Source organism: Squalius cephalus (assembly GCF_949319135.1).
Source record: "Squalius cephalus genome assembly, chromosome: 10".
In the NCBI taxonomy this organism is placed as follows: domain Eukaryota; kingdom Metazoa; phylum Chordata; class Actinopteri; order Cypriniformes; family Leuciscidae; genus Squalius; species Squalius cephalus.
The window spans coordinates 31,963,817-32,252,174 of NC_137131.1; the positions used below are offsets into that span (position 1 = coordinate 31,963,817).

General features: G+C 40.1%; 2 protein-coding genes and 2 long non-coding RNA genes across 4 annotated transcripts in view; 1 reads left to right on the forward strand and 3 right to left on the reverse strand.

The window, feature by feature from the left end:
* Nucleotides 1-43,320: 43,320 nt before the first annotated feature.
* LOC307165578 lies at nucleotides 43,321-46,709 on the reverse strand. Its single transcript, XR_013822503.1, has 3 exons — nucleotides 46,604-46,709; nucleotides 46,039-46,233; nucleotides 43,321-43,369 (listed from the first exon to the last, which is right to left on the reverse strand). It is a non-coding gene; the product is annotated as an uncharacterized lncRNA (long non-coding RNA).
* A 16,806-nt stretch (nucleotides 46,710-63,515) lies between these two features.
* cidec (cell death inducing DFFA like effector c) lies at nucleotides 63,516-208,518 on the reverse strand. Its single transcript, XM_079883323.1, has 7 exons — nucleotides 208,358-208,518; nucleotides 207,898-207,974; nucleotides 207,588-207,729; nucleotides 206,504-206,653; nucleotides 179,758-179,790; nucleotides 137,617-137,807; nucleotides 63,516-65,059 (listed from the first exon to the last, which is right to left on the reverse strand). Exons 2-7 carry the CDS (start codon nucleotides 207,945-207,947, stop codon nucleotides 64,909-64,911), a joined length of 717 nt encoding a protein of 238 aa, XP_079739449.1. The 5' UTR covers nucleotides 207,948-207,974; nucleotides 208,358-208,518; the 3' UTR covers nucleotides 63,516-64,908.
* Nucleotides 208,519-210,008: 1,490 nt separating this feature from the next.
* Nucleotides 210,009-210,763, reverse strand: LOC307165576. Its single transcript, XR_013822501.1, has 3 exons — nucleotides 210,704-210,763; nucleotides 210,459-210,607; nucleotides 210,009-210,324 (listed from the first exon to the last, which is right to left on the reverse strand). It is a non-coding gene; the product is annotated as an uncharacterized lncRNA (long non-coding RNA).
* A 63,685-nt stretch (nucleotides 210,764-274,448) lies between these two features.
* Nucleotides 274,449-288,358, forward strand: part of obsl1a (obscurin like cytoskeletal adaptor 1a) — a 44,852-nt gene continuing 30,942 nt past the window's right edge. The window contains exons 1-7 of the mRNA XM_079883279.1: nucleotides 274,449-274,848; nucleotides 277,737-278,921; nucleotides 282,296-282,565; nucleotides 282,862-283,122; nucleotides 283,374-283,679; nucleotides 286,702-286,968; nucleotides 287,583-287,858. Of these exons, the coding sequence (XP_079739405.1) occupies nucleotides 277,820-278,921; nucleotides 282,296-282,565; nucleotides 282,862-283,122; nucleotides 283,374-283,679; nucleotides 286,702-286,968; nucleotides 287,583-287,858 (2,482 nt within the window). The 5' untranslated portion in view covers nucleotides 274,449-274,848; nucleotides 277,737-277,819. The remainder of the gene's footprint in view (nucleotides 274,849-277,736; nucleotides 278,922-282,295; nucleotides 282,566-282,861; nucleotides 283,123-283,373; nucleotides 283,680-286,701; nucleotides 286,969-287,582; nucleotides 287,859-288,358) is intronic.

Below are 288,358 nucleotides of genomic sequence, written 5' to 3' on the forward strand. Positions count from 1 at the left end.
TTACGGTTAATTTGTGTCGATTGCAAGTGACGTCACAGGCAGAGGAAGCGCTGGTGTCTGAGCATGCAGGTCTGAGAGTGCAAGTCTGAGAGTGCAAGTGCAAGTCTGCAGCCAGACTCTATTGGAAATTTTCTATATGTTTTTTAAACGTGGGAGTTTGTCTTGCCTGTTCTCTCTATCCCTCCCCTTTCCTCATACACACATGATACAGCAGAGTGCAACGAGTACTAGCCAATCAGAGGCAAAGTATTTTTTTTCTGGTTTTGAAACGTCAGTGAGTGATGTTTAAATGAAAATACGCGTGAGTCGCGACTGATGGTGACTGGACTGTAGGAGAGTTTTTCGAGGAACAAAAATGCCTGGGACAAAGTGGGCGAAATATAGAAGAAATATAACAGACTGGGAGAAAGAGAAAGATAATGGTGGTGTTATTCTTCATATATAATGAGGCTAAGGTGTTATGAGTCTTAAGAAAAATGTTTTAGACCAAGCCTCATCCTCACCTGTTCAAATGGTTTCGACTGGAATGGTTTTTAAACCAGTTTAGTTTATTTAAGCCTTTTCTAACTCACTCATTTGTTTATCAGAGCAGGAGCCACTTTATTGCTGCACACTAGATTATCAATAATTTCTCCTGTTTCTGGGTTATAGTTATTTAAAAATGGGATCTTCTGCAGTCCCTGCAATAATAAATAAAGAATTTGTGAATTCAGGATGATATTTATTTGTGTGCAAATTTTAATTTTAGTTTAATTTTTAATTATCAGGTTTATTGTGTATATAATGTCCTGAAGCTCAGGGGGGAGAAAAACCGTGCACAGTTTACCAATCTGACCACATGGATGTAAATTGACAATCTGTAGCCTACCCACAGTTTAAAAACCGTGCACACAGTTTATTTATTTTTCTCTTCTCGGAACCTAGGGGTGCTCCGTAAAAAAGTCGCTTGTTTTGGGCTTGTTTTCACAGGCCTGGTTGCTTATTTGTCTCGCGAGATCTGGCAACACTGGTGGCGGTATGCACCTTGCTTGCGACCCACCAAATACCAAGAGAGTGAGAGATAGTGAGTTGAGTGTCCGTCCTTCAGGTAATATCAGATGTTCCTTTTTCGTCTTTAATCAAAGATGAACCGGCCCAAAAGAAAGATTATGAAACCGTTGAAGTACAGGACGGTGGGTGAAAACGCCACATCCACTTAAGTCGCGTGTGGGAGCAGCATGACCACCACTGTGTTGGGAAAACATGACGACGCATTTAAGTGTAAGATTGGGGAGTAACTTACCTTTCACAATATTGCAGCATCACAATCTTTCCAAATTGAATATTTTCAGCACATATTCTAAACTAGTTACCTGCAATGGCTAAATTTTAGATCCCTTTTAGAAGGTGTAGCTTGCTAAGAGCATGTATATATATATTCATATTTTTGCAGTGCAGCAAGACCAATGGGACTCCATCAACTCCTCAACTTCAGAGTCCCCAGTGGAAGTTAAGAAACAGAAGAGCAAGAAAAGAAAGAAGAAAAGCAAGAGAACCCATACAGAAATATAATATATGTCAATGTGCTGCTCCTTTAAGAAAGTGTGCTGCTCCTTTAAGAAAGCAGGTAGAAGAATTACTCACCGTGCTGTTTGTCTCTTTAGACTTGCCGTAGTTCTCAATGCATGCAACAACCCTGAAGCACAGCTGAGCACTTTTCATCATCTTTTACACGTTTTGTCTTCATAACTCTGAAGAACTTATGTCTGTAAGTGATGGTTAAAGTTGCATTTTCATGACAACCTTAAGTAAAGACCGTTTGAATTACATATTTGTGTGAAAAGTGTTAAAAATGGTAAAGATGCTAATCGCGTTAGCCTGTCTATGGCGTTTTCCATGTTAAGTTAGCATTCATGCTAATCGCTATATAACCATGTGTGGTTAATGGGTAAATTTAGTGTTACTGTATTTTGTGCTTTCAAAGTAGTATTTAATCCAGTGTTAATAAGAATTTAACCTATTCAAGTTTATTAATATGTACATTTGTATTTCTGTATTGCAGTTTCACAGTGTTTCTGATAAAACATCCTAAACGTCCTACTGCTTCCTGGGTGTTTATTGAAGAACCTGTTAGCTGTCTGCCAAGCTAGAAGTCCTACCCAAATTTTAGTAAGGGCAGAACAGTGAAAAGACACTAATTCGACGGGTTACATCTGGAACGTGTTGCCACGTGGAAATGCACAGCAATCTTCAATAAAGCTGCCTTCACTATGGAAGATCTCGAGATACGATCCCAATGCTCTAACACTTCACGTAGCAGCCGGTCTTCTTCAGCAAGTGTTATAGCAGCCAGAGCACGTGCGAAGGCAGAGGCTGCTCGCACTCAAGCATCATTTGCTCAAAAAGAAGCAGACATGCTAAAAGCACAAGCATATATCGAGGAAGAACAACAGAAAGCTGCAGCTGTGGCTGCTAGGAAGAAAGCAGAGCTTGAAGCAAACCTCCACACTCTGCGACTAGAGAGTGCTGCTGCAGCTGCCAATGCTGAAGCTGAAGTTTTAGAGGCAGCTGCTGAGAACGAAGTAGGGGATCCTGATCGCATAAGCTTAAAGAGTGAATGCGTTGAGCAGGGTTTTGCAACTAATCCAAAATCTGACCACTCTCACCATGACTCGCAACCCCAAGAACCGGTGCCAACACCAACACGCCAGCTAGCAATGGAAGTTGGTGAGCCAGTTAAAAGATGCATGGAGAAGGGTACCACGCAGTCAAATGAAATCAGCCTCCACGAGTTTCAGGAATTACCCGCTCAATACACATTCATTCAAGAACAAGCTCCTTCGAGTTGCCACCATCAAAGTCCATATAAGTCCGCTCTGTACGACTTTGAGCGTCCATATCATTCATCTCCACTACGAGGAAGTTCTAGCCACAGAGATCACTCACACATGGCTACACTATCAGGCAACCATGACCAACCTTCTCAGCCTTATTCAACCTTTGCTTCCAGAGAGCCCGAGTCTGGTTCAGCAGTTATGTCAGACTTAGCCAAGTATTTGGTACGCCGCGAAATGGTGAGCTCAGGGCTACTAAAGTACGACGACCAACCAGAGAACTATAGGGCCTGGAAGGCATCCTTCTACAGCTCTATAGAGAGCCTACACCTAGCACCAAGAGAGGAGTTAGATCTCCTTTGCAAATGGCTGGGACCAAAATCTTCCGAGCAGGCAAGGAGGATAAGAGCGGTTCATATCCATGATGCAGCAGCGGGTGTGAATATGGTGTGGCAAAGGCTGGAGGACTGCTTTGGATCGCCGGAAGCCATAGAAAATGCTCTCTTCAAGAAAATAGAGGATTTTCCAAAAATCAGCAACAGAGACAATCAAAAGCTGAGAGAATTTGGAGACATTCTTTTGGAGCTAGAGGCCGCCAGAGCAGATGGCTTCTTAACTGGGCTCAGTTACTTGGATACATCTCGTGGCATCACTCCAATTGTTCAGAAACTGCCATACTCCCTGCATGACAAGTGGGTCTCTCTAGCATCTCGTTACAAAGAAGCCTACAGAGCTCCATACCCACCATTCTCTATATTTGCAAAGTTTGTCTGTGACCAGGCCAAGATTCTGAACGACCCGAGTTTCGCATTACTTACTGGTCCAAGCATGAACAAAACTGAAAGACCCTTTAAACAAAACTTGAAAACACCTGTTTCTGTCAGGAGGACGGACATCTCAGTAGACACTGACAACCATCAAGACAATTCGGGAGAAAAAGCACCGATCGACCTAGACAAGCAGTGTCCCCTACACCTCAAACCACATCCCCTGAGGAAGTGCCGTGGTTTCCGAAGCAAACCTTTGGATGAGAGAAAAACCTACCTTAGGGACAAGAACATCTGTTACAGGTGTTGTGCTTCATCCAGTCACCTAGCCAAGAACTGCGACAAAAACATTCAATGCAGAGAGTGCAATAGTGATAGTCACCCAACAGCACTTCATCCGGGACCAGCTCCGTGGACTTCTGGAGCCCCTGTAATGGCGAAAGATCAAGGCGGGGAGCAAAGGGAAGGAGCCTCTTTAGCTATCACATCCAAATGCACAGACATATGTGGGACTGCTTCCAGGTCAAGGTCATGTGCAAAAATCTGTCTTGTCAGTGTTTACCCAGTAGGCCATAGAGAAAGAGCCGTGAGAACCTACGCTGTTGTCGACGAACAGAGTAACAGATCTTTGGCAAGAAGTGAGTTTTTTGAGCTCTTTGACATCAAGGAAGGTTCAGCTTCATACACATTGAAGACATGCTCAGGAGTCATTGATACCATAGGGCGACGAGCTAACAACTTCGTCATGGAATCTTTAGATGGTAAGAATCAGATCCCACTCCCATCTCTGATTGAATGTGATATGTTGCCGGATGATAGGTCAGAAATTCCCACGCCAGAGATCGCCAAACACTATTCTCATCTCAAAAGCGTTGTGGGCAAGATCCCTCCACTCGATCCCACAGCAGCCATCCTTATCCTACTCGGACGTGATGTACCAAGAGTGCATAAAGTCCGAGAGCAGTGCAACGGACCTCATAACGCACCCTATGCCCAACGCCTCGATCTGGGCTGGGTTATCATAGGAGAAGTGTGTTTGGGGTCAGCTCACAAACCAGACTCCATCAGTGTCTACAAGACTAACATACTGAGTAACGGCCGTCCATCTCTTTTTGATCCTTGTCCAAGTAAGCTTCACATCAAAGAGAAGGTGGATGTTCAAGTACTTCAACCTGGAGTTGCACATCTCGCAGATGTTGACAACCTGTTTAGTGAAACGGATTGTCTTGGTAAAGGAGTCTTCCAGCAAACGGCCCAGGATGACAAGCCTGCTATGTCTGTGGAAGATAAGATCTTTCTGGAAATCATGGACAAAAAGATGTTTATGGACGACTCAAACAGTTGGGTGGCTCCATTGCCCTTCAGAGAACCAAGGCGCAAACTTCCCAACAATAGAGTACAAGCAGAAAACCGTTTCAAGACACTACGCCGTAGGATGGAAAGAAGTCAGGAAATGAGAGAACACATGCTTGCATTCATGCAGAGAATCTTTGAATCAGGACATGCAGAACCAGCTCCCCTGCTCCCCCGAGACCAAGAACGCTGGTATTTGCCAATTTTTGGGGTTTACCATCCACGCAAGCCAGGTCAGATTCGAGCTGTATTCGACTCCAGTGCTAAGCATGATGGTATTTCCCTGAATGACATCCTTTTGAGCGGCCCTGATTTAAACAACTCACTCCTTGGGGTACTTACTCGCTTCCGTAAAGAACCGGTTGCTGTAGTAGCAGACATAGAGCAGATGTTCTACTGCTTCAGGGTCTGCGAGGAGCATCGTGATTTCCTGCGGTTCCTCTGGTTTCAGAACAACGACCCTGCCAGAGAGGTTGCAGAGTACCGCATGACTGTCCATGTTTTTGGAAATAGCCCCTCACCAGCCGTTGCCATATATGGTTTAAGAAGAGCTGCTCTACAAGAGGAAGACGAATATGGCCTGGAGGCAAAACAGTTTGTCTTGAGAGATTTTTACGTGGATGACGGTTTGGCCTCATTTCCTACCAGTGACCTCGCCATTCATGTTCTAAAAAAGACTAAAGAAATGTTAGCAGTATCAAACATTCGACTACACAAAATAGCATCCAATCACAAGGCTGTGATGGAGGCATTCCCACCCGAAGAACGGGCTAAAGAGCTAAAGGGTTTAGCACTGGGAGTAGACCCTCTACCTGTGCAGAGAAGCTTAGGGCTCAACTGGAACCTTCAGAGCGACAGCTTCACTTTCTTCGTCTCCAGAGAAGAGAAACCATTTACGCGCAGGGGTGTTCTCTCAACAGTCAACAGTCTGTTCGACCCACTTGGTTTTGTGGCTCCAATAACAATACAAGGGAAGTCACTTGTCAGAGAACTTTCATCAGAGTATTGTGAATGGGATGCCCCATTGCCTGCCGAAAAAAAGACAAGGTGGAAGACCTGGAAAGATTCGCTCATTGCACTCGAGCAGCTTCAGATTCCACGGTCATACTTACCCGTTTCTTTGGTCTCTACACAATCCAGGGAACTTTGTGTCTTTTCTGACGCCTCTACCACAGCTATCTCTGCAGTAGCTTACATCAGAACAGTTGACAATCAGGGAAACATTCAGGTTGGATTCTGCATGGGGAAGTCCAAATTGGCTCCAAAACAGTGCCACACTGTACCACGTCTGGAGCTTTGTGCAGCCGTACTCGCGGTAGAGCTTGCAGACACGTTGGTGGAAGAGTTGGACATGAAGGTGCACACAGTTAAGTTCTACACAGATAGTAGAGTAGTGCTTGGTTATATATACAACACTAACAGAAGGTTTTACGTATATGTTGCCAACAGAGTAGCACGCATCCGAAAGTCAACACGCTCCGAACAATGGCATTTTATCAACACAGGACACAATCCTGCAGATCACGGCACACGAGACATACCAGCTACTCTCTTGAAGGAAACCAACTGGTTTTGTGGACCCCCCTTTCTCAAAAAGAAAGATAACGCTGCTTTGTCTCAGCAGGAAGTCTTCGAGCTTGTGGAACCAGACTTGGACGCAGATGTGCGTCCCCTGATTACAACCCTGGCTACTAATGTTTCCAAAGCTCACCTTGGCTCGCACAGATTCAAGCGCTTTTCCAGCTGGAAGAAACTGACCCTTGGAGTAGCTAGACTTATTCAGAAAGTCAGATCTTGCTTTAAGACCTTGGACGAAACAAAGATGGACAATCTCTCACAGGCAAGGACTGTAATAATCCGTTGTGTACAACACGAAATCTTCAAAGAGGAAATAAAAAATTTGTCCAAAGGAGAGAGTGTGTCAAAACACAGCCATCTCAGAAAACTTGATCCCATCATGGACACTGACGGTTTGTTGAGAATAGGTGGTCGCCTGTCCTCCGCCGCAATTTCATGGGAAGAGAAACATCCAATAATCATCCCTAAACTCCATCACATTGCAACACTGTTGGTGCGTTATTACCATGAACGAGTCGCACACCAAGGCAGACACATTACCGAAGGCGCCATTCGGTCTGCCGGTTTATGGATATTGGGAGGAAAGAGACTGGTTTCAAGTGTCCTACACAAATGTGTTACTTGTTTGAAGTTAAGAGGCGAGACAGAAACGCAAAAAATGTCCAACCTACCTGTCGATCGAGTTACCCAAGTTCCTCCATTTACTCATGTCGGGATGGACGTGTTTGGCCCGTGGACAGTTTGTGCTCGTCGCACCAGAGGAGGTCTTTCTGAAGGAAAACGCTGGGCAGTGTTGTTTACCTGTCTAGTCACAAGAGCAGTGCACATAGAGGTAGTGGAGTCTCTATCAACATCGAGCTTCATAAATGCTCTAAGGAGATTCACCGCTATCAGAGGACCAGCAAAGCTCTTTCGTTCCGATCGCGGAACAAACTTTGTCGGTGCCTGTAGAGAACTAGGTATAACACCACAAGAGGCAGAGCTTCAGTCTTATCTCAAGGAACAAGGCTGTACTTGGGACTTCAATGTACCCCACTCTTCTCACATGGGTGGGGCATGGGAAAGAATGATAGGTGTTGCTCGCCGCATTCTGGATGCCATGCTACTCAAGGTGCATTCCCCCAAACTCTCACATGAGGTCTTAGTCACGCTATTGGCCGAAGTTGTTGCTATAATGAACGCAAGGCCAATAGTCCCAGTGTCATCAGATCCACACAGTCCTGCTGTCCTCACGCCTGCCATGCTTTTGACACAGAAAACAGATTCACTGACCGCTCCTTTGGGATACTTTGACTTAAAGGATCTTTACCGGAGTCAATGGAAGCAGGTCCAAAACCTTGCGGATCACTTCTGGAAACAATGGCGTCAGGAATACCTTGCCACACTACAACCAAGACGGAAATGGCAGACAAGTCAACCCAACTTACAATTTGGAGATGTTGTGCTTCTTAAAGACAAGGGAGCCAGGCGGAATGAATGGCCTATGGGACTGATAGTCAATACGTTTCCTGGCCGAGATGGTAGAGTTCGCCAAGTGGAGGTTAGGGTAGTTCAAGGAGGTTCTGCTAGAGTTTATTCAAGACCCATCTCGGAAGTCGTTCTTTTATTCAGGGAGACATAGTGGTATACCATATTATACCAGGCGGGGAGTGTGCTGCTCCTTTAAGAAAGTGTGCTGCTCCTTTAAGAAAGCAGGTAGAAGAATTACTCACCGTGCTGTTTGTCTCTTTAGACTTGCCGTAGTTCTCAATGCATGCAACAACCCTGAAGCACAGCTGAGCACTTTTCATCATCTTTTACACGTTTTGTCTTCATAACTCTGAAGAACTTATGTCTGTAAGTGATGGTTAAAGTTGCATTTTCATGACAACCTTAAGTAAAGACCGTTTGAATTACATATTTGTGTGAAAAGTGTTAAAAATGGTAAAGATGCTAATCGCGTTAGCCTGTCTATGGCGTTTTCCATGTTAAGTTAGCATTCATGCTAATCGCTATATAACCATGTGTGGTTAATGGGTAAATTTAGTGTTACTGTATTTTGTGCTTTCAAAGTAGTATTTAATCCAGTGTTAATAAGAATTTAACCTATTCAAGTTTATTAATATGTACATTTGTATTTCTGTATTGCAGTTTCACAGTGTTTCTGATAAAACATCCTAAACGTCCTACTGCTTCCTGGGTGTTTATTGAAGAACCTGTTAGCTGTCTGCCAAGCTAGAAGTCCTACCCAAATTTTAGTAAGGGCAGAACAGTCAATATATGTAAATTACAAATATAATGTTAGTGCCCATGTATGTCTGCTGCATATATGAGAATATATGCAAAATTCATATATGTAAAACACATAGACATATATGAAACCTATATTTCAAAATATAGCAAAAATGGCCGTTTTTATGTAAGTGCCATATATTTTCCCGTATATGCACATAAATGTGAAATATATGTAAGACGCATATATGTATACATGCATATATGACGCATATATGTATACATGCATATATGTACTTATTTCTATAGTACATACTTTCACATATATTAGGGATACAAATCTTATATCTGAATGCCTTGAAATTAAATGCCTATAGTTGGAGATTTTGTCTATTGTGTGAATACCAAATATAGTATTTTAATACAATAATGCAGTGTTTTCTTTGTCATTTTTGACAAATACATCCACAAAGTACCATAACCATATGCCACAGCTTTAAAAATGCATCAGTATCACATGCATGTACACTGTACAACTTTTCACTGTAAATTTACAGTTAAATACTGGCAGCTGGGTTGCCATCCACATACTGTATTTTTACAACACTACTATAGTAAACAGCATTTACAGTACTCCACTGTAATTACCAAATACAGTATATACCACATTTTACATTATTAAACTTGTCGACAGCAATAAATTGTATTCTTACAGGGAATACTGCTTTTATTATTACATAATTAAAATATTATACTTTAAGGTTTCATAAGAGTAGTCACACTAGGAAAAAGAAAACAACCTTTTCTGGGTTTTAAAACATTTATATGTAGTTAACAAGTTAATTGAAGTTCGGGAGCAGGACCACACCTCAACTAATCAGCTCTCTCTCCCCGTCTGTATATATACACGGAACCCACCTTCACCACACCGTTCGTCTCAGTTTTTTCGACATGGATTCCGAGCTGTAGATCAACCCCTCTGACTCTGAAGACGATTTATTCAGAAACTCTCCTCCGTCACAGAGCGTCAGGTCTTCACAACAATCCCTAGGCAGCCAAAATTCACACCGGCTGCGTTCTGTCGTAGAAATCCCTCAGTCCCGTGGGCATTCACGTCACAGTTCATCATCGAAGATTTCTCCAACCCCGACTCGACAGGATCACTCTCCTCTGCAAACGAGAACTACCATCAACGATCGACACAGGCACGAAAGCCGGCGCGATCGCTCTCCTCGTCAACCGCGTCATCATTCAACAAACCGTAGCAATTCTCAGCGCACTCACGCCACGTCTTCCAGACCAGAGAATACCATCAAGAATTGGACTGTGGCTCGCCTTCAGCGTGCTCTTAAGGACAAAGGTATCCACTTCAGCCGATCTGACAATAAATCAAGACTATTTCAGCTTTACACAGCATCTACACACACTTCAAATTTAAATTCCGAGCCTCCAACGCTTCCGGCATTGACACGCGATCCTCTCATCGTCACTCATGACGTCACCACACTGCCTCCACAACGGCCTCAGCCAGCAGTGTCCGCGCCACCTAGTGGAGACCAAGTAATACTACCTCCAACATCTGCACCTTCTACCTCAGACTTATCCCAATTCATGACATCTTTCTTTGCTTACTTAAGCTCACAAACAGCTACAAATCCTCACGGACATTCATCCCTCCATCCCAGCATCCATTCTTCTACCCTTCCTTCTGGCATTAACAGCCACATGGCCCCTGTTATTTCTGATTCTTCCCTACAAATTCACCCAATTCAAGTCCCTCATGCAGCAAACCCAGGACTTCTACCTCTCAGTGGACCTTTTCAACCCCCTCCTCTTTCTTCCTTTTACGCAACTAATCTACCCCTTTTCCCCTCCCTCCCCCACCCCCACCCCTACCCCTACCCCTACCCCTCCCCCTCCCTTTCCCAACATCCTCACATCCTGCCAATAAATACTAGCCCATATACCCTGGCCACAGCTGCACCGCCTCCTCGTCCAGCTTCATCAATCCACCGACCCTCCCCAGTCTCTTCAGCCTTACGTCTTCAGATCTTATCAGGTAACTACACAGATTTAGCCCAGCTCCTCCATCCATCCCTCATAAATATCAGCCAGCCCAGAGAGCTGCAAACCATTCAAGGCCTAATGCAGTTCAGCCATCCTTTAAACTCTCGTTCAAAGGACCTCACTCCCACCGAATTTGCTTTAGCTTTCTCGATCTACAGAGATATAATTTGCTCTGTTTATCCCGATCGAAGAACCGAGCTAGACGATTACCTATCAATCATTTTAGACATGGCTGTGCGTTTTGGAGGAACAGGCTTCTACAACTACCACGTTCTTTTCGCCACACAAGTAGCAGGTCGGTTACAGCAGTTCAATCAGGGGACATACTGGGGCACTCTTGATGCAGAACTCTATTGTCGGATCTTCGCAGCACGCACTTCTATGTCCTGTGAACTATGCGGAGCACCATCACATCCAGCCTCAGCTTGCACCATCACACCCTCTCAATCTCAACCCTCCTCACGCAAAACATCTGTATTCAATAGATTATCCACAGCAGCCCCACCTCCTCCTCTAATTCCGAAACCTCTAAACATACAGCCCACAGCCAACGTTCCACTTCCCAAAGGCATTGACAAAAGAGGACGACCGATCCTCTACCAAGGAGGCAGAATGGTATGCAACAACTTCAACCATCTTGGCTGCTCTCTTTCCAACTGTAGATTCCTACACACCTGCTCCTTCTGTGGAGGCGCCCACTCAAGAGCCTCTTGCCCCCACAACCCAACTGCTCTACCCGACTGACTATTACAGTATCTCGGCACACCAGTCAAGGTAGAAGCATTAGCTACTGCCTTACTAGACCACCCCGACAGAGAGTTCGTAGATTTCCTTATCAATTGATTTAAAAACGGCTTTCTTCCAGGCATAGAAATAATCCCAGACACTTCTCATCTTTCCCATAACCTCCAGTCTGCCCTCTCCGAACCAAACACTGTTGACACTTTAATAGCTAAAGAAGTTCAAGAGGGATTTATGATAGGCCCGTTTAAAGAACCTCCTTTCACTCTTTTTCGCATCAGCCCTATTGGAATCGCCACCAGGAAATATTCCGGGAAGAAGAGATTAATCATCAGAATCAGAATCAGAATCAGAAAGAGCTTTATTGCCAAGTATGCTTGCGCATACAAGGAATTTGTCTTGGTGACAGTAGCTTCCAGTACACATACAATATAAAGTGACAAGACAAGTGACAAGTAACATAGGTATAAATAAAAAAATTAAAATAAAAGATTATAAATTATAAATATATATAAAGTAAAGTTATAAGGTGCTATAATGAAATGTCTGAGGGAAGTATTGCACATGTTTGTTCCACAGTAGGGGAACATTTAAGTGTTCATGAGGTAGATGGCCTAATCATCGACCTGTCCTCCCCACACGGCTCACACATTCCCAGCATTAATAGCATCATTCCAGCCCCAGACTTCTCCATGAAATACGCTTCCATCGACCAAGCCATCACTCTCATCCGCAAGGCAGGCCACGGATCATGGCTTTCAAAAGCAGACATCACCAGTGCTTTCAAAGTCTTGCCCATTCACCCAGAATTCTGGCGTTTCTTCTGAATATTCTGGAAAGGAGCTTATTATTTTTCAGTACGCCTCACTTTCGGCTGCAGAAGCAGCCCCAAGATATTTGACTCCCTCTCGGAGGCTTTATGTTGGATTCTCATCAACAACCACAGGCTTCCCTACGTCCTGCACCTCCTCGACGACTTCCTCATCATCACACCTACATCCACACCTCCACACTCAGGACTTTCCAGCCTCGTTAAAGTGTTTTCCGAACTAGGCGTACCCCTTTCAAAAGAAAAGACCTTAGGGCCCTGCACCTCCATCGAGTTTCTAGGCATCACCCTAGACTCCATCTCCTTCCAAGCATCTCTACCTCCTGAGAAAACGCAACGCATTTCATTGCTCCTATCGAACTATCTTCTAGCAGACAGGTGCACAAAGCAACAGCTGCTAGCCCTCCTCGGCCACCTTAACTACGCCATCAGAATAATTCCCCAGGGAAAATCTTTCCTTTCCAACCTACTATCAAAAGCAGCATCAATACCCTCTCTACACAACAAAGTCACCTTGGATGAAGCATGCAAAATGGAAATGTGGCTCTGGCAGAAATTCCTGTCTTCATGGAACGGCATATCCTTCTTTTATAACGACTATGTCACACAGCCAGAAGACATTCAGCTGTACACAGATGCAGCGCCTTCCATAGGATTCGGGGGCTACTACAGCGGCCGCTGGTTCGCTTCCGAGTGGCCACCAGAGTTCAGCCATCTAATTCAGCAGACAGACTTTCCCTCATCCGCACTTTACGAGATGTATCCTGTCATTATAGCAGCCCTCCTTTGGGGGCACGAATGGTCCCGACATTCCATACTCATCCACTCAGACAACTCAGCGGTAGTTGAAATCATAAATAAAGGCAGATCCAGTTCCCTGGCGATCATGCAATTAGTCCGCAGACTGACACTTATATCGGCGCAACGTCAGTTCATCATCCGAGCAGCACACGTTCCAGGATACCACAATAGCATAGCCGACTCATTGTCTCGTTTCTCTTTTCAGAAGTTCAGAATCTTAGCTCCAGAATCAGACATCCATCCCACGCCAGTTCCACCGTTTTCAGCCACCATCTTCAACTAAATCCACAGCTGGAAGAACTTTCACATGCTTCGCGAGAAGCTATTCTCAATGGCCTCGCCCAGAGTACCCTCTCTGCTTACTTGACCGGTTGGAACTGTTTTAAGGCTTACCACTCCTTTTACCAACTCTCATTTCCTCTAATGAACGTTTGGTCCATCTGTAACTTCGTTACTCATGCCCATTCCTACCAAAATATCAGGGCATCCTCCATTCAGACTTACCTATCCGGAATTAACTTTATCTACAAACTCGCCACCGGCGACCAATGCCAAACCATTTCTCACTCCCACGTATCTCTGCTTATCAGAGGTCTACGAAAACAAGAACCAGTCCTCAACATCAAACGCTTACCCTTAACTTCTGACCTCCTGAGCCAATGCATCCACACATTACGTTCCGGCTACCTGAGCCCATCGATCGACCAAACATTAGAATGCATGTTCTTTCTCGCATTCTTCGGCTTCCTGAGATGCTCAGAATTCGCCCCGTCGACTTCAGCCTTCAATCCAGCCATTCATCCCAGCCTCTCAGACATCACCGCTCATACACCAGATTCTCTGATATATAACCTAAAGAGAAGTAAAACCGACCAATTCGGAGAGTCGTTTCCAATATACATCTTTCGCCTCCACTCCTTCCTCAGTCCTTATGAGCCACTTTTGGAATACGTTTCTTCCAGATACGCCAACCATTCATCTCCTCAAGAACCACTCTTCCTCACGGAAAACAGGAAAATGGCCACGAGATTCTGGTTTAGCAAACACTTCCAAAGTATTCTCAGGACCTCCGGCATATCTCCCGAACATTACTCTATACATTCATTCCGGATTGGAGCAGCCACCACGGCCGCCAGCATGGGCATCTCGGACGAGACAATCAGAGTCTTAGGTCGATGGTCATCCGAAGCGTACCGCTTGTACATCCGCAATAATCTAAACGATTTCCGTCAAGCTCAAGCCCGCATCGTCTCATCCAAACCTTTGGGGGTCTTCAAGTAACTCAGCTTACTGCCTGGTGAAGGTGGGTTCCGTGTATATATTCCGGGAGAGAGAGCTAAATAGGTGAGGTGTGGTCCTGCTCCCGAACTTCAATCCATCCATCCCTATTCCCCCCGACCCCAGCCCCCCCCCCTCAACCTCTAACTCGACCCCTTCCCTTCCAACTCATCCATTCATCCCACTTCCCCCCGACCCTAATCCTCTCTCCTTCAATCTCTAACATCTCAATTTTAATTCCACAGGCTGCATCCAGGGGGGTCTTCAAGTAACTCAGCTTACTGCCTACCGAGACGAAGCCCCCACTCTGAGTCTCCCGGGTCAGACTCCCTGATCAGCCAGACGGAGATCCGTCGTTTACATCTTTCCCCATTTCCTTCGACCCTTATTCATTCACAAAGCTAATAGCTAATTCCGTGCAGTTGTGGCGTGGTCCTTGCTAGTGAATTAGTTAAAATGCCATCTGTGAACATGTTGGCTGAATTACTTTTTAAACATAAAATGCAATTTTAACACTTAACAACAAACAGGTAACAGTTAGCAATTAATTAAAGGGATAGTTCACCCAAAAATTTAAATTAGCCCATGATTTACTCACCCTCAAGTCATCCTAGGTGTATATGACATTCTTCTTTCAGACGAATACAATCAGAGTTCTATTAAAAAATGTCCTGGCTCTTCCAAGCTTTATAAAGTGAAATGCTGTTTCTTTTTTGAAGTCCATAAAAGTGCAAACGAAATCCCATTCAAAGTCTGCAAGTTTTCGCAGAAGTGAGGAAACCTGTAGGCTTACAGTGGTTTTGTTTTGCACAACTTGGCCAGTTTTCTTTGAAGTTACTTGTCCTTTCTTTGTTTTTGATCCACGTTCAGGATTGATGTCAAGAAAGTGTCTAAAAGGCAGAAAAAACAATTAAATATTATTAACTGAGTGTATATATTTTGACAAAGAGAGACAGTACAAAAGCTGTCTAAAACTGAACAACATGAAAAAAAAAATGCAATGTTGGATGTTGTGAAAAAAAAAAATGCAATGTTGGATGTTGTGATCAATAACTGATATTTTTTCTGCCCTGGTAAAATACATCAACTCAATGTGTCTGTTTACATGCACACTGTCAACTAACTAAATTTTTGGAAGTGGGGTTGCCAGATTTAAAGTTTTATTCTACAACTTTTGTCTACTCATCACCCAGCTCATCAACAATATCATCCCCTCATCCGGTGCCATCAGAGTATCAGTGGAAAGGCTTTAGACTCTCCGTTTATATAGAGCACACACTGCCAGAATCCAGCCCAAACCTTTGTGACAGAAATAATTTAACTTAATTGCAAGCCTTGCAATGTTTATTGCATATATGACAACATGATTTACCAGACAAAAATGCATGTTTGCACCCAAAAATTTAAATTCTGTCATTATTACTCACCCTCAAGACTTTTGTTCATCTTCGGGACACAAATGAAGATATTTTTGATGAAATCTGATTTTTGTCCTTCCATTGATTTCAATATCATTGCAACTGTCAAAGCCCAGAAAAGTGGTAAAAACATTGGTAAATATATAGCTACAGTGGTTCAACCTAAATATTATGAAGCAGGGTTTCTGCACATTTTTTAAAGTCAAATTTAAAGGTGGTGCCAAATGTGCTATGTACGTGTGTACCAACAGCACAGCAATGCACTGTTTCTCGGGGTAATTTTTAAACGACTTTTAGGTGTTTATATGACCCGTCTGCCTGTCTGATCGCAGCCCGGCCGATGTGTAGTGTTTAGCCTACATTAGCCACAAACATCTAATGTTGTAATGGTCTCACTACAGGACACATACACATGCTATACCTTGTTTGAAAGCTATGGTCCTCTAGAATTCAGTCGCTGGATTTATTTTACAGCCATTACTTGTGTTAGAGATTAACCCTCTGGGGTCTGAGGGGTTTTTGGGGTCCTTGAGATGTTCTGACATGCCCTGACATTTGTGCTTTTTTCAGTTGCTTATAAACATATTAATGGCAAAGGTGTAAATTCACTCTATTTAGCACAAACAGGGCTACCATAATATGTGAACAACTTGCATGTACATGTTTGTATTTTTGATAGAATAATGTTTATGCATGGTTTTTTCAAAAACAAAAAACTAAAGTTTCTGAAATAAGGCCATAAAACACATTCTAAATATATGTAAATAAGACTTTTGACTAATGGATGACGTTGCCTAGAATTTTTTCTTCAACATTATGTGCAAATCATCCTGCCTAATCATTCACATAACACAATACATTGATTTAAATCTTGTAAAACACTTTTTGTTTGGAAAGGCCATATGCGGGTGGGCGTGATTCACACCTGTGGAGTCAATGGGGCCCGCATAATGAGGCTGCATACGTAATGAGCCTTTCATTCAGGTGTGTGACTGAGCCACAAGAATGCAAGGACAATTGGTTTGTTGTTTTTTCCACAAATTTTGCTTGCAAATTGTACAATATCCAAGGTAAACATTTCTAGTAATTGTGCAGTTAATTGTTCTCATACTGTATTTTCAGATTTGGAATATATTCTCTTCCCAAATGTGTCACTAATAAAGCATAATACAATTATTTAAAGAGAAGGCTCATAATGACCTTTTAAGATTTTGTTTACATCTATCCTTTTATATATATATATATATATATATATATATATATATATATATATATATATATATATTTTTTTTTTTTTTTTTTTTTTTTTTTAAGGTTATACAATTAGAACAACATTTAAAATTGTAACAATATTTCCAGTGTAATCTTTCTTTGTGTTCGCGATTCATATTAAAACAGTATTTTTTCCAGCTGTAGTAGCTCCACAACATCGCGCATCTGTGCGTTCATTCATTCATAGAAACGCGATTCATATTTAAACAGTATTTTTGCCAGCTGTAGTAGCTCCACAACAGCACGCATCTGTGCGTTCGTTCGTTCATTCCAATACACAGAAACGCGATTCACATTTAAACAGTATTTTTGCCAGCTGTAGTAGCTCCACAACAGCACGCATCTTTGCGTTCATTCATTCCGATTAGAACAAAGCAAACAGAACTGACCTAATTCCTCAGCGGGATCCGTTTGCTCCTCGAAATGATACTGATAGGTAAATTTTTTGCAGGATTATTATCAAGATAGTATTATTCCTCACAGCATCGTAAAGTACATAAGTCTGAAAGTGAACTCGCGCGTGTTATCCAGCTGATGTGGGCGTTTCACAGGTTTGTTTGGATCGCCTCACATTTGCGTTTGAATAGCGCGCGCTCTCCGTGGGCGGAGCACATTAAAACTTAATTAGCTGAGATGAGAACGGCTGACATCTCTCTCTTTGCATACATATTACATAAACTGTGAATATTTGTTTTTTATAAAAATTACTTCATTTAAAAGAAGAAAATTCAAGCTTCATGCCTGTGTGACTGTATGCCTGTTTGACTGAGTATTCGCTGAGTTACAGTTCATTTTCGGACGCGTTTCAGAATTGACTTCACTGAAGGAGAGTAGGCAGAACTCGCATCATGTTTATTTTTCTTTATTTGGCGAAAAGCACAACACTTTGTTTTTATTATGAGCATACACAAAAATAATACACACTAAACAGGATCGATTGATGTACAACACAAGCATATAAGATAAAATTTAATTTTTTTTTTTTTTTTTTTTTGCACTCATACGGAAAAAAACTAGCCTATCGCGCCGGCGCGATAGCCGACCTCAGGGGGTTAAACCATAAGAAATTGCAGCTAGCAGTTAGCTAAGCTAACGTTACCCTCTTGTTCATCTAGTTGAGGCTCTACTTTCTTTCTACACCAGTTCGTGGCTATTTTTTTCTCATCTGTTGGCTATACACTGCAAATGTATCTGGTGATTAAGCAAACAAACTGTGGTGTAATAATGTTTCAAACTTTACATGTAGTAGTGTTTGTGCACATCTTCATAACTAAGTAATAGCTATTAGAAAGACACAGCTATTAAATAATTTGATTGTGGCATTGTTTCAAAAGCTTCAACTGAAATGTACTTTAGTACGTTGCAGCAGTTGTTAATAACCATAGGCCAACGCATTTGGCTATAATATTATAGTCTATCTACTTATATCAATATCATACTGAGAACAGTAAAGCATAAATGTAAAAACAAATGTAGCTACAGCACTCTCTTATTTCACACTGTCTGCTGCATCATTAGTCTGTTTTAAATTTAAATTTTAAGTGTTTCTGACTATACTAATTACTTTTATCTTTCACAGATGTCAACAATGGAGAAAAGTACATGGGAAGAAACAATACACGCACTGAAGAGCTCAGGGGGGATATGTTTGCCTCACCCAAGGGATGTGTCTGAGTGGGGTGATGACATGAAGCAATGGCCACTGATTACATATGGCGACATTTTTAATTATTTTGTTTTGTCTCTTGGGGTTGATGGTTCTGCTATGCGGAACTTTAAAAGTACTGAGGCATACCAATACCTCCACAGTGGTAAAGACAGCCGTGTGTTGGTTCACCTGGAGGAGGAGTATGTGTTTCTGAAAGCAAGCGTGAGCCCAAGTCAGGCCAGCACTCCATCTCATTTGGCTTGGGTGTTGGCCACATCCAATGGAGCAGTGGAGACTACAGGATGCACTTGCATTGCTGGGTTAGGGAGGTCCTGTAGTCATGCAGCAGCAATATTGTGGAAGGTGGGTTGAGCTGAGAAAATGCTAAAATGTTTATGTATGGCAAGGCAATTTTTCTAAATACAATGAATAACATATCTATTAATTTATTTATATATATAGAGTATTAGATATCATTTGAATTTAATTTGTCATGTTGTGTATTGTTTTTCCGAAAATGTAAACCTTTTATTTTCTCTTTTGTCAGAGTACAGTAACAGCCGCTGAAATGTTGTCTAATTGTGAGTATGTGGTCAAATCTCTCAATGATACGAAGGAGTAAGGTAAGTAAAGTCACTGCAGGTAAGCAAGCATGATTTTATTGGCATGCTTGTAAAATGCACATCAGACGATTTTGCCACTGAACATGAAGGTAAGTTTGCACTAACTGCTATCTACCAATGGAGTGAGCAGCTTATGCTCCCTTTATGTAGTGACAGTTTTTAAACATACAGTGCTTAATAAATGTATTAGAGCACCACCCAGTATAATGTTTCCCGCTGCCGCCAGAATTTAACAGTATTTCTGTTTACCAAAATATCTTCTTATCTTTCTATATCTGGATCTGATGGACTGAAGCCACAGTCCAGACTTGAACCCCATTCATTTTCATTTCATGAACGTGTCAGTTGACAAAAAAATCGAATTAATTACCCGAAAAGGAGTGGGGAGGAAGAAGAAACCCCACTGAACAGATCTGTGATTTAGTGAAATCAAAAATTGGTCAGACCAAAGTCTGATCCAAAGCAAGTCTCTGGGAACAACTATAAACTCCGTATTCTCACCACTTCACTGGTGAGTGGAAGTACTGTCACAGCTGACGAAGTCGCACTAGCTAGCAGGCAGTGCTTGAAAATTGGTTGAAACAACCAACATAAAATATAAATAATCACGCTGTGCATGTACAAATGAAGACCAGTATAAGCATCGCAAAGGGCCTCTGATACAATATAGACAGTTGACAATTCAAAAGAGGTCGATATTTCAGCAACTTAACTCTGGAACAACTCGACGCGCAGCAATGTAAGTGAATGGTGTCCAACGCCCAAATGACAGTGTTTGGAACTATTCCGATCTTCAAATCCCGGAAGTAGGCGGTTAAAAGCGCCGCCATTTTTTACAACGGAGGTCTATGGGAGTGTCGCAACTCTTTCTCTCTATGGCTCTGGGCCAACATACCTGGGATTGAGCTTGCGACATGGAAGTCGGAGTCGTAAGTCTCTGGTTGATAGCCATACCCATTGGCCGATCTGGTATTCTGGAGCAGGGCGACGATGGCGATTGGCTTGTTGTTCTTGACGTCTGATAGCATGCAGTAAGTGTGTGTGTGCTTGATCCCAGACCTTCTCGCTGCTGTGCAACCATTCTGTGACGGATGGGAGCTCTGTGGGTTCACCAGACCATGGGAAGAGAGGAGGCTGGAAGCCGAGTATACATTTAAAGGGGGTGATGCCAGTTGCGGGTTTAACCAGAGAATTTTGGGCGTATTCGGCCCAAAACAAATATCTACTCCAGTCATGTTGATGTTGTTGACAGTAAGTTCGGAGGAAGCGGATGATGTCTTGATTCAGGCGTTCTGTTTGACCGTTTGACTGTGGATGATAGCCTGAGGTGAGGCTAATGTTCACGTTCAGATGCTTGAACAAAGCCGTCCATACTCTGGAAGTGAATTGAGGTCCCCGGTCAGATACTATATCATCAGGTAATCCATAGAATCTAAACACTTGATTGCACAGGAGTTCTGCTGTTTCGAAGGCAGTGGGAAGCTTGGTGAGGGGAAATAGTCGACAGGCCTTGGAGAATCGATCCACTATGGTGAAAATGGTGGTGTAGCCTTGGGAATTGGGTAGGTCAGTGATAAAATCAACAGCAATGTGTGACCATGGTCGTTGAGGTGTTGGGAGAGGACGTAAAAGACCAGCGGGTAATCTTCGGAGTGATTTGGAGGTTTGACAGTTGATGCAATTTTGGACGTGTTTGATGGCATCGGACGAAAGGGTAGACCACCAGAATTGATTTTGGAGTAGTTGAATAGTGGCAGTGATTCCGGGATGACCGGAACTTGGGGTTGAGTGGACTTGATCGAGGAGACGGGGCCGTAGTGTTTCAGGTACAAAGAGGAGGTTTGTTGGGCATTCGGTGGGGGTGGGTATCTGAAGGTTTGCTTGTTGAATCTCGGTTATTATATCCCACTGGACAGGAGCTACTAACAGGTTTTCATGAAGGATACTTTCAGGTTTGGAGTTCTGGGCTGTCTCCTCAGTTTGCCGAGAGAGGGCATCAGCTTTGGTGTTCTTGGTGCCCGGGCGGTATGTGACGGTGAAATTGAACCTGGTGAAAAACAGAGCCCATCTAGCTTGACGGGGATTGAGACGCTTGGCTGATCGTAGGTATTCCAGATTCTTGTGGTCGGTGAGAATGATGAATGGTTGGTTAGCTCCTTCCAGCCAGTGACGCCATTCTTCTAAGGCTAATTTCATGGCTAATAGTTCACGATTCCCAACATCGTAATTACGTTCAGCTGAAGTAAGTTTGCGGGAAAAGAAAGCACAAGGATACATCTTGGCTGGGTTGCCTTGTCGCTGGGATAATATGGCTCCCACTCCCGTATTGGAAGCATCCACTTCTACGATGAATTGGCGTTCCGGGTCAGGGTGACGTAGAATGGGTGCTGAAGTGAATCGTGTCTTTAAGTCTTGGAATGCGTGTTGTGCTTCGGGGGTCCAAAGTATACGAGAACTGTGACGTTTGGTTAGAGCTGTTAGAGGAGCGGCTATGAGACTGAAGTTTCTGATGAATCTTCTGTAGAAATTTGCAAATCCCAAGAATCTTTGCAGTTCTTTTATGATCTGGGGTAATGGCCAATCCAGCACTCCTTTTACCTTCTTCTCATCCATGGCTACCCCCTCCTGACTGATAATGTATCCCAGAAAGGATACGCTTGTCTGGTGGAACTCACATTTTTCCATTTTGGCATAGAGATGATATTGAATGAGTCGCTGGAGAAATGATCTGACCTGGCGAATGTGCTCCTCCAGTGAGTTTGAGTATATCAATATATCATCAATGTACACGATCACCCATTTGTCCAGCATATCCCGAAAAACGTCATTCATGAAGGCCTGGAAGACGGAAGGACTATTTGATAGGCCGAATGGCATAACCAAGTACTCATAGTGCCCACTAGTGGTGGAAAAGGCCGTTTTCCATTCATCACCTTCCCGTATGCGGATTAGGTTGTAAGCATTGCGTAAGTCGAGCTTTGTGTAGTATTTGGCTTGACGAAGCTGTTCTAAGGCGGCTGGAACAAGAGGTAGAGGATAACGATATTTGACAGTGTTCTCATTTAATCCTCGATAATCGATGCATGGTCTGAGTCCCCCGTCTTTCTTCTTCACAAAGAAGAAGCCGGCAGCGGCTGGTGATGTGGAAGGTCGAATGAAACCTTTAGCGAGCTCTTCTTCTATGTATTGTTTCATGGCCTCAGATTCAGGTTTAGATAGGGGAAATATTCTTCCCTTAGGGGGTGTAGTACCGGGAATTAAATCAATGGCACAGTCGGTTGAGCGGTGTTCAGGAAGTTGTGAGGCCTTTTCTTTGCTGAAGGCTTCAGAGAGATCGGCATATTCAGAGGGTATGTTTCCCAGTTCGGGATCTGATGTGACAGATTCTGGTGTTGAACAGGTTACTCGAGTGACTTTGGACAGGCAGCGGTTGTTACAAGTCTCATCCCAGTGAATTATTTGACCTTCTCTCCAGGAAATGTGTGGGTTATGGATTTGAAGCCAGGGATGACCAAGAATGACGGAATGATGTGGAGCGTGAATGACGTAAAACTGGATGTACTCGGAATGAAGAGACCCAATGTGCATTTTTACTCTCTCCGTTACACGCTGGATCCTGCCCTCTCCGAGGAGACGTCCATCTAGCGCCTCCACTATCAGGGAAGAATGACAAGGGTTTAACCCTCTGGGGTCTGAGGTGTTTTCTGGGCCTTGGAGGTGTTCTGACATGCTCTGACATTTGTGCTTATTTCTGTTACTTGTGACATTGTCATGGCTAAAGTCTAATTACACTGTATTCAGCACAAACTCTGCTACAATAATATATCAGCAGCTTGTATGTAAAAGTTTGTAGTTTTGAGATAATGACATTTATGCGTGGTTTGTGAAAATACAAAAAAAAATTCTCACTGAAATAAGGTCATGAAACCCCTACTGATTATTTCTTCACAAGACTTTTGAAAATTGTATGACGTAGCCTAGAATATTTGCTCCAAAACTATGTGAAAATCACCCTGACTGCTCATTCAGATAAGACAATTTTACGATGTGTTTTGTGTGAAAAAGCTTTATGCGGGAGCTCATTAATATGTAAGCTTTCCACACCTGAGAAAGACAAAGACACTCCCTATTGGCCCTATTAGGAGCTATCAGGCCCAATCATTCTGAGCAACCTTGCACAAAGAATGAGGAGATTTAAAAAAGAATGGCTTTTAGATTTTTTAGATTTTTTGGATTTATTTACAACACAACATAATCCAAAGATACAAAACAAATGACAAAAAAGCACTCATTGAAAATAATTATCCAAAGACAGAGACCTTTGTGCCATTCCTAAAAACATTGTACATACCTTTCATTTCCAAGGTGTTTGATTTTCACTTTACCATGTTCATCACAGAGACTCATGTGAATGTTGAAGTCAGCAGGAGTGGCATCTGGGCCCTGAAAGAAAAAAAAAAAAAAGTGAACATACTGATATCAAGAGAAACTATAGGCCTGCACGATTTTGGGAATAAATTTTTGATTTTTCTGGTTAAAATTGCTTTTTAAAATTCACAGAATACACACATACACACACACATAAATGTTTCCAACAATATATAATATAATGAACACCAGGTTTGTTGTGCCTTGTAGGCATAGGCTATGCGCAGTGCTGCATAAAATAATAATAACAATAACCATATCAGCCTATAAATCTTCCAAAATATTTCAGTAACAACTAAGCTAGAAAAAATATATTGATTATCATGTTACTTCAAATGTTTCCATTCGTTATGATGATATAAAATGAGATAATAGTAAAAACATGAAGCCGTTTGGTGCTTTTCAAACGCGATCGCGATCCAAATATGATACATTCAAACGCGATCGCGCTCAAATATAAAACATTATGGTTACCATATACATATCTATCTACATTTGAGCAGATTTCCACAAACACAGTAACAGTAAACATGGGTCTAAATATTATAATATTCACCATATATCTAGCAACAGTTCAACTGCAATGTGAAATTTATGCAACAATAACAAACTAATATGTAAGAATTTCTTACCTTACATCTTTCTTGTCTTCAAATCGCGTTCTTCTTCTTCTGAGGTAATTCCAATGTAAGCTCACCGCGCGTCTTTCAAACTCGACAAAAAGCAGAGACATGTGAAGTGTTTTGGTGTTTTGTTTTTGAGGTAAGGAGCGCGTTCGCGTTCCATGTGGAGATTTGCATGTCAATCTCTTTTGCGCGAGTGGGCATGTTCAAATTAAAAAATAATTAGGAAGCGTTTGAGAAGCTGGACAACTTGTTGGTTTCATACAAATTACTTAAACAGAGAATATTTGTTTTCAGTTTGAATCCGATCATTTAAAAGTACACACTTAAATGTTTATAAAGGTATATGGCTCATAAATGTGTGACAAGTATTCGCTGAGTTTTGTTTCAGTTTATAGACGTGCTCAAGAAAAAAAAGTTCACCGCGACGGAGAGGCAAAACGCACACCCTGTTTATTTTCTTTATTTTACAAAAGCACAATGTTTTGATTTGATTGTAAGTGGACACCTACAAAAGTAAAAATATCACAGATTTTTTTTTTATATTTCTTTTTTCTGTATGACCATAAATGATGGAGTAATTTAAGTTTATAGTGCTACAATGTGAAGAAAATACGGCAAAACGCGCCGGCGCGTTTGCCGACCTCAGAGGGTTAATTTGAGGTTACATTGCTTGGCAAATGTATAAGAAATGAAGTTTCCCGCTGCTCCAGAGTCTATCAATGCTGTAGTATCAGTAATTTGATCTTGAATGGTCAAACGAATCGGGAGAGAGAAACTGGATGCAGAATTGTGATGTTTTTCTTGTTGACTCACCGATTGATTGCGATTAGAGGGTCGAGTAGGACAGGAGAGCTTCATGTGTCCAGGTTGACCACAGTACATGCACAGCCGGTTCTGCATTCTACGTTCACGTTCCTCGGGAGTAAGATGAGTGAATCCGATCTGCATAGGTTCGTGAGCGGCTGCTGCCTCGGGTAAATAATGGACTGGTGCTCGGGTGGGACGTCTGGACCGAATAAGGTTGTCGACTTGAATGGCCAGAGCTATATATTCGTTCAAGTTCTTTCCCTCATCTCGACAGGCTAACTCGGACTGAAGTTCAACTGTTAGTCCTTTCCTGAAGAGAGTTTTCAATGTACTTTCGACCCAGTTGGTTTGGGCAGCGAGCGTGCGAAACGCGAGAGCATATTCAGCTGTAGTTTTCCTCCCCTGGGTGAGAGTTAAGAGTTGTTCTCCAGCATCTCCTCCTCCTGTGGTACGTTCAAAAACTTGACGAAACTGTTGAATAAAGTCTCCAAAAGAAGCAAATGGGGAGCCCTCTGGTCTCCAAACGGCGGTAGCCCACTCCAGTGCTCTGCCTGTGAGCAGAGAACAGACAAATGCAATGCGGCTGGCATTGGTGGAATAAAGAGTGGGTTGTTGGTCAACGAAGAGCGTGCATTGTAGTAGGAAACCTTTACATTTAGTTGGAGTGCCATCAAATTTATCAGGGAAAGCAAGCCGAGGATTAACTGATGAACTCACTGTAGCTGAAGGATCACTTTGTGGTGGTGGGGCGGCGGAAGTACTTGGTGCATTAACAACTGCTGTACGAAGTTCCTGCAACCCTTGTACGAGTCGCTCGGTGAGTGTAGTCAAATGATTCAGTTGTTGGTGATGCATGTCCAGACGAGAAGCTTGGGTTGTGAGCTCAGTGGTCAATTGCATGACTGCTGCTGGATCGGTTGGCGGCGAAGTCTTCTGTAATGATTCACTAGACTTAGTAGGATCCATTTGCAGCTTTTAATAAGGAAGGTCGTACAGGCGGGGTCAAACAGGGCAGACAGAGCAAGGTAGATGAAACAGCAGGGGTAATCCAAATAACAGGCAGAATTCAGGGCAGGCAGCAATAATCAGAAGTCCAAGAACAGTCCAAGTCAGGCCAGGCAGATAACAATCAAACAAATGAGGAAACAGTCCAAGATCAAAAACCAGATAAACAAAACACGGGATAAACGCTCAGAAAAGATCACCAAGGCAAATCAAGACTTCGCAGAGAAGTGGTGAGTGGAAGTGGCTTATATGTGTGTGTGTAAATGCAGTGCAGGTGTGAAGCGCAATCAGTCCCAGGTAAGAGGTATTATGGGAATTTGAGTTAAAAGCCAATAGTTAATACTCCGGAGAAGGCTCCCTCTGGTGGCGGAGAGGAGGTGGTACGGGAGCCTCCTCTGTGACAGGTTTAAGTAACCAACATGTATATTTAAGTAAAGTTACTTCAATACAACAGTAGGGGTTCAAGAAAAAATAATGTACTCAAATTAGAGAAATTGTGAACGCTACATCCGTTTGACAATTTGTACAAAAAAAAATCATGCAATTCAAATGAAAAGTACACAAAATCTGGTCTTAAATTTACAAAACTAAGAAATAATGAAATTATTTTGGAAGAAGAAATGTTTCATATTGTCAAAATAAAGCTTTTAGTTAAACAAAAACGTTTATAACAGACTGTTAAAAATACTCAATTACATTAAAAGTAAAGAAACTTTGTAAATATAGCTAGCTAACGCAGTACTGCCCACCTCTGGTTTTCATAATTTCACAAAGTGTTACATAGAACCAATCACATTACTTTACATATTTTAACAAATTAAAGAACATGACATGATCTTTGTTAAATGTCCTGATAGCCCAATAAATAATGTCTATTACACTAAACATACAAGAACAGGATCAGGCGGAGAGTCTTGTCAAACAACTTCTTCATCATGTCAACTTACTTGTGTGTCTTACTAGCACCCGGCGAGGTCTCTTCAGAGGCGCGACGTAGCCTAACCATTTCTCGGGGTATGGATGTTCAGGAGTAGGTTTACCATCCACAAAGTGATACGAACAGACAAAAGGAAACTTCGGCGGATTCTTTAAATTCAGCGCCTTAAGCCACGCACGCCTGTCCTCTTCCTTGACCGGGGGTCGGTGCAGAGTAAATGCTGGCCCACAACATTCAGATCTCTTCTTTTGATGCTCATAACAAAGCTGAGACAGCGTCAAATTTCTTTTTCTCCAGCTGTTATGGCAGCCACGGACTGCACAGTTAACACTGGCCATCTCTAATTTCTTTAAATTGGAAGGCAATTAAATTAAACAAAGACAGATAACAGATTGGACCAGGGCAAACAAAGCGCTAAGTAGCTAAACCAGGAAGTGAGATTACGCGGATGGCGCCACCCAGTGCTACTTCCGGAATAAGGTGAATAGGAGGAGGCAAACAGCGCTGCCAGGCCAGTGATGAAGAGGCTGTGATCCTTCACACACACCTTGACCTTCCAAACTTAATATCCAGCACTCTGGTTGCTTAGAGATTGACCTGTAATGGAATAAAAAAAAAGAAAAAAAAAGAATAAATAAATAATATTAATAATTAAAATAACTACTGTGGGTTCCACTGTGGTTTGATGTAGTTCATAGTATTCATAGTTCTATGAATTAAATTTTTCAACTAAAAATTAAAATTGGTTAGAATGCTAAAATGCACTGGCATATCATTTTGTTTGTTTTAAGCATAAACTCACTTAATTTTGACTTATTCTTTCAGAAAACAAGACAATTTTTACGTGTCTATTAAATGCTTCTTCATGTAAGAATTGTAGATATCTGGACTGGAAACAAAATAAAAACACTAATTAAGAAAAACATATTTTGCAGTGGGGTGAGTAAATGATGGCTTTTCATTTTAGGTTTCATCTACCCCTTTAATGTTTACATACCAGGAAATAAGTCGTGGACTTTCTGGCAAATGTAGATTGCTGGACATCAGCGATGCAAATTCCTGAAACAATTTTTAAAAAGGACAGCACAACCTTGATCAACAGAACCAAAACATAAAACATATTACAAATTAATGAGATTTGCTGAATAATCTCTACTTATCTGCTTGAAGGATAACACCGTCTAACTTCTTTGAATTAGGGAGTAGTTGTAGTAGGACCATGGGATGGCAATCAAGAATAGGCCTACTACATTTGAAAACACCATTAGGAACATGGATTTTCATGTGCTAGCAAAATTCTGACAACGATTCAAAAGCACGATCACAGAACTGACAGAATTTGACAGCATTTTTTTTTACCACATAGACTATAACTGTAACACTACTTAAAAGCACTTACATTAACAATGGCCATCAGATTACAAAGTCTAAAACGAAAAAAATATATATCAAATGCACGTCATGCAAATAGCATGGTAAAGGTCGCCTATTATATGAAATGTCGAAGTTAACGTTACTTGGTAAACAGGTGGAACAGAGTCAGTGAATTGCTTGCGCGGCCACGGTAGTAAACCGCGTTCGCAAAATCAAACCAAATACGTGAAAACAATGTAGAAATGCGGACGCAAAAAAAAAAAAAAAAACGTATATATTGACTTACCGTATCACTCAGTTGAACAATTCTCCATCTTCTCAAACTCTAAATCCCACTTATCGTCACGCGCAGGTTAGATTATTCAATGACAAATTCTTCCATCCGTCTTCAGGTAGCTGCTACCGTTAACGTCATCCATTTTCTGCTGCGTCACAGGCAACTAATGTTTGAAACACGAACCGAACCTCAAAAAAGCTTTAAAATTGCTCACAGATTCGCAGACATTGTTTATCTTGATAACAGGAATGATTATTTGTTCAGTTGAATCCCGCTGACAAAACAAGTTTGCCTGTTGTAGCTGCCTAACGTTACTGTCTGCTCGCATGACCTTTTCAGTCAGTATGATGGTATGATCCTATATAACGAATTTATCAGGACGAAAACAGAAATGTGCTGTATATTTACAGCTGTTCTGTAAAAGATACAGCTTAATACTGTATTATGGAAATACAGTACAATTCTGTAAGAAATTCGTTGTAAATTTACAGTAAAGGGTTACAGTGTATGTTTACATACATTTATTAAATATGTGGAAAACAAATATGTATGTCACATATTTATAATTAATGTTGTCCATATATGTGAGAAACCAATACTATACTGTAATATATGCAGATATATGGTATCATATATGGATGAACTCAAATATTTTCTTCACATGTTTGGACACATAAATGTTCATATATGTTGCAGGCATATATTGTGTTCTCAGATAAGTCAAATATACAATACAATACAATACAATGTTTATTTATAAAGCACAATTTAAAAACAACCGAAGTTGACCAAAGTGCTGTACACACAGAAAAACAAAAAAGAAAATAATAGAAAAACTAGTAATAATAAAATGTAAAAATAAACATTTTACAATCTATAAACACCAGTTGTAGAATGGATATAACACACGAAAGTAAAATCATAAAACAATGAGTCAAAGTGTAAACGCCAAAGAAAAGAAATAAGTCTTAAGAGCAGACTTAAAGGCCGATAGAGTTGGGGCAATTCTGATATGGACCGGGAGACTATTACATAATTTAGGGCCGATGGCAGAAAAGGCACGATCTCCTCTATTTTTTAATCTAGTCCTCGGAACTTGCAATAGACCAGAATTAGCTGATCTAAGTGACCTTGACTGAGCGTAAGGGTGTAGAAGGTCTGACAAATACTGTGGTGCCTCATTATGAATGGATTTAAAAACAAACAATAGAATTTTAAAATCAATTCTATATTTGACCGGCAGCCAATGTAGTGAGATCAAGATCGGCGTGACAGATTCATATTTACGCTTCCCATAAAGAAGCCGAGCCGCTGCATTCTGAACCAACTGTAGACGTGCAACACAAGCCTGTGGAGCACCGATGTACAATGAGTTACAATAGTCCAGTCGAGATGTAACAAAAGCATGCATGACCGTCTCGAATTTCTTAAGGGAAAGAAAAGGCTTCACCTTTGACAGAAGACGAAGATGATAAAAACACGACTTAATCACAATACTTATCTGCTTGTCAAATTTAAGATTAATATCAAACCAAACACCCAAGTTTCTGACACACGTGGTACTATAAAGCGACAAAGATGCAAATGCAGGATCATGTACATAGTGTCCATTTGAACATAACATAATAAATTCGGTTTTACTCTCATTCAGGCTTAGGAAGTTGGTCGCAAGCCAGAGTTTTAGTTTTTCCAAACAATCCATGATAGGCTGTAATGCTTCAAAGGGATATAAATCTGGGTGTCATCTGCATACAAATGAAAAGAGACCCCATACTTGTTAAAAATAGACCCTAGTGGAAGCATATATAGGGAGAACAGTACAGGACCAAGAATTGAACCCTGGGGAACACCAGAATTTAAAGTTGTTTCAGAGGAAGAATGGTGTCCAATATTGACAACATACCTCCTGTCAGAGAGGTACGACCGAAACCACTGTAATACTGTGCCACGAAGACCAACACATGTTTCAAGGCATGATATAAGAATGTCATGGTTAACCAACAATTTTTGCCTGGAATATATTAACAGAATAGGTACCTGTTAGTTTTAAAATATATGTATAGATATATGTTGCAGTCATATATTGTGTTCTCAGATAAGTCAAATATATGTATAGATATATGTTGCAGTCATATATTGTGTTCTCAGATAAGTCAAATATATGTATAGATATATGTTGCAGTCATATATTGTGTTCTCAGATAAGTCAAATATATGTATAGATATATGTTGCAGGCATATATTGTGTTCTCAGATAAGTCAAATATATGTATATATATAGGTCATGCTATTTAAAATATAAGTACATATATGGCCATATATTACATTTTTGTATGGGAAGCAAATAAAGGGGAGGAGGGGGGATATAATGTGTTATTTTGTTGTTTGAGTATACTGTAGAAAAGACAATGTTTTATTAAGATGAAAAAGTGTTTTGAATTTTTTTTGTAAAATAAAAGTCAGAAATTAAATGGGATCCTTTATTGTATATTTACTGCACTTACCCTGTAACTACACAGAACAAGGGGGTAACAAGCGCCACTTTAATTTACAGCCCGCAGGAGTTACACTTACCCTGTAACTACACAGAACAAGGGGGTAACAAGCGTCACTTTAATTTACAGCCCGCAGGAGTTACACTCACCCTGTAACTACACAGAACAAGGGGGTAACAAGCGCCACTTTAATTTACAGCCCACAGGAGTTACACTTACCCTGTAAATACACAGTTGAAATGGGTAACAAACACTACTTACTATGTAACAATACGAAACAACACTATTTGCACAGTAATTACAGAGAAAGGTACTCTTATTAAAAAAAAAAACAAAAAAAAAAAAACTTTTAATTACACAGTATATTTGCCCTGACATTTAAGTGTCATTGCAATACAATGTGATAAGGTAAGTACTAAGTACTACATGGTACGTTCTAAATTAAAATCATAGCAGAAACTTTTTTTTTTTGGCTTAACGTTAAGTAGTTTAGCAAGAAAAGCCAATAAATAGCATTGCCAATGTTTTTCGAAATCAGCTGTTTATAAAATTGTTTTAGATTAAATTTTTATCATACTGTGCTTACATACAGCCATATATATATATATATATTTATATATGGGTGTATGGTTTGTAAAGTTGTGGGTTGTAAAGTTTAATTTACAACCCACAGATGTCAAAATTACCCTGTAACTACATTGCACAAGAACATATTTTGCCAGAAATGTGATAAAAACTTTTATATACAACAGACGTACAATTTTTGCCTGGAATATATTAACAGAATAGGTACCTGTTAGTTTTAAAATAATTACATTATAAATAATTTGCTTGTATATCTGGTTGTACCCCTTTATTACCCAAAACTTAACATATTGTTCCCTTATACCTACACGGAGGTACACTATAATTACAGAAACGTACACCGTCATTTCGGTTTACTTACGAAGTTCTTTGCAGGTTGTATATCTGCTTGTTACCCCTTTATTACTCAAAACTTAACATATTGTTCCCTTATACCTACACGGAGGTACACTATAATTACAGAAACGTACACCGTAATTTCGGTTTACTTACGAAGTTCTTTGCAGGTTGTATATCTGCTTGTTACCCCTTTATTACCCAAAACTTAACATATTGTTCACTTATACCTACACGGAAGTACACTATAATTACAGAAACGTACACCGTAATCTCGGTTACTTACGCAGTTGTTTGCGGGTCGTAATATAAAGTGTTACCGCCTATGTTCCAACCTACCTAAGGATTAATTACATACTGTAACTTATGTATGCATCAGTGGCGAGCGGTGACCTTTTTTTTAACCAGGTATGGCGCGTTATGTCAAAAATGCACCTGGTGCATGTTGGATGGGTTTATAATAAGCGAGTTTGCTCTAGACAGTGTTAGCTGCTCAGTTGTTTATTCTCATAACACATGGCAACACATCTAAAAGTTTCCTAAGTTAAGCATTTGTGTAAAGTAGCCTACATTTACCTGTTCATGCCTTCAGAAGCACCCGTAAAAGCTGTCGAGTTGAGTCACGCGCAACGCGCAAAAGGGGGGTTTGCATAATATGCCCTTTTTTTGTTATTTTAGTTATTACGCTAGGTGGCACTAATGTCGCAGAAACGACATGCTTCAGCTTTTAACAGTACGACACATTGGCTCGCATTTAAATCAGAGAAATAAGAAACACCATGGCAGGCGTCAATTATTTATTTTTATTTTTTATTAAGAATTAAAAATAAGTATAATATAATAAATATTAGAAGCCTATTATAAATAAAAAAATAAAATACTCTGAAAATAGTTTCCCTTATGACCCTTTTTTTCACTTGATTTAGTAGTTAGTCTTGTATCAAAGACAATATGATTTTTGTTGATAAGGATCTGGCAGCATCACATTTTTCCTCTTGGGCGAGCGATTTGCGGACTGCTTTTCCAGCGCATTAAATCCCCTAAATGCCAGCAAACCAATGAGAACGTGGGACAGTGATGACGATCCATAACAACAGAGTGTAGGAGCTGTGGAATAACAAATTTATTAAATGTTTAAATGAGGTTACTGATTTTAGCATGTGAGGTATAGATGATTATATTTCAAAGAAGATTAAGTCAAGCAGCCCAGGTGGCGGACATTAACCTTTGTATCCGGAACAGTGTCATGGTCCCAAAGTAAGAAGGTATGGGTGATGCTGTCAGGCTGATTGGATCATTTGAATGATAGTGTTATGCTGACTCTTGATTGAATCAACTCATGCCTATGCTTTGTCTTGATTTGTCTCCACCTCCAAAAGTCCCTCCTCTTTGTAAAGGTATAAAAACTATACTGTATAGAACTCAGTTAGACTTGGAAGAACACTACAGACGACACACAGCGAAGATCCAAATAAATCACTTCTGCTTATCCCAATGTCTCCTGGTCTTGCATGGATGAAAGAAAACTTTACAACAGATGGTGCCTTGTGACCCGGATGGAGACAAAGGAAACTCAAAGAATTTTAAGCTCTAAGAACTGAATCTTGAAACTTCAAGCTCAACAAAAGATCTTACAAAGATTGCCAGACTGAATCTTTCCAGCTTCCTCCAGATTGAAAACTTCAAGCTCCAAAAATATCTCAATGCCTGACTGAGTTCCAGACTGAATCTTGAAACCTCAAGCTCAAAGATCTCAACAAAGCTGACTGAGTTCCAGACTGAATCTTGAAACTTCAAGCTCAAAGATCTCAACAAAGCTGACTGAGTTCCAGACGAAATTTTTCTGTACAACCAACGATTCGGTGGGTTTCACTCCATTCAAAGAACCAATGCAGACCAGTACAAATGTGTTTTCCTCTGCGCCGTTCAGAGAAGTAGTTAACAAACAGCTGTAGAGTTTGGTTAACTAAAGATAAGCCTCTAAAAAGTTTTTCTTTTAGAGATTAAATTTACCCTCTGTTGTTGGCAGGGAAGATTAACAGTTATATGTTAATATTGTGTGTATGCTCTTGCTAGAGAAGACCTATCTGTAAGCTAGAGAATTAGCTTTAGAATTAGATTTAGCCTCATGTGCTAATAAGATTGTACCCTCTGTTTGCAAGACAGTAGAGAGAAGTTTTTTTAGTGTTTGTTTGTGGTAACAAAAATTCACAAAATGTTTAGGAAAAGTACTAGACAGATTACACCTTTTTGGACAGATAGTGAATTCAAGTCTTTGTTATCAGAGCACATGGACTCAATTGTGACTGAGGAAGTCAGATTGAATTTAACAAAGAAATTTGGCATTGATCCAGGCAAAGTTTGGTCAATCGAAGATTGTAAGAAGGTACTAGGAGAAAGTATTCGCAAGAACAGTGTGAAAAGTTTTATCTGTTGTCACAGAGAATTTGGTTTAACCCTAGCTACAGAACAGTCTAAGCGCAACTCCGAGCTAGAGAAACAGATCAAAGAGCTCCGTGCTAGAATATCTTCGTTGACTAAGAAAGTAAACCGCAACAAAGATGCAGAAAAAACTGATGTGGAAGAAGTTAGTCAGCCTGATAACAATTATCCTGACTTAAAAGCTTTCTTTGAAACAAATGTAGCCATCCAATCAGTAACTGATCAGCCTGTAGATTCAGTGCAGGTTTGTGGGGCTAGGAGAAGATCTCAGGGAACTAAAAGTGTTACTCCGAACTCTTCTGTTGTCCAAACACAAGCAGTCAAAACATCTTTAGGCCCGAAAGATATTGAGAGAATTGCTGAAAGTTTGCCATCAGTGCAAAGAAATTTTTCTGAGTTTAGGAGAGCATTGTTCAGTAAAACGCATCGGTAACACTTTACGGTAAGGGTACATGAATTATCATGAATTCATGTATAAATTCATGCATGAAATATGCATTAATTCATGCATTAATATTTCATGAATCATCAGGAACTAACACGAGTTCAACGTTTTTCATTCATGACTTCATGGATGAACAACACCTTAATTAAAACATTAACTAAGATGAGTACATCATCATGAATTATGATTTATTACGCATGATCATGATGTTTTCTTTGTTCACACAAAAAATTGGACTTTACCACCCATTGTGGATAAAGCTATGGTTATGGTACATGAATCATCATGAATTCATGCATAAAAAAGTATTAATTCATGCATGCAAGACTACTCTTCGAATTATTAAAGGAATGTACAAAAATCCACATTATCTAATGCATGCATACAGGCTAGAACAGTATATCAATTAATGTGAGAACTTTTTTTCTGAATTATGATCTGAGTTATCCAGCATGTTCATGTCTTCTTCATAGCCTGCAGGTAAATGGACAGACCCCAAAATTGGCCAATCACAGCACATAACATACGAATTCTGTTGGCGTTCAAATACTAGTCATCATTAACTAAGCATTATTTATCAATGATTTCATCATGTGTGTGGCCCCTCAACTAAAGTGGTGACTTGGTGCTTTGAAACACTGATGAACAATGTGTTTTCATTATGATCTGAGTTATCCAGCATGTTCATGTCTTCTTCATAGCCTGCAGGTAAATGGACAGACCCCCAAATTGGCCAATCACAGCACATAACATACGAATTCTGTTGGCATTCAAATACAGTAGTCATCATTAACTAAGCATTATTTATCAATGACTTCATCATGTTTGTGGCCCCTCAACTAAAGTGGTGACTTGGTGCTTTGAAACACTGATGAACAATGTGGCATAACTGTGAAATGACATGAATATGAGCATGAAAGTTCAAGCCTTTGCAAACAATGTACTGTGGACACAAATGGACTTTGATCTTAACTTGCAACGTGATCTCATGAGAATACATGTGTATTTTTACGTAAAGTGTAGTTCTACCATACGTACATTTATTTATGTTTTATACACACAGAAACGTATAATACTGACAGTGGACAGCACAAAAACGTAATTTATTTACTTATAAACAACTTATACAAACAACGACGTACAAATTTAGGCGTATTCCTATTTAACTTATGCATATTAAAATCGTGGCATTAATATTTTGACACATAATACACTAAAACACAACATAAATTCACAAAATAAATAAATTTTATTAGCTTAATGTGATCCAAATCTTTAGAATCCATACGTTGTTTGCAAGAAACAGATCCAAATGCAGCCCTTTATCCAGTGATCTTCATCTCCATTTCTCGGCAGAGACCGTTAACGTCATATCCCGGCATCCCGCGCTCGTGGTGAATTCAAATTCAAAAATTGCGCCCGAAGCGTTACGACATGTTTTACGGCAGTGATATCAAACGCTCATTGGCTCTCGCATGCTTCGTCACAGATTGCGACATGCCGTGTTTGTTGTGTACTACATTTGAAATGGAGAAGCGCGCGCGCGCGCCTTCACAGAGCGAACAGCGAACCGAAACCGGATTAACATTTTCATGGATTAATAACTTAAATTCTGCTCTGTAACGTTACCTCATACATAACTATTATATAACTATTATATACTGCCAGAGAGGACTGCGACACATCGTCATGTGAACGACTTTTGGTACCGGTTTTGACATTTTCTCAATAAATAAATGATGTGATTGTCTGTCTGTTGTTTTAATTTATAATTGTAGTTACGTAGTTTTAAGAAATGGTTAGGTTTAGGGGTAGGGGTAGGATTAGTGGCTCAAACTATCTTTTAATGCTACATTGTTAATAAAGCTGCCATTTCCCTACACATATCTGTCCATTACGTTTTATCCTTTTATCTATAAAATGGGTATGTTTAGGTGTGGAGTTAGGGTAAAGGGATCGTACATTTATAATTTATTAAATGGTAAAAGGGAAATTATACAGATATCTTTATGATATGAAATATTCGTAAATAGTTTAACGTACGTTTTTTAGCTGTAAAATCGTAATAATGTTATGTAACTTTACTGCTTTATTCTGAGACCAAACGGTATAAACCAGTTAAATCAACAGCTGGAAAGAGCTGAGAAGGAATTCAGTATACACCATGAACTTTATTTTAAGTGCCTGTATATCTGAAAACTCTTTACAAAACCATAAAACTGTTACAATTTCATGATATGGAGGAGTCACATCAGTTGCTTTATACGTTAAAAGGTGACTCTTTACCCAAATAGAGATCAAGCTGTTTGTGAAACTTTTTTTTTAAACAGCTTTATGGTTTTTAACTGGTTTATACCGTTTAAGAATAAAGCAGTACAGTTAAGATCAAAGTCCATTTGTGTCCACAGTACATTGTTTGCAAAGACTTGAACTTTCATGTTCATATTCATGTCATTTCACAGTTATGCCACATTGTTCATCAGTGTTTCAAAGCACCAAGTCACCACTTTAGTTGAGGGGCCACACACATGATGAAGTCATTGATAAATAATGCTTAGTTAATGATGACTACTGTATTTGAATGCCAACAGAATTCGTATGTTATGTGCTGTGATTGGCCAATTTGGGGGTCTGTCCATTTACCTGCAGGCTATGAAGAAGACATGAACATGCTGGATAACTCAGATCATAATGAAAACACATTGTTCATCAGTGTTTCAAAGCACCAAGTCACCACTTTAGTTGAGGGGCCACACACATGATGAAATCATTGATAAATAATGCTTAGTTAATGATGACTAGTATTTGAATGCCAACAGAATTCATATGTTATGTGCTGTGATTGGCCAATTTTGGGGTCTGTCCATTTACCTGCAGGCTATGAAGAAGACATGAACATGCTGGATAACTCAGATCATAATTCAGAAAAAAAGTTCTCACATTAATTGATATACTGTTCTAGCCTGTATGCATGCATTAGATAATGTGGATTTTTGTACATTCCTTTAATAATTCGAAGAGTAGTCTTGCATGCATGAATTAATACTTTTTTATGCATGAATTCATGATGATTCATGTACCATAACCATAGCTTTATCCACAATGGGTGGTAAAGTCCAATTTTTTGTGTGAACAAAGAAAACATCATGATCATGCGTAATAAATCATAATTCATGATGATGTACTCATCTTAGTTAATGTTTTAATTAAGGTGTTGTTCATCCATGAAGTCATGAATGAAAAACGTTGAACTCGTGTTAGTTCCTGATGATTCATGAGATATTAATGCATGAATTAATGCATATTTCATGCATGAATTTATACATGAATTCATGATAATTCATGTACCCTTACCGTAAAGTGTTACCAATGCATCTTTACGACATGTCGTTGCCGGAAGTTACGCAGCTGATGTCACAAATTCTAACTGAATCTGAATTCAACAATTTTGAGTCTGCTGTTACTTCCGAACTGCAACATGTCAGTAAAGGCGATTTGAGAGAAGGTGTTTTAGAATTAACATGGTCCAGTAGAACCCTGCAAGACAACTTGGACAGTTTAGCTATTTGGGAAAGAGACTCTGATGTCAAGGCAAGAGTAAAAATTGCAGCAGCATCCTTTAAGGTTAACTCAGAGAAGCAAAAGAAATGCAAAAGCCCTAGAGAAGCCAGTTGTTCTTACTGTGGCAAGCACGGACATTTTGGAAATGAGTGTAGGAAAAGCAAAAAGAACTTTAAAGATGTAAATAAGGTTACTCAGCTTCTGCTTAGCCTGCTTGATATTCTGAAGCAGCCCCTCCCCTCCTCGTTAAACTCGTGGGGCAACTTGATACAGTGTTAACCATTTAGGCTGTGAGTGCTTAATTTCCCCAGTAACTCACAACAAAGATGAAAAGACTTATTTTTTGTTTAATAGAACAAAAAGAAAGTGACTGTCTCAGCCTTTGTTTGGGGGACATTCAGTATACTCACAGCCTTAAATGTTAAGCCACAGACCATTACAATCAGACACCATCCTCTGTTAATGATGTTTATTAGGACTGATGTTTCACTAGAGAATGGAAATGTGCCAATTTTCTCACACACTGTACAGTGTGTACACAACACAGGGACAGAATAGGACACGGACAAGTGAGGTGCCCTGGGAAGAACTGACGTAACAGGCGTTCGGGGGTGAACCCAGGGTGAAGACACTACCTCATAGGCCTTTCCCGATTTAGTCCATCCTTACCTCACTGGTCCATAGGTGTCAAATAAATTAAGAAATAGGGAAAGAATGAAACGACAACAGTAGACTCTGAAAACGATAGAACCATAGTGTTTAAACTGCTACAACCGTAGTGTTTTGAAGAAATACTGCTCTCTGTTTTTCTGTTTTCTGTCTTACAGTGTGCAGATAAAACTTGATGGCTTTTTCGAGATCCATATGCAACGACCGTCTCATCTGCGTATGAAGCCCCAACCTCAAGAAGACAACCAGACCCACTGCTGAACGAACCATCACAAAAGAAAATGAAAAATACACAACGCAGATAATTCACGGACCCTAAATTGCATGTTTGTTTCTGTGTCAGCATGTAATTACAGATGAACAACACAGAATAAGTTATACGTGCCTGTAACTTACACAAGTTACAAGAATGAACTTGCTATGTGCCTGTAACTTACACCAGTTACAAGAATTAACTTTTAAGTGTCTAAATTTGTATTTTGTGAGAGTTTTTAAGAACTCTCAAACGGGGGACTGTGGAATAACAAATTTATTAAATGTTTAAATGAGGTTACTGATTTTAGCATGTGAGGTATAGATGATGATATTTCAAAGAAGATTAAGTCAAGCAGCCCAGGTGGCGGACATTAACCTTTGTATCCGGAACAGTGTCATGGTCCCAAAGTAAGAAGGTATGGGTGATGCTGTCAGGCTGATTGGATCATTTGAATGATAGTGTTATGCTGACTCTTGATTGAATCAACTCATGCCTATGCTTTGTCTTGATTTGTCTCCACCTCCAAAAGTCCCTCCTCCTTGTAAAGGTATAAAAACTATACTGTATAGAACTCAGTTAGACTTGGAAGAACACTACAGACGACACACAGCGAAGATCCAAATAAATCACTTCTGCTTATCCCAACGTCTCCTGGTCTTGCATGGATGAAAGAAAACTTTACAACAGAGCCAAAGCCAATATTACCCAACTGCAGAACCGCAGAACCATACGTCATAGCAGTGTGAGGGTGACAGCGCCAGCCTAACAGTCTGATGCCGGAAGTGGGCGGGGTAAAAGCATCTAAGGGGTGGAGATAGGTAGGTTTAGGGGTGGGTTTAGGGATCAGGGGGTGGAGATGGGTAGGTTTAGGGGTCAGGGGGTGGGGATGGGTAGGTTTAGGTATGGTATATGTAAGGTGGATATGTATGGTATGCGGTTCCGGCATCAGACTGTTAGGCTGGCACTGTCGTCCTCACACTGCTATGACGTTCTGCAGTGAGACCTATCTCGCCAAAGCTGCTTCACTTACCTGAAACTATCAGTGAGTGGAAGATTTGAAGAAAATTACCGTCATTTGGCAAATAAATAAATGGAATCACTTTATTTTACGGTGTCCTTGATACAGAGTAATTACTTAGTTAATTACTTAGTAATAAACATTGTAATTACATGTACCAAAATGTAATTAACATGTAACTAAGTTATGGTACAGCCTGTACTTACAGATTGTAATTACACACATGTAATAGGCAGCTACTGTTACACATATGTAACAAGCCGAGTCTGTTACATACATGTTACAAACTTGGTACACTGTAATTATGTAAGAAAGTACTTAGTACCACACATGTACCTTAGTTTGAATTAACTCACTAGTTCACAGCTTAAATACATGCATTAGCTTCCTAATTACATTGCAATTACATAATATTACACAGGTATAAGCTACGTAAAATAAAGTGTATCAAGACTGTACTTAAGTGGACTTCATGTGTATCTACATACCTTATCCATATGTACCTTAGTTTGAATTAACTCACTAGTTCACAGCTTAAATACATGCATTAACTTCCTAATTACATTGCAATTACATAATATTACACAGGTATAAGCTACGTAAAATAAAGTGTATCAAGACTGTACTTAAGTGTACTTCATTTGTATTTACATACCTTATCCATATGTACCTTACTTTGAATTAACTCACTAGTTCACGGCTTAAATACATGCATTAGCTTCCTAATTACATTGCAATTACATAACATTACACAGGTATAAGCTACGTAAAATAAAGTGCATCAAGACTGTACTTAAGTGTACTTCATTTGTATTTACATACCTTATCCATATGTACCTTAGTTTGAATTAACTCACTAGTTCACAGTTTAAATACATGCATTAGCTTCCTAATTACATTGCAATTACATAACATTACACAGGTATAAGCTACGTAAAATAAAGTGTATCAAGACTGTACTTAAGTGGACTTCATGTGTATCTACATACCTTATCCATATGTACCTTAGTTTGAATTAACTCACTAGTTCACAGCTTAAATACATGCATTAACTTCCTAATTACATTGCAACTACAGAATATTACACAGGTATAAGCTACGTAAAATAAAGTGTATCAAGACTGTACTTAAGTGGACTTCATGTGTATCTACATTCCTTATCCATATGTACCTTAGTTTGTATTAACTCACTAGTTCACAGCTTAAATACATGCATTAACTTCCTAATTACACTGCAACTACAGAATATTACACAGGTATAAGCTACGTAAAATAAAGTGTATCAAGACTGTACTTAAGTGGACTTCATGTGTATCTACATACCTTATTCATATGTACCTTACTTTGAATTAACTCACTAGTTCACGGCTTAAATACATGCATTAGCTTCCTAATTACATTGCAATTACATAACATTACACAGGTATAAGCTACGTAAAATAAAGTGCATCAAGACTGTACTTAAGTGTACTTCATTTGTATTTACATAACTTATCCATATGTACCTTAGTTTGAATTAACTCACTAGTTCACAGTTTAAATACATGCATTAACTTCCTAATTCCATTGCAATTACATAATATTACACAGGTATAAGCTACGTAAAATAAAGTGTATCAAGACTGTACTTAAGTGGACTTCATGTGTATCTACATACCTTATCCATATGTACCTTAGTTTGAATTAACTCACTAGTTCACAGCTTAAATACATGCATCAACTTCCTAATTACATTGCAATTACATAATATTACACAGGTATAAGCTACGTAAAATAAAGTGTATCAAGACTGTACTTAAGTGGACTTCATTTCTATCTTACCTTATTCATATGTACCTTAGTTTGAATTAACTCACTAGTTCACAGCTTAAATACATGCATTAGCTTCCTAATTACATTGCAATTACAGAATATTACACAGGTATAAGCTACGTAAAATAAAGTGTATCAAGACTGTACTTAAGTGTGCTTCATTTCTATCTTACCTTATCCATCTGTGCCTTAGATTGGATTAACTCACTAGTTCAGAGCATAAATACATGATTTTTGTCATCAGCACAGTCCGCTGATATCTGCATACACTATTTGAGTGTAGCCTGTTCATGGACGAGTGATTTTTGAGTGCTAAAAAAACAAAGCATAAGGCTACAAATTAAATATACCCAAACTTTAAGTGTACCTACCCTTTGTAGCCACCTGCCTGTCAATACAAATAATGGAAATTAATGAGATGTGAGCAGATTTTTACAATTCAAAACTTTATTCTGAAGTTTTAAAAGATTGCAACACAAAAATAAAATGGCTTTTTAAACATTAAGCAAAACATATTACCGGGACTGATTCAGAAACAAATAATACAATAGCCCCAATATAAAACAACTGAAAAATAAGGGTCTTATCTATATTTATACTTGATTGGCAGAAGCTTGCCTTTCGCTTTTAGCTCTTCAATTTTAGCACGGACCTCTGGAGTCATTGATTCTGCACAACGCTTTGAATAATCTAAAAGCTTCTCTTTTTTGAGATTAAATGGTGGGAGGCTCTTTAAAAATTTTGGAGCTGCCATTGTAATTTCAGCCAGGGGAGCAGACAGAGCCAGTGTGTTACGATCCACACCTACAGTTTTGAAGGCCTTATTCATGCTCCCCTGACTCTTGTAAGCCTTCACAACTTTGTGGTACCGACGTACCACATCGTCAATTGTGCGAGCTGCAAAGAAAACAAGAAAAACAGAATTATAAGCCATTTACTTTAAACTGACTAGAATAGGACTGAAAGTATATATTAAATAGCATTGCTTACTCCCACCCAATTGTCATAGGCAGCATTGTAAATGATCACAGTACAGACAAGAATCAAGTCTGTGTCATATAAACTGCCAGCCAAACAACTTGCTTATCTACATGCATTGAAAAAATATATTTATTCAATGTTGTTTAATATACGTAAACCTATTTATTAAATGTTATCCACATGAGAGTTTCTCCTCATGAAAGACTGTGGATCTGTGGAATGTGGAACTGTGATAAGATGATTGACAGGGCAGTTTAAACGGTGACAGGATGCACATAACTAAGCAACAGAGCTGTCTGTTAAAGATGATGAAGTATTATGTCCCAAAGCTGGATACTACTACATGCCTCTCATACATACTCTAATGCAGGGGTACTCAAGTTCAGATGCCAAGGGGGCCACATTTAAACCATATTAAATGTGAAGGGCCACAAATTACAACTTGCATCGTAAAACTTTATTTATGACAATATTTACAGTTTTTACTAGAAATTCAGTTTATTACCTATCTTGCTAGGTAAGTCTTGCTAGTCTTTCTACTGAATAGTCAACTGAATACTGTAATACTGAACATAAAATTAAAATAAAATTTTATTTGGATAATAATTTTCTTGCGATATTAATGAGTTCATACTCAGAGTATTAAAAAACCTTGCTAGGTAAGTCTTGCTAGTCTTTGTCCTATTTAAAGTAGGCTAATACTGAACATGGAAATAAAAAATATGGAACAAAAAGTGGATTAACAGTTTTCTAGCAATATTAATTATTAATATTAAGCAAAAAAAAAAAAAAAAAGAGTTCATATTCAAACAGAGTTCATTTTTTTTTTTTTTCCAAAACGCAATAAATCCATCATTTTTTCCCCCCAAAACGCTATAAACGCTTTTTTTGTTTGTATTTTTAAAAAAGTCTTTTGTCTTTTATTTTTCGTGTTTGCATTTATGAGGAAAAAACAATGTTACGTGACAGTTCTCCATTACGGACGTGAGCGGCACTAAAAGACTTTCAAACTTTCACGGAGACCTCAAACAGAAAGCACAAACCTTTCTTTAAAAATGGCGTTTATCGCGTTTTGGAAAAGAGCTCTTCATATATTATCTTTATATTTTCAATATTTAACAATTATTGATTAGGCCTATAATATATATAGGCAATTAGCCTACATCAAATGTTCAATTATTTATTATATGTTTTCTTTAGATGACATTATACAGGGTCGCAACTTTTAAGTTTGTCAGAATTCGCTCAAAAGCAGCTTTGATCAGTTTTTCATGCGAGCCGTGCCCCGTTCCGAACAAAACTGCCGGTTATAACTGGAGGTTTTGCAAGTGTGTCGCGAACTCATCACTGCCGTGCTGACAGCTCGTAATTGTAATGGGAGCGCTTTTTGCTACTGTTTATAACCCATTGACACTTTGAAAATAAGTTTTGTTTTTATGAGGATCATCGGCCAATTACACATTGCAGTAGAGATGCGCGGATCAGCTCTAACGTCACCCGAATCAGCTGTGAAAGTGCGCAGCTCTGAATGCACGAGCTATGCATAGCGTGCCGCACACACAAGTTGCCTGACAGTTTTACCGTTTGTTTTGCTATTGTTGCGCTTAGCAAGTTAATGGTACATTTCGGAGATATCAAGTAGCTAAAGTCTCACTAAACATTTCACACACATCACAATGACGATGATGAATGTTATTTTTTATTAATCTACCAACGGATTATCGACCGTTCGCAATATACATAGATAAAAATCAAACTGTCTAATATTCGCGTATACTTTTGAGCTCAAATTATAAAAAAAGTGCGTTCATCTTTTGCATGACGCGGGCCATCAAATTAATGCCGATGGGCCGGATGCGGCCCGCGGGCCGCCTGTTGAGTATCTGTGCTCTAATGTATGTACTTTTTCCTCACAAAAGGAGTATACTTTTAGGGTGTAGTATATGAAGGCGAATTGAGATTGGTTGAATTTAGTATTGAATTGGGTGTGTTCAATGAGGACATGTGAAATGTACTGTACAGTGTTGGGGGCTACAAAAACAGGGGTTGGGAACCACTGCAGGTAAGAACAGCAGGATTCTATCAATAGTAAAAAAATGAAAAATAAAAAAAAATATTATTAGGGATGGAGCTAAACTCTACAGGCCCACCAAAGTCAGATTTGAAGAACACTGTTATCCAGTATGTGCACTCTACTGTGAACTGCCCTGTCTGCTGGCTAATCTACTGCAGGCTATCCCATTATTTCTGAAGATAAACAAGAAACATGTGAGGTAAGCCCAACAACATTCTAGCAAATTGCATAGTTACAAAACATTCTTAGAATCACAATCATGACTCTTTTACACATTTGTATTTAATCATTGTATCTTGTTATTGATGTATGATGTAAATTTGATGTTAATTGAAATAGTCTTATGTATTCATTTACTAAATATAATAAGACGTTGGCAAGCCTAGGAAGGTGTGCCAAGGGATAAACATTTCAAATGATAAGTGTCCCTAATAGTAGTTATTCCTGTTAGAAAAAAAAAAGGTAACACTATGGCCCTTAATTGCAAAATGGTTGCCAAACACAACAGTACCTCTCGCCATTGCCAGAGGATGACAGTGCTCCTTTTTACTCTTCTTGCGGGATTTCTACATTTTGGAGAACGAAGAGGATGAAAGTGAGGAGCTTGAGGTGGATTTGAAGGTGGAGCTGGAGGTGGAGCTTGAGCTGGAGCTGGAGGTGGAGCTGGAATCATCTGAATCACGGGATTTGTACTTTTTTGACTTCCCTGCCCCCCCCACCCAAAAAAACAAACAAAAAAACATCACATTATAACAATTTACTTTTTGTGTGAACTGGTTTTCATTTGTATTCAAGTGCCTTCAGTTCACACCATAAATAAGCCTCAACTGCCAGTAATTTTTTTTGTTTTGTTTTTTACTGTGGATGTATTTTAAGCTTTGGCATCTGCTATCTCCTGACAAAGAACTAAAGTTTGAAAAGAAATGGGTAATCAAATTGTCCTATATATTTTGACACTTGACAGACTTTGCAAAAATGACTTATTTTAAAATCAGCCCCATCCTGTTGTCGCAAAGCAGTTCTACATTTCATTCCGCTAACATCTTAACAGACCTCACCCAGCCATAGTCACCAACCTGTTCTTGCCCTCAATTTTTTCTTCAAAATGTCAATTTCCTCATGCATTTTCTTAATTTTTTTCCGCAGTCTTTTATTTTTCTTCAGCAACTTCAGGGAGCTGGTTTTATCTGCAATCAACAAAATATTCAATGTAGAGTTAAGGCATATTTATGAAGCACTTAGATTTCCACTTTAACCAAAGCGCTAAATAAGATTTCAATAGGAGATAAAAAAAATGTAACAAATAAATAAACAAATGTTATTTGACAATACCATTTTAACATAAGATAAAAAAGCATGATGTTAAAAATAATCTACTAAATTAAAATCAGTGACATTGTCTGATAATAAAAATGAACTTGAAACATCAATGTTAATAAAAAAAGCAATGTATGCTTATTAAGTATGCTTAATAAGTGTGGTCCCGTTTCTGTGTACCAGTTAAAAATCTAAGGCAAATATCTATATTTCAAAATTTCAATTGAGGAATGCTTACATTCTCAGAATCAAGACCGAATACAATGATTAAACTCTTACCACTGGACAGAACCATCTCATCACACTGTACACTCTCCTCGCTGGACACATTATCTTAGCATGATCTGGTCTTCTCCATGCTTCTCTACTTCTTCAGCAACTTGTAGATCTTCTGTCACATTTTTGGGGCTCTCTACAGTCTCTTCATCCATACTTTTTTTCATTTTCTTTTTCCCTCTTTTGCTGGCCATGGTGGACCTGGGTCAGAATAAATAGTGATAAACCACATCATTAAAACTTTTTTGGCTATGATATTTAATATTAAAATTGGTGAATGTACTTTATTTTTATTAAAAGTAAGTATATGTATATCTATCAAGATAGAGAGAAAGAGATAGATATACATAGATAGAGAGAGATACATAGACAAGATATATATATATATATATAGAGAGAGAGAGAGAGAGAGAGAGAGAGAGAGAGAGAGGGAGAGAGAGAGAGAGGGAGAGAAAGAGAGAGATAGAGGGATACATAGATAAGATATATATATATATATCAGGCACGTGCACAGGTAGGGCTCAACCTGTGCAGAGCACATGCCCTTTTTGCCCTTACACTCCGAAGTGCCCTTTTTTGGGTGGTGTTTTTTTTTTTTTTTTTTTTTAAATCAATGCTATTAGTTACCATTTACGTCCGTCTGTCTGTTTTACAAATATTTAGCCAATGAAAGTTCTTAAAATGAACTTGTGTAAATCGTATTCAATCCTCAAGCTGTCAGTATGCTGATAACTCCGCCCTCTCTATATTCACGGAATCAACTGAAGTTCCACAGCAGCCGCACAGTAGACAGCAGCTGAACGAAGTTTTGCGAAGGGTAAATAAATATCTTGTTGTTTGAATAAATAGGCTACTACTAAACACTATGTCTATAAAGGCTAATATTTTATTTATTTGATGTCTGACTTACTGAGACATGTGGGACGTCGCCTGAGACTGAGAGGTATGCATTTGCCATCTAGTCATAGCCAATACATAGACACTTAAATAGCCTGTGCATACAGTAGCCTTTCATCTTTTATAAAATGCGATTTTGGCCAAATGTATTTTACAGAAGGAAAAACTGAGCGCCCATATAGGTACAACAAACTAGTTGGTTATAACCTGTTGATGAAAATGTAATGTGATGCCGCCGGCGCCGTTTTAATGACGGACAAAAAAATGCACATTTTCACACATTCGCTGGTCAAAAACTAGATACTGATAAGTAATACAACAACATATAATTTGTTTTTACCATCGGAAAAATAACAGGTGCGCCCCCGCGCTGTTTCGTACTGGAACTTACACAAAGCGACGAGTGATCCTCGTCACCTAGGTAACATATATTTCTAAGAAGTAAGACATTTCTTCTTTGATTTATGATTGCTGATATACACCTAATTTATTAACATTTAGACTAATCATGTTATGGTTAATTCAAGGCTGTTAATATGCACGTATTATCTAGCTAATTTTTTAATCTATAGTATTCTATACTCTCCGCTCGTCCTCACATGGTTTTACTACAGTAATATTGTAGTAGTGACTTACTTTTTTTTTTACAGAAGATCACTGAAATCTTTATATTTTATCATGTAGAATGTAATTCATGATTTAATTCATTCCAAGGCTTCATTTATTTGATCCAAAATACAGCAAAAACAGTAATATTGTTAAATATTTTTACAATTTAAAATAACTGTTTTCTATTTGAATATATTTTAAAATGTAATTTATTTCTGTGATCAAAGCTGCATTTTCAGCATTACTCCAGTTCAGTACTCTTCAGTGTTACGTGATCCTTCAGAAATGCTTTTCACTGCAACTGTATTTTTCACACTATTTATTTTTTTTTTCCATTGCTTTTCATTTTCAGACCTTCAAGAGACCAACATCCCTGGCTCACTGAAGGTTGCTGTTAGGTTTAAAGAAGCCCTTAAAACCATGTTTATCTATATTATCTATATTATTATTATTATGATTGTTATTAATCGTGAATAAATCTAAAGCTTTTGAGACTATTATTTTGTGTTATTGAAAATGGGAGGGGGGTGCCCTTTTTTTAGTTTCAGCACATGCCCCTCAAAAAGTCTGTGCACGGCCCTGATATATATATATAGAGAGAGAGAGAGAGAGAGAGAGAGAGAAAGAGAGAGCGAGAGAGAGAGATAAAGCAGTCAAATGAGACGGTGCAATCAACAATCCTATACATAATTTAATACATCTCACATCAATATATTATCTAAATATGTATATAGCAACAAAAATACTTATACCATACCTACAGTATCTTCTCGACTCGTACTCGAGTTTAAACAATAGAGAACGTTATGGGTCACGTGGTAATGCGGTTGACGTACATAAACCGCGCACGTGCAGGTTGGCGGCTAGGCGCGGCAGCGCGGGATTTCAAATATGGTGTCTGTACCATTGCCACAGCACAAACAAAATGACAAGATAAAGCTTATTAAATGGATGCAGCGAAATAAATTATTGGCCAAAAAAATGAGATGTGGAGACTGCAGAAGAAAAATGAAGTTCGTGAAAGACAACAGAAAAGATGGATATACCTGGTGAGTGGTTTGGAAAAAAGGAGTCATTTATTTATTTTTAATTTACTGATCACTTTAGTACCATTAATCTTTTTCTTTCTTTAAAAAAAACAAAAAAACAGGGTGTGCTATCGCAAACAGAACCACACCCAAAGGAAGAAAAAATCAATCCGGACTGGATCAATTTTTTCAGGATCTCATAAAGACCTTCATCAATGGTTTATGTTTATTTACAGGTAATTCACACAATTATATATATATATATATATATATATATATATATATATATATATATATATATATATATATCATTAAACTCCACAACATGCTTTCTTAGAAGTTAAGTAGCCATCAGACATGTTATAGGATTTCCATGGCTCTGTTTGACCAGATTTAAGGCCATATAAAGAGGATAAAATAGCTTAATTATTATAGCAAAATTCTTAATTATAATATTAAGTGTTATTAATTTTTCCTGCCGATGGAAAAACAGAGAAATGTCGATACATGTGATTTCAAAGTCAAAATGCTGCGATGTTGCACATTGTACTGGCTTGTGGAATTGTGTTTTTAATATTATTGTAATATGTTATATGGTTGTAAAAGGGCATATTTTATGTCCCTCGATCATGGTCATAATTTTTTTTTGGTAAAAACGAGAAAAAAAAAACGAAGAAAAAAAATAAAAAAGTAAAAAAAAGTAAAACTGTAGCAACAGTAGTAAAGCATAAACATGTCAAAATAAGAGTCCCAGTGAATTTATGGCTTGTTTATGATTATGCTTGCAGGTTTTTGTTGTTGTTGTTGTTGTTGTTGTTTTTTACTGGATATTATTTTGGTTATTCAACAAGCTGTTTCTGTGGCTTCTCCCTGAGCCACCCCATTACAGGAAGGAAAGACAAATAACATTATCTAACAAATTCAATTATATTCAGTAGGTATACTAGTATCAACAAAATAATCTGTTTGTTGTGTTTCTTTAAACACAATTTTATACCAGGAAACTAACATATCATAAACCTCTAATTAGTATGTATTGATGTGTTAGTACATAAACCAAGTTTATTATGTAAAAATAGAATAAAACATGTCTTGAGTTACTTGCATTTACCCTGTTCTGCAGTTGAATGTGTGCCCCAACCATAGGCCCCAATCTGAAAGAATCTGATATATATTATTTATTTCCTTATATACATTAATATACATTTATTAACTTATATAAGTTTGTTCTGTATGAACATGTAGTATTTATTTGTGCAGGCTTAAAAACACTGATTTTCTTGCTCAAATTCATGTTGGAACATTTAAAAAAAAAATCTAATTTTTTTTTTTTTTTTTTGCAAGCATGACAAATATCTATAAATATATAACATGCCTCATAATTTAGGTTATTTAAAGGTACCATTGGCCTTTTTCATTCATTTTATTATTGTTAATTTAAATATAAAATTAGGAATAAAGAAATTTCATTATGTTACTTGTGTGATTTTAACTGCTGTGTACATGCATTTATGCCACATCTGGGCAGCATTAAACAATTTTCCACTACAGATGCAATTTTAAGTATTTTGTTTTTATATAAAAGATGGGACAGATACATTATATAATGTAAGTAAAAACAAATCCCCCTAATGATAATTTTCATTGGGAAAATGTCACAAACTTTAATTTCTGACATTGGTAAGGTTTTAAATTTTGTAAATACTAACTTTGTTGTTTTATAGGTTTGCTCAAGGATTGAGATTACGCCAGATTGACATGATGGAAGATGGAGTGGCATCCAGTTCAACAACACTCTCAAAAATGAACAAAAAGCTCAGAAAGGTAAGCTTAAGTGTTAGTTTTGATTTGATTAGTTTTGGATTCTGTTCTGTTATAATGTAAATTCCCATTTTGTTGAATACAACTCTGGTGTGCATCCTGGGATTGTTGAAAAAATTGTAAACAAATCAAGTTTAGAGTACATATGAAGAGTTCAGATGCAAAAACCTCTAAATGCCATCTGAAATTTTCATCTAGAATGATAATTTTTTATCAAGCTCATATATTTAATTTCAATAATTTCATTTAAATGGCAATTAATAGGTAATTTTCATTGCCATTTAAGTGAAATTACTGAACTTAAATATACAAGCTTCATAAAAATGATCATTCTAGGAGGAAATTTCAGATGGCATTTAGAGGTTTTTGCATCTGAACTCTTCATATGCTTGAAACTAAATCTGGTGTAATAGTTTGCTTTTTATGCTTTCTAACAATGGTTTTTAATTAAAAGGTGTGCACAAATGCATTGAGAAGGATGAAAAGAAAGCACCAATTCAAAATTGGAGGGCGATCGAGTAATTAGTAATTACTAGTAATTTAGCATAGCAGAACTGCATTTGGTTAAGATTTTATGTGCAAACTTTTAAGATGTATTGTGTATTTGTGTATACATAACTGAAATTATGTATTTCTTATAGTATAACCGTGGACGGTATGGTGGTACTTGGGCAAGACATGGATGGGTGTTTGGTCTGTTAGAAGTACACCACAGTAGCCGAAGACCTGTTCTTAAGCTGGTCCCTTCACGAGCACGCACAACTCTGATCCCAATCATTAAACGGCATGTTAGAAGCGGTTCAACAATCTACAGTGATTCCTGGCGGGCATATGTACAGTCCCTCACTAAAGAAGGATATCATCACTATCCGGTAAACCACAAGAATAACTTTGTGGATCCACAGACTGGCAGCCACACTCAACACATTGAGAGATACTGGCAAACAATTAAAGGACAAGTGTGGAGATTAAGGGGGAACCGTACTGGGAAAATGCTGATGAGCCACTTGAAGTTTATTGAATGGACATATTGGCTAGGAAAGAAAACCAAGAAAGGCATCTTTGGAAGGCTCATTCACGACATAAGTCAAAAATACAGAGTGTGAGTCCATTAGTTTTGACTTATGTCCACTGACCTCAGTGGACTTTCAAGAATACACTTTAGAGTGTAGATTTCATTTATAAAATATGTATTCTCATTAATGTTTGTGAAACATTGTACATTTTAGCAGTTAATTATATGTTGTATTTGAAGGGGGAAAATAAATTTACAATTTACAATCATTTTGATAATGTCACCTTTTGTGTGCAGGCAGGTGGATGGAAAGGGTAACACCACATCAATTCAACTCTACACTATTGAGTTAAAATACAGTATTCAGTAATTGTAATGTAGTTGGGAAGCTACTGCTTGTATTTATGCTGTGAACTAGTGAGTTTACCCAAACTAAGGTACATATGGACAAGGTAAGATAGAAATTAAGTACTCTTAAGTACAATCTTGATACACTTTATTTTACATAGCTTATACCTGTGTAATATTATGTAGTTGCAATGTAATTAAGAAGCTAATGCATGTATTTAAGCTGTGAACTAGTGAGTTAATTCAAACTAAGGTACATATGGATAAGGTATGTAGATACACATGAAGTCCACTTAAGTACAGTCTTGATACACTTTATTTTACGTAGCTTATACCTGTGTAATATTATGTAATTGCAATGTAATTAGGAAGTTAATGCATGTATTTAAGCTGTGAACTAGTGAGTTAATCCAAACTAAGGTACATATGGATAATGTATGTAGATACACATGAAGTCCACTTAAGTACAGTCTTGATACACTTTATTTTACGTAGCTTATACCTGTGTAATATTATGTAATTGCAATGTAATTAGGAAGCTAATGCATGTATTTAAGCTTTGAACTAGTGAGTTAATTCAAACTAAGGTACATATGGATAAGGTATGTAAATACAAATGAAGTACACTTAAGTACAGTCTTGATACACTTTATTTTACGTAGCTTATACCTGTGTAATATTATGTAATTGCAATGTAATTAGGAAGTTAATGCATGTATTTAAGCTGTGAACTAGTGAGTTAATTCAAACTAAGGTACATATGAATAAGGTATGTAGATACACATGAAGTCCACTTAAGTACAGTCTTGATACACTTTATTTTACGTAGCTTATACCTGTGTAATATTATGTAATTGCAATGTAATTAGGAAGCTAAAGCTGTGAACTAGTGAGTTAATTCAAACTAAGGTACATATGGATAAGGTATGTAGATACACATGAAGTCCACTTAAGTACAGTCTTGATACACTTTATTTTACGTAGCTTATACCTGTGTAATATTATATAATTGCAATGTAATTAGGAAGCTAATGCATGTATTTAAGCTGTGAACTAGTGAGTTAATTCAAACTAAGGTACATGTGTGGTACTAAGTACTTTCTTACATAATTACAGTGTACCAAGTTTGTAACATGTATGTAACAGACTCGGCTTGTTACATATGTGTAACAGTAGCTGCCTATTACATGTGTGTAATTACAATCTGTAAGTACAGGCTGTACCATAACTTAGTTACATGTTAATTACATTTTGGTACATGTAATTACAATGTTTATTACTAAGTAATTAACTAAGTAATTACTCTGTATCAAGGGCACCGTAAAATAAAGTGTTACCAAATAAATTACTGAGAGTTACAGTCTACAGTACATACGTATTACTTACATTTTATCATGTAAGCTTTATGATACACCTCAAACAAGGGAATTTATAGTAATTTATAGTGTTAATTCTAATCAGCGAGTCCATGAATGGCTAGGGTATGCAGAGCATTCACAGCTTATATGGACCGCACGCCACTGGACGCCACTGGTATGCATGTATTCATTGCTTTATTTTAATATATGACTAGCTGCGTATTCAAAGTAAAGTTAACTACAAATGTCTACAGTACTATGGCTATTGCTATAGGTCTTTTGATGTGTTATTGCAAGTAGCCTTCAGCAGTCTGTTTACCCTAAATCACACCTTATCTGCTGATATTTCAGTTATGCAATTAATTAAAAGGCTAGCTAACACTTGTAACCAATTATCATGACGCAGTGACATTTTTAAATATACAGGGGTTCTACGCTAAGCTTACAACTGTTTAATAAAATGTAGGCTACTGTCGAAAAAACAAACACTGGAGCTAACTAGGAGAAGTAAGGTGAATTGCGTGAAAATTACTTGAGCTAGCTGGATTTTCTGTTTTCTTCTTCCCTCTACAGCACTACTGTCCTCGGCTGCAGCAGCCAATTTAAACCTTTTGAAAAGAGTTCAGTTAATTTTATGCATTTAGCTTTTTCTGCACCGCCTTTCCTATTTTAACAGTCCATTATCTAGCTTTTACTGACAATTAGCTTGTGTTGCACTCTCTCTGATGACGTGCTTGATTTTGACTGAACATCCAATTTGAGTAACCTCTGATTATTATTATTATTATTATTAAATTATTATTATTATAACCATAGTGAAATCGTGCAAGAGATAAAAACCCATCTTGTGCACTGTCTTAAGGCCTGTAAAACAATTTATTTATCTATATTATAAAAATCTGACCGGCCCACATAAAAAAAAATAAAAAAAACGATGGACCGTCATGTACCTCTTACTGTCACGAACCACACTAAATGAAACAAAGGAAGATCCAATCGCAGTATAAGATTTATTAAGGGTAATCCAAAAGCAATGGTCAAGTCCAGGCAAGGGTCAAAATCCGATAAGGCAATCCAAAACAAGACACAAACAGGAACAGGCAGGAAACGGACACAGAAGTGGCGTGAAATACAACAAGGACTCCGTGACAAACACTAAACAGGCAGGGTATTTATACACAGGGAAATGACAATGATAATGGGAAACAGGCTGAGTGCAATGATCAGTGATAAGGGACAGCTGAGTGCAATGAAAAGACAAGGATCATGGGGAATGTAGTTAAAGAGTGTGCTGGACACCGTGAGGAAGGAGGACATCTAGTGGTGACCCAAGGAACATAAACCAGACACTGTGACATAACCCCCCCTCTACGGAGCGGCTACCAGACGCTCCAAGACATAACAAAAAACAAAACTCAACAAAAGTCCAGGAGGAAGGTGCAACGGTGGAGGATCAGGGGGAGGGATGGAGGGCCAGGACCATGGAGGGGAACAGAAACAGGGGGTGATGACTTAGCCGGGGGCCAGGGCAAAGCAGACGGCCCATCGGGCGGCCATGGCGAAGACGACCCTTCGGGCGGCCATGGCGGAGACTTTCCCTCGGGCGGCCAGGGCGGAGACTTTCCCTCGGGCGGCCAGGGCGGAGACTTTCCCTCAGGCGGCCAGGGCGGAGACTTTCCCTCGGGCGGCCAGGGCGGAGACTTTCCCTCGGGCGGCCAGGGCGGTGTCAACAGTCCATCGGGCGGCCAGGGCGGAGACTTTCCCTCAGGCGGCCACGGCGGTGAAGACCCCTCGGGCGGCCAGGGCGGTGTCAACAGTCCATCGGGCGGCCAGGGTGGAGACTTTCCCTCGGGCGGCCACGGCGGTGAAGACCCCTCGGGCGGCCAGGGCGGTGTCAACAGTCCATCGGGCGGCCAGGGCGGAGACTTTCCCTCAGGCGGCCACGGCGGTGAAGACCCCTCGGGCGGCCAGGGTGGTGTCAACAGTCCATCGGGCGGCCAGGGCGGAGACTTTCCCTCGGGCGGCCACGGCGGTGAAGACCCCTCGGGCGGCCACGACGCAGGAACTGGAACTGGCACCAATGGCTCAGGCACTGGAACTGGCACCACCGGAACTGGCACTGGAACTGGTACCACCGGAACTGGCACTGGAACTGGCCCCACCGACTCAGGTTCAGGAACAGACACAGACTCCGGCTCAGGAACTGGAACATACACAGACACTGGCTCCGGCTCAGGAACTGGAACAGACACAGACACTGGCTCCGGCTCAGGAACAGACACCACCGGTCCAAGTGTGTGCGTAGCCCACACACACCACATGGCTGTGGCCATAATGGCCAGTGTCGCGGTCACTGAGGGCTCAGGAACAGACGCTGGCTCCGGCTCAGGAACAGACACTGGCTCCGGCTCAGGAACAGACACTGGCTCCGGCTCAGGAACAGACACCACCGGCTCAGGAACAGACACCACCGGCCCAGGAACAGGAACAGGAACAGACATCATCGGCTCAGGAACAGGAACAGGCATCACCGGCTCAGGAACAGACACCACCGGCCCAGGAACAGGAACAGACATCACCGGCTCAGGAACAGACACCACCGGCTCAGGAACAGACACCACCGGCCCAAGTGTGTGCGTAGCCCACACACACCACATGGCTGTGGCCATAATGGCCAGTGTCGCGGTCACTGAGGGCTCAGGAACAGACGCCACTGGCTCAGGCTCAAGAACAGACACCACCGGCTCAGGCTCAGGAATAGACACCACCGGCTCAGGCCCAGGAACAGACACAGGCTCGACGGCGGCCATCTTGTCCGAAGACACAGGCTCGGCAGGCGTGACGTGAACAGGCTCGGCGGTGGCCATCTTGTCCGAAGACACCGGCTCGGCAGGCTTGACGTGAACAGGCTCGGCGGCGGCCATCTTGTCCGAAGACACAGGCTTGGCAGACGTGACGTGAACACTCTCGGCGGCGGCCATCTTGTCTGAAGACACAGGCTCGGCAGACGTGACGTGAACACTCTCGGCGGCGGCCATCTTGTCTGAAGACACAGGCTCGGCAGACGTGACGTGAACGCTCTCGGCGGCGGCCATCTTGTCCGAAGACATAGGCTCGGCAGACGTGACGTGAACATTCCTGGGTGTTTCTAGGATCTTAAGTAGCGTTGAAAAATAATCAAACAATGTTCTAGTGGCCATCTCCTCAGGGGACACCAGCTCCGCGTCGGCCATCTTGTCCGAAGACACAGGCTCGACAGATGTGACGTGAACAGTCTCTGGATCGGCCGACGTGACATGAACAGTCTCTGGATCAGCAGACGTGTTCCTTTTCCCTCTTCTCCGTCCACGACGGCGAGATGGTGGTTGCGGTCCGTCCCTCACGAGCCCAGGGTCGAAGGGGGGCCATGGTGAAGAGTGCTGTTGGATCTCCACTCGACCACCTCCTCCTCTGCGACCACCCCGGGTCCCACGAAAAATAACTATGGGGGTTCCCTTAAAAAATTCTCTCCTCTCCAGTTCGGTGGCTGGGGAAGAGAAGTTTGAACTCATACCGCTGGTTCTTGTTTGACGGAGTCCTTCTGTCACGAACCACACTAAATGAAACAAAGGAAGATCCAATCGCAGGATAAGATTTATTAAGGGTAATCCAAAAGCAATGGTCAAGTCCAGGCAAGGGTCAAAATCCGATAAGGCAATCCAAAACAAGACACAAACAGGAACAGGCAGGAAACGGACACAGAAGTGGCGTGAAATACAACAAGGACTCCGTGACAAACACTAAACAGGCAGGGTATTTATACACAGGGAAATGACAATGATAATGGGAAACAGGCTGAGTGCAATGATCAGTGATAAGGGACAGCTGAGTGCAATGAAAAGACAAGGATCATGGGGAATGTAGTTCAAGAGTGTGCTGGACACCGTGAGGAAGGAGGACATCTAGTGGTGACCCAAGGAACATAAACCAGACACTGTGACACTTACCTCTTCTCAGCTCGTAGATCTTGTAACTACTCTATTTCCCCCAATCATTACTCCATTTCTGTTTATGTCTCAGTAATTACAGTCAAACTTACCTACTTTGTGGTAATAAATAACAGCTTGATATATAAAATCTGCAGTAAATTAATATGAAATCACCAATAATTACCTGTTACATGCCAGTAGGATTTATAAAGTCCCCCTGTTGTCAATCATTTAATCCCTCAAACTCATCTTTGATCACCAAAATGACATATTGAAAAATAATTATTCATGCCTTAAAATAGCTTGAATGTAACTCTACTCCCTTGCCTTGTTTAGTGTGGTTCTATGAATATGCCACTCCTCCACTCACTCGCTTGTGATGATCACAAGTTGACGTGATTGGTTACTAGGTAGTTTGTGACGTCAGATTCACCAGCGATTTCAAACGGTGTTTTTGAGACTGTCTTTGGTTCACTGCAGTTTTAAGGAGAAAATACTCAGCAATGGTATTGATCGACTTATGCATTTGTACATGGTTTGTCTTAAAGCATATTAAAAACACCACATAGACATAAACAACATTAAAAGCCTGATTTTTCACCACAGCTTGACTTTAAAACATTATCTGAGACAGAAAAGATAACAGAAAAATAAATAAAATTGCTAGTCTGGATTTAAATTGGCAAATGCTTAACAGTAAATGATTGGATAATTATTGCAGTGATATGTTTCTAGAAAGTTATATGTTTGGCAGCAGTTTGTCTAACCCTAATTGATGGAGTATGTAGCTTTTCATTTTTTACACAACCATGTAGACACATGACACATCATGGCCATATTCCAGAATGACAATAGACCTTATTCAGAGCAGCGCCATGACAGGTATGAAAGTGAAGCTGTGAGGGATAGACTTGCCGTGTTTCCAATAGCATCCGCTGTAAAAAGCTGTATAAAGCTCCTAGATTACTTACAATTTTCCACAGCTTATATTGTCAGGAGTTTTTTGTCAACTGAAATTTCTTGTAAAAATATTTTCCCAGTGTTTCATGAGCAGAACAATCCAAAAACACATTAAATAACAGGACAGCCCATTGAAGAGATGCATGTCTGTCCCTCACAGCCTCGCTTTCATTCCCATTAAAAATCAAAGATGGCGCTGCTGTGAATAAGGTCTATGTCAAGATACATCAGGGTCAAACTGTGAAAGAATGGTTGGGAGGGAGCATGAAGAATCATTTTCATACATAAATTGGCACTTCTGAGTCCAGATCTTAAATTCATTGAAAGTCATTGGGATGTGCTGGAGTAGACTTTACTGATTGATTGTGTCACATGCCTGTCCTGTCTCGTGTAGCACATGTGGGGCACGTTCAAGTTCAAAACGGTGCGCAACGTTTTGCTACGGTTTCCGGGTTGAACGTCATGTTTCCTGGAAACGGCGTGCGCCGGTGTGCAACGGGTTTTGAGATACGTTTTCTATTGTTTGGTGGGTGTGTCAGAACTGCAGTCCAATCAGCAGCAACAAAGCACGCGGTATTAAAGTGAACTCGCACAATGGGTTCAAGGAAAGTAATTTACAAATGTGTTTGATGCAGCTCGGTATACGCAACAACTGAGGATATTAGAAGACATGTTTGTCGTAAGTTTTATTGTAAAAATATAGGATATCAACATGATGTAGTTGTTTATATTTTTAGCTTCATTGCAAGTGTATGACATTTGGTATAGACATAAACAATGGTAATGAAGTGCTTTTCCTAAAAATGAGAAAGAAAATACAGGGTATTAAAACAGTATGAACTACAAATAAAGTCAGTATGTGAGGCTAAATAGATCAGAATCAGAATCAGAAAGAGCTTTATTGCCAAGTATGCTTGCGCATACAAGGAATTTGTCTTGGTGACAGTAGCTTCCAGTACACATACAATATAAAGTGACAAGTAACATAGGTATAAATAAAAAAATTAAAATAAAAGATTATAAATTATAAATATATATAAAGTAAAGTTATAAGGTGCTATAATGAAATGTCGGAGGGAAGTATTGCACATGTTTGTTCCACAGTAGGGGAACATTTAAGTGTTCATGAGGTAGATGGCCTGGGGAAAGAAACTTTTCCTGTGTCTGGTTGTTTTTGTGCTCGGTGCTCTGTAGCGTCGACCAGACGGTAACAGTTCAAACAGAAAGTGTGCTGGGTGTGACGGGTCCAGAGTGATTTTGCGAGCCCTTTTACTCACTCTGGATGAGTACAGTTCTTTGAGTGTGGGAAGGGTAGTGCCAGTGATTCGCTCAGCAGTCCGAACTATCCTCTGTAGTCTACGGAGGTCGGTTTTGGTAGCAGAGCCGAACCAGACGGTGATGGAAGTGCAGAGGATGGACTGGATGACAGCTGAGTAGAACTGTACGAGCAGCTCCTGTGGCAGGTTGAATTTCCTCAGCTGACGCAGGAAGTACAGTCTCTGTTGGCCTTTCTTCACAATAGAGTCTATGTGAGTGTCCCACTTCAGATCCTGAGAGATGGTGGTGCCCAGGAACCTGAATGACTCTACTGCAGTCACAGTGCTATCCATGATGGTGAGTGAAGGGAGTGCAGGGGGGTTTCTCCTGAAGTCCACGATCATCTCCACTGTTTTGAGCGTGTTCAGCTCCAGGTTGTTATAACTGCACCAAAGAGCCAGCTGCTCCACCTCCTGTCTGTACGCAGACTCGTCACCGTTCCGGATGAGTCTGATAACAGTAGTGTCGTCCGCAAACTTCAGGAGCTTGACAGAGGGGTCTTTAGAGGTGCAGTCATTTGTGTACAGGGAGAAGAGCAGTGGTGAGAGAACACATCCCTGTGGAGCACCGGTGCTGATGATGCGGCTGTCGGACGTGATTTTGCCCATTCTGACTAGCTGTTGTCTGTCTGTCAGAAAGCTGGTGATCCATTGACAGACGGAGCTAGGGACAGAGAGCTGGGTCAGTTTGGTCTGGAGCAGTGATGGGACAATGGTGTTGAAGGCAGAACTAAAGTCCACGAACAGAATCCTTGCATAGGTCCCTGGTTTGTCCAGATGTTGCAGGGTGTAATGCAGTCCCATATTGACCGCATCATCCACAGACCGGTTTGCTCTGTAGGCAAACTGCAGGGGGTCCAGCAAGGGTCCAGTGATGTCCTTCAGATATGCTAACACCAGTCTTTCGAATGACTTCATGGCCACAGATGTTAAGGCAACAGGTCTGTAGTCATTGAGTCCTGTGATCTTTGGTTTCTTCGGGATTGGGATGATGGTGGAGCGTTTAAAGCAGAAAGGGACTTTGCACTGCTCCAGTGATCTGTTGAAGATCAGTGAGAAGATAGAGGCCAGCTGGTCAGCGCAGGTTTTCAGACAGGCTGGTGAAACACCGTCTGGGCCTGGTGCTTTCCTTCTCTTCTGTTTCCTGAAGATCTGACGCACATTATCCTCACTGATCTGAAGTGCAGGGGGGGAGGGGAGGGGGATGGCTGGAGGTGTTGATGGCTGTGTAGAGAGATGGTCAGGGCGGGTGTGGGGTGTCTGATCGGGGGTCTCAAATCTACAGTAAAAGACATTCAGCTCGTTCGCAAGATGCTTGTTGCTGTCGGTGCTGGGGGATGGTGTCTTGTAGTTGGTAATGTCTTTCAGGCCTTTCCACACTGATGCAGGGTCGTTGGAGGAAAACTGGTTTTCCAGCTTTTTGGCATAGCTCTTCTTAGCCACTTCAATCTCCTTTGTCAATGTGTTCCTGGCCTGATTAAACAAGATCCTATCCCCACTCCTGTAGGCATCTTCTTTGACCTGACGAAGCTGTCTGAGTTTTGGTGTGAACCATGGTTTATCATTGTTGAATGATAAGTAAGTCCTGGTAGGGATGCATAAATCCTCACAGAAACTGATGTATGATGTTACAGTCTCTGTGAGCTCGTCCAGATCGCTGGCAGCAGCTTCAAAAACACTCCAGTCAGTGCATTCAAAACAGGCTTGTAAGACCTGCTCTGTGTCGTTGGTCCATCTCTTTACAGTCCTTATTACTGGCTTAGCAGTTTTAAGTTTTTGCCTGTAAGTTGGTAGAAGATGAACCAGGCAGTGATCGGAAAGTCCTAGAGCTGCTCTGGCGACGGAGCGATATGCATCCTTTGTTGTGGTGTAGCAATGGTCCAAAATATTATTGTCTCTGGTGGGGCATGTAATGTGCTGTTTGAATTTAGGCAGCTCACGTGTGAGTTTTGCCTGATTAAAGTCTCCGAGAATGATAAGAACAGAGTCCGGGTGTTGTTGTTCTGTTTCTGTGATCAGATCAGCCAGCTGTTGCAGCGCCGTACTCACGTGTGTATGCGGTGGAATGTAAACACTGATGAGAACGAGCGAGGAAAACTCCCGCGGCGAGTAGAACGGCTTACAGTTAATGAAAAGCACTTCCACATCAGGACAGCACATCTTCCTTAACACAGTTACATCAGTACACCACCTTCTATTGATGTAAAAGCATGTCCCACCACCGCGCGTTTTCCCCGTTGACTCCATATCGCGATCCGCTCTGAACAGCTGAAAGTCCGGTAGATGTAACGCGCTGTCCGGAATGGCTTCGTTCAGCCAGGTTTCCGTGAAACACAGAGCAGCAGAGTTGGTAAAGTCCTTGTTTTTGCGTGAGAGCAGAAGTAGTTCGTCCATTTTGTTAGGGAGAGAGCGGACATTCGCCAGATGGATGCTTGGCAGCGCCGTTCTGAATTCGCGCTGCCTGAGCTTAACGAGTGCGCCGGCTCGCTTCCCACGCCTGCGCGTCTTATACTGTTTCCACAGTGCAGCGGCGCAACCGACGACAATGTTCCGCAAAACGCCAGAAGAATCAAAAACTGGTTGGTGATCAGTTGGTGTGCGCTGCCGAATGTTCAGCAGTTCGTCCCTGGTATAACTGATAGCGTATGACAAACATAAAACAGGACAAACTAACAAAAACAGTGTAACAACTGGAGAGCTCAACACCGAGGCAGCCATCCGCGGCGCCATCTTGGAGCAAGTATGTATGAGCAGATGTAGTCTGAATTAGGTAAGATGTGTGCTTCCATTTCAGTTTCAGCAATCCCTTCACTCGACTGGGATGTTCTCTTTTGTTCTGGGCGGCAAGTGCAGTAACTGTAACATCGGGCATATTTTGTAGTATTAAACACATATTTATACCGACTTCATCAGGCTCCGAAAATTCCTCACAAAGAACACAAAGAATGGCCTTCTCAGCTGCCATAGTTGCAACTCTTGCGTCATCAGAACAGTGTGTTCAACGCATCACCGTTTCTGTTTAAAAAACTTTGTGCAACGTTTTGTCGGGGCTGAACGTAGCCGTGGTGTTTTGTGTCCCTATCTCTGTCTCGATCCCACCCTCCTTGTTATCTCATTATTGGTTTCATTTGCCCCACCTGTTGTTCCCTCATTACCTGCCTGATTTGTCCCTTTTATAAGTTCCTTTGTGTTTGCAGTCTGTGTCGGATCGTTGTCTTGTATACATCTCCTGTTTTCCCGTGACCCTCCGGTATGTTTTTTTTTTTTTTTTTTTGAAGTTGTTGTTTTGTTTTATATTATGTTTTTCCCCCTTGTGGGTTTTTGTTTTACTTTATGTTTCTTTTATTAAATAAATCACTATTCTTTTGCAATTGAGTCCTCACCTAGTTTTCTTTAGTTATCACGTAACAGATTGACTCTAGCATTATCAATACAAGATCTTGACCAAAAATGTATGCACCTCTTGATGGAAATAACATCACAACATTTATATATATAACATAGAACATGCTGGAAACATAATAATCTCTGCAATAATGATCCATAGGCTCTTCATCATTTGCCTCTTTAAATCCAAACAGCTACTTTTTTTGGACCGGGCAGTGTATTATATAATATTTCTGTTAAGCTGACATGAACACAATGGGCTGATGGCCTTGTTGTTGAGATGGAACAACATATTACTCAAAAAGTAATATACATAATTATTATTGATCAACTGTGTTTTTTTGTAGAAGTGTCCTGCACAGTCCCATCCTATTGAAAATGGTTTTATGACTGATGTTCTTAGAGAGTATGGAGCATGTCAGATATGGCTAAATGGGTAATAAAGGTTAGAAAATCTGGAGTTGTCTCAAAGATAGTAAAATCCGTAAAAATCCTTGGTACGTATACAACTGTACCAAGTTGTATAAAGTTGGTTGAAAAAAAGGACTCTGCAAATGTGTATAGTACAGTAGTATAGTGAATAATAGTAAAGGCACTCACCCCTGTAATACTCTCTTCAATACACATTTTACACAAACACAACTAATAATTTTTTATATATTTATTTATTGTAGTTTAGTTACATTGTTACATTTATTTCTTTTTTTAAGGAAAGAAGACTAAATAGAGTATGTTTATAAGTTGGAGTTACCATTTTACGACGATAGAAGTTACAATTTACATTCAAATTACATTAATGTGATACCATTAAACATGTTTATTTATATAGTTATATATACGTGTTAATGTTAACTTTGACAGCTCTAATATCAAACATGTTTAATCAAGAACTTGTAGGTAGAATACAGTATTTATTAGTAAAATATAAAACTGTACGTACAGTTTAATTGTATATATTACTGTTAATACAGAAGTAAATAATTCACAAAAATGCTTTTAGAAACAAAAGCAAGATATAAATCTACAAGTAGTGCATTATTTTTTGTTTGTTTGCCCAAGCTGTGAAACAGGCCACCATCATTTAATGTAACTGCTTGATGACACATGTAGGCGTTACCAGTTGTGCCTCCGTTTTCTCATCCTCATCAATGAGATGCTGAATATAACATGAAGTACCCACTAATACATGACCAGTGGTCTGCATAGTGAACAGAGTCCATCTTAGGGCTTCCCTTTTAGAGAGAAAACAAGAACAGTGAGACATAAACCTTTCGTATTTACTCTCTTAGCACTTTATATGTTAATGTAAATTAACTTTTTAAAAGATAATTCGTGAGCTTAGAATTATAAGGTTCTATCTCCACTTTTGGTCGAAATTGAGTTTTTGACATAATCTGATCCATTAGGTGTTTATTAATGCCTGTGTGGTGTTATTTTTGTAAAACAATATTTTGTTAGTAGTTATTAATAAAATAAAAAGGTTCCATCTCTCCATTGCCAGCTGGGATGTAAAAACTTTGATGCTCAATATCTCAGAACTACCCTAAACGGAGATAGAACCTTATAATTCTAAGCTCACGAATTTCTTTAAAAAAAATAATAATCTATTGTTTTTTATATAATTTATTATTGACTGCACTTCAATAATATTTTTTGTTATATAGAAGCCCTCAGAAGCCATTCATGATTTTTTGTCTTGTTTTCTCTGGATTTTGAAAATGATAAGAGGTTAAGAGTAACATTTAAAATCTAAATAAATATAGAATATGTTATATGTTTATCTAAGAATATACATCATTTTAAAAAATATATTTTACTTTATTTCAATTTGTTGCACCAAAAGACAATGTTTTATGTACAGTATATTTATAGTAGCCGAATGAGTAAGTATAGTCTAAATCTCTACAGTGCACACAAAGCCTGGTTACTGACAAATTGTCTCAGGTTGCTTATGCAACCTGGTTCCCTGAGAAGGGGAATGAGACGCTGCGTCTTGGTGTTGATGCTTTGGGGAACACCATCAGCATGACCGGTGTCTGGAGCACGTGTAAACAAATGCCAATATTCACACACAGCTTCTTGTTGCTCAATGACTTCTCAGGGAACTGGGTTGCATACACAACCTGAGACATTCCCTTTTGAAGTGGAACTTAGATGCTGTGTCTTAGTGTCCAACAACATCATGCTTAAGGAATGCCTGCCCTACTAAGCTGTGAATATGCACAAAAATAGTGGGCATAGCACCAAAGACTCTACTGAATTCAGTCGGAGTGCATCAACTCTAAGGGCGTGACTTGCAAAAAGCTACATACTCCCTAAGCCAATAAAAATCCCCAAGCTTCTATTCTCCATAACAAGGGAAGTCCTGGTATGTACTCGCTTCCTCCCTTCCTAGCGGAACAGGCCTCAGTCCAAAGCCCCAAGAGCAGAGCTATAAGGGAGGATACACAGTATAGCCTCGGCTATGCTCTGGTATGCCTCACCAGCACCTCACCAATATTGCCTGAAAAGGATCTTTTGGAGCAGCCTACCAAAGGGAGTATGAAGGGTGCTAATCCATCGACAAGGAGTGGACAACTACTTGTTTCCCTAAGATGTAGTCCAACTCCATAATGCCCAAGCTACAACTTTCTGTATTTCCACCAAACCAATTGGGAGCATACTTCCTATCACTGTTCAAGAAGGAAGGGAAACTAGATAATTGCATATTGCAGTTTGCCCAATAACTTTCATCAAAGTTATTTTCATCCCTACTTAAAGACCCCAATGTAACTGAGTAAGAGCAGCTTGTACCCTGACTTGAGTAAAGGCACTTCTCCAAGCGCTTCTGCTAGCGCTTCACTTCAGTACTAAACTATAGAGACCTATAGACCTTATGCACCAGAGAAACGAGGGCGCCGCCATCTTTAGAATATTGTCTTTTAACTTCCGTTTTTGCGGTCGCTCTGTATATTTCTATGGCACTGCTGTCCAGGAGTAATTAGCTTTTGAAGTGGATTTACTTAATGTAAAGTTAACGAAAGTTATCATGAGGACTGTGACGTTTAAAGCAGATGACTTAACAAATGTCAGTCGACCGGGAAGATTTTAAAACGAGTTCATTAATAAACACGCAGAATTGCTGTGAAAATACAGGCCGAAAGTCAAAAGACAACGAGCGCAGCGCTGAAAAGGGGCGGGGCTACATAAGGTCTGTAACGAATGTGCAAGAATCATGATTCTGTTTTCCCTGCACACAAAAATAGGTTGATAAAGATTTTTATGGCCCTAACGGAATGTCAGCAAGCCAGGAATCTCGCTGAGATTCTAGGAGTGGAGTAGGAATAAAGTGTTCACCCTACATTTTATATATGTATAACCACTTGAGAAATGTGTAAACATGGATGGAATTTCCCATCTCATCATTTTCCTTTTACGTGGTGTAGTTTGTGTATTCTTGTAAACTCTGGTAATAAGGTTAGACCAATCAGGTGTGTACCGTGTTTAGTCCTTCAAGCTTAATCTCCATTTGTAGCCTAGTGTACATCACAGTTTGGGTAAACCTTATTTCTAGCCATGTAACAAACTTTAAAATGCTTATGTATATCTTATGTAACTTTGTGTATTCCTATAATCTTTCATATGACATGTTTTATATCATTTTAAATCTTGAGACTTAACGGAGTTGAATCTTGATAATAGATTGCAATGATATGATTATTACTATATGAATCGTCTTACTAGAGTATAAAGGCTCAAATTCTGACAACACCATAACTCCCTCGAGTGGGTGTCTCCCCCAGAGACAAAGGAACTTTTCCCCGCTTCAGATCTTTGGACGTTCATTGGTTGTTCGTGCGAACAGAGGCGTGAACCCATCCTCTCCATAAGAGACTGACACCGAAGTCTCTCCGAGAGCACTTTTACGAACCCTTTTCGTCAGCGAGAAGATCCATATGGCTCCCTTTTTGGGAGCGTTCTCCGTTTTTCTTTTTCTTTAAGTCTTTTCTTTACTTTCGTCTTCGGACTCTCCCTACGTTCAGCGAAGCAAACGTAGCCGGCAACTTCAACTTTAAAGAGACTTGAACATCCCGCGACTGCGCTCGCCAGGAAGAGACGAAAGAGCATGCCCTGCTCTTAAGGAAACACATGCACGACTCTGCGTTCTTCAGCAACAAAGAGAACCATTTTGCAAGATAAGTTTATTGAACTTTTAATGTAATCTGATTTCTTGTTGTCTCTCAAAGGTTACCTGGTCTGTGATTTTGCCTAACTGTGATCTTTCTTTGATCGCACATGTTAGTTTCACTTTCTCTCATCTCTCTCATTTTCCGGTCTCATCTCTCTCCTTTTCCGGTCTCATCTCTCTCATTGTCCGATCTCTCTCTCTCTCTCTCTCTCTCATTTTCGTTATTCGTTTAGTCTTGTATTTGTTTACGTGTTCTGTATATACATACATATTTACTCTGTGTGAATCGTAGTTATGTATTCATTAGTTCAATTATTAAATTCCATATATTCCTGATTGTCTCAATGCTCATTTAACAAAGTCAATGAAGATGTTTAGCTTAAGAAGATGAAGCTTTAGCTTAGCTGAAGCTGAAGATGAAGCTTAAGCTACATGCTTTATCTTGTTACGATTTAAGTAACCTAATTTTACAAACACAGAGAGTTGGGGTTTTTTCAAGGCCAGAAAAAAATACTCTTTCTTGCGTTTGTAAGAAGGATAATTTTCTTTGAGAGTTGAAGTTAATCTTACGTTTAATGTTTGCTGGACAAACAGATTGTTTGATAACTAAATTAATTCCATTAAAAGTTATCCCATAACTTCGATTTGAAATAAGACTATTGATGTAGTAATGACGAACCATAACCCGTTATGGTAATCATTCATATATCGATCTAGTTTCAGCTTCGATAAATTAATGTAACTGTAATATGCAAAATATTAATCATATTCATGATTAATTATTAAAATTCCCTATAGATCATTTGAGCTAATGTTAAATGTGCTACCCAGTGCGGTTACATGTATGGTGGAGAATGCGGGCAATCTCAAACTTTGTTTTATGAGCAATATTCAGTTTCAATCTGTTTATATGGTTATTAATAATTTTTGTGCACACATTTTATGAAATTATGAAATTGTGAGATAAGTCGCAAACGCGAACTCACTCCTAACTGACCAAGGCAAAAAGCTGAAGTCAGTAACGTTACATTTTAACAAGTTGCTAAAATATGCCTAGACAATTTTAGCACTGTTAAATGCTATACACTGCAGTATTAATATTACAGATGTCCTGTTAGAGACGAAAGAATCTCTCTGCAGTTGATACATTTCTAATATTTGTTTTAAATCGCTGTGAACGTAGAATTCTCACGTGCGTATTACCGGTATTAATAAATATGTTTTTAAGCGAGATTCCTTCTAAACATATAGGCCTTGCATGCAAATATCGTTATTGAATTCGTGGTTAACCACAGTGATATTCAAAAATAAACGATAAAACTCCTGGTCGAAAAATTGGCCTAGCTACCCAATTTTGTAAAACTAATGCATTTAAATCATAAAGTGCTATTTTGATTGTTTATGGGAGTGCAACAGACGAAAATTCCTGTTGTTTCACATTTGCGTGTTTTTGCAGCGAAGAAATCCTGCCTCACGCTCTTGTACAATATAGCACCCAAAGGTCCGAAAAAACTGGCCCCTCCTTGAACTGCCACCTTACCGTGGTGGAGGGGTTTGAGTACCCGAATGAACCTAGGAGCTATGTTGTCTGGGGCTATATGCCCCTGGTAGGGTCTCCCAAGGCAAACAGGTCCTAGGCGACGGGTCAGACTAAGAGCGGTTCAGAAACCCCTTATGATGACAAAAAAACAGAGGGCCGTGACGTTGCCCGGTATGGTGCAGCCGGGGCCCCACCCTGGAGCCAGGCCCGGGGTTGGGGCTCGTATGCGAGCGCCTGGTGGTCGGGCCTCCCCCCATGGGGTCCGGCCGGGCTCAGCCCGAAGGAGCGACATGGGGCCACCCTCCCGTGGACCCACCACCTGCAGGAGGGACCGTAAGGGGCCGGTGCTAAGTGGATCGGGCGGCAGTCGAAGGCGGGGGCCTAGACAACCCGATCCCTGGACGCGGAATCTAGCTCTAGGGACATGGAATATCACCTCTCTGGCGGGGAAGGAGCCTGAGGTTGTGCGTGAGGTTCAGAGATTCCGACTAGAGATAGTTGGGATCACCTCTACGCACGGCTTGGGCTCTGGAACCACACTCCTCGAGAGAGGATGGACTCTTCACCACTCTGGAGTTGCCCATGGTGAGAGGCGGCGGGCTGGTGTGGGTTTGCTTATAGCCCCCCAGCTCAGCCGCCATGTGTTGGAGTTCACCCCGGTGAACGAGAGGGTCGCTTCCCTGCGCCTTCGGGTCGGGGATAGGTCTCTCACTGTCATTTGTGCTTACGGGCCGAACGGCAGTGCAGAGTACCCGGCCTTCTTGGAGTCTCTGGGAGGGGTGCTGGAAAGTGCTCCGACTGGGGACTCCGTCGTTCTACTGGGGGACTTCAACGCCCACGTGGGCAGCGACAGTGACACCTGGAGGGGCGTGATTGGGAGGAACGGCCCCCCTGATCTGAACCCGAGCGGTGTTCTGTTATTGGACTTCTGTGCTAGTTACAGCTTGTCCATAACGAACACCATGTTCAAGCATAAGGGTGTCCATCAGTGCACATGGCACCAGGACACCCTAGGCCGGAGGTCGATGATCGACTTTGTGGTCGTTTCATCCGACCTCCGGCCGTATGTCTTGGACACTCGGGTGAAGAGAGGGGCGGAGCTGTCAACTGATCACCACCTGGTGGTGAGTTGGATCCGATGGCGGGGGAGGAAGCTGGACAGACTCGGCAGACCCAAACGTACTGTGAGGGTCTGTTGGGAACGTTTGGCCGAATCTCCTGTCAGAGAGATCTTCAACTCCCACCTCCGGCAGAGCTTCGACCAGATCCCGAGGGAGTCTGGATATATTGAGTCCGAGTGGACCATGTTCTCCACCTCCATTGTCAACGCGGCCACTCGGAGCTGTGGCCGTAAGGTCTCCGGTGCCTGTCGAGGCGGCAATCCCCGAACCCGGTGGTGGACACCGGAAGTAAGGGATGCCGTCAAGCTGAAGAAGGAGTCCTATCGGGCCTGGCTGGCTTGTGGGACTCCTGAGGCAGCTGATGGGTACCGACGGGCCAAGCGGACTGCAGCCCGGGTGGTTGTGGAGGCAAAATCTCGGGCCTGGGAGGAGTTCGGTGAGGCCATGGAGAAGGACTATCGGTCGGCCTCGAAGAGATTCTGGCAAACCGTCCGGCGCCTCAGGAGGGGGAAGCAGTGCCCTACCAACGCTGTTTACAGTGGAGGTGGGGAGCTGTTGACCTCGACTGGGGATATCACCGGACGGTGGAAGGAATACTTCGAGGATCTCCTCAATCCCGCCGTCACGTCTTCCATTGAGGAAGCAGAGGCTGAGGGCTCGGAGGCGGACTCGTCCATCACCCAAGCTGAAGTCACCGAGGTAGTCAAGAAACTCATCGGTGGCAAGGCACCGGGGGTGGATGAGATCCGCCCTGAGTACCTCAAGTCTCTGGATGTTGTGGGGCTGTCTTGGCTGACACGCCTCTGCAACATCGCGTGGCGGTCGGGGACAGTACCTTTGGACTGGCAGACCGGGGTGGTGGTCCCTCTTTTCAAGAAGGGGGATCGGAGGGTGTGCTCCAACTATAGGGGGATCACACTTCTCAGCCTCCCTGGGAAAGTATATGCCAGGGTACTGGAGAGGAGAATCCGGCCGATAGTAGAACCTCGGATTCAGGAGGAACAGTGTGGTTTTCGTCCCGGTCGTGGAACACTGGACCAGCTCTATACCCTCTACAGGGTGCTGGAGGGCTCATGGGAGTTTGCCCAACCAATTCACATGTGTTTTGTGGATTTGGAGAAGGCATTCGACTGTGTCCCTCGCGGCGGCCTGTGGAGGGTGCTCCGGGAGTATGGGGTCCGGGGCCCTTTGCTAAGGGCTATCCGGTCCCTGTACGACCGGAGCAGGAGCTTGGTTCGTATTGCCAGCAGTAAGTCAGACTTGTTCCCGGTGCGTGTTGGACTCCGGCAGGGCTGCCCTTTGTCGCCGGTTCTGTTCATAATTTTTATGGACAGAATTTCTAGGCGCAGCCAGGGGCCGGAGGGGGTCAGGTTTGGGGACCACACGATTTCATCTCTGCTCTTTACGGATGATGTTTTCGTGTTGGCCTCATCAGGCCTGGACCTCCAGCATGCACTGGGACGGTTTGCAGCCGAGTGTGAAGCGGTTGGGATGAAAATCAGCACCTCCAAATCCGAGGCCATGGTTCTCAGTCGGAAAAGGGTGGTTTGCCCGCTTCAGGTTGGTGGAGAGCTCCTGCCTCAAGTGGAGGAGTTCAAGTATTTTGGCGTCTTGTTCACGAGTGAGGGAAGGATGGAACGGGAGATTGACAGGCGGATCGGTGCAGCTTCTGCAGTAATGCGGTCCCTGTACCGGTCTGTCGTGGTGAAGAAGGAGCTGAGCCGCAAGGCGAAGCTCTCGATTTACCAGTCAATCTACGTTCCTACTCTCACCTATGGTCATGAGCTGTGGGTCATGACCGAAAGGACAAGATCCCGGATACAAGCGGCCGAAATGAGCTTTCTCCGCCGGGTGGCTGGGCGATCCCTTAGAGATAGGGTGAGGAGCTCGGTCACTCGGGGGGAGCTCAGAGTAGAGCCGCTGCTCCTCCACATCGAGAGGGGTCAGTTGAGGTGGCTCGGGCATCTTTTCCGGATGCTTCCTGGACGCCTTCCCGGGAAGGCGTTCCGGGCATGTCCCACCGGGAGGAGACCCCGGGGAAGACCTAGGACACGCTGGAGAGACTATGTCTCCCGGCTGGCCTGGGAACGCCTCGGTGTCCCCCCGGAAGAGCTGGAGGAAGTGTCTAGGGAGAGGGAAGTCTGGGCATCCCTGCTTAGACTGCTGCCCCCGCGACCCGGCCCCGGATAAGCGGTAGAAGATGGATGGATGGATGGAGGTCCGAAAAAAACCTTTGCCTGTTTGTTTATTTGTGATTTTTGCAGAAAATCAGCGCGTGACGCGAGCTGAAAGCCCTTAGCTTTGAATCACATGAAAATTGGGTGTAATTCCATTGACTAAACGCCAGAGGGCGTCCTTTAAGTTTTGCCATCTCCAATTATGCCCCGCCTTCTGATTTCCGCCTGCATGAGAGCAACAACGCCACCTCGTGGCCAGTAATCAGATAACGCTCTCTTTACTGCTGAATTCATTTCCCTGTGAATTAATGTCTAAACTCTAAATAATTATTTGCATTTACAGCTTTGCTCGTGCGAATATTATTTCGTGTTAGACAATTTTCCTGCTTTTGACTGGTACATTTACTTTGAGTTTGGTTCAAACAAGATTTGAATTAAAACTTAGATTAAATCCCAGCCATTCACTTAGAGGAAACAACGACACCTAGTGGCCGCCTCCCGCTAGGTCGGTTCACTCAGTCTATCTTTTCTCTCTCTTCAAATCCTGTCGGGAATTATTTCCACTTTTCTCTTTGGATTATTTTTATAATTATTGATGAGACTTCACTGTTACCATTAATTATTATGGGATATTATTCTGAGTTCTCCTTTTACATTTTCTTTACATGCTCATTTAAATTTGATTTAAACTGGTTTGAATTTTAAATTTAAATTGAGTTGTCTATTCAGCCACTGATATCCACTTGGAGGAAACAGCACCATCGTGTGGCCTTGTGGATACTAAGTCGGCATCACTATTTTCCTCCTTTCACTCTTTTATATCGTCTTTCTCTCCTGATTATTTTTATAAATAGGACTGATACTTTAGTGTATCTGGATTATTATAGGATATCATTCTGATTTACATTTCCTTACATGCTTATTTTAATTTAAACAAGTTTTGAATTTTTAATTTGAATTAAGTTTTCGGTTCGCCAGGTTAAGCACAGAGAGGGAGCACGCCCCCTTGTGGTGAAAATCAGCTACTGCGGCCTGCTTCTTCTCCCGTGTTTCAATCCTGTCCCTTTCTATTTTGATTTTTAATTTATTTATTTATTTATTTTTTTCTCTTCTTTCTAATTTTTACTTCTCTCTTTTGGGTTAGGTCATTTTTGATAATTAACATTATCATAATCTCCTTTTGTTTATTATTATTTAGTAAAACCTTTGACTCTTATTGCCACATAAATAATTAATCCATTTGGTTTAAACAAGCAAGCCTTAATCCACTTTAAGTTTCACTTGTTTATCCTTTGTGTATTTATAGGTGGCATTCACTAGAGCATTGTGGTGAGTTGCAGCAATCTCTGAGTGGTATCCCGCAAGCGAGTTTGCCCGACCGGCGTTACTGACACTTGCCGTGCGAGTTTCGGACACTTCCAAATCCCGTACCATCGTTGCGGCACGCAACTGCGACATTAGCAATTTGGCACTCCAAAGGTCAACCGCGCCAGCCGACACACACAAAGCAATTTTGGGACAATAAACCCGAACTGGGGCCTAAAAGTGGGCCACTCTTCGGAGAGTTCCGGGCGAGAACCCACGTTTGCCGTGTTGTCTGGCCGGGGACACCTTGGTGTGGCCAGGTTGTGTTTTAAAGTCGCAAGTTGTTTGAGAGGGCGCAGCGGGGTACAGGGAGAAAACGAAGTTGCCCGAAAACACTGCGGTCAAGTGTTGGGAACCGTCGGAGGGGTTTACTGAGCCACGGGTTCCCACCAGAGTGGCCTCAATTCACCTCAGGTAAACTAAATCTGATAAAACCCATTCACTGCCTAAGCCACAGAATATTAGATATTCCCCCAGGTATATTCTAGATGTATGGCCCACCTTTATCTCTTCTCTAAGCCATACCATCTTCCTAGGCTTTCTACCCCGATAGCCCCCACTCACCTGTAGGCCCTAGCTTAAACCCTAGAAGTAAACTTGGGCCTCCTAAACACATACCGTGTCACTATTATTTCATCTCATTTCAAGTGTTTTGTTTCACTTTGATCTTTTCTATCCTTTGTTCTGTTGTGATTTGGTTCTTTCATTTCACCTAGAGACAGTAACCTGTGAGAGCCACCAAGGAAGCTAAATAATAGAGCGACAAACCAAGCAGCCGGTGTCATCACGTGACCCGCGAGGCTACTGCCGTCAAAATCTCTAGTCCGGGTCCTTCGACCCAAGTCAATTGGCTCCGCTAACTGTCTAACTGTGCATCAGTTAGCCCAAAATTCTCATAAACGGCATAGCCCGTATGAGTATAGCTCATTAACCTTAGAACGAACTTGCATTGGTCTCTTTGTGTGTGTGCTGTGTTTCTCTCGCCTACAGTAAGCCAGTATGTCCCACTCATCCAGCCCTGCAGTTCGCTGGAACAACCTCTCGACATGGCTGAGAGCAATGACAACCCCCTTCCTGCCCATGGACACCAGTAACCTGCAGCATCTGAACCAAATGCAGCTGGATACTGAGCTGGACCAGCTGATGGCACAGGATCCTAGCCAGAGTTATACCCACAAAGAACTCGCCAGGATCACCGGGACCCTAGCTCACCTCCTCATCGCCCAGGCACGGCTCAGCGAACGGAGCAACATCGACCTGGAGCAGCAAGCAGCAACGCTAAAGCTTCAAGCGGAAGAGGCCCGGAAGGACCAGGCCCGAACCCAGAGTCGTCTAGATCAGCTCCTCCTCGAGACCCAGTACCGGCGCGAGAAAGAGAATGCCACAGATCCAGAGCTACAGAAAGAAGTAGAAAGACTTCGAAATGCCCTGCAAGATCTTCGCCTCGACACAGACCAAAGAGAACAGTTGGAGAGAGAAACCAGAAAAGAACTCGACGAAAAACTCCAACAAAGTGACGCTCTCCTAGAGAGAGCAGAGACTGAACTCAAAGAAATTGACGCTAAAGCCAGGGCCTGCGAAAAACACTTGCAAGCGGCCCGAGCTAAAATCGGCGAGCTTACTCTGCAGAGAGACGAGCTCCAAGATGAACTTGACACTGTTCATGCAGAACTGAGACATTCTTACAGACTGCAGAGTGGCTGGAACGGAGAAACACACATCACAGAGTTTCTCCCGGCCAGCCACCCCAACCCTTTCAGCCAAGAACCCAGAGCTGAAAAGGGAGATGTAAGCCCACGGCTCAAGACATCACCAGCCAGCTTTCAAGAACACCTGTCAGCAGCGAAGGGGGGAGGACCCTTCCAGAAAACCCATGCCACTTACCACGGCACGGCCCCCCGAGAACTTGACAAGCTAGCCCGAAACATTCCTATGTTTGATCCAGATTCTGCAGGAGATTATGACATTCACTCTTATCTAAAGGACATTGACTTTCACTTGCAAACTGTCACCAACGTGACAGCTTGGGACAATTTGTATCTGTTAAGAATCACGTCCAATTGTGATGTGCGTAGTTTTCTAGACCGTCAACCAGAGACTGTCAAATCAGACTACCAACAGCTAAGACAAGCTTTGATTCATGAATTTGCTGATCCAGAATCAGACGGAGGGTTTATCAACGCTATGAACCTCAAACAGGGCCGACTTGAAAACCCACAAGCCTACTACAGTCGTCTACGAAAAGCCTTTTTCGGGTCACGCAACGAACCAGATATGGAACAGGATATCAACTTTAAAACTCTGTTCATTAGAAACCTTCATCACAGTTTGAGTTTTCATATCGGACTCTCAGCGTGCCCGCGTAGCATGTCTACACAACAGTTAAGAGACTTAGCCCATAAAGCTTACACCAAGCAAAAGACTATTTCTGAAAAGACTGTGAAAAACCCCACAATTTACTCTGTCTCTGAGCACTGTTCAGAGTTGACCCTAGAGGGTGCCCAACGACACCACAGTCACAGACCTTTTTACAGAGAGTCAAGACCGTTCCAAGCCAGCAGAGGGCAACACAATCGCGGTGGTGCTCGTCCAAAGCATCAGAGCGAGCGCTCTGAAAAATTCTGGGAAGCCGGCCGGCGACCCAAGAAGAGACGATCTCCACCGTCCAGGACACCAAGCCCCGACAGAGACTGGAACCACTCTCGACACGACACTGGTAAGCTTAATCCTGAGCCCACCACATCAGACAAACACAGTGCAGCCACGTCTGAGACAGCAGAGATCCTGAGAGTGCTGAAAGAGCTCCTTTACAGAAAAACTCGCAAGGAAGACAAGAAAGACCCAGACATCTTATGTCTAAGCATAAGAACTGAAACCAACACCCTGTCTGACTGCCATCTGACTGAACCAAGCACCCCGAACACTGCTCGTCATCTACAGACCACAGAGCTAACTGTCACATCACAAGGTGACAGCATCACCCAAGCTCCACAGCTGACAGCTGCACACCCTGAACGAGACAGCACAGTTCCTCACACCAAATACCACAATACCAAGGTACCAGAAAACGCTGTTTTGTCTAACTGCCTCCACAGCAAGCTACTCGACACCGGTCCTAACTACCCATCGAGTGGCACACCTGCCCCGATGCCAACGTTCCTGGGCAACCTCATTGAAAAGGGCACAGGCCGAAAACTCTACCTGAACATCACGTTGGGAAAGGAAGTGAGCATGGAAGCCTTGATCGACACAGGTTCAGATCTTACAATGATTTCAGCTCAACTTTTCAAAAGACTCCAATTTGAAGCTAAGAGACAAGATCAAACTCTTACACCTCAAACTTGTGAACTGAACATACAGTCATACAGTCAACATGACATCCGGCTCGAACAGGTAGCTCACATTCACCTGACAATTGGTCCTCTGAGTCTAGTCCATCCCGTGTTCATCTCAAAAATGGACACTTTTCCATTCCTCTTCGGCAGAGACCTTCTAGATCGCTTTGAACCATTACTGGACTTGAAACAGCTCAAGGTCTGGGCTCAAGTACGAGAACTTCACTCCCTCCAGTCACAGCCAGACTGTCAGGTCACAGAGGTCACGAGAACTTCTGCAGAGCCAGACTTTCAGGTCACAGAGTTCACGGGAACTCCCACAGCCAGCCATGAAGACACAGACTCAGCACCAGGTCAAGTTTCAACTGTGCTACCCTGCACCTTACAGCTCACCAAAGACCTTGACACCTGCTGCCCAAAGGTCATGACTGACCTGCAGCTATATGATCAAACCCATGCCCTCGCCAAGCCTGGCGCACTAAACAACAAGCTGTGGTCACTTTCAACCCACCCACCCACCCTAAAGAAAGTGAAGATTACACACAGCATAAGAACTTTACAAGGTCAACTGCCTACCTTAGAGCTGCTTACGCTGGCTCCGCTGTTTGCAAAGACAACCATAACGGACATGCGGGCTTCTGACATCTACATAAAGAGTTTAAATGCCCACCTCTCAAACCCCTCCAACCACCCTTGCATGCCGTCTGACCTCACTGACAACCAGTGCCTCAGACCACTGCATGACACCACGCACATGCTGTGTGCACAGAACAACATTCTGAGTTGTGCACCGGCTGACATCACAATGCCAAGGCTTGTAATGCCACGGCGCACAAAGGGGGATATACTGCCAATGTATTTCCATGACGCATCATGCGCTGCTCACCGCAGCACCAGAGCCACTGACGAGACACTGAAGCAAGCGACAAGCCGGCAGCAAGATGTGGCAAAACATGGGCCAAGGCGAACTAAACCTAGTCGCTGCCCACGAAGTAAAAAGACTGCCCTGTCCAACCAAAGACAACCCTCGCTGGCTTCTTCCTCCCCTTTCTCTCTCTCTCTCCCTGTTGTCTACCAGGTTGCTGCTGTGGTTCGCCATGCTGTACTGTCAGCCAACCAGAGGACAGCTGCCACCGAGAGAACAACTGAGACTCCAGATCACCGACGGCAGGACCTACACCCAGCAAGTGCATGTTCGACTCATCCAGCCCCGCCCTGTCTACAGAGCACACTACCCCAGCTCCGTAGCCCAATACATCTGGACAAGTGCCCAATGGACAGAGGACTCCCTCTCTCATGCCGAGGCCAAGGTCGAACACATGCTCAACCAACTTGAGGAAGTGACTGTTGCACAATCGGGACTCCTAAGCACCAACCACCACTCCAGACGGTTCCTGGGAGCGTTGCTCGGAGACGTAGCTGCCGCCAGAACTCTGTTTAACATTGGTATGTCCAGTGTAAATGCAGCGAACCAGACCGCGAACTCCATGAAGCCGCTGTTTACTGTCTTACAGAGTGACTTTGTCCAGACTCAGCTGGTTACAGCGCTAACGACAGACATGCTGTGGGAGGTTAGCTCCTCCAATGACAGCCTAGCCACAGGTGTAATCTCACCGTACCTGACACTAAGCCTGATGCTAACTGTGCTGGCTTCCGCCATCAACACGCCAGCTGACCTTCTACAAAAACACCTGGCCTACTCTCTGGGTAGCGCCATCTCACTCTGCATCGATCCCGAGCAGAGAGAAGTGGGCTTTCTCCTAAATCTGCCTATCATCGAGTCAAGCCAAGTCTACAGACTTACAGGCATTATCAAAGTCAGGTTTTGGGAACGCAACACCCACATCAATATACGCCCTCCAGACGTGGTGGCCTACCACGACAGCGACACACAACTGTACTCGGTTTCAAACCCGCACATGTGTACTTTGGCTAAAGACATTCATTATCTCTGCCTTAGCAACCCCTTCCTCAGAGACAACGTTGAAGGAATCTGCGAGTTGCAACCCCTGGTCAGCGACACTAAGCCTCGCACACAAGTCACAGAGACGCAAGCAGAGATTGTAGGTGAAAGGTGGCGTGCTAACACACCTGTGCACACAGCCACTGTCACTCACGACCAGCATGATACAACCAGCCGTGTCAACATGCTCAACCAGAATACGGGACTTCAAGTACCGAAAGGTGTCATCCTACACCTTGAAGGCCTGACATTGTACCATCTTCCTAACAAAGAGTACCAGACAGCACTGAAACTCCCATCCTCCAAGAACTACAACTCCACCTCAGATCCAGAACTGGAACTCTGGATTGAGAAAAGGGGGTCCCAACTCATTGACCCTGCTCCTGTCAACACAGCCCTCCAAGCATTGTCTCGAAGGCCTGTTCTGAACACTTCATCTGCGGTCCGAGTCTAGACCGCCGCCGACATTGTGCTGTGCATCTCTACGATGGAATCTACGGAAAGGGCGTGCCAAATCAGAGACCACGGCAAACTTTTTGGGAGCGTTCTCTGTTTTTCTTTTTCTTTAAGTCTTTTCTTTATTTTTGTCTTCGGACTCTCCCTACGTTCAGCGAAGCAAACGTAGCCGACAACTTCAACTTTAAAGAGACTTGAACATCCCGCGACCGCGCTCGCCAGGAAAAGACGAAAGAGCACGCCCTGCTCTTAAGGAAACACACGCACGACTCTGCGTTCTTCAGCAACAAAGAGAACCATTTTGCAAGATAAGTTTATTGAACTTTTAATGTAATCTGATTTCTTGTTGTCTCTCAAAGGTTACCTGGTCTGTGATTTTGCCTAACTGTGATCTTTCTTTGATCGCACATGTCATCTCTCTCATTTTCCGGTCTCATCTCTCTCATTTTCCGGTCTCATCTCTCTCATTGTCCGATCTCTCTCTCTCTCTCTCTCTCATTTTCGTTATTCGTTTAGTCTTGTATTTGTTTACGTGTTCTGTATATACATACATATTTACTCTGTGTGAATCGTAGTTATGTATTCATTAGTTCAATTATTAAATTCCATATATTCCTGATTGTCTCAATGCTCATTTAACAAAGTCAATGAAGATGTTTCGATCTTAAGCTACATGCTTTATCTTGTTACGATTTAAGTAACCTAATTTTACAAACACAAAGAGTTGGGTTTTTTTCAAGGCCAGAAAAAAATACTCTTTCTTGCGTTTGTAAGAAGGATAATTTTCTTTCAGAGTTGAAGTTAATCTTACGTTTAATGTTTGCTGGACAAACAGATTGTTTGATAACTAAATTAATTCCATTAAAAGTTATCCCATAACTTCGATTTGAAATAAGACTATTGATGTAGTAATGACGAACCATAACCCGTTATGGTAATCATTCATATATCGATCTAGTTTCAGCTTAGATAAATTAATGTAACTGTAATATGCAAAATATTAATCATATTCATGATTAATTATTAAAATTCCCTATAGATCATTTGAGCTAATGTTAAATGTGCTACCCAGTGCGGTTACAGTCTATAGAAGCGCCCATTTCCCTATATATATCCCTACTTCAAGACCCAACAGTAGTTGGGAAGGGAGGCAAATGAAAAAGAGAGACACTTGCAGACTGCCCACCATAATTACATTTACCCTTAATGGGCTCCTGCCAAGCAACCCATTCACAGTGGAGCGGAAAATTCTTCTTTAGACCTTAACATAGGGGAGAATTTACCTCTACTCTGGAAAACAATATACTTTAAATAGGACATCAGTGTGGAAGCAAGAGAGATGCCAAAAGGAACCTACCTCCACCCACAGCCGCTAACCAATGCCACTCTCACCCTGGGGGCAGGTGAAGGGGGCAGGCTGTCCTCAGACTTGACTTGATGACTTCTTTATCATCCCCATGGGGTATATTGTGTTTCAACATGCGTACACACAAAGAACCAACAATGTAGATAAATATAAACGGACACATGCCCATCCTACAACCTAATCTGAAAACACTCTGGCATGCATAAGTAATCGAGCACTGCACAGCGCATAGTATGAATCGGGTGACAGAAATAACGTTTCCTGATTTCTGTTTTTCTTTTAACCAAAAACATCTCAGGTTACGACTGTAACCCCTGTTCCCTGAGAAGGGAACGAGACACTGTGTCGATTACGACACTTTGCGGGAACGCCCCCCAGTATAGCGCCTCTGAAGCATGAATGAAACTAAGCCAATCTTGACTGGTGTTGTGTCATGACATAATGTGTGATGGCATACACGGAAGCTACAAAGGTACGCCGGCACATAACAGCGTCAGCTTCTGTGATGGAGCAAGTCGCTCCCCGGCAGGTAACTATGAAGTAGCGGCTGTAAAACCCGAACTCCCTGTCCAGTGGAGGAACATGTTCTATGGCTTCCTTTACCAGCAGGGAGTTTACTTCCTTTTCCAATATACGACCCTGCTCTGGGTCGACTGCAGTCCAGACCACCCCATTGAATTTCAGTTGGCGGGAACCGAATTGCAGTCTGTACCCCTTTTGAATGGTGCGCAGGGCCCAAGGAGAAATATTCGTTAGATTTTTCCATGCATCAAAATATTTTACCAAGGGAACCAGCCTCTCAGGCCGCAAGCCTGTGTGGCAGACAGTGCAAACCAATGCGTCCCAAAGCACACTTGACGGCGGGAAGCCGACATCGATTTCCTTTGGGCCCCGTGGAGGAGGCTACCTCGATTGCTCCGCCGCAGGTGGGGCAGCCCGAAGAGATCCTACGTTTGCTAGGATCTCTTCCCTGAAGCCTTTTCCGCCTGCAGGCTTCTGAGAGCGCTGTCTATGCCCCCAAGCTCTTTGAGGGGGGGCTTTAGAGGCAACGCTCTCTTTTTGGGCCTGTCTATAGCCTGAGGAGCTGGTGGATGGCTGTGGCTGCCCACTGGGGGCAGACTTCTTAGTTTTTAAGCGGCGAGGGAGATATTGCTTAACCCCCTGAGGTCGGCTATCGCGCTGGCGTGATAGACTCGCTCTTTTTCTCATCAGTGCAAAAGAGACTCAAAATACTCTGTTGACTTTGATCTTACATACAAGTGCCATACATCAATCGATCCTGTTAAGTGTGAATTTTTTTTATTTTATTTTTTTTATACCCACAATAAAAACAAAGTGTTGTGCTTTTTGCCAAATAAAGAAAAATAAACATGATGCGAGTTCTGCCTTCTCTCTGTCAGTGAAGTCCATTCTGAAACACGTCCGAAAATTAACTATAACTCAGCGAATACTCAGTCAAACAGGCATACAGACACACAGGCATTAAGCTTGAATTCTCTTCTTTTAAATGAAGTAATTTATATAAAAAACAAATATTCTCAGTTTATGTAATATGTATGAAAAGAGAGAGATGTCAGTCGTTCTCATCTCAGCTCATTATGTTTTAATGTGACCCCGCCCACGGAGAGCGCGCGCTATTCTAACGCAAATGATCTGAGGCATCCATGCAAACCTGTGAACGCCCACAATCAGCTGGATATCACACACCGCGAGTTATCAGAGTCATGTACTTTACGACGCTGTGAGGAATAATACTATCTTAATATAGTCCATGAGCCAGGGCCCCAAATTTGGTCCATCGGTATCATCTGGGGGGACAAAGTCTCATAGTGATTTTTGGCAAAGTATACACCGCTAGTATTAGAAAAATCACGATAGCAGTGCAGGGGTGGTAGCGAAATCACTTTTTTCAGCTCATGAAGTTACTAACCCCTTAAAACTTAAACCTTACTGAATCTGTCTGACAAACACAGAGGTCACATGACTTCTTTAAAACAGAAATAACACACATTTTTTCACAATTTCCGCCTAAACTGTATGCTTTCTTTTATTCCTGTGGCATGAAAGAACACCAGGGACACAAAACTCAACAACTTCAATACTCAAGGCACTCTGATGACTCAGAAAATGTATAATATACCCATACTATTTATTTGTGAGAGCCTTAAATTAGACTTGTGCAGCCAGCACAAGTCTTCAAAATAGAATAGAGCCAATAGAATGGACAAATAGAATACCTTATTAGTCCAGGGCCAAATGGCCTATTTATTCATGTACAGTTGTAATAAAGAGTAATTGTTTCAATAGTGTTGTCAACATAACACTTGTAAGTGGTTTAACAAAATGTTTCTATCGTGTATTTTGATATTCACCCACTTTCAGTTAGAATGTCAGAAAGTAGCTCATGCACGGAATGTTGATGGATTTTGACAGTTTGACAAGGTTTTGTCAGTTTTGTGAAAAGATTGTTGGTTCAGTTGACTGGTTATAACAACACTACCAACTATGCCATCTTCAATCAACTTCCATTGAGTTCCAGGGGTATTAAATGTAAGTACAAAATACTTTTTCTCTTGTGCTTGTGAATTGGTGGGGAATAGTAGCAGTAGCTAATGTAAGCTTGGTGTTTTTAGCAGGCTAGCTAGCTTGCAGGTTAAACAGTGTAACAGTAACTGCTACAGTGCAGTCAGGGCTCTCAAGTGTCACGTGACAGTCACTCATTTCGGTCTTTTGTCACGCCCTCTCGCCACACATTGTATTTCTCACGCGGAAAAACTATTTATAATATATTTAATATGCCGCAGCGCCCAAAATGTCTCTGGCCGCGCCAGTCTCATTATGGAACCGGCAGGAATCAATCGCTGTAAAAATAGAGAGATGAGCAGAGCAAATGAACCAACAATCTTTTCACAAAACTGACAAAACCTTGTCAAACTACTTTTGTATGGCTGACATAACATCAGAAAGAGTCAACGAGTATTTATGGAAAGGTCAAGTTTCAAGTACTCCTTGGCCAGAAAAAAATTCAGTATGTCAAATATAGACTTTTGTCAGGATGATATAACATCCGAATATATCAATCTGAATGTATAGTGTAATTCTTTTAGGGCTCTTTGGCCAGAAATATGTTCAGTAGGTCAAAGGGGGACCTCTGAATAGCTGATTTATCATCAGAAAGAGTCTATAACTTTATATCGTTTAAAAACTTTTGAGGACCCTTTGACCAGAAATAAGTTCAAAACGTCAGATATGGATATCTACATGGCTTATGTAGCATTAGAAGGAGTCTATGAGTATGTATAGAAAGTCCTAGATCGAGGACTCATTTGCCATAAATATATTCCTTGGGTCAAATAAGGCTGATTTGACATCAGAAGGAGTCGATAACTTCATATAGTTTGAAAAATGTTCAGGACATTTTGACAAGAAATAAGTTCAAAAGGTCAGATATGGACATCTATATGGCTTATGAAGCATCAGAAGGAGTCTATGAGTATGTATAGAAAGCTCAAGATCGAGGACTCTTTGGCTAGAAATATGTATCTTGGGTCAAGAAAAAAATTCAGTGTGCACCACCACATTGCACACTAGAGCTAACTCCTTCCCATGTTCATTAAAGATATAACATGTTGCATTGCAGTGCACAAACGATCTAACGTTGTGCACATATAGGCTATGCACTTCTTGCATTGCATTGCACACCAGAACTAAATCAATCCCATGTTCATTAAAGAGGTAACATGTGTTGTTGCAATGCATTGCACAAACGATCTAACGTTGTGCATTGAAAAATAACATTGGTTATGCACTTTTTGCATTGCATTGCATTGCACACTAGAACTACCTCCTTCCCATGTTCATTAAAGAGATAACAGGTTGCATTGCATTGCACAAACAATCTAACGTTGAGCACTGAAGAATAACATATAGGTTATGCACTTCTTGCATTGCATTGCACACTAGAACTAAGTCAATCCCATGTTCATTAAAGAGATAACGTGTTGTTGTAATGCATTGCATAAACAATCTAACGTTGTGCATTGAAAAATAACATAGGTTATGCACTTTTTGCATTTCATTGCATTGTATTGCATTGCACACCATAACTAACTCCTTTCCATGTTCATTAAAGAGATAACATGTTGCATTGCATTGCACAAACGATCTAACGTTGTGCACTGAGGTTATGCACTTATTGCATTTACATAATCATTTACTTACTTTCTTCAGCCATACTGAAGTCCAGATTTGACATGTTGAACATATTTCTGACCGAAGAGTCCTTGATCTTGAACTTTCTATTCATGCTTATTGACTCTTTCAGACAGTACATCGGACAGACAATTGTCCATATTAATTATTGAACATATTGAACATATTTCTGGCCAACAAGTCCATGAACTTGGAACATTCTGTACATGCTCATTGACTCCTTTTAGTGTTTCATCAGCCAGAAAGTAGTCCATAATTTACCTACTGAAAATATTTCTGGTAAAAGAGTCCTCGATTTTGAACTTTCTATACATGTTCATTGACTCCTTATGATGATTCATCAGCCAGACAATTGTCCATAACTGACCTACTGAACATATTGCTGCCCGAAGAGTCTATGAACCTGAACTTCCTATTCATAATCATTGACGACTTCTGATGTTTCATCAGCCAGACTGCAGTCCATATTTGACCTACTGAATATATTTCTGGCAAAGGAGTCCTCGATCTTGAACTTTCTATACATGCTCATTGACTCCTTCTGATGTTTCACAAGCAGACAATAGTCCATAATTGACCCTCTGAACATATTTCTACCCGAAGAGTCTTTGAACTTGAACTTTCTATTCATAATTGTTGACTTCTGATGTTTTATCAGCCAGACAGCAGTCCATATTTGACCTACTGATCATATTTTTGGCAAAAATCCTCGATCTTGAACTTTTTAAACATACTCATATAGACTCTTTCTGGTGTTTCATCAGCCATGCAGTAGTTCTGATTTGACATAATGAACATTTTTCTGACCGAAGAGTCCTCGATCTTGAACTTTCTATTCATACTTATAGACTCTTTCCGATTAGCTTGGCTAACGTCAGCCCTCTTCTCATTGAGACGTGGTCTGGGAACCACATGTTCATTTTCTCGTATTTGAGGCGTAGTTCACGAATGCCCAGAGCCGTCTATTGGGCACTATGAATGTCTATCAAATGCGCCTGTACGTAGCTCATAGCCAATCGTTTCAATTATACCAGATGACGTATGTAGAGTGACAGAAATTCGACGAGGAAGAAGACGATGGGTCAAAGATTTATGTGTACATGATGGCGTTCAGCGAATATTGCCGTTTGTGCAAGACAAACATGAGGGTAGAAGGTACATATAAACACTCTACAGACGTCGTCATCGTCTTGCTGCTCCCTCCCCGTTCTGTGATTGGTTCCTTTTTTGAGGGGAAAATCTGGTCCATGGTGTCCAGGCTGCCTATCAGCATGAATAAAATCGCGCTGCGCGCAAGGCAGCATGGGGAAACCCAGGCTACTTTCAGATAGTACATCGGCCAGACAATTGTAGATATTGACTATTGAACACATTTCTGGCCAACGAGTCTCTGAACTTGAACTTTCGAACTTGATTGCTTGCCCTGCTGATTGATTGCTCCTGTCTGCCTCTCTGCCTGCTGTGAGTTTGTTTGCTTCGGTGCTGTAAGCTCCGTCTTAGCCTCGTATTTCTTTGTTTTGAACCATCATTTACTACAATTTGTAGTTGTTTATACTAAATACTATACTTATACTAAATACAGCTTACCCAACATCTCAGATTGACATCGCTAGCTTCCGTTACTACTAGCACAACACGCTAATTCGCTACTGCTAGCCTGTTAACGCGCCACCCGTGCGCTCAGCTATTTTATTTATTTATTTTTCTCTCGCGCGCTCGCGCCTTTGAGTTAATAAAAGCTCAGGTAAGTAATAATCAGTCAACAAACACGGTGAGTAATGTCTTGTCCTGTTATTGTCACCTGCACTTCATGTCACATGTTTAGCATAGGCTTCTCTGTTGGCAATGTAGGATTTATATGTGATAAATGCAAGGAGTCAGTTAGGCTGACAGAGAAGATTTCAGAATTAGAGACACGCATCCAAACCTTAATTGAGGATAGTAAGAGTGCTAGAGCTTTAGATACTATTTTGGATGCGCCTAGCGTGAACTCTTTACATGGTGCGGTTCCAGCTGAAGTAGTGCCTGTGCAGCCAGGCAAATGGGTGACGGTGAGGGATCGCTCTAGTCGCGGATCAAAAAACCACTCTTCCGTTCCGATTACCATAACAAATCGATTTGCCCCGCTCAGTGAAACACCCACTGAGAATAATTGTGCCCTAGTTATTGGCGATTCTATTACACGGAACGTGAAAATAGAGACACCAGCGAACATAGTCACATGTTTGCCGGGAGCCAGAGCGCCTGACATCAAAGCAAATTTAAAAGTGCTGGCTAATGCTAATCGTAAATTCTCTAAGATCATTATTCATGTCGGCACTAATGATGTTCGACTCCGCCAGTCGGAGATCACCAAAATGAATATTAAAGAGGTGTGTGAACTTGCAAGTACGATGTCAGGCACTGTAATCTGCTCTGGCCCCCTTCCTGTTCGCAGGAGTGATGAGATAGTTAGTAGATTGTGTTCACTGAATCGCTGGCTGTCTGAGTGGTGTCCGTGTAATAATATAGAATTCATAGACAATTGGAAAAGTTTTTGGGGCAAACCTGACCTGTTGAAAAGAGATGGTATTCATCCCTCCTGGGATGGTGCTGCTCTTCTCTCTAGTAATATGGCTCATAGTCTTAGAGCTCAAACATGACAAATTGGGCACCAGGTCAGGAAGCAGACAGACTGGCTAAACCAACCGTCTGCTAGCGGCCTCGCGTCACCCAGGTCAGATAAATCCCATCACATAGAGCCTCTTTCACCTAGCTATCATCATATAGAGACTGTGTCTGTTCCCCGAATTTGGAAATCCAAAAAATGTTTAAACCTATCTAAGGTTAAAAATTTAATTGATGTTCAACAAATAAAAAACAGCTATAATACAGATGAGCAAATGCTAAAGCTTGGGTTGCTGAATATTCGATCGCTTACTTCAAAAGCACTCATTGTTAATGATATGATTTCAGATAATAACCTAGATGTGCTGTGTTTGACAGAAACCTGGCTAAAACCAAACGATTACATTACTTTAAATGAGTCCACCCCGCAAGATTACTGTTATAAACATGAACCTCGTCTTAAACGCAAAGGGGGAGGAGTTGCTGTAATCTATAGTAATATTTTCAAAACCACTAAGAAATCAAGTTTCGAATATAATTCTTTTGAAGTGTTAGTGCTTAATGTAAAAATACATAGTATAAATGATAAATCACATTTGAGATTTGTGCTGGCTACTGTATACAGGCCACCAGGGCACCATACAGACTTTATCAAAGAATTTGCGGACTTTCTATCAGAGTTAGTATTGGCTGCAGATAAAGTACTAATTGTTGGTGATTTTAATATACACTTTGATAATGAAAAAGATGCATTGGGTTTGGGATTTAAAGACATTGCAAACTCAATTGGAGTTAGACAACACATGTCAGGACCTACTCATCGTCGTAATCATACTCTAGATCTAATATTATCACATGGAATAGATGTTGATGCCGTTGAAATTCTGCAGCAGAGCGATGACATCTCAGATCATTATCTAGTCTCGTGTAAATTACATTTAGCCAAGGCTGCAAAGCCGACTCCGTGTTACAAATATGTTAGACCTATCACTTCTGCCACTAAAGATTGCTTTATTAATAATCTTCCTGACCAGTTTCATCATTTTAGCATCCCGGATAGCTTAGAAAAACTTGATATTGCAACAGAAACTTTTAACTCTCTCTTTTCCAGCACTTTAGACACAGTTGCTCCTTTGCGCTTAAAGAAGATTAAAGAAAATAATCCAACGCCGTGGTACAACGAGCACACTCGGGCCCTTAAGAGAGCAGCCAGAAAAATGGAACGAAACTGGAAGAAAACAAAACTAGAGGTATTTCGCATTTCATGGAAAGAGAGCACGATTGCATACAGAGAGGCTTTAAAAGCTGCTAGATCTGCTTATTTTTCAACCCTATTAGAAGAAAATAAACATAATCCTAGGTATTTATTTGAAACAGTGGCTAAACTAACGAAAAAGAAAGTTTCAAACACAGAAGTTTCCAAGCATCACAGCAGTAATGACTTTATGAACTTCTTCACTTATAAGATTGATAATATCAGGGATAAAATTATAACTATGCAACCGTCTACTACAGTATCGCATCAGGCAGTGCATTGTAGTCTCCCTGAGGAAAAATTTGATTCATTCGTTGCTATAGGAGAGGAAGAATTTACTAAACTCGTTAAATCATCTAAATCGACAACATGTATGTTAGACCCTATACCGACTAAGCTACTGAAAGAGATGCTTCCAGAGGTCATAGATCCTCTTCTTAATATCATTAATTCGTCTTTGTCTCTAGGATACGTACCAAAAAACGTTAAGCTGGCTATGATTAAACCGCTTGTTAAAAAAACGCAACTTGATCCTTCAGAATTAGTCAATTACAGGCCGATCTCGAATCTACCTTTTCTGTCAAAGATACTAGAAAAGGCAGTGTCTTCACAACTGTGTTCCTTTCTAGAAAGAAATTATATCTGCGAGGATTTTCAGTCCGGATTTAGACCATACCATAGTACTGAGACTGCTCTCGTTAGAGTCACAAATGATTTGCTCTTATCATCCGATCATGGTTGTATCTCTCTATTAGTGTTACTCGATCTTAGTGCTGCGTTTGACACCATTGACCACAACATTCTTTTAAATAGACTAGAAAACTATGTTGGCATTAGTGGAATTGCACTAGCATGGTTTAAATCATACTTATCTGACCGTTATCAGTTTGTAGCAGTAAATGAAGAGATGTCTTATCGATCACAAGTTCAGTATGGTGTACCACAAGGCTCAGTACTAGGACCGCTGCTGTTCACTCTGTACATGCTACCATTAGGAGATATCATTAGGAAACATGGAATTAGCTTCCACTGTTATGCCGACGATACTCAGCTCTATATTTCTTCAAAACCTAACGAAACTTACCAATTCACTAAATTAACAGAATGCATAGCTGATATAAAAAATTGGATGACTCGTAATTTCCTACTTCTAAATTCTGAAAAAACAGAGATTCTAATTATTGGACAAAAAACTTCCTCACGTAATAACTTAGAATAATAATAATAATAATAATAATTCATTACATTTATATAGCGCTTTTCTCGGCACTCAAAGCGCTTTACATAGAATGGTGGATCTCCTCAACCACCACCAATGTGCAGCATCCACCTGGATGATGCGACGGCAGCCATATTGCGCCAGAACGCTCACCACACACCAGCTTACTGGTGGAGAGGAGACAGTGATGAAGCCAATCAGTATATGGGGATGATTAGGAGGCCATGATGGACAGGGGCCAAGGGGCAAATTTGGCCAGGATGCCGGGGTTACACCCCTACTCTTTCGAAAGACATCCTGGGATTTTTAATGACCACAGAGAGTCAGGACCTCGGTTTAACGTCTCATCCGAAGGACGGTGCTCTTTGACAGTATAGTGTCCCCATCACTATACTGGGGCATTAGGACCCACACAGACCACAGGGTGAGCACCCCCTGCTGGCCTCACTAAACACCTCTTCCAGAATACTGTCTAACACTTGATGGCTGCTCTGTTAAGTCTTCGTCGTCGGTTAGGAACCTAGGTGTGCTCTTTGATACCAATCTTTCATTTGAAAGTCACGTGTCTAGTATCTGTAAAACCGCATTTTTCCATCTTAAAAATATATCTAAATTACGTCATATGCTCTCATTGACAAATGCGGAACAATTAGTTCATGCTTTCATGACATCAAGGCTAGATTATTGTAATGCTCTACTGGGTGGTTGCCCTGCACGCTTAATAAACAAACTACAGCTAGATCAAAACGCAGCAGCTCGAGTTCTTACCAGAACCAGGAAGTATGACCATATTAGCCCAGTTCTGTCAAAACTGCACTGGCTCCCTATTAAACATCGCATCAATTTTAAAATATTGCTGATTACTTACAAAGCACTAAATGGTTTAGCTCCGCAGTACTTGAGCGAGCTCTTAACGCATTATACTCCTTCACGTCTATTGCGATCTCAAAATTCCGGCCAGTTGATAATACCTAGAATATCAAAATCGACTGCTGGCGATAGATCCTTTTCCTATTTAGCACCAAAACTTTGGAACAGTCTTCCTAACATTGTCCGGGAAGCAGACACACTCTGTCAGTTCAAATCTAGATTAAAGACACATCTCTTTGACCTAGCATTCACATAATACATTATATACTTCTATAATTCAATATTAGGCTGCATAGATTAGGTCAGCTGGAACCGGGAACACTTCCCATAAATCCTGATGTACTTGTTACATCATGAGAAGAATGGCATCTACGCTAATTTTAGTGTCTTTGTTTATCCCAAGGTTTTCCCGCAGCCTGCCGGATCCAGGCCGTTTCCAGATCTGATGAAGGACCTTCGCCTGGACCCGATGTCAACGCAGTGCTGAAGTGCCAACTAGTCTCTCCCTATGGAGGATCCCTTTCCCACTCTACAGATAAAGCGTCGTCGGGAAAACTCAATTTGCGTATCTACCCCGAATTGATAAAATAAAATAAAATTCTGAATCAAAACTATAAGGAAACACCAGTAATTTGTTTAGGCTTGGTTTGTAGGGAATTCCAAACCTGCACACATATATTCAAACGCACATAACTATTGAACCCGTTCTTAATGCGCATCTGAACGCCATCAGCGTTTCTCACAGGATCGCGTTTAAAATCTGTGTAGAGATAATGGTGTCGTCTTGGCGGCCCTAATTTAATAACAAATGATCGTTGCGACGTAAGTGAATCAATCAAAACCAACTTTAGCTGGAAAATAACTTTATTAAAGAACCGCTATAAAGCCAAAACAATCTTACGTTAAATTATACATTTATCTCTGTAAAGCTGCTTTGAGACAATCTACATTGTTAAAAGCGCTAAAAAAAAAAAAAAAAAAAAAAAACTTTCTATACATGCTCATTGACTCCTTCCGGTGTTTCATCAAGCAGACAATAGTCAATAATTGACCTACTGAACATATTTCTAGTAAAAGAGTCCTCGATCTTGAACATTCTATACATGCTCATTGACTCCTTAGGCTGTTTCTTCAGCCATACAGTAGTTCAGATTTGACATATTGAAAATATTTCTGACTGAAGAGTCCTTGATCTTGAACTTTCTATTCATACTTATAGACTCTTTCAGATAATACATCGGCCAGACGATTGTCCATACTGACTGTTGAACATTTCTGGCCAACGAGTCTATGAACTTGAACTTTCTATACATGCTCATTGACTTTTTGTAGAGTATCATCAGCCAGACAGTAGTCCATATTTGACCCGCTGAAAATATTTCTGTTAAAAGAGTCCTCGATCTTGAACTTTCGATACATGCTTATTGACTCCTTATGATGATTCATCAGCCAGACAATTGTCCATAATTGACCTACTGAACATATTTCTGCCCAAAGAGTCTGTAAACTGGAACTTTTTATATAAAATTATTAACTTCTTCTGATGTTTAATCAGCCAGACAGCAGTCCATAAATGACCTACTGAACATTTTTCTGGCAAAAGAGTCCTCGATCGTGAACTTTCTAAACACAGTCAGACTCTTTCTGATGTTTCTTCAGCCATACAGTATTTCAGATTTGAAATATTGAACATATTTCTGACCGAAGAGTAATTGATCTTGAACTTTCTATTCATGCTTATTGACTCCTGATGTTTCATCAGCCAGAGAGCCAGAATTGACCTACTGAACATATTAACCTTCTGGGGTCTGAGGGGTTTTCTGGCCCTGGAGGTGTTCTGACATGCTCTGACATTTGTGCTTATTTCTGTTACTTGTGACATTTTCATGGCTAAAGTCTGATTACACTGTATTTAGCACACACTCTGCTACAATAATATATCAGCAGCATGTATGTAAAAGTTTGTAGTTTTGAGATAATGACATTTATGCGTGGTTTGTGAGAATACAAAAAAAAAATTGTCACTGAAATAAGGCCATGAAACCCATACTGATTATTTCTTCACAAGACTTTTGAAAATTGTATCACGTAGCCTAGAATATTTGCTCCAAAACTATGTGAAAATCACCCTGACTGCTCATTCAGATAAGACAATATATTGATTTTAGATTTGTAAGACGTGTTTTGTGTGAGAAAGCTTTATGCGGGGAGGCGTGATCACATCATTAATATGTAAGACTTTCACACCTGAGAAAGACAAAGACACTCCCCTAACGGCCCTATTAGGAGCTATCAGGCCCTGTCATTCTGAGCAACCTTGCACAAAGAATGAGGAGATTTAAAAAAGAATGGCTTTTTGATTGTTTGGATTTATTTGCAACACAACATAATCCAAAGATACACAACAAATGACAAAAATGTGCCATTCCTAAAAACATTGTACATACCTTTCATTTCCAAGGTGTTTGATTTTCACTTTACCATGTTCATATACAGAGACTCATGTGAATATTGAAGTCAGCAGGACTCAGTGGCATCTGGGCCCTGAAAAAAAAAAGTGAACATACTGACATCAAGAGAAACTATAGGCCCTAGATTTGGTTAAAATTGCTTTTTAAAATTCACAGAATACACACACAAACACACACACACACACACACACACACACACACACACACACACACACACACAAATGTTTCCAACAATATATAATATACTGAACACCAGGTTTGTTGTGCCTTGTAGGCATAGGCTATGCGCAGTGCTGCATAAAATAATAATAATAACCTATAGCAGCCTATAAATCTTCCAAAAGATTTCAGTAACAACTATGCTAGAGAAAAATATATTGATTATCATATGTTACTTCAAATGTTTCCATTCGTTATGATGATATGAAATGAGATAATGGTAAAAACATGAAACCTAATGTTTGGTGCGTTTTACTTTTCAAACGCGATCGCGCTCCAAAATATGAAACATTATGGTTACCATATACATATCTCCGTTTGGGCAGATATCCACAAACACAGTAACAGTAAACACGGGTCTAAATATTATAATATTCACCATATGTGACCTGATCCAGCAAAATGAGTCACAGTGACCCAAATTTAAAAATTGAGATTTTGGTATTAATGGAAAGAGGAGACCATAAGCTTTCAAATGATATCCTAGTCAAAGTCATACCTTGAATGGTTGTAAAGATATACACATTTGAATTATGGTCGTCTGTCCTCTTTTTACAATTGAAAACCTGAGAAAATCGCTTTTAAAGTTTTTTGCCCGTTTTTTGTTGATATCTTTCAAAATCCATTGCATTTAAAGGGATACACTATTTATTGTACAGCTTAATTTGACCAAAGACATTAATATATGCTATTAAACCAGGCTGAAGCTCAAATTATTTTAAAGTTTTTATTTTAATAAATAATTTAAAAGGCACTTTTACAAACATTTACTAAAATCAGAAAGATTGAACAGAGGTGCTACAGTTTTCCTTGAGAGAGAGGGTGTGTGTGGGGGTGTGTGTGTGTCTGTGTGTGTGTGTGTGTGTGTGTGTGTGTGTGAGTGAGAGAGAGAGAGAGAGAGAGAGAGAGAGAGAGAGAGAGAGAGAGAGAGAGAGAGAGAGAGAGAGAGAGAGAGAGAAATTGAGAGAAATTGAGAGAGGTAGAGAGACAAGGAAACAGAGAACAAAATAATGTTAGCCTATGCAATCATATCTTTGTGTAGGCTAGTTGACAATAACAGTTTAACACATTCATAACGGAGATACCAACAGTTAAATATTAGGTTAAAATAAATGAAACACATTGTAATGGATTCTCCTTGCAGATAAATACACTCACAGAATAATTGCACTCACTCACATCCATACACGATAAATACCACAGGGCTGTCACTGCTGTCGCTGTCATCAGAGGATGACACGTCTCCAGATCAAAAACAATCACTGACTAGCCTTAGCCACTCTTGTTGACCAGCAGCAGAGCTTAGGTTAGAAGCCTCTAGTGATTTCAACGCTTTTGGCGACTTTGCTCTCTTTTGACAGCGACATTTCTCAAATTAATAATATTTAATCTTTCTGAGGAGATCTGCTAGCTTGTTTACACATAGCGCTACGAGTCTGACAGGAGGATGGCTGGACCAATCGCGTGCCGGTCAGTCGAAATGGGGCTTCCCTTTGACAAATTATCAGCGTTTGTGTACATTTATAAGCTCTTTGATTGGTTCTATACAACGTGAAACACCATATTTGGAGAGCAGAGACGTTTGAGGGGATTCCCGGGAAATGCTCAGAGGTGACGAGAGGAGTTGAGAAAAGCAATATTCATTTTCAGCGAATTTAGTAAAACTTTGTAAACTTTAATAGTCATTTAAATACCTTTACTCAATTATCTGGACTACGAAACTTTAGGAGATTATTTTTGGATGTCTGTTCTTTGGATTTTAGCAAAAAACAATTTTTTTTTTTAAATCTATTATTTCATTGTTTTTCCACATAATCGGCCCATATCTTAAAATGGAACGTTGCGACTTCCGACTCATTTCGCCAGATCGGGTCACATATATCTAGCAACAGTACAACTGCTATGTGAAGTTTATGCAACAATAACATAAACTAATAAGTAAGAATTTCTTACCTTACATCTTTCTTGTCTTCAAATCACGTTCTTCTTCTTCTGAGGTAAATCCAATGTAAGCTCACGGCGCGTCTTTCAAACTCGACGAAAAGCAGAGACTTGTGAAGTTTTTTCGTACTTTGTTTTTGAGGTAACGAGCGCGTTCGCATTCCATGTGGTGATTTGCATGTGAATCTCTTTTGCGCGCGTGGGCGTGGTCAAATGAAAACTAATGAGCAAGCGTTTGAGATACTGGACATCTTGTTGGTTTAATACAAATTACTTAAACAGAGGATATTTGTTTTCAGTTTGAATCTGATCATTTAAAAGTACACACTTAAATGATTATAAAGGTATATGGCTCATAAATGTGTGACAAGTATTCGCTGAGTTTTGTTTCAGTTTATAGACGTGCTCAAGAAAGAAAAGTTCACAGCGAAGGGGAGGCAGAAAGCACACCCTGTTTATTTTCTTTATTTTACAAAAGCACAATGTTTTGATTTGATTGTAAGTGGACACATACAAAAGTAGAAATATCACAGATTCTTTTTTTATATTTCTTTTTTCTGTATGACCATAAATGACGGAGTAATTTAAGTTTATTGTGCTACAATGTGAAGAAAATCCAGCAAAACGCGCGGGCGCGTTTGCCGACCCCAGAGGGTTAATGGCCAAAGAGTCCTCAATCTTGAACTTTTTATACATATTTATAGATTCCTTCTGATGCTTCATAGGCCATATAAAAGTCCAAATCTGACCTATTGAACTTATTTCTTGTCAATGGGTCCTCAAAAGGTTTTAAACTATATAAACTTATAGACTCCTTCTGATGTTAAATCAGCCAGACAGAGGCCCCTCTTTGAACTACTGAACATATTTCATGCCTAAGAGTACTCGAAACTTGACCTTTCTATACATACTCGTTGACTCCATCTGATGTTACATCAGCCATACAGAAGTCCATAATTGACCTAAGGAACATATTTCTGGCCAAAGAGTCCTCAGTCTTGAACTTTCTATACATACTCATTGTCTCCTTCTGATTCTTCATAAGCCATATATATGTCCTTATATGACCTATTATTATTTCTGGTCAAATGTTCCTCAAAAGGTTTTAAACTATGTAAAATTATAGACTCCTTCTGATGATAAATCAGACCAAAATGGTCAAATTTTGACTCTTGAGTCAATATGTATAGAGTGTTAATGTCTGTGTCTGTGTTTTTGAAGTCTGTGCAGCTTCAATGGAAGTTGATTAAAGATGGCATAGTTGGTAGTGTTGTTATAACCAGTCAACTGAACCAACAGTTCCATGCAGCGCGCCGTCCGTGGTCTGTGCGTTAATGTTCAGACTATATGGCTTATGAAGCATCAGAAGGAGTATATGAGTATGTATAGAGAGCCCAAGATCGAGGACTCTTTGGCCAGAAATATGTTTCTTGGGTCCAATATGGACTATTGGAGCCCAAAAATCCATATGGACCGTGCATGAGCTACTTTCTGACATTCTAACTGAAAGTGGGTGAATATCAAAATACATGATAGAAACATTTTGTAAAATCACTTACAAGTGTTATGTTGACAACACTATTGAAACAATTACTTTTTATTACAACTGTACATGAATAAATAGGCCATTTGGCCCTGGACTAATAGGGTATTCTATTTGTCCATTCTATTGGCTCTATTCTGTTTTGAAGACTTGTGCTGGCTGCACAAGTCTAATTTAAGGCTCTCACAAATAAATATTATGGGTGTATTATACATTTTCTGAGTCATCAGAGTGCCTTGAGTATTGAAGTTGTTGAGTTTTGTGTCCCTGGTGTTCTTTCATGCCACAGGGATAAAAGAAAGCATACAGTTTAGGCGGAAATTTTGAAAAAATGAGTGTTATTTCTGGTTTAAAGAAGTCATGTGACCTCTGTGTTTTTCAGACAGATACTGGGCTTAAATGAAAGCCTAAAAGGTCCCCTTTCCAACGATACCAAGCACCATATTATAGAATATTGACAATATCCCTAGCATGAGCCTAAACCAGATATACACCAGATTTCAAAAACAGAATTTATTTTAGGGAGTTAGTAACTTCATGAGCTGAAAAAAGTGATTTCGCTACCACCCCTGCACTGCTATCATGATTTTTCGAATACTAGGGGTGTATACCTTGCCAAAAAACAATGATAGCATTTGTCCCCCCGATGATACCGATCAACCCCCATGGCTCATGACTTTATTTTTGACAAAACATAATATAAATATATATATATATATATATATATATATATATATATATATATATATATATTTCCAGGATTACTATATATTTATATTATGTTTTGTCAAAAATAAAGTCATCAACTAAGATGTTATTATAGTGTTTGTTCCAATGTAGGCTATATTCAAACTAATGAATCCTTTACTTTGAAATACGTATGATAAAATGTATACTTTAGTTTTTACAAAGAAAGATTACACTGGAAATATTGTTAAAATTGTAATTGTTGTTGTAATTGTATAACCTTTTTAATAAAATAGCAAAAATATATAAATACAAGGATAGATGTAAACAAAATCTTAAAAGGTCAATATAAGCCTTCTCTTTAAATATTCTTTATTGTGTTTTATTAGTGACACATTTGAGAATATATTCCAAAACTTTCTGAAAATACAGTATGAGAATTAACTGCACAATTACTAGAAATGATTACCTTGGATATTATACAATTTGCGAAAAAACAACAACATCTGTGAACCAATTGTTTCCAACTGTGAACCAATTTGTATATATATATATATATATATATATTTATTTTGTCATTGCATTCTTTCTTGTGGCTCAGTGACACACCTGAATGAGAGGCTCATTATGCGGGTCGTTCTCAGGTGTGAACCACTCACTTATTCATGATGGTGTTGGATCATTAAGCCCCTAAGCATATTGCCTTTACAAACAAAAAGTGCCTTACAAAATTTAAATCAATGTATTGTTTTATGTGAATGATTAGGCAGGATGATGTTCACATCATTTTGAAGAAAAAACTCTAGGCAGCAAAATTTGTTACCACACAGTACATTTTCATTATTCCAAATAATATACGTGTGTGGGTAGAAATTATGTTTGAAAGCAATCTTCCAGGATTCTAGAGCTTGTTTATGAAAATTTGAGAGTTTAATAGGTAATTTGCTGCACTTAAAATTACAAGATAATAAAAATGTAAGGTCACCACAGTGTTTAAAGATTAAGTTAGGGATCCAAAACCAGGGTAAACTATTATTAGAAATACAATACTTAATCCAGTTAATTTTGAATGTCTGGTTGATAGTTTGAAAATCTAAAGCGTTAAGACCACCCTCCTTGTAACTTCTTATCAAAGATTTCCTTTGAACACATTCCGTTTTATTTTTCCAAATAAAACGAAATAACAGAGTCAATAGATTTAATCGTTTTTTTATCAACAAATAGGGAAAGAGCAGGGTAAACTAGGCGTGATATGCCCTCAGCCTTAGACAGCAGGACTCTCCCATAAATTGTCAAATCTCTCTGCAGCCAGCAACATAGAATTTTTTTGGTTTTATCTAAACTTGGTTGAAATTTGTTATGAAGACGTTCTGAACCTGATCTGCAAATATCGACCCCAAGGTATTTTACCTGATGTTTAACTTAATACCATCAACAGAAATTTTATCTGAATCATGCACATACAAAATTTCACTTTTCGTAGGATTCACCACCAATCCAGAAGCTTTGGAGAAAAGATTAAAACTGCTTAAGGCACCAGAGACTTGTGAATCATTTTTTAAGAAAGAGACAAGTGACAACTGACTAATTATTAAAGTATTCTCACCAATATTTATACCCTCAATATTTTAATGTTTTATATACAAACTTAGAAGCTCAGCGGCCAATAGAAAAAGAAAAGGAGAGATGGGGCATCCCTGGCGAATACCCACTGAAAATCGGGGAGAGGTGCCGGAAGCTAAGGAGACACAACTGTTAATACCATTATAAAGAGTACGAATCATGTTAATAAAAGAACTACCAAAACCAAACTTAGAAAGGGCTTCAAAAAAAAAAGGAATGCTCAACTGTATCGAATGCTTTGTAGAAGTCGATAAATAAAATTAAAGCCTCTTCATTTATAAATTCAGAATAATCAAGAATATCTATAATTAATCTAATATTATTAGAGATATGTCTACCTTTTAGAAAACCAGATTGAGTGTCAGAAATTATGTCTGCCAAACAAGGTGTGGAATAACAAATTTAAGAATCTATTTCAAATATGCTTCTGTACATAACAAAATGGTAAATTGGAAAGTTTACAAGTGTACCTTCTGTTGATCAGAAAAGGTTTAGTGTTTGTTTGTGTGGTAACAAAGAAACTCACAAAATGGTTAGAAGGAATGCTAGACTGATTCCAACAACTGAGAAAGGTGGTCTTGCAACACCTTTATGGACGGACAGTGAATTCAAGTCTTTGTTAGGAGAACGCATGGACTCCATAGTGACCGAGTCAGTCAGATTGACATTCACAATCTGGCATTCACCCAGAAAAAGTATGGTCAATTGAAGATTTTAAAAATATACTAGAAGTAAGTATTCGCAAGAACAATGTGAAAGCCATTATCTGTTGTCACAGAGAATTTAGCTTATCCATTGCACAAGAATAAGCTCAGTGTATTGCTAAGTTAAAAGAACAGAACAAACAATTGCACACTCAAGTGTCCTGTCTCAAGAAAAAGGTGGGCCTCAAGGCCTCAACCAAATGTGACTCAGAAAACCAACAGTCAGATAAAACTTATCCTGACTTACAGTTTTTCTATAGAATAGAGGACAATGTCAATGTAAATGCAGTTGAAGTGTGTGGAGCAAGACAAAAGGCTCAGAATAGGGGAAAAGGGGTTGATCCAGTTCCATCCGCAACCCCCATACAAGCAGTCAAAACATCTTTAGGTCCTAAAGATGTAGAGAGACTATCCCAGAGCTTACCCTCAGTCCGCACAATTTTTTCTGAATTTAGAAGAGCACTGATCAGTAAAATGCGTCTCTATGACATGACCTAAAGAATATCTTAGGACCCAAAATAAATTGGTCTAGAGTTACTAGCTGTGTACAAAAGAAAGAAGAAACTGTGAGTGAATATACTGAGAGGTTTTGTCAGGCAGCCGTGACTTACAGTGGAATAGTGGATGATTCCGAAAGTGTGCTAGTTGACAAAGGAGCTCTAATCCGAATTTGGGTAGAAGGTCTTGTAGCTGAGTACAGAACAGCCTTGCCATTCCTAGATATTACGTGGTCTAACAGAACTCTCAGAAGTAACCTAGAAAGTTTAGCTATTTGGGAAAGAGATTCTGATGTTAAAGAGAGAGTAAGAATTGCAGCAGTTTCTTTTAAGGTCAACTCAGAGAAGCAAAAGAAACGCAAATGTCCTAAGAGAGAGGGCAGCTGTAATTACTGTGGTAAACCTGGACATTGGATGAAAAATAACTTTAGAGAAGTTAACAAGGTTACTCAGCTTCTGCTCAGCCTGCTTGATACTCTGAAGCAGCCCCTCCCCTCCTCATTAAACTCGTGGGGCAACTTGATAATGTGTTAACCCCCTGAGGTCGGCAATCACGCCGGCGTGATCTGCTCGTTTTTTTTTATATCAGTGCAAATTACTCTGTTGATTTTGATTTTACATACTTGTATTGTACATCATTCAAAATGTCTAAATGTCTTCTTTTATTTGTGTACACTCATAATAAAAACAAAATGTTGTGTTTTTCGTAAAACAAAGAAAATAAACATGATGCGCGTTCTGCCGTCTGTCTCAATGTGAAACTCATTCTGAAACGCGACAGAAAATGACCTGTAACTCAGCGAATGTTTGTCACACAGACTTGAAACGCATGTTTATACAACGCTTGGAATCTCTATTTTTAAAGTATGTAAATTATATAAAAAACAAATATTCTATTTTTAAGTAATCCATACGAAAGCAGCGGCATGTACAGTTTCTCAAACGCGTCCTCATTAACTATAATGTGACCACACCCACGCGCGCACGAGCGATTGACATGCAAATGATCCATGCGGAGAAACACAGACCTGTAAACGCCCTCATCACCTCAAAACAAAGAAGCAGAGACTTCGTAACTTACTCTTCTCTGCTTTCATCGGGTTTGGACAACTGTGAGCTGTGCTGTGCTGTGCTGTTTACCTTGAATTTACCTCGGATTTACCTCAGAAGAACGCGATTTGAAAATGAGAAGATTTTTAAGGTAAGACATGTTAAACTGGTCGTGCCAGATTAAAATGTATGTTATGAAATGAGTTTGGAGTAAAAACATGAACTAAGCCTAATGTCATATATGTACATGTAGACAGAAACATGAAATGTGAAATGTGAACTAGAATGATAGGCAACCTTTCAGTGCTTGTATAGCCTACGTGTTCAACACGAGGATGTTTTTATATTCTAATAAAACACAGCATGGTAAAAGTAGGCTAATATATATATATATGTGTGTGTGTATTCTGTACATTTTAAAAAGCTATTTTAACCTGAAAAATCTAAAATATATTCCCCAAATTGTGCAGCATTTCTCTTGATATCAGCATGTTCACAGCTGTTTTGTTGTTGTTGTTGTTTTTAGAGGAACAAGATGCCACTGATAAGTCCTGCTGACTTCAACATTCACATAAGTCTCCATACATGAACATGCTAAAGTGAAAAATCAAACACCATGGAAATGAAAGGTATGTAGCCTACTATGTTTCAGGAATGGCACAAAGGTGTGTGACAGTTCAAGTCTCTGTCTTTAGTTCAGTGTGTTAAATAATGTGTTTTTTTTGTCATTATGTTGTGTTGTAAATACATTAAAAACAATCAAAAAGCCATTCTTTTTTAAATCTCCTCATTCTTTGTGCAAGGTTGCTCAGAATGGCAGGGCCTGATAGCTCCTAATAGGGCCATTAGGGAGTGTCTTTTGTCTTTCTCAGGTGAGAAAAGCTTACATAATAATGAGATGTCCATGCCTCTTGCATAGAGCTTTCTCACACAAAACACGTCGTAAAATTTTTAAATCAATATATTGTCTTCTCTGAATGAGCAGTCAGGATGATTTTCACATAGTTTTGAAGCAAATATTCTGGGCTACGTGATACAATTTTCAAAAGTCTTATGAAGAAATAATCAGTATGGGTTTCATGAGCTTATTTCAGTGACAATTTTTTTTTGTTTTTTCACAAACCACGCATAAATGTTATTATCTCAAAACTACAAACTTTTATATACATGCTGCTGATATATTATTGTAGCAGAGTTTGTGCTGAATACAGTGTAATCAGACTTTATCCATGAAAATGTCACAAGTAACAGAAATAACCAGAAATGTCAGAGCATGTCAGAACACCTCCAGGGCCAGAAAACAGCTCAGACCTCAGAGGGTTAACCATTTAGGCTGTGAGTGCTTAATTTCCCCAGAAACAACAACAAAGACGAAAGACTGATTTTTGTTTAATAGAACAAAAGGAAAGTGGTTAAGTAGACTCACAGCCTTAAATGTTATACCACACAATATTCCAGTCAGACACCAATCCTGTATTATGATGTCTATTATGACTGATGTTTCACTGAAGAATGGAAATGTGCCAATTTTTCTCACACTGTACAGTGTGCACACAACAGGGACAGAATAGGACACACAGACCAGTGCGGAGCCCATGGAAGAACCGAAGTGCAACAGGCCTCGGGGGTCAGCCATGTGGTGAAGATTTCCTCATTCCCCCTCTTATCCCCACCTCACTGGTCCATAGGTGTCAAATCAATTAAGAAATAGGGAAAGAATGAAACAACAACAGCAGACTCTGAAAACAATACAACCCGTATTTAAACAAATACTGCTACAACCCTAGTGTTTGAACAAATACTGCCCTGTCGTCTTTTGTTTTCTTTTTTCCTCTGTGCAGATACCACTTGATGGCTGTTCCGAGATCCATATGCAACGACCGTCTCACCTGCATATGAAGTCACAACCTCAAGAAGACAACTAGACCCATTGTTGAACGAACTATCACAAAAGAAAAAAAAAAAAACACAACGCAGAGACTCACCTACGGGAGCTTCAGTCATTTGAAGTTGAACAAAATACAACAAGACATTCTTGATCTTTCAACAAAACTACACCAGATGACTGAAGACAATTCTTCATGGTTCGGAAACTTGATTGGTAAACCCTGGATGTGGATTAAAGAAATAGCAAGTCTGCTGTTGTTTCTCCTACTGGCGTTCTACGTATGCGTCCACAGTATCAAGTGTTTCATTCAACAAATGACTCACGCCTCACACAAGGAAATGACTGGTCCAACCATAAAAGAATATTACCCGTAAAATTCACGGACCCTAATTGCATGTTTGTTTCTGTGTCAGCATGCAATTACAGAAAATCAACACAGATCATGCTATGTGCCTGTAACTATCACACGTTACCTTTTAAGTATCTAAATTTGTATTTTGTGAGAGTTTTTAAGAACTCTCAAACGGGGGACTGTGGAATAACAAATTTAAGAATCTATTTCAAATATGCTTCCGTACATAACATCACGGTAAATAATATTGTATTTAGCTTTTAAGGTTAAGATGATGATATCACACGAATGATTCGGCTCAGCAAAGTTGCAATTCCTGTTTTCTCCATTATAAGTTAAATGAGTCAGATCACTGAGACTGTCACCTTTTGTTCTGCAAATGGCTTTCGGAGCCCAAATGGCTCTTGGAGCCCCAGCCCCAGACGTCGAATGGTTAGGCTGATTGGATTAGCAATGCAATAATGTTATGATGATTGAATTAGGATTGGCCAGACCCTCAGTCTAGGGTGTGTTTTCTAAACATGCTTTATTCAGAGTCTCCGCCTCTATGTAATCCCTCCCCTCTTTCAATGTGTATAACTACAATGCATATTGTATTAGATTTAGATTTGTTGGATGACTGCAGCAACGTACAGCGAAGTTCTCAATAAAGAATAACTTCTGTTTGAACGTCATCCCAATATCTCCTGGTCTTGCTTTGATGAAGGAAAAGAAGTTTCCAACAAAGGCTTGAGCTTTTCAGCATAAATAGAAGCCAATAACTTATAATCAGAGTTCAAAAGGGTGATCGGGCACCAATTATTTAACAATTTGTTATCCTTATTAGGCTTGGGTATAAGAGAGATGAGACCTTGTTTCATTGATTCTGCCAATTCACCTTTCATTGAACACTCAATAAGGGCTTCGTAAAGATGTTTAATGGAGTCCCAAAAGACTTAAAAAAATTCAAAAGGTAGCCCATCTGGCCCTGGGGATTTATTATTTGGCATTCTTTTGACTATATTATAAAGATCATCTATATTAAAAGGATCCTCACAAATTTTCCTATTATGGTCATTAATTTTAAGAATAACAGATTGAATCTTATGAAAAAACAAAGATGAAGCGTTGGGGTCAAAAGATGAAGTATACAAATTTTGATAAAATTTAAAAACATGGGAAGAAATCACAGAGGGGACATTAGATAATGTATTATTAATATATAGAGAAGAGATTTTTTTATTACTGCCGCGTTTCTTCTCTAGGTTGAAAAAGTAGGCAGAATTTTTTCCCCAAACTCAAGCCATTTTGATCTCGACCTAATAAATGCGCCCCTCGCCTTTTCTAGAAAGAGATCATCCAGACAGGCTTGTGAAGTATAAAGAGATTCCTTGTCATCCTCACCCGGGTTAGGGTTCTTTAAAATTTCATTTATTTTTTTAATTAAGTCTGTAATTTACTTATTTTTAACAGACATTCTATTTTTCCCAAATTTAACCGAGAATTTCCTACATTCATATTTAAATAGCTCCCATTTAGAAATGGCCGAGATATTAGTCTGAGATTTAACACTCTCTGCGATTTTCTCAATCTCCTGACAATATGATTCAGACAATAAAAAGGAGCAATTTAACTGCCAGTACCCAGGGTTCACTTTTCTTCTCCGCTTGGATTTATCATCCGATAACCTGTCCTGGAGTACCCCCAACACTGCACGTTTTCTTTGTCTCCCTAATCAAACACACCTGATTCAACTCATCAGCTCATTATCACATGGGTTATTGAGCTGATGAGTTGAATCAGGTGTGTTTGATTAGGGTGACAAAGAAAACGTGCAGTGTTGGGGGTACTCCAGGACAGGTTTGGGAAACACTGTGTTAGAGGTGAGGGTGAAATTTCTGCTGATACCAAAAATGAAATTAAAGAGTCTGATATCAGCCACAGGTCTATACGTGATTTTTGAGAAAAATCTGATTTAAACCAAGTGTACATGTGTATATCGGGGTTTAAATATCTGTGTGCATCGATCAGGTTCAGACAATTACAGAGATTTGCTATTAGGTGGTTGACGCTGTTAGACACATTTCTTGGCGGAAATTTATCAGCAACTAAATCTGGTGCCTCATTGAAATCGCCACCAAATAAAATAAAAGCAGTGGGATATTTAAATTTTAAATTACTTATATAAAAGACTATACTATCAAGTAGAGTTTTGTTGTTTGCAGAACTATTGAACCCATATATGTTAACCCTCTGGGGTCTGGGGTGTTTTTGGGGTCCTTGAGATGTTCTGACATGCCCTGACATTTGTGCTTTTTTCAGTTGCTTATAAACATATCAATGGCAAAAAAAAATTACACTCTATTTAGCACAAACAGGACTACCATGATATGTGAGCCACATGTATGTACATGTTTTCATTTTTGAGAGAATAATGTTTATGCATGGTTATTGAAAAAACTAAAAATGAAAGTTTCTGAAATAAGGCCACAAAACACATACTAAATATATGTCAATAAGACTTTTGACTAATGGATGTCGTCGCCTAGAGTTTTTTCTTCAAAATGATGTGAAAATCATCCTGCCTAATCATTCACATAAAACGATACATTGATTTAAGTTTTGCAAAACACTTTTAGTTTGGAAAGGCAATATGCGGATGGGGCGTAAACGATCATGCATATTTAGTAGTTCACACCTGATGAGACAATGCCCCTGCATACTTAATGAGCCATTCATTCAGGTGTGTCACCTATAGCTAACTTAAATATACAAGCTTCATAAAAATGATCATTCTAGAAGAAATTTTCAGATGGCATTTAGAGGCTTTTGCATCTGAACTCTTCATACACACACACACACACACACACACATATAAATATGCATACACATATATATATATATGCATACACACACACATATATATATATGTGTGTATATATTTATACACAAATATTTTATATACAATTTTTATTTTATTTTTTTTTTACACATTGTGCTTGCAAATTGTATAATATCCAAGGTAAACATGTCTAGTAATTGTGCAGTTAATTCTCATACTGTATTTTCAGTTTTGGAATATTTATCCTCTCCCCAAATTTGTTACTAATAAAACACAATACAAATTATTTAAAGAAAAAAATTATATTTACCTTTTAATAGTTTGTTTACATCTACCTTGTAAATATATTTTTTTTATTAAAAAGGTTACAATTACAACAACAATTCAAGTGTAATCTTACAGTATATTCTACAGTAAAAACTGTACCCAAATCTAGTCAACAAAATGTTGTCTTTCATATTTCGCCTGACTGTAACGTTGTCTTTATGAAATATTAGCATATAAATGTTAATTTGCAGTTTAATACGTTGCTTATACAAATAGCCTACATTTTATTTCAACATATTTCAGTCGATTTTTACTCATCTCAGTATAGCAATACAGTTTGCTAAAACATCATCATTCATTCACACACGCGATTTAAATTTAAACTGTCTTTTGCGAGCTGTGTTAAACAGCGCGCATCTCTGCCGTTCATTCATAAACAGAAACCCGATTCACGTGAGAAGGAAAAAAACTTACTACTGTATTCCTCAGCTCGCTCCTCGATATACCCGCACTTCTGAGGTACATTTTCCATTATTATTATTCCTCACAGCGCTGCGAGATGGTGTAAACAAGTAATGATCTGAATAAACTTGTGTTTTCTCGAGCTGATATGGGGGCGTTCACAGGTTTGCGTGGATTGCCTCTGCCATTTGCGTTTGAATAGCATGCGCTCTCCGTGGGCGGAGTCACATTACATTTGAATCAGCTGTAATGAGCTCGACTGGAATCGCTCTCTTTTAATACAGATTTCACAAGATGAGAATATTTGTTTTTTATATAAATTACTTCATTTAAAAGAAGAGAATTCAAGCTTCATGCCTGTGTGTCTGTATGCCTGTTTGACTGAGTATTCGCTGAGTTATTGTTCATTTTCGGACGCGTTTCAGAATGGACTACACTGACAGAGAGAAGGCAGAACTCGCATCACGTTTATTTTTCTTTATTTGGCAAAAAGCACAACACTTTGTTTTTATTGTGAGTATACACAAAAATAATACACATTTAACAGAATCGATTGATGTATGAAACTCCTATGAAAAATCAAAGTCAACAGAGTATTTATGAGTTTCTTTTACACTGATAAAAAAAAGCGAGCTGGTATCGCCGGCGATACTGCCGACCTCAGGGGGTTAATCATTATTTAAAAAATTTCTATCCAAGTGAACAACTGAGATAATGAATTTTTCATTGTTTACACAAGAATGTGTCTCTTGCAAAAAATATATGTCCCTTTTCATGGATTTACAAAACAATAATAAAGCTTTTCGCTTATTTAAGTCACGTAGCCCCCGAACATTCAAAGAGAAACATGAGAAATGTGAACTAAACATAAAATCAGAACTCAATCTCTTGAGTAATACAACTGTCAGAAACAAGTACAGTAACTAAATATGCTTCTTAGAAGATATGCAGATCTTAAGGCTCGAATTCCCAATAAAAATGAGTAAGGTCAACACACCCTGTCGTGGACCCAAAAATAAAAATAAAAATAAACGCCTCCCCGTTTCGCAAATTCACAATATAAGGGGCATATTAAATATCGTAAACAGAAATTATCTTCCCGTTTATGAAGGCAATGGGCCCATTAAACCCAGCTTTCTTTCCTTCCCTTCTTGCCTTTTCAACGAGTGGCCAAAGTTTGTTTCTCGCCTCTTTGTCTTCCTGCGTCAGATCTTCCAAGATCCGAATTTTCTTCTGTTTCAAAAGTTCGGATCGTTTGGCTTCTGCCCATATTGCATCTCGCCAAGTGCGGGATAAAAACTGAACGATGATCCATCGCGGATTGGTGTTTCCAGACTTGGGGCCAAGCCGATGCGCGATGTTGACCATGTCCTGCAGTTTCTCTGCGGTGTGTGGAGAGAGGTTCCTGAACAGGTCGATAACGACCATTTTGACGTTTTCCCCTTCGCGCTCAGGTATCCCGGCTACACGGAGGTTCCATCTGCATTTGTAGCTGTCCAAACCGCTGCATTTATCATTGAGAACTTTATTTTCCTTTTCCAACTTCACAACTTTTGTTTGCAGAGAAAGCACCTTATCCGTCACGTCCTCCACCTGCTTGTTGATAGCTTCAAGCGAGCAGGTGAGGTTACAGATTGAAGCAGTGTTTTCCTTCACTGATGCCTCGACAGAATGCAGTTTTACCAATGACTCTTCTTGTAATTTGCTAACCTTTTCGATTGCCGCTAGCAGCACAGAATTAGAGACCGTGTCGGAGGCATTGGAACGAAGTTTCTTCAGAGCAGGGGACTTATTAGGAGTGTCAGGAGAGCCCCCAAATGCATCTTCTAGATGCCTTGTGTAGTTATGTGCCTTTAGATTATTCATTGTTTGCAGAAGCCTCGACAGAGGCTGTATCCATATTTTCGTCCATGGTTGTATCAACGGAGCTACTTCACTCAGGCGTAGAAACTAACTAAAATAAATGAAAGAGGGTCCCAATAACGTTGACTGTGTTCACATATTATTTGTATCCGAATCGCGGTACGCTTGTGTCATCAAGTTGCAGCTGGTGCATAATCGTGTTGCTTGTGTAGCCCAATGGTAAACTTGGGTATTATAGTGTAATGGAAACAGGGTAGGTTATGATTAATCTCTCTTACTCAAAAACGAGTCCCATGACTATTAAAAAAGTAAACGTTTATTTACTTTAAATAAATAATAGGAGGCACTGATTTATAAAGAAGGAAATATAATTCATTTGACATAATTAAAAGGAGATCAATATTTGTGATTTTATTTCATGACAGTGATTAAAATTAAAGTTTAAAGTTTATATTATTTAGCTAAATAATATTTTCAGAGGTTTTATACAGTAAGCCTTTTATTACTCTATTCTTATTGTTTTCATGTTATTATTTTTATTGGTCATTTGGGTATTAAGGCTGTATAGTCAATAGTGTTTGGCTGCCGGTATGAAAATGGATACACGTGACCAGAAGAGGAAAAGTGAGAGAGAGTGTGGGAAGTTTTTTTTATCTCTTCTCGTTGGACCGGGGAGAAGACAGGACACTGGCGCGTTTGAGAAAAATATAACGCTAGAAAGAGTGAGTAAAGCCAATGAAACTGAACTGGGTGTTCAGATAAGAGGATCGCGGACTCGGGGTGTTATTGAGCGAGCGACTGAGTGAGAAACGAAGCCGGAGACCCGTCTGACGGAGCGGGAGAGAAGGAGCATAAGCGTGATCGGAGGTAGCCGAGATAGCTAATGTTAGCCACGGTGGGCTTACAAGCTGGCGGACCTGTTGGTTAATCGCGCTGCACGTGAGCATCTGGACCGAAGTATTTCCACGCTCTCAATGTGTTGCAAGTGTTTGTTCAGCGCACTCAATGTTTTGCACGACCAACACAGGCCTGCAACGTGTTTTTTTTCTTCGTTCAAATCGTTACCGTGAGTAAACTGGAACGTGTGTGAATGTGTGTGTGAGTGGGCCCACCACTGCATTAGCTAAGACTTGTTTCAGGACACTTGGCGGGGTTTTTTGTGTTTATTGTAAAGTTCTCTGTGTATTCTCGATTGTTAGGAAAGAGCTAACGTTAAGGGAGGGGACTTTTAGATCATTTATTCTGGTGTAACAAGTGTGATTGAAACTATTGAGGTTTCTAGCTAAATTTAACGAGGCTATCATTTAAAGGGACACTCCACCCATTTGCATTAAGCTTTGCATTGTTAGAAACCCAGTCATACTATTGAATGGTCGTGCAACACTCTCTCATTTTCCCCTGAGACGGGAGAAATCCGTTATTTACCTTTTACACTTCCTCCTACAATGACGCAAAAATCGTCATTTTGCGTCATTGTAGGAGGAAGTGTAAGAGGGGGGGATTTCTGTTGAGACTACAAGCACTAGTTCCTCATCTTTCCCAGGGGGCGGGACCCGCTCACGCTACAGACCTATTACAGATCAGTGGGTGGGACTTTACTCTCTGAAACTGAAAGCAATATCCTCCATCTTGTTTGAAGCTAAGCTAACAGGCGCTGTGGAGACAGATGTAAAGTAATGACAATAGCGGAGGAGAGTGCTCAATATGATATAGAAGAAGAGGATTTCGGAAGTCTGATGCTTGAATCAGGTGTTTGTGGCTACCTTTACAAGCCGCATTATAGCGAAGAGCAGCCGAGGCAGAAGACCTGCCTGCCGCGGACGATGAGCCCGGACTGGCTCGAGTTAGGGCGGACTGGTGGCGCCGGTGATCTCACTATGCAACTCATAGACTGTAAGATGCAACTACGAACACAGAGATAGAGTCCGTCTGCGGCAAAGAATTTCAACGATGACAATTTCTCCTGGACGAAATCTCTGAATCAGACGAGGACACGGACGTTTGTGTTGAGAACTATCCTAGTTTCGCACCGCATATGTTCTGACTGAACATCCAGGTACCATGCAATAATTCACCTTTTCGAAAGAAATACAAACGAGGAGTAATGCACTAATGAGTTCGCCAACTAACTAGACATTTTGTGTGAATGTGAAATTAATTTCAAGCTCTGGTGGTAGCTAGCCTTGTAGACGGAAGAGTGATTTCTCTTATAGGCAGATATGCGCTTTCTGGATTAGTGGGAGTGGCTTGCAGAGCTGTGCAATGTGGTGCATTGTGGGAGTTGTTGTCTTTCATACAAATGCGTCCTGAAGTTATTTTTTGTCTTTCCTCGGTCACGAAGGTACCAAATTCAAAATTTATTTTACATTTCGACTACATATATGACCCACTTTAAATAAAAAACAATGTTCAAATGGGTGGAATGCCCCTTTAAGTGTTTGGGAAATTTTTTGGTTATTTATTTTGTGTATTCGTTGATATTTTGTTTTGGGGAAAGCTTTTATATTCTATTTGCCAATTTCTTTTATTTAAAGGGACAGTAAGTGGGATTTTCTCCCATCTAGTGGTGAAATTGTATTTTGCAATCAAATGAATAGTGCTCTCTAGCGCCTCACATTTTCAAATGTGTGTTGCATCTACGGTAGCCATTATGTACCAAAAAGCTATGACAGGATGTCCTCTAATAGCACTTCATCGAGTTTTCCTTCGGGTGAACTGGTTTGTTATTTCAAACAAACTACAACTTGACACAACGAACAAACGAATGTTACAGTTTTGAACAAACAAAACTTACAACCTTGTTTATAGGGCCTTCTCTACTTTACTCAATAGTAGAAATACTACTTTGATACTATACCTTGAAATGTGCTGGGGTTTTTTTTATTTAATTTTTGATGTGCACAAATAAATGACAGGTACCATAAGATTTTCTTCTTGCTGTTCCTTTTTTTTTCTTTGTTCATGCATGTTACGAATGCATGAATGAATGAATGAATGAATGAAACATTTATGTATGACTTGAGCAATAAATAAATAAATGTATCAATTTTCAATACCACAGGGAAAAACTTATAGGCCTACTGTCATATAGATATTTTTATCTATTATTTTCTTATTTTTTTTGTCCATCCATTTAAAATCTAGGAAATCATTACTTTCTTCTGAAGAGATCACTTTACATAATGACATATTCAATTAACCCTCTGGGGTCTGGGGTGTTTTTGGGGTCCTTGAGATGTTCTGACATGCCCTGACATTTGTGCTTTTTTCAGTTGCTTATAAACATATTAATGGCAAAAAAAAATTACACACTATTTAGCACAAACAGGGCTACCATAATATGTGAGCAACAAGAATGTACATGTCTGCATTTTTGAGAGAATAATGTTTATGCGTGGTTATTGAAAAAACTAAAAACTAAAGTTTCTGAAATAAGGCCACAAAACACATACTAAATATGTGGCAATAAGACTTTTGACTAATGGATTTCATCGCCTAGTGTTTTTTCTTCAAAATGATATGAAAATCATCCTGCCTAATCATCCACAAAAAAACGATACATTGATTTTAGTTTTGTGAAACACTTTTAGTTTGGAAAGCCAATATGCGGATGGGGCGTAAACGCTCCAACAGCATCATGCATATGTAGTAGTTCACACCTGGTGAGACTACGTCCCTGCATACTTAATGAGCCATTCATTCAGGTGACGTGTCACCTATAGCTAACTTAAATATACAAGCTTCATAAAAATGATCATTCTAGGAGAAAATTTCAGATGGCATTTAGAGGCTTTTGCATCTGAACTCTTCATATATACACACACACATATATATATGCATGCACATACATACTTTATAATCTTTTCAAAACTAGTCAACGTCTTTCAAAACTAAAGTATACATTTTATCATACGTATTTCAAAGTAAAGGATTCATTAGTTAGTTGATGACTTTATTTTTGACAAAACACATACAGTATATATTCCTCATCTCAGTATAGCAATAGAGTTTGCTAAAAGCTGTTCATTCAATACAGCAGTATTTGAAAATCGATCATATTTTGTAAAATTACATTTATATTTGCATTTATGTCAAAACCTAGACACTTTTAAACATCAAAAGGACATTTATTAATATGTATTCGTGTCAAAATGACAAATAAACAGATTTTCCTATTCAATTTTGCATGGAAACGCTTCCAAGACGCTTGCGTGTCGCGTGAAAAATAGGCGTCGGTTCTATTTCTAGAATGCACGCGTTTTCCACGCGGCTCGTGCCGCGCCTGAGACGCGCGTCTCACACAGGCAGTATGCAAACTCTAAACTGTTAACATGGATGGGAGCCGAAATAAAAACGGACACGCCACGCAGCTGAGACGCTTACGCCACGCATCCAGTGTTTCACCGGCCTTATCCAGCGGATGTGGGCGTTTCACAGGTTTGTATGGATCGCCTCACATTTGCGTTTGAATAGCGCGGTCTCCGTAGGCGGAGTCACATTAAAACTTAATTAGCTGAGATGAGAACGACTGACATCTCTCTCTTTACATACATATTATATAAACTGTGAATATTTGTTTTTTATAAAAATTACTTCATTTGAAAGAAGATAATTCAAGCTTCATGCCTGTGTGACTGTGTGCCTGTTTGACTGAGTATTCGCTGAGTTACAGTTCATTTTCGGACGCGTTTCAGAATTGACTTCACTGACGGAGAGTAGGCAGAACTCGCATCATGTTTATTTTTCTTTATTTGGCGAAAAGCACAACACTTTGTTTTTATTATGAGCATACACAAAAAAAATACACACTAAACAGGATCGATTGATGTATAACACAAGCATATAAGATAAAAATTAATATATTTTTTTTATTTTTTTTTTGCACTCATACGAAAAAAAACGAGCCTATCGCGCCGGCGCGATAGCCGACCTCAGGGGGTTAAAGTACGAGGCCTGAAAATGGCAAAAACTGCACAAAAATCTGAGAGGAAGTTCAAAATGGCTGACTTCCTGTTGTGTTTAGGGCTATGCTCCAAGAGACTTTTTTGTAGGTATTAGGTCATTACATGTATGTACCGAATTTCGTGCACGTACGTGGAACGTTGCGGGAGGCGCACTCCGTTGAACTTTTATAGGTGGCGCTATCGAGCCATTTTGCCCCGTCCAATTCTGAAACCTATATCAGATGTAAATTTTCGCCAGTTCTGACGCGTGTGCAAAGTTTCGTGAGTTTTCGAGCATGTTTAGGCCCTCAAAAATGCAATTAAATGCGGAGAAGAAGAATAATAATAATAATAATAATAATAATAAACAGAGCAATTCCAAGAGGGTCCTCACACCATCGGTGCTCGGGCCCTAATAATAATAAAATATAGCTGCGAGCAGCGATTACGGGCCCAAGCCGGTGGCACCGCAACCCCGATGCCTTTAGTTACCTAAAGGCACCGGGGTGGCGGTGCCGCCGGCTTTGGCCCTTCATCGCTGCTCGCAGCTATATTTATATATATATATATATATATCTTTAATGTATTTTTATCATGTTGAAAAAGTTTGGTGTGAATAAAATAAACCACTTAGGAGGAGTAACTAAAAACTCAGAGTCTGACATATCCAAAAAATCCACATTCAAACCAAAATATCTGACTTCCTGTTGCTCGGAGCTAATGACTGTAAATTAGAAAGTTGTCCGGCTCGATGAGACCAATATGCGTACTGATTTTTGTAACTGTGGGTAAAAGTAACCCCCCCACTTTTGTCAAAAGCATTTTGAAAGTGACACACTTCCTGCTACCAGTTGGTGGCGCTATAACTTTGACTCACAATAGTTACATCCATCTGACCGGCCTCTTACCATGAACACACTGCTGAAGTTTCATCAAGATCAGTTAATGTATGCAGAAGTTATAACACTTCGTGTTTCTCTTTTCTCGCCATAAATTCGTTTCCTCGCCACGGCCAAACCATTCATGCTGACCGAGTTTGGAGGCGATTGGATGAATTCTCTAGGAGGAGTACATTAAATTCCACAGCATGCGTTTCAAAACAATCCATAATAGCCGACTTCCTGTTGGGCTGGCGTAAAAAGTAAAAGTACGAAAGTTGTTCGGCCCGATGAGATCTATATGTGTACCGAGTTTCATATTATTACATGCAAGCGTGTCTGATTTATGGACCAAGTTTTCGGACCCCGTTCAAGGGGGCGCTGTCGAGCCCCCCTGCCACGCCCGGGTACCAGCTTCAGCCCGGCCCTGATGGCCGCGGGTTCTGACCCGTGTGCAAAGTTTCAAGAGTTTTCGAGCATGTTAAGGGTCTCAAAAGTGCCCGAAAGGTTGACAGAAAAATAATAATAATAATAATAATAAATATATATATATATATATATATATATATATATAGCTGCGAGCAGCGATTACGGGCCCAAGCCGGTGGCACCGCAACCCCGGAGCCTTTAGTTACCTAAAGGCACCGGGGATGGCGGTGCCGCCGGCTTTGGCCCTCCATCGCTGCTCGCAGCTATATTTATATATATATATATATATATATATATATATATATATACACACACACACACACACACATATATATATATATATATATATATATATATATATATAAATATCTATCTATCCATCTATCTATCTATCTATAATATATATATATATATATATATATATATATACACACACACACATACATATACATATATATATATATACACGTATATATATATATATAAGACAGAAAATATTACTTGTCTTACCTTATTCTGATTTTATGATACACTCAAAATATTCCACAACAAATCCTTTAAATTTAATGTAAAAATAAAAACGAAAGTAAGCAGTGTTGGTCTCACGTAACCCTCTCATTAGAATCAAAATGTTTCAATATTTGCGATGTATTTGGATGCAAAACTATTCTTTATTATAGGCTTTGTACTTCACTCATGTTCCAATATCGATGGAAAAAATCATCCTCTTCACACGCGCAAAAATGTGCTTGGAAACATCACAGTGGAGCTCTGCTTTCTGTGAATGGTACAAATTGTACTACTGACTATTTAAACAGAGCAGTGTAATTTGTTTATGTTAGGTTGACTATTTTTATTATTATATTGTATTAGGGCTATAATGAACAGGCTGCGATGTCAAGATTGCAATTCTGGAATGTGTGTGTGTGTGTGTGTGACGCGGTTGCGGTTGAACAGTGGACACAAAAACATAAATAAAATGTTTTAGTTAATTCCTACATCCATAGGAATACATTGAAAATGCTCGCTCTACTCCGCACCATTATCAATGTCTGTGCGGACGTCTGTATTTTACTAGTATATAGTATACTATAGTTAGCGATTTAAAAGCCCTCAGCGGTGTCACACGTCGATTAACCGGTGGGAAAATTTTATCACAGTCACATCCCTAATATATTTATATATAAATACAATAGGCCTACCTGAAAGAGAATTTTAATTGCCCGACCAGAGTATAGCCTGATTAGAACGTCAATAACAAAAAAATAACTTGGGAGTCACTAAAACGAGAGATTATTCTAATTTCATAACATTCATTTTAAGTTGCAATCAGCAGTTAAAAATGAATGTATTACTGATCAATGGTAACAAGGTTGCACTGCTGAGGCTCATGCTGCTTCTCCAGGAGAATTGTAAACAAATGAGCGCAGCACACAAAAAAGCAAACCAGTTAACAACATACTGACTATAAAAATTACAAATATGGAGTTTTTATATATTTTATAACATATGATAGAGTTAAGCAACCTCACTTGACGAGTAGCCAACTATTTCCTGAATACAATCACGATTGAAACTGTGACATTGATTTCATACAACAGGTTAATAAACAGTTACAATTAAGTCACTTACATTTTAGATGCAATATTGACTGTTTTTGTTCTGTTTCAGCAGCAAAAATAGTTAAACAAAGATCACAGCAGAACCATTGCGCATCTCACAGCAACTTGTTTTCTCATTACTGAATGATTCAGCATTTTGAAACGAATCGGTTGACTTAAAGATTCAATGGTCAATCCATAAACATCTGTCTCAATCATGAATGACTCAGTCATTGGAACGAATCGTTTGAACGAATGAATCAATGACTCGCTCATTAAGATGGTCGCCTGGCGACACCTAATGGCGGTTTAGTGTTATGTTTAAAAGTGTCATTTTTTCCAACGTGCACCATTATCAATGTCCGTGCGGACGTCCGTTTTTTACTTTCACTTTTATATTAGCGATTTAAAAGCACCCGCTCGTGTCACACGTCGATTAACCGATGGGAAAATATCCTCACAGTCATATACCTAATAAATTTATATTTAAATACAATAGGCCTACCTAGTAAAACGTTTTAAATACTATTTTGATATCCTTTTGGACACAAGAGGGCAGTATAGCCCTATGTTTGCTTTTTTGTTGAACCAAATAGCACTAAATAACCTGTTTTTAACTTTTTCATACTTCTTGAATTGCAAAAACAGAATAAAATAGGTTTAGTTCTAATATTTGTATAATTTTATATAAAAATAAATGGTGTATAATTACATTTTTAGAAGTTATGAGATGTTTCCTGCTTCCTTTTTGACATTAATTTAATCCCTCGCCATAGCAAAACCGTTTGAGATATTCAATATCCGTTTACAATTTAGCATCATTAATATATTTTTATCATGTTGAAAAAGTTTGGTGGGAATAAAATAAACCTTTTAGGAGGAGTAACTAAAAACTCAGAGGCTGATATAACAAAAAATCCATATTCAGACCAAAATATCTGACTTCCTGTTGGTTGCAGCTAATGCCTGTAAATTAGAAAGTTGTCCGGCTCGATGAGACCAATATACGTACTGATTTTTGTAATTGTGGGTAAAACTAACCCCCCCACCTTTTGTCAAAAACATTTTGAAAGTGACACACTTCCTGCTGCCAGTTGGTGGCGCTATAACTTTGACTCACAATAGTCACATCCATCTGATCGGCCTCTTACCACGAACACACTGCTGAAGTTTCATCAAGATCAGTTAATGTGTGCAGAAGTTATAACACTTCGTGTTTCTCTTTTCTCGCCATAAATTCGTGTCCTCGCCACGGCCAAACCGTTTGAGATATCAAAAATCCGTCCGCAATTTAGCATCCTCAATGTCTTGACTTCATGCACACCGAGTTTGGTGGCGATTTAATTAATTCTCTAGGAGAAGTGTTTCAAATTCCACAGCAAGCGTTCTCCAAACAACCCATAATTGCCGACTTCCTGTTGGGCTGGCGTAAAATTTAGAGCACGAAAGTTGTTCGGCCCGATGAGATCTATATGTGTACCGAGTTTCATATCATTACATGCAAGTGTGTTTGATTTATGGACAAGTGTTCGGATCCCGTTCCAGGGGGCGCTGTTGAGCCCCCCTGCCACGCCCGGGTACCAGCTTCAGCCCGGCCCTGATGGCCGCGGGTTCTGACCTGTGTGCAAAGTTTCAAGAGTTTTTGAGCACGTTAAAGGCCCCAAAAGCCCCTGAAACCTTGAAAAACAGGAATTTTAAACAAATCTCACTCAAAAGACAAATCCCCCCACCCCTCACACACACAGAGACGCAGAGGCAGAGAGAGAGAGGGAGAGAATTCTCCAAAAAATCACATTCAAACCAAAATATCTCACTTCCTGTTGGTCACAGCTTATGACTATAAATTAGAAAGTTGTCCGGCTTGATGAGAACAATATACATAACGATTTTTGTGACTCTTCTTAAAACTAAGCCCCCATTTTTGACTAAAGGTGGCGCTACTGAGCCCCTCACCACGCCCGTTTCTGAAACTTTGCACATGTCTACTGGATAATAAATGTGATGTGTCTGTCGAGTTTCATCCAATTTCAAGTATGTTAAGAGTCTCAAAAGCATCCGAAAAGAATATTAAAGTTTGATGCGTTGCCACGGCAACAGTATCTAAGATATCAATAATCCTTTCACAGGTCTACATCTGCCGTGTGTCTACATTATACACATAAAGTTTTAAGCAAATCGGGTAAAAATAAGAGGGTGATTTCAAACCATTTTGAAAGTGACACATTTTCTGTTGCCAGTTGGTGGCGCTATAACTTTGACTCACAATAGTCACATCCATGTGATTGGCCTCTTACAACGAACACACTGCTGAAGTTTCATCAAGATCAGTTAATGTATGCAGAAGTTATAACACACGTCCTGTGTCCCATTATTCGCCATAAATTCGTTTCCTCGCCACGGCCAAACCGTTCGAGATATCAAAAATCCGTTCGCAATTTAGCATCCACAATGTCTTGACTTCATTCACACCGAGTTTGGTGGTGATCGGATGAATTCCCTAGGAGGAGTATTTCACATTCCATTATATGCGTTTTCCAAACAACGTATAATATCCGACTTCCTGTTGGGCTGGTGTAAAACTTAGAGCACGAAAGTTGTTCGGCCCGATGAGATCTATATGTGTACTGAGTTTCATATTATTACATGCAAGCGTGTTTGATTTATGGACCAAGTTTTCAGACACCATTGCAGGGGGCGCTGTCGAGCCCCCTTGCCACGCCCGGGTACCAGCTTCAGTCCGGCCCTGATGGCCGCGGGTTCTGACGTGTGTGCAAAATTTCAAGAGTTTTTGAGCATGTTAAGGGCCCCAAAAGTGCCCGAGAAGTAGAAAAAAAAAAAAAAAAAAATAATAATAATAATAATAAACAATAATCCTACCGAAAACAATAGGGCCTTCGCCCTTTCAGGGCTTGGGCCCTAATAATAATAATAATAAACAATAATCCTACCGAAAACAATAGGGCCTTCGCCCTTTCAGGGCTTGGGCCCTAATAATCCTACCGGAAACAATAGGGCCTTCGCCCTTTCAGGGCTTGGGCCCTAATAAATAATCCTACCGGAAACAATAGGGCCTTCGCCCTTTCAGGGCTTGGGCCCTAATAAAAAAAATTAATTTCAAGCAATCCAGGGCATGATTTATTTATTTTTTGGACTAAAACATTCTGGCTTTTTTTAAACTCAAACATAATTCTTAAATTGAATAATAATAATAATAAAAGAATAAAATGGGTTTAGTTCTGATTTAGTTGAAATCGCTCGCTCTCCGTACCTAACTTTTCCTGAATACAATCACTATTGAAACTGTGACATTGATTTCATACAACAGGTTATTAACAGTTAACCCTCTGGGGTCTAAGGTGTTTTTGGGGTCCTTGAGATGTTCTGACATGCCCTGACATTTTTGCTTTTTTCAGTTGCTTATAAACATATTAATGGCAAAAAAAAAATTACACACTATTTAGCACAAACAGGGCTACCATGAAATGTGAGCAACAAGAATGTACATGTCTGCATTTTTGAGAGAATAATGTTTATGCATGGTTATTGAAAAAACTAAAAACTAAAGTTTCTGAAATAAGGCCACAAAACACATTCTAAATATGTGCCAATAAGACTTTTGTCTAAAAGATGTCATCGCCTAGTGTTTTTTCTTCAAAATGAAGTGAAAATCACACTGCCTAATCATTCACATAACACAATACATTGATTTGAATTTTGCAAAGCACTTTCTGTTTGGAAAGGCCATATGCGGAGTGGGCGTCAACGGTCATGTATATGTAGTAGTTCACACCTGAGGAGACAATGGGGCCTGCATACTTAATTAGCCATTCATTCAGGTGAGTCACTGAGCCACAAGAATGCAAGAGCAACAGTTGGAAGCATCTCAATTCTTTTTTATTTTTCCACATATTGGGCTTGCAATTTGGCCTATAATATCCAAGGAAAACATGTCTAGTAATTGTGCAGTTAATTCTCATACTGTATTTTCAGTTTTGGAATATTTTTCCTCTCCCCAAATTTGTCAATAATAAAACACAATAAAAGTTATTTAAAGAAAAGGCTTATATTTACCTTTTAATAGTTTGTTTACATCTACCTTGTAAATATATTTTTTTATTAAAAAGGTTACAATTACAACAATTCAAGTGTAATCTTTCTTTGTAAAAACTAAAGTATACATTTTATCATACATATTTCAAAGTTAAGGATTTGATTGAGTATTTGATAACTTTATTTTTGACAAAACATATTATATTTAACATAAGCAAATATTGGCAAACTTATTTGAAAGCTTATTTGAGGTGGCAGATATTTTACATTAAAAATGTATAATCTATCCAAAACTAATCAACGAAATGTTGTCTTTCATATGTCTGTAATATAGGTCTTTCATTTTTATTATAAGAAATATAAATGTTAATTTGCAGTTTAATACGTTGCTTATACAAATACATTTTATTTCAACATATTTTAGTCGATATTTACTGAGTGTAGCAATACAGTTTGCTAAAACCGAAACATTCATACACAAACAGAAACGCCTGACTGTAACGTTGTTTTTATGAAATATTAGGGCATATAAATGTTAATTTTCAGTTTAAAACGTTGCTTATACAAATAGCCTACATTTTATTTCAACATATTTCTGTCGATTTTTACTCAACTCAGTACGGCAATACAGTTTGCTAAAACATCATCATTCATTCACACAGGAACGCAATTTAAATTTAAACTGTCTTTTTGCGAGCTGTGGTAAACAGCGCGCATCTCTGCCGTTCATTCATCAAAAACAGAAACCCGATTCACGTGAGAAGAAAAAAAAACTTACAGTATTCCTCAGCTCGCTCCTCGATATACCCGCACTTCTGAGGTACTTTTTTCATTATTGTTATTCCTCACAGCGCTGCGAGACGGTGTAAACAAGTAATGATCTGAATAAACTTGTGTTTCTCGAGCTGATATGGGGGCGTTCACAGGATTGCGCGGATTGCCTCATTCATTTGCGTTTGAATAGCGCGCGCTCTCCGTAGGCGGAGTCACATTACATTTGAATCAGTTGTAATGAGGTCGACTGGAATCGCTCTCTTTTAATACAGATTTCACAAGATGAGAATATTTGTTTTTTATATAAATTACTTCATTTAAGAGAAGAGAATTCAAGCTTCATGCCTGTATGTCTGTTAGCCTGTTTGACTGAGTATTCGCTGAGTTATTGTTCATTTTCGGACGCGTTTCAGAATGGACTACACTGAAAGATAGAAGGCAGAACTCGCATCACGTTTATTTTTCTTTATTTGGCGAAAAGCACAACACTTTGTTTTTATTGTGAGTGTACACAAAAATAATACACACTTAACAGGATAGATTGATGTACAACACAAGCATATAAGATAAAAATTAATATTTTTATTTTATTATTTTTTTGCACTCATACGGAAAAAAACGAGCCTATCGCGCCGGCGCGATAGCCGACCTCAGGGGGTTAAAATGAAGTCATTTACATTTTAGATGCAATATTGACTGTTTTTGTTCTGTTTCAGCAGCGGAAATAGTTAAACAAAGATCACAGAAGAACGCATCTCACAGGAACGTGTTTTCTCATAACTGAATGATTCAGCATTTTGAACGAATTGGTTGACTCAAAGATTGAATGATCAATCCATAAACATCTGTTTATGTTTATGGATTGGATGTTTATGGATCCATGTTTATGGATCTGTATGTTATGGATTACGAATCATTTGAACGAATGAATCAATGACTCGCTCATTAAGACGGTCACTTGGCGACATCTAATGGCGGTTTAGTGTTGTTTAAAAGCATAATTCTTTCCAACGTGTGTGTGATTTGTGTGTGCACCATTATAAATGTCCGTGCGGACGTCCGTATTTTTCTTTCACTTTTATATTAGCGATACAAAAGCACCCGCTCGTGTCACACACGTCGATTAACCGGTGGGAAAATATCCTCAGACACATACCTAATAAATGTATATTTAAATACATTATTGGCCTAGCTGGTAAAAAGTTTTATATATTATTTTGATGTCCTTTTGGACACAAGAGGGCAGTATAGCCCTATGTATGACTTGAATTTTTTTTTTACTTTACTGTTTTAAAATTTAGAATAAAATTAAAGCTGCAAGCAGCGATGAAAGGGCCCTCGCACCCGTGCCATCAACACTCGGTGGCTTTAGGAAGGCAGAGCATGGTTGGGAAATGTACATTTAAGGAGGTATATATAGTAAGAGTATGTCAAAGTCAGTTACAAAATGTTTTGTATAATGGTGATAATAGCATGCTTCATGACTCAGCTAAGTGTTGCTAGCATGTTCAGTCTGTTTCTAGCATGCTTAGTACACAATAATTATGTGGTTAGTACTGCATTACGGTGTTAACCATGTCAGTTTCTGTTGCCAGTAGGTGGCGTTATGACTATAACTGAATATGAGCATGGATGTGTGTTCAGGACAGAACTCTTATAGTCCAGGCAAAATAGCGTTTTACGACAGACTAATTGTAAAAGAATTTTTTTCAGCATAGATCTTTTCTATGAGGTGTCCAGAACAACATACTAAAAGTCCTAAGAAATCCTAGTTGAGGAAATATGTTAAATTCTCATCAATCCGAGATGTGTGCCAATAAGGCCAGGCAACAATACACCCCAATGGGGCTATTTTTTTCCTTTACTCCTAACAAAATGAAACTTTACACAATGAAAGTACCCATGAAAAGTAACATTTTTTGTATTACAAGTTTCTTTGAAAATGAATTTTATTATGCAAATGAGCTATAGACTAATCGAATATGCCCAAAATACACCCAAATAGGCTTAATTTTTTTCTTTACTCTTAACACAATAAAACTTTACATAGTAAAAGTATACATGAAAAGTAACATTTGTTGTATTACAAGTTTCTTTGAAAATGAATTGTATTATGCAAATGAGCTATAGACTAATCGAATATGCCCAAAATACACCCAAATAGGCTTAATTTTTTTCTTTACTCCTAACACAATAAAACTTTACATAGTAAAAATATACATGAAAAGTAACTTTTTTTGTATTACAAGTTTCTTTTGAAATGAATTAGAATATGCACATGAGTGCCACACTTATTGAATATGTCCTAATTTGCATAGGCAGATGGCAGAAACACCATTATGACAAATACATCGGCCCAATATTCATCCAATCATCCTACTGCCAATGGGTGATGGCAATGCTGCTTATAGACTGGCCTCTAACCTGAAAACTGCCTGGCTTGGTAGTGCCTGCCAGTGGTATAACCCCCACCGGTATAGTCTTCAGGGTCACGGAGGCACACAAGCCTCCCCACCACGACAAGCTTGCACCAACAGGGGAGGGTTCTTTCTGGTGTTTTTTATTTATTTTTTTGTTTTTTTTAGTTTTTCTTTAACTAAGTAGATATTGCTGTTGCTAGCTTCTCATAACACTGCAAAGCTACTTTACAAATGGTGGAAGTCTGATGTGTGGCCTGCCTGGTCTGAAATATTTGCTAACTACAAACAGAGAAGCAGTTTTGGTGTCTGGCAAAATTATTGTAAAGAGCTGGAATGTCTGGAAAGTGTGTCTATCAGTCTTCTGTGTGAGAGTGAATCGTTTAGTTGGTAAGAATGACAGAAGCCTGTAATCTTACCAACAATACCAATCATTTGTAAATCTACCAGCCCAAAATTTAATCTCACCATGTTACTAATGACTAAAATGGCTATTCTAACTTTCTTCTTATGTTATCTGTGTGGGAATGTCATTAGGTAAGGCTTGTTTGCCAAAAGAAAAAAAAAGAATTTAGAAAGCAACTGGAGGCAAGATTGTGCAATTAATTCTTAAAGGTAGGGTAGGTAGGATTTTCTAAAAAACTTTTTTTCAAATTTGTTTAAACTGTCTTTATATACCAATACATAATTAAAATGTAAGTGTTCTGAAAAAGAGAGTATACAAATCGAGTGACTGTAGACCTTTTAATCTGCAATAAACACAGCTCATTATTTCCATCCGGGACGAAACAATTGATTGGTTTGGGCGACTGTCACTCTCTCGCAACCATGGCAACCACCCCTGTTACAAGATTTGCCCATATGCGTGCACCCGACACCGTTTGATTTGAGGAGTGAAGAGAGGCGCGGAAAGAAAGAGCATTCAAAATTCAAAGCACCTGCATATGCAGTCAGCGAAGGCAAACCAGGCAAAAAAAGAAAGACAGTACTAGAAAAGGCAATGAACAAAAAGCATTTGGATAAACAAAGAAATCAAACGAGAGTAAATATTGGCGTGGCTTTCCAGCGATGGCGAGAACTGAGGGACCTAAAGGGGATGAAAAGTGATGCCTTGTGTGTCGTACACACTGTGTTGTGTGTGTGTGTGTTATATTATTTTGTGTCTGCAATACAGTTGTGAGAAGGAGTTGTTTGAGTGTATGTTACTCTGTTTATCTGTAAACAAGACATTATAAAACTGTGGTGATGTAAGTTAGTTGTTGTTGATTTGTATCAACCAGTATCCAGTATCGATATGCTAGCTTGATAGTGAGTAGGCTACTAAAAGCCATCTTATTTGTTTATATTCATAGTGATAAAGTTAGGTATTTTATTACATGTGATTCTGACATGATGTCACTGCATGCACTGCGCTCCTTCCTCTCTACTCGTCTAAGGTAAATAAATGCGTCTTCCAGCTGAGCCTGAGCGTTTGGCGTCGCGCGTTCATGTGTTTTGGGGGTGTGGCTTTGGAAGAAGCTCAGAAGGGAGGGGGTGGAGTGAATGGAAATAATGAGCTGTGTTTACAACAGTCATGAGAGGTCTAAAGACACTCGATTTTTATACTCTCTTTTTCAGATTACTTGCATTTTAATTATGTATTGGTATATAAAGACAGTTTAAACAAATTTGGAATTTTTTTTTTTTTTTAAATCCTACCTACCCTACCTTTAAGGTCAATATAAGTCTTTTTTGTGGCAAGTGACCCAGGTAAGTGTGGCAAGTGACTTTAAAGGATTAGTTCACCCCAAAATGAAAATTTCCTAATAATTTACTCACCCCAATGCCATCCAAGATATCCATGTCTTTCTTTCCTCAGTGGGAGAGAAATTATGTTTTTGAGGAAAACATTTCTGGATTTTTCGTCTAACAATGGACTTTATTGGTTACCATCGATTTTAAGTCCAAATCAATGCAGTTTCAAAAGTCTTTGAAGTGTTTAAACGGGCTGTACGCGATCACAGCTGAAGAAGAGGTTGTTATCCAGCGAAACGATAGGTCATTTAAAAAAATAAATAAATAAATGTATAGACTTTTTAACTTCAAAAGTTCAGATTGAGCTGATCAACAAACGGACAGGGAACTACGTCATCACGTTGAAAGGTCACGCCGGCGCCGTCAATACTATTTGAACTACTATTCTTATTCATCAGAATGTTATTCATATACTATTCATATTCATATTCACTGAATACTATTACTATATATATAATAGCAAACAATACTATTGGAACTATCCTCCTTACGTACGGTCGCATTGTAAACAGTGGGGCGGTACTTCTGCCGGCGCCGGCTTGACCTTTCAACGTGATAACGTAGTTCCCTGTCCGTTTGTTGATCAGCTCAATCCGAACTATTGAAGTTAAAACATTTTTTTTAAAATGACTTATTGTTTTCATTTTGGGGTGAACTAATCCTTTAAATTTATCGTGTTTATGCATAGGTTAATTTACTGAATGGACATGAATGTGTTAGTTATTTGGCCCCTGTTTTTTCTACTTGTGACTTTATGGTATCTTGGCCATACAGTAAGTCAATTAGGCCTAGTGTTGAGCTCATTTGCATATTTAAAATAGATTTTTCAAAGAAACTTGTAAAACAAAAATGTTACTTTTCATGTATACTTTCACTGTGTGAGGTTTGATTGTGATAGGAGTAAAGGAAAAAATAAGTCCATTAGGGTGTATTCTGGACATATTCAATTAGTATATTGCTCATTTGCATATTCAAATTCATTTTCAAAGAAACTTCAAATACAAAATGGTTTACTTTTCTTGTAGACTTTCATTGTGTAAAGTTTTTTTTTTTGTGGTAGGAGTAAAGGAAAAAATTAAGCCTATATGTGGGTATATTTAGCCTATATTCGATTAGTGTATAGCTCATTTACATATTTAAATTCATTTTCAAAGAAACTTGTAATACAAAATTTTTTACTTTTCATGGGTACTTTCATTGTGTAAAGTTTCATTTTGATAGGAGTAAAGGAAAAAAATAGCCCCATTGGGGTGTATTGTTACCTGGCCTTATTGGCACACATCTCGGATTGATGAGAATTTAACATATTTCCTCAACTAGGATTTCTTAGGACTTTTAGTATGTTGTTCTGGACACCTCATAGAAATTATCTATGCTGAAAAAAATTCTTTTACAATTTATTCTATTTTTGGCTCCAAAATTAGTTACTTTGCCTGGACTATTATCAAACATGTGAAGTTTGGTGCAAATTGGACATTGCCTTCTTGAGTAACAACAAAGTCATGTTTCATTGAATTAGCATTCTTTAGAACTTAGCTAAGCATTGTTAGCATGTTTTAACATGTTGCTAGAACGGCATCAACGTGTTAAACATGTCACTTCCTGTTGCCAGTTGGTGGCGCTATTACTATAACTGAACATTCTCATGTAGATGTGTTCAGGCCATGACTCTTATCAAAAGTGTGAAGTTTGGGGCAGATTGGACATTCCATGCCTGAGTTACAGCAAATTCCTATTTAATTGCAATAATAGCATGCTTTAGCACTTGGCTAAGAGTTTGCTAGCATGTTTTAGCATGTTTCTAGTATGTTGTTAGCATGTTTAACACTTGCTGGCACTTTTTTATATGTTATTAGGAGTCCACAACAGTGTTAAACATGTCACTTCCTGTTGCCAGCAGGTGGCGCTATGACTGTAACTGAATATAAGCATGGTCATGTGTTCAGGACAGAACGCTTATCAAAAGTGTGAAGTTTGGGGCAGATTGGACATTCCATGCCTGAGTTACAGCAAATTCATATTTAATTGCAGTAATATCATTCTTTAGCACTTAGCTAAGTGTTTGCTATTATGTTTTAGCATGTCTCTAGTATGTTGGTAGGATGTTTAGCACCTACTGGCATTTTTTTATATGTTATTAGGAGTCAAGAACAGTGTTAAACGTCACTTCCTGTTGCCAGCAGGTGGCGCTATGACTATAACTAAATATGAGCATGGACATGTGTTCAAGAGATAACTCTTATCAAACGTGTGACGTTTGGGGTAGATTGTACATTGCCTTCTTGAGTAACAACAAAGTCCTGTTTCATTGAATTAGCATGCTTTAGCACTTAGCTAAGTATTGCTAGCATGTTTTAATATGTTTCTAGCATGTTTAGAACTCAATGGCATTTTTAACATGTTGCTAGAACGGCATCAACGTGTTAAACATGTCACTTCCTGTTGCCAGTAGGTGGCGCTATTACTATAACTGAATTTGAGCATAGGCATGCGTTCAGGCCATGATTCTTATCAAACATGTGAAGTTTGGGGCAGATTGGACGTTCCATGCCTGAGTTACAGCAAATTCCTATTTAATTGCAGTAATAGCATGCTTTATCACTTAGCTAAGTGTTTGCTAGCATGTTTCTAGTATGTTGCTAACCTGTTTAGCACTTGCTGGCTCTTTTATATATGTTATTAGGAGACCACAACAGTGTTAAACATGTCACTTCCTGTTGACAGCAGGTGGCGCTATTACTATAACTGAATATTCTCATGTAGATGTGTTCAGGCCATGACTCTTATCAAACGTGTGAAGTTTGGGGCAGATTGGACATTCCATGCCTGTGTTACAGCAAATTCCTATTTAATTGCAGCAATAGCATGCTTTAGCACTTAGCTAAGTGTTTGCTAGCATGTTTTAGCATGTTTCTTGTATGTTGTTAGCATGTTTAGCACTTGCTGGCACTTTTTTTATATGTTTTTATATGTCCACAACAGTGTTTAACATGTCACTTCCTGTTGCCAGCAGGTGGCACTATGACTGTAACTGAATATGAGCATGGTCATGTGTTCAGGACAGAACGTTTATTAAAAGTGTGAAGTTTGGCGCATATTGGACATTGCCTTCTTGAGTAACAACAACATCCTGTTTCATTGAATTAGCATGCTTTACCACTTAGCTAAGTATTGCTAGCATGTTTTAACATTAGCTAGCATGTTTTAACATGTTTCTAGCATGTTTAGACCTCAATGGCATTTTTAACATGTTGCTAGAATGGCATCAACGTGTTAAACATGACACTTCCTGTTGCCAGTAGGTGGCGCTATTACTATAACTGAATATTATCATGTAGATGTGTTCAGGACAGAACGCTTATCAAAAGTGTGAAGTTTGGGGCAGATTGGACATTCCATGCCTGAGTTACAGCAAATTCCTATTTAATTGCAATAATAGCATGCTTTAGCAATTAGCTAAGAGTTTGCTAGCATGTTTTAGCATGCTTCTAGTATGTTGTTAGCATGTTTAGCACTTGCTGGCACTTTTTTATATGTTATTAGGAGTCCATAACAGTGTTAAACATGTCACTTCCTGTTGCCAGCAGGTGGCGCTATGACTATAACTGAATATGAGCATGGCCATGTGTTCAGGACAGAACTCTTATCAAACGTGTGAAGTTTGGGGCAGATTGGACATTCCATGCCTGAGTTACAGCAACTTCCTGTTTCATGGCGAAACATCGAAATTTGTAAGGCCGCCGAGGACCCGCCCTTCGACGAAAACTCAAGATCTTCGCAATTTAACGTCGCAAAGGCCTTAAGATTACACTCACCAAATTTGAAGATGATCAGATTAAAACTGTAGGAGGAGTTTGTTAAAGTACGAGGCCTGAAAATGGCAAAAACTGCACAAAAATCTGAGAGGAAGTTCAAAATGGCTGACTTCCTGTTGTGTTTAGGGCTATGCTCCAAGAGACTTTTTTGTAGGTATTAGGTCATTACACGTATGTACCGAATTTCGTGCACGTACGTTGAACGTTGCGGGAGGCGCACTCCGTTGAACTTTTATAGGTGGCGCTATCGAGCCATTTTGCCCCGTCCAATTCTGAAACCTATATCAGATGTAAATTTTCGCCAGTTCTGACGCGTGTGCAAAGTTTCGTGAGTTTTCGCGCATGTTTAGGCCCTCAAAAATGCAATTCAATGCGGAGAAGAATAATAATAATAATAATAATAATAATAATAATAATAAACAAAGCTATTCCAAGAGGGTCCTCACACCATCGGTGCTCGGGCCCTAATAATAATAATAAATAATCCTACCGAAAACAATAGGGCCTTCGCCCTTTCAGGGCTTGGGCCCTAATAAATATAGCTGCGAGCAGCGATTACGGGCCCAAGCCGGTGGCACCGCAACCCCGGTGCCTTTACCTAAAGGGGTGGCCAGCTATATTTATATATATATATATATATATATATATATATATATATATATATATATATATATATATATATATATATATATACACATATATAAATATATAAAAGACAGAAAATATTACTTGACTTACCTTATTCTGATTTTACGATACACTCAAAATATTCCACACCAAATCCTTTAAATTTAATGTAAAAATAAAAATGAAAGTAAGCAGTGTTGGGTTCACGTAACCCTCTCATTAGAATCAAAATGTTTCAACATTTGCCATGTATTTGGATGCTAAACTATTCTTTATTATAGGCTTTGTTCTTCACTCGTGTTCCAATATTGATGGAAAAAATCATCCTCTTCACATGCGCAAAAATGTGCTTGGAAACATCACAGTGGAGCGGTGCTTACTGTGAATGTACGAATTGTACTACTGACTATTTAGAGCAGTGTAATTTTTATATGTTAGGTTGACTATTTTATTATTATATTTTATTAAGGCTATAATGATCAGGCTGCGATGTCAAGATTGCAATGCTGGAATGTGTGTGTGTGTGTGTGTGTGTGTGTGTGTGTGTGTGTGTATATGTGTGTTCATGTTTTTCTATCCCGGTGGGGACTTCAACCTGAATGCACACAGACTCATGGGGACTCGTGTCACAGTGGGGACCTAAATAGAGGTCCCCATGGGTAAACAAGCTTATAAATCATACAGAATGAGTTTTTTGGGAAATGTAAAAATGCAGAAAGTTTTCTGTGATGGGTAGGTTTAGGGGTAGGGTTAGTGTGAAGAGATAGAATATACAGTTTGTAAAGTATAAAAACCATTAAGTCTATGGAGAGTCCCCACAAAGATAGTAAACCGTGTGTGTGTGTGTGTGTGTGTGTGTGTGTGTGCGTGTGTGTGTGTGGCGTGGGCGCGATGGAACAGTGGACACATAAAAACATACTCCGTCATTATACAGGACAACATTCAAACTGCAAAGTGTTAACTTATATTTGTGTACAGTCGCAATAAAACACAACATTGTGCTTTTGTAAAATAATTTCAAGCAATCCACCCCCGAAAGGCGCTAATTTTAAAATGAAACTAAAATGCTCATGGCTGCACGGGCATTCATAACGGTGCGCATCCACGGCGAGGAACGAGCAGAACAGAGTGAACGTTTTTCAGTTAATTCCTACTTCCATAGGAATTAATTTGAAACGCTCGCTCAACCACTATCAATGTCAGTGCGGACGAACATATTTTACTTTCGTTTTTATGTTGGCGATTCAAAAGCCCCCAGCGGTGTCACACGTCGATTAACCGGTGGTAAAATATTCTCACCGTCACTAGTATATTTTTATGTAGATACAATAGGCCTACCTGATTTTGAACACAAGAGGGCAGTATAGCCCTATGTATGACTTGACTTTTATGGGACTAAATAGTACAATTACTATTTTTAAACTTATAAATATTTATTAGATTGAAAAAAAAGAATAAAATGGGTTTAGTTGTGATATTTTTATACTTTTATATAGAAATAAATGGTGTTTAATTACATTTTTAGAAGATGAGGCTTTTAGTTTCCTTTTTGTACATTACTTTAGTCCCTCACTATAGAAAAACCGTTTGAGATGTTTAATATCCGTTCACAATTTAGCATCTTTAATGTGTTTTCATCATGTTGAAAAAGTTTGGTGTGAATAAAATAAACCAGTTAGGAAGAGTAGCTAAATACTCAGAGTCTGAAATATCCAAAAAATCCACATTCATACCAAAATATCTGACTTCCTTTTGCTCTGAGCTAATAACTGTAAATTAGAAAGTTGTCCGGCTCGGTGAGACCAACATATATTGTGATTTTTTTTAACTGTTGGTAAAACTAACCCCCCCACTTTTGTCAAAAACATTTTGAAAGTGACACACTTCCTGCTGCCAGTTGGTGGCGCTATAACTTTGACTCACAATAGTTACATCCATCTGATCGGCCTCTTACCACGAACACACTGCTGAAGTTTCATCAAGATCAGTTAATGTATGCAGAAGTTATTCCACTTCGTGTTTCTCTTTTCTCGCCATAAATTCGTTTCCTCGCCACGGCCAAACCGTTCGAGATATCAAAAATCCGTCCACAATTTAGCATCCTCAATGTCTTGACTTCATGCACACCGAGTTTGGTGGGGATGGGATGAATTCTCTAGGAGGAGTACTTCACATTCCACAGCAAGCGTTTTCCAAACATCCCATAATAGCCGACTTCCTGTTGGGCTGGCGTGAAACTTGACAGAGGGAAAGTTGTTCGGCCTGATGAGATCTATATGTGTACCGAGTTTCATATTAATTCATGCAAGCGTGTTTGATATATGGACCAAGTTTTCAGACCCTGTTCAAGGTGGCGCTGTTGAACCCCCCTGCCACGCCCATTTCTGAAACTTTTCACATGTCTACTGGCTAATAAGTGTTATGTGTCTGTCGAGTTTCATCCAATGTCAAGCATGCGAAGAGTCTCAAAAGCATCCGAAAAGAATATTAAAGTTTGATGCGTTGCCGCGGCAACAGTATCTAAGATATAAATAATCCTTTCACAAGTCTACATCTGCCATGTATTTACATTATACACATAAAGTTTGAAGCAAATCGGGTAAAAATAAGAGGGTGATTTCAAAGCATTTTGAAAATGACAAACTTCCTGCTGCCAGTTGGTGGCGCTATAACTTTGACTCACAAAGGTCACATCCATGTGATCGGCCTCTTACAACGAATACACTGCTGAAGTTTCATCAAGATCAGTCAATGTATGCAGAAGTTATAACACACTTCCTGTGTCCCATTATTCTCCATAAATTTGTTTCCTCGCCACGGCCAAACCGTTCGAGATATCAAAAATCCGTCCGCAATTTAGCATCCTCAATGTCTTGACTTCATTCACACCTAGTTTGGTGGCGATCGGATGAATTCCCTAGGAGGAGTATTTCACATTCCATTGTATGCGTTTTCCAAACAACGTATAATAACCGACTTCCTTTTGGGCTGGTGTAAAACTTAGAGCACGAAAGTTGTTCGGCCCGATGAGATCTATATGTGGACTGAGTTTCATATTATTACATGCAAGCGTGTTTGATTTATGGACCAATTTTTCAGACACCATTCCAGGGGGCGCTGTCGAGCCCCCGTGCCACGCCCGGGTACCAGCTTCAGTCCGGCCCTGATGGCCGCAGGTTCTGACGTGTGTGCAAAATTTCAAGAGTTTTTGAGAATGTTAAGGGCCCCAAAAGTGCCCAAGAAGTAGAAAAAATAAAAATAAAAAAAAATAATAAACAATAATCCTACCGAAAACAATAGGGCCTTCGCCCTTTCAGGGCTTGGGCCCTAATAATAATAATAATAAATAATCCTACCGAAAACAATAGGGCCTTCGCCCTTTCAGGGCTTGGGCCCTAATAATAATAATAAATAATCCTACCGGAAACAATAGGGCCTTCGCCCTTTCAGGGCTTGGGCCCTAAATATAGCTGCGAGCAGCGGTTACGGGCCCAAGCCGGTGGCACCGCAACCCCGGTGCCTTTAGTTACCTAAAGTCACCGGGGTGGCGGTGCCGCCGGCTTTGGCCCTTCATCGCTGCTCGCAGCTATATATATATATATATATATATATATATATATATATATATATATATATATATATATAAAACCCAGAAAATATTACTTGTCTTACCTTATTCTTATTTTATGATACACTCAAAATATTCCACAACATTGATTAATGTTGATTAACCCCGTTGATTAACCGGTGGTAAAATATTCTCACCATCACATACCTAGTATATTTTTATATAGATACAATAGGCCTACCTGATTTTGAACACAAGAGGGCAGTATAGCACTATGAATGACATGATTTATTTATTTTTTGGACTAAAAAAATATTCTGGCTGTTTTTAAACTTAAACAATTATTAAATTTAAAAAAAAAAAGAATAAAATGGGTTTAGTTCTGATATTTGTATAATTTTATATAGAAATAAATGGTGTATAATTACATTTTTAGAAGATATGAGGCTTTTAGTGTTTCCATTTTTGACATTACTTTAATCCCTCGCCATAGCAAAACCGTTTGAGATGTATTATCCGTTCACAATTTAGCATCTTTAATGTATTTTCATCATGTTGAAAAAGTTTGGTGGGAATAAAATAAACCACTTAAGAGGTGTGGGTAAAAATTCAGAGGCTGATTTTGCAAAGAAATCCACATTCAAACCGAAATATCTGACTTCCTGTTGGTCAGAGCTAATGACTGTAAATTAGACAGTTGTCCGGCTCGATGAGACCAATATACATATTGATTTTTGTAACTGTTGGTAAAACTAACCCCCCCCCCCCACCACCACCACTTTTGTCAAAAGCATTTTGAAAGTGACACACTTCCTGCAGCCAGTTGGTGGCGCTATAACTTTAACTCACAATAGTTACATCCATCTGATTGGCCTCTTACCACGAACACACTGCTGAAGTTTCATCAAGATCGGTTAAGGTATGCAGAAGTTATAACACTTTGTGTTTCTCTTTTCTCGCCATAAATTCGTTTCCTCGCCACATCCAAACCGTTCGAGATATCAAAAATCCGTCCGCAATTTAGCATGTTCAATGTCTTGACTTCATGCACACCGAGTTTGATAGGGATTGAATTAATTCTCTAGGAGGAGTGTTTCAAATTCCACAGCAAGCGTTCTCCAAACAAACCATAATAGCTGACTTCCTGTTGGGCTGGCGTATAACTTAAGAGTGCAAAAGTTGTTCGGCCCGATGAGATCTATATGTGTACCGAGTTTCATATTAATTCATGCAAGCTAGTTTGATCTATGGACCAAGTTTTCGGACCCCATTCAAGGGGGCGCTGTCGAGCCCCCCTGCCACGCCCAGGTACCATCTTCAGCCCGGCCCTAATGGCCGCAGCTTCTGACCTGTGTGCAAAGTTTCATGAGTTTTTGAGCACGTTAACCCTTTCACACGTAAGTTTAAAATATTCTGGCTGACCCCCCAGCGTGAGTTTTTCAAGGTGTTATTTAGAACTTGTCACTTTATGGTTTCCATGGTGACGAGTCATTGCTTGTCACGTGACATACCGCAGCAACAACAGCGCTGAATGAATGATGATCTGCTTTTATGTCAGTTTTACTTTTTAATTCAAAATATTCACAAATTTGTTAGCTATTGGATGAAATATCTGATATTCCGATTGTCAAATATATGCAAGTGGAAGTATTTTGTTGTTTAAACACCTTTATAACGATCGCGTTAGTTGAGCTGTATGCGCGATGGGCGCCGCCATGTTAGTTTGTGCCGCAGACGCAGTTCAGAGAATCGGATCTGTTGGATTTATTTACAACACGTGAATTCATCCACTTCTCCTGAAATACATAAAAGTAAGTGGCTGGTGAACTGGGAGAAGAATAGAGTAAACTTTAAAGTTACTTACACAATGTGTATCTGAATAAAACGTAATTATAATGGAAATTATTATTATTGCCTCTTCCATAGACATAAGTGTGTATTTTACAAACTCTAAATGTATTGTTTTTTTAGTACTTATGTGGATTTATATGTCTGAAACCTAAAATAAACATTATGTGGTTGAAAACAACGCGCGAAAGCACATTTGAATTTAGCAGTTGATCACGTGATGCACTGACCGTTCTAATCACACCGGTGTGATCGTACGCTCCAGGGACCAGCCTAGACTGATCACACCAGTGTGATCATACGTGTGAAAGGGTTAAGGGCCCCAAAAGCCCCCGAACCCTTGAAGAACAACAATAATAATAATAATAATAATAATAATAATCCTAACGAAAACAATAGGGCCTTCGCCCTTTCAGGGCTTGGGCCCTAATAATCCTACCGAAAACAATAGGGCCTTCGCCCTTTCAGGGCTTGGGCCCTAATAATAAATAATCCTTACAAAAACAATAGGGCCTTCGCCCTTTCAGGGCTTGGGCCCTAATAATCCTTACGAAAACAATAGGGCCTTCGCCCTTTCAGGGCTTGGGCCCTAATAATCCTACCGGAAACAATAGAGCCTTCGCCCTTTCAGGGCTTGGGCCCTAAAAATGAAATCACTAAGTTTATAAATTCTTCCCTTAGTTTGGTTAAATTTATTTTAGGTTACATTTAATTAAATTTCACAAGTTTGTGTGCCATCTTTTGCAGTTCTAACTACTAGGTCACAGTCATTAATATAATATTTATTGATCTCAAAGCATTTTTTTGTTGTTGTTGATATCGTAAGAAAATTAGACTTGTAAATGACTTGACTTATTTTGCCTGTGATTTTGAGAAAACAAGACAAAAAGTAATAAAAATGGCCTTTGTCGACTTCAATTGTTACATTATTTCTTTCACTTCCTATCTCAAACTGGATGATTCCTATGTCAACGCATGGACACGCATGCACACACAAACTTACCTTAGCATCCTTTTTGCCTTATAGCACTGCAAATCATATGAAACAGAGTACATTCCATACAAGGTTGCCTGTACATTTAAGCAGCCAATAAAATCCTTTGGATGGTTTTTGTAAAGATCAAAGGTCAGTTTGGCTACATCCTTCCTCATCTGTTTCCAGCCGAATCCAGGATCACTCTTGGTTGTATTTCTCTGTGTAGTAATGATAAGGAAACAAAAACAAGATTTCACTTAAATGTGTTATCAGGTATTCAGTCAAAAACTCAAAATGTTGGAAAAGGATAGATGAGGAAAAGGGTGATGTGTGCAGGATATAGATTAATATAATGATGAAAGCACTAAAAAGTGTATTTTCCTTTTATATGATCTAACGTATGGAAGCATATGTGACCCTGGATCACAAAACCAGTCACAAGTAGCATGGCCATATTTGTGGCAATAGCTAACAATACTGTCACAGTTCTGTTCTGTCTGAGTATTGTTTTCACTGATCACATGTCTTCCTTTGTTCTGTTTTCCTGCCACTCCTTGGTTTCCACGGTAACTGTCATTTAGTTCATCTGTCACACCTGGTTCCTCGTTAGTATTGTCAGCTGTGTCTTGTTTCCCTGATCATTTCGCCCATGTATTTAAGCCCTGAGTGTTGCCTTGTTCTGTGTCGGTTCTACTTTGTCAGTACGATGTTTAGTGTGCGTTTTCCTGCCTGTTCATCCTGCCTGTCTGTATCTGTGAGTAAGTTTGAAGTAAATTGTTTGTATTGAAGCCTTTGGACTTTGAGTCTCCTTCTACCTGCACCACACCCGTAACAGAAGAACCGACCAAAAAATTACCGACGAACATGGACCTAGCAGCAGCCTTGGAGTGTTTCCAGCCAAGAAGGCGGCCGCGCCTATTTCTGGTTCCCAGGATGGCCGCCTTCACGCTTCCTGAGCTTCTCCACGTCTGCCTCGCCTGCCCGCCAGAGCCAGAGCCAGTCGCCTGCCCGCTAGAGTCTGTGAGCGTCGAGCCAGAGCCTTCTTCTCCGCTGGTCCCGTCCAGCACAGAGCCTTCTTCTCCGCTGGTCCCGTCCAGCACAGAGCCTTCTTCTCCGCTGGTCCCGTCCAGCACAGAGCCTTCTTCTCCGCTGGTCCCGTCCAGCACAGAGCCTTCTTCACCGCTGGTCCCGTCCAGCATAGAGCCTTCTTCACCGCTGGTCCCGTCCAGCACAGAGCCTTCACCGCTGGTCCCGTCCAGCACAGAGCCTTCTTCTCCGCTGGTCCCGTCCAGCACAGAGCCTTCTTCTCCGCTGGTCCTGCCCAGCACAAAGCCTTCACCGCTGGTCCTGCCCAGCACAAAGCCTTCACCGCTGGTCCTGCCCAGCACAAAGCCTTCACCGCTGGTCCTGCCCAGCACAAAGCCTTCACCGCTGGTCCTGCCCAGCTCAAAGCCTTCACCGCTGGTCCTGCCGCCCAGCACCGAGCCCTCATCACGGTCCCTATCAGCCCAATCAGAGACTGTTGTTAGCCATCCTTCTCCTGTACCTGGGACTTTCCCCAAGTATTTTTTTTTGGGGGGGGGGGGGGGGGGGGGGGCATATGCCTCCATCCTGGCCACTCGAGGGACCACGGCCACCCGAAGGGTCCGCACCGCCACGGCCACCCGAAGGGTCCGCACTGCCGTGGCCACCCGAAGGGTCCTCTCCGCCATGGCCGCCCGAAGGGTCCTCTCCGCCATGGCCGCCCAAAGGGTCCTCTCCGCCATGGCCGCCCGAAGGGTCCTCTCCGCCATGGCCGCCCGAAGGGTCCTCTCCGCCGTGGCCACCTGCTCAGCCTGCTCCGCCACGGCCGCCCGAGAGGTCGTCTCCGCCGTGGCCGCCCGAGGGGTCGTCTCCGCCGTGGCCGCCTGAGAGGCCGTCTTCGCCCTGGTCACCTGAACTGCCAGCTCCGCCCTGGAGGCTCCCTGTCCTGCCAAGCCACGCCCTTGTCAGCCTCCAGGGCGCCCACCCTCCCACCCTACTTGTTGGTCTATCTATGGCGCGAGGACGCGCCTACCGGGAGGGGGGAGTTATGTCACAGTTCTGTTCTGTCTGAGTATTGTTTTCACTGATCACATGTCTTCCTTTGTTCTGTTTTCCTGCCACTCCTTGGTTTCCACGGTAACTGTCATTTAGTTCATCTGTCACACCTGGTTCCTCGTTAGTATTGTCAGCTGTGTCTTGTTTCCCTGATCAGTTGTATCATGTATTTAAGCCCTGTATTTAAGCCCTGAGTGTTGCCTTGTTCTGTGTCGGTTCTACTTTGTCAGTACGGTGTTTAGTGTGTGTTTTCCTGCCTGTTCATCCTGCCTGTCTGTATCTGTGAGTAAGTTTGAAGTAAATTGTTTGTATTGAAGCCTTTGGACTTTGAGTCTCCTTCTACCTGCACCACACCCGTAACAAATACATTGTATGGGTCAAAAATCATTAGGATATTAAGTAAAGATCATGTTCCATGAAAGATATTTTGTAAATTTCCTACCATAAATATGTAAAACATTTATTTTTATGAGTGAATGCAGCACAATCGCGGACATAAATGGACAACTTTAAAGGTGATTTTGCACCCTCAGATTCCAGATATTCAAATAGTTGTATCTCGGACAAATATTGTCCTATCCTAACAAACCATACATCAATGGAAAGCTTATTTATTCAACTTAATTTTTTGATGATGTAAAAATTTCAATTTCAAAAAATTGACCCATGTGACTGGTTTTGTGATCCAGGGTCACATATGGGCAGCGATATTCAATTTGAAATGTAATATGCAAAATGACAATGCAATATGTAAAATGGCAATGCATTTCTGTATTTACATTTACATTTTCCATTACATTTGTACAACGTTGTGTGCAAAATGAAAATGAAAATAAAATTATATTATTTACATTTACCATTTCATACACTAGTTTTAATATGCAAATTGAATACATATTTTAACGCTTTATACGTTGCAAAATTAAAATGAAAATGTATTACAGAAATGATTAGATCTGTTTAACATGTTCAAGCAAAAAAAAAAAGCAAAATTATCATTTAAATTTTAGTTTTCGTATTTGCATTTACACTCACAGTTAAGTGCAAATTGAAAACGCATTCCGAGCCAATTCATTGGCAGATGAAGTGGAGCATAAACAGAGAAATGGTAGTGTTTCCATAGATTATTACGTGTCTGCAGGTGATAGAACCAGTACGCTGTTGGAACGTCTGGGAGAATTTTCTGCCATTTCAGGCGGCGACACCTGTTTGGTGTCAACATTATGCTGCGTTGTTGTCTGATACTGGACTGTGTTAATGATGGTTTAGTTTTGTATAAAATATTCTCATTGTATGATACACATGCTAATCTTTATTCTTATTACTATTAACTATAATTACCCAATAATGTTGGAGATCCTATAGTTTTACCTTACAAATGCATAGGCCTATTACTCTGAATATGACAGTTCAGCTACCGAAAAATGTGACCGCTCTTTATTTCTTCATAATTGACTTTAATGTTCAATAAAGTGACTCATGTGATGTATGACCATCTCCCATTTCTATTTTATTAAGCATACTGATTATATATTAATATTCAGAAGACCCAACCTTTTTTGGGTGAATGTGGAGCAGGTTGGGGGCTGGTGACGTCATCGTCTATAATTCAGTGTCCAATATTTTAAAAACCGAAGCAGCACTAACCATTTTTTTACTGGCACAAAACAGCACAAACGAAGCCCAAACAAACAATACTATTTTGGGTGAATGTGGAGCAGGTCGGGGGGGCTGGTGACGTCATTGTCTATAATTCAGTGTCTAATGTTTTAAACACAGAAGCAACACAAACAAAACTTTAACCAGCACAAACGAAGCACAAACAAACAAGACTATTTTGTGTGAATGTGGAACAGGTCGGGGGGCTGGTGACGTCATCACCTGTAATTAAATGTCTAATATCTAAAAAACTGAAACAGCACAAACTAAAAAATGTACAACACTGTTACGTCTTATGTTATTATTTGTTTGGAGTTGTTTTTTCCCCTTCCCTTTCTCTCTTTACTTTCACTCTTAGCAGGACGATGCGGCTACCTGATTGGTTTATCCATCTGTCAATCATCGAAATGCTTGGTGATGATACAACGCGGCTTCACCAATGAGGGCGTGCCATGTGCCTATAAAGAGCGCACCTGTGTGGGAAGTGGGAGTTGATTTGCACGCTAGAGCACACTTACTTTCACTTGATCATTTTGTAATTCATCTTTGCCCTGTACCATTTTAGTGTTTTGAGAAACGTGTTCTTTGAGAACTTGGTAAGAGAGGCTCATTTGGGCTGTCTATTCTCTGTGAGAATTTCGCCGTTTTTCTGTTCTGGTTGTTTGACCTGTTATTAAACAGTGAAGAGAAAGAACAGCTGAGATATCACGTGATATACATGTGCTACACTGAGTTATCAATTGTGTATAGAACACTAGTTTAGCGACACGTACCACTCTTTGTATTTTTCGTTTTTGTTAGCAAGAGTAGTTTATTTAGGGCGTCTTTGACGTTGAAGATCTTTTTGTTTTTGTCTTTGATGAATGTTAATTTAGTCAGACTATACATTGTTTTATCTAGTAAGATTGGTTTTGGTTTTACTTCTTTCTTTGATTTGGCACGGTCTAGTTCTTTTCTCTTTACCTCTTTCTTTTGTGAACCTTCTTTGGTTTGTACAAGTTGTACATTTATGTAATCAATTATTTTGAGGTGTCCTTTTCATATCGTTTCTCATTGTAATAAATTATTACTTTACTTAAACTAGATTGGTTTGTGTGTGAGATGTTTTCCTGTACACGTTCAGTATTTTAATGTTGCACGCCTTATTCTCTCTAGACAAAAGGGGTTTGTAACATTAATGGGGGCTCGTCCGGGATTTTATTAATACTAATTTCTCCCAAGAAAGTAACTTAAAGTTCTCACTGAACTGGACGAAAGGAAATCAAGAGAACGGAACATTGTGCTGTTTGGAATAAAAGAGAGTGACAGGGAGGAGAGGGAAGAGTGACATCAAAAAGATGTAGACGCCGTAAAAGATGTTTAAAACGTGCAAGGTCCGTACAACTGTGGATTCCTTCGTGAGAGTTGCCTGGCTTGGAAAATACAGCAGGAGTGAGGGTGCAGATGAACCTGTGAGACTGGGGAGACCTGTTCTGGTTACTCTGCAAAGTATGGAGTTAACCCCCTGGGGTCGGCTATACCAGCTCACTTTTGTTCTTATTGACTCAAATAACTCCGTTGATTTTTGTCATACAGGCAAGTGTTGTACATAATTTAAAACTGTTAAATGTCTTCTTTTATTTGTGTACACTCATAATAAAAACAAAATGTTGTGTTTTTCGTAAAATAAAGAAAATAAACATGATGCGCGTTCTGCCGTCTCTCTCAATGAGAAACTCATTCTGAAATGTGACAGAAAATGACCTGTAACTCAGCGAATGTTTGTCACACAGACTTGAAACGCATGTCTATACAACGCTTGGAGTCTCTATTTTTAAAGTATGTATATTAAATAAAAAAAATAAAAAATCTATTTTTAAGTAATCCGTATGAAAGCAGCGGCATGTACAGTTTCTCAAACGCGTCCTAATTAACTTTAATGTGACCACGCCCACGCGCGCACGAGCGATTGACATGCAAATGATCCATGTGGAGAAACGCAGACCCTGTAAACGCCCTCGTCATTACCTCAAAACAAAGATTCAGAAACTTCGGGAACTTACTCCTCTCAGCTTTTCATCGAGTTTGGAAGACTGCATGTTTGTGCTGTGGTGTGCTGTTTCACTCGGATTTACCTCAGAAGAACGCGATTTGAAGATGAGAAGATTTTTAAGGTAAGACATGTTAAACGACCAGTTTAAAATGTATGTTATGAAATGAGTTTGGAGTAAAAACATGAACTAAGCCTAATATCGTACATGTATGTATCTATAAATAGACAGAAACATGTTGAAATGTGAACTAGACTGGTAGGCAACCTTTCAGTGCTAAATGTAAATACTTAATATATTGCACTCAGTTTTGATTAGCTTATGACACTGATTATAATGCTAAAATACTTCCTTATGCGTAATGTAGCTTGTTTGCGAATATCAAGACAAATATAATGTGATTTAGTGCTAATATATTTCAGCCTCCGGTAAAATATGTGATAGACTACTGTCTACATTATATTTTTATATAAATGTTTGGTTTTGGTTAGCCTATGACACGCTTCAATACTGCCTTATGCATAGATGTTTGTGAATACAGGTGTAAATGTTTGAAATGTAGTGATGTGTGTTGTTCGCGAACGATCCGTTCATTGCGTGTGATTTAGACCCGTGTTTACTGTTACTGTGTTTGTGGATATCTGCTCAAACGTAGATATGTATAATATGGTAACCATAATGTTTAATATTTTGGAGCGAGCTCTGGTTTTGAATGTATCGCGATCGCGTTTGAAACGATCGCCTTTGAAAAGGAAAACGCACCAAACAAAGGCTTCATGTTTTTACTATTATCTCATTTCATATCATCATAACGAATGGACACATTTTAAGTAACATATGATAATCAATATATTTTTCTCTAGCGTAGTTGTTACTGAAAACTTTTGGAAGATTTATATGCTGCTATAAGTTATTGTTATTATTATTTTATGCAGCACTGTGCATAGCCTATGCTTACAAGGCACAACAAACCTGGTGTTCATTATATTATATATTGTTGGAAACGTGTGTGTGTGTGTGTGTGTGTGTGTATTCTGTGAATTTTAAAAAGCAATTTTAACCAGAAAAATCTAAAATTTATTCCCAATAAATTTTAGAACTATATTCCCTATAGTTTCTCTTGAGTATGTTCTCATCAGTATGTTCACTTTTTTTTTCTTTCAGGGACCAGATGCCACTGAGTCCTGCTGACTTCAACATTCACATGAGTCTCTGTACATGAACATGGTAAAGTGAAAATCAAACACCTTGGAAATGAAAGGTATGTACAATGTTTTTAGGAATGGCACAAAGGTCTCTGTCTTTGGATCATTGTTTTCAATAAGTGCTTTTTTGTCATTTGTTTTGTATTTTTGGATTATGTTGTGTTGTAAATAAATCCAAACAATCAAAAAGCCATTATTTTTTTAATCTCCTCATTCTTTGTGCAAGGTTGCTAAGAATGACAGGGCCTGATCACTCCTAATAGGGCCATTAGGGAGTGTCTTTGTCTTTCTCAGGTGTGGAAAGCCTTACATATTAATGAGGTGATCCACCCCTTCGCATAAAGCTTTATCACACAAAACACGTCTTACAGTTTTTAAATCAATATATGGGGCCCTATCTTGCACCCAGCGCAATTGACTTTGTACAGCGACGCATGTTTCATTCCTATTTTGCACCCGCGCAAAGCGCGCTTTTCCCTCCACAGAAGCACGTCGCTAAACTAGGGAATGAACTTGCGCTCCCTGGGCGGTTCAGCGCAAAAAAAGGAGGCGTGTTCCGGCGCAAACAATCCCTGGTGCTATTTTACTGTTCCATAAAACAATTGCGCCACTGGCCAGAAAAAACCTAGTCTAAAGTCAGTGGCGCGTTGCGCGTTGTTCATTATGCTATTTTAAGGGCGCATGCTTGACCATAATGTATAGCGTGCACAACGCGCATACACTTTGATTCTCTAATCTACACAGAAGCAGCAGTTTTCATTTTTGCAAATCATATTATTACAAACGATAGATAGATAGATAGATAGATAGATAGATAGATAGATAGACAATTTATTATAAACGCATACATCTAGCTTACACATTTACCCACATTATTATATACCTGTTTAACCGAAGCTAATTTGGGTGTGTTTCTCCATCCCCAATGTCACTTCTCTCTGTCTTTTACGGCCGTGACGAGAGCGTTGCTCTCCTCGGCTGTGAACCGCTCCTGGCGCGCGCCTGGCAAATCCGCTGTTATAATAGCAATACGCCAAGGAAAAAGTGCGTCTGCTCTTAAAGGGAATGTGAGATGATGCTCTGATTGGTTTATTTCAAGTTACGCCTAAACCACACCTATGAATAATGAAGCTACTTCAGACCAACCCATTTTAGATTTGCGCCGGGCGCAAGAGTCATTTATCCCGCCGGGAAAATAGCAACAGCGCCGAGACCCGCCCACAAAGTTACTTGCGCTTTGGCACTTGCGTTTCAGATCGTTAAAATAGGACCCAAAGTCTTCTCTGAATGAGCAGTCAGGATGATTTTCACATAGTTTTGGAGCAAATATTCTAGGCTACGTGATACAATTTTCAAAAGTCTTGTGAAGAAATGATCAGTAGGGGTTTCATGGCCTTGTTTCAGTGAGAATTTTTTTTTGTATTTTCACAAACCACGCATAAACGTCATTATCTCAAAACTACAAACTTTTACACACATGCTGCTGACATATATTATTGTAGCAGAGTTTGTGCTGAATACAGTGTAATCAGACTTTAGCCATGAAAATGTCACAAGTAACAGAAATAAGCACAAATGTCAGAGCATGTCAGAACACCTCCAGGCCCAGAAAACAGCTCAGACCCCAGAGGGTTAAAGATCAGCCTGTTCAGGAAGATCTCTGCGCTGCACCAAATGGACAAGCATAGAAGCGTGAGATTAGCGAATGATCTGACAAAGACTGAGAGAGAAAAGGAAAAGGAGCTATATGAAGAAGCAAAGGAAAAACAGCGGAAGTCATCAGGAGAATACACCTTCAGAGTCCGTGGACCTCCCTGGGCAAGGAGAGTGGTGAGAATCACTAAGACTGAGTGACTTAAACAGCCTGATCCCGTCTCTGTTAAAGTAGCACAGGAGTGTAAATCTCCGCCTAACGTCTTATGTTTATACACCAATGCAGACCAATTTCATAACAAATTGCCTGAATTTGCTGTTCGTTTGAGATTACTCCCACTTATTCATATAATAGGAATTACAGAAGTTAAATCAAAGAGTCATAAGCAACAGATGATCCTAACAGAATTCAACTTGGATGATATAGAGGATTATAATATGTTTTCAAGGAATATAGAGAATGATATACTGTAGGTAGAGGCTTACTGCTTTATGTACACAAAACTTTAGAAGCAAAAGAAATGGTAACTGTTTCAGAATTCCAAGAAAGTATTTTTGTTAAGATTAAATGTTGCAATAATGAGAATGTGATTATTGGATTCATTTACAGGTCAGATAGTAGAACAGAGAGCAACAATGATAACCTTTTGGTTTTACTAGAAGAAGTGTCGATTATAAAACATTCATACAAATTAATTATGGGGGAATTTTAATTTGCCAAATATAGATTGGAGATTATTAGAAGTGAAGAGAAATAACCCCATATTATTAGACAACAGGTTTTTGGACTGTATTCAAAATGTATGGTTGTTCCAACATGTTTTAGAACCAACAAGGTGGCGAGGTGGTGATACACCACATGTATTTGATCTTATTGTAACAAATGAGGAACACATGATAGATGACATTCAATATCTAAGCTCTTTAGGCAAAAGTGATCATTGTGTCTTGTTGTGTTATACACAAATGTTAAATAACGTACCCACAAGAAGGCACCACTAAGAAGGCCAATTACGATGAAGCACGCAGGGAACTGGAGAATTTCGAATGGAAATCACATCTATCTAATTATGATGTTAATAAAAAATGGGTACTTATAAAGTCTAAGTTGAAGGAAATAGAGGAAAAATGTGTACCTATTGTTAAAATTAGGCCCTATAATAACAACAACAATAATAAAAAATACTTCTTTCCATTAGACGATATTACAAAAGCAAAAATAAAAGAAAAAAATAATCTTGGAAGGAAAGCATTACGAAATAAAAAAACAAAACAGAAATACAGCAGGCTTATCGGAGAGTTCGAAATATTGTGAGGATGAGAACGAGAAATTTAAAGAGAAAATAAGAAGAAGAAATAGCCAAGCAATCTAAATATAAACCAAAGGACAAAATAAAAGGACAAAAATAAAAGCGGCAGTGGGTGATCTATATTGCAATCAGAATAATACTAATTCTATAAAAACAGAGAACGATATAGAAAAGGCAGATATATTGTCAGATTACTTCTGCAGTGTATTTGTTGGAGAGCCTGATGGGCAGATACCCGAGGTACCAAGGTTGGAAGTTCAGCAAACAGAAAAGCTTGAAATAACAGCTGAAGATACAAAATGGGTTTTACAGAAAATTAATGTATATAAATCCCCTGGACCGGATTTGATACATCCTAGGATTTTGAAGGAACTGGTGACTGAGATTGCTGAACTGCTAACAGTACTATTTAAAGCAGGGATGGGCAACTTCGGTCCTGGAGGGCCACTGTCCTACAGAGTTTAGCTTCAACCCTAATCAAACACACCTGAACAAGCTAATCAAGGTCCTCAGGATTACTAGAAAATTACAGGCAGGTGATTTTTTCAGGGTTGGAGCTAAACTCTGTAGGACAGTGGCCCTCCAGGACCGAAGTTGCCCATCCCTGATTTAAAGCTACACTGTGTGATTTTTACCCCCATCTAGCGGTGAAATTGTATATGACTACCCAGTGAATATTAGTTTCTGTTCCTCTCAGTTCCGAGGGCGTTTTAACTCCTACGGTGGCCGTATTATTCCAAGATTAACATGGCTTCCAGTTATCGACTTCGTCCATGACAATAATAAACAATACGTCTAAAATGAATAAAACTACAGGACAGATGTCAGGAGGTAAACGTCACCCTTGGAATCGGCTATCCCAGCATAATCAGATTAGGCTAACGTTACAATGTGTACAAAGTAAAAGCAATTAAAAATAACTAAAATTTACAGTGTCCTTTTTTTTATATAGCTTAAAAAATTGCGCCTTTAAAACTATTCATCACCTGTGATCCGTCGCAGCACAGATTTATGTTACAAGGTAAACAATACTTTTTCACCATTGACGCGAGGATGAAGTTATACTAGAGGTCGTTCTGGCGTTATGCACAACCATGCTATGGTTAGACAAGCAACTATAAAACTTCGAATTTACACAAATGAATTACAACAGGCTGAATTACCTGTCGAGAAGAAAGCAGGCAACCTTGGCGTCCGTTTTAAAATCTTTTCTCCTCATGAGCTCTTTCCATCTGGGAAAAGTTACTCCAATATTGACTATGGTCTTGCTGATTTGTCTGTCGCGTTGACGTTTTAATTCTCTCTTTCAAATGTGAGTACGCACGCACACACACACACACACACACCACACTATCTTTCAAATCTGCCGGCAGTCGCGACTCGCGAGTGATCTCCCCCTCGCATTCGTCACGGTGTCACTGAGTGAAAAACGCAAAAGGCGAAGCTTGAATTTACAGGCATGTCCCGCTTTGGCTAATGTAGTTTCAAGATGGAGGGGCAACATGGCGACCGGCATTCGAACCCCTCACCCGTATGTACTTTCAATGGCAGATTATAAACTTAAGAGAATACTTTATTACTTGAAAGAAGTAAATATACATTAATGAGCACATATATTTTTTTTGCTAAGAATCAACTAAAAAAGTTACACAGTGTAGCTTTAACAAATCATTAGAGGACTTGGTTTTACCAAATGACTGGAAAGAGGCTCAAATTAGTGCAATTTTTAAAAAAGGAAATAAATCTCTAGCTGGAAATTATCGACCGTTAGCAAAACAATGGAAAAATTGATAAGGACATATATAGTCAATCATATGGAAAGTAATAAATTATTCAGTAGTAAACAATATGGCTTCATATCTGGGCGGTTAACCTCTCTTCTGTTACTCACAGTTTTTGACAAATGGTCACAAGCCTTGGATAGAGGTCAAACAGTAGACTGTATTTATCTGACTTTCAAAAAGCCTTTGATACTGTCCCTCATAAAAGACTACTATCAAAGTTAAAATCCCATTGTTTAGACAACAGAGTTATTTATTGGATACAGGATTTTTTGCACAATAGGAAACAACAGGTGGTAGTGAATGGTGCTGCCTCAGATTGGAAGCCGGTGACATCTGGGGTCCCACAGGGATCAGTCTTGTGCCCTGTTCTATTTGTAATATATATAAACGATCTGCCAGATATGATGCAGTCTGATGTTTACCTTTTTGAGGATGATACTAAAATTTTCAGAATAATAACAAGTGACACAGACCGAGCCTATCTTCAAGAAGATCTATGTAGCACGAGCAAATGGTGTGACCAGTGGCTATTAAAGATGAATCCCGAAAAGTGTAAACACTTACATATTGGGAAAAAAATGACACTATAGCCAATTATGTAGTTGGGGATATAGTTGTTAATCCTGTACGTGAGGAGAGGGACGTAGGTGTTGTGGTGGATGGTTCACTTGAATTCCACACACAAATTTCTGAAAAAGTTAAAAAAGCAACATCTATGATTGCAATAATAAGAATAACTTTTCAAAATGTAGGTAAGGATATATTTTTACCATTGTATAAATCCCTGGTAAGATCACATCTTGAATACGCAAGCTCGGTCTGGTGTCCATATAAATTAAAATATGTAGAAAAAATTGAAAGAGTCCAGAGAAGAGCTACTAAATTAATTCCAGGAATGAAAAATATGTCGTATGAAGATAGATTGAGGAAATTAAGTTTACCAACACTCAAATTTAGGAGATATAGAGGAGATATTATTCAGGTATATAAACTTGTACAGGGAATATACGATGTAACAGTTGAACCTATCTTTCAGTTCTGGAACAATAGGTACGAGACACGAGGGAATTCTTTAAAACTCTACCCTAGAACATGTCTGTCTGAAAAGAGAAAGAACTTTTTTACACTTCGTGCGATAAAATCATGGAATGAGCTTCCAGAAGAAGTTGTGTGTTCCCCTTCTATTCATTCCTTTAAGAACAGGTTGGATGCATTTTGCCTGTCAAAAGATGTTATGTATAATTATAAAGCTTGTTATTAACTAATGTAATTAATTTATGTAATTTAGTTATGATTGTTAGAAAAACTTCAATTATGAAATTAATGTGTTTTTATAAAATGTTAAAATGTGAATTTTATATGTATATATATATATATATATATATATATATATATATATATATATATATATATATATATATATATATTTGTTTGTGTTTTTTAGAGTCTGGAATAGAGGATTGTATATCCTGTACCAGAAATAAATTTCAATAATAAATTTCAATAAAGTAAATATTGTTCATGTACTGGAAAACAAAGTAATGGTACAGGTTATGGACTGTTTGTAGTGTGCTGGATATGGATAATGACTTTGTTTAATTTGCAAACTTTTATTGAGAATCCAACTGTGGAACAATTTGAAAAATGTAGAAAGGATGATTTATTATCCGCTGCGGGTCATTTTCAAATTCCGGTAGTGAGACAGGCTCTTAAGAGGGAAATTAAAAGTGTTGTGTGGAATCGTCTAGTGGAATTAAAGGTATTGGTAGGACCTGTTTCAGACATAGAGTTAGATGATGCAGAAGGGTTTTCTCTTGATCCTGATCTAACGGATCGAGACAATGTGCGAAGTGAGGTATCTGAATCTGTGCTTGGAACTGAGAGGAGGACCGGTTTATCGCCGTTTGATACATTTTCACCTGTTTCTTCGCAGTCCAAGGAGGATACGAAGTTAAAAGTGCGTTTAGCTCGTTTACAGATGGAAGCTCAGGACAAAGCTCATACTCGACAGGCAGACTTGGATTTGCGTCTTAACCCTCTGGAGTCTGAGCGGTTTTCTGGCCCCTGGAGGTGTTCTGACATGCTCTGACATTTGTGCTTTTTTCAGTTATTTATAAACATGTTAATGGCAAAGGTGTAAATTCACTCTATATAGCACAAACAGGGCTACCAAAATATGTGATCACCATGCATGTATATTTTTTAATTTTTAAGAGAATAATGTTTTATGCGTGGTTATTGAAAAAAATAAAAATGAAAGTTGCTGAAATAAGACCACAAAACTCATAATAAATATGTGTCAATAAGACTTTTGACTAATGGATGTTGTTCCTTCGAGTTCTGGCTTCAAAATTATGTGAAAATAGTCTTGCTTTATCGTTCACATAAAACAATACATTGATTTAAATTGATGTTTTGCTTGGAAAGCAAATATGCGAGGGGGGCGTGAACGAGGAGTGGTTTACACCTGAGAATACAATGTCCCACCCACTCTGCATAATTAGCCATTCATTCAGGTGTGACACTGACTGAGCCACAATGCAAGGACAAAAGATATATTTAGAAGAAGACTAATATTGACCATTTAAGATTTTGCTTACATCTATCTTGTAAATATGTTTTGCTATTTTATTAAAAAGGTTACAATTACAACAATAATTACAATTTCAACAATATTTCAAGTGTACTCTTTCTTTGTAAAAAAATGATTATATGCCTACATTTTATCTATGTATTCATTAGTTTGAATATAGCCAACATTGGAACAGCTAACATCTTAGTTGATGACTTTATTTTTGACAAAAATAGTATTTTATATATATAGAAATTGCTAAACAAAAGCTTATTTGATGTGGCAGTATATTCTACAGTAAAAACTGTACCCAAATCTAGTCAACAAAATGTTGTCTTTCATATTTCGCCTGACTGTAACGTTGTTTTTATGAAATATTAGGGCATATAAATGTTAATTTGCAGTTTAATACATTGCTTATACAAATAGCCTACATTTTATTTCAACATATTTCAGTCGATTTTTACTCATCTCAGTATAGCAATACAGTTTGCTAAAACATCCTCATTCATTCACACACGCGATTTAATTTTAAACTGTCTTTTTGCGAGCTGTGGTAAACTGCGCGCATCTCTGCCGTTCATTCATTCATAAACAGAAACCCGATTCACGTGAGAAGGAAAAAAACGTACAGTATTCCTCAGCTCGCTCCTCGATATACCCGCACTTCTGAGGTACATTTTCCATTATTATTATTCCTCACAGCGCTGCGAGACGGTGTAAACAAGTAATGATCTGAATAAACTTGTGTTTTCTCGAACTGATATGGGGGCGTTCACAGGTTTGCCTCAATCATTTGCGTTTGAATAGCGCGCGCTCTCCGTGGGCATGTCACATTATTTTTGAATGAGCTGTAATGAGCTCGACTGGAATCGCTCTCTTTTAATACAGATTTCACAAGATGAGAATATTTGTTTTTTATATAAATCACTTCATTTAAAAGAAGAGAATTCAAGCTTCATGCCTGTGTGTCTGTATGCCTGTTTGACTGAGTATTCGCTGAGTTATTGTTCATTTTCGGACGCGTTTCAGAATGGACTACACTGGCAGAGAGAAGGCAGAACTCGCTTCGTGTTTATTTTTCTTTATTTGGCAAAAAGCACAACACTTTGTTTTTATTGTGAGTATACACAAAAATAATACACATTTAACAGAATCGATTGATGTATGAAACTCCTATGGAAAATCAAAGTCAACAGAGTATTTATGAGTTTCTTTTACACTGATAAAAAAAGCAAGCTGGTATCGCCGGCGATACCGCCGACCTCAGGGGGTTAAAATACGCACCCTTGAGATTGAGGCAGAGAAGCAAGTGAAGATGCGACAACTAGAGTTGGACGCTATGATAATTGTTGGTGGGATAGCCGTGCAGCCCGTTCCTCCTGAAGTTGCGAGCGTTCTTCCTAAAGTCATAAGTGCTTCTCTGGTTTCAGTTTCAAGTTAGGCAACGAACACATTTGATGTAGGTAAATATATATCGTTAGTACCTCATTTCAGGGAAACTGAGGTTGATTCTTATTTCTGCGCCTTTGAGCGTATTGCGACTTCACTCACTTGGCCAAAAGAAGTGTGGACTGTCCTACTTCAATGTAGATTGGTAGGGAAGGCACAAAAGGTATTTTCAACTTTACCTATAGAAGAGAGTTTAAAATATGAGACCGTAAAGCTGGCAATTCTCTGTGCGTATGAATTAGTTCCTGAAGCCTATTGGCAGAGGTTTGGAAGTCATAAAAGAAATTCTAATTCTACTTTTGTAGAGTTCGCTCGAGAGAAAAGTAATTTGCTTGATAAATGGTGTCATGCAAGTAAAGTTGATGACTTTGCGTCACTGAGAGAGCTATTCTTGCTTGAAGATTTCAAGGGTTGTCTACCAGAACGCGTTGTGTTTTATTTGAACAAACAAAAGGTATCATCATTGTCACAAGCTGCTGTCTTTGCAGACGAATTTATCCTTACGCACAAGACCGTGTTTTCTCCATGTATAGACAAGAGTGCAGTAGTTAAAAATTCTCCTAGTTTTGATCAGTCTCCCCGAATGAAATTCGTTCCTTCGTCATCGAAAGAAGTTCGGTAGTGTTTCTATTGCCATAAGCAAGGTTATTTAATTGCCGACTGTAACGTTTTGAAACGAAAACAACAACAGTTTAGACGAAAAGTGTTGGCTTGGTAAACGCTTTAGGTCTACCTCATACCGGACTATCTAATTTAGCAGAGAAGTAGAATATCCCTGATGTGAGTTATAAACCTTTTGTGACAACTGGGTTTATTTCGTTATCTGATGATGGAAATGAACAAAAAGAAATCCATATATTGAGAGATACTGGAGCAAGTCACTCTTTTGTCTTGGCAGATGTATTACCTTTGTCAGCTGAATCATATAGTGGTTCGAGTGTTTTTGTGCGAGGTATAGAAATGGGCGTGGTTAAGGTACCACTGCATCGGGTGTACCTAAAGAGTGCGCTTGTTACAGGGTTTGTTCAGGTTGGAGTACGTCCTTCGCTTCCAGTGAAAGGAATAACTTTCATTTTAGGGAATGACTTGGCAGGGGGTAAGGTCATGCCTATGCTAGAAGTAGCAGATGCACCTAATATGCGTTTCCCTTCTGACGAGTTATCTCGAGATTATCCGGAGGTGTTTTCGGCGTGCGTAATTACTTGCGCGCAGTCAAAGAAAAAGATCACTGATGTTGATTTGGAAGATACTTTCATGGTACAAAATCTGTCTGGTGAAGAAATGATGAAAGCTACATCGGAGAAAAAGTCTAGTTTGAAAGGTCTAGACAGTGTACTCGATGATCATAACATTTTAAAGTTGCCTGTAACTCGCGAGAGGATTATTTTGGCACAAAAGAAGGATCAGTCCTTAAATAAGTGTTTCTCTAATGTTGTTCCATCTGAGACTGTTGAGAATGGAAACGGACTCAATAACACGGCCTATTTTGTAGATGCTGGACTGTTGATGCGTAAATGGAGCTCTGTGGCTGACCCTGATTCAGACTGGAATGCTGTCTATCAAATTGTCATCCCTAGTGAGTATCGTCAATATATTTTATCTTTGGCGCATGAACATGTATTATCTGGTCATCTGGGAGTGACAAAGACATACCATCGCATTCTTAGACATTTCTTTTGGCCAGGATTAAAGAGAGATGTGGCTAGATTTTGTATAACGTGCCATATTTGCCAGTTAACAGGAAAACCGAATCAGCTGATTAAACCCACTCCTCTTTTACCTATTCCTGTAGTGGGTGAAGCGTTTGAACAGGTGCTTGTCGACTGCTTCGGACCGTTACCTAAGACGAAGTCCGGTAATCAGTTTTTGTGCACAATCATGCATAGAGCTACTCGATTTCCTGAGGCCATCCCGTTGAGAAAAATAACAGCTCCTGTGATTCTAAAAACGTTGCTTAATTTTTTTTCCATATTCGGTCTTCCTAGAGTTGTACAAACTGATCAGGGAACTCATTTTTTTATCGCGACTTTTTGCGCAACTTTTAAAATCACTATCTATCGAACACCGAGTGTCAAGCGCATATCACCCCGAAAGCCAAGGAGCTGTTGAACGATTTCACCAGACATTAAAATCAATGCTCAGGAAATATTGCCTAGAAATGGGAAATGATTGGGATGAGGGTGTTCCTCTGGTGTTATTTGCAGTGTGAGAAGCCATGCAGGAGTCACTGGGTTTTAGTCCAGCTGAATTGGTGTTCGAACACACTGTAAGAGGACCACTCAAAATTCTAAAAGAGAAAATGTTGGAGGTTGATTCTGGGTCAGAGGTTCATGTTTTGGACTATGTTAGTCGTTTTCAGGAACGACTACATTATGCTTTCAGTTTTGCACAACAATCCTTGGTGAATGTTCAGTCTGTTATGAAGAAACGGTATGATGTGAAAGATGTTTCTCGTTCTTTTAAACCTGGGGATGAAGTATTAATATTGCTACCTATCCAGGGTTCTGCATTATCAGCATGTTTTTCAGGACTCTATGTTGTGTTAAAGAAAATCAGCGAGACTGATTATGTCATTCGAACTCCTGACAGAAAGCGACAGTCGCGCGTCTGTCATATTAATATGCTTAAAGGTCCTTGCACACTGAATCCAAAATTTTCGCATGCGTTTTTTCGTATCCGTCATTCTGTGGCTCTAAACTGTCAAAACACCATTCAAACCCTTGTTACGGATGCGAAAAACGTAGAAAATCGAACCCGATTCGATTTTTTTTTTTTGACGGACGAAAGTTTCAGAGGCAGTGTACAAGTGTGATTGACATAACGTGTGGTCGTATTTATTTTTTAACGTGCGAAAATTTCGGACGCGAATTTCGGACTCAGTGTGCAAGGGCCTTAAGTCTTATCACATCAGAGATAATTCACAGAGCAGATCTACTGAGGGGACCATAGGGCCCATGGAATCTTCTATGGCTCTGATTTGTGGACTACCATTAAACCTGGAGGATGAGGTCAGTGCAGATGATGACATAATCCTGCAAAATACTTCTTTGTAAATACTTTAAGTTGGAAAACTTAGAATTTGCCGACACATCTTACTCATTTATCTGATGTTCATGTGCAGGACATTGTGGGTGTTGTCACTGATTTCCCATCCTTATTTGGAGATGTGCCGTCGCAAACTACGATGTTGCAGCACGATATTAATGTTGATGGCGCATCCCCTATTAAGCAGCATGCATATAGGATGTACGCTGTTAAGAGAACTATAATGTAACCCAGGTTACTAATAAAACAAGATGAAAGTAAAAAATAAGGAAGAAAGAAACAGAAAAGAAATCACTGATTAAATGAGGTGATGGGCTCTTTAAGAGCTAGTGGCAGCAGTGAGCTAAGCCCCGCCCATCTGCTACCGATAGAGAGAGTGAGATGACGCAGTTACACGGAGCGATCTTCAAAACCCCTCCATGTAAGTGATTAATTCAGAGAAAAGTGATCAAATACGACAGAAAAACAGGATTTCTGATCTGATGCTATAATATGAAGGAGCTGATGCCAGAGTGAGAAGCGGATGAGACGGAGGCTTGTGAAACGGATCGATGCAGATATACACGGAACATCAATGTGCCACAAATGAACTTCTTTGTTAAAACATATAAATTCATCGCCTTGGTGAGTTAAAAACTCAAACACTAACTTGACGTTTATGTAAAAAGTGCCGCGAATCTGATAAAGAGTCAATACAGTGTTTATATAGGCCGTGCGAGCCGAAGTGGATAGCACATGGGCTAAAGCTGACGCACGTGTGAGAATGCTAATGAGCTAACGAAGTATGCTGTTTAAGTGTTAAAGTGTTATGTTTAATGTGTTATTTGAAGTGCATACATGTGATTTGACGATGAAATTGTTGAATTGAAGACTAATTATTGTTCTGCCTTGTGTTTTACAAGGCTGGGTTTTTTTGTAAGATTCAAGTTCTTCTGTGATGAGTTCCTTGATTCGTGCTGGACGCACGAGGTGCAGATTGTATATGGCGAGCCACCCACGGAATCGTTTCTCTGTTGAACTGTGTTTTGAGCCATCAAACTGGTAGGAGAATCTTTTCTTTTATTTTTGGACAATCGGGACTCGGACTCATTGAGATCATCTTGTTTTTCTATTTTTTCCTTTTTGATTTCTCAACAAAAAGACATTGATTGTGATCTTGAATCATTCTAAAAGAATCAACGGTTCTTTGAACTCATCGATTCAATTCATGAACTCTGGTTAACTGAATGATTTGTCAAATCTTGAGTCTCTGATTTACATCGGACAGACTATTAAGTTTTGAGAAGAAAGTGATTCAATTGCAACTGAAAGTGAAAGTTCAGAATCCCATTCTGTGTATTGAATCAAATTGATTGTTCATTTGATTTTGAGGTATTTGAACTATTGATTGCAATACTGTGTGTGAAAGCAATATCTATTGTTTCTTTATTTTTGTTGTGTTACAAGGAATTTGACACAGATTTATTTTATTTATTTTATTATTTTGATCCAATAAGAGTCGAAAGTGTTCATTACTGCTGTCCAAATCTGAGTCCATGAATCTGAAAGAAATAACAAGAAGAGTGTGAATATTATCATTTATTGTATTTTAATTGTTTACCTTTGTGATTCATACAATTTGAGCAAAAGTACATTTTCTTCCAATACAAAATCAAACTAAACCAGAAGCAAGACTTTGTATTGACTGTTCACTCACCTGTTGTGCTGTCTTCCTCTCTTCAGTAGTCGAATCTACCTTCTGATCAATCGGCCCATATTGAATGTTACGCTAGTATGACACGCTAGACACGTGTGACACGCTACAATAATGAGGCAAGAAACTGATTATCTGTTGGAGAATGGGTTAGCAAAACATAGTAGTAGCCCCTGGAGTTCTCCTTGCCTGTTAGTGCATAAGTCTGATGGTTTGTTTCGTTTTTGCACAGACTATCGTAGTGTTAATGCAGTTACATCTCACATCTGATATCTCTGCTTTCTCATCCTTTTTGCAGGAGGATGATGTGGGAATAGATTACCTCGTTTGTAACTTTTCCAAAAAGTTTAACAAACATCAACGGAATTATTCCGTCATTGAAAAATAAACTTTGGCTTTGTTGCTGGCCCTACAATTCTTTGAAGTGTACTTGGGTTCTTCGAGTGTCCCTACAGTCGTTTATACACACCATACCCCTTTGGTGTTCCTTGCAAGAATGTATAACAAGAATCAACGCCTTATGCGTTGGTCATTGGTGGTTCAGGGATACAACCTTGAAATCAAGCATAAGAAAGGGTCAGAGAATGTGTTACCCGATGCTTTATCTAGAGTGTAGTTCTATAGATCTGATTGAAATAAACATATGTTTATTCTTATGGGGAGGAGTGTTGCTTCCTATGTTATTATTTGTTTGGAGTTGTTTTTTTTCCCCTTCCCTTTCTCTCTTTACTTTCACTCTTAGCAGGACGATGCGGCTACCTGATTGGTTTATCCATCTGTCAATCATCGAAATGCTGGGTGATGATACAACGCGGCTTCACCAATGAGGGCGCGCCATGTGCCTATAAAGAGCGCACCTGTGTGGGAAGCGGGAGATGATTTGCACGCTAGAGCACACTTACTTTCACTTGATCGTTTTGTGATGCATGTTTGCCCTGTACCATTTTAGTGTTTTGAATCGAACCCGGGTCTCCTGCTTGGTAACGCGGAGTCCTAACCGCTAGACCACAATACTGATTTTTTCAGCAGTCAGCAACAGTCTTACATTGACTCTCAGTCCCAAAGCCTCAAGAAAAAAAAAAAAAAAAAACAATCATTAATGTTCGGGCGCCAAAGATTATTGTCCCGGATAGCTATACCAACCACCCGTTACATACAAAAAGAGAAAAAAAACAAAACCACATAAGAAATTATATACAACTGTGTTTAATAAGAATAAACAAGTTTTTCTTTTCTTTTTATCAACACAGTGTACCTCAAAAATAATACAAGAATAAACAAAAATATTTTTCAAATAGTTACTGGTTTAAGAACAAAACAAAGAAACTAGTTAAATAATAATTATAGAGATGAAGGAAATGTTTGCGTATTTCTGCTTTGCTGTTGGCTTCTGTTGTTGCCACTTGGACAACACCTAAGCACAAACAAACAGTTGTCCCAGGCTGACAACCATCAGTCAGTAAATACGAATGGATTACCGAGATTAAACTTCTTTGGACATGGATACTTTGTCATCTACTCGATCACCAAACAATCTGATCACCCCCGTCGCGGCACGCCGAGCAAACAAAACATTGCCATTTGCTCGAACATCAAACAAATTGAACTCACCCATCGCGGCACGCTGAGAAAGCGGGATTACCAGAGAGGATGCAATTGGCGTGATTTCGGTGTTCTCTTGACTTTGATTTTGCTGTCTGGGGACGTACAATTGAATCCAGGCCCATTTGCTGTTGGCCTTTGCACGGAGGGTGCACCGGCGGGTGGATTGTGCGTGCAGCGGCTGACCTCCGGACGGACGGACGTCTTCCCCGAGGTAACAGGAATTCCATAGGGTGACAGTATCCAATCAGTAAGGAAGCAACGAGAATTCAGATTTTTTCAGACTGTAAATCACGCACGGGTAATATGGGAGCCTATGTCTAAACCTAAGGGTATTCTAGGTGGACATTTGAGCATTCGGAGTATATTGCCTAAACGGGATCAGATCCAACATCTGTTAACTGACTCTAATTTAGATTTTTTAACGTTGAGCGAAATGTGGCTGAACAGTAATATCCAGACCAGTATGATTGATGTCCCTGGTTACATTTGTCATAGAAAGGATAGAACATCTAAAAAAGGTGGCGGGGGAAGTACTATTCTATGTTAGAGACACTCTGAAATGTAATGAAATCAAACTGGATACACCATTAGAATGTTTAGCTTTAAATGTTGTATTATCCCCTAAGATGAATTTTAACATTATAGTGCTGTATAACCCACCATCACATGATGTCTCATTTTATGAGAATTTAGACAAAATATTTAAATATGTAAATACTCGCACTGAATCTGTTTTTCTTGGTGATTTTAATATTAACTGGCTAGAGAAAAGCCGTAGAAAAAAATTAAAGAGACTGTTGTCAAAACACAGTCTTCATCAGATGATTAAAGGTCCAACAAGGATCACACGAGCGAGTAAAACTATGATAGATCTGATAGTTACTAACAGACCACAGAGAATCATTAGAACTTATAATTTACTAACCGGGCTCTCTGATCACAATATGACCATGGTTGTACGGAAACTCACTAAACAGCGTTTACCCAAATTTACGAACGAAAGTAAACAAGGGAATTTGGGTATCCCCAAAAATAAGTTGACACAAGTTAAAAATGATTTAGATCATTTAGATTGGAATAATGTTTTACAATCGAATGATTTAGAAAATTGTTGTAACTCTTTGATGAAAAACCTCACAAATCTGATTGGGAAATATAGTAAGACATTCAAAGGCACGCAACGAAAAGCCTCCTTACCATGGCTGAACAATGACACTCGTCAGCTAATGAAAAAAAGAGACTATGCATTGAAAAAAGCGCTGCTCTCCAAAACAAATACCGATTTTCTCATCTTTAAAGGATTGAGAAATGCAGTAGTCAGAGAACTGCGTAGAGCAAAGACAGCCTATTTTATGCAATTGATTGAGGAATCAGAAGGAAATAGTGCATCCCTTTGGAAGCACCTCAATAGCCTTACTAAACTTAAGCCTAGTCAACAAAAAACAATAGCTGAGTTGGAAGTGAATGGAGTTATCAGCACTAACAATTCAGCTATTGCAAATGAATTTAAGAATTTCTTTATTCAGTATGTATTTGGGTTGGACACTGCCTTTATTAAAACTCACTGCTCTGCCTTGATTAAACCTGTAACCCACCTTGTAAACCTTTCCATCAGAGTGGGCAAATTCCCACAAAGTTGGAAACAAGCCATCATTACACCGATTTTCAAGGCTGGCGCAAAGAATCAAGCAAGCAACTACAGGCCAATCTCAATACTGCCGGCTTTCTCCAAAATTTTAGAGAAAATTATCATAGAATCTTGAAGATAACAAACTTATCAATTCTAAACAGTTTGGATTCAGAGCAGGGTATTCTACAGAAATGGCTAATTGCTACCTTACCGAGAACATTAAGAGTAAGTTGGACAAGGGTAATGTTGTGGGAGCTGTGAGCTTGAGTTTGACACCGTGAACCACAACATACTCTTGAATAAACTTACCACCTTCAACTTCTCTGAACATGCTATTGGCTGGTTTGCATCATATTTGGAGCATAGAGAGCAACGTGTTAAAATAAACACAGAACTCTCAACATCATTACAATCCACAATGGGTATTCCACAGGGCTCCATTTTGGGGCCTCTGCTTTTTAGTCTATATATAAACGACTTACCTACATGCTGTCAGTCAGCCAACTGCCAAATGTATGCTGACGATACAGTAATTTATGCTTCAGCTAGGACACCAACTATAGTAGCAGAGACCCTGACCAAAGAAATGGAGGGTATATCCCAATGGCTTAAAGAAAATCATCTGACGCTTAACGTCAAAAAGACGGTATCTATGTGCTTCTCAACTAGAGGAAAAGCTAAATGTACTATTAAAATAGATCAAGAAGCCATAGAGGAAGTTGAGGAATTTAAATTTTTAGGTATTATTCTGGATTCCCAACTCAAATTCAATATACACATTAACAAACTCTGTAAGACTGTTCGGACAAACCTAAACTGTTTTAGAATGATTAGGCATCATATACAGTGCTATGCATAAGTTTAGACACCCATACTAAAGTTGACTAAAAAGAGGAATAAAAAATCATCTTTTGGAAACTGAACTTAATGCCTTAATTTAAAAAAATAGGAAAAATCCAACCTTTAAGGATACCAATTTTCTTTGTGAATGAATAATGTATCGTAAATAAATAAATGTTCTTCCTTAAAATACAGGGTGCATAAGTTTGGACACCCCTATGTTAAATTCCCATAGAGGCAGGCAGATTTTTATTTTTAAGTATTTTTTTTTTATTTTTCTTTAGGATACTATGCATCCTGATAAAGTTCCCTTGGCCTTTGGAATTAAAATAGCCCCACATCATCACATAGCCTTCACCATACCTAGAGATTGGCATGGTTTTATTTCAGTTAGCCTAATAGCTAGTTTGATTTGCATTGAGAGATGATCTTATGGAAAGTACCCCATGCCAATCTCTAGGTATGGTGAAGGCTATGTGATGATGTGGGGCTATTTTAATTCCAAAGGCCAAGGGAACTTTATCAGGATGCATAGTATCCTAAAAATTTTTTTTTTTTAAAAATACTTAAAAATAAAAATCTGCCTGCCTCTATGGGAATTTAACATAGGGGTGTCCAAACTTATGCACCCTGTATTTTAAGGAAGAACATTTATTTATTTACGATACATTATTCATTCACAAAGAAAATTGGTGTCCTTAAAGGTTGGATTTTTCCTAATTTTTTAAATTAATGCATTAAGTTCAATTTCCAAAAGATGATTTTTTATTCCTCTTTTTAGTCAACTTTAGCATGGGTGTCTAAACTTATGCATAGCACTGTACCTGTCAAAGCAGCTTTGCTGTTTTTTCATGCTATGATACTTTCTCATTTATCTTATTGTGTTACTGTATGGGGCCAAGCCTCCCAGACAACAGTCAAACCCATCATGTCATTATACAAACAAGCACTGAAAATAATGGATCAGAAACCAATTATGTGGCATCACTGTTTGATTGTACAGAAATACAAGCTTTTAAATTTTGACAGTTTTATTAAGTTCTCTTTTCTTAAGCTGATTTTTAAATGCACAAATAATCTAGCTCCAGCCGTACTCTGTCCTTTTGTGACAAAAATAAACACAAGGAGAGTTGCCACTAGGAGAGCAGCGGGTGGCAACTGCATAGCAGAGGGGCGCAAAACCACTTTTGGCCAGTCAAGTTTTTCAGTGATAGGGACCCATTTTTGGAATGATTTACCAACGGAAATAAAAACAGAAACCGACCTGAAAACATTTAATAGAAAGGTGAAACACTGGCTGAAAGAAAATGAAATATTTTCTTTCCCCAATGAAATATTTCCAATATGTGGACATTGAGTCATTTTTGTTGTAATGTATTTTCTGTGCTGGATGTGATGTGTTGTTTTGTGTAATGTGGTCGGGATTGTGTAAAATGTTAATGTTAGTGTTTATAAGGTATTTGTCGCATGATTGTGTAATTTACACAATGTAGTTTTTTACAAATTATATATTTGGTATATGTTTTTAGAAAGGCCTGACCAGGGACTGGGGTTGCAAATTAGCCTATTGGCTAGAAACCTTTTATGCAACACATTTACACATTTTGTTATGGCTTTGCCTATGATAATTATGTATGTAATAATGTGCGCTGCATTGTCCCTGATAAATAAACTAATAAAAAAAAAAAAAAATTAAAAATAGAGAGAGAAAAAAAAAAATAATAATAATAATAAAAAATAAACAACAACAAGAGAAAACTAGCACTCGTTAAATCTGCGGCACTGAGTGCTGTGTGTGTGTGCGATTTAATTTTGTGTTTGGGAATATAGCAACACTGACCAAGATGGCAGCACGGGTAGTCAAAAGTGACTCGGGAACATCAGCAGCGTCAGCCCGTCTTGCTTCAATCGTTTCCCCATGCTCCACCAAGCCACCGGTTTAGGAGTACGGTGCAAAACTCCAGTCCGATTCAAAACTTGAGAAAGACTTGAGAAAGCATTCGTAGGCCAAAGAACACATCCGCTAGCGAGAGGCTAACCAAGTAGCCCTACCTCCTCTCTATGATGCCCGAAAACACACTTCTTGAGAAATCCACCCGCAATGACTGCCTCCCACGGGAATGTAACGCACACACCTCATCAGTTGAACATGACCATGACCGCGCTATACTCTTTAAACCATGCCCTTATATACTCAGTCATTTCCGTTGTTAATTTCCTCTCCTCCAATCCTGCCAGAGTATAATTTTGGGAGGACGTGACAGAAAATGAAAGTACTTAAAGGGGCAGTACAGAAAATATCTGTATTGCTACAATAGAATTTTTTAGCAAGAGTAGTTTATTTAGGGCGTCTTTGACGCTGAAGATCTTTTTGTTTTTGTCTTTGATGAATGTTAATTTAGTCAGACTATACATTGTTTTGTTTATCTAGTAAGATTGGTTTCGGTTTTACTTCTTTCTTTGATTTGGCACGGTCTAGTTCTTTTCTCTTTACCTCTTTCTTTTGTGAACCTTTTCTTTGGTTTGTATAAGTTGTACATTAATGTAGGGCTGGGCGATATGGAGCAAAAAATATATCTCGATATATTTTGCTATATCTCGATATACGATATATATCTCGATATCTTTACAGGAAAAATAACCCCCCAAAAACTACTGCAAAAACAAATATGCCAAATACCACAAAGTCTTTTTTTATTGAAGTGCAAATAGGTAGGCAGTTCATGTAGGAACAAAGTGTTTCTGCGACATTTAAAAAAAAAAAAAAAAAATCCCTGTATACAAAAATAATAATTTAACTGTAAAATAAAGGAAGAAATAATACACATTGCACTATTTTAAATAAACCTGTATAGAAATATCATTACTAATTTTGGCAAATAAAAAAAAAAAAAGCCATATATCCCCCAAAAACTGCACAACTGTAGAGTAAAACATTAATTAAAAAAAAAGTGATACAAATGCATCTAAAAATTGACATGATTGTTACAAAATCACACTGTCTGGGGCCTCTGGAGAACTCAGAACAACTGCTAGCATAAAGTTTAAGGTAAAAATAACTGCCATTAAATTACAGTATCTTACTACTATGCAATTAGATAAACTGTTCATTCATTACATCACTTTACCTCTGTCTTTATCCACCTTTATCCTCTTCTCTTCTTTTTGGCACTGTATCTATAGCAGAATAGGTAGGCTAATGCTAATTTATAATGTGTCATGTAAATTCGGCCATCCGTCACAATCAGGAAACTTTCACCGTGTCTAGACCTAGCGCGAGCTGCCAGGCCCGTTTCTACAGGGGAGCATGTTAAGTGTGAGTGTGTTAAGTGCCCTCAAACAAAAGCAATGCAGCGAGAGGCGACGCTACACAAAAAATTACTAACGACAACTGATCGCGCGCGCGCTGTTTCTGACGCACTTCAAGCACTCGCTGGGCGGGGAAAGATTGATGTGCCTGACCGGACTCGGGGGACTTGGTTGAATGAGACAACACGCGAGGGGAGGGGGAACAAAAGCAAGGAGGCGGAGGAGGGCGGGGGCGAGCACAGCACAGAGAAGGCAAACAAGCAAAGTGGCGAAATCAGAATTAAATATAAACAATATATCGATATATACGATATGTCAAAATCCATATCGAGTATAAAAAATATCTCGATATATCGTAAATATCGAGATATCGCCCACCCCTACATTAATGTAATCAATTATTTTGAGGTGTCCTTTTCATATCGTTTCTCATTGTAATAAATTATCACTTTACTTAAACTAGATTGGTTTGTGAGTGAGATGTTTTCCAGTACACGTTCAGTATTTTAACGTTGCACGCCTTATTCTCTCTAGACTAAAGGGGTTTGTAACATTAATGGGGGCTCGTCCGGGATCAAACGAAGTAAAAATGATTGAGCCTATTTTACCGACTTTATTTAATAATTTAATTTTAATTTAGCAACTTATAAAGCGTTAAAATATGTATTCAATTTGCATATTAAAACTAGCGTTTGAAATGTCAAATGTAAATTATATCATTTCATTTTCATTTTCATTTTGCATCAAACGTTGTATGGGATAATGTAAATTTAAATACAGAAATTCATTGCCATTTTACATATTGCATTGTCATTTTGAATATAACATTTCAAATAGAATATTGCAACCCATATGATACCATACTAACGTCAGTTACTACAATTCTTTTAATAATAATAATAATAATAATAATAATAATAATAATAATGTTCAATTTATAGAGAGCCTTTCCAGAGCTTATGGAGGCTTTAAAATAGTAGTACTAAAATACAGAGACAATGAGCAGTCATAGGCAAGCAGAACATTTAAGCACAATTTTAATCAATTAAAAGTAAAAGTATCTGGCCAGAATCGTACTTGAGTAAAAGTAAAAAAGTACCACATTAAAATTGTACTTGAGTATTAAAGAAGTAAAAGTAACAGCAAGAATGAAAACTAGAGATTCTTGTTTAAGCTTTTAATCTCTAAAAACATGAAGTGAATGAACCACATCCAAGGTTTTATCCTGCTTTAGAACTGTTTGTATTTAATTATCAAACTATAAGACTACTATCTAATGCCAGTATGCAACATGCTTTAAACAATCCACTAAACATTCTTTTACCACTAAAAGAAAATAATTCGCTAAGGTATGGCCACGGGTGCTCTTGCTCCTGTGGCTGATTTTGGACTGTGTTCGCAGCTGAATCACGTTCTTCCTCCATTTTCTTCCACTGATTGACTGTTATAATTTCTCTAATTTCCTGTGCATTGTGATAATAGATGTGACATGACGTCACTTCCAAAGGACCAATGAACATGTCTGACCAATTTCATGGAATGTGAAAACGAATCCCATTGGCAGAATAAATAACATTTAAATTAAACTGGGCATCAGCGCAATTCAATTGGTTTGGCAATAGCAAGGGAAAATAGAATGAAGTGATCTCCAAAAAAGAAGCACTTTTTGACTGTAAATAAAATTGTAAGGAGTAAAAAGTACTTTTTTTTCTTAAAAAATGTAATTAAGTAAAAGTAAAAGTATTGATTTTTTATTGTACTCAAGTAAAGTAAAAATCCCCCCAAAAAATACTTGAGTAATTTTACTTGATTACTGTACTTAAGTATTTTACACCTCTGCAACTGGCAGCCAAAAAGATTACAGACTGATCGTTATAGTTGCTGAAAAACAAGTTTATTTTATTTTTTCAAGCAAGTTGTTTAAAAAAATTGTGCGAACAAATAATACTGCGGTGGCTGTTGGTGGCTGTTGCTGACTATTTAAATCTAGCGGGTTTGGTGTCTCATGTTGCAAATCCAATGATGCTGTTAGTGAAGATTCTCACTAACCAATCAGTGATCTGTAGTGTTTTCACGTCACATTTTAGTATTGGTACCTCAACAGAGGTGGTACCATTTAAAGCAAGCCGTTCCGAGCCGTACCATGCAGCGGAAAAGCACCACAAAGTGAGCCGTACCAAACCGTACCATGCGGTGGAAAAGCGCCATTTGTTCCCTTTCATAGGTTCTCTTGACACTGCGAGACCGTCACTATAGGAAAATCTTTGGTGTGAGGAATGTTTGAAGCCCTCATACCATCACGCCAACTTGATTGGCCAAAAGCACCACCCTAAGAATACGTGATATATGCTTCATATCAGTGTGCTACGCGCTATTTCATCAGATTTTATTCCTTCAGGAATTGGATTTTATGTTGCCAGTAGGAAAGCATATTTATCGTGTTCTTTGTTATAGTCCAGAGCAGTTTTTCCACTCCTCTCAAGTAGACACGATGAGTTTCAGGAAATACATTGACCCATGTGAGAGGTTCATCGCAGGAGGAGACACTCACGACAGGTGCGTGCAATGCTTGGGCCTTAAACATCCCCAGGTGGCTCTTAACAGCCTATCTGACTGTCGACACAGTGATAGCCTGTGTCTAAATATTTTGCGTTCTAGACTCACCTGCTTTTCGAGGAAAGAAGGCTTCGTGTCTAACCCACGCCTCTCCATTTCTGCGGCTGCCGAGCACATGGAGAGTGAGCAGACGGAATATTCGCCCTTTCTCTCTCTCTCCCCAAGCCGCTTGCTCGCAGACGAGCACGGCACGGACCTCGTCATTTTCAACCTTGACGATTTGCGGCCTTCCCCAGAAGCTTGTGACGTGATTTCTTTTGGCTGTGGCCCCTTTGATGATGACGTGCTGTCTACAGCGGCCTTTGATTTTGAGGAGCTCATAGGCGATTTGTGTGGCTCTCTCCCTCCGAGCGGACAGAAGAAGCACACTTCGCCGTCATACAACGAGCTGTTAGAAGTGGTTACTCGTGCTGTAGACAAGCTGGGGCTAGAATGGGACAGCGAGCCTGCTCAAACTCATGCCCTGTCGAAACTGGACGATCGGTATTTGACTAGTCGCACCCCAGCGCAGCCCAGCCCAGCCCCGTAAGCCTGTCCCCTTCTTCCAAGACCTCCACCACGAGGTTTCGAAGTCTTGGAAGCAGCCTTTTTGGCGCGCATCACAAATCCCGCTGCCACTGATTTCGCCACTATTTCTAATCTCGTGGTGTCTTCGGCTCCAGCTTGGAAGTCACAACCCCTGCTGCCATCTAAATTGCTTAAAGAGCTGGATAAAGGAGAAGGCCTGACTCCAGTGGCTGTTAAGGAGCTCAGATGGGCTACTGACTTGGCGCTTAGAGCTACCAAGCACACTGCCCGGGCAGTAGGCCGGTCCATGGTGGGTATGGTGTCAGTAGAGCGCCATCTTTGGCTCACTCTTACTGACATCAAAGAAAGAAACAAGATGTTCCTGTTAGATGCCCCATGTTTAAGGACGGCCTATTTGGTGAGTCTGTGACTGCTGTGGTGGAGAAATTTTGGGCAGCGAAACAGTAATCTGCTGTTTTCTGCCAGCTCATGCCACGCAGGCCTAAGAAAAGCGAGTGACAACCACCTGCAGTATGTTCGCACTCGTCTTCCCTAAAGCGCCCCGTGAGGCGCAACAAAGTGAACCATTGCCTATGGAGCCCCCTGATCAATCTGAAGGATGCGTGCTTCCACATCCAGGTCGTCAAGAGGCACAGGAAGTTCCTCAGGTTCGCTTTCGAGGGCAAAGCATATCAATACCGTGTTCTTCCGTTCGGACTGGCTCTGGCTGCTCGAACATTTACAAAGTGTATGGACGTGGCTCTGGACCGGTTGTGGCTCCAGGGCGTCCGGATCTTGAACAACCTGGACTGATATTAGCTCAATCTCAGGACTTGGCAATAGTATATTGGGACTTGGTACTCAGTCGTTTAAGGAGATTGGGTTTATGCATAAACCTTCAGAAGAGTGTGTTGCTACCACGTCAGACAGGATGTCTAGTCCAGGTGGGTTTATGTCGCAGACTAATGGGTTTTATGGCAGCAGCGTCTCCTGTGGTTAATTTGGGCCTGCTCCACATGCGACCATTTCAATGGTGGATTAAAAGTCAAGGGATCTCCCCCCGTTGCCACCCATTTCGCAGAATATTGATCATGTGCAGAGGCTTTTACGCTCTGCGTCCGTGGTTGAGACTTTCGCTCCTTTACAGAGGAGTCCAGTTGGGGGGCATGTTGTCATCGCAAGACTGTCACGACAGACACATCCCTCACAGGCTGGGGGGAAGTCTATCAGGGATGCCCGATTTTTGGAGTCTGGAAAAAGGAACATCGCAGGTGGCACAGAAATCATTTAGAATTGCTGGTAGTGTTTCTGGCACTCAAACGGTTCTTACCCTGTCCGAAGGGCTGTCACATATTGGTCAGGATGGACAACATGACTGTAGTCTCGTATCTGAATCGCCAAGGAGGTCTACACTCTTGTCCCCTGTACAGGGTGGTGTCCTTCTTTGGACGCAGACCAGGTTGGATGCAGTAGTAAGCTTCATATGGCAGCAGTCTGGTCGAACGTAGGTGGATTTGTTTGGGACTGGATGCTCTGGCTCAGTAGTGGCCCGGGGCCAGGCTTTATGCCTTCCTACCGATTCGATTACTCTTAGCGGTTCTCCTCAAAGTACGAAAGGCCGAAGGTAGACATCTGTTGCTGGTGGCCCCGTTCTTGCCCAGTCAGATGTGGTTTTCAGACCTGGTTAGTCTGTTAGTCGGCCCTCCTTGGGAGGTTCCCCTCAGACCGGACCTGCTGAGTCAGGCCCAGGGGACGATTTGACATCCCCGTCCGGACTTGGAAGCTATGTGTTTGGCCCCTGAGCAGGGCGCACTAATGCATTCTGGCTGCGACCTATGCCAGGGTATGTTCCTAAGGTTGTATCAACCCCTTTTCATTCCCAACAAGTGGTTTTGGAGTTTTTTTCCCCTCCTGACTCGGAGGCAGGGAGTGATGTGCAGTCTATCTGCCTCTGCCCGGTGAGGGCGTTGAAGATCTATGTCGACCAATTGTTTGTGTGTTTTGATGGTAAAAACTAAGGAGTTGCCATCACCAAACAGAGAATGTCTCATTGGCTGATTGAGGCTATCTAGGCGGCCTATGAGGTGCGTGGTTTTGTTTCACCTCTAGGTGTGCATGCTCATTCTACTAGAGGAATGGCTTCTTCTCAGGCCTCCCAGGTCTTATCTGCTTGAGCGGACTCTTTCCTCGGTCTTCAAGCTATTCTCAGGTATGTGAAGGCGTTATGGTATATTGTTCCCATAGCGATGGTCTTGCAGTGTCGAGATAACCTATGAAAGGGAACGTCTCAGTTACGTATGTAACCTTGGTTCCCTTGGTACATACTTTGCAGGATGGTTAGATGAGCACACAGACTATGAATGACAGGTGTGACGGGTTAATATTCTGGTGATTGTGAATGAGTGGACAGAGCTGAATGATCTGGTGCTGATGGCATGCTGGCTGAATCCGTGACACTAATATATTAACTACACACATCATAAACCTGTGTTTTAATGAATTCATTTATATTTAATGTGATAACAATTTAAAAACATGCCACACATGTGGACCAAACAAGCATTGATAAAGCTGTTACTACACTCAAGGTCCTGCACAAAGAAATTATCTGTGCACTCACAAAATGTTCCTTTTAGGACTGCACGTCCAAGGAATGACAAACCTTGTCAGGCTCGTAAGAAAATTTAAAATCTTTTTAAAAATGAAAAAAATAAATAAATAATTATTTTTTTTTTTTTTAATAGGCATTTTTTTACATTTCTGATTCATTTCCTTGTATTGTAGGTACGCATATAGTATTCCGATGTGTCGTCCATGGTACACTGCATATTCTTGCGACATACAACAACTCAAAAATTGAAAGCTAAACATGTCACATATCTTTGGAAAACTGAGACTCTTGTGATTCGAACGATGTCAACCATTTTAATATAACACTTAACACAGCAGGTACAATCATTGTCAGACCATCAACAACCAAATAATCTACTAAAAATATGAAGGAAGTAACCTATAAAGCCTCCTGTTAGTCAACTGGTCCATAACATTACAACAAAAATGGTTTAGTTACACTGTAAAGGGTCCAGACAATCCAATTCGGTGAAATATTTAGTCCATAACACAATTATATATCAATAAACATCCACAGAATGTAGTAGTAGCATTTCAAGTAAGCCGACAGAGCTATCACATTGTCGGCACATTCAGTTGGTCTAGATTATTTTCACATGTAAACATTACAGATTTTTTTATGTCAAAATGGCCACTGACCCCTGAACTTTTGATTGACAGCTAATTTGAGCCAATCGGTTCATGTTTGCAAATGACTGGCTTATCTTTTGAACTTCTGAAAGGATTGATATGCAGTTTTAGTGGGACGAATCAACTTATCGACCACAGAAGTAAGAGTGCAAAGTTTTATGGTGACCCGTGCGTTGTGAGTAAAGCGTACATACATGGCATATGTGACTCTTGGAGAGATGTTTTTGGATGGGGAGACATCACTCTCGACAAGTAAGTGTTTTATATAACAAATTTTACTTTGTATACTGAGGTATGCGTTTATGTTTTGAGATTTTCCTGCCAACTTCTGTTGTGTTTTTGTTTCGCTCATGCGCAAGTGTATGTGTGTTTGGTGTTAGGTGATGTTGTGGGAGAAAGGGGGAATAGGGAGCTGTTCCTTTAATGTCGTAAGGATGTGAAATTGTAGTTCGCTCGGGAGGGAATTATGGGTAGTGTGGTCCGGAACACGCATGGTCGCGTGTACAGCGCTGAATAGAGTGGAGATATATGTTTCCTTATTTTTCTTTGTTATATTCAGTGGAAATGAACCGAGTATTTATGTTCACTGCAACATTGAAAGCCATGTGAATGCATGCCGAAAAGATCAATAAAGCAGCATACTTTACATACTTTACATACAGGCAAGGCTGCTGAGACGGAGAGCGCCGAAGAGAAAAAGGTAACACTGGGGGCTCGTCCGGTATCTTGTTCGTCGCATTTGGTGAGTTATATGGACATTCTGAATGGTAAACTGAAGCAGATGTTATCAGAGAGAGAGAGCAACATAACGGATGCTCGTGAGAGAGCAAGGATGATGAGAAAATACTCAAATACAAATAAGAGCAGTCATTTGAACCCTGCTATGCCTGTAATGGCAGAGAATGAGGAAAAATGGACGCGCATCTCATTCGTGGATTGGTTAAATGAATTGGATGTTCAAGTGTCCAATAATGAAAGTAAAAATAATCCGTTCAAGCAAAGTTTTGCTCCTTGCCCTCAAACAGCTACAGTTAACAGACCAGTGTGTTGCTATGAGCCACAGATATCACCACAAACAAAGAGGGAAACCAACCCTTTCAAAAGTGTTGTGGAAAGTGAGTTTTTGTATGACAGTGGAATTGATACACCATGTTTCATACAGAGCACGCCGGCAAATCTGAACTACTACCCACAAGCTGTGTACAAAGATCTAACGGCTAAACCAATGTCACAATATATGTCACCAATTAATGCCTGTTCTTGTCCACATGATAGTGGTACCGTCCAGCATAGCAATCATGAGGCTGAAAATAAGACTGCTTATATTAATGCTGATGATAGTTGTTTCCCTGAGTTTATTTGACCCTGCCTGCAGGGAAGAAAACCACGTCAGGCATGTTACGATCTATCATCTGACAGTGGAGAGGAATGCAGTACCCCAAGAGAAAGAATTCCTACTCTCCGACCAGGTCAGTTTGATGGTTCAACGTCATGGAGAGAGTTCCTAAATCGTTTGGAGAATTGTGCCAGAGCTAATCACTGGTCTGAAAGGACAATGACTGTGCAGATGAGGTTTTGTTAGGTCGGAGCAGCAGGTGCAGTGATACATTAAAAAACCCATGTCGGGTAGATGGGATTACACCCGCATTGTGGAAGAAATGGATGCCAACACACGACGAACTGAAGCCAGTGTAACACAACTTATGCAGTCGGCCACAAGGCCAGTGTAACACAACTTATGCAGTCGGCCACAAGGCCAGAGAGCCAGAGCTGCAGCAGTCCTTGAATGCCCCGAACCGAGTGAAAGTTCTTAGAATAGCACGCACCACTGTTCTGGAAGCAGGACGTGAATACTGTATATCGTGCCAGGAAATGCACATTTTCGAGAGCATGTGCAGGGCAACGTGTTATTTAGCCCAACAAAAGGGTTTATGGAGAAACACAGAGTGTTGGTGGCATGGATTGTAATTGATGCTCAACCCAATAAACAAATTCCAATAAGACTGTATAACCCAGGTACCATTGCCATGCGAGTAAGGAAGGGGACCATTGCCGGGTTTCTACAGCCTGCAAATGTTGTAAGGGTTGCCGACTCTGAGCTGCCAACTGCAAGCCCAACCCCCGCAACTGTCCCAAGTCATTTACAGTATTTATATGCTGAGAGTATAGTGCATCTGGGGAAGTCGGATCAAGAAGAGCTATCAGAACTTCTGAGCACTTATGGTGATGTTTTCTCGGCTGGACCAACGGACCTTGGTCGCACCAACCTGGTGCAACATGACATCCAAACACGACCAGGTCCGCCGGTAAAACAGCAGCCCCGAAGAATGGCCTTTGAGAAACAGTGCAGTGCAGATGAATAGATCCAGCAAAACCTTGACACTGGTTTAGCTGCCCCTAGCCATAGCAGCTGGGCTTCGCCAATTGTTATGGTACGGAAGAAAGATCAGACGTACAGACTGTGTGTGGATTATAGAATCCTGAATGAATGCACTATTAAAGATGATTCCTTCCAAGAATCCAGGATACCCTGGACATTCTGTCTATGGCGAAATGGTTTAGCACCTTGGATCTGGCTTCAGACTATTGGCAGGTGGAGTTAACTCCAAGGGCACGGCAGGCTGCTGCGTTCTGCAGCAGGAAGGGGCTATTTGAATGGAATGTGATGCCATTTGGCCTGTGCAACGCCCCAACGATGTTCCAAAGCTTAATAGATCGTGTTCTGGCTGGACTACAATGGGAAATTTGCCAAGTCTATTTGGGTGACATAATTGTTCTGGGGAGGGATGCCAAAGAAATGATGCAGCGTCTAGCTCAGGAATTCGAAGGTTTGCACCAGGCCAACCTCAAGTTGAAACCCAAAACGAAATGCCAACATGAAAACGCAGATGTGCTGTCCAGGAGGCCATGTCAGTTCAAATTGTGCCTGCAGCCTTAACCCTCTGAGGTCGGCAAACGCGCCCGCGCGTTTTGCTGGATTTTCTTCACATTGTAGAACTATAAACTTAAATTACTCCTTCATTTATGGTCATACAGAAAAAAGAAATATAAAAAAAGAATCTGTGATATTTCTACTTTTATATGTGTCCACTTACAATCAAATCAAAACATTGTGCTTTTGTAAAATAAAGAAAATAAACAGGGTGTGCGTTCTGCCTCTCCGTCGCGGTGAACTTTTTTTTCTTGAGCACGTCTATAAACTGAAACAAAACTCAGCGAATACTTGTCACACATTTATGAGCCATATACCTTTATAAACATTTAAGTGTGTACTTTTAAATGATCGGATTCAAACTGAAAACAAATATTCTCTGTTTAAGTAATTTGTATAAAACCAACAAGATGTCCAGCTTCTCAAACGCTTCCTAATTATTTTTAATTTGAACACGCCCACTCGCGCAAAAGAAATTCACATGCAAATCACCACATGGAACGCGATCACGCTCATTACCTCAAAAACAAAACACTAAAACACTTCACAAGTCTCTGCTTTTCGTCGAGTTTGAAAGGCGCACCGTGAGCTTACATTGGATTTAGGCTACCTCAGAAGAATAAGAATGCGATTTGAAGACAAGAAAGATGTAAGGTAAGAAATTCTTACATATTAGTTTGTTATTGTTGCATAAATTTCACATTGCAGTTGAACTGTTGCTAGATATATGGTGAATATTATAATATTTAGACCCGTGTTTACTGTTACTGTGTTTGTGGATATCTGCTCAAACGTAGATATGTATATGGTAACCATAATGTTTTATATTTGAGCGCGATCGCGTTTGAATGTATCATATTTGATACATTCGAAAAGCAAAACGCACCAAACGGCTTCATGTTTTTACTATTATCTCATTTCATATCATCATGATAATCAATATATTTTTCTCTAGCTTAGTTGTTACTGAAATATTTTGGAAGATTTATAGGCTGCTATGGTTATTGTTATTATTATTTTATGCAGCACTGCGCATAGCCTATGCCTACAAGGCACAACAAACTTGGTGTTCATTATATTATTGTTGGAAACATTTGTGTGTGTGTGTGTGTGTGTGTGTATTCTGTGAATTTTAAAAAGCAATTTTAACCAGAAAAATCTAAAATGTATTCCCAAAATCGTGCAGGCCTTTCTCTTGATATCAGTATGTTCACTTTTTTTTTTTTTTTTCAGGGCCTAGATGCCACTGAGTCCTGCTGACTTCAACATTCACACGAGTCTCTGTACATGAAGATGGTAAAGTGAAAATCAAACACCTTGGAAATGAAAGGTATGTACAATGTTTTTAGGAATGGCACAAAGGTCTCTGTCTTTGAATCATTGGTTTCAATGAGTGCTTTTTTGTCATTTGTTGTGTATCTTTGGATTATGTTGTGTTGTAAATAAATCAAACAATCTAAAAGCCATTCTTTTTTAAATCTCCTCATTCTTTATGAAAGGTTGCTCAGAATGACAGGGCCTGATAGCTCCTAATAGGGCCGTTAGGGGAGGGTCTTTGTCTTTCTCAGGTGTGAAAAGCTTACATATTAATGAGCTCCCGCATAAAGCTTTGTGGCACAAAACACGTCGTAACAATTTTAAACCAATATATTGTCTTATCTGAATGAGCAGTCAGGGTGATTTTCACATCGTTTTAGAGCAAATATTCTAGGCTACGTCATACAATTTTCAAAAGTCTTGTGAAGAAATAATCAGTATGGGTTTCATGACCTTATTTCAGTGAGAATTTTTTTTTGTATTTTCACAAACCACGCATAAATGTCATTATCTCAAAACTACAAACTTTTACACACATGCTGCTGATATATTATTGTAGCAGAGTTTGTGCTGAATACAGTGTAATTAGACTTTAGCCATGAAAATGTCACAAGTAACAGAAATAAGCATAAATGTCAGAGCATGTCAGAACACCTCCAGGGCCCAGAAAACAGCTCAGACCCCAGAGGGTTAAAGAACCCTCTTCCAGTAACTCACAGTTTTGTCATCAGGTAGTCCAGTGTGATTTTGACATCAGACCTGGAAATGATGTTCCCTTCGTTGGGTAGGTGATTCCTACGGGACATGTTCAGTTCACTTAGTTTTGTTGTGGGAACGTGATAATATGTTGTGGCCATGAGATATTCATTCGTGGGAACTTGATAATATGTTGTGGCCACAAGATCGTTTTGTTGAGGAAATGACATCCTTATGTTGTGGCCATGCTTTGAGATTACTATAATAGTAGTCCTATAGACCTTATGTAGCCCCACCCCTTTTCAAGGCTGAAAACACAGCGAGTGTCATGCAGTGTGTGTGTGGTAAATTAGACCACGCGTCTGGTGACCACCTGATTATTGCTCTGTTACAGGATGTAGATGTGATATTGCGGGACAATGCTGGACATGTGTGAGAGATAACGTTTTAAATCGCCAATAAGTTTTGTTAATTGTGAACGGCTCAGTGACTGGCATTCTATTTGCCCAGGTTCGAATCAAGAGATGCAATGTCATTTTCTCTAGGGACTTATTTAGTCTACTAAATATAATTAACTGAATAACAGGCTAGTATAGTTAAAAATCATATTTTATACTATAACAAATGTCCTTAAGTAGCAACTAGTTTTTCCTTTATTAGACTATGCAAACAATAAATGCGTTTTACCAGATTCAGCAAATCTCGAACGTGTATGTTTTTTGTTGGATCTGGTAAGTTAATCAGGATGGTCTTATCCAGGACATATCTAGAAGCAATCATGGCTGGTGTAGCTATATTTAAGGAGTTTTGATTAGGTCCACACTGGTTCCTTTGCTTCGTCCATGCAGTCATAATCAGTAGAAAAACCCCTCTCAACGAATGCATAGTTTGGATATTTTCTCGCTCTAGCTAGAACATGACGGCTGTGCAAATTTATTTTAAAACGCCAATCACATTTTTTAATATTATATTTCTTATTATGGTATTGTAATTTCAGGGAAGAAATAAAATAATACAGTCATAATTGAAATGCAGGACACTGATTACATATTGCAGGACGCGGGACAAAGCTCCCAATTTCGGGACTGTCCCCCATTTGTCACCCTAGTCTTAACTATTCCTTCACACAGAGACATGCAGAACATTCATCCATGTATATGAAATCATAGCGATTTATATGCTTTTTTGTACTGCAGCAGCATGTCTGTCTTGCTCATAGCTGCATGTTTTGCATGTTTTGGCAGTAACAAGTCTGCCCTTCATCTGCATGCCATGCAGGCTAGAATTGCAAAACATTATTGGATAATTCTTATAACTGACATTTCTCTGGGCCAATCAGAATCTTAGCACTTTTTCTCTTGGCCAATCGGAATCTTAGCACTTGCGTCAGAATCTTGAAGCACACAGCGTCAACTGAGCTCGCCATTGGATGAGACGCCTGGCTACCACGCGAGTCTGATGGAAACTCATAACGTGAAGGAATCTTATGTTAAATTCAAGGTAAGTCAAGCTTTTTGGAGCAAAAACAACAGCTATTTGTTTGCTTGATTCAATTAACGTTAGCTACCGCTTTTTTATGTGATATAATTTACAATAATATCGTATTGTCGTCATACCTATGAATTACGTTAAGCAATGCTAAAAGTGGTACCGCCAGACCCGGAGATCAGCTGAATGGTTTCCAAAACAGTAAAAAAACAATTGTTTTACTCGAGGGGAGGTGGAAAATGATCTTAATTCCCCAAATGGTGGAATATCCCTGTAACGTTAGCTAGGCTTATCGTTAGCCGGGTGCTCTGCCCTGAGTGCCGAGATATACGGCTACTACTCGAATTCTTAGCTACCCTGAATATTAGGTTGTCGTGCGCGCTCACACATTAGGCAGTCATTCGTGATGTGGGTAAGTTAAATGTGACTGTTTACACAACAGCTGATGCGAGAGTAAGTGTAACATAAAGCAATTTGCAATTTGGCAACCGTGTTAATCTCTTGTTGCATGGGATGCGCCGCATACCTGGTAAACAGTAATTTCTAACAACATAGGGCTATTTAGATAAACAATCTGGCGAGCGTGTTGTTTTAGGCTAATACACCAACAGCAAATTTCTGTATAATAAAGGGCTACATTTTGCATCCAAGTCTATCATTTGAAATCTTTACATTGTATTGTAGCTCAGAATTCGAGTAGCCGTATATCTCGAAACACCGATCAGTCCTTGGACCGATGAGATTGGCTAACTTATCGTGTGATTTTCCATTTCAGAATGAGGGAGCTTAATGAGGAGGACTCATTATATATAGTATATAGTATGCTGATTTTTGTTGTCACGCTCAGAAATGTGTAATTTGCATATTAAAATCACAAAAAAATCGAGCTGGGGGCAAGAGTGTTTCTCAGTATTTCTTAGGTCAGAAACTACCTTGTAACCAATCACGTCAACGTGCAAGTGGGCTTTAGCATATCATCATTACTATGCTGCGAAGCAGGGAAGGCTCAAGAGAAGCCAGTTATCCCGGTAGCCAATATTTTTCTGTTGATATGAAAAATCGGATACTTTTAGCTATAGTGGGTGAATTATGTATATCAAGTATATTACGATGTTATGATGTACTATATGCCTTTCTCCAATGATGTTCGAAGTTGTTCAAAGCGCTTGTAAGGATGCTGATTTTCGGAAGGCAGCTGTCCGAATTTGAGATGCAGCAACATTAATACCTGTTTGCTAGCGTAGTCAAGCAAAAGGCTAGTTAAATTAATTACCGTTATGTGTCCGACGTTGTAGAGAGTGATACATAAAACACATTACCATTCTCATACATCGACTAAACTAGCCTGGAGGCGGGGCTCTGCATATTCATGCTTTTTTTTTTTCATCCTCGTAATGCAGGAGAGAAATGACAATAAAAACTGCTTGACATAACTTAAGATATGCTTTGAGGAGGTGTCCCTTCCAATCCATTCTTCTCACTTACTCTTTCTACTTTCTTCTGACCCGGAAGGTGTCTCTGAAAAAGAAAACAAAAATGTGTCCTTTATGTGTGTTGACACCTATGCTATAGTTACTACTTCCACATGTACATAGGTTCACACTTTAGATAATCAATCAAAAATCTTTGTCTGAATCTGCAAACTCACAAAAAAGTATTACTTTGGACCTTTAATATACCTAATTCAAAACTAAGTAAGTAAACTAAATAAGAATATTAAATATAGAAAACCATATTTTGAGAGTAGTATGTCTGTGAAGTGCAATGCAAAATGTCATGAATGCGAGGTCCTTGCAATGGAGATTTTGAATTTGAGCAAGCACATGAAAAAGTGTAAGCAAAAGTGGTTTGGCAAAGTGGGTAGTGTACATGATATAAAATTGACAAATGGAAGACTTGGTAGGATCCATGAGCAGAGTTTAATAAAGGGTAGACAAGAGTCATACAACAGGTGAGAGTTCAATCCAGTGAGACAGTCCAACCAGGCAACCAAATCCAAGATGTCTACTGCACAAGATCTAGGCTAAACTAAGTCTGTGCATTTGCAGTTTGGTGATTTCACCAGCAGGAACATAAATGTTGTCCCTATGGTTAATACTTTACGCATTATTTTGTGTATCAGCAGACCAATATAATTATGGCTTTGTGAATATTGTTAATATTTGTTATAGCAGGGCACAACCTAACACTTTTTGACTTTCTCAGTTTGTGTAAATTCACTTAGGGTTCAGAGTATTTATTTTTCCCCACATCAATTTCACATGTCTAGTACAATTATGTGGTTTTGTTTCATTAATACAGTGTATACTTTTTTTTTTTTTTTTTTGATTTACGCCAAAAGAATGGGGGCATGTTGTAACGTGAGGGACACATTGTAACACGACCATATAACAACTTGAAATTTCATCTGATCTAATCAAAAAAATATAGAAGACAAACTAAAATATTTTGTCAATAAAATACAAGTATTATCTTTTTCATATAAAAGAATGGCATTTTTTTAATAAAAAAAATAAACAAAAATAATTATATATATATATATATATATATATATATATATAGAGAGAGAGAGAGAGAGAGAGAGAGAGAGTTTGACAACAAACACCACAAAACACAACTATGCAGCATAGTTAAAAACTTAATAATAATTAATCATTTCAGAACATTGACTCTTAGGGCCCTATCTTACACCCGGCACAATGCAGTGCCAAGCACGATGCAAGTGTTTTTTGCTAATTTCAGTCCGACGCAGTTATCATTTTCACGTCCTGTGCCACGTTGTTTAAATAGCAAATGCATTTGCGCCCATTTGTGCAGGTCTGAAACGAGGTGTGTTCTGGCACATTGTTGGCACGTTGCTATTTTGAGGCAACAGAAATAGACTGCGCCACTGACCAACTGAAACCTGGTCTAAAGTCAATGTCGCAATATATATATATTTTTTGTTATTTAAAGAGTGCGTTAGTAATATGTGCCTATAGGCAGGTCCACAACGCACATACACTCTGCTTATTAAACACACAGGGACGCACAGCAGCACACAAACATGCCAAATATTTAAAATAAAAAGATTACAATGTAAAATATTATTATTATTATTGTTAGGGCTGTCAAACGATAAATCGCGATTAATCGCATCCAAAATAAAAGTTTGTTTTTACATAATATATGTGTGTGTACGGTGTATAATTATTTTCTATATATAAATACACACACATGCATGTATATATTTAAGAAATATTTGCATGTATATACTGTGTATATATATTTATATTATATATCATTTATATTATATATAAATATTTTATATTACTTTTTTATATATTTATATTATATATCACGTAAATCCCAAAACACACCCATTACTCATTAAGAGAATAGGGACAACTCTTTTAGACCATGCGCCTGGCGCGCCGACCATTTTTCCTGTCTTTAAACTATCAAAAGTGGATTCGGACACGCCCTGAATGAACTTGCGCCCTGCATTTTAGACCATCCCATACAAAAATGTAATATATGGCCATATATGTACTTATATTTTAAATAGCATGACATATATCTATACATATATTTGACTTGTATGAGAACACAATATATGCCTGCAACATATATCTATACATATATTTGACTTATCTGAGAACACAATATATGACTGCAACATATATCTATACATATATTCGACTTATCTGAGAACACAATATATGCCTGCAACATATATCTATACATATATTCGACTTATCTGAGAACACAATATATGCCTGCAACATATATCTATACATATATTCGACTTATCTGAGAACACAATATATGCCTGCAACATATATCTATACATATATTAGACTTATCTGAGAACACAATATATGACTGCAACATATATCTATACATATATTCGACTTATCTGAGAACACAATATATGCCTGCAACATATATCTATACATATATTCGACTTATCTGAGAACACAATATATGACTGCAACATATATCTATACATATATTCGACTTATCTGAGAACACAATATATGTTCAACATATATCTCTACTTATATTTGACTTATCTGAGAACACAATATATGACTGCAACATATATCTATACATATATTCGACTTATCTGAGAACACAATATATGACTGCAACATATATCTATACATATATTTCACTTATCTGAGAACACAATATATGCCTGCAACATATATCTATACATATATTTGACTTATCTGAGGACACAATATATGACTGCAACATATATCTATACATATATTTGACTTATCTGAGAACACAATATATGACTGCAACATATATCTATACATATATTTGACTTATCTGAGAACACAATATATGACTGCAACATATATCTATACATATATTTGACTTATCTGAGAACACAATATATGACTGCAACATATATCTATACATATATTTGACTTATCTGAGAACACAATATATGACTGCAACATATATCTATACATATATTTGACTTATCTGAGAACACAATATATGCCTGCAGCATATATGAACATGTATGTGTCCAAACATGTGAAGAAAATATTTGAGTTCATCCATATATGATACCATATATCTGCATATATTACAGTATAGTATTGGTTTCTCGCATATATGGACAACATTAATTATAAATATGTGACATACATATTTGTTTTCAACATATTTAATAAATGTATGTAAACATACACTGTAACCCTTTACTGTAAATTTACAACGAATTTCTTACAGAATTGTAGGCTACTGTATTTCCATAATACAGTATTAAGCTGTATCTTTTACAGAACAGCTGTAAATATACAGCACATTTATGTTTTCGTCCTGATAAATTCGTTACCATCATACTGACTGAAAAGGCATTGCATTGTGGGATTGATTTCTTTCGCGCTCAATTCAGTTCAAATGTGACGCGTCATGCGAGCAGACAGTAACGTTAGGCAGCTACAACAGGCAAACTCGTTTTGTCAGCGGGATTCAACTGAACAAATAATCATTCCTGTTATCAAGATAAACAATGTCTGCGAATCTGTGAGCAATTTTAAAGCTTTTTTGAGGTTCGGTTCGGTTCGGTTCGTGTTTCAAACATTAGTTGCCTGTGACGCAGCAGAAAATGGACGATGTTAACGGTAGCAGCTACCTGAAGACGGATGGAAGAATTTGTCATTGAATAATCTAACCTGCGCGTGACGATAAGTGGGATTTAGAGTTTGAGAAGATGGAGAATTGTTCAACTGAGTGATACGGTAAGCCAATATATAAGTTTTTTTGTTTTTTTTTGCGTTCGCATTTCTACATTGTTTTCACGTATTTGGTTTGATTTTGCGAACGCGGTTTACTACCGTGGCCGCGCAAGCAATTCACTGACTCTGTTCCACCTGTTTACCAAGTAACGTTAACTTCGACATTTCATATAATAGACAACCTTTACCATGCTATTTGCATGACGTGCATTTGATATTTTTTTCGTTTTAGGCTTTGTAATCTGATGGCCATTGTTAATGTAAGTGCTTTTAAGTAGTGTTACAGTTATAGTCTAGGTTGTAAAAAAAAAAAAATGCTGTCAAATTCTGTCAGTTCTGTGATCGTGCTTTTGAATCGTTGTCAGAATTTTGCTAGCACATGAAAATCCATGTTCCTAATGCTGTTTTCAAATGTAGTAGGCCTGTTCCTGATTGCCATCCCATGGTCCTACAACTACTCCCTAATTCAAAGAAGTTAGACGGTGTTATCCTTCAAGCAGATAAGTAGAGATTATTCAGCAAATCTCATTAATTTGTAATATGTTTTATGTTTTGGGTTCTGTTGATCAAGGTTGTGCTGTCCTTTTTAAAAATTGTTTCAGAAATTTGCATCGCTGATGTCCATTTGCCAGAAAGTCCACGACTTATTTCCTGGTATGTAAACATTAAAGGGGTAGATGAAACCTAAAATGAAAAGCCATCATTTACTCACCCTACTGCAAAATATGTTTTTCTTAATTAGTGTTTTTATTTTGTTTCCAGTCCAGATATCTACAATTCTTACATGAAGAAGCATTTATTAGACACGTAAAAATTGTCTTGTTTTCTGAAAGAATAAGTCAAAATTAAGTGAGTTTATGCTTAAAACAAACAAAATTATATGCCAGTGCATTTTAGCATTCTAACCAATTTTAATTTTTAGTTGAAAAATTTAATTCATAGAACTATGAATAGACAACTACATCGAACCACAGTGGAACCCACAGTAGTTATTTTAATTATTAATATTATTTATTTATTCTTTTTTTTTATTTTTTTTTTTATTCCATTACAGGTCAATCTCTAAGCAACCAGTGCTGGATATTAAGTTTGGAAGGTCAAGGTGTGTGTGAAGGATCACAGCCTCTTCATCACTGGCCTGGCAGCGCTGTTTGCCTCCTCCTATAACTTCAGCTTGCAGTACCAGGAAGAGGCAGCACCTTGAGTTTGGTCAGAGGTTAGTCATTGGCATATTTGCCATTCATACATATATATATATATATATATATATATATATATATATATATATATATATATATATATATATATATATATTAGACTGAATTGTGTCACTAACCTTGACTTGACAGTATTTATTATGTTGACTACTGGTATGAACAATATGGCCCTGGTTTCCATACAGGGCTTAGCTTAAGCCAGGTCTAGGCCTTAATAAAATTAGGGTATTTAAGCAGCTTTTATAATAATGTATCATTAAAAAAAAAAAACATTACTGGTGTGCATCTTGAGATAAAACAGTGGCAGTCATATATTTTAAGATATATCGGTGCAAGTTGTTTTCAGTTGAAGGATTAGTGAAAATTCTGTCATTAATTACTCGCCCTCATGTCGTTCCAAACCTGTAAGACCTTCGTTCATCTTCAGAACACAAATTAAGATATTTTTGATGAAATCTGAGAGGTTTCTGAACCACCCATAGACAGCAACGTCTTTGCAACTTTTAAGGCCCAGAAAGCTAGTAAAAACATTGTTTAAATAATCCATGTAACTAGTGCAACCTTAAAGGAGAACTCCGGTCAATTTTAACATTGAGCTAATTTTTTTGTAAATTTGGAGTGCTGTCAATACAGAGAACAACGACAAAAATCGGTGTTGCCTACACCGTGTTATCCTCTTTTTAAAATTTGCACCCTGTTGACTTCAATTTTTAAACCTGCTTTTAGCCTCTTAACATCCTTGATGTGTCATACAAGTGCCCAGCCATGTGAGTGATTCCTTCAGAGTGAACACGGGTGAATCTGACTGCAGTAGATGTGAAAGATATCTTGTTGAAACATCTACAAATGTCCGTATATAGGTGAAAATGCCCCTTGAAATCAATTTAAGGTGGCAAATATATTACCCCTTAATAAAAAATGTTAATTTCTGTCACTGCTGTAAACTGACCACTGCATAGAATATGAATATCTTTGTCAGTCAGCTGTCAACAGGCCTAAACAAGCCATGGCACCAAGCACAGAAACACAATCCGTAAAATGTTATCTAATTATTATCAAGAAAACTTTGAAAATATCGATCGAGACATATTTTGTCAATATTGCTCACCCCTAATGCATGGTATTAATTTTGATTTCTTCGGGTCTTAAAAAGGTCTTAAAAAGCCTTAAATTTGACTTTAAAAAATGTGCAGAAACCCTGCTTCATAATATTTAGGTTGAACCACTGTAGCTATATATTTACCAATGTTTTTACCACTTTTCTGGGCTTTGACAGTTGCAATGATATTGATATCAATGGAAGGACAAAACTATCAGATTTCATCAAAAATATCTTCATTTGTGTCCCGAAGATGAACAAAAGTCTTGAGGGTGAGTAATAATGACAGAATTAAAATTTTTGGGTGCAAACATGCATTTTAGTCTGGTAAATCATGTTGTCATATATGCAATAAACATTGCAAGGCTTGCAATTAAGTTAAATTATTTCTGTCACAAAGGTTTGGGCTGGATTCTGGCAGTGTGTGCTCTATATAAACGGAGAGTCTAAAGACTGCCTTTCCACTGATACTCTGATGGCACCGGATGAGGGCATGATATTGTTAATGAGCTGGGTGATGAGTAGACAAAAGTTGTAGAATAAAACTTTAAATCTGGCAACCCCACTTCCAAAAATTTAGTTAGTTGACAGTGTGCATGTAAACAGACACATTGAGTTGATGTATTTTACCAGGGCAGAAAAAATATCAGTTATTGATCACAACATCCAACATTGCATTTTTTTTTTCACAACATCCAACATTGCATTTATTTTATTTTTTTCATGTTGTTCAGTTTTAGACCGCTTTTGTGCTGTCTCTCTTTGTCAAAATATATACACTCAGTTAATAATATTTAATTGTTGTTTTTTTCTGCCTTTTAGACGCTTTCTTGACATCAATCCTGAACGTGGATCAAAAACAAAGAAAGGACAAGTAACTTCAAAGAAAACTGGCCAAGTTGTGCAAAACAAGAACACCACTGTAAGCCTACAGGTGTCCTCACTTCTGCGAAACCTTGCAGACTTTGAATGGGATTTCGTTTGCACTTTTATGGACTTCAAAAAAGAAACAGCATTTCACTGTCGTTATAAAGCTTGGAAGAGCCAGGACATTTTTTAATAGAACTCTGATTGTATTCGTCTGAAAGAATAATGTCATATACACCTAGGATGACTTGAGGGTGAGTAAATCATGTGCTAATTTAAATTTTTGGGTGAACTATTCCTTTAATTAAGTGCTAACTGTTACCTGTTTAAGTGTTAAAATTGCATTTTATGTTTAAAAAGTAATTCAGCCAACATGTTCACAGAAGGCAATTTAACTAAATAAATGTTTTAAAACCCAGAAAATGTTTTCTTTTTCCTAGTGTGACTACTCTTATGAAACCTTAAAGTATAATATTTTAATTATGTAATAATAAAAGCAGTATTCCCTGTAAAAATACAATTTATTGCTGTCGACAAGTTTAATGTAAAATGTGGTATATGCTGTATTTGGTAATTACAGTGGAGTACTGTAAATGCTGTTTACTGTAGTAGTGTTGTAAAAATACAGTATGTGGATAGCAACCCAGCTGCCAGTATTTAACTAAATTTACAGTGAAAAGTTTTACAGTGTACATGCATGTGATACTGATGCATTTTTAAAGCTGTGGCATATGGTTATGGTACTTTGTGGATGTATTTGTCAAAAATGACAAAGAAAACACTGCATTATTGTATTAAAATACTATATTTGGTATTCACACAATAGACAATCTCCAACTATAGGCATTTAATTTCAAGGCATTCAGATATAAGGTTTGTATCCCTAATACATGTGAAAGTATGTACTATAGAAATAAGTACATATATGCATGTATAAATATATGCGTCATATATGCGTGTATACATATATGCGCCATATATGCGTGTATACATATATGCGCCATATATGCGTGTATACATATATGCGTCATATATGCGTGTATACATATATGCGCCATATATGCATGTATACATATATGCGCCATATATGCGTGTATACATATATGCGTCTTACATATATTTCACATTTATGTGCATATACGGGAAAATATATGGCACTTACACGAAAACGGCCATTTTTGATATATTTTGAAATATATGTTTCATATATGTATATGTGTTTTACATATATGAATTTTGCATATATTCTCATATATGCAGCAGACATACATGGGCACTAACATTATATATGTAATTTACATATATTGACATATATTACATTTCTGTATGGGATGCGCTTAGATTGTTAAATTAGGGCCCTTAGTCTTTATTCATCTTTTTCTCTTGGTTTCTCAATAGAATTTATAAAAGTATAGAATATAATTGCATAGTTCTAATAGGGACATGTTGTAACGCAGTGTTAGCCCACAACTGGGATTTAAACCCGGCTAGGTTAGTTCTGCTGATTAGATCAGCATTAAAGAACTATCTCAACTGTAACATAACATGTATAAGATTCAAATAATATCAGATTTGTCTAATTTTAAGTAAACACAAAAAAAGAGAGATGAAAAAGAGTGTAGATAGATAGATAGATAGATAGATAGATAGATAGATAGATAGATAGATAGATAGATAGATACAGAGAGCTGTTGAAATTAAGTGCTGTTTAATGCGTTTTCTTTAAGTGAAAGACCTGTTAAAGTTTGATGTTTAGTTATATTTGCATTTAAAAGAGTTTGTTATTTCGATTTTTGAGGTTAACATTATGCCGAAGTGTAGACCTTGTGGTCAGGCTGTGGGTGGCTACACAAATTAAATCAGATGTTCTCAATGAGCTGTAACTGTGCTAATGACAGTGATGAGATATTTTTACTTGATCATAACTTGCATGCTACAAAAGTCACTCTTAGCATATGAATAAGTGTTGCATTGGATATTAGTTTATATAGAAATAAATAAAATAAATTAGTTTGAGAGCTAGCACATCATTTACACAGTCTGCATGTGGTCATCAGTTCTACCCCTCTCAATCAAACGATCATGAACATGTACAGTTGGGAGAACAAGTATTTGATACACTGCCGATTTTGCAGGTTTTCCTACTTACAAAGCATGTAGAGGTCTGTAATTTATATCATAGGTACACTTCAACCGTGAGAGACGGAATCTAAAACAAAAATCCAGAAAATCACATTGTATGATTTTTAAATAATTAATTTGCATTTTATTGCATAACATAAGTATTTGATCACCTACCAACCAGTAAGTATTCCAACTCTCACAGACCTGTTAGTTTTTCTTTAAGAAGCCCTCCTGTTCTCCACTAATTACCTGTATTAACTGCACCTGTTTGAACTTGTTACCTGTATAAAAGACACCTGTCCAAACAGACTCCAACCTCTCCACAATGGCCAAGACCAGAGAGCTGTGTAAGGACATCAGGGATAAAATTGTAGACCTGCACAAGGCTGGGATGGGCTACAGGACAATAGGCAAGCAGCTTGGTGAGAAGGCAACAACTGTTGGCGCAATTATTAGAAAATGGAAGAAGTTCAAGATGACGTCAATCTTCCTTGGTCTGGGGCACCATGCAAGATCTCACCTCGTGGGGCATCAATGATCATGAGGAAGGTGAGGGATCAGCCCAGAACTACATGGCAGGACCTGGTCAATGACCTGAAGAGAGCTGGGACCACAGTCTCAAAGAAAACCATTAGTAACACACTATGGCGTCATGGATTAAAATCCTGCAGTGCACGCAAGGTCCCCCTGCTCAAGCCAGCACATGTCCAGGCCTGTCTGAAGTTTGCCAATGACCATCTGGATGATCCAGAGGAGGAATGGGAGAAGGTCATGTGGTCTGATGAGGCAAAAATAGAGTTTTTTGGTCTAAACCCCACTCGCCGTGTTTGGAGGAAGAAGAATGATGAGTACAACCCCAAGAACACCATCCCAACCGTGAAGCATGGAGGTGGAAACATCATTCTTTGGGGATGATTTTCTGCAAAGGGGACGACTGCACCGTATTGAGGGGAGGATGGATGGGGCCATGTATCGCGAGATCTTGGCCAACAACCTCCTTCCCTCAGTAAGAGCATTGAAGATGGGTCGTGGCTGGGTCTTCCAGGATGACAACGACCCGAAACACACAGCCAGGGCAAAGTTAAGGAGTGGCTCCGTAAGAAGCATCTCAAGGTCCTGGAGTGGCCTAGCCAGTCTCCAGACCTGAACCCAATAGAAAATCTTTGGAGGGAGCTGAAAGTCCGTATTGCCCAGCGACAGCCTCGAAACCTGAAGGATCTGGAGAAGGTCTGTATGGAGGAGTGGGCCAAAATCCCTGCTGCAGTGTGTGCAAACCTGGTCAAGAACTACAGGAAACGTGATCTCTGTAATTGCAAACAAAGGTTTCTGTACCAAATATTAAGTTCTGCTTTTCTGATGTATCAAATACTTATGTCATGCAATAAAATGCAAATTAATTACTTAAAAATCATACAATGTGATTTTCTGGATTTTTGTTTTAGATTCCGTCACTCACAGTTGAAGAGTACCTATGATAAAAATTACAGACTTCTACATGCTTTGTAAGTGGGAAAACCTGCAAAATAGGCAGTGTATCAAATACTTGTTCTCCCCACTGTATGTGTGCACGACAGCTACTCACAACTAGTGTTGGGCGATATGCTTCATTTTCATATCGTCCTATTGTCAGCCTGTGAGATCGGCGATACACGATAATATCGTGAGGGGGCGGGGCTTACTTTTAAAGGATTATTAAAGGACCCCTATTATGGATTTTTGAAAATTACCTTTCATGTAGTGTGTAACATAGCTCTAAAGTGAATGAAAACATCCTGCAAAGTTTTAAATCTGAAAGTGCCCCGTATATAAAGTTATTGTCTTTCAAAAGTAAGAGTCGACTCTGAGTCAATGAAATTAATTGTTTTTCAAACGAGTCATAAGCCGTTTCGTTGTGACGTCAAGATGAAACATTAGAATATTGCCCGCCCACTTATTGCGTGCGCAGACACCAGGGCAAACTTGAACCTCAAACCTGCAGCTGATTCTTGTAGATACTTGAGAGCATCATGTCGAGAAGACGGCGCTGTGCTCTATAATGAGATGGTAAAGCCAGTTTTTTGTTTGTTTTTTTCACTGCCCAAGGATGAGCATGTGAGGAATCAGTGGTTAAAATGAATCTTTAACACGATATCACAGCAGTATAATTCTAAACGTTTGCTGTGTTCCCTTTATTTCACTGACGACGGCTTCTCAAATCTCGGAGTTCAATGCAGGATTCGAAAACCACTATTACCTATAACTGTGTCTATTAATGCAGATCGTCTGTCGTTCTCTCTACTTTGAGTAAATATTAAGCATGGAGCAAGATTTGTTTTACCAACATTTATGTTACATCAGTCATTCACATCAGTCATTCACGCTAGAGCTTGGCTAAAGTATTGCATACATGCACTGTTACTGATACACTTCCCACATGTTCACCGCAATAAATTAGAAAAATACTCTGCAAAAAAATTAGTACAAGTAAAATAATATGTTTGTTGATGGACATGCACAATGCTGATGGTGAGGAATTACAGTTGCAACATCTCATAATGTACCTCAAACTGAGTAGTGTATCACTGAGAAACGTCCTGCTCGAGTCGTCCTTGCAATGGAGGTTCGGGTTGAATAACTAGTTCTCCAGTGTTTCATCATCGGACTCGCGCTTGCATTGATATGGTAAAATCAACGTCATTGTTTGTTACTGTCTTTAGTTTATGGTGTAGAACAGGGGTGTCAAACTCAGTTCCTGGAGGGCCACAGCCCTGCAGAGTTTAGCTTCAACCCTAATTAACACTAGAACGGCCATGGCGGTCATTTTGACCGTTTGGAATTTTATATCTGCAATAACTTTGTTGAAAAAATAAATACAATCCTGCTGGTACCTGACTTTTCCTAAAAGTGTCTGTATTTTCATTTAAAATGTTTTTCATATAAATTACACATAAGGCAAAAAAACAAATGAACATATTTACCTATTTCGGCCATAGACGGTCATATTGACCGCTCGGAATTTCGCGGTATTATTATAGGCTATACCAATATACACAACAATAAAATGTGGTTAAAAATACACTAAACATATTCAACAACAAATCATTTAAATGTAATGATATTCAGAACAGAACAAGAATGAAAAAATAACTATAAACAAGCCAAAATGAAATGCGTTATAAGCGAAAGTGAAAGTAAGCGGCGTTAGGCTCACGTAACTTTCTAATTAGAATCAAAATATTTCAACATTTGCGATGTATTTGGATGGTAAACTATTTCTTTATTATAGGCTTTGTACTTCACTCACGTTCCAATATCGACGGAAAAAATCATCCTCTTCACATGCGCAAAATGGTACGAATTGTACTGACAAACAGAGCAGTGGAATTTTTATATGTTAGGTTGACTATTTTATTATTATATTTTATTGTGGCAATAATGAACAGGCTGCAATGTCAAGATTGCAATACTGGAATATGGTTGGTGTGTGTGTGTGTGTGTGTGTCGGCGGGCGCGACGCGATCGAACTGTGTAAACAAATATGGGCTACTCCGTCATTTTGTTCAGGACATCATCTACAGATATTATTTATTTATAAATGTATAATTAAACTTGTTTAAATGTACAGTTTGGTGTTGTTTTGTTTTTTAAAGACATATTAATACAATAAATGCATTAATCTCTCAATTGGGTATTTATCAAATTAAAGATATAGAGTTTGGAATATAGCGGTCAAAATGACCGTTTGCGGCAGTTCTAGTAGTTATGGAATTCTGGCACTTCTAGTGTTAAACACACCTGATCAGGTAATCAAGTCCTTCAGGCTTATTTGAAAACTGCAGGTGTGTGTGTGTTGAAGCAGGGTTGGAACAAAACTCTGTAGGGCTGTGGCCCTCCAGGAACTGAGTTTGACACCTGTGGTGTAGAAAGCCTCAGGACATCTGACGTTGTTATGACAATGGGCGTTTTTGTTTTCGAAGCGCGCACTCCGCGCTGTACGTGGTAAACCAATCACAACAGACTGAGCTGTATGGCGACAAATCAATGACAAAACTAACGGAGCGCACAAATGATGCTGGCGCACGCAGTAAATGACTTTTGCGATTGCATTGTGTTGTTTAGAGATATTTACTTACTGTAATGACGCATTTCCATGATTATTAGCATTGTAAATCTACCAAAATTCGTATACATTTTTACTTTTTATATTTATAACACTATGATTTGTGTTATTGGCATTAAAATATCTAAAAGAAATTGGAGAAAAATGGGAATGCAAAGTCATATTTGCTGTAGTTCACCACTACATTACCACTATACTCCCTTTCACCACTATTAACGTTTACCCAACCAAAATTTTATTGGATATGAGAACCTCAGAAATGTAAAAAGTGTCCATTAAATAGTTGTAAATATAACAAGGGCTTTGGATGAAAGATAAATTACTTGTTTATATCAATAAGCAAGAGTTTGTGTAAGATTTTTGTTATCATCCTGTGTATTATTATGTCAATTTTGAGTGGTTCATTTTATTTTCTATTAAATGTAAAAGGGGTTCTAGCAGCATGAAGGCATTTTTATTTATTTATTTTTTTAGATATTTTATGTTCAGATGGGGTGTAATCATTCATGCTGTGTACTGTACTTGCCTCATACTTTCTCTTATTAGGAATTCGCTTACAAAAAGTTAGATGATTAAGATCACTATAATGTTGTAATATCAACTTTGCTGGTGTGACCGGATGATCTCCTCCCATGGTTATTAATATTAATTATTAAATTAATTAGAGCTTGCCGCCGACAAATTTCCTTTTAGTCCTTGTGACGCGTCATTTTCGATCAGGCCATGGCGTATTTCCATTCCTGTCGAGACACACGTCATCTCTGATTGACCCGGGGGTTCCCATTTGCTTCCAACGTGCGGGTGATTTGACTGCGGCTGTACGCCAGTTTTTGCGTGTTCCTGAAATGGCGATTTCTTTCGGTAAGCTGTTACTGCAGTAAAGTTAAGTTGTGGGCAGTGTTGGGAAGGATACTTTCAAAATGTATTCAGTTACAGAATACAGAATACATGCCCAAAAATGTAATTTGTAACGTATTCCGTTACGTTACTCAATCTGAGTAATGTATTCTGAATACTTGGATTACTTCCACATTGAATTGCATTTTATAAGTGTCGGCCATCAAATCCTGCTTAATAAACAGGCCTATTCTTGTGGGGTGGGGGTGCGGTGATGCGGTGGTGACGCGTATGCCAATAAAGCACCTAAAAGCTGTCACAAAGAACCGGCAAAAGTAATAATCATGAATATGTCAAATCTAGAAAGGAGAAACTGAAATTGTTTATTAATAAACAAGTGTTTTCTTTGTCAGTGTCGGCCGCGATCTTTACCCCGGTCTTAAAGTAAAAAGATGACTGTAAAAAAAAGCAGTATTTAATTAAATACATTTATGATGGTATTACTACATTTTATTTAATTAAATGCATTTATGGTGAAATTACTACATTTCCAGCTCAATCTGTGTTCATTTTGACCACGAAACATGCGCTGTCACTTTAATTCAGCGTTTGCGGCACAGCAGAAATAGACTCGGTGCGGAAACGATCTCTGCACTGCTGTATACGCAACGCAACTGGGACGGATAAACGGACCGCAGTGTGAAAGCTCTAATCTGTTAACATGGGTACGGAGAAAAAAACAAACAAAAAAAACACTGCACACAGAGTAGGCTGTGAAACGGGCGTTGATTTATGAGACCAGCTCCAGTTCACGCGCTGGCGCCTCCGTGTCCTGATTATCTTTTGTCTGCTATATTTACTTCTTATTTAATCCAGGCAATTGGTTGATGAAACATTGATTAAAATTAAGATACAATTAATACAAAACGAAATTCACTTTAAATAAAGACTTTGTGCTTTTTGTTTGAGGTCTCTGTGAAAGTTTTAAAGCAGTCTTTTAGTGCTGCGTTCAGAGCGATCACGTCCGTAACGGAGAACTGTCACGACCGTAACATTGTTTTTTTTTTCCTCATAAATGCGAATAATAAAATAAAATACATATTTTATGTTCTTTGGAGAGCCAACCCTTCTTCATCCGGTGAGTAGTATTACTTTTGGTTTGCGCAGTGTAGCCTAATTCACAGAATAACAAAACATATTTTGCCACCTAAAAGTTAAAGATTTTTTGTGTCACGCATGTTTATTTCCCTCATATTAAATTTAAAACGCATGTAGACCGATATTTTTCTAACGGTCTGGACCCATTTAATCCCAAATTTTTCTCAGACACAAAAATATCCAAATCATGTGTCATTAGTATCCCTTTGAAACAATCAAACATAATTTTTTTAAATTTTCATGGAAAAGTGTGTGAAAAAGTGTGTTTTATGATCGGTCACAATTGTGACCGGTGGGATAATGTGTTGTATCAACCATGGACAGACTGAATATAGGTCTATTTGACCTGTGCAGTGTGTGTGTGTGTGTGTGTGTGTGTGTGTGTGTGTGTGTTTTTGTGTGTGTGTGTTTGTGTGTGTATGTGTGTGTGTGCATAAGAGTGTATAAAATCCTTATAAAATCCTTAAGATACTATCTTGAGGCCATGGGATAGTATCTTGAGGCCACAGGATAGTATCTTGAGGTAACGAGATACTATCTTGAGGCCATGGGATACTATCTTGAGGCCACGGGATACTATCTTGAGGTAACGAGATACTATCTTGAGGCCACGGGATACTATCTTGAGGTAACGAGATACTATCTTGAGGCCACGGGATAGTATCTCGAGGCCACAGGATAGTATCTTGAGGTAACGAGATACTATCTTGAGGCCACGGGATAGTATCTCGAGGCCACGGGATAGTATCTGGAGGCCACGGGATAGTGTCTGGAGACCACGGGATAGTATCTCGAGGCCACGGGATAGTATCTGGAGGCCACGGGATAGTGTCTGGAGGCCACGGGATAGTGTCTGGAGGCCACGGGATAGTGTCTGGAGGCCACGGGATAGTGTCTGGAGGCCACGGGATAGTGTCTGGAGGCCACGGGATAGTATCTCGAGGCCACGGGATAGTGTCTGGAGGCCACGGGATAGTGTCTCGAGGCCACGGGATAGTGTCTGGAGGCCACGGGATAGTATCTCGAGGCCACGGGATAGTGTCTGGAGGCCACGGGATAGTATCTCGAGGCCACGGGATAGTATCTGGAGGCCACGGGATAGTGTCTCGAGGCCACGGGATAGTGTCGGCCACGGGATAGTGTATCGAGGCCACGGGATAGTGTCTCGAGGCCACGGGATAGTGTCTCGAGGCCACGGGATAGTGTCTCGAGGTCACGGGATAGTGTCTCGAGGCCACGGGATAGTGTCTCGAGGCCACGGGATAGTGTCTCGAGGCCATGGGATAGTGTCTCGAGGCCACGGGATAGTATTTTGGACATTTAGGACATTTTGATGGGGGGGGGGGGGGGGGGGGGGTTCAGCTTTTCTTCCTAGACCACTTGTGCGTGTGTGTGTGTGTAAAGTTAGGTAGAATTAGTTAGCTAGCTAGTTTTTGTGTGTGTGTTTGTGTGGAAAGTTGCAGTAGGTAGGAAGTTAGGCAGCAGAATTAGCTAGCTAGCTAGTCTTCCTTGGGTCCGTGTGTGTGTGTGTTTCTGTGTGTGTGTTTCTGTGTGTGTGTCTGTGTGTAAAATTAGGTAGAAAGTTAGGTAGCAGCAGAAAGTAAGGTAGAACAGTTAGCCTATGTGTATTAGCATGTAGATACAATGGGTTATCCCACCGGTCACTATTGTTGCCGTTGACATGTTTGTGAGTTCTATGACCACATTAAACAAAGTTGAGTAATTGCAAATGCATATATCAATACTAGACACCTTAAACATGATGTGTACCAAAAATCTATGTCCTATCTTTATGTTAACATACTTTAATAACCTTTTCTTTGGGAGCTTTCTTGCTGCCATCCTCTTCTCTTGGCGCAAACAGGAAATAAACAGCTCTGGTCATGTGACAATTTACAGTAAACATGCGACACTGCACATATTTCATTGAGACCCTTTATTATTTCAATATCTGCAGGAAATGCATTGATAGATCATTCAGTAACATTTTTATAGCCTTAGAAATGAAACATTTTTTTACGGTCACTATTGTGACCGGTGGGATTAAATGGGTTAACAGACGTTTCACTATTGGTATTAATGCATTTTCTGAGAATTTATATTTCAAGTTTTGACTGCACGTATTTGAAAAAAAAAAACGTAGGCCTACTTTAAGATGCTTCTTCAGATTTGAGGTGGAGTCTTTTGGACGCTGAAAGGAGGTTGGTTGCTGGCAAGCAGAGGTTGCACTGCACAGTTATATTTCGTTCTCCCTTCTCTTTCTTTCTGTTCCTCTTCCGACTCCATTAATGGATTGTGACTGGTCACGCAAACTGCGCATTTTTTTCGTTTTCATATTGGGGCTTCTGGGAAATGCATGGAGTTGCCTTAATTTATTTAGAGAGTGAATAAACTTGTGAAACAGAGAAGTATCGTCATGTAATCCATTGATTTCAACAATGTAACTGTATTCTAAATACCAACTATTTAAATTGTAACTGTAACGGAATACAGTTACTCATAATTTGTATTCTGAATACATAACGCCGGTACATGTATTCCGTTACTCCCCAACACTGGTTGTGGGAACTGTGTTTGGGCATTAATTTGACGAGTGGGTATGATTTTAGTGTATTTCAGGCATATGTAAATGAGCTTATGCAACGCTGCAGGATCAAAACGAGACCAAGCGATCTAAAAGTGATACGGTTCAGAGTGTTTGACTGATTCTATTGTCGGGTAAGTCTTTATCATAGGAAGTTACGGGTACTGTGTGCTTAGGCATTGATTGGGAAAATGGGTATGATTTTTAGCTTGTTTCAGGCATACCCAAACCAGTTAATGCGGCGCTGCAGGATCAAAACGAGACCAAGCGATCTAAAATAGTTTGTTCCGAGTGATTGACTTGATTTTATCGTCGGGTAAGTCTTTTTCTAATTGGGTTGAGAACATTGGCCATTCGTGCGGGCGTTTAACCATTGTGTTTCCCTTTTAAGGTGTTCGAGATCTTTCCCCTCTGCCTTTTGTCAGTAACGTTATTTAATGCGAGGAATCGCCGTTGTCCTACAGCCTAGGTTTTTTTTTGTTTTTTGTTTTTTTAGTCTGATTTGTAAGTGTGGTTTGCTATGTGTGCGTTGAATGACGCTGCTAGTAGTTTGTTTTGTTTTTCTTTGTTTCGAGATTATGTGTTAGTGGGAATTATAGTTTTCAGTCAAGTTTCTTTTGGTTTATTATTATTATTATTATATTATTATTATTATTATTAAATTTTTTTTTTTCTGTTGTTTATATTGACTCGATTCGGTCTTGATTAATCTTAATTGTGATTTTCTTGATTTTGTGTGTTTGTGTGTGCGTGAGCAACTAAACAACTTCTGCTAGATGCTGGGGGCTTCAGCCAGGATCCTCCCTTGTTTCCTCCACGTGTTGGTGGTGGTTTGAACACTGGGTGCGGTGTGCAGTGAGACCAAGCGGCAACCTCCCCGTCTCTCTCATGAAACCAACACGGAATTGAGTTAAACTGCAATTCATTGACTGGCCGCTTGAGGCTGGCTGCAGAAGTGAGTCAAATCTGTATCTCCCCCATGTTAAAATTACCAACTTTACGGCAGAAAAAAACATGTTTACAGCCTGGTTCTCTCTGTGGCTTTGGTCTATACAGCTAATTTTGCCCTTCATAACAACTGTGAGGGGGGTGAATTTTTTTATAACTCATCCGTTTAGTTGATTAATATTTAAAGTTCTGCATAATTAAGGGTGTGTCCACTTTTGAGTGACAGGTGGATTCCCGCTGATGTCAATGCTAGCCGTTTGTCTGCTGTTAGCCGCGTCACTACTCACTTCACCTCAGCAAATGTTAGCTGCTGAACTTGCCATCTCTGCAGTGTTTGTGCTTTTTTCGGGATTATTTCATACAATTTATTACACCCATTACTTAGCCCACGGCTTTGGATTCCGTCGTTGTCGTCGAGTATCGTTCGAGAGAACAACCAGCGCTGTATTTCAGTTGTTTTCCTCTGTGAACATGCACTAACGTTAATGGATGTCTGACAATTTCGTTGGTTTTTGGAGTTTTCAGATTTAAAAACGTCTATAGATATAAAGGCTCGTTCGTTCTGCTCTCACGGAACAGATTGATTATAATGTGCTTATGTACCGTCAGATGAAATCCTGCAGGTGTCGGCGCTTTCTCCGTCCATGCTATAAATGCACATCCTTGAATGAGCGCGGATTTCTAGCGCATTTACTTGAACTTCATAAGTAATATATCTATGGTTTAACCCATTTGAGAGGCGGCCAAAATCAGAATTTCAAATGGACTGAATAAGCTCTCTACGAACTTGATGAGCGATGCCGCGCTGACGGACCATAGACTATAAAAAAAGAGTGACTGACATGTAACTGTTATGCACATAAATCACTGTCACACACACTCTCTCAGAGTAATAGTTACTGCATAATACATTTTCAACTAGTCTTACTTGTAGCCATGTCTTTTAATAGTTATACTATTAGTAGGATAGTTCACTTTGAAATTAAATTTTGGTATGTTTTAGCTTACCTGAAGGGCATCCAAGATGTAGGTGTCTTTTTTTCCACAGTAGTTTCAATTTTGATATTTTTAGGTCAAACCATTCTTGTCTGACAGTCATATCATGCAGGTCTATGGTCACGGTCTCAAAGAGCATGCACAGAGTCCAAATTAAAACAATTCCCCATCGTCCAAATTAAACAATTCCCCATCGTAAGTACACATTGATGGCCTAAGACACAAAACGAGCGGTTTGTGTGAGAAAACGAACAGTATTTATATCGTTTTTACCTCTTATAACACAACCACGTCCAAGTGATCTGAGGGCACGAGCGCATCCTGGTGTGTCGTGTGCGCAGACTGGTGCATAGATATATACACTAGATGTCGCCTTGGCTACGGCAGTTCATTGGAACGAATGTCTTTAATGCGACATCTATTCGTGTTAAACAAATTCGTGTTAAATCCAAAGCGAACCTCAGGAACTTCCTGTGAGATGGAAGGATGGATATGTGGAAGCATGCGTCCTTCAGATCTATCGTGACAAACCAATCCTCGGATTTGATTTGACTCACAATGTTGGGAATGGTGAGTATCTTGAACCTGAACCTCCTCAGAGACTGATTCAAGTGCCTGAGATCTATAATTGGACGCAACCCCCATCCTTCTTGGGAACTATGAAGTAGCGGCTGTAAAACCCAGACTCCTTGTCCGGCGGAGGAACACCAGCAGGCCTCCTTTACCAGCAGGGAGTTTACTTCCTGTTCCAATACCCGACCCTGCTCTGGGTCGACTGCAGTCCAATCCACCACGCTGAATTTCAGTGGGCGGAAACCGAACTGCAGTCTGTACCCTTTTGAATGGTGTGCAGGACCCAAGGAGAAATATTCCTTAGATTTTTCCATACATCGAAATATTTTACCAAGGGAACCAGCCTCCCAAGGCCTCTCAACCAACAAGAACGAGATTCACTCTCGACCCCCTGAAGCGGCTCTCCGGCAGGGTTCGATTGAAAACGATTCTGGGTGTGCAGATGCGAGCCCTGCCTGGCCGCAAGCCTGTGGGACAGACAGTGCAGCTTGCGCTTGCTGGAAATCGATAAGTCCCGAAGCGCACTTGACGGCAGGAAGCCGACATCGATTTGCTGTGGGCTCCACAGAGGAGGTGACCTCGATCGCTCCGTCGCGGGTGGGGCAGCCCGAAGAGATCCTATGTAGTACATATGAAAGTGCTATATAAATGCCTCATTCATTCAAACATTGTAACAGGAAACCACTACAATCCTCTGCTGAGTAAGGAGCTGGATTGACCATGGAACTGGCACAGAGAGAGGTGGTGGTGAGCGGTGAAGATAATGACATGATGACTCATAGTCATATGATATGGAGTGTCTTTAAAAACAGGTTGAAGTCCAAAGTAGTCGATTACCAAGTTCACGCGCGTGATCATAGGTAACTAAACCTATGCACGTGAACTCGACAATCGACTACTTTGGACTTCAACCGAAAACAGGATGTAAATACAGGTATTTGCGCTGGCTTAAATAACATCATTTTTATCCATTTCTTTCACATCTACTGCAGTCAGATTCACTCGTGTTCACTCTGAAGGAATCACTCACATGACCTGTGCACTTGTAATGACACATCAAGGATGTTTCACGAGTTCACATCTACATATAATTAATACAATAAGTTTATGCGTATTTGGCGTGCTGTCCGGGGGGAGGGCTCCGAGCTCGGAGTTAGGCCCGAACCCAAAGTACTCCCCCCAGTTGGTAAGTGTAGATGGAACTGGAAGTGTAGATGGAACTGGAAGTGAGGAGATGGGGTGGAGGAGGGATGCTGACAAACTTTCAATGAACAGAGATAGGTCTGCTGTGAATTTATACTCTGTCATTGAGTTGATTACTGATTAATCTCCAGCTGTGCATAATTTGGTTAATTATCTGAACCTGCTCCTCCCGAACTTTGTTAAATAAAACCTCATTTCACGAGTTCACATCTACATACAATTAATACAATGAGTTTATGCGTATTTGGCGTGCTGTCCGGGGGGAGGGCTCCGAGCTCGGAGTTAGGCCCGAACCCAAAGTACTCCCCCCATAAAAGCCAGGTGAGCGCAGGACAGCAATCGTAAAATGATGTGCAATTAATTCCCCCAAAAAGTGCAGGGCATGAGAAGGTATTTACTAAAACGAGCTTGACTGTTCGACCGGGAGGGCTCTCGCGACATCCGACGGGAACTTGGATGCTCACGGCATCGGACGGATAAGCCCATTCGGCAGTTGAACTGTCAACTCGATGACGCAAGATTTTTACGAGCGTGATTTGAGAAAGAGTTTAGCCATTCAACTGGGAGGGCCCTCGCAGCGTCCGACGGGAACTTGGATGCTCACGGCATCGGATGGGTAGGCCTCGCCAGCGGAAGGGAGGGCGCCCGCTGGACTCTGTCGGGGGGCTCGACCGGCGCTTCGAAGGGGGCTGGGACACGGGAACAGAACCCTCGCGGCCCGACGAATGAGGAGCCCACACAGCGACATGAGCGCGGCCGTCCCACGACGACTAAGATGGGCAGACTCTCACTGCGATTCGAACGGGAGGGCTCGATCAGCGCTTCGGAAGGGGGACAGAGCCCGGCCCTTGAACGAGAAGCCATTACGTGTGCGAACGGGGGAGCCTGCCATTGTTTGTAAAAAAATAAAATAAATAATACGCTGTATTGTAGATGTTTATGTATCGAGCTTGAACGCAGCGAACCAAATGATACTGGAAGTGGGTTGGAACTTGGTACTGGTACTGAGAGTGACAATGGATGGAGCGCAGCAGGTCATGGAAATGAATGATTTAATTATGGCTTGGTGAGCGTTTTGATGTGGAAGCGGTTGGATCTGATGTAGGTTTTGAACGCTTCTGATGTGGGCCGAGTAGGGATTTGAACATTGAACATTTAAACTGTAGTAAATCAAACGAGAGTGGTACAGTTGGATGGGGGTTGGCGGACTGAAAATATAAACGAAGTGACCTTTTTGCTCGATCAGTTTACTACTTGTTTGATGAAGAAAATATGGTTTCGATATCTACGATCTGTAAATCTGAGATTGAAGGATGGGTATTTGAGTCAACGTTAGATGTGATAGTCAATTTGGAGCGGTGGAGAAAAACCGAAGACAGCTAGGACAGACGTGCTTCCAGTGTGCAGACGGAGTTGGTGGAATGGCATGCGAGACAGAGTGTTGGAATACATTTGGTGAGTATGTCAATTGCAATAGATTGACTGGTATCCGGACGAGTGGGATAAGTTCTTGAACCTTTAATGAGCAGGGATGTTTGAGATTTATTTATGGTGGAGGCGGGCTTACCGTAGACTAATTTATTGAAAACTGAATGCTGGTTAGATAGCTCTAGTAAGCTTTTTATGCTTCTGGCACCAATGTCCTGAATTTCTGGAAAGAGTAATGGGAGAGAGTCGGCGATTTGATTTTGTGCTCCTGGAACGTGTTTGGCAGTTATTACAAATTGATCAAGCGGAGTTCCAGATGAGGCATCTGAGGAGTGGCAATTAGCGCGGGTGAGTAAGAACGACCTTTGTTGATGCAGTGCATAGTTTAATTTGTCGCGATGGACCAGGATTCTGTTAGTTGACCACTTTCCCCCCTGGGAAAGCCGTGACGATGATTGGAAGGAGCTGTCAACGGCTTAAATCGAGGGGGAGAGAGAGATGTAATCGTAGAAAAAGGTTAAGCCATTCCACTGATTAGAGTAAGTTATCCATAAACTTAGGGCGAGGAGGTGCGTGATGAAAGGGCGGCCTTGCGGAATTATGTGTATAGCATGGTTTAGGTGGCCGAGCGGCGAGAAGAATTCGCGTTTGGAATTATTTGGGCAGTCTATGATGTTGGACGGAAGGACTGCCTCCGTTGTTAGACTGATGCTTGCAGAGAAGAGAAAACATAGATGCATGCAGTGTCCACTGGGAGACCAATGCTCGCTGGACAGAGAAGAGAAAAAAATGGATGCATGCCGTGTCCGCTGGGAGACCAATGCTCGCTGGACAGAAGAGAAAACTTAGATGCATGTTACGGTACATCCTCTGGGAGACCGAAGCTCACTGGACGGAGAAAGGCTGTAGCAGAAGACGAGATTAGCCGGAGAAACAGTTCTCCTACTGGAGACACATCCCTGCTAGCAGTAGAGAAAATGAACTGGAGTAACGAATCCTGTGGGAGCAAAGGAAACCTCACTGGTGTGGCAGTAGAGAATTAGCCAGAGAAACAGAGCTTGCGGGAGCATAGGAGAAATCACTACTGCGGCAGGGGAGAAAGTAGCTAGAGTAACAGAAATCCTGAGGGAGCAAAGGAACCTCATTGCTGTGGCAGTAGAGAATTAGCCGGGGAAACAGTTCCTGCAGGAGCAGAGGAGACATTGCTGCTGCGGCAGGGGAGAAAATAGCCAGTAACAGAAAAAACATGAGAGCGAAGGAAAACCTTACTGCTGTGGCAGTAGAGAATTAGCCGGAGAAACAAAGCTCTCTTGCGGGAGCAGGAGACAGCCTTGTTACAGCAGTATAGAAAATTAGCCAGAGAAATAGAGTTCCTGCGGGAGCAGAGGAGACATCAGTGCTGTGGCAGTGGAGAGAAAATAGCCGGAGTAACAGAAACCTGTGGGAGCAGAGGAAACATCACTGCTGTGGCAGTGGAGAATTAGCCGGAGTAACAGAAAACCTACGGGAGCAGAGGAGACATCACTGCTGTGGCAGTGGAGAAAATTGCCGGAGTAACAGAAAACCTGTGGGAGCAGAGGATACATCACTGCTGTAACAGTGGAGAAAATAGCCGGAGTAACAAAACCTGCGGGAGCAGAGGAGACATCACTGCTGAAGCAGTGGAGAATTAGCTGGAGAAACAGTTCCTGCAGGAGCAGAGGAGACATCACAGCTGTGGCAGGGGAGAAAAATAGCGAGAGAAACGGAAATCCTGTGGGAGCAGAGGAGACACTGCAGTGTCAGTAAACAAGATTAGCTAAGGGAACAGAGCTCCTGCGGGAGCAGAGGAGACATCACTGTTGCGGCAATGGAGAAAAAGCCGGAGTAAGATAAAACCTGTGGTAGCAGAAGAAAACATCACTGCTGCGGCAATGGAGCAAATAGCCAGAGTTACAGAGAACCTGTGGGAGCAGAGGAAACATCACTGCTGTGGCAGAGGAAAAAATAGCCAGACTCACATGAAACCAGGAAATGAGCTCCTGCAGTGTGTGGATGAGCAAAGGGAGGAGGAGAGTGGGGCTTGGAGAGCCGATGGTCATCTTTTTGTGCGTTAATCTAAGACGCGATGAAGAGGAGGTTAGAGATGAAATCGTTGCAGGATTATGCATTTCTGTTGTTTAAGTGACCGAGCACAGATATCAGTTTGCTTAGAACGATATTGACTGTCTGAGAGATGGACGAGATCCGAAAGTCCTATTTATTTATTTATATACTGGAGATCAACTGTGTTCAAATTAATGGCCAGGATTCGATGAGGCTGAACCCATGGTTTTAACCTGCGTTTGGAATCCAGAGCTTAGCCAAACTGTGCAGGGCTGAAAGATCAATTATTGAACGTTTGATTAACAACGTCAAAGTACACTCTGATTTAGATAACGATTGTTCGTTTATCTGTTGCTGGTTTCTACGGAGACAGCTTACGTAAAAGACGACGCTTTGCATAAATTTAGTTTAGGCACTTTGTGTTTGTTTAATTTTGTTTCATTTAAGGATCACTAAACTATTGGTGTGAAGCACATTGCTTGTAACCATGTATAAAAACATTTATGCTATAACTAAGTTTCTACGCGATTTATGCAGATGAATTGCAGGACATAGTTAACGATATAAGTTAGGTTAAAGATTCTGAGCGCATGCGTTCAGCACGTAATGCACGAGGCCGCGAGCTACTGTACTTGTGAGTTTTAGCCATAAGAAAGCAGCGCGTTAATGACAGAAAATAATTTGGACCGACACCATTTAAAACGTGTTCCCCTTGTTATAACTGAACAACTGAATGCAATGCGAAATTTAACCACGGAGCGGAGCGCTCGCCGAGTTCAGCCAACGGGGTTGAGAGCGTAGGCTGGCCGACCGGTCCTGAATCTGCGGCGCTGCTCTTTGAGGGCCTGCGGCTTCGGCCTAGAGCTGCTGGAGAAGCCCGTTCTTTGCGTGAAGAGGGCGGCATTGCCCGAAACGCGAGCGTGGTGCTTTGCAGGCCTTATGACCATTCTCCATGGCAGGAAAAAACATTACTTGAATGATCTGGTTTAGAAAAAATGCGGAAGAAGTTTGCTGGTATTTCGCCTGTGGTGGCAATATAATACCCGAGGATTCTGGCAAATATTCCAAAAGGATGGAAAATTCCTTCATCGGATGGGAGAGCTTGGTTCGGGAAGATAGGGCGCAGCCAAATGCTGACAAACTTTCAATGAACAGAGATAGGTCTGCTGTGAATTTATACTCTGTCATTGAGTTGATTACTGATTAATCTCCAGCTGTGCATAATTTGGTTAATTATCTGAACCTGCTCCTCCCGAACTTTGTTAAATAAAACCTCATTAAGAGGCTAAAAGCAGGTTTAAATATTGCCCCATTGAAGTCAACAGGGTGCAAATTTTAAAAAGAGGATAACACGGTGTAGGCAACACCGATTTTTGTCGTTGTTCTCTGTATTGACAGCACTCCAAATTGACAAAAAAATGAGCTCAATGTTAAAATTGACCGGAGTTCTCCTTTAAAACTACATTATGTGACACTATAAAAGTAGTATTTGTAAATGAATTGTGTTTTTGCTCCCCCACCATTGAAGCTCACTGTGAGAGATGCTGTCAGTATAGATTAGGCAGAAACAAGCAGAGTGTCACAAATAGTGAAGCTGTTTCCGAATGGCATCAGTACAATATCGTATGCCTGGAAAAGGCTCTCAGGCAATCAGATTTGAGAACCAGAACAAACTGTTCACAGAATTCACTTATTTCATTTAAAATGTTACGGTCAGTATTAACAAATATTGCTGTGTGCTGTTAATCCAGAACCTCAGTTTAAAACACTGACCTGCTGTGGGGCCCACTTTTGTCCTTTCCCTAAGACCATGAGGTCAGTGTTGTCCTTTAAGGTCTGAAAAAAGTCCTCAGTATCCACTCCAGTTCCATCCTCATCCAACACTAAAGCACTGACACAATGCATGTGAAATACATCCATCACCTAGAAAGGAAAAACAATGCGTTCCTTGAAAAAGCTTTGGAGCAACTGTGATGGAATTTAATGCAGTGCTTCCGTTCTAGAGCTGGTTCCACATGGCACTAAATATCCAACATTTGAATGATCACATATATTGATTCAATTTGACCACTACAATGGTAAAAGCCAAAGAAAAAAAAAAAAAAAAAACAGTTCTAATGGAAACATTATATTATGTAGTTAAATTTGGCATACTGTAATAGTGTGAATTACAAATATTTCTTCACATTTCACTTTTATTTCAATCTCCTCAATCTACGGTTTTCAGAGACTGAGGTAGCTAACAATACTGGAAAATGAATGATTAAGGATAAGACAACAACATTTTGCTTGAAATATTTTGAAAGAGCATCTCCTGATCTCCACATGTATCTAACAAAATTTACCTTCACTGTTAGAAATTATTCAATCACTAGTTTTTATATACATTTTTAGTGTCATACAGGACCATGTAGTATTGTTTTAGAATATGTCAGACATGAAAAATATGCAAACTTATTGGACTGAATTTCCTATTTGTTATTTGAAAGAGATATTAGAGTATGTTAGTATGTATCTTGTATGTTTCGATGAAAATTTTTGCAATTGAGAGGTAGCAAAGATATAGGGGTCACAGATTTAAGACATACAGCAAATCTGTTTTAACCAAGATTAATAAACTAAATAAGACTCAATGCTTATTCTGACATCAATGTTGCCTTGTCATACTGCAAATCAGATCATGCAGACAGAATAGACAAGCACACTTTTCTAGTCTTTAAGATATTTATTAATATTTATATGTATTAATATAAATATTTAAGATATTTATATTTAAAGATAAAGATTTCATAAAGAAACAAATCATTATTTCTGATTTATTTTTGTTTCTACCGATCCTTTTAATTGCTGTCCTCACCTTGTTCCGTAGGTCTCTCAGGTCACTTGCCATGATGCCTTTCTTAATGGAGCGATCAGAGTCGATGACCCGGAAGGGCCTGGCGTGCTGAGTCCAACGTGGTAAGAGCTGCTGGGTCATAGAACCACAGGCTGATATGCATCTGTGGACAGTGACACACACACACACACACACTTAGTCAAAAAATGGCTTGCTTGAAAACTCAGTTCCCAGTTTTGCACAAACAAATATAAAGAAGCTTCTTCTAATTATGAATTATTAGAACAAAACATTGCATATAAAAGGACAATCGTAATACAAACACCGTTACTTTGACAGCGAGGTCGAGAACACATCAAGAGATTTCTTGGCATTGTCCATTGGAATAAACTGTATAGCTCCAGTAACCTTCAAAAATAGAGAAAATATAACATAAGTAAATAAATACCATTAATATCATATCTTTACAGTAGATGATCATAGACAAGCAATTTCCTACCCCAGTAAGAAACAGGGACACACATAACACTGTCTAAATACACGTAGGACAAGAGGACACTAATACTGTGAACAGTACATCTAGTTTCTGTCCATTATGTCCATAAAATATATTATATTCAGACATTAAAATATTTAGAGTATAAAATCTACTGTAAAGCTAAAACTATTTTGTAAACCTGAACACATAATAAGGATAGATCTGATTAGCTTTCTTGACCTCACTAGTTATTGTAAAAAAGTATTACTATTTTCTAAGAAACCTTAATACAATACTAATAATCACATAATACCTTAAAGCAAGCTCCGCGGCTCCGTTTTCTGCTCTGGTATTGTTCCGAATTTACATTAAATCTGCTTGTCTCATCTCTTTGTGGCCTTAAGTATCATTGCAAAACAATTTTTTTTTTCACCTTTGCTCCACACTGACAGCAAGAGTATTTGGTCATGCTGTGTTGAGCAATAATGTCTAAGAGCCTCTCAGTTCCAGATCACACCACAACAAATAAAACATATATTGATATACTTGTACACTGTAAAAAAAATTTAAGCCAGTACAACAAAAAAAATCTTAGTACTAATTTCCTTCAGCTTTTTCTTGTTTACTCAACTTTTGTAAATAACAGTTAGACTGACTGAAATTAAGTTGTAAGTCTTACAATTTTTTTTTTATTGGGTTAACTTAAGATTGTTAGTTTTCTGGAGAGGTGCAACTATTTTTTAACAAACCTTTTTAAGTTGAGCCAATTCAAAAAAATTTGTCTCAATGTCTGAAGTTGAGTGAACAAAAAAATCCTAAAGGAAATTGGTACTAAGTAATAATATGTTAAGACTGGAAACTACAATAACTTTGCCCAAGTCAAAAACTGAAAACAGTGAGTCAATGTTAACAAAACATTTATTCAGAAGCATGTTGAAGGCAAATAAAAATGTCATTTCAATTAGCTGTCATCATGACAAGAATTTTCTTTTTTTATTCAAAGGAATATATTACCCCAAAATCATAATTATTTACTTTTTTCTGTCTCAAACTCATAGGACACAAAGACATGCAGCTGTAATTTGTATTTTCTGAAGTAATACAGTTTTGGGAGAAACAATAAACTAACAATTCTTTTTAAATCTTGATATCCGATTGTATTCAGAAGACATGGATTAAATCATATGTGTTACATTTATATAAAACATGGTTTATATCTTTATGTTCTAGAGAAGAAATGAAGCCATAAAAAGACTATGCACTAAATAAGAGTACAAACTGGAACAAATAAATGCTCAATCTTATATCCATATGGATTGCAGCTACTTGAACAATAATTTGTTGAAGGACCGGACTCTTGCTGAGCACTTTAAGTCAAGACCAATAAACAATTTTTAATTTAGTCAAAAGTGTATTTTATGTATTTTAATTGTTTAGGACAGTTCAAATTGAGGGCATAAATCAAGCCAAAGATGAGAGTAACAGCTGTGGCAAAGTTCTTGCACATTATCTAGCCCAATCTGCTCTTATAGTACTACAGAGAGGCACCTTATAATTGGGCTGGAGTGGAACAGTTGCAACATCATCTTCAATGATAGTTAAGATCCTCATCTTCTCCCCTTGTGAATGTCTTCTGGAATGTGTCCTGCAGTAGAAAATAAATTGACATAACTTTTTTTTTTTTTTTTTAAATTACGTTACACCACAGAGTGACCCTAAACATGTGCTCATGTACGTTCACTTGAAAAGTAAAGGTGGTCATGTTTTTAAGCTTGTTCAAATTCAGCCATAGAACTAAAACTGATAAACAGAATACATCTCCCAATTTCCTGCACCTGTGCTGTTAGATGCCATATCAGAATTAAAGGGATAGTTTACCCAAAAATGAAAATTAGCCCATGATTTACTCACCCTCAAGTCTGCCACTATATCACTGCCCTTATAAAGCTTGGAAGAGCCAGGAATCGTTTTAATATAACTCCAAATGTATTTGTCTGAAAGAAGAATGCCATATACACCTAATGACTTCAGGGTGAGTAAATCATGGGCTAATTTTCATTTTTGGGTGAACTATTCCTTTAATATAGTTACACGTGGCACAACGTCATGGGGATCTGGTGAACAGGTGAAATTATATCAAGTGTGAGTGTATATGCTGGTGACACACATCTTCTTACCAGGCAAGTCTTCAGGATGTTTCCTGACTTTTCCCTCATAAACAAAGGTAGAGCTCTGAGAGTTGTAGCCTTTCTTTGACCAAGCACATTGTAGTTTCTGTGTCTGAAAGACAGAAAACAAATATGGAACAAGCTATGCATGTTATATCCAAAGAGAAGCATGGGAATTACCTTGAAAAGGAGATGGCAAAATTCAGCCTTTAACCAGAGAGATATGACCACATGCAAAATAATTACCTGATGATTAAGTTGGTCTAGGAGGATCTTCATCTCATCGTATACGCTCCACCACTTGTTTTGTACAATTAGATGTGTATTCATCTAACTAACAGAAAAAGGTGCTCTTCTGATTAGTTTGTGTAAACCTGTAATACTCAGCACAGACCCTGAAAAAAAAAAAAAAAAACATTGTTAAAACAGTAAGAATTAAGTGTAGGCCTACACGTTAATTCAGTTCTACTAACTAAAAATGATAAACTCACCTGATCTTTCAAAAACAAAGGCCACTGTTTTAGCACATCAGAGGTTCTTGTTGCTGTACTTATGTTCTTTAGTCTAAAAGGGACAAATACAACATAACAAAGATTCATATTAAACAAAAAAAAAAAAGTTACAGTAGGTTAATTTACATATAGTAAAAATACTACAGAAATGGAATAATCAAATGTGAAAAAAAATTAATTCATTTTTTCCTTAAAAATACAAAAGTTATTAAAGAGCAGTGAGCGATTTTGTCTTTCGTTGATTAACAGGAAGGACACTGACAGCGGCAGATAACATATTTTCACTTTAAACATTATTTAATATACAAAGCAAACATGCGTATTTTTAACATAATATTATATTGAATTATATTGCACTACTGTAGAATGCCTGAGCCTCAACCTAAGCATGTACAAATTGTCACTGACATTAGTATATAGGCCTATATAACAAATAAACTTGAAATTGAATTTAAATTGAATAGACTACTGTCACTTTAAGAGCTATTGCACAGATTTAACACTGAAACATCTGGATTTTACAACATTGTTTGTTCACTTAAGACATAGCCGACTGTATTTACATCTATTTTTTACAGTCTATGATTTACATGAATACTACACACACAGAGGGTTTTTTGAAATAATTGTGTGTATTTCACTATTAATTAGCAATAAGCCGTGAAAGATAACTGAATTCGCACTCACATTCTGTCTGAGATAAACAGCTCTCTTCTGTCTCAATCAGCGCAAGCACCAGATTTGAGTCTTTTTTAACGACTTACTGCGCTTAACATTTTAAACTTCGTGCACGTTCTTGTCTTTTCTCATTCAAGCATGTTTCCTCACTTTAACGTTAGGTGTCAATAGTTAGGCCTAAGTAAGTTAGCCATGTGCTACGCGGATAATCTCTAACAATAGACACTTATCGTCTCCACAGAAAATATCTTTTAACATAATACTATATTTTACCAACAGATATGTCTGCAATCAATGTAGCTTATTTTCATTCATAAAGCAAAATAAAACTTACCTCAGAGATGAATCCAGTCCCTTCGATAGCGTGGTTGAAGGAGGAAACCCCGTGTAACGTACATAGAGACAGACTGCGCATGCGCGATGGTGGGAAGTTAAACGTTCCAGCGCAGAAATCAAAACATTAAAGGAGCTGTATGTAAGAAATCTATTTCAATTAATCATAAAATGGCCCTGATGTGTCAATAGACATTAAGAAATCATGTTCATTTCAAATACTTATATCACTGACAACAGTAGTATGGCTAGGATATTGTCATTTAAAAAGTGGACTTGCAGCCCTCAACTGATGTTGATGTTGTCATTTTGTGTTTTGGCCTGACGCGCCTCCCTCCACCTATCTACCAATCACGAAGTCAGTAGTGTTTCGGGATCCGGGTTGCCAGCTTTGCTCTAACCTACCCTAACTCTAGTCGGATAAAAATGTCTAACGTTACTAAATCAAAAAGACCTCGTTATAATTCAGAAATTCGTCGTGACAAAGTCCGAAATAAAACCAGAATTTGTATTGGAGATGCTTTTGAAAGATGGAGACGGCTGAAAACGGAGAAGAATTTGAACACAGACACCAACGTTGCTAATTTTCTCCTGGACAGGTAAGATTCATCTATGCTTGACTAACTTGTACTTGTTGTCAATGGACATTTCATATATTCATGACAGTCGAACAAAGTTATGCATGTTCGTGCAAAGTAACGTAACATTAGCTCACATGGACGTATGCTAACATTAGCAATGCATTAGGAGCCCGTTTCTCTGTCATTATGCTGAGACGCTGAGGAAAACAACATTAGCACGCCCATTATGGCAATTTGAAACGTAATTGAGACAGAAGCCTAACTTTACCTCAGAAAAAATTATTCGTCATTCGTTCTTCACGTACAGTATATCGTGGACTAGTTACACATGCTGCAAGTTGACCTGTATGACCATTGAAGCAGCCTACGTTTCTGCTGAATCCTGCAGCTTATCTGGCAACCTCGAGTCAGGGGGTAGGGGGGAGGGGATACACCGCACTACAGTATTTTTAAAGTGATTGCAGTACCAGTTTTGGCCACAATCCTACATACGGTTCCTTTAAGTTTTCTCAACTTATTTTTTTGTGTTCATTGGACAAATAGTACTAAACATGCAGTTAAATAATTTTTATAAGTTAACTCAACATTGCGCTCAAACATTTGCCCACTCAACTTATAATCTTAAGGTGAGTAAACAATTTGCAAGTTGGATTTTTTACAGTGAGTGCATGTTCTGTGTTCAAAAGAACTTCACTTCACATCCACTAGCCCATATAGAAGTAAGGCCAACCAAGGTTGTTTTTGCCACACAATAAAACTTTTTAAAAGATAATTGCGACTTTTTATCACACAATTGCAAGTTTACATCTCACAATTCTGACTTTATTTCTCAGAATTGTGAGATACAAAGTCAGAATTGCGAGATATAAACTCACAATTGTGTGTTATAAAGTTAGAATTACAAGAAATAAACTCGCAATTCTGACTTTATAACACACAATTGTAAGTTTATATCTCGCAATTCTAACATCTTTTCTCAGAATTTTGAGATATAAACTCGCAATTGCAAGTTATAAAGTCCAATTCTAAGGATTTTTTTTCTTTCTCAGAATTGCTAGTTTATATCTCCCAATTCTGACTTTATAACATGCAATTGTAAGTTTATATCTCGCAATTCTAACAACCTTTCTCAGAATTTTGAGATATAAACTCGCAATTGCAAGTTATAAAGTCCAATTCTAAGGAAAAAAACGTCTCGGTTACTAATGTAACCCTCGTTCCCTGAAGGAGGGAACGGGAGACGTGACGTCGACGTGACGACGTAATTGGGATCGCCTTGAGAGACCAATCTACTTCGAGTGTATTAAAACGAGCCAATGCATATTGGCATGCGATAATTGCATCAGCTGCTCTGCTTGCAGCGCGAGCATATAACGAGCAGCAGGTGCGTCGCATATTGTTTTATGCTGAGGAGCCGAGACGTGTTCGGCCAAACAGCGATGGTCAGCAACGGTGGCGACGGGATGTTACGTCTCCCGTTCCCTCCTTCAGGGAATGAGGGTTACATTAGTAACTAGGGGTTGCACAGACTAGTCGAGTAGTCGAGAGATCGACTACTTCAACCACTACTCGGAGCTGTCGGAAACAATCGACTACTCGAGCGTGCAATAAGATCGTTTCATTTATTTCAATTCATTTATGGTCCATAAATGAATTGAAAATAGCGAACGTCACCAACAGACACCACATCAGATGAGTGGAAGTATTTCATCAAGGATGACAAAAATATTGTAATTTGCCAACTCTGTAAGGGGCCGTTCACATGTCGCGTCTAAAAACGAGTGGAAAGCGCGGCTGTGCCACTGTCTCCTTTCCACAAGTGCTTGCGCTCCCGTGGCGTCTTTCATTGCTATGCAACCACCATGAACCACGCTCTCTATGAAACCATACATTCATTTAAAATGGCGAACGTCACCAACAGACATCACACATCAGATGTGTGGAAGTATTTCACCAAGAATGACACAAATATAGTAATTTGCCAACTCTGTAAGACTACTTTAAAATACAACAGCAGTACGACAGCTATGCACAACCACCTACGACTGAAACATCCAACAACGGAGGCAAATGTTAGTGAGACGCACACCACGAAGCAAACAAGCATCGGTGAATTCTGTAAACGCCCGATAACAGATAAGAGAAAACAGGTAATTACAGATTTACTCGTGGATTTTATAGTGAAGGATATAAGACCACTCTCTGCAGTTTCAGGAGAGGGATTCAGGGGAATTATCAACTTCTTTGAACCCAGTTACACCGTTCCATCGAATGCTACACTCTGGAAAGTAATTGGCCACAAATACGACTCTCTAAAAGCGGACATTGCGCGTGAAATTAAAGGCAAGAACGTCTCCCTCACTACTGATCTCTGGACTTCTTGCACCATGGATCCATACATAACAATAACGGCTCACTACATCAATGAACTATGGGAGTTGAAATCAAGGGTGTTATGCACCACTATCATGCCAGGGAGACACACTGCCAACATTGCGCAGATGCTCTCAGAAACCATTAATGAGTGGGAGTTACGCATATTCTGCACAGTTCATGACAACGCAAACAATATGAACTTGGCCATGGAAATCTGTGAGGCCTTGCCCCACCACATTGGTTGCAGTGGACACACGTTACAGCTTGCAGTTAAGGCAGGTTTGGATTTACCTGTGGTCTCGAAGGCCATTGACGCTGCCAGGCGTGTCGTCAGTCACTTCCGTCACTCTTCAGTGGCGACTCGCACATTGAAAGCACGTCAGGAGCAGCTATCCATCAGAGGGAGAAAACTCCAAAGTGATTGTGCTACTAGATGGAATTCCACATTCGACATGTTGGATCGTCTTTACGAGCAGAGAATCCCAGTGCAAGCTGTACTCGCTGACGAAGCGGTAACTAATGTCCAGTATCGAAAAACTCTGGCAATAAAGTCATCTTGCTGGGATCTGATTGAGCAGCTGCTTCCCATACTGAGTCCGCTGGCTAAGGCGACAACAATCATGTGTGGAGAGCTGCACGTCGGCCTGTCCTTTCTATATCCAGTGCTTATCAATCTGACAGAAAACACTCTGCGGCCCAGCGCGGGTGATCACAAAGAGACACTTCGGAAACAGCTGGTTATGCGGTTTAAACTGGACTCTGAAACCGTAGCCAAATCTCTTCCTATTAGCGCGTGCATGTTGGATCCACGGTTTAAGCGTTTGCTGTTTCTACCAGAGAGAGCCAGAGAGGATGCCAAAGATCGTCTTGTCGAATTATTGCATGACAGTGAGACAACGCATTCAGAAACTTCAGGTGAGCTAATAATCCATAGTAAAGGTTTATTTTATATATATATATTTTTTTATAAACCACTTCTTTGCATATTTCACTGTTGCAACAGGTGAACAGGAGGTTGCCGCGGGCTGCAGTGCGACAACCAATGCGTTGCCCAGCGAGCATAAAAAAACAATACTCGAGGCTGATCTCGAGGAGCTCTTTGGATGTAACTACAAAAGCCGCAATCCTACGACAAAGCAGCCAACTACCAGTGAAGATGAGATTCAAGATTATTTTCAGATGCCTGACATTCCCACCATGGGGAATACTCTCGGATGGTGGGCATGTAATGAACGCCGGTTTCCTCGGCTATCCAAGCTGGCTAAATTGTATCTTGCTGTCCCTGCCACCAGTACACCAAGTGAAAGAGTTTTTTCCTTGGCCGGCAACACCGTCACAAGGCAAAGATCAAGCCTGCATCCCTCTCACGTCGATGCGCTTGTATTTCTAAATGCAAACCAGCGATCCACGAGCTCGACCAAAGACTGCGCGTGGCGGCGAGAGGACAATAGCGACGATGACTTGTGTTAGTCTATATAAAACTTTTAAGCCGATTGAAGTAAGATACTTCTTGTTATTACTGTTGAAAATTTGGTACATATAAAATACTAGTAAGATACTTCTTGTTATTACTGTTGAAAATTTGGTAATATAAAATGATTAAATTAAATGTACTCTGTGATAAAATTAACTGTTTTAACTGTTTTACTAATGTTTGAATTTGTTTTATCAATACAGTTTTGAATTTTTGAATGACGCGAATTTATTGTGTGTAGCCTTTACTTTCTATGAATTTTTCTGTTACTCGTAAATTTCTCTGTTACATGTCATAATTATAATGTTTTTGCATTACTTTATTGTTGCATTAGGCTAAGAAATTAATAAACATTTATTGATAAGAACATGTCTTTTCATTTACAGTAGCATGAACCACGAGTAGTCGAGTAACTCGAGTATTGTTTTGATAAGAAACCGACTAGCAGAAATCAGTAGTCGTGCAACCCCTATTAGTAACCGAGACGTTCCCTTTCAGTCACTCACGTTCGACATAACGTCGACGTGACGACGTAATTGGGATCCCTTGGAAAACGCCATGGTTGCTGCCACATCCATCGCCCTACGCAAGACTCTCAGACCCCCAATTGGCTGGGGCAGAAGATCTGCGTAGAGGTAGAGGGAGTTCAACTGCTGTTCCATTATACCCCACACAGAGGAACTCTTTGGATAACACTGGGAAAGCGTGCCTTTCCAGGGAAAGGATGCTGCGGAGCCACATCCTGCCCGAAGGGAGGTAACATGTGGAGAATACACATATGGACTGGCCGAAGGGGCAGTTCAACATATGGAATGTCACTGGGGTGGCTCCAGCCCGAAGGGGGAGGGCTAAACCGGACAGTGACGGCAGAGCAGACTCTGCCAAGGGAAAGACACAGGCTCACCGCAGGGAGCTGGTCGTGGAAGAATACACATATGGGATCTCCGCAGGGATCACACATATGGAACCCAGCCTAGCACAAGTTACACTAGCATACGAGCACTAGGCCTGGCGTCGGACGCTCCGCAACGTCCGACTGCTTAAGGGGTGCGGAGGAACTCCCAGGGTTCGCCAAGTGGGGAAATCGACTGGAGCAAAAAGCGCACGTATCCATTCCTAGGAAGGGAGTGGCGCAGCAAGCCGACACTAGAGCGGGAACTTCAGTGTTACCGGCTGGTTGAAGCGAGCACACAGGAAGAAACCAGCTCATCACGTAGGCTATAAAACCTAGCGAACGTGTTAGGTGTCGCCCAGCCCGCAGCTCTACAGATGTCTGTCAGCGAGGCGGCGTGTGCCAGTGCCCAGGAAGAAGCGACACCCCTAGTGGAGTGGGCTTTCAACCCGGGCGGGCAGGGCACGCCTTGGGCTTCGTAAGCCAAGGCGATGGCATCCACTATCCAGTGGGCCATCCTCTGCTTGGAGACAGCCTTTCCCTTCTGCTGGCCTCCGTAACAGACGAAGAGCTGATCTGAGGTCCTGAGGCTTTGCGTTCTGTCCATGTACAGACGCAGAGCGCAAACGGGACAGAGAAATGCCAGGGCTGGGTCTGCCTCCTCCGAAGGCAGCGCTTGCAGGTTCACTACCTGGTCCCGGAAGGGAGTGGTAGGAATCTTGGGCACGTATCTGGGCCGGGGTCTCAGGATCACGTGAGAGTTATCCGGGCCGAATTCTAGGCACGATTCGTTGACCGAAAATGCATGCAGGTCCCCTACCCTCTTGATAGAGGCCAATGCAACCAGGAGTACTGTCTTACAGGACAGGATTTTTAACTCAGCTGATTGCAGAGGCTCAAAGGGTGGTCTCTGAAGAGCCGAAAGGACCAGAGACAAATCCCAAGAGGGTATAGAGAGTGGGCGAGGAGGATTCAGTCTCCTCGCTCCCCTCAGGAACCTGACAATCAGGTCGTGCTTTCCCAAAGACTTATCATCAACAGCATCGTGATGTGCGGCAATAGCGGCAACATACACTTTAAGGGTGGAGGGAGACAGCCTTCACTCCAGCCCTTCTTGCAGAATGGAAAGCACGGCTCTGATCGAGCAAGATCGGGGGTTCTCCTCGTGAGAGGAGCACCAGTCAACGAACAGGTTCCACTTCAACACATAGAGGCGCCTCGTAGAGGGGGCTCTAGCGGAAGTGATGGTGTCAACTACCACAGGGGGTAGGTCACCTAGAACCTCCGCGTCCCATCCAGGGACCAGACATGGAGTTTCCAGAGGTCTGGACGTGGGTGCCATAGGGTGCCCCGTCTGTGAGAGAGCAGGTCCTCTCTCAGAGGGATGGGCCAGGGAGGGGCTGTCGCGAGGAGCACTAGTTCCGGGAACCAGGTCTGGTTGGGCCAATACAGCGCTACTAGCAAGACCTGCTCCTAGTCCTCCCTGACTTTGCACAAGGTCTGTGCAAGAAGGCTCACTGGGGGAAACGCATACTTGCGTAGGCCCCCGGGGCCAGCTGTGTGCCAGAGCCTCCGTGCCGAGGGTCCCCTCAGTCAGGGAATAGAACAACTGGTAGTGAGACGTGTCCGGGGCGGCAAACAGATCTACCTGTGCGGTCCCGAAGTGCCTGAAAATCAGCTGGACCGCGGGAGAATGGTGACTCCATCCAGCTGCACGGTTGAGCAGGCCCGGAATGTAAACGGCATGAAGCGACCTCAGATGCTTCTGACTCCAGAGGAGGAGATGGCGGGCGAGTTGTGACAGGCGGGAGTGTAGTCCACCTTGGCGGTTGATGTACGCAACGGTCGCAGTGCTGTCCGTACGGACCAGTACGTGCTTGTCTAGTAGCAGCGTTATGAAGCGGCTCAGCGCAAGACGTACTGCTAACAACTCGAGGCAGTTGATGTGCCAATGCAGTTGAGGCCCCGTCCACAGACCTGAAGCTGCATGCCCGTTGTACGTGGCCCCTCAGCCGGTGGCAGAGGCATCCGTGGAGACCACAGAGTGCCTGGACACTTGTTCCAGGGGAACACCTGCCACAGGAACAAAGGGTCCGACCACAAGCTGAGAGTTTGGTGACAGTGCGGAGTCACTTGGACCCGGCACGAGCCGCTCTGCCACGCCCATCTCGGGACTCGATCGTGGAGCCAGTGTTGGAGCGGCCTCATATGAAGCAATCCGAGCAGCGTAACCGCGGCTGCAGATGCCATATGCCCCAGGAGCCTCTGAAAAAGCTTCTGCGTCTGCGTTCTGCGTCTGAGCGTGCTCACACAGTTCAACACTGACTGGACACGGGCCTCGGTGAGGCGCGCTGTCATGTTGATCGAGTCCAACTCCATACCGAGAAAAGAGATCCTCTGCCCGGGGGTGAGTTTGCTCTTTTCCCAGTTGACCTGAAGCCCTAGGTGGCTGAGGTGACTGAGCACCATGTCCCTGTGTTCGCACAACTGCTCTCTCAACTGGGCCAGAATAAGCCAGTCGTCGAGGTAGTTGAGGATGCGAACACCACGCTCGCACATGGGAGCAATGGCTGCCTCCGCGACTTTCGTGAAGATGCGGGGCGACAGGGACAGCCCGAAGGGTAAGACTTTGTACTGATATGCCCGTCCCACGAACGCAAAGCGAAGAAACGGTCTGTGTCGAGGGAGAATCGAGACATGAAAGTACACGTCCTTCAGGTCGATCGCTGCAACCAATCTTGGGGACAGATGCATTTGAAAATGCGTTTCTGCTTAAGCATCTTGAACGGTAGCTTGTGAAGGGACCGGTTCAGGACACGCAGGTCCAAGATAGGTCATAACCCACCGCTTTTCTTGGGTACAATGAAGTACGGGCTGTAGAAGCTGGTCTTCATATCGGCTGGAGGGACCGGCTCAATTGCGTCCTTCGCCAGTAGGACTGCAATCTCTGCCCGGTGAAGGCCGGAGGATGCCGGGCGAACTGAATCGCATAGCCGAGTCTGATGGTACGGATGAGCCAGCGAGACGGGCTGGGAAGCGCTAGCCAGGCTCCCAGACACCGTAGAAGCGGGACCAATGGCACGACAGACGTACCTGAGGTGGGGCAGCACAGCGGAATGCAGGGACCTGACTCGGACGGCATAGCGGCCTGAAGTGGGGTCTGAGTGTGCAACACTAACCTGACTCCACCGATCGGCAGGAGATGAATGAGACGGCATAGGCGTGGCCTCGAGCCCATCAGGCTACCGCTGGCGAAGCAAGAGGGGGCAGAGGGTGGCAAGGCATAGCGTCGCACACTGCCAACCTCACTCTCTTGGGACCCAGAGATAGAGAAGCTGCTTTTGCTGAGAATGTGGTACCACTGGCTGAGACGCCAGCGGCAGAACAGTATGATTCAATAAAAGTTCTCTGCCCGGCCCTCCTCCGGGGAAGAGCAGCTGACTCTGGGTTGCCCGTCTCAGGTCACAGTAGAGCTGAAGCTCAGAAGTCTCAGAAGTCTCAGAAGCTCAACGTCACAGTAGAGCTGGCTGTGGCGGAGTTTTTATTTTATTTTATTTTCGCAGGGGAATGACATCCTTGGCGACAAACAGACTGAGGGCCCACCAGTGGAGCACATTGTGGCAAGCTTTTGGTTACCTCAGCCTGCTTTTGAACTGCGGAGAACCGCTGGGCAAAGTCTCCAACAGTGTCGCCGAAAGGCCACCTTGTGCGATGGAAGCATTGAAAAAGCGAACTTTGGCGATGTCTCACACCTCTCCAAGGTTTAGCCAGGGGGCGCTTCTGGACCACTAGGGTGGACATCATCCGGTCGAGGGCCAGCATTGTGACTTTAACACGGTCAGTCACCAGGCGCAGCTCAACCCCGACTCAGAACTACCCTCATGCATTATAACTGTTTGGTCACATGCAGGGACGAGGCGGTCTGCAGTAGCACTGCCGCCCCACCATTGAGGGTAGTGAGAGAGGAAAAACTTTCTGCAGCTTTTGGCACATTTGGCTTGCCATATTGGCACCAAAATGCTTCCATAATGCAAAAAGTTTTTCAGACACGTCCGGGAAAGCACGGGGGCGGGGTAAGGCGATTATGCGTCGCACTGCACCCCAGTGTAACCCGGGAAAGCATGGCTGTCAAGTCTGAATCTGATTCAGCATGAGCATGCACACCATTATAGTGGGAGCTCAGCATCATCTTCATTTCCAGAGTGTAACAGCCCTCTCTCTGATGCAGCGATCAACATCTAATCCTCCCCTGAAGCCCCGAATGAAATGCTAGGTCCATCATGAGAATGACCAGCATCCCATCCAGAAGCTGCCAGGCATGCGAGACAGTGAATGTGGCCATCAATTTGACGGCACACAGCATGCTGATCGCTCAACCTTAATGAAAAAGGCAAGACGAACAACGTGCTGACGTGACCACCCACAAACAGAGTCTCAACATGTTTGTGATGCGATAGAGGAGTGAGGGGCCCACACGGATTGGTTACCGGGCGGGGAAACCCTCACAATAATCTTCCGGTCACCCTGGCTATACGCAGAAATAGCCCTTTTCTGGAGCACCAGAAGAAGAACTAGATCGGGACATAACGAGGGGACTCCACCTCGTTAAGGCACTTGAGTCTCGACAGCGCATCTAGAGTGCCAAACGACACGGGCTGGGTTGCCGTGACAACCCGCGCTGTCAGCCGGCAGCTCGACGGCACACGGCACGCTGATCACTTAAACCTTAATGAGAAAGGCAAGACGAACAACGTGCCGACGTGGTTATGCTCTCAGAGAGAACATAAGCCACCCACAAGCATAGTTTCAGCACACTTCAAGCCCAGGCATGTGAAACAGTGATCGTGGCCGTCACATGAGGATAGGAAACGACCGCATCCAGAAACACACGTTTTGAATGACGTCTTGAAAAAGATAGCGGCCAGCGCTGTAACACCAACACCAGCTTGAAGAGGCGTTCTCCTGAAGAAGCAGACTCGTCTTCTTCTTTTGAAGTTTAACACTCTCAGAAGATTGTAGAGCAGGAACAGTAGAACCGCTCGGCTCCGAAGCGAAAGACAATATGCGACGCACCTGCTGCTCGTTATATGCTCGTGCTGCAAGCAGAGCAGCTGATGCAATTATCGCATGCCAATATGCATTGGCTCGTTTTAATACACTCAAAGTAGATTGGTCTCTCAAGGCGATCCCAATTACGTTGTCACGTTGACTTTACGTCGAACGTGAGCGACTGAAAGGGAACCCTTTTTTTTCTCAGAATTGCGAGTTTAAATCTCCCATTTCTGACTTTATAATACGCAATTGTGACTCTTGAAGAATAGCAAATTTTAAGAATCTATTTCAAATATGCATCCATACATAACATCACGGTAAAGAATATTGTATTTAGCTTTTAAGGTTCTGCTCAGCAAAGTTGCAATTCCTGTTTTCTCCTTATTGTCTTTAATGGCTCTTGGAGTCCCAGTTTCACTCAGACTGATGGGATTAGCACACGAATGATTCACTGAGAATCTCACCTTTTTTTCTGCAAATGGCTTTCGGAGCCCAAATGGCTCTTGGAGCCAAAGTCCCAGCTCCAGACGTTGAATCGTTAGGCTGATTGGATTAGCAATGCAATAGACTGTTATGCTGATTGAATTAGGATTGGCCAGACCCTCAGTCTAGGGTGTTACCTAAACCTGTTACATGCTTTGTTTGAATTTGTCTCCACCTGCAAAAGTCCCTCCTCCTAAAATGCCTATAAGACACCATGTAAAGTTATGTTACTTTAGACTGTTGGAAGAACTGCAGCAACGTACAGCGAAGTCCTCAATAAAGAATAACTTCTGCTTGAACGTGATCCCAACGTCTCCTGGTCTCTGCTTCGATGAAGGAAAAAGTTTCCAACACTCTATATCATGCAATTCTGACTTTATGGGCCCTATCTTGCACCCAGCGCAATTGACTTTGTACACCGACGCATGTATCATTCCTATTTTGCACCCGCGCAAAGCGCGTTTTTCCCTCCACAGAAGCACGTCGCTAAACTAGGGAATGAACTTGCGCTCCCTGGGCGGTTCAGCGCAAAAAAAGGAGGCGTGTTCAGGCGCAAACATTCCTTCATGCTATTTTGCAGGTTTAGAAAACAGTTGCGCCACTAACCAGGAAAAAATAGTTTAAAGTCAGTGGCGCGTTGCGCATGTTATTCATATGCTATTTTAAGGGCGCATGCTGGGCCATACTCAATGTAGCGTGTGCACAACGCGCATACACTTTGATTCTCTCATCTACACAGAAGCAGCAGTTCCCTTTCAAGGGAACTCGCGTTGCGTCGAGATTGACGCTAGGGGAACGCTTCGCGTGATGATGTCTTGAAGCACATGTAAAATCAGCCCAATGGCGTGGCGGAACGTCAGATGCGGGTGACGTCACGTACCAGGAAACTATAAAGCCTGCTTGAAAACCAGAGAACAACAGCTTCTGTGTCTTCAGTAGCGCTCTATGTGAAATCTGTCTTTGTCTATTTATTGTTGTCTTGTCACTGAAAGCAATTATGTCCAGCGAACAGTTCAGAATGTGTGTGCATCCCTGCCCGCGTTTTATTTCGGGTAGGGACACTCACGCTCTGTGCATTGTTTGTTTGGGAGAGGAGCATGCCCAGTCTGCACTCGAGGGTGCTGACTGTGCATTGCGAGGCGCTGTCCATGCGCTCGCTCCGATCCCGGCTAAGTTTCTTCCGGGAAGCTCGCGTCCCCCAGGGCTCGAGTCCCGCTGCTGCCGAGGCACAGCGGCGATCTCAGTCCTGGGGTTCGCAAATGGATCTATCAGCGGGGTCTGAGACGGGCTCTGCCCTATCTCAGCCCTTATCTGATAGACCCGATGTCACTCATCAGGGTTCGGAAGCACGCGCGGCGGTTTCTTCCACCCTGATGATGGCACAAACACTGCAATTATCCAGTTCTGAGGATCTGGATGTTGTTAGTGTTGAGGCTGAGTCTGAGGATGCCCCACCTCAGTCTCATGCGTTTTAAGAATTGCTGGAAGTAGTGACAAGAGCAGTCGATAGACTATGTATTGAGTGGCGGGACGTTCGTTCAAAAAATAAATAAATAATTTGACGAACGCTTTCTGCCCTCACGTGCACAACCACAACGCCGAAATCTGCCGGTTTTCCCCGATCTCCACACTGAGGTGTCGAGATCGTGGGAGATAAACAGGACGTTCGTTCAAAAAGCAAACTTGACGAACGCTTTCTGCCCTCACGTGCACACTCACAACGCCGAAATCTGCCGTTTTTCCCCGATCTCCACACTGAGGTGTCGAGATCGTGGGATAAGCCAGTTTCATATAGAGTTTTTAATTCACAAACTTCGAATTATTCTTCTATTTCTGGTTATAAAGAAAATGGTTATGGGGAGATGCCAAAGGTGGAAGAGATGCTTGCGAGCTATCTCTCCAGCGACGGCATCTTCCCTAAAAATTTCGGTATTGCCTAATAAGCCCCTCAGAGTTACATCTTCTCTGGGGGGCAGGGCTTATTCCGCGTCTGGTCAGGCTGCAGCATTTTTACACTCAATGTCTTTGCTGCAGGCTTATCAGGTGGAATTATTGGGAGATCTCAATGAGGGCGGGGGTATTGGCCCAGATGTGGTGTGTGAGCTCAATTTGAGCATCATTAAACACAGAGAAAAAAAAAAAATCTTTTTAATGGATTCTCTCCTTTCTACGTCTGGGTTATTTGGCAACGCTGTTTATACTGCAGTTGAGAAATTCCAAGAGGCTTCTAAACACGCTGCAGCGTTCCAAAAATTGCTCCCCCGTCGCTCACATCCTGAGGCTGCTGTGCGGGAACAGCCTCAGACTTCGAGCTCCCATAGGGCATCTAAAAAGCAGAGCGTTTCCTCCCGTGCTCCCCCGCAAAGATCTCGGGGACAGGGAGGACGTTCTCAACCCCAGCCTTCGAAGGGTAGAGCGGATCTGAGGACCGTTATTACCGCCAAGAAGGCTGTGGGAAAAAGATCCTGGCGCCCGAGGGCTCAGGACCATGAGGGTAGTCCCCCCCCCCCCCCCGAAGTAGAGCGGTTAACACCTCCTTTTACGGTGCCCGTCTCTCTTCGGTGCCCTCAGGGGACCATTCTGCCAACCATGCCACCTCCGGTGCTTCAGGGCGTAGCGGTCTCCGGCGAGCACATATCTCAAGGACCACCCGGAAACGTAGTGGCCTCGGGATGCCCGCCCCCTCTGAGGAGGGTGTTAGAGCAGTCTGTTCAGTCGTTCCCTGCCGGTGCGCCGTTACAGGGCGACGAACCGACTACTCAACAACAACAAAATCCAGAAGTCAGTCTCGAGAGACTGATACCTCTAGTAGAATCTTTGGCAGCGTGGAAGCTACTGCCAAATGTTTCTCGTTGGGTCCTGCAGACCGTAGGGAAAGGGTTCCAAATACAGTTTGGTTCTCGCCCACCTCGGTTTATGGGGGTCCTACCCACCGTGGTGGACCCCGAGCAGGTTCTGGTTATGGAACAAGAAGTGAACACTCTGTTAGAGAAGGGGGCCATAGAATATGTACCTCCCTCCAACAGGGAAACCGGGTTTTACAGTCGGTATTTCACAGTTCCAAAAAAAGGACGGGGGATTGCGTCCCATTTTAGATCTTCGAGTTCTGAATGAGTCAGTCATGCAGCTCAAGTTCAAAATGTTGACTTTGAGACAAATCGTGCCACAAATCAGGTCCGAGGACTGGTTCGTCACGATAGATCTCAAGGATGCATATTTCCATATTTCCATCCGTCCATGTCACTGGAAGTTCCTGAGGTTTGCTTTCGGGGGCAAAGCAAATCGAGTTCTTCCATTTGGTCTAGCTTTATCACCCCGCACTTTCACCAAATGCGTGGATGCAGCTCTGGCGCCCTTGCGCCTTCAGGGTATTCGCATCATGAACTACATCGACGATTGGTTGATTTTAGCTCAGTCGCATCAGTTGGCGATTCGGCATCGAGATGTCGTCCTCGCCCATATGAAAGAGCTGGGGTTATGGCTGAACGCCAAGAAGAGTGTGCTTTCTCCATTTCAGAGGACCACTTTTTTAGGCGTGGTTTGGGACTCAGTGTCGATGCAGGCGCGCCTGTCACCGCCACGTATAGAGTCCATCCTTGCAGCTGTGAAAAATGTAAAGCTAGGCCAGCTACTCACTGTCAAACAGTTCCAGAGACTGGTGGGTCTCATGGCAGCAGCTTCCAATGTGATACCTTTTGGACTGCTGCACATGAGGCCCCTGCAGTGGTGGCTCAGGACCAGGGGGTTTTCCCCAAGGGGCAACCCATTTCACACAATCAAGGTCACGCGGCGATGCCTACGTGCCTTGGCTATGTGGAAGAAACCTTGGTTCCTGTCCCAAGGCCCAGTGCTGGGAGCTCCTCGTCGTCGCAAACTGCTAACGACGGATGCTTCCCTCACGGGCTGGGGAGCGATTCTAGAGGGTCGCTCATCTCAAGGTCTGTGGGAAGACCATCATCGATCATGGCATATCAATTGCCTAGAGATGTTAGCTGTCTTCCGGGCTCTGAGGAGCTTTATCACAGATCTCAGGGGACACCATGTGCTAGTACAATCGGACAACACTTCGGTAGTCGCCTATATCAATCACCAAGGGGGTTTGCGCTCGTGCCCATTATGCAATCTGGCACGCCATATCCTCTTGTGGTCCCAGGGGAAGTTGCTGTCACTCAGGGCAGCCTACATCCCCGGGGTCCAGAATATAGGAGCAGACACTCTGTCGAGACGGGCTGAGGCCCGGGGAATGGAGGCTCCACCCCGAGGTGGTGGAGCTGATATGGAGGGAGTTTGGCCAAGCACAAGTGGATCTGTTTGCGTCTCGAGAGACGTCTCACTGTCCACTTTGGTTCTCCCTCACGCATCCAGCTCCTCCTGGACTGGATGCCATGGTGCAGACATGGCCGAGGCTACGTCTGTACGTTTTTCCCCCAGTTGCTCTGCTCCCGGGAGTTCTGGAAAGAGTTCGCAGGGACCGGGTTTGCCTGCTTCTTTTAGCCCCGCGCTGGCTGGGCAGAGTATGGTTTCCCGATCTTGTGTCTCTCCTCGACGGGCCTCCTCTGGAGCTACCTGTCAGGAGGGACCTTCTGTCCCAAGCAGAGGGCTCGATAGTTCACCCTCGACCAGAACTGTGGAACCTGTGGGCTTGGCCTCTGAGGGGGCCCAGCTCATAGAGTCAGGTCTCTCAACCGAGGTTGTTGAGACCATTCTACAGTCCAGAGCTCCCTCCACGAGGAAACTTTATGCCCTGAAGTGGAGAGTATTCACTTCATGGTGTAGTGACCGTCGGTTGGACCCAGTTAACTGCCCATTTGGTACAGTGCTGGAGTTCCTGCAGTATCGGTCCACTGCAGGTCTGACCCCGTCCACTTTAAAGGTTTATGTGGCGGCCTAGGTGCTTACCACATTCCTTTGGGTGGAAGGTCTGTGGGGAAAGACCCTCTGGTATCTCGTTTCCTTCGTGGCACCTGGAGGCTGAGGCCTGCAGTTCGCTCTAGGGTGCCACCGTGGGATTTGTCCATTGCGCTGCAAGGCCTTTCCCTGGCCCCCTTTGAGCCTATTTGGGAGGTTCCTAGAAGTTCTTAACTTTGAAAGCTATGTTCCTTCTAGCCATTTCTTCTCTTTAGAGTGGCCAGACCTATTGTACTGCAGGCCTTCTGTCCTCCTCCCTTCTACCAGGAGACTATAATTTGCTTTGCCCAGTCCGGGCGTTAGACGCTTATGTCCACAGAGCTGCAACCTGTGGCGTAAAAGTGATCAATTATTTGTGTGCTTTGGGTCCCCTAACTCGGGATCTCCAGTGTCTAAGCAAAGGATAAGCAAGTGGGTGGTTGAGGCCATCTCACTTGCTTATGAGGCGGCCGGGCAGCCTTCTCCAAATTATGGCTATCCGGTCCCTCTCTACTAGGAGTTACCTTTCAGGACGTTTGTGTTGCGGCAGGCTGGTCCTCACCGCACACCTTCGTCAGGTTCTACTCTTTGGATTTGGACTCTACACCAGGGTCTCATGTTCTTTCTTCCTAGTGCTGCTCTTCATGATTTCACACAGGACAGACATTTGTAGCTATGGTGGCGTTGGTATAGACGTTCCCCTAGCGTCAATCTCGACGCAACGCGAGTTCCCTTGAAAGGGAACGCCTCGGTTACGACTGTAACCTCGGTTGCCTGAAGAGGGAACGAGCGTTGCGTCACCTTGCCATATCTCCTTCATGCCTGTCAGCGGCTACTTCAGACTTTTCGAAGCTGTTGTTCTCTGGTTTTCAAGCAGGCTTTATAGTTTCCTGGTACGTGACGTCACCCGCATCTGACGTTCCGCCACGCCATTGGGCTGATTTTACATGTGCTTCAAGACATCATCACGCGAAGCGTTCCCCTAGCGTCAATCTCGACGCAACGCTCGTTCCCTCTTCAGGGAACCGAGGTTACAGTCGTAACCGAGGCGTTTTCATTTTTGCAAATCATACATTATTACGATAGATAGATAGATAGATAGATAGATAGACAGACAATTTATTATAAAAGCATACATCTAGCTTACACATTTACCCAAATTCTCATACGCCTTTTTAACCGAATTTAATTTGGGTGGGTTTCTCCATCCCCAACGTCCCTGACGAGAGCGTTGCTCTCCTTGGCTGTGAACCGATCCTGGCGCGCGCCTGGCAAATCCGCCGTTATAATAGGAATCCGCTTTAGAACAAGCGCGTCTGCTCTTAAAGGGAATGTGAGATGACGCTCTGATTGGTTTATTTCACACCTACCACACCTATGAATAATGAAGCTACTTCAGACCAACCCATTTTAGATTTGCGCCTGGCGCAAGAGTCATTTATCCCGCCGGGAAAATAGCAACAGCGCCAAGACCCGCCCACAAAGTTACTTGCGCTTTGCGCTTTGACACTTGCGTTTCAGATCGTTAAAATAGGGCCCTATATCTCCCAATTGCGTGTTATATAGTCAGAATTCCGAGATATAAACATCCAATTCTGAGAAAAAAAAGACTCGCGATTGTGAGTTTATATCACAAATCTGACGTTATAACTCGCAATTGTGACTTTATATCACGCAACTCTGAGATAAAACTCAGAATTGTGAGATAAAAAGTCGCAATTACCTTTATAACTTTTTGTTCTGTGGCGGAAACAAGCTCACTCACATTGTATCGATGTGATAAGAGTCACACTTGGGAGCCACAAACACCTCTGATTACTTCAGAGAAGGTCAATGAAAATTGGCGAGTGGAATTTACATGCCACTTCTTTCAGATTTGTTCTTCGGAGCCAGTCTCCCCACCTATGCACAAATAAGTGCAGGGAAGTTCCCCTGGATGCTCCGACTGCGATCTAAAGGAGTAAAATACTCTAAAAGAGCAAACAGCATCTTTTTAAAGATTTCCACCCATGTATTTCTGAATGTGGTCGTCATCTTTGTCCCTCGGAAGGCCAAGATCTGTGCATCAACTGTTTGGGCCGTGAGGCAGCGTTGTAAGAGTATGGCCATGGGGACGTTGTGGTACTTGTTCTTTTGTGGATGAGTTTAATTTCTCATTAAGGACTCGTGACGAGGATGAGTTATCAATCACAGCATCAGAGGGTATGCTTGTGCCTTCAGAGCCAGATGACTTGATTGGACTTGTTGGGTCTGGTGTGGTGGCTCAGACTGAGGCTAACATTCTTGCCCGGGCTGCCGCGAGCATCAGGCCAGAGAGGAATCCTCAGCCCTCTCCTAAGCATTCACAGCTAGATTATTGGTTTCTGGGCACAGAGCCAGACTCACATCCGCTTATTGTGATTTGATTTAATGTTGACTCATTTGGATAAATATTAGGTACTCAAGATAGGCATTCATTTTTCTCAAGAAAAAAACAACTCACCTAATGCTGTAAACATAGACAGCCCTATCAGCTGGTAGTATTATTTAAGGTTAAAAATAACTCAAATTAAATATAATGCGTTTTTTTTTATTATAATAACAACTTTATTTATTGATATACGTAAAAATGTAATAAATATGTAATATAGAACACATATTTAGCAAAATAGTCTCTATAGCTCTTTTTTTCTTGCCAACTACGTGCTATAGCCTATATTATGTTCATTAATGGCTTTTCTGAGGTAAATGTAACATAATTGTTCTCCAGCTGTGTTATTGACCTCTTCACACTGATAAAAAACAATGATTGATCGATATTATGAGGAGTATACATTTCGGTAAGTTGTAGCCTACTACTGTCTTTCAACAGTGTTTGTGTTTTTTTACTATAGAGATGACCGGTTCACGTGCGCTAGGGATCTGTCACGTAACATTTACAAGCGCCAAAACAGTATTTATTGTTTGAATTTCGTAATAAAATTGACAGAATCTGAAAGTTGAGATTCTTTTATATCATAAAGTAACCTGCTCTGTCTAGTCTGTCGGTCTCCGTGTCCCCTTTGCTTTGCGATTTTTCTGTGAGTGAGAAAATGGATGTGTGGCGTGAGAGCGTGTGAAAAGTGTCAATTGCGTGTGTCTCACGGTGAATGCGTGAGAGTTGGCAGCTCTGTCAGTTATTTCTCTCCAACTTCCGACTTTTCGGCTATTTTTTGTAGCTGGATATATATCATTTGTTGCGTCTAAATATGAATGAGGATACGGTTATTGATAAATCGATTTGTTATTGTTGTTCTTATCATTTAGGGGGGCTTAGGAACATTTTGGGGTAGCTTCAGCCCCCCTAAAATAGGCCTAACGACCTTTATTAAGGGAGTATGGATATATAAACAGTTTCAATATATTGGAATTAAATGCATTTTATTTATATTTCAAGTTTTTACTGCAAATGTCACGTCCACGCTGGAATTGACATCACTTGATTACATTGTATTACCATGATGCCATGACTTGACAAAATTGATCTGCTGCTGCAGCGGCGGCCAGCAGCTCGTGAGTTTTTTTTTGTTTTTTTTTCAAGGCAGTAACGTTAGAATGTTCTGGAACTTTTGCGCGCTTCCACATCCCGCGCAACTACGGATCTCCCAGGAACATTCATTATATATTGCGTACATTTATCCGTGTCGGAGTTCTGAGTAGTAGGCTAGCCTTCCTAGATGTGCATGGCATGCGCGAGCGGTGCGCGATCATGGTTGACTGACAACGAGATTAAGCAGCTGAACAAGAATACGGCCGTGTTCCGATTGTTCTCATCTCAGCTCCACCGAGACAAAATAGACATGCCATTTATTTATAATCAGAAATATGTTTTCAAAAGCATCACTTTCATAAAATTTTATGTGACATAATTTCCAGTAGGCAACTGACTACAAACAGGCACATCAGGACACAAACGAGCAGGCTTATGTGCCGGGGCTGAGCCCCGGAGAGCCCCGGCCCAATTTAACCACTGCTTAAGGTGATTAGTATGCAATTACAGAGAAACTACCAGGGAAAAAAACACCACTGTTAAATATCAACTCAACAAAGTACTGTGTACTTGTTACCTGTTTAGGTTGGTAATAACTCAGATTTAATTGTGTACTTCCTCAGAATGTAGGCAGCCAAGTTTTAGAAACACCTCCAGTATTACCCATCAATTCAAGTTAGGTTTGTAGTTAACAAGTAACAGTAAACAAAGGCGATCGCTATCTGCCCCGAACTATTCATTATCCGCGTGCTGCTCATAGACAGTATAAGGTGCTGCTGCTGTTGTTGTTGTCTTTAGATACAGGAAGAAGAATCGGAAATGACGCATATTGCGTCTTAAGGTTGTCCGTACGTCAAGACGCTAACCGTGCGTCGCCGTTTACATCGGGATATTGCCAATTGATTAAAAATTCCATGTATACAGGAGTAACTCTCTCTACTCACGCATGTAAACAGGTTATTCCGAATGTTTCAGAAACCCAAATAGGGACCTTAACCCGACCATAACCCGAATATTGACAGCTTGTAAACGTAGTCAATGAGTTCACAACTCATGTGTTGGAACAAAAAGTCTTTTGTTAGTCTTGTTTAGTCTTTTTTGTTGAAAAAGACTAAACTTGAAGTTATAATTCAGAGTTAAAATGTCTTATATTCAAATGCAAATGATAAAGATATAAGAAAAAATGCATAGCATTATTTGTGAACCAAACCTGTGATATTATTTTTCTGAGTAACATGAATGAGATTTGAGAGCATGAGGGAAGATTTTCAGAGAATAACTGATTTTAAAAAAACACAAGTACACAGTCAAACAATACAATTTCACACAGAGAAAGTTCATAGTAATAAAGTACTTGCATGTGGTGCAGGTAACTTACTGTAATTCAATGTTGCCACTGAAATGTTCAGATTATTTTAGAAATGTAATGGTTGTTCTGGGGAAACAAAAGAACAAAGCTGATTATTCACAACATAATATTTATTGACCAGTAAATGGCTTTAAAATGGTATTTGAGAGAATGAAGGCATCTGTAGTAGCCTAAGTAAAGCTAGGCTAAACAAAAACAGACCAAACTATATTAACCTGCTTTTGTTATTCATGACAAACGCCAATGAGGACAGCAGAAATCAGCTAAATTAGTTAGGCTATATCAGCAATTTGAAGACACAGTTGTACAGAATATGTTGAATTGAATGACTAAATCAATCTAATGAATCTAATTGAATGACTAAATCAAGACAATAAGTCAATAATTTCCATTTGTTCATTAGATCAACGTAGTTAGCATCGCGGCTAAAACCTTCATACCAGATACTGTGCAATAAACGAGTGGTAAACACTGTAAAAACGTAGTAATGTATAATAAATTTAGTTTATATATATATATATGTGTGTGTTAGAATATATAGTGAGTAGACTCTGTATTTATATTTATTTGGCGAGTTTACAAACCTTGTAACGGAGAGCCGAACAAACGGCGGAAGCTTTGATGAGAGGAGCCGTTACTTTCAAACCCGATGACGTCGATCAGCTGAGCTTTGTTGCGCGCGAGCAGCGCGAGCATCACTGAAGCGACGACAGCAGAGGAATAGCAGCAGTTTCGTGACAGAATAAAACTTCTCTCCTCCTGGTTCTTCTTCTTCATATTATTATTATTATTATTATTATTATTATTATTATTATTATTATTATTATTATTATTATTATTTAGTGTTGTTGTTTAAGGTTTAAATTACTTAATAAAATAGGCCTATACTAAATAAGTGTGAGCTACCCAAGTGAAAAAGACGTAGTATTGTAGCTAGGTGTACTAAAAACACACTCAAGTACATTTTTAATACATTTAATAGTACGTCTTTTTCACCTGGGTATGTATACAGAATCAAACTTAAGTAGCCTATAATAATAGTAATAGGATAATAATAATCTTATTCTGGCCTCACTGAACCATTGGGTTCCTCCAGATGCTGGCTTTAACATAAGAGATCTTCCAGGAACCACTTAAATGTTAAAAGATCTTCCAATAACCCTTTTATCGCATTCAAGTTCCTCTATTTTCCCCCAAAGCACTTCAAGGTCTCATGTAATGAAAAGGTGACTCCAGAACCTCTCAACTAAATACAAAGTGCTTGAAGGATCCCATAAGTTCCAGCAAGAACCTCAAAGATTGTCAATGCTCCTCCAGTAACCCTACTATAGGAGAAATAGCTTTGAGGCACCTAAATTACATTTTGAAGTTCCTTGAGTATCCGACAGGATATTTGAGGCTCCTTTAGTTTTTACAGTGTGGAAAAGGGAATGATCAGATTATATGGTACAATTCCGGTAATACCATGGAAATAAACAAGGCTTCATTTTACAGTACAGTTACACTTTACTTACCGAGTAAATTGTCATGTTTTCCTTGGTAACATTGCAGGACATACGAGGTAAAAAATTGTGACTATATGGAAAAGGGAATGATCAGGTTATATGGTACAATTCCGGTAATACCATGGAAATAAACAAGGCTTCATTTTACAGTACAGTTGCACTTTACTGAGTAAATTGTAAAAACATCTGCAAGAACATACCCAGTATTTAAGATGTGCCATGACATTAGGGAAAACTGTTCCTGCGGGGTAGTTACCAGGTAAGTGTAAGGTAAATTATTTGATAAACCCTCTATATATGGGTGTAGCAATGAACAACAACTATGTAAGACAAGTGTAGCGGGTCCCGGCTAGGTCTCCGCTGGCAGATATATATATAATCCTCTCCTAGGAGTGCTCTGGATATATATTAAATATTAAAGAGAAATCAGTGACGCAGGAACACAGTTGCACATTCTCCATTGACTTGGATTATGAGCTCATCTTGCTCTGCGCATCGCTAAATGTCCCCGTGTGACGCTACTCGCGATTACTGCCACCCTGTGTCCATTTTAGGAAATGCATGTCATTGTGTGCTTTTTCCGTACCCTCTCATTAATATTCAATTATATAAATCAGAATAAAATAAAATACTATTGCAATAACAAAAGAAACAAAAAGTAATAATCTCAACAAAACTTATTTTGTGAGTGTCACATCCACCCCGACAAACAAAAATGGCTCCCGACATTTTCCCATGAAAACAAAACTAAAACTCCTACTGTATTTGTTTTCTAGTAAACGTGTGTAGTAACGGGCATGTAATATGTATAAGGCATGTACATATGAGGTGTATAAGCAGTAGGTAAAATGAACTGGCTATGCATAAGTGGCATGAAAGGTAGGGGGGGTGAGGTAGACTGTGAGGAAATGGACTCTACATGGGTTTGTAATGAGGGTTGGCCCAGTGACTCATAAGTGAATATCGGCCTCTGCCTTCTCTCTCTGGCCGACCTCCTAACCTCTCTGTGTCTCTCTTCTGCAGGCCAAGTCATAGTAGAGGGAGAACTCGGTCTTTCCTCTTGTACTTGCTCCTCATGTCCATTTGTCTCTTCAAGCTGAGATAGGTAAGTATTCTCAAGTTGTTCACTTGTCTGTGATTCCTCTCCCACTACTTCCACTTCTCTATCCGTTGAGCTTTGTTTATCCTCTTTTTCAGGAATGTTTTGTTCATGCTCTCTTTCAGATAAGTTTGTCTCACCCGTGTGTATGTAGTCTCTTACAGGTGTCTCTCGTCCATCTGGTAAGTATGCGTCCATTGGTTCGGTTTCCCTCATCAGTAATGTATCTGGACATTCTTTGTGGGTCATGGTCGGTTTCTTTGGAGCCCGAACAGGCACTGTTGTAGGAGATGACTTTGACACCGTACTTTGCTCTCTCCCTGAGGCTGCTGATCTGTCATGTCCAACTTGATCATTTTCCTTCCTGACTACAGGTGTTCTCAGCCAATAACCTCCTGTCCACTCATCCTCCTCATCAGTGTCCGATATCCCATCCTTGTCAGCAGAGTTTACCCTCTGTTGAGGCTGCTTTTGCCTCTGATGGGGGGTTACCACAGAATCAGCTGGCTGTGCTGGGTTCTCAACAGGCAAGTCATTCACTAACAGCAGCAAGTTTCTGTGTATGGTTCTGTTCCTTGCATTTGGGTCTCCCTCAGGATGGATGACATATACCGGATTGTCTGAGATTTGCTCCTTCACCACATAGATCCTCTTCTCCCAGTATGAACGTAGCTTGCCGGGTCCACCTCGCTCACCCATGTTTCGGACCAGTACTCGATCTCCTGGTTTGAGGACCACGCCCCTCACCTTTTGATCATAGTAGGACTTGTTCTTTGCACTTGATGACAGGCTGGATTTGTTTGCAATCTTATACGCTTCTGTCATCCTTTTTGACCATTTATCCACATATCCTTTGTGTGTCACTGATTTGTTGTTTCCCAATAATCCAAACAAGAGATCCACGGGGACACGGGGGTGTTGCCCATACAGCAGGTAATGAGGTGAGTATCCGGTGGACTCGTGGCGAGTACAGTTATATGCATGTATCATTTGTGGCAAATGTTCTTTCCATCTCTCCTTTTCTCTGTCTGTCAATGTCCGTAACATTTGCCGCAGTGTACGGTTGAACCTCTCAGCAGGGTTACACTGTGGGTGGTATGGAGATGTTCGTGAGTGTCCGACCCCTGACAGCCGTCCACAGATTGTTCTCGAACTCACGTCCTTGATCATGGTGGAGACGATTAGGATAACCCAGACGAGGTATATAGTCATTGTATATCCGTTCAGCTGCAGTTTGTCCTGATTTGTTTTTGGTGGGGTAAGCCTGGGCAAATCTGGTAAAGTGGTCTATTACTACCAGAATGTACTCATAGCCTCCTTTGCTTTTCTCCAGATGTAGGTAGTCTATGCAAACCAGATCAAGAGGGGAAGTAGAAGTCAGACCACCCATTGGCGCACGCACATGTGTGGTGGGTTTCTTTTGCTTTATACAGCTGCATTTCCTGGTGACATACTCCTCTATACACCTCTTCATGTGTGGCCAATAGAAACATTCTCTGGCGAGATGAAGCACACGTTCAGTGCCAACGTGTCCCATGTTGTCATGGAGATGCTTTAGGGCAACCGACCGATACTTGGTAGGTAAGACTAACTGTTTTCTCTCTGATGTTTGGCGGTACAGGACTCCATTCTCCACATGTAGTTGATTCCACTCATGAAGAAGCTTGCGAGTGAGCCCACTCACTGAACTTCTTACCTCATCAGTAGGAACATTATTTGCCTCCTTCAATCTCATTATTTCCCCTATTCCAGGGTCCTCTCGTTGGGCTTTTGCCAGCTCTTCGTGGCTTATTTCGGGCAAGAGTGAATGAGGCTGTGGTATCACATCAGCAGAGGAGGTGTAAAGTGCAGCTATCCATGCTACATCTTTCTTTTGGGCTGCTCGACCCCCTTCCCAAGTCGCATGCAGCACATCCTGAGACAGCTCCTCTCGTGCATGTAGCTACATAGTTGTCAATATCGAGTGGGATGCGTGAGAGCGTGTCGGCATCTATATTGCTTTTCCCAGGTCTGTATTTAATATTGAAGTGGAACTCTGACAATTCTCCAACCCAGCGATGTCCAACTGCATTGAGTTTCGCAGTGCTCATGACATAAGTAAGCGGATTGTTGTCAGTGTAAATGGTGAAATGTGGAGCATAGAAGAGATAGTCTCTAAATTTCTCACACACTGCCCACTTCAGAGCAAGGAACTCGAGTTTTCCACTGTGGAGTCGGTAGTTCCTTTCCGCAGGTGTCAGAGTTCGTGATCCATATCCAATGACTCGCATTTTTCCACACTGTCGCTGATAGAGGATTGCTCCGAGCCCTTTCTCCGATGCATCCGTGTGTAGGACGAATGGCTCCTCGAAGTTGGGGTATGCGAGGACTGGGGGGTTGGTCAGCATACTGACAAGCCTTTCCAAGGTGCTTTGGTGATCAGCCTTCCATATGATGGGTGTTTTGGACGGAAGTTGTGGACCCTTGGACTTGCTGTGACGTGGAAGGGGTTGGGGCATGAAGGATTTAACTTGGAGCAGCTCATACAATGGCTTTGCTATTTTAGCAAAGTCCTGCATGTAGGAGCGGTAATAACTCAGGAAGCCGAGAACCCGTCGGAGGTCACCAACTGTTTGGGGCGCTTTGGTTTTTAAAGCCATCACTGCCTCTAGGTCTTTGGGGTCAATTCAAACTCCCTCGGCCGACACCAAGCGTCCAACATAGCGAACCTCCTTCCGAAACATCTCACACTTTTCTGGCCGTAGCTTCACCCCATGATTCTGCAGTGCTTGGAGGACCTTGCGAATCACCTCCACGTGGTCTCTGAAAGATCTGGAGTAGCACAGTAGGTCATCCAGGTACGGGATGCAGTACTCGTCTCTCAGAGAGCCTGACATCTCCTCCATGCTCCTTTGAAAAGCTGCAGGTGCATTGGAAAGTCCAAACGGGATTCGTATCCATTCGTAAAGCCCCCAGGGAGTGATGAAGGCAGTGAGATGGCGTGATCCTTCTGCTATAAACCCCTGGTGGTAAGCTTTACCTTGGTCCAGTATGCTGAACATTGAGTACCCACCTAGCGTGTCTATCAAATCCTGTATTCGCGGCAGAGGATGTCTGTCGGGTATGTTTTTTTGATTTAGGAGACGATACTCTATACAGAGACGGAGAGTGCCGTCCTTCTTCCGCACACATACAACTGGGGCAGAATAGGAAGACTTAGATTTCACTATCCAACCCTTTACAAGAAGATCTTGAATGTAATCTTTTACTTCTTTAAACAGTGGTTTGGGAATGGATGTGTACGCTCTCTGCACAGGAATATCGTCATTGAGATTGATCACCATTTGCAGATTTGGAATACAGCCAAGGTCATTTCCATCCCTTGCAAAGGCATTTGACTCCTCACGAAGCATCTTCCTAGCAGCCTCTTGCTGTTCTTCCTCCAGATGGTCGAGGTTTACAGGTGGGTCCCACAGAGGTGGATCTGAGTTGCTGACCTGAGTGGTGGTGACCTGACTGACAGTCGCTGCAGGCTGTGATTTGTCCAGGATATCTGCCTCCACAACATTTTCAGCACGCTGCAGGATCCCTAGAGCTGTTTTACGTGGTATTGTGATCTCATGATTGGTGTTATTACCAATTGGAATGGTGACATAAGGCTTTTGTTGGGTTCTGGATTTCAAACAAACCTGGCCCTGCATCCCACTGTCCAGGCGGTAGGCTGTCCTCATCCGTCTCGAACAACACTAATCGGGTAGAGGCATCCATGTTTGATGGAACCCGACACCTCACCCACAACACTTGACCAGCTGGGAGCACGATATCCTTGGCACCTGTTCTTAAGCGTCCCCTCTGCATAACTGGCTTTGCTGTCTGAATAAAGTGGACGAGAGCTTCAGCTGTTTCTTTGGGAACAGATATGGCATTGCTAAGAAGGCTAGCAAGTACTGGCACTAGTCTCTCTGGTTTGCCACAAATTAGCACTTCCAAAACATTAAAGCCAATCAATGGTTTATCCATGGGGTAGCTGCTGATGAGGAATGGGACACTAATGGACAGGTTGGGGTCCAAATTCCCTGGCAAGTTCACTGTAATCGCTACCCACCCTTCATAGGGAATGAGACTACCATTTGCTGCAATAACCTTCAATTCCTCCTCCCCTAGGATCTCTGAAACTGAGTGAATACTGATGTCAGATAGGTACTCTTCTTTCCAGGCACGGCTGACTATACTGACTTGTGACCCAGAGTCGAGCAAAGAAGTGACTGCTAAACCATTTAGATAGCTCTGAACTAGGGCCTTTTTCCCAATTAGGCTAGCAACCGCTCTAGCTTTAGCTACACGTGGTGACTGGGGAGGGAGCTGAGCTACTTGGTTACAGTGACTTAATGTGCTTCTCGTTACTGGGGTTGAGGGTGAGGAGGGGCGTGTTTTGTCATTGTTGACCTCACTTTCTGGTTGGGACTTATCTCCAGACCCGGCCACTAGATGTCCCTCTCCAGTGCCCGGTTGGAGTTTCCCTGTCTCTTTGGTCGTTTTAAACAGCCTGCTGCACGGTGTCCTTCCTCCCCGCATGTGAAACAGTGTTTACAGTCTTGTCTGTCTTGTTCCACGCAGCTTAGACAACCATAGGGTTTTCCACGTTTTGATGGTGTCCTATTTTGACTGGACTGACGCCCATTGTGAGTTAGCTGTTGTTGGTTTTGTTTTTGCATGGTCTCAACCAGTCTGGTGAGCTCCTCTACTTTGGTCGTGAGCTCTCTCAAAGAATCTGGTTTTGTTTGCTTTGATTTGGACTCTACACTCTCCGACTTTGTGCTAGATGTCTTTACCACATCCGACTCAAGCTGTGCGCTGTGCGCATTCGTTACAGTCTGTCGGTGGGATGAGCCAAGTCTTTTCATTCTCTCGTTTTCTTCACTAGTGATTTTCATCACATGACGCAGAATCATCTCATCAGTGACGTTTGTCAACAAAGGTTTGAGCTCTCTGCGTATGTCAGTGTGTTTGTGTTCAAAGCCTTGGTACACTGTATGTAAGAAAACATCTTGCACTGTAGCTGTAGAGTATTTAATGTTAGTGTCAGCCAGTCTTGATGTCAACAGGATGCGTTGTTTTAAACCTATCACACGATAGAGAAACTGTTGTGGTGTCTCGTTCTCGTCTTGTTTCGTGCACATCAACTCTTGAAATAACTCTGTGCTGTTTTTTTCTCTTAGGTGAGTTTGAAGAAACCCCTTGAGTTCAGTCACTGTCATGTCGTCTTTGTTTATCAACATTTCTTTGAATATGCCTGGTTTCATGATTCTCAGCACACCACGAACAATCTCTGAATCGGGAAATCCTTCTTTGATTCCATCATCAATTTGTCTACAGACATTATTGTAGCTGATGTCTGAAGATTGGTCACCGATCTGTCCGCCTTGCACTTTGAACTCTCTCCGAGGCAGGTAGCTGAGTTCCCTTAAGGACACCATTCCCTCACGCGCCGACTGAGAGACAAGTTCACTCGGTGGTTTTCTGTCTGGCTGTTGAAGAAGGCCTGAGGATTGAGTTAACTGTGTCTGTGGTGCTACAGCATGTGTTGGTAAGCACTGTATGAGTTTCTTGCTAATTTCTTCATAGCTAGCTAGCACTTTAAGTAACTCAGTGTTAGCTGTGTCAGGTGTATTTAACATTGCTGGTGCTATTGGGCCTGAATCTAGTTCAGCAATATCACTAGGTGACGCAGCCCTAGCTACATTGAATGTGTGGTGGCTCTGTTTGTGAGTGTCTGTGGTGTTTTCAGGGGCTGTTTGGGTAATGACTGAACCTTCAATAAAATCAACACGGTCATCAAGCTTACCCCGACCCTGCTCAGTATGTAACTCAGAATCACCTTTTACATTTGACATCGACACATCATCATCATCACGACATTTCACCACATCGTCAATAGCATCTTTCAATATCAACAACTGAACCATTCCCTCGTCCTCCGTGTCAAGTAACTGCTTACTGTACATGAACGAGTTGATGTAATCGTAACATCCTTCCTCGACTCCCTCCACAAGCTCTGACTGGTCCTCGCTCGACACTGGCTCCACCGCTCTGGCGACCTGAAGAAGTTCTCCAGCTGACAGGGTGAGTAAGCTTTTCCTAATGTCCCACACTAGGCTTTTCCTCCCACTACGCGACATGATGGCTTCTCGTCTCCCCACGGCTAGCAACACAATTCGGCGATGATGCAGTCAGCTCCGGATCGTAGACCTCCACTCGTTCGCAGTTCCACGGCTGGACAGGGTTAATCACTGGTCAGCGTTGTCATCATTCGGCTCCCGCTCCGCTAGGTGGCGCCGAAGTATCCCGGACGAGCCCCCAAGAATCTGTAGCGGGTCCCGGCTAGGTCTCCGCTGGCAGATATATATATAATCCTCTCCTAGGAGTGCTTTGGAAATATATTAAATATTAAAGAGAAATCAGTGACGCAGGAACACAGTTGCTCATTCTCCATTGACTTGGATTATGAGCTCATCTTGCTCTGCGCATCGCCAAATGTCCCCGTGTGACGCTACTCGCGATTACTGCCACCCTGTGTCCATTTTAGGAAATACATGTCATTGTGTGCTTTTTCCGTACCCTCTCATTAATATTAAATTATATAAATCAGAATAAAATAAAATACTATTGCAATAACAAAAGAAACAAAAAGTAATAATCTCAACAAAACTTATTTTGTGAGTGTCACACAAGGTAATTTATTGGAAACTACCGTCTTAATTTCAAGATAGTAATAAATAAACATGGACTGTTACCAACATAACCCTAGGATAACTACAAACCTAACTTGAATTGATGGGTAATACTGGAGGTGTTTCTAAAACTTGGCTGCCTACATTCTGAGGAAGTACACAATTAAATCTGAGTTATTACCAACCTAAACAGGTAACAAGTACACAGTACTTTGTTGAGTTGATATTTAACAGTGGTGTTTTTTTCCCTGGTAGTTTCTCTGTAATAGCATACTAATCACCTTAAGTAATTACACACTAAAATACTATAACTAGAAAAATGCATTTCCGGAGGAACTGCAAAGTGTGCTTGCTCGGGTGCGGTTCACTAACGTTAGCAGGTAGTGGATAAGGGTGCGTTGAAGTTTGCTTGATGTGAGAATTTCAACAATAGTACTTTTTTCAAGATTGTGCAAAAAGGTGAAAAGTTATGTGCATTAAGAGACATGTCTGCAATGTAGACTAGTGCCAGTGGCATTGTTTATGTGGCTTGGTTGTTGGTTTTGAAATAATTGGTTATGAATATACAGCAGAGAGTGGGAGTGTTTTGGGTGATAAAATAGCATTGAAAAGAAGTTGACAGTCTTCATTTACTGTATCCAATAAGCCAATACAAAACTCACCCAGCTGTTCTGTGGTTGAGTGTTCCCTTTGATTAGGAACAAATTTACTATCTCAAATTAAGGTCAACCGTAATTAGCGATGCTTTGATTGCTGCTGTAAAGATGGTTGTCATCACCTACACAGAAACGCTGATTTTTATAGCCTACCGTCAGTCCTCATATTGTAATTAAATGAAGAACGCTATCAGTTTCACTATTAGCTTACTCTAGCGATGCAATCGCAACAACATGGATAACGCTGTTTGGCCTTGCCTAACTTTATATGACATATGCGCCATATGCTAGAGTTACACATCCCGCTGCCATTTCAGGGCTTGAATTTCGGTGCGGGAATGTGGGGATTGCGCATAATTTAAACCATTCCCGCAAGGTTAGCTTTTATAGTGTGAGAAATTCCCGCACAAATATATTCGCTTCATCTCAGAACAAATGATTAAAAAATAAATTCACAGATGTGAGAAAAAAAGATGTCAAACTGTCTTTTATTTTCGAATTTAATTCCTCAATCAGCGCTGGACCGCCATTTTCTGTCTTCCGCTGAGCCCTGGCCGTAGACAGATCATATGTTTCACGCTGTCAATGCAGTGGTCTGCGTTGCTGATCTTATTCACACTATTGAGTGTAGGTGCAGCATTCTAACATTGAGTCATAATGAGCTGTTTGTGAAGAAATGATCCGCTTCCAAATTATGTCATTTTAATCACAAAATTGAAACATTAAAAAACAATTTGCTCTTTATGGTGTGCGAGTGATAGAGCGCGGCAGCAACGAACCAACTGATCAGCTTGCAGCGTAACAACATTGAATGCTCGGCCGAACAGCTGACAGGGTTTCTGCAGGGATCTTCAATTTAAATTTAATGCCTTTTTAATGCCATTTTTTTATTTTTAATGCCATACACGACCCATGACTAACCACGGATATTATATATGTATGTATGTATGTATATAAATTAAAACACTTACATTTGTTTAGGTTTATATATTTTATAATGTAATCATTTCACAGTTAATCTAAAAATGAATGTAGAGACAACATAAAGGCCAGTCTCACTGATACTAATACAGCTATTGATATCTGGATAAAAATGATTTCTCCCCCCTAATTTTAAACATTAATTATAGCCATCCAACATTACAGTGTAATTAAAAGCTATCAAGTTTTTAACATTAGGCTTCAAAAAAAATATGACAACTTTTAATTTAAGTGAACTTAACAAACAATCCTCACATAAACCTATAATAAATGTCATATTTACCTTTGGCCTTCCTGTCTAACATACATTATCAAACAGTCTGCACAGCATAAATTATATATTAAATATAGACTAATGCTTATTAAAGCTACAAGAGTTCTTTAGTCAATAGCAGTGAGTCATTTTCTCTGGTGCCTTTGTTCTGTGATTAACTTTACTGACAGAAAGCTTTATTGGCTGCTGTCCCTTTAAGAGCAGCTGCTGACAGAAACACGGATCTAACACGCGCCTCATTCTCTCACAACTCTTTGCGTTCATTAAAGACTTTATTTCACTAATTTAAGACTGCTCTTATTTTATGAGGATACTCACAAAACAGACATTTTGGCAAAATTGTGTGTTATTGATCGTTGCGCGAAAGAGGACCGTTTTCTGGTGCGCAGTCTGTGCGCACGATCTGGCGCTCGTCTTTCTCTCTCTCTCTCTGTGTGTGTGTGTGTGTTACATAGACAGGACATTGGCAGGCAGCGCGTTTAAAAGCATTTACATGAATAAGAGCGGGATCATATAATGTAACGCTACCCAAGGGATGACAAAAATTAACGAATGCTGTGTTTGCGTTAAATATTTTAACGCGTTAAACTGGACAAAAATAATCTCATGCGTTAACGCGTTAAAAAACGCAAAGTGAGCTTCAACAGCGGATGTCGAGCTGATGAGGGAACGTTACTACACATAGTTAATTGCTGTCTGCCTTTTACCGTCGACCTGTGGCTGTCAGACTGCATATGAGATTTTACGCCATTGATTCCCATTGTAGCTACCCAATTTAAATACCTTTTTACAAACGCTGCAAAATCCTTCTTTATTTTGACCACCAACCATGTTCTAAATTGTTTGTCTTCCATGCACTTTCCCAGTTTTCTGGTCTAGTTTTATTCCTGTTGTTCCTGCTGTCCAAAATTACTCGCGCCACCTCCGCAACTTTGCTCCGGCCGGAGGCAATCACCAAACTGTTTTCGCGTGTTTTTAATCACACTAAAGTACATATTTTGCAACGACAGCAAATAAAAATTATTAATCATGAAGACTATTCAAATAAATTGATAATATAACATTTTCTTCAAAACCATAAAAAAAATTTAATGCCTGTAGGATTACAATTTAATGCTTTTTAATGCCATTTAAGGCCTTAATTATCGCAAAATCCATTTAATGACTTTTAATGCTTTTTAATGCCCCGCGGAAACCCTGGCTGATCATAGCTGTACAGGGCGCCTTATTATTTTTCATCTCCATAAATATATCTAGTAGTAAAGCTAATGCAAGGGCTAGAAATCAATTAAATCTTTTGCTGATACTTGTCATCATGGAGATCGGAGTTCATGGTTGCATAGCAACGACAGACGCCACGGGACAGCAAGCGCTTGTGGAAAGGAGAGAGCAGCGCGCTCACGCTTTCCACTTGTTTTTACACATCTAGAGAGACGTTGTTGATTGTTTGAGCATGTGACTGCACGTTTCTCCTTGTTTTCTATTGTTATGCGCAGCATATTTCCCGCGCGCACAAACACAGCCACAGACAATGAATTGTTCGGTTAGCGAAGAAGACCGAATGTATGATGCATAGGCTAATAATCTTTAGATCCCCCCCATGTGACCCATGTAAGCGGTGGAATTCCCTCCCAGTTTAAAAAAACGAAATTCAGGCCCTGCATTTATTAAGACAAACCTAGTAAAAACTAATGCAGTCTATTCACTGACTTGGCAGCTCTGTGAAATGTAATACAACAGTGCCACCTACTGTCTAAATGCATTAACATTAAAAGTGTGAGGTGAAACACTTTTGCATAAGTAAATGTTTTTGTCAATTAGCCTGAAATAAATAAAAAAAAATGTAAAAAATTCAGATTTTGTACATCCTCACATTGGAGTCTCGAGTTAATGTACAAAGTTTGGTTTCGATACGTGACAGCGTTCCTGAAATATGAACTACTTCCTGTTTTGGCGACTACGCCGCCGATTTCGTTTGGCTGTGATGGGCAAACGCTTCCGAAAATCAAAAATCCTTCTAGTAACTTTTGTGAGGCTTGGTCCAAGGATCATGTACATCCAGTTTCGTGAAGTTCGGACCAAATTTGTGACCTGTGAAACTTTAGTTTCGCTTTCTGTTCAATCCACTATGGCGGACGAACGACATGGACTCGTGATGTCATCTTCGCGAGCAACTTACACCGGTACTGACCGGACATTTTAAAGTTGGAACGGTGTCTCTGTCTCAAAGGACCTAGGCGCAGGAGCTGGCTAAAATTTTTCTCCCGGGAATAATAATAACTAGAAAAATGCATTTCCGGGGGAACTGCAAAGTGTGCTTGCTCGGATGCGGTTCACTAACGTTAGCAGGTAGTGGATAAGGGTGCGTTGAAGTTTGCTTGATGTGAGAATTTCAACAATAGTACTTTTTCAAGATTTTGCAAAAAGGTGAAAAGTTATGTGCATTAAGAGACATGTCTGCAATGTAGACTAGTGCCAATGGCATTGTTTATGTGGCTTGGTTGTTGGTTTTGAAATGATTGGTTATGAATATACAGCAGAGAGTGGGAGTGTTTTGGGTGATGAAATAGTATTGAAAAGAAGTTGACAGTCTTCATTTACTGTATCCAATAAGCCAATACAAAACTCACCCAGCTGTTCTGTGGTTGAGTGTTCCCTTTGATTAGGAACAAATTTACTATCTCAAATTAAGGTCAACCGTAATTAGCGATGCTTTGATTGCTGCTGTAAAGATGGTTGTCATCACCTACACAGAAACGCTGATTTTTATAGCCTACCGTCAGTCCTCATATTGTAATTAAATGAAGAACGCTATCAGTTTCACTATTAGCTTACTCTAGCGATGCAATTGCAACAACATGGATAACGCTGTTTGGCCTTGCCTAACTTTATATGACATATGCGCCATATGCTAGAGTTACACATCCCGCTGCCATTTCAGGGCTTGAATTTCGGTGCGGGAATGTGGGGATTGCGCATAATTTAAACCATTCCCGCAAGGTTAGCTTTTATAGTGTGAGAAATTCCCGCACAAATATATTCGCTTCATCTCAGAACAAATGATTAAAAAATAAATTCACAGATGTGAGAAAAAAAGATGTCAAACTGTCTTTTATTTTCGAATTTAATTCCTCAATCAGCGCTGGACCGCCATTTTCTGTCTTCCGCTGAGCCCTGGCCGTAGACAGATCATATGTTTCACGCTGTCAATGCAGTGGTCTGCGTTGCTGATCTTATTCACACTATTGAGTGTAGGTGCAGCATTCTAACATTGAGTCATAATGAGCTGTTTGTGAAGAAATGATCCGCTTCCAAATTATGTCATTTTAATCACAAAATTGAAACATTAAAAAACAATTTGCTCTTTATGGTGTGCGAGTGATAGAGCGCGGCAGCAACGAACCAACTGATCAGCTTGCAGCGTAACAACATTGAATGCTCGGCCGAACAGCTGACAGGGTTTCTGCAGGGATCTTCAATTTAAATTTAATGCCTTTTTAATGCCATTTTTTTATTTTTAATGCCATACACGACCCATGACTAACCACGGATATTATGTATGTATGTATGTACGTATATATGTATATCAGTGATGCGCGGGTCAATGTATAAACAACCCGCACCCGACCGACGTTTTCAACTAACCCGCCCGCAACTCGGACCGCAAAAGAAAAGTAGAAAATATTGTACCCGACCCGCTTCCTGACCCGCATTTTTGGACAGAGCGCAGAGCGGCATTTTTAAAAGGACGGAGCATCGCCCTATTTCCCGCTCCAATTTCGCTCCGCGCACACCACGATTCTGAAGCATGCTCAGTCAAGCCTGACTCAGTCTTACTGTTGATGACTGCAAGATGGATTCTATTTTAAGTCAAAACTCGGCTCAATAATGGAGTTCAAAAAGTAGGCTACTTCAAAAAGGAAAATAAGAAGTCACAGGTGTAGGCTACTATAATATAAAACTAACTATATTGTGGTAGAAGAAAACGAATGTGGAGACATCATTCCAGTCAGTAAAGATTCATTTTGGAATCTAAAAAGACACATCTCTCGTAAACATGCAGTGTGATGTGAACACGCTGGGAAGAAAGCAAAAGGTTAGCAAATTGAATATGGTAACCTGTAACAAAGTAAATTAAATATAGCGTAATATTCAAACAATTGATACAAGCCCATTTAAATTTTAATCCTGCGCGCTGCGCAAAAGTTCAGTTATAAGAATGTTGGCCTAATAGTTAGGCTAATTTAGCCTACTTTTAAAACGTTAATGTATATTTTTTCATATAAATAAATTATATATATTTATATACATTTTATTTATATTATTAGGCCCATTTATTCGTTTTATTTTACAGCAGTTTGTGTGTACAATGGATACGCCCATTTAAATTTTAATCGTGCGCGTTGCGCAAAAGTTCACTTATCAAAATTCTGGCCTAATAGTAGGCTAAATTTACTTTTAAAATTTGTATGTAGGCTATATTTTTGTTTATATAATTGTTATTTATATTATTAGGCCCATTTATTCGTTTAATTTTACAGGACTTTGTGTACGTAGGCTATATTCCTTCTTACATAGGCTAGGTTTAATTTGTAATTTGAAATAAAACATTTCTATTTGAAAAATGTTGTTGTTGCTCATTAGTTCTTTAGGAGGTAAGGCTGTGGTCTAAGCTAAAAGTTATATACATGTAGATTTATTTTATTTTATTTTTCGTTTTTTGGAGCGAGCGGGGGGCGATTTGAGTGGAGCGCGGAGCAAACTGCGTTGAGCGCTGAGCGATGATGAGCGGAGCGGCCTGATGTAGCTTTGAGCGGGGGAGCGAACATTTCCGTGAGCGATGATGAGCGGAGATTCTCACCGCTCCGCTCATATGCTCTCTTGTATAAATTACAAAGGTTTAATTGGCATCTTTATTACAAACGACCCGACCGACCGCGACCCGAATATCATTAAAAATATTTTTGGATGACTCGTAACCGCGGGTAACCGCGGGTGACCGCAGGCACCCGCTCATTTCGGATCAACCCGCGCATCACTGATGTATATATATATATATATATATATAAACTTGATTAATCACACGTTTTTTACGCAATTAAAACACTTACATTTGTTTAGGTTTATATATTTTATAATGTAATCATTTCACAGTTAATCTACAAATGAATGTAGAGACAACATAAAGGCCAGTCTCACTGATACTAATACAGCTATTGATATCTGGATAAAAATGATTTCTCCCCCCTAATTTTAAACATTAATTATAGCCATCCAACATTACAGTGTAATTAAAAGCTATCAAGTTTTTAACATTAGGCTTCAAAAAAAAAAAATGACAACTTTTAATTTAAGTGAACTTAACAAACAATCCTCACATAAACCTATAATAAATGTCATATTTACCTTTGGCCTTCCTGTCTAACATACATTATCAAACAGTCTGCACAGCATAAATTATAGATTAAATATAGACTAATGCTTATTAAAGCTACAAGAGTTCTTTAGTCAATAGCAGTGAGTAATTTTCTCTGGTGCCTTTGTTCTGTGATTAACTTTACTGACAGAAAGCTTTATTGGCTGCTGTCCCTTTAAGAGCAGCTGCTGACAGAAACACGGATCTAACACGCGCCTCATTCTCTCACAACTCTTTGCGTTCATTAAAGACTTTATTTCACTAATTTAAGACTGCTCTTATTTTATGAGGATACTCACAAAACAGACATTTTGGCAAAATTGTGTGTTATTGATCGTTGCGCGAAAGAGGACCGTTTTCTGGTGCGCAGTCTGTGCGCACGATCTGGCGCTCGTCTTTCTCTCTCTCTGTGTGTGTGTGTGTGTGTGTGTGTGTTACATAGACAGGACATTGGCAGGCAGCGCGTTTAAAAGCATTTACATGAATAAGAGCGGGATCATATAATGTAACGCTACCCAAGGGATGACAAAAATTAACGAATGCTGCGTTTGCGTTAAATATTTTAACGCGTTAAACTGGACAAAAATAATCTCATGCGTTAACGCGTTAAAAAACGCAAAGTGAGCTTCAAAAGCGGATGTCGAGCTGATGAGGGAACGTTACTACACATAGTTAATTGCTGTCTGCCTTTTACCGTCGACCTGTGGCTGTCAGACTGCATATGAGATTTTACGCCATTGATTCCCATTGTAGCTACCCAATTTAAATACCTTTTTACAAACGCTGCAAAAATCCTTCTTTATTTTGACCACCAACCATGTTCTAAATTGTTTGTCTTCCATGCACTTTCCCAGTTTTCTGGTCTAGTTTTATTCCTGTTGTTCCTGCTGTCCAAAATTACTCGCGCCACCTCCGCAACTTTGCTCCGGCCGGAGGCAATCACCAAACTGTTTTCGCGTGTTTTCAATCACACTAACGTACATATTTTGCAACGACAGCAAATAAAAATTATTAATCATGAAGACTATTCAAATAAATTGATAATATAACATTTTCTTCAAAACCATAAAAAAAATTTAATCCCTGTAGGATTACAATTTAATGCTTTTTAATGCCATTTAAGGCCTTAATTATCGCAAAATCCATTTAATGACTTTTAATGCTTTTTAATGCCCCGCGGAAACCCTGGCTGATCATAGCTGTACAGGGCGCCTTATTATTTTTCATCTCCATAAATATATCTAGTAGTAAAGCTAATGCAAGGGCTAGAAATTAATTAAATCTTTTGCTGATACTTGTCATCATGGAGATCGGAGTTCATGGTTGCATAGCAACGACAGACGCCACGGGACAGCAAGCGCTTGTGGAAAGGAGAGAGCGGCGCGCTCGCGCTTTCCACTTGTTTTTACACATCTAGAGCGACGTTGTTGATTGTTTGAGCATGTGACTGCACGTTTCTCCTTGTTTTCTATTGTTATGCGCAGCATATTTCCCGCGCGCACAAACACAGCCACAGACAATGAATTGTTAGCGAAGAAGACCGAATGTATGATGCATAGGCTAATAATCTTTAGATCCCCCCCATGTGACCCATGTAAGCGGTGGAATTCCCTCCCAGTTTAAAAAACGAAATTCAGGCCCTGCATTTATTAAGACAAACCTAGTAAAAACTAGTGCAGTCTATTCACTGTGTTGGCAGCTCTGTGAAATGTAATACAACAGTGCCACCTACTGTCTAAATGCATTAACATTAAAAGTGTGAGGTGAAACACTTTTGCATAAATAAATGTTTTTGTCAATTAGCCTGAAATAAAAAAAAATTAAAAAAAAATTCAGATCTTGTACATCCTCACATTGGAGTCTCGAGTTAATGTACAAAGTTTGGTTTCGATACGTGACAGCGTTCCTGAAATATGAACTACTTCCTGTTTTGGCGACTACGCCGCTGATTTCGTTTGGCTGTGACGGGCAAACGCTTCCGAAAATCAAAAATCCTTCTAGTAACTTTTGTGAGGCTTGGTCCAAGGATCATGTACGTCCAGTTTCGTGAAGTTCGGACCAAATTTGTGACCTGTGAAACTTTAGTTTCGCTTTCTGTTCAATCCACTATGGCGGACGAACGACATGGACTGGTGATGTCATCTTCGCGAGCAACTTACACCGGGACTGACCGTACGTTTTAAAGTTGGAACGGTGTCTCTGTCTCAAAGGGCCTAGGCGCAGGAGCTGGCCAAAATTTTTCTCCCGGGAATAATAATAATAACTAGAAAAATGCATTTCCGGAGGAACTGCAAAGTGTGCTTGCTCGGGTGCAGTGCACTAACGTTAGGTAGTGGATAGATGCGAGATGCGAGAAAAAATGCGAGTATGCGAGAAAAAAGATGTAAATTGTATGTATGTATTTTTCACGTTTATTGCGTTATTTGATTTTTAAAAAAGATAATAAAAACACTTGCTTGTCATATTTATTTACTTTTTACATTTATATGTGAAAATAAAAGAGAACAAAACACTACACAACACATTTTTTTTATTCAAATATAGATATAACGGTATATATAAATAAATAACCAGGCATCTGGTCTTATAAATGATTGTTTTCTAACTCGCGTGCACCGTTGCCATGGTGACATTTTTGTTTATTTTTCATTCCCACTCTATCGCCTTATCGTGTTGGATTGTGGGAAATAGTAGTGTCTCAGCAAGTGTACATCGTATGTACACTCGAATTCAGAGAGGATTGGGTATAAGTAGTTAAGAATGGAGGGAATGATGTCGTTCACTCAGAATTCGGACACCTCTACAAAATGGCCGACACCCTAAATAGTGCACTATATAGTGGATAGGGAGCGATTTCAGACACAGCTCTTGTCATCATGGAGAGCGCAGTTCATGGTTGCATAGCAACGACAGACGCCACAGGAGAACAAGCGCTTGTGGAAAGGAGACAGCGGCGCGCTCGCGCTTTCCACTTGTTTTTACACATCTAATGTGCGTTCCATTCGACAGGGTCCATATGCAGTGTTCACTGCTCCTCTGCTCCCTGAGCACGGTATATGAGTTGAAGTGGACTTCACTGACAATAACCGCTCATTTGAAACGCCCTGCAAATGTCATCAAAGAAAGTCAACGACGGAGTCGCGCAGATTATGATATAACATAAATATATATAGGACTACATTCATATTTTAATTTTTATTATTATATTATATATTTACAATTATATTGCACTATTTTACAACTACCTAAAATAAAATCACTTTACTTCACAAACTAGCTAAGCTGGCTGCATTCACTGAGGTAAATTATAATCATCAAAAATAGTATATGTAATATTCACAACAATAACCGTTAAAAATACTGTCATTTGTATAACAATGGCGAAATGTATGAATACTTACACACATACGTAAACTCCTCCATCGTTAGTTATGACCGTTCTGACTGGTGATGACGTGGTGCGCGAAATGACAGTTGGGTGATCATGGCTCTCCACTTCCTGTGAAGTGATGTATCCATGTTCCCTTATTCCCTATGCCGTGCGCAGTGCCCTTCGAACTGAACATGTTCGCTCCCTTCGGATTAGAATCTAACTTAAGATGGCGGAAAACCCTGTGAAGTCCACTTCGCAGTCCACTTATGGTCAAATGGAACGCACCTGTTGATTGTTTGAGCATGTGACTGCGCGTTTCTCCTTGTTTTCTATTGTTATGCGCAGCATATTTCCCGTGCGCACAAACACAGCCACAGACAATGAATTGTTTGTTCGGTTAGAGAAGAAGAGCATGATGTATTTTGTATAAAGTTTTTTTTTTTGTTTTGTTATTAACTGCTTTGAGAACTGGAAATGCACAATTCATGCATACAAATCTGTATATATTAATAAATACAGATGATTAAATTAGACCAATGCAAAAAACGAAATTCATGCCTGCATTTATTAAGACAAACCTAGTAAAAACGAATGCAGTATATACACTGACTTGGCAGCTCTGTGAAATGTAATACAACAGTGCCACCTACTGTCTAAATGCATTAACATTAAAAGTGTGAGGTGAACTCTTGCATAGACATAGGTAAATGGGTTTGTCTATTAACCTGAAATAAAACATTTTTTAAAAAAATTCAGATCTTGTGCTTCCTCACATTGGAGTCCCGAGTTCATGTATAAAGTTTGGTTTCGATAGGTGACAGAGTTCCTGAGATATGGACGACTTCCTGTTTGGCGACTACGCCGCCGATTTCGTTTGGCTGTGACGGGCAAACGCTTCCGAAAATCAAAAATCCTTCTAGTAACTTTTGTGAGGCTTGGTCCAAGGATCATGTACGTCCAGTTTCGTGAAGTTCGGACCAAATTTGTGACCTGTGAAACTTAAGTTTAGCTTTCTGTTCAATCCAATATTGCGGACAAACGACATGGACTCGTGATGTCATCTTCGCGAGCAACTTACAGCGGTACTGACCGTACGTTTTAAAGTTGGAACGGTGTCTCTGTCTCAAAGGGCCTAGGCGCAGGAGCTGGCCAAATAGCTGGGGGGGGGGGGGGGGGGTTGCCAAATAATGTAAAATTTTGTAATTTTTTTTTTTTTTTTTTATCTTGTACATCCTCACATTGGAGTCTCGAGTTAATGTACAAAGTTTGGTTTCGATACGTGACAGCGTTCCTGAAATATGAACTACTTCCTGTTTTGGCGACTACGCCGCTGATTTCGTTTGGCTGTGACGGGCAAACGCTTCCGAAAATCAAAAATCCTTCTAGTAACTTTTGTGAGGCTTGGTCCAAGGATCATGTACGTCTAGTTTCGTGAAGTTCGGACCAAATTTGTGACCTGTGAAACTTTAGTTTCGCTTTCTGTTCAATCCACTATGGCGGACAAACGACATGGACTCGTGATGTCATCTTCGCGAGCAACTTACACCGGTACTGACCGAACGTTTTAAAGTTGGAACGGTGTCTCTGTCTCAAAGGGCCTAGGCGCAGGAGCTGGCCAAATTTTTTCTCCCGGGAATAATAATAATAATAAGAAGAAGAAGAAGAAAACTTAAGAAGAACAATAAGTGTGCTGCTTTCAGCAAGCACACTTAATAATAATAAGAATAAGAATAAGAAAACTTAAGAAGAACAGTAAGTGTGCTGCTTTCAGCAAGCACACTTAATAAGAAGAACAGTAAGTGTGCTGCTTTCAGCAAGCACACTTAATAATAATAATAATAATAAGAAAACTTAAGAAGAACAATAAGTGTGCTGCTTTCAGCAAGCACACTTAATAATAATAACTAGAAAAATGCATTTCCGGAGGAACTGCAAAGTGTGCTTGCTCGGGTGCAGTGCACTAACGTTAGCAGGTAGTGGATAGATGCGAGATGCGAGAAAAAATGCGAGAATGCGAGAAAAAAGATGTCAAACTGTCTTTTATTTTTTAATTTAATTCCTCAATCAGCGCTGGACCGGCATTTTCTGTCTTCCGCTGAGCCCTGGCCGTAGACAGATCATATGTTTTACACTGTCAATGCAGTGGTCTGCGTTGCGCTGATCTTATTCACACTATCGAGTGTAGGTGCAGCATTCTAACATTGAGTCATAATGAGCTGTTTGTGAAGAAATGATCCGCTTCCAAATTATGTCATTTTAATCACGAAATTGAAACATTAAAAAACAATTTGCTCTTTATGGTGTGCGCATGATAGAGCGCGGCAGCAACGAACCATCAGCTTGCAGCGTAACAAGATTGAATGCTCGGCCGAACAGCTGATCATAGCTGTACAGGGCGCCTTATTATTTTCCATCTCCATAAATATATATAGTAGTAAAGCTAATGCAAGGGCTAGAAATCTATTAATCTTTTGCTGATACTTCCTTAGCTGTGTCTGAAACCGCTCACTCGTTCACTCGTTCACTAATCCCGTATAGTGAATGGCAGTTGAGTGCACTACATCAGCAAAGAATTCGGACGCTGACATAATTATCACGCGCCAGAGAGCTCAGACAATTTGTCATAAACATTACCTACCCATCTTTAATATTTCCTTTTTTTGGCTGTATGAATTGTATGCAACAATTGTATGTATGTATTTTTCACGTTTATTGCGTTATTTGATTTAAAAAAAAGATAATAAAAACACTTGCTTGTCATATTTATTTACTTTTTACATTTATATGTGAAAATAAAAGAGAACAAAACACTACACAACACATTTGTTTATTCAAATATAGATATAACGGTATATATAAATAAATAACCAGGCGTCTGGTCTTATAAATGATTGTTTTCTAACTCACGTGCACCGTTGCCATGGTGACATTTTTGTTTATTTTTCATTCGCGCTCTATCGCCTTATTGTGTTGGATTGTGGGAAATAGTGTCTCAGCAAGTGTACATCGTATGTACACTCGAATTCAGAGAGGATTGGGTATAAGTAGTTAAGAATGGAGGGAATGATGTCGTTCACTCAGAATTCGGACACCTCTACAAAATGGCCGACACCCTAAATAGTGCACTATATAGTGGATAGGGAGCGATTTCAGACACAGCTCTTGTCATCATGGAGAGCGCAGTTCATGGTTGCATAGCAACGACAGACGCCACAGGAGAACAAGCGCTTGTGGAAAGGAGACAGCGGCGCGCTCGCGCTTTCCACTTGTTTTTACACATCTAATGTGCGTTCCATTCGACAGGGTCCATATGCAGTGTTCACTGCTCCTCTGCTCCCTGAGCACGGTATATGAGTTGAAGTGGACTTCACTGACAATAACCGCTCATTTGAAACGCCCTGCAAATGTCATCAAAGAAAGTCAACGACGGAGTCGCGCAGATTATGATATAACATAAATATATATAGGACTACATTCATATTTTAATTTTTATTATTATATTATATATTTACAATTATATTGCACTATTTTACAACTACCTAAAATAAAATCACTTTACTTCACAAACTAGCTAAGCTGGCTGCATTCACTGAGGTAAATTATAATCATCAAAAATAGTATATGTAATATTCACAACAATAACCGTTAAAAATACTGTCATTTGTATAACAATGGCGAAATGTATGAATACTTACACACATACGTAAACTCCTCCATCGTTAGTTATGACCGTTCTGACTGGTGATAACGTGGTGCGCGAAATGACAGTTGGGTGATCATGGCTCTCCACTTCCTGTGAAGTGATGTATCCATGTTCCCTTATTCCCTATGCCGTGCGCAGTGCCCTTCGAACTGAACATGTTCGCTCCCTTCGGATTAGAATCTAACTTAAGATGGCGGAAAACCCTGTGAAGTCCACTTCGCAGTCCACTTATGGTCAAATGGAACGCACCTGTTGATTGTTTGAGCATGTGACTGCGCGTTTCTCCTTGTTTTCTATTGTTATGCGCAGCATATTTCCCGTGCGCACAAACACAGCCACAGACAATGAATTGTTTGTTCGGTTAGAGAAGAAGAGCATGATGTATTTTGTATAAAGTTTTTTTTGTTGTTGTTGTTATTAACTGCTTTGAGAACTGGAAATGCACAATTCATGCATACAAATCTGTATATATTAATAAATACAGATGATTAAATTAGACCAATGCAAAAAACGAAATTCATGCCTGCATTTATTAAGACAAACCTAGTAAAAACGAATGCAGTATATACACTGACTTGGCAGCTCTGTGAAATGTAATACAACAGTGCCACCTACTGTCTAAATGCATTAACATTAAAAGTGTGAGGTGAACTCTTGCATAGACATAGGTAAATGGGTTTGTCTATTAGCCTGAAATAAATAAAAAAAAAATTTAAATTCAGATCTTGTGCTTCCTCACATTGGAGTCCCGAGTTCATGTATAAAGTTTGGTTTCGATACGTGACAGAGTTCCTGAGATATGGACGACTTCCTGTTTGGCGACTACGCCGCCGATTTCGTTTGGCTGTGACGGGCAAACGCTTCCGAAAATCAAAAATCCTTCTAGTAACTTTTGTGAGGCTTGGTCCAAGGATCATGTACGTCCAGTTTCGTGAAGTTCGGACCAAATTTGTGACCTGTGAAACTTAAGTTTAGCTTTCTGTTCAATCCAATATTGCGGACAAACGACATGGACTCGTGATGTCATCTTCGCGAGCAACTTACAGCAGTACTGACCGTACGTTTTAAAGTTGGAACGGTGTCTCTGTCTCAAAGGGCCTAGGCGCAGGAGCTGGCCAAATAGCTGGGGGGGGGGGGTTGCCAAATAATGTAAAATTTTGTAATTTTTAAAAAAAATTTTATCTTGTACATCCTCACATTGGAGTCTCGAGTTAATGTACAAAGTTTGGTTTCGATACGTGACAGCGTTCCTGAAATATGAACTACTTCCTGTTTTGGCGACTACGCCGCTGATTTCGTTTGGCTGTGACGGGCAAACGCTTCCGAAAATCAAAAATCCTTCTAGTAACTTTTGTGAGGCTTGGTCCAAGGATCATGTACGTCTAGTTTCGTGAAGTTCGGACCAAATTTGTGACCTGTGAAACTTTAGTTTCGCTTTCTGTTCAATCCACTATGGCGGACAAACGACATGGACTCGTGATGTCATCTTCGCGAGCAACTTACACCGGTACTGACCGAACGTTTTAAAGTTGGAACGGTGTCTCTGTCTCAAAGGGCCTAGGCGCAGGAGCTGGCCAAATTTTTTCTCCCGGGAATAATAATAATAATAAGAAGAAGAAGAAGAAAACTTAAGAAGAACAATAAGTGTGCTGCTTTCAGCAAGCACACTTAATAATAATAAGAATAAGAATAAGAAAACTTAAGAAGAACAGTAAGTGTGCTGCTTTCAGCAAGCACACTTAATAAGAAGAACAGTAAGTGTGCTGCTTTCAGCAAGCACACTTAATAATAATAATAATAATAAGAAAACTTAAGAAGAACAATAAGTGTGCTGCTTTCAGCAAGCACACTTAATAATAATAACTAGAAAAATGCATTTCCGGAGGAACTGCAAAGTGTGCTTGCTCGGGTGTAGTGCACTAACGTTAGCAGGTAGTGGATAGATGCGAGAAAAAATGCGAGAATGCGAGAAAAAAGATGTAAAACTGTCTTTTATTTTTGAATTTAATTCCTCAATCAGCGCTGGACCGGCATTTTCTGTCTTCTGCTGAGCCCTGGCCGTAGACAGATCATATGTTTTACCCTGTCAATGCAGTGGTCTGCATTGCGCTGATCTTATTCACACTATCGAGTGTAGGTGCAGCATTCTAACATTGAGTCATAATGAGCTGTTTGTGAAGAAATTATCCGCTTCCAAATTATGTCATTTTAATCACGAAATTGAAACATTAAAAAACAATTTGCTCTTTATGGTGTGCGAGTGATAGAGCGCGGCAGCAACGAACCATCAGCTTGCAGCGTAACAACATTGAATGCTCGGCCGAACAGCTGATCATAGCTGTACAGGGCGCCTTATTATTTTCCATCTCCATAAATATATCTAGTAGTAAAGCTAATGCAAGGGCTAGAAATCTATTAATCTTTTGCTGATACTTCCTTAGCTGTGTCTGAAACCGCTCACTCGTTCACTAATCCCTACATAGTGAATGGCAGTTGAGTGCACTACATCAGCAAAGAATTCGGACGCTGACATAATTATCACGCGCCAGAGAGCTCGGACAATTTGTCATAAACATTACCTACCCATCTTTACTATTTCCTTTTTTTGGCTGTATGAATTGTATGTAACAATTGTATGTATGTATTTTTCACGTTTATTGCGTTATTTGATTAAAAAAAAAGATAATAAAAACACTTGCTTGTCATATTTATTTATTTTTTACATTTATATGTGAAAATAAAAGAGAACAAAACACTACACAACACATTTGTTTATTCAAATATAGATATAACGGTATATATAAATAAATAACCAGGCGTCTGGTCTTATAAATGATTGTTTTCTAACTCGCGTGCACCGTTGCCATGGTGACATTTTTGTTTATTTTTCATTCGCGCTCTATCGCCTTATTGTGTTGGATTGTGGGAAATAGTGGCTGTTTCTCAATTCCAAGAACGCAGAGAACGGACTTGTGTTCTCGTGGAGACCGGTCTTGCCAAGCTTCCTTGGAAGAACGAACTCGGAACCGGCCGCAATGACTTCTGGGACACCAGGCGAGTACTAGCTCAAGTCTGCATTCGATGCATCCTCGGTATCAAGAACACATCCGGGTTCTTTCATGCGTCCTCTGTACTTGCATTCTTGAGAATTGGTCTGAACTTCGACGGTTAATAATGACGTAAAACGAGAACACAAGGACGCAAGATCGCTGAAGAACGCATATTGAGAAACACCCAGTGTCTCAGCAAGTGTACATCGTATGTACACTCGAATTCAGAGAGGATTGTGGGTAAAAGTAGTGAAGAATGTAGGGAATGATGTCATTCACTCAGAATTCGGACACCACTACAAAATGGCCGACACCCTAAATAGTGTACTATATTGTGGATAGGGAGCGATTTCAGACACAGCTCTTGTCACCATGGAGAGCGCAGTTCACGGTTGCATAGCAACGACAGACGCCACAGGAGAACAAGTGCTTGTGGAAAGGAGACAGCGGCGCGCTCGCGCTTTCCACTTGTTTTTACACATCTAATGTGCGTTCCATTCGACAGGGTCCATACGCAATGTTCACTGCTCCCCTACTCCCTGAGCACGGTATATCAGTTGAAGTGGACTTCACTGACAATACCCGCTCATTTGAAACGCCCTGCAAATTTCATCAAAGAAAGTCAACGACGGAGTCGCGCAGATTATGATATAACATAAATATATATAGGACTACATTCATATTTTATTTTTTATTATTATATTATATATTTACAATTATATTGCACTATTTTACCTAAAATAAAATCACTTTACTTCACAAACTAGCTAAGCTGGCTGCATTCACTGAGGTAAATTATAATCATCAAAAATAGTATATGTAATATTCACAACAATAACCGTTAAAAATACTGTCATTTGTATTCACCTTATTCCGCCCTGCCCACTTTTAATACTTCGCGCTTCCGCATTTTGTCATCCGACTTCCGCTTAACTGACACGGCACATCCGGTAGCTATTTCAGTCGTTAGAAGATTGTTTATAGTTAGCCAAAACTTTATCAAAATGACAAATAACGTTAATACCGTAAATGTTTTAAATTGGGAGCACGGAGAAAACTTCGTACGACTATCAGTTCGTCTCACATTGTCTCATCCATCGTCATTGTTAACGTGGCCAGAGGTAACGTTAACCTATGGGAATATTTAACTACGTCCTCCTGTCAGAAGAAGTTGATGGAGCAGCAATAAAAAAATATTTGTAAATAATAAGGAATTAGAATATTTAGGGTTAAGGATAGGAGATTAGGTAATTGGTTATATGAACGATTAAATAAGTTGTATAAAATCAGTTGTAAGAAGTGTTTGATGTTTTTAGGAAGCTAGAGACACATTCTACTGACCTTCATGGAGATACATTTCACCATTTAAATTTCATAAGTAATAAACCAAGATGGTATTCATTTGCAAACTTGACGTGACTTATTCCTTCTAACTAGAAGACTTAATTCATTTAAGTTTTAAGGGGAATCTACAGAGCTCACATTATATTGTTTTATAATAAATAACTGACAGGTAAAATCTGCTCACATTGTAAAGGTTTATAAAAATAACGATTCATAACAGGTAACATCTGGTCACATTGTAAAGGTTTATAAAAATAACGATTCATAACAGGTAACATCTGGTCACATTGTAAAGGTTTATAAAAATAACGATTCATAACAGGTAACATCTGGTCACATTGTAAAGGTTTATAAAAATAACGATTCATAACAGGTAACATCTGGGCACATTGTAAAGGTTTATAAAAATAACGATTCACAACAGGTAACATCTGGGCACATTGTAAAGGTTTATAAAAATAATGATTCACAACAGGTAACATCTGTTTTACAAGATTCACAAAGAGGACAAGTTTCACCTTCCTTTCATAGAGGAGATCGTTAATGGTGAAGCCTCTGTCTGCCATTACTTCATTGCCTGGACGAAGTTATTAAGTTATTGAAGAAAAATGCGATATGCGATAACTCATTAAACAATGCGATATTCGATATGTGATACGATAATGCTTAAAGTATATAAAAATAACTTAAATTAGATTTAAAATTATATAACCTACATATGTGTTTCACATTCTTTTTGTAACAAGAAAACATCCCTTCAACTTGTGAAAGTGAACATCAGTGTTTTACTGTAGCATAAGAAGTGTTATTTTAACATCAGTGTAAATCACAGGGTTCAGGTTATCCTACATTAGGTCTATTTAAAGGGGGGGTACAATGGTGTTTCATGTATTCAGAGTTGTTTACAGTGTTAAAGAGATGGATTCTCATGCTTAACATGGGCAAAGTTTTTAAAAAATATTTTGGACGAATAACGGAGAATTTCTGTGCCGAAAATCTTACTTCCGGGTTGGTACAAGTTTCGGCTGTTTTTTTTTCGACCGTGGATCTAATGACGTAGACCAGAGTGGAACTCCTTATATGAGCATTTCTCCCGGAAAAGCTCGCCCGCGCACACCTCGACCAGAGGAGAGCGAGACCGCGCACATCAACGCGCTTCAACAGGAAATCATCGGCAGCGCTGCATAGTGTCTCCAAAGTGTGTTTTTGGATGTGAGGGAAAGCTTACCATGTTCAGCTTCCCAAAGAACCCAGCGTTAGGAACAGTGGATGCAGATTGTTTTTCCGGGGCAAAAACGAGTTGTGTAGACTGTTTGTTCCCTGCATTTCGACGATGAATGTTTTATAAACAAAGCCCAGATCGACGGATTCTCTCTATGGCTCTGGCTTCGCCCACACGGCCCGCCTCCAGACGCTCGGATTTTTCCGGAAAGACTCGGTACAGCCTATCTTTCTTTTATAAATATAATAAAACTAAAGACTTTTTGGAGATATGAAGGATGCAATACTACTATATAGGTACTCAAGATTAACAGGAGATTGAGTGAAAATGAGCATTTCACCCCCCCTTTAACAACAGAAACTGAATAATCAAAAGTAAAAGTAAAACACTGCATAGTTTTTCACTGTATTAATTATATAAACTGATTAAAGCTTATTAAAGTGTAGCACCCTGCTAAATTTATATATTGTTTATTTTGTGTTCTGTTAACAGAAATACAATATATCCTGAAATATGGGCCAGTTCAATTGTCCCTGGTGTGCAATACATTTTTGTATTAATACGTGTTAATGCAGTTATAAAGTGGAGGTGTTAAAATATCCTCTGTTGTGAGTAACCTTTGAACCCTCTGTCATTTTATTTTGTATTGGGTGGCCAGGTGTCAGTTTTGTTTGTTATCCAATCAGTGCCATCCAGAGAGCAGTTAGGCAACCTATCGGGTTGTTGAGGGGGCGGAACTAAAAAAAATTGAGCGAGACTGAAAACAAGAGTGACGAGGAAAAGAACCGGAGAGATAGCTACGAGCAAAAGTTAGTTCTAAGTTCGGTATGATTGATATATTACTGGTCATCGAAGTTAAGAGCCAGGGGGGGGGGGGGATTTTTCTTGGTTTTTGTCAATGTGTAACCCTGTTAAAACGGGAGAGTGAGCTTTGTTTTGGAGCTGGTTAAATGGGTCACGGAGATTCTACTGAAGTGAAACTAACGCCATAGCCATGTGAGAACTGCTACTACATAGCCAGAAATCCACTTTGCCACCGAGTTTCTGATGTGCGTCAGATGCTGCCACCCATGTTGCTGCAATAGATGTGCTCAGGATTCGCACTGCAGGCCGGAGGTGTCGCGGTTGCACATGGACGGACGGAGCTTCAGGACGGGTTTCCTCATTGCGTATCTCACCATTGGACGGAACGGTTTGGATAGACGGTCACTATAATCTTTCCGTTATATTCTGCGGCGCGCAGTTTGGACGCATTTCGCACTCATTCACAAAATGTTAGACACATAATATTTTTTTCAGTGTTTGGCGACATCTAGTGGAATCAAATGGAACTTATAATAGGTAGCTGTTGCACACAATACCACAGTTATACACTTTCAAAGAAAGATTCAATGAAAAAAACACACAAAAGCGCCTACTTTTTTGTGTGTTTCTTTTGATATTTTAAACACATACAGTAGTTTTTATTACATTTGACACTTGATTTTGTTTGTTTAAATGGTTTCCTATAAAATGACACCAATATTTTGCATTTACTTCACTGTATGTGGGTAAGGGGAGCCATCAGATTTGGGTATGTCCAATTTCATGCGGAATTCCAAAATTACCCAAAGAGTTTAAGGGGTTAAGGAAAGAATTTCAAGGTCTCAAGACTGATGTTGCACGCCTCCTTTCTGCCTCTGTGACTGCATCAGCAAGTGTGGCACAGCAGGTAGACCACAACCCCAGCCAGAAAGCTACTGGAAACTCATATGCACGTGTGAAGGAGAGGGCTCCCAAACCTCAGTATCGTGCTGATGTCTTTTGCTACAGATGTGGTGAAGATGGTCATTTCCAGCGGGAGTGTCAAAACCCAGAAAATCTCAGAAAAGTGAACAAACGTCTCTTGAAAATAAAACAGCCGACGGGAAACTTTCCAGGGGCTCAGTAGAGGAACGGCCTGACGCTCCGGAGAAGATATGTTCCACACAGTGTGACACGCTACCAGAAAAGAAGGCTAACTTGCCAGAGGGTTTAGTTGGACCTAGCTCTATTGTCTCAGTACAAATTGAGGGCATTTATGCCAAAGCTTTACTTGATAGCGGGTCTCAAGTTACCCTACTGTATCGCTCCTTTTATGACAAGTATCTGAAGCACCTGCCTTTGACCCCTATTGAGTGCCTGGAGATTTGGGGCCTCAGTGCAAAGGAGTATCCATATAATGGTTATATGTGCTTGAAGCTTGAGTTTACTGGAGATGTAGTTGGAGTAGCTGAGACCATATAAACACTTGTGCTTGTGTGTCCAGATCCGGTCATGAAAGGGGATGTTTCCGTTGTGGTCGGCACAAACACCTCTATAGTTCGAAGACTGTTCCATTCATGCAAAATACATGGAGGAGACCATTTTCTTAACACCCTGTCTGTTCATCCAGTAATAAAAGAAGCTTATGAGAAGTTTCAGGAAACTCCTGACGACACAGCTGAGACAAAAAGAGGAACAGTCTGGTTCACACAAGTCAAGCCTTTCACTCTGCCACCTGGCCGCGTTGCAACTGTTGTTGGTATTCCAAAGTTTCCTGGAGGTCTCTCTAGCCAAGCTGTTCTTCTAGACCGTCCGGAGGAGAATTGTTTTCCTGAAGAGCTTCTGGTCATGCCGGTTGTTGAAAAGTCCACTGCTGTCCACTGTCGTCGCATCACAGTCACCATGAGAAATGTGTCCAGTCATAATGTGACATTAAAACGTGGAGTTCCTATTGCTCATCTATTCCCTGTAGATGTAATAAATACAGTCCTTGAAAAGGGGGGGCCTAAGCTGTCAACATCTCAACTGTCCCCGTCCTCTTTCAACTTTGGTGACTCTTCTGTGCCTCCTGAGTGGAAGGAGCGACTGTGTCAAAAGATGATGGAGAGAAAAGAGGTTTTCTCCTGCAGTGGGTTTGATGTGGGTTGTGCAAAGAACACACAACACAGCATTCGGGTGACAGATGATAGACCTTTCAGAGAACGTTCTAGACGTTTACCACCGGGTGATTTGGAGGATGTGAGGAAGCATCTGAATGATCTCAAAGAGGCTGGAATCATTTCAGAATCCAGAAGCCCCTATGCTTCCCCAATAGTTGTGGTTCGCAAGAAAAACGGCACCATACGTATGTGTGTGGACTATAGGACGTTAAACAGGAGAACGATTACGGACCAGTATACAGTCCCTCGTGTGGAAGATGCTCTGTCCTGCCTTGGTGGTAGCCAGTGGTTCAGTGTGCTTGACCTCAGAAGCGGCTATTATCAGATCCCTTTAGCTGCTGCTGATAAAGAAAAGACAGCTTTCACTTGCCCAGCAGGGTTTTATCAGTTTGAGCGGATGCCGCAGGGGATTTGTGGGGCCCCGGCCACATTTCAACGAATTATGGAAAGGACTGTTGGTGATATGAACCTACTGGAAGTGCTGGTGTATCTGGATGACGTAATCGTTTTTGGAAGAACATTAGAGGAACACGAGCAGCGCCTTCTTAAAGTCCTCGACAGATTGAAGGAGGAAGGATTAAAGATATCGTTGGATAAATGTCAGTTCTGCTGCCCCTCTGTTACCTACCTTGGCCACATTGTGTCTAGAAATGGCATTGCTACAGACCCTGCAAAGATTGAGGCTGTGAAATCATGGCCACGCCCAGAAAACATCACTGCTCTTCGCTCCTTTCTTGGCTTCTGTGGATATTACAGACGTTTTGTAAAGGATTTCTCCCGAGTCTGTTATCCACTCAACCAGTTGCTTCAGGGCTGCATTGTGGCTGGAAAGACAGGAAAAGGGGCAAAGAAAAATAAGGACATCAAAGAGCAGAGGAAAGCACAAGCAGGCACAGCAACAAAAGATTGGTACCATCCTTCTGAGACTTTTGGGGCTAGGTGGGATAAAGACTGTGAGAAAGCTTTTGAGGCTTTAAAGAGAAGTCTTACAGAGGCGCCTGTGCTGGCAATCGCCAACCCAACACTGTCATATGTGCTGCATGTTGATGCGAGCAGAGAAGGATTGGGAGGTGTCCTCTATCAGGATCAGGGAGAAGGTTTGCGCCCAGTTGCTTTTGTCAGCAGAAGCCTCTCTCCAGCAGAAAAGAATTATCCCATGCATAAGCTCGAGTTTCTGGCGTTAAAATGGGCTGTTGTCAACAAATTGCATGATTACCTCTATGGAGTCAAGTTTGAGGTCCACACAGATAACAATCCATTAACGTATGTCTGAACTACAGCTAAATTGGACGCAACGGGGCATCGATGGTTGGCAGAACTGTCAACATATGATTTTAGTCTGAAGTATCGGCCGGGAAAACAGAACGTGGATGCGGATGCATTGTCACGCCGCCCTCATGCAAATCACAATGCTTCACATGAGAAGGAAACACTGTTTGCCACCACAGTCCAAGCTGTCTGTCACATGTCCAAAGTCAGAGTACCTCACTGTCACCGGTGCAGAGCTGTAGATCTCATGGGCTCATCCAAAGGTGCGGTGCCCAGAGCCTATTGCAACTTGTCCTTTCTGAACACTCAGCAGTTGCCCAAATTGAGCGCAGCAGAAATCTCAAATTCTCAGCAGAAAGACCCATGCATTGGAGAAGTGTGGCATGCTATCATTCAGAAAAGTGCCAACCACGCCAACAAAGAGAAACATCCTGATGTGTCGTTGTTAAAAGAGTGGGATAAGCTAATGGTCAAAGACTCTGTGTTGTATAGAATGAGCCATCCACCTAACAAACCAGCTCGGCAGCAACTGTTGCTCCCACAAGAGTTCAGAACAACTGTGCTCCAGTCGTTGCATGACCAATCGGGCCATTTGGGGGTTGACAAGACATACGGCCTGATACGAGAGAGGTTTTACTGGCCTCGCATGAAAGTTCAGGTTGAACGGTACTGCAAGAGCTGTCCTAGGTGTATTCAGAGGAAGACGCTGCCTAAAAGAGTTGCTGAGTTGTCACATCTTAACAGTGATGGACCGATGGATCTCGTCTGTATGGATTTTCTGACGATTGAGCCTGACTCCAGAAATATCTGCAATGTGCTTGTAGTTACAGATCATTACACAAGATATGCTCAAGCTTTTGCAACTAAAGATCAAAAGGCAACGACTGTCGCTAGGGTTCTGTGGGAACAGTACTTTGTCCACTATGGTTTGCCAAGAAGGGTGCACTCAGATCAGGGCAGGGATTTCGAGAGTCGCCTTATCCATGAACTGTTGAGCATGCTTGGCATAAAGAAATCCAGGACCACTCCCTACCACCCTCAGGGTGATCCACAGCCTGAGCGCTTTAACAGAACTCTTCTCGACATGCTTGGAACCTTGGAGATGCAAGACCAAAGTAAATGGAGTAAACACCTCAGCCATCTTGTACATGCGTACAATTGCACAGTGAATGAGTCAACAGGCTATTCTCCATATTTTCTATTGTTTGGACGAGAAGCCAGGCTGCCAGTAGACGTGACATTCGGGGTCTCAAGTGATGGCACCTCCACAAAATCCTACTTGAGGTATGTCAAAAACATGAAACGTGAGCTTCAAGCTGCCTATCAGTTGGCTGGGAGGATGGCAGAGAAGAAAAATGATGGGAACAAGCAACACTATGATCAGAGAGTTCGTTTCTGTCCATTAGATTCTGGGGACAGGGTCTTGATCCGAAACCTTGGTTTACAAGGGAAGCACAAGCTTGCTGATCGGTGGAAAGATACTCCTTACATTGTGGAGAGTCAACTGCCTGGTTTGCCCGTGTTCAAACTGAAGCCAGAGAGTGGACATGGCTCTGAAAAGATACTGCACCGCAATCACATTCTGCCGATCGGACAGGAAGTGCAGCTGCGGCCTGAGATGAACAAGGAGTTTCCAAAACAAAGAAGGAGAGCCAGTAGACGGCTCAAAGCAAAGAGAACGGGGAACTATGATACTCCTTGCTTACCAGCGCCTGAACCGGAGGATAGGATTGAGGCAGCATCTGACTCCGAAGATGATGAAATGGGTGTATGGCATGACTATTATGTACCACGAGAGTTACTAGGACCAGAACCTCAAAACATTGATCACTGTGAGCCTTTTAATCTGGATTTGGATCTGGCTGTTTTGACAAGTAACTCAGAAATGGATGAGACAGCTGAAGAACCTGCCGCAGTGGAGGAGGATGACCATTTGGTACAAAATGTGACTGCAGAAATTGTGAAACGAGAAAGAGACTCTGAAATACAGACGTCAGACGAAATAGCTGAGAGACTAAATGGTATAACAGAAATCCCTGACAAGACAACTCGACCTCAGAGACTAAAGAAAGCTCCAACCAGACTAACTTATGACTTTCTAGGGACCCCAACGTCAGTGGCAGTTGGTACACATAGTGCTACCGTAGTTGAGATTAATGACAAGAAGGATTCTTTAGCCCTATCTCCTAATAAGAGATATAAAAGTTATTTTTACAAGTGGATAGGTTAAGGGGAATGGTAATAATCTTCCTAACACAATCTTTCAAGAAAATGTATTTATTTTCTTGAATGTGATTTACGGTGTTAGACATGTCATGAGGGCATGACCTTTTTTTTTTTGTGGGGGGAGAATGTAGCACCCTGCTAAATTTATATATTGTTTATTTTGTGTTCTGTTAACAGAAATACAATATATCCTGAAATATGGGCCAGTTCAATTGTCCCTGGTGTGCAATACATTTTTGTATTAATACGTGTTAATGCAGTTATAAAGTGGAGGTGTTAAAATATCCTCTGTTGTGAGTAACCTTTGAACCCTCTGTCATTTTATTTTGTATTGGGTGGCCAGGTGTCAGTTTTGTTTGTTATCCAATCAGTGCCATCCAGAGAGCAGTTAGGCAACCTATCGGGTTGTTGAGGGGGCGGAACTAAAAAAAATTGAGAGAGACTGAAAACAAGAGTGATGAGGAAAAGAACCAGAGAGATAGCTACGAGCAAAAGTTAGTTCTAAGTTCGGTATGATTGATATATTACTGGTCATCGAAGTTAAGAGCCGGGGGGGGGGGATTTTTCTTGGTTTTTGTCAATGTGTAACCCTGTTAAAACGGGAGAGTGAGCTTTGTTTTGGAGCTGGTTAAATGGGTCACAGAGATTCTACTGAAGTGAAACTAACGCCATAGCCATGTGCGAACTGCTAATAGCCATGTGAGAACTGCTACTACATAGCCAGAAATCCACTTTGCCACCGAGTTTCTGATGTGCGTCAGATGCTGCCACCCATGTTGCTGCAATAGATGTGCTCAGGATTCGCGCTGCAGGCCGGAGGTGTCGCGTTTGCACATGGACGGACGGAGCTTCAGGACGGGTTTCCTCATTGCGTATCTCACCATTGGACGGAACGGTTTGGATAGACGGTCACTATAATCTTTCCGTTACCGAGGAATCGTGAGTACAGACAATATTATTTGGAAAGATTTCAACTGAGCTCCAACAAGTGCGCCAACGTTGTGGTACCACAAAATTGAGACATAAAAGTAGGAAAAACCCCGGGGTAATGTTCATTGTCATTTCATTTGGAACATGAGGACATTTTAGAAGGTTAACTCACCTAGTTCTGAAAAAAAACAATATAAATACATTTTGAGTATAACATTCAATTGTTGTGGTCTGATATTTAAGTGTGTGCGATTGAAATGTGATTGGTGTGATTTTAGTCTCATTTTTGCAAATAAGTGTTATAGTGGCTAAGTATAGGTGCATGGGCGTTTTATGCTCACAGTGAAAAAAAAAAAAACAAACACAGTATAGCTATATATAAGATAACCAGGCCTCTCTACACTCTAGCCAGAGTCGCATGCCCGAAGTTTTAGTTGCTGTGAATAGCCTACATCCCGATTTTAAATTCTAGTAACCCTCTCACCAATTCATTCCCCATGCACATGATAACTCCTTGAAAAAAAATGGAATTGTGTAGGAGGGTTACAAAAGCAAAAAAAAAAATTATGCATATTGCGATATATACATTTGCGATATTTTGATATATTGTGCTCTACATGTTGTGTTTGGAAACTGCTCTCTGAAACACTTCTCCTCCATGATGTCACGCAAACACGAAATCACCTTGCTTACAGTGGACTGAGAAGCACCAAACCTTTCAGCAAGATCACCCTGCAATAAATTAAAGGGTTAGTTTACCCAAAAATGAAAATTCTGTCAGTAATTACTCACCCTCATGTTGTTCCAACCCCGTAAGACCTTCGTTCATCTTCGGAACACAAATTGAGAAAAAAAAAATGGAGGAGTGAGACAGCTCTCAGTTTAATCAAAAATATCTTAATTTGTGTTCCAAAGATGAACGAAGGTCTTACGGGGTTGGAACAACATGAGGGTGAGTAATTACTGACAGAATTTTCATTTTTGGGTGAACTAACCCTTTAAGACGCAGCTTCATCAGAGTCATCAGGAGCTGATACCAAGTGTGTAGCTGAAAGCTGGTGGTGTGTGAACTGGTAAGGTGCTCAGCAACTGAGTGGAATGCATCAATGTCGACCCTGTGTAGAGCTGACAAAGGTGGTTGTTTCTCAGCAGAGTTATGTACTATGGCACTGGCTCAACGCATTGTGTTCCCATTTCAGATGTAGGTGGCTTCAGGTTGAGTTGAGATTTTGAAGCGTAGTTGTGGTCAGAGACAGATGGATCCTCCCATTGTGTTTCTGCATCACAGGTCTGGGGCGTGTGGCTGTGATCATCCTCACAGTTGTCCACTGCAACACTGACGCTCATCGATGTTATATGGAAGTAATATAACCATAAACATTTTTACATTAGTACTTAAAATAGATCATGAGAATTAATTAATTTATGATGGCACTCATACTTAGAACAGTGTGAAAAAGAGAGCGTTAAAAACGAGACAGTATACACACAATCTCCTAACTCTACGTAGGTCAATATCAATATCTGAATGAGAGATGAAGCTAGCTGGCCTCCTTACAGGAATAATGTGAGCTATTGTAAGACTGTAATGTACCATAATATAGTGTACTATCGTGAATATTCATTCATTCTTTATTTCAGACCCTTAGGTCCATATCACAAAGTAAACGAAATATAAGAAATATGACATATAGGTGGCCAATGGTAATCATGCAAGATTCGTTGTATTTTGTGAACGGCTCGTTACTAATCTTAAATGTATTCATAGAACGGACTTCATCTAACGTTAGGCTAACAAGCACATAGATAGGTAAGTTAGGTAACAACAGTTAGGTAGCTTACCTGAATCTGACAACCTGTTCAGCACCCGGCGGGACTTCTTTACCAGAACATCGGAGCCGAGCCTTTACTCGGGGTAAAAGGGTGTTCGTTCGTCAGTCTGCTCTCCGTCCATAAAATGGTACGAACACACAGAACACACATAACACACATGGTACGAACACACAGCTCTTGGGTGAGCACTTCAAGTTTAGCGCCTTCCGCCATTGCCTCAGGTGCTCCTCGTGTAAATCGCAAAGCACACCACAACATTCCGATCGCTTTAGCCTACATTGTGTTCGTAACACCGTTGGTTAAATTGTTCTATCCTCTTAATCCAATTGTTATGTCAGCCCCTAATTGAGCATATAATACTTTACATATTTTACCGTTACAACTATAGAATTATGCTAGAAACTTGCGTCGGTCCTTTCAGCCGGAAGTTGAAGTCCCGCTCAGCCGGAAGTAAGATGACAAAATGAGCGTAATGGCGCCGCCCTTGTTGTCATGGAAAATAAGGTGAATAACAATGGCGAAATGTATGAATACTTACACACATACGTAAACTCCTCCATCGTTAGTTATGACCGTTCTGACTGGTGATGACGTGGTGCGCGAAATGACAGTTGGGTGATCATCGCTCTCCACTTCCTGTGAAGTGATGTATCGATGTTCCCTTATTCCCTATGCCGTGTGCAGTGCCCTTCGAACTGAACATGTTCTCTCCCTTCGGATTAGAACTTAAGATGGCGGAAAACCCTGTGAAGTCCACTTCGCAGTCCACTTATGGTCAAATGGAACGCACCTGTTGATTGTTTGAGCATGTGACTGCGCGTTTCTCCTTGTTTTCTATTGTTATGCGCAGCATATTTCCCGTGCGCACAAACACAGCCACAGACAATGAATTGTTTGTTCGGTTAGCGAAGAAGAGCATGATGTATTTTGTATAAAGTTTTTTTTTTTTGTTATTAACTGCTTTGAGAACTGGAAATGCACAATTCATGCATACAAATCTGTATATATTAATAAATACAGATGATGATTAAATTAGACCAATGCAAAAAACGAAATTCATGCCTGCATTTATTAAGACAAACCTAGTAAAAATGAATGCAGTATATACACTGACTTGGCAGCTCTGTGAAATGTAATACAACAGTGCCACCTACTGTGTAAATGCATTAACATTAAAGGTGAAACTCTTGCATAGACATAGGTAAATGGGTTTGTCTATTAGCCTGAAATAAAAATAAAAAAAATTAAATTCAGATCTTGTGCTTCCTCACATTGGAGTCCCGAGTTCATGTATAAAGTTTGGTTTCGATACGTGACAGAGTTCCTGAGATATGGACGACTTCCTGTTTGGCGACTACGCCGCTGATTTCGTTTGGCTGTGACGGGCAAACGCTTCCGAAAATCAAAAATCCTTCTAGTAACTTTTGTGAGGCTTGGTCCAAGGATCATGTACGTTCAGTTTCGTGAAGTTCGGACTAAATTTGTGACCTGTGAAAATTTAGTTTCGCTTTCTGTTCAATCCAGTGTGGCGAACAAACGACATGGACTCGTGATGTCATCTTCGCGAGCAACTTACACCGGTACTGACCGTACGTTTTAAAGTTGGAACGGTGTCTCTGTCTCAAAGGGCCTAGGCGCAGGAGCTGGCCAAAATTTTTCTCCCGGGAATAATAATAATAAGAAGAAGAAGAAGAAGAAAACTTAAGAAGAACAGTAAGTGTGCTGCTTTCAGCAAGCACACTTAATTAGTATTTAGTTTGTAGTTTCTCTGCATTTACATACTTGTTACCTGTGGTAATTACCAATAACCAACTATAACTTACCATATATTTACCAGGTAAATACCTAGTAATTAGGGGACTGGCCCGATTTATTTAGCCTAATTTCAGCTTTATTTTAGTTAACTTAAATGCTTTTAATAGTTTTAGTTACAAATTAATTAGGCTAATGCCGGTCCAGGACACCATTAGGCCGTGAGTCACAATTAGACAGGCCACCCCATAAAAAATAGTTTGGTTTGATACATATTCCCGCTTTTGGGTCTTCTTTCCTGACTATAGGCCATGTCATGATGATATTGGGGGGTGACAGAATTTGCATAAAAACGGTTTAATTAAATTATATTGTATTAAGAAAGTTCGGGAGGAGCACGTTCAGATAATCAACCAAATTAGCAACCAAATTAGCAAATTGGACCATTGTCTCATCCGAAGCAGGTATTAAATATAGATCCTCGTCTCTTTTTTTCCCTGTGTACCGTAACAGCGTCAAGATCGTTTTTTCATGGATGTATGAAGTCACCAGTTAACATTGTTGCCATAATACTTGCAGATTACCTGTTTTAACACTAGAACTACCAAGGCAGTCATTTTGACTGTTTTAAAATTTTGCAATGTAATAACTTTGTTGAAATAAAACCCATGTAACTATAGGACACTGACTTTTCCTAAATGTGTCTATATTTTATTCTATCATTGTTATTTTATTAAAATTACAAGACACAAAAGAGCTTTGAGTATTTCAACCTTGAATGGCCATAACAGTCATACTGACCGTATACATTTGCATACGACCGTATGACCGTATGCATACAATTTTCATTGTAATTTTACAGCATGATATTTTTGCTCACTAAAACAAATATTGGTTACTAAATCAGTTCGTTTTCTCACAGTTTATTATATTCTCATATTATTTTCCCGTGACGGTCAGAATGACTGTTTTGGCCAGTTTGGGGCATATGTGTTTCATATGTGCCCATAAAGGTTTTACCTATGCATTGAAATGCATATTGGCAATGTGTTTGTAAGTTATTGCATTCAAAATATCCAAGGATGAATACATTTGTTTTCATTTTACAAAGAAAATAATAGAAAATTGATCTCTTTCGACTTTGTATCTGTAATTACAATTAGCTGTTCTGTGGTTGTCAATTAACTAATACATTTTCACATAGGCCTACATTAGAATTAAAATGTAGTGTTCTGATGTGTATTACTACCTATCCTAACATTACAGATCCATTTATTCTTAGATTTGATATAGTTTATTGAAATTATATGCAAACAATGTATGAGCGGTCAGAATGACTGCAATGGCCATTATAGTAGTTATAGAATTCCGGTAGTTCTAGTGTTAAACGTATGTATAGCTTCACATTTTAAAACTTAACCAACTTCATTTTGTTAAATTGTCTGACTGAAATGTTTTTTTGTGCTATATTTCTTTAAAACAAATGCCTCTTGTTTTGATATTCTGTTAAATGATCAAAATATATTTCTACTTTTTAATTAAAGCTAAAATGTGAGGTTTGTCTTTTACATCTGCAGCTTTGCAAAATGACTTCATTGAGTGACTTTGAATTTTGTATATGTTAGATAAGGAAGGAAGTTTTTCAAATAGAATCAGACCCTGCCAAAAGAGCCTTAGTGGAAGAGGTCAAGTGATTTTGTAGTCTAAATTTAACCTTTGCAGCCCACTGCTCCCCTAATGATGATAGCTGTGCTATTTTTAGTATGATGTGGCAGCTGTGAAAGCATTTATTGGCTCTGAGCTGCCAATGACACAGGCTCCAGTACTGTGTGACACATACATTGTTTGGTGGTAGTGAAAAAGAGATGAGCTTAGTCATACTGAAAGGCATATATGAGAAGTACACACAGACTGATCAGGCTCAAGCAACAAACCACGCCAGAAGAAAGAATTGGAGCTCAACCCGAGTGGATTAACATCAATATTAAGAAGCTCGAAGCTCCTGTCGTGTGGAATATTTTCCATGACCTCCTGCAACTGTTAATTAAATGATTTTTTACAAAATCATATAAAAAAAAGAGGTCAAAGGTAATTTCTTAGAAGAAAAGCTGACATCAGGGTCAAAATCCTCTTTGTCTGAAGAAGAGGTCCCGAAGATTAGTGTTTTGGCTGGTCCTAAATGTTAATTTAATACTTCTGTTGACACGTAAGTTTACATGATGTTTACTTTTTTTACAATGGTGTTTTCTTCTTTTCCAATTAAAAGCAATGTCGTAAAAATAATGACTAAGTAAACTGAATCACATTTATGTTTTAAAAATGTATGTTACTAAAATATTTTAAGTATGGGACTGTTCATTTTTATCCTACATAAAATTACTGTTAAAACAAATTAATTTGTAACCTGTATCATACTTTTAGTAATATCCTATACAACATTCTCTTGTACTATTCATGAATCAAAGAACAACATACATGTACACAAGCAGGCACTTGGAACTGAGAATTACTACAAACTACAAAGTAATTAGAGAATGCATAAGCATCCGATATAGGCTATTTGATATATGAGACATATTCAGATAAAATTCTAATCCAATATCTTTCAGATAACCTTGACAGGCAACACTAATTGACTGGGGCCCTGACTATGAACATATGATAAACAAAAGTATGTGGTAACATTTATAATAACTTTCATTAGTCATCCTGAAGAAACATCATATAATGCTTAGCAGATTAATAGGTCCACATTTAAATATTTATCAAACTTTCATGGTCATGATAAAAATCTGAATGTATGTTAACTAATGAGTAAATATTATATGGTATTTATTCATGTTTAAATAATTAACATTATTCTAAGTTAATTCTCATGTATTATACACACAAGCTACCTCACATTTTTATTTACAGCCTGTTTGCTGTAATTTACAAAATCTACTGTGAGTTAAGTCTTTAGTCATGTATATTAATTACATTAACATTATTTTGGCACAAGTGTGTACTATTCATCTGACAAATAAAGAGCCATATTATTTGGACATGGTTCATATTACTTGACTGGATGCTCCTGGAAAACTGACCAAGCATGACCCAATTATTATTTGCATGACCCAATTAATACTTATCTTTAAGCAGCAGAATCAGTAATCAGTAATCTTCTATGCTGCTTTGACTGATATGGCAGTCATTATGGATTTAGACTGACAAATCATCATGGCCCAATACCTGAATTGGTAATGAACTGAACACAGGTTACAAGATTTCTTCTAAATTGAACTACACTTTGCTTGGCACAGGATATTATGGGGCAAGACATTAAAAAGTATGAGGTGCCGAGGAACAAACAAAAACATCTATGCATATGTAAATTGACCAACATTTAAAACACATCATGTGTAAATGCCCTTTAAACAGTAGAAAAGATTCTCTACTGATTTGGATAGAAACCACTGAAAAGCAGCCATAATGTGAAATGCAATTTGTATGTAATATTAGATGGATTAGGATGTTTGCTAACAGCAATGGTATTTTGATGTATAGTCCCTGATATAGAAAAGTGAGGAATTCTGATGCTATGAGTGTTTGTCAAAGTAATTAATCTGAACACGCTTTGTCTTATGTTGCACATGGCCAACTCTCCTGCGTCTTTTTTTGGACAGACTATATTTAAAAGCTTCCTCTTGATATACAGCACCAGCTGTCTGGTCTTAAGCAAGGAATGGACACTAGAGTTATCTTGACTGCTGTAAGAGGACTTCCTTTATGCAAGGAATGTTTCACTATCCCATATAAAGTTCACAACGAACATAGTATTGTACCCTTACAAAAAAAATAACTGCAGTATTTCAACTGCAATAGAAGTGAGTTAATTTGGACGCAATAACAGCAGTACTGAAAACTGCACTTACACTGCATATAAATAATCACCACTGCACTGCAGCACAGAAAACATACCTAAATTGTACTACAGTTATAAAGGAAAGGGTAACACTTTAGAATAACGGTCCTTCTTTAATGCAGGAAGTAATGCAGTCCAAATACGTAGTGCTACATTAACAATTCAGCTACTACTATTAACTAATATAGAAACAAGGTTAACTAATCCATAAGTAATAACAAATTTAGGACTGCAATAGTTTGGTAATCAATAATTACTGAATGAAATCAACCACATTAAGAACTATCAACGCATTCTCATCCTAGGGCGTCATATACTGACGCTTTTGACATTTCGTCTACATCGAACGCACATGGCACCCTTTAGCGTCAATATGACACGCACAGAGCTTTGTTCGGTTATGGGTAGGTTTAGGTCTGGGGTAGGGTTAGGGTTAGACCGCTAGGAGGCGCCTTCTGGCCCATATCTATCTGCGTCTCATATTGACGCTAAAGGGTGCCATGTGCGTTCGATGTAGACGAAATGTCAAAAGCGTCAGTATATGACGCCTTGGGATGAGAACGGGCTGCAACTATTGGCTAACTATGACAAATCATAAATACTGGCCAGTTGATTACTGAACACAACATTCTCATGTGTCTGAGACATGAATATTGTATTTTTTACTCTGAACATGGTCATAAAATGCATCCCTAATTACTCAGGTGTTACCTAGTCACTCTGCAGGAACTACTAGTGATCTGGACCATTATTTAATTTAGCGTTTTGGAGGCCTAAAAATGCACATTTTTAGAAAACTATACTGTTATCATTGCAGTGTAAATTACAAAAACATGAATTTGTGAAAATGTTTATGCATGTGCATGCATATTACGTGTTCAGTCTATATGTGCGTCCTGTATCTTTACAAATTGGCATCGCCAGCTACTGGCCTGGCATGCATAATATAGCGTTTTTAGTAGTTTTTGTGGATCTGCATGAACATGGATCGCTTTGACAATGTTGTCAGCTGTACACAAAAAACGCAAAGGAAGAACTTTTCAGCACATTGACATTATAAAAATCTGAAAATGCCTTTAGTGTGATTTACTGAGCCACAAGTTCCCAGATTAAACTCATAACTCATGACAATAATGTTACAAATGTTAGATTGAAAAATAATGATCAGTGTTGAACTTTTTGTTTTTCAGAGCTGGGTATGTGCCACAGAAATTTGTGCCATTCTTAATTCCAATAATAACACAGAATAAGTGATTACCAAGAAGTAAAAGATATGGATATTTCTGGAGGTGCTCCACGTGTTCTTGGTTACCCGCGCCCAGTTCTGGTGAAACGTGGAACAGATGCTGTGCTTAAATGTCAGATTGGTGGAGAACCCCAACCAGATGTGATCTGGGAGCGGAAAAATGAGCCTATTCTTCCTGGGGGTCGTTACCGTATTACCCAAGATGGCAAGGTGTACACCCTTTACATTTCTGGGGTGACAATGGAAGATTCTGGGCAGTATATTTGCCGAGCCACGAACAATATCGGGGAAACATATGCAGCTGCTACCCTTAAAGTGGAAGAAGAGCCTCAAGAGCTCCAGCAAACACAGCCACCTCCACCACCACAACAAAATGAAGTAAAAGTGATTCCACCAGAACAAGAAATCAAAATGATGATACAACAACAGGATGGGGTGGTACAGAAAGCAGACCCATTTCAAGACCACAAGCCTCGTTTTCTTATCAAACCTCTTTCTCTAAGAGTAGACCGAGGAGAAGATGCTGCCTTCTCCTGCAAACTGACAGGTGAGCCTTTGCCTCAGGTGGTTTGGGAGAAAGATGGTAAACAGTTGAATGAGATCTATGAGAGTGCCCACTACCATGTGGGCCAGCAAGATGGTGGCTGGTTCCAATTGAAGATTTTCAGAACAAGAGCCCCAGATGGAGGTGTCTACATGTGCAAAGCAGTCAACAAGCATGGAGAAGCGATGGCTGGGGCAGTCCTCTTGGTAGAGGCCATTCCAGAACAAAGAGAGGGAAGCATGACAAATGGCTACACCAATGGTCATTACTCACCACAGCTTTCAAGGGCCAAACACTCAAAAGAGCCTCACCTGAATGTGTCGAAAGCTAAGAAGTTCACTGTCACAGAAGGCAAACATGCCAAATTCCGTTGCTATGTCACAGGAAAGCCTAAACCAGAGATTGTATGGAAGAAAAATGGAGAGAATATTGTGCCAAGTCGAAGACATCTCATTTTTGAGGATAGAGAGGGATATTACACCCTAAAAGTACTGTACTGTAAGCAGCAGGATACGGGACTCTACATATGTGCTGCTTCAAATGCACTGGGAAACACACTGAGTGCAGTGCAACTGTCTGTTAAAGGTAACTCAAATTCCAATTATGCTAATTGTTATATAAATTGTACTTAACTAACAAAGCTAAAACAAGTTTTATGACCATTTGTCATTTTTTGTGAAACAAAGCAATGTAACAAAATACGCCATAATCAAAACTTCCTGCTTAAAGGATCTTACAACTAAAAATTTTTGGTAGCTACTGTCATATCACCATTAGCTCTCATTATGAGTTAATATGTTGCTGTAGACTCCCGACCACCAAAATTACAAAATAAAACAGTCTGATAACAGGAGCAGTGGTGTAGAGAGTAAGGCGTGTGGCGTTAGCTTTTGATGCGACCGACCCAGTTCGAATCTGTCCCTTTCTGAACTCATTCTTCTCCCTTTTCTTATCACATATTAGCTGTGAAACATTAACAAGTGTTTGATGGGTATTTAATAGTGAGTATAAAGTATTTAACTGGTATTTAATTGGCCAGAAATTGAAATTGAATGTGGTGTCTTCACATTGATTGGACAGGCTGGCACATCGACCGCAACGCGCTGTCACATTCTCACACCCAACTCGTCACATATTGACGCTTAGACAGGAGCCCTTGGAGCGCAGGGTACTCCATTGCTTTCAACAGTTTTGTCTTGTTTTGTCAATGTTTCCCTTATGTGTCAGATCAAGATGCATAATTCCTAGCATTTGTAAAAGTAGACATGATTTTATAAATATGTTTAGGCTACTTTTATATTTTGGAGCCACTAACCCCACTCCTACCCTAAACCTACTCACCTCACAAGTATTGATTGCAAAAACTGACCAAAAACAGAATAAAAGTATTGACTCATGTTGCACTCCAAATCTGAAACCATACGATATCTTTATGTGAAGAACAGAATGGATCTTAATATTTTAATCGCTGAAATGATCCCACCGCTCCAAACGCAGGCAGTCATGTTTCATTCAAAAGATACACCGTACTCTTTAGCATGACGCTATCGGTCACGAGACACACGAGAGCCAATGCCATTTTACACATAGGTATGTATACGTAGATCCCTCATTCAACCGCTCCAGACACGTAGGCGCGTCTTTTCTTCACACAAATCAATTGCTTGGCCTCGGAACACTTGGAATGTTTGTACTTTTCGAATAACTTCTGCCTGTAGTCGTATCTGCCTGTTATATCCTGTGTTTTATCATATAATTCACAAATGGGTAGGGGTGGGGTTGGGTTATGTGTTCAAACGTGTCTAAATAGCGTAAATAAAAAATAAAATAAATGTAAATAAAATTATGCTGACTGATTAAATTGAGAATCACACTCCAACATGTCATAATTACGGTGGTCCAGTAGTGCACAACACAACAAAATTTAAAAAGCAAACATAAGTTCACAACACAACGAAATGAATCCACAACACAACGAAATGAATCCACAACACAACGGAAAATGTACAACACAACGGAAATAAGCCACAACACAACAGAAAAAATCAGCTGTAGTAAGTCAGTCTACTACCAATACAATCAAGCTTTGGATTTGGAACATGTCTGTTTTTGAATGTTAAAAGTAATTTTAATTAATACAAATTATACGTTTTAACAACTTGAAAGAATTGGCGGACATTCCCTTAGGGATCATGCGCTGGTAACGCGTCAAAGCATTCTAGAGTATAAATATGCAGCTATAATGCACGTAAGTGATTTGAATTAATAAATGTCGATATACAATGGTTAGCTACATACTGTTAAAACTAATAGTGGTGTTGTTAAATTTTTTAGACTCAGTGGCATGGAAAACGCTCCGAGAGCCCTCTAGTGGTCGGGAGCATTTTCGTTGTGTTGCGGCTTTATTTCACTGTGTTGTACATTTTCCGTTGTGTTGTGGCTCATTTCCTTGTGTTGTACATTTTCTGTTGTGTTGTGGCTCATTTCCGTTGTGTTCAGGATTCATTTCGTTGTGTTGTGAACTTATATTTGCTATTTAAATTTCGTTGTGTTGTGCACTGCTGGGCCACCGTACATAATGGCAAAATTATAACCCAATATATAATTTCATCATGATGATAACATTTCCATGCCCAATGCGTCTGTGTATGACGCCAAAGGTTTCTCATTCAAAAAGTCACGCCAAAGGGTCCTAACCAAGCGTCAATATGTGATGAGTTGGGAGTGAGAACGTGTTGGTACAGCTCATTGGGCTATTTTTGAATGGCCATTGAACTAGTTTTGTTGCGCAGACCTGGCAACACAGATTACTTCTACCTATTCCTAAAGCCCTCCCCAGAGAATTTATGTATTTTTTTTTAATTTTTTTTTTTTTTTAATAAATATCACAAACACTGAATATGTTTTATTGCACACTGTTTAATAATATACTATACACTAAGGTGCAAATAGCATCTGCCACTATAACATCTAACAAATGTTTACTTAGCAAATAGCATCTAACTACTTAGCAGTGTTAATTACTAAGTAATCTAATTACTGTAATTTAATTACTTTTCCCTTGAAAAAGTAAAGTAAGTGATTACTCTTAATTTTTCTGTAATTTAATTACAGTTACTTCTGATGTAATTGCAATAAATACTGTTTATGGAGATTGATATGGGATTTAGAAAGTAATTAGTAATATAGTAATTATACTGTTGAAGATGTAATTAGTAGCTAATTACTTACCTTTTTAGAGTAACTTACCCAACACTGCTACTTAGTGCAAAAATGTTGTTTAAAAAGTGTACATATAACATTCTACAGTGCAAATAGCATCTGACATAATCTGCCTATGGCATATTATTAAGGCAGATATACCCAGTTTTGACCATTTGTGTGTGTGTGTGTGTGTGTGTGTGTGTGTGTGTGTGCGTGTGTGTGTGTTTATATTTTTATTACTTAATAAAACTTTGGTTGTAATGTGAACAAATTTCTTTTTCACTATCAGCATGATATAACAGTGTCTGTCTGACTTTTGTGGGTAACTATATTTAGTAATAAAGTCAGTAATAAAGCACTGATTAATGTATTCAATAACATTGTCCAGTAGTCAATGTGTGATGAAAGGTGAGAAAAGCCGCAGGGCTCAGTGCATTCCTGAGTGACAGCATCACTATTATTAACAATGCAATGGGGCATAGCTTACATTTTGTTTGGTGCAAGTAAGCCTGCAGGATTATGGTCTCTATTTGTGAGTGCATGACCACAACTTTGTTTTAACCACTGTTCTTGGCCTGCCACATCCCAATTACCATTTACCATTTATAGATAAGTATATGTTGTGTTAGGAACAATTTATGTTGTTTCACAGTGCAAGCTGAATGTCTGTAGCATCTGAAGTGTGATATGTTTTAGTCACTGGACAAATTTAAAAAATGAAAGCCTTTTTTATGGTATATCTCTCACATTAATAGGACCTGCAGTTCGATTTAAGCGAGCTCTGCAAGATGCAGAGGTCAAGGAGAGGGATGTTGCTGTTCTGGAATGTGAGGTTCCAGAAGAGTGCATTTCCACTGCATGGTACCTGGAGGATCAAAGGCTGCAGCCAGGAAATAAGTATTACATGGAACAGAAGGGCACGCGGAGAAGACTAACCATACAAAATGTTGGGGCAGATGATGATGGAGTTTATCTGTGTGAGATGCCTGATGGTGGAAAGACTATTGCAGAATTGGCAGTTAAAGGTACAGTACATAAAGATAAAGCCGTATTAGGGCTTTCATAGTGAAAATGTTAATGCATTCAGTTAATCAAGTTTAACACCAGCAATTTTCAAAATAGACAAAAGCAACAATAAAAACCGATAACAATATTTAGTGTTGCATGTCCAGCAGCAATTCATTTAAATTTCTTTTAAAATAAAATGAAAAATTATCATTACAAATAATTTTACGTATGTCTCATGAACATTGCAGTTTGATATGCAGTAAATATGAGATAGAAAGATCTGGCTAATTTCATTTACTTATTTTTCTGGTAGGTACAATTGTAAAGAAACTTCCACGGAGATTAGAAGTGATGGAAGGAGAGAATGCAGTATTCTTTGTGGAGGTGGAACAAGATGAGATGGAGATCTGCTGGTTTAAAGACGGACTGCAGTTGCGAGAAACACATCAAACCATTATCAAGTCTTTTGGCAAAACTCACATCCTGGTCTTTGTCAATACGTCATATCAAGACTCTGGCACGGTCACCTTTATGGCAGGCAGATCAACAACAAGTTCCAAACTCAGGGTCAAAAGTGAGAAAACACACACATGGCTTTGTGATGCACAAGAAGTTGCACAATTCAAAAGCTTTATATTATTGCATAATAAAAATGTATCTATTTCTACTAGATCTTTTTGAATATATATATATATATATATATATATATATATATATATATATATATATATATATATATATATATATATATATATATATATATATATATATATATATACAGTGTGGGCTTGATATTTAGAATGTGATATCTTTATTTTCATTCAGCTGCTCGACACTGCCCACCCATCTGCCCTGTGAGTGTCCAAATGAACACTGACAGTTTAAATGGTGCTGTCCTTTCCTGGTCACCATCGCCCAACTTGCAAAACTCCACTAAGTCAGTGTATGTGCTAGAACGACAAGAAGTAGGCTCTCAGGAATGGCAGCGATGCCTGACAACAGAGACAGGCACATCTGCTGAAATCCTGGGTGACAGTGTGCCATGTGAGGGTGATTACCGTTTCCGTATCTCCTGTGTTAATAAATATGGCAGAAGTGGACATGTGGAGTTCCCAAAAGTAGTACATCTGGGTAAGAATGAAAATTTCACAAACTTTCTGTAATTCCAATCTGTCACGAATTAGTTGCATTACAAACTACTAAGAAACCTAAATGAATAAGGTACTTATTGTAGTAAGGTAGAATAATACTACTTACCAAATAGACCCTTATGGAAACACAAAACTGATGCAGGAATAAAACAAGAAATGCAGGAATAAAATTTGCTGCGAAAAAAAAGAAAATGCAGATTATTCTATTCCCCTAAAACCTGCATAAATAAATAATACAGCTTATTATTTTAATTAACAATAAAAAGTAAAGTACTACTAAATAATACAGCTTTTTTTTAATTAACAATAAAAAAGTAAATTACTTCTCTATTTGGCACAGAATCAAAGTCTCTGCTGTTTTTAAGAAGTTAGTAAATGGAATTAGAGTTAATCAATTAATTAGTCAAATAACACTGGAGACTTCATTTAAAACCATAAAAGTATGTTACTCCTGACACATTAACTGTCAATGATTTAATTTTAACCGCTTACACTCCTCGACCATTTTTGGGGATTTCCGCCTGGATTTTCCTACCGAAATTGAAAAGCCTCCCATTTCCACATATTTTTTCCAAAATAGACAATTTTGGTGTCATTTTACAGGAAACCCTTTGCAGATTCATAAAACAGTGCTAAAAGTGATAAACATTTAAGTATATGTTGTCTGAGCTGTAATAAAGCCAAAAAAATATAGGCGCTTTTTGATTTTTTAATTTTAAATTCATTTTTGAAAGTGTGTAACTCAGGCCCTGTGGGGTCTAGCAACATGCAGACACTTATGGCTGTTTCCTCTAGATGCCAGCAAACACTGGAAAAAAGATTTTTTTCTCTACACTAAAAAATGAAAAAGATGTGCATATTAATCTGAAGGGAGGAATATTACCTTTTTTTTATGTAATATCCACCTACCCAAATCTAAACTCTGCTCATACCCATATACAGTGGAATATATGCAATATTCCAGTGTCATTTTACAGAAAACACTTTGAAATTATATAAAACACTGCTGAATGTTATAAATATTATAGTATATGGTGTCTGTGATATAATAAACAGAAAGAAAAAAATAGGCGCTTTATGATTTTTATCATTTTATTCTTTCAGAAGATACAAGACTTATCATTTTACAAATTATTTGCCTAAAATCTGTGGTCTATTACAATCTAGAACAGGATCCTCATCCTCCAGATTTATATAATTCATTATATTGGCATCAGATTTGTCACCTGTGTTGTGCATCACCTCAACATCACCGGCCAGCCTCCTGGAGATCTGATGCCAACTGTGCCAACTGTGCCCACTGTGCCAATCTTCAACAGAACATGAAACAAAGAAAAACACTATTTATACATAGTTTCTGCACTGTAATAATATCCATTTCACAATATCAAAATGTAGATTTACTGAAATGACCATTTTATTCCACTTATGCAAAGTTGTAAACTATTGCGCAATAATATTTTCCATATCCAAAACGTTTGACATTTATTTTCAAATAATAGTTTATCAGATTGGTTGCTGTGCTTTCACATTTCAAACTAACAATATTTTAATTAAAATATTTATATAAACATTGTAAATGCTGAAAAACCATGTACCATACGTACCCAAAAGCTCTGGAGAGTCTGTAGAGTGCGCATTCTCCAACTCCAAATCGTCCATTTAGAAACCAGTTGCACTTCCAAAGATCGCTTTTATCAATGCCATTGATGCTTTTATCTTTCTAGATGCAATTTTAAAAATCAAAACAGTTCATAAACTATAATAACACACGCAAACTCGCGGCTATCTTACTCAAAAGAGAGCTCGCGCTTACCCGGAAGTGATCAAGGAAGCGCATCCGATCCGACTCTGTTGAACTCGCGTCTTTTGTAATAAGTCCGTCACAGATATGCGACGCGAGATTAGTTCCGGTTAGATATATATACTAAAGGCTTGCCTTAGCAGTAGCTTTGTGAGTAAGGCTCGCGCCTGTACAGATGGCATGGAGATCCAGTGTCCTGCGCTCAGAGCGCGTCTTCTCTCAGTTCATTCGAAAAGGTTTTTCTTACCAAGGAAAGCTCACAGAAACGTGAAAATGGTCTCATTTGAAAGATTGCATCCTAAGCTAAAAGGTGATATAGATTATGTGGCTGTTTGTGGCTGACTGAAGCCGCCATCGGAGCAGGAATGTGATACTTTTATCTGTCATCTCTGTTTGATTTTATTTCACTGCGCGATTCTTTTGAAGATATTTCGGTCTATGATTGTCTCACAATGTAATAATCTACATCGTCAAATTCCTTAGAATGAGAGCTTTCTTGTGATATATGACTTGACTGTTTTGTGAAATATATAAAAAATAAATATTTGTAGAAATATTTCTTCGCAATCATAAAGCGGAATTTTTTGCCTGGGACCAATGCATATTTAAGCTAATATTTCATTCGACATGTATCATGAAAACGAAACTGATGGTATTCTTTGTAAAGCTTAGATTCTAAGCTTTAAAATGATACCATGAATTGTCTAATACCATATAAGGAAGTTTATTAAAAGAACGTACGAACATCATAACAAAGATTTTCGATCCCGGTACCGGGTCGGTGGAGTTTACTTAATTTACATGTATTTATTTAGCAGACACTTTTATCCAAAGTGACATACAAGCGAGGAACAAACAGTTGGTCATAAGAGCCCACAATATTCATAGTACAGAATGACAAAATAATAATAATTATTTTTAAATAAATAGGAGTCATAATAAATCGTCTTTGCTTATGGTTTTGGAGTTGTTTAGCGCTTGCAGAAGATATGTCTTCTGCTGTTTCTTGAAAGCTGTGATGTCTCAGAAGGGCAGCAATGTCTTAATAAAAACATAACAACATTTCAGAAATTATTATTATTATTATTATTAGTAGTAGTAGTAGTAGTATATTGTTTTTATGTTATAATAGATATGATAATGTGGATTAAAGTGTTAAGATAACGTGAAATAACTTTTTATATTTTATTGTCTGCAGTCCCAGGTCCAAAGATCAAAACCCCCATGAAGAATGCTGTGGTGACTGAGGGGGAGGATGCTGTGTTCTCCATTGAGCTCTCTGCTAACTTGATTGGCACATGGTTCCTGAATAGCCAGCAGCTGCAGGATAGTGGACGGTTCTCCATGACTCAGTCAAAGAACCAACACATCCTACGAATCCACCATGTGCCAAATGTGTATGATGGAGCTGAAATCACCTTTATTGCAACTGGCGTACGAGATTCAGCTGCCCTACAAATTAAAGGTCAGGTCTTACATGGGGATCGTGATTTTTTTTTTTTTTTTTTTAGGTTTCAGCCACCATAAATTACTTAATATGAGTATTCAGATGTTAACAGACATCATACCCATCATGAAGTTCTTAAGTTTGTTACAATTAAAGTTATAGTGAAACAGAAATAGTGACAGATCTTTTCTTCATATTGTGATGTACAGTATGAAACGGTTTATCAGAAAAGAAAAAAAAATTGGCGGGACTTGGTTCGTCCAAGGGGATTGGATAGAGGCAGATGTGAATGCAAGGCTGCAGTCGATTATAATAAAGGGGCGGGAATCACGGAGACAAAATGATTGGAGAAGTCTGGCATGCATCAAGGAAATCTGACATTTCACAGGAAAATCAATTTATCAAATTTAGATCAATCAGTCAATCAAGGAATCCTTCCCAATAAGAGCAATATGAATTTAGAAAAAAACTCTAAACTCTCATTTTCATTTCAAGCCAATTTTAAGTTTGTAAATTGCTCAGATAGAGGCACTCATCTTTCTAGCCAATATACTTAAGTGCATTCTTTTTAAGATTTATGACATTGACAGACTCACTTTCTCACAGAAAATACTTAATGTTGTATTTTGCAGTACCTGAGGTGAAATTCTTACCATTGTCAGAGATGGACACCAAGAAGAGCACTGAGGTGGGAAATCCCATTGTTCTGTACTGCGAGGTGTCCCACCCCACAGCCACTGTTCAATGGTTCAAAGATGGACAGGCTCTACATGTAGAGGAGGGTCTGAATATCCAATCAGATGGAAACATGAGGAGGATCGTTATTCAATCAGCAGAGTACTCTCATTCTGGAGTGTACACTTGCCAATCAAACAATGACATGCTCACATTTAATGTGAATGTTGAAGGTGAAAACATTACTATACTCAAGCACACAATATTTGTTTTCTTTTTTGACAATGGCAGTGGTCACATTCCTGGAACAACAGTAATTTAGGACATTTGAATTGTCTGCTGGACTATTGTAACATTAAACATAACAAGAAGGAATTCACCTAGACAGCATTGTTCACACTTTATTATAATTTTTGCTGTTTATTACACATGCTATCTAAATTGTTTAGTGCTAGATTCACTGATGGAAATATGCAAATCAGACAATGGTATAAACTCTTAAAATCAGTGCTAAATGCAATCTGGCTTAGGGCACTTGATTATACTGTGCATCTAGATATATGTCTGGTTATATAGTGCTCTTCCACATAATTTGATCATCATTTGAATTATTGAATGTATACACAAACATCCCTTTTAAATTTTCTGTGTGTGACTTTCTGCAAAATTAACAGCAATTGTTACTAAAAACCCTTCCTGATTATTCATTATTCAATGTTTGTCTTTTCTCCTT

What these genes read in the sequence shown, in the direction of transcription:
- cidec (XM_079883323.1), bottom strand. Translation starts at nt 207,947, where the DNA reads ATGGACAATGCCAAGAAATCTCTTGATGTGTTCTCGACCTCGCTGTCA. An exon ending in TTCTCGACCTCGCTGTCAAA is followed by an intron (nt 207,730 to 207,897) that starts GTAACGGTGTTT and finishes CACTGTCCACAG; the next exon opens with ATGCATATCAGCCTGTGGTT. An exon ending in AAAAGTGGGCCCCACAGCAG is followed by an intron (nt 179,791 to 206,503) that starts GTCAGTGTTTTA and finishes TTTCTTTTTCAG; the next exon opens with AGACACCTTCCGGGTCAGAA.